General features: G+C 45.8%; 1 protein-coding gene across 2 annotated transcripts; it reads right to left on the bottom strand.

The window, feature by feature from the left end:
• Nucleotides 1–66729: 66729 nt before the first annotated feature.
• On the bottom strand, nt 66730–176027 carry PRCC (proline rich mitotic checkpoint control factor). 2 transcript variants are annotated; one of them, XM_069217848.1, is made up of 7 exons: nt 174737–176012; nt 144677–144724; nt 143113–143712; nt 109280–109378; nt 97326–97469; nt 95614–95679; nt 66730–67574 (listed from the first exon to the last, which is right to left on the bottom strand). In XM_069217848.1, exons 1-7 carry the CDS (start codon nt 175088–175090, stop codon nt 67488–67490), a joined length of 1398 nt encoding a protein of 465 aa, XP_069073949.1. In that variant the 5' UTR covers nt 175091–176012; the 3' UTR covers nt 66730–67487. The 2 variants fall into 2 exon arrangements, with proteins under 2 accessions (XP_069073949.1, XP_069073950.1); XM_069217849.1 differs by having other exon boundaries at nt 66936–67574; nt 143113–143709; nt 174737–176027.
• Between the last annotated feature and the right edge of the window lie 112331 nt (nt 176028–288358).

Genomic DNA, 288358 nt, shown 5'->3' with positions numbered 1-288358 from the left:
CACTACCTAATTTCCACATGTCCATCCACAGTGGACAGGCCGGCACCATTTCAGGAGAGGCTGCCATGGCACCTAACTGTGTCACAGTACACATAGGCACTATTTGGGCCTATCCAAAAACATACTGTTTCTGTCACAATATGCAATACAGTGTACAGTTTGGAAATGTAGAATACTGGCCAGCTGCTCACTCTTTTGCACCCCTAGAGTACAACCGTTGCAGATGAAAAGGAGATGGAGACATCCCCCGTGTACAGACCCCTGGTGGACTTGGCAACAATGGAGAACAGGCACATTATCCTCACCTACAGACTTGACAGGGCCACAATCACAGAGCTGTGTACCCAATTGGAGCCAGACTTGATATCTGCTATCTGTCACCCCACTGGGATCCCCCCTCTTGTGCAAGTCCTATCTGTGCTCCATGTCTTAGCAACTGCTTCTTTCCAAGTGACAGTGGACTTGGCAGCAGGAATGTCTCAGCCAATGTTCTCAATAGTGCTGACCAGAGTGTTGTCTGCCCTGATTAAACACATGCGCAACTACATTGTTTTCCCCCAGGGTGAGGATTTGGCCACGGTGAAAGGTGACTTCTATGCAATGGGACATAGCCACAACATTATTGGGGCTATTGATGGTACACATATTGCATTTGTCCCCGCCTGGAGAAATGAACAGGTGTTCAGAAATCGAAAGAGCTTTCACTCGATGAATGTGCAGATAGTGTGCTTGGCGGACCAGTTTATCTCCCATGTCAATGCAAAGTATCCTTGGTCTGTGCATGATGCCTTTATCCTGAGGAATAGCAGCATCCCATATGTGATGGCTCAACTCCAGAGGCACCGAGTGAGGCTAATAGGTGAGCCCATGGTTCCAACCCAGTATTTGTTGGTGTATGGGTATGGTGCTGGCCCTAAGGGTTAGTGTTTGGGTAACAGGTATCCATTGATATTTGCAGGTGACTGTGGTTACCCCAACCTCTCATGGCTATTGACCCCAGTGAGGAATCCCAGGCCAAGGGCAGAGGGACGTTACAATGAGGCACATGGGCGAACAAGAAGAATAATCGAGAGGACATTTGGCCTCCTGAAGGCCAGGTTTCGTTCCCTCCATCTAACAAGTGGTTCCCTGTGCTACTCACCCAAGAAGGTCTGCCAGATCATCGTGGCATGCTGTATGTTGCATAACCTTGCCTTGAGACGACAGGTGCCTTTTCTGCAGGAGGATGAGGCTTGAGATGGGCATGTGGCAGCAGTGGACACTTTGGACAGTGACGAAGAGGAGGCAGAGGATGAGGATGAGGGCAACAGAACATCAATCATACGACAGTACTTCCAGTGACACACAGGTAAAGACACTGTAACTTCACCTTCATTGACAGTTTCGTGTTGGTTATTACACATGGCAGGCTGATTTCCCCACTACTATGGCCACTTACTGTACCCTTTGGCATCTCTATTTTCAGATATCTGTGCCCCACTCTGGCTCCTGGTGTGTTGACTGATGACAACTACAGGTCATACCTATGTATACATTACTGTACAGTTGAATTGCAATGTTTACAGCTTGTTAAACAAATACATATTTCAATCAATTGACAGACTCCATACTTGTATTTGTTCCAAGGATGTTTATTTAGGTGCTAATAAGTGGAGGGGGAATTGCAATGGGCTGGGTTGCTGATGGAGGAAGGTCGAGGGTAGAGTCCAGTCCATTGGTTTCACAGGTCCATTGTCCAAGGGGCCATAGGAAGTGGAGCAATGGCAGTTCAAGGTGGACAGGGTGACTGGGTGGGACACAAGGGTGACATTCAGGAGAGTCTTATTTCCTGGCGGGGGTCTTGGCAATGTTCTCTGGCTTCTGCCTGGATTGCAGGGACCGTTTGCGGGGGTGGTTCTCCTTCTGCAGGGGTGCTGGTGACCTGTTGGTCCTGTGGCGGGCCTCCTGTTCACTAGCGGCAGCAGAGGTGGAAGGCTGTTCATCGTTTTGGCTAGTGTCAGGGGCCCGTTGATGTGCCACTGCCTCCCTCATGGTTTTGGCCATGTCTGCCAGCACCCATGCAATGGTGACCAGGGTGGTGTGGATGTCCCTCAGGTCCTACTTGATCCCCAGGTACTGTCCCTCCTGCAGCCGCTGGGTCTCCTGCAACTTGTCCAGTATCTGGCCCGTTGTCTCCTGGGAATAGTGGTATGCTCCCAGGATGCTGGTGAGTGCCTCCTGGAGAGTTGGTTCCCTGGGCCTGTCCTCCCCCTGTCACACAGCAGTCCTGCCAGCTTCCCTGTTGTCCTTTGCCTCTGTCCCCTGAACCGTGTGCCACTGCCACTGACCCCAGGTCCCTGATCGTCCTGTGTTTTGTATGTGTGTGTGTATTTTGAGCGCAGCAGTATGTACAGCCAATGGTTTAGCGCCATTGAATGTCCGCCGCGGTGATTCGTGGGTCATAATGCTGTGGGCGTAGTTCTGCTGGCGTAATGGTGTGGGTTTTGGGACTGCCAATTTATCACTGATCTTTGGGCTAGCGGACTTGTGAGTGTGTCTGTATAGTGTTGGATTGGTGTGTGTGTCATAATATGGGTAGTGGTAATCCGCCGCGGTGCCGGTATGTTGGCTGTGGTCGGCATGGCGGTAAGCAGGACTTACCGCCAATGTCATGATGAGGGCCTAAGTGTTCACAAATGACACGTGCACATGTGAAAATTAACCAGCTGTTGTTTTAGTATTTGGAAGAGCTGATTACGTACCAAAATCGTACAGGTAGCTGAGCACCAAATCCAATGAGCACTCGGGGGGAGAGCAAAATCACTTCTCATCATTTGGAGTGGACACAGATTTTTGTACCACAAACATTCAACAACTGTTGAGGTTTGTCACTGCTGCAATGAACTATGTGCATGGGCGAGTTGTGGTCACTATGGTGTTTGGGGTTGGGACCAGGAAAACATCACAACGTTCTTCTGTGTTCCATGCAGGCATGTGGGAGAGGTTCGCCTGACCCTGAAATGGTGGCTACTCTTTACTCGGACTTACAGAGCAGTGACCTAGCAAAGATGCTCTGGACCCTAATGCAAACAAGGAACATGGTACCATATATAAAGTAGTAGGGATATCCTGAGATTCTAAAATCCCTGTTTTTCTGATACCACTGAAATGTCACACTACAGATATCTACGCTCTTGTCATGAAGTACTGGGCCTTTATAGTTTTTGAATTTCCCAAAATTAGTACAACAAAAAAGGGAGCACAAGCATAATATGTTTGCGCGTGCCAGGCTTGCAATTTTTATGTACACTTTAGTCGCGTGTCTTTGACCTACGTATCCAACGGCACATACTAACACTCCAAAATGGACACTGTGATTACAATGAAAAAAAGGTACATCAGAAGCACCACATTAGTAGAAAGACACTGGTTACAGCAACTCATCGCCAACCGAAAAAGGTACTTGGTCCAAAATCCACTGAATAGACGAAGCCCAGGAATGAAGAGAAGAAGTATAGCTAGATGACGTAAGAGGCTGCTGCTAGACAATAAGAAGCAAGAAAGGGAGAGTGATCGGGAAAGCCTACCAATGGTAGGTAATGAGAAGGCTGTGGGTGGGCTGTGAGCCGCTTTTAATGTTTTTTTTCCTAATACAAAAGATTTCATCACAGCCCAAGTGCTGGGCTGGCGAAACCTAAAAATCACCCATAGAATTTGTTCAAATCAGATTTCTTAGTTTGAGAAGTGTAACCTCTATTCATTTTATCATACTACATATATGAGGTTATGACATGATTGTGCTTAGAAAGGATGCTGCCAGGCTAAGTGCTTAGAATGTAAGAATTTGAAGCCTTATTTAGTGTTTTCCAAACAGGGTACTCCTTCACAAATGTGGTGGGTGTTCTTTTCATCATATTACAAATGCATTACAATCAATGGAACTTAGAATATTGCGATTAACCAATGTAACGGACCCAATGTGCTTCTGAGTGAATCCTTCAGAAAGCTCTTAAATATAAAAAATCAGAGGCCTGAAGTATGGAATGCTATACCCCACATGCCTACGCGTGGAAGTCGAGGGTCAGCGCCACTTCTTCAATACCCCGGCTGAGGCACTACAGTATTGCAAGGAGCTTGATCCAGAGGACTCCGCCCATGTTGTGGGGGGATTGACGATCCAGTGTCCTTAATGGTTCCTCATCTTTTTCCACGAGGTCTACTCCTCTCTGTTTTTTCTAACCTGTTTTTGGTTCCACTGGCACTGGAGGCGCAGGCATTATGCAGTTGTTGAACATTAAGGTCTATACCGTTATGCTGTATTTGATATCTCATCACGTTGGGTGCGTGTTATCTAACTATTGCTCCGATGGTATAATATTGTTTCAGATTACACTGTTTCTCTTTATGTGGGTTAGCTCCACAGAACGTTGCCACCACCCCATGGTGTATACCATTAGATTCATGTTTTGTATTGTTTGTTGGGTAACAAGGGTTAACTGGCGTTTGTTACCGCTGGAGTGGGCTAGTGTGGGTTGGGGTGGGTTGGGTAGTCAGTTTGTTTTATGTTTTGCTGAAGCCATTGTGTTATTATGCATTGTAATGCACCACATAGCTGTCCTCACATCCTGCATGCAACAAGCACAAATGAGACTTTGACACCACCTTCAAATATGGCGCCAATCTTTAAACTCACCTGCATTTCATGGAATATCCGCAGCTTGAATAATCCCAAAAAAGGTAGACAGGTGCTCCCCTATCTCAAGTACATACTTTGTCTTAAACATCCTTTCCAATAATTTTCAATAAGATAACACCTGTTGGATGCAATCAAGCTAGGTAACAACCCAGATTAATTTTATTATTAAGCCTAAATATAATTATGTGTGGTTGTCTTGAAAAAATTCGCCCAAAATTTGAGAGAACTTTTTACCACTGTCCACTCTCCTTGCATACTTCATCTCCTGATTTGTGACACATACCATTTTATTCAGCCATTCTACAGAGGAGGGAATTTGAGCGGAGCGCTAATTTCTCAATAAGAGAGATCTAGAAATTACGGTGGCAATAAAAACTAGTTTTTCCTACCTGGGTGAAAGCCTTGCCACGGGGTCGTAGCCCAGGACCACAAGCCAAATACTGGGAGTTATAGGGATCTGAGCAGTAGTTGTTAATATCTTAAATACCCCGTCCCAGTACTCCTGAATAAGTCTACATGTGCCAATCACGTGCGTCCAATTTGCCATGCCTGCTGCCTTACAGCGAAAACAGACATCGGGGCAACTGGAGACAATCCGGGATAAGGCTTGCGGGGTGCAATATAATAACCATTTACTAAAAAATATCATGGGATGCCAATTCGCGCCTCCAAGTACACTAAAACTTAAATGATAAATTTTCTCCTAGCACTCCTTTGTCAGATCCAGACCCTCTTGGCGATCCCATTTTCTCGCCGCTTTTACCCAGAGAAAGTCTTTACCCGCTCCAGGAGTGACCTTCTCCACGAGCCAGCTTGCCTTACCCCAGGAGGGTCTGCCAGTTCAGTGACTAATGTCTGTGTATTAATGATTAGATTGATGTCTAGGTCCCTCAGACTATGGAGCATGATACTGTATGATCCCACCAAGAAAAAATCATTTTGGACCACTGTCTGCATATTTGAGAGCATTTCCCAGTTGTCATTAATAACGAAAGTCACCTATTTTCCTAAATCCTGCATAATCCCATTTCCTCTCTCTCTCTCTCAATCAAGCTGAGAACCAGACCGCAACGTCAGCTGTGTAAGAGGGGTAAGAAAGTGCAAATATGGGATTTAATATTTTCTAAAAAAAATCCGATTTTCTTCCGAGAAGCCATTTAAGGATCTTATATCGAACTTTTCTTGGAGATTTCACCAAAAGTGCAGGATTTCTAATATTATGCTCCCTGCAGATTAATTCGCGAAAATCCTGAGTAAATAGGAAGCCTGTGGGTTGCTTGGCTTTAAAATTGGTCAAGTAATATGCAAAAAAAGCGAAATAATAATCTTTGAAGTTTGGTAATGCCAATCCACCCTTTTCTCTATCAACATATAGGGGGTTATTGTAACTTTGGAGGAGTGTTAATCCGTCCCAAAAGTGACGGTAAAGTGACGGATATACCACCAGCCGTATTACGAGTTCCATAGGATATAATGGACTCGTAATACAGCTGGTGGTAAATCCGTCACTTTTCCGTCACTTTAGGGACGGATTAACACCTCCTCCAAAGTTAGAATAACCCCCATAGCCTTCTGATTTTGTCAAATAAATGGGCCAAACATAGAATCTAATTTCTTGAAAAATAGAGACGTTAATACACAAGGGATGGCCGAGTACAAAAAATTAAATAATGGTAATATAGACATTTTAATCAATGCAATTCAACCATGTATAGATAGAGGGAAAGGCCCCCAGCGTGCAAGCAGGGCCTGGGTTTTCAAGAGCAAAGGAACGTAGTTGAGATCATACAGATCTCCTACATCGGATGAAAAGTTAATTCCAAGGTATCTCTTTGGCCTAGTATTCACACAATGCAATAATTCGGGGAGTAATCTATTAGAAGTAGTACCACAGAGAATTATATTAGTCTTACTCATGTTAACCTTGTAGCCGCCAATTTGCACAAATTCGGAAAACACCTTAAAAACCTCCTCCTGGGAGGACCGCTCCTTATCCAAAAAAATAATAATATCGTCAGCGTAGAATTTAATCTTCCCCATTGACTTCAACGGAGTATGAATCCGATTATGCTGTCTGATTTTAATAGCTAAAGGTTCAATGAAGAGAGCAAAGAGAATAGGTGCAAGGGGGCACCCTTGGCGGGTCCCACGTCGACCTTGGAGCTGACCAATACAAACAGAGTTAATTATGATGTTGGCTTCAGAGCTTTGATACAACCTATGAATTAACATAGAAGCCTGGGAGGTCACCCTGTATCTAGATAATATTTCAAACAGCTTTTTCTGCATCTAATAAAAGAATAATGGCAGTAATTTTATTAGAAGCAAAATAATCGAGAGCCTCTGCTAAATAGTGTGTATTAGTTGCAAGTTGTTTTGATCGGGGTGCACTAATTTAGCGACAACCCCGTTAAGCTATTGGGCAAAAGTTTCGTAATCATTTTATAGTCCGTATTTAGCAAAGAAATTGGGTGATATGCATTAGGGTCTTCTCTATCCTTATTTTTTTTGGGAAAGCTGACCACAAAAATCGCCTGCAAATACATTAATGAAAGTTTTATAAAATTCAGCCGGGAAGCCATCAGGTCCACACGCCTTCCCTATGGGGAGGTTTTTGACAACCTCGAGGAGTTCTAACTTTGAAAATGGCTGCGAAAGAGCATCACTGTCTTCTTCCGAAAGAGTAGGAATATCTAATTTCCCCAAGAAATCCCTAATGGTTTTAAGATCCATATCCTGGGTTTGACTATAAATTTGTCTGTAGTGTTCTAGCATGATTTCACCCACTGCTCTAGGGTCAGTATTCCTTTCCCAGGTGGCAGGGCACCTCAGTGCATGTATCATATTACTAACAACTTGGTCTCGAATTTGCCAGGCCAGAAATTTGCCTGTGAAGTTGCCCTCTTCATATACCTTCTGTCTATGAGTCTGGTATCCTATGTCAACCTTCTTAAGAAAACCGTTGGACAGTGCCCCTTTAGCTAGTTCGAAGGATTTTCTATTGTTTTCCGCAGGGACTAAGAGATAAATATCTAAACTCCTCTGAACTGCTTCTTCCAGTGCCCGAGCTTGCTGCTTCTCACAAAGTTTATCTGCCGCCCCCTTAGCAATTACCATGCCCCTGAAGAGGGCCTTAAGTGCGTCCCAAACCATGGATGGAGTTGAAGACCCCTGATTACATTTGAAAAATTCCCTTATTTCAACTCTAGAAGCCTGTACCCATCTCTCCTCTTGCAGAAGTTGCTGGTTGAACACCCACCTTCTAGGTTGAAACGTACAGTATTCTGGTGAAAAGAACGCTTCCAGCACGAGGGTGGCATGATCAGAAAGTCCTGAATGCCACACAGATTAGTCCTTGAAGCGCATTGTTTTAGATATCAGAAAAAAATCAATTAGAGAGGCGCTTTTAAATCGACTAGAGACGCACATATACTCTCTCTTATTCAGGGCATTTACTCTCCAAGGGTCACAGAGCATCAAAACTTTGACGTAATCTTTAAAGATTTTGGCAACTCTAGGTTTAAGTTGTTTTTTTACCCTTAACAGTAGTATCCATGGATGGATCCTGAAGAAAATTAAAATCCCCACCAATGATGATTTTGCCTGGGAGTTGCAAAAGGGATTGAAACAGTTCCACATAAAGGACCGGATCATCTATCGAAGGAGCATAAAAACTGACAAAAGTAAATCTTTCCTTAGAAATATGGCAGTACACCCAGCACCACCACCCTTCAGGGTCACGAAGAAATTCAAGAGCCCCAGCCCCAAGATCCCTGGATAAAAAGACCGCCGCACCTCTGTGGGCGGCTGGGGCTACAGCGACCACCTTAAAATCTATGGATCTTTTGAACATATTAAAGCCCGTTATTTATTTTGCTGGAATATGAGTTTCATGTAATAGAAATTCAGAGGGGTTTAATGCATTTATCCTGTCTTTGATTGCACCCCTCTTCCTCCGATTATTTAACCCATTGACATTCCAAGAGACTATTGTTTGTAAGGGGTTCAACCTTGACATTGGATTCTTGTTATAGATTGCCTAAAAATTAAGCGGGCCGAATCAGCGAGAAAACTTTGGCCTTGGCCTGCATTAGGTGCTAACATCTGCATTGTATACTTAAACATTCTGAATTGCACATAACTACAGTATTGTATGCTAGAAAAAGGATTTTGTACCCCTTACAATCCCTCCCACCCCCTAGATCGCCCCCCCCCTTAGGTGACCAACACCTGGGGCCCTCCCATCTGGGCAATCTGGGACCACCACCCACCCCCTGACCCCCTTCTTCCCTAATCGAGTGCCTTGACATGGCCCCCTAGTTGCCATAGACTGCAAAGGGACTGAAATATAAGTGTCAAAGTGATGCGTTATGTTTAAACTGCACATACAGCCATTCCTAAAGGAGTTCACCCCTCTGAGCGTGCTATGTGCTTCCCCCTTCCCTTCTTTTTTGATGTTGTTTTTTTTCCCCCTTTCTCTTCACCCCGAACGATCTGAATTTTCAATCGAGTGCAAAAGAGTCCTAGCAGCATCAACTATGTGAACTATATTTGAATATCCCTGAAAATAAACTTTAAGTTTAGATTGTTGCACAAGTCCTGCCGGAGCCCTGGCTTTTTGAAATGCGGGGATCATCCCCTTCAATTCTCTCCTTCGACACACAGCAGCGAGGGAACTATCTGCCTGGGAAACAGAGATGGAGTCATTCATCAGCCCAGGAATAACATCTTTTGGGCCCCTACCAATCTCACCACTAAACAGGGGATATAGCTGCTTAGATGCCGAACCCGTATCCTAGGTTTTACTACAATTAACTTTGCAGTTAGCACTGAATGTCGATTGATTAAAAACTGAGCAAACTTTATTAATTGCCTCCAGATTCGAGTCCAGGTACGAGCCTGGCTCTCTGACCTCCTCAAATATAGAGTCAGGGCCAAGACGAAGATCCACTGTGTCGGTCATAGAAGGTGGTGAGCTGTGAGGCAGGGTAATGCTAAGAGTTGAGTCAGAGGCTAGCAGAGGTGCAGTGCTTGCAAATTAATCCATGTTTGTATGATTATTGGAGGGAGTTGGGCGCTTAGCTTTAACAACCTGTGCTATTTTGGCAGCCCTTGAAGCAAGGCGTCCTTTGTCCTGAGATTGGTTCGGAGATCGATGCATTTTAAATGTTGCTCCCTGTGCTGGCAGGGGTTAAATCCCCTTAGGAGGTAACTTTAGAGTTCATGACCATACTGAGCATACTGAGCACTGGCAGTGGCTTAAATGGCTTAAACAGCGTGCAGTGAAGATTTTGACAACATGTTTTGATGAATCCCTACTGAAAGCGAAACTGCTCCCCCTGTTTTGGGTCCCAAAGCCCCTGCCTCACCTCCCTTCTCCTTTGGGCTGGTAACGGTCTCCCCTCTGGGGCAGGGCACGATCGGGCATCTGCAAGTTGTTGCTGCCGCCTACTCAAATTCCAAGTGCGAAGTGGCAGTTTTCCAATTGCACGTGCGTCGCGGTAAGCGAGTGAAATCAAGGGCCCCCCTTGGCAATCACGGCAGCTTCAGAAGCATTTCCGCGGTCGAAAATGCCAGTGCGTGGCCATAGCGCATCCGACTTCCAGCGCGCATCCTTCCCTCTGTGTCAATGGCTAGTCGCGGAGCATTACGGGAGCTCCTACGCGGCTGTCGAATGTGGCCTTTCTTCAGGAGACTCCTCTGTATCCCACACCGTCTTGTAACTATGCATCTGGATGGGGCGCACACCACTACTTTTTTTTGTATAGTTCATACTCCCTCAGAGTTTGCATACTAGTCCATAAATGGGTCCCCTTCCAATATACCAAGAGCCCTGCAGACCCTAACGGTAGCTATGTACTTGTGCATGGCATTTTAGCGGGGAAGCCCATTCTTTGAGAGAATATATACTCTCCAGATATTGAATTTTTCACAGATGTGCTCGTGCAAATAGAACACTATCAGGCAGACTGCTTCATGATGGGAGGTGACTTTATTATCACTTGCCACCCTGACTGCGACTCCACCGGTTCGCACAAACCTCGTTCCCTGCAAACCCTTACTTATCTATTGGAAACATTACAATTAGTTGATGTTTGGCATCACAGATATCCTTGGGGGTGTGACTACACTTTTTATTCTGCTCCACACAATATGTGGACCCATATTGATCCCTGGAAAGCAACGGGCAATGCCCTGCTTTGGCTCAATACCTATGAGCATCTTCACCGTACGCTGTCAGACCATGCACCAGTGCACATGGTTCTCCACGTGCCCTGTCATACTCCTAAAGGCTAGGTAATGGTGCTTCCCAGTAAACGCACTTCTCGATGACGCCTTTCACACGGAGATCAGAGATACAATAATACAATATCTTACCATAAATACTGTGACCATGACACAATACGCTACACTATGGAAGGCCTTAAATGCCTACATCAGAGATATCTGCATTGGAAAACACTCAGGGGTCCTCCGGAGTATACGGAATGATCTTGCCAAAGTAGCAGGTAAGCTGTGTGACATCGATCTGACGACCACAGATCCCACACAATTAACTGCCGCTCGCGATGGGATGACCCCACTCCACGAGTTTCTGGACTTCACCCAATAGGAGGTTGCTTTTTCGGGCAAATATGCTACGGCTCGCCAATAAGGAGAATGCCTGGGCCGCACCCTAGCGCGCCTATTGCGACCCCCGTATCAGGCTACTTATGTAACTAGACCGATTGGATCGGACGGTATGGACATCATAGACAGTGACGGCATACTAAATGAGTTCATGTCTTACTATAAGGCCTTTTACTCCTCTCACCCGGGTGGAGATTTGTCTGCACTCACTGACTACCTCTAAGAGGTGGCCATGGTCTGGCTAGAGCCTGGGCAACAACATCTCCTAGATGCTCCCATCACATGCGAGGAAGAATCCTAGGCAAAAGACGCTCTCAGTGGTTCTAAGGATCCAGGTCTCGACAGATTTACTGGGGACTTTTATAAAGCTCATAAGACATTACTGGTCCCTCACTTACTGGAGGAATATGCCAAGTCTCTTGAGCAGGAAGTCCTCCCACGCACGCTGTGTGAGGCAGTGATCACATTGCTCCTCAAGCCGAATAAGTCCCGCCACCAGTGTGCGTCCTACCAACGTTATCACTGATGAATCACAATAACAAAATACTAGCCAAGGTGTTGGCATCCTGTCTTTCTTTGATTCTAGACCACATTATATCACCTCTGCAACCTGGCTTTATCCCACACTGCTCTACTTCTATCAATTTGCGGACTTCTTTCTCAGCAGTTAATCACATTTCGCTGGAAATGCCAGCACCAGCTGTTTTATTAGACGTGTAAAAAGCATTTAGTTCCCTTGAATGGGCTTTCCTACATGCCATGCCTGTGAAACTGGGCATACCCAATGGCTTTTGCAACCTCATCCGCTTACTTTACAGGGATCCGCTGGGCCGGCTATGATTAAATGGCACGCTCACAGAGGCTTTTCCACTAATGAGTGGAACCCAACAGGGTTGCCCCCTTTCTCATCTACTGTTTATTATTGCTATGGACCTGCTGGTACGTCACTTACAGGAGGGACACCTTCAGAGGGGCCTTTGTTTCCTGCACGGCTCGCTGTTAGCGTCGCTGTATGCTGATGACATCCTATTATTTATAAAAGACCCCCCCACCAATTTACCCCCTGTTGTCCAGGAGGTACAACGATTTGAGACCTTCTCTGGCCTGCATATAAATTGGAATAAGTCTGAAATATTTCAACTTGCGGACGCTACTGTGATGTGCTACCTTGAGTTCTCCTTGCAGTGGTGCAGTGATTCTGCCAGGTACCTGAGTACAACTCTCGATAGAGACAGTGCTGAAGTGGTCTGGCGCAATAATGGACCAGCTATGGACAGACTGGAAGTGCAGGTGGAGCGCTGGCTTAAACCGCCGCTGGGCATGGCTGGCCACATAGCTATTATTAAAATGATTGTCTTACCCAGATTTTTGTATTTGTTCTTAAAACATTCCCATAGTGCTCACTAGCAATTTCTTTGCTACACTGCGTGGATTACTCATAAGGCTTATATGGGCAGGGAGACGCTCCGGTGTTCGCTGGGCCACTCTTACACTTTCATATGAAAGAGGTGGCTTTGGTGACCCCATTCTTCAACTTTAATATTATGTAGCGCAAGCCCACTATTCCTATTACTGGTACCATCCTGACGCAAGACTTCCCTTTCTTAAACCTGAGCGGGCGCAGCACCCTGATACGCCTTTGTCTGCCATACTGCCACACAAACTCCCATGTGATCCAACCAAAATACCAACTTTGGCTACTATTAGCTGGGCCCGATTTAAACTACTTCGATACCTAGGGAGTAACACACTCTACTCCTCCTTTATCCCCCACATCCATAATCCGTGGCTTCCCCTCACTCAGGAGCCTTTGGTACAGCGTACACTATGAGTGTGTAGCCTTAGGGTCACCGAGGATCTGTTTCTTAATGGGGTACTTTGTCCCCCCCCCCCCCCACCAATACGAATGAGATTGGTGAGCCCACCCCTATGGACGGGATCATGCTGCATTGACTGCATAATACGCTGCGTGAGATGCTACCAGATTACCCACAATTCCAAAGAACTTTTTCCACTCACTCTAGTAATCACGTCCCCAGACAATTGTCATATTATTTCATGATTATACCATGCATCACTGCGGCTGCGCCAACCGGTCCCAAGAGGGCCAGGATGGCTTTGGAGATAGATTTGGGAGTCATATTGCCTGATAAAACCTAGTACTACTGTTGCACATAGACTAAGCTGGTTTCTGTTAATCATAGACATAAATTACTCCATTATAAATACCTCACCAGGGAATACACAACCCCACAGGCACTTGCCCGGTTGGACCCCACTAGGCCACATTGCTGCTCTAAATGCCATCAGCTGGCACCGGATCCCCTGACAGCATTACTGGGATATGTTAAACCCCTTACTCAGAGTCTACGACGAAACACGGTTATTGCTCTCTGTTGGACCTGGCCCTTTTACAGGGTCATTCCCCAGACTTTTTGCTTTTTGCCTCCTTATTTTTCTGACCTTTGTTGGCTGATGTTTTGACTCTGAGCACTTTTTCACTGCTAACAAGTGCTAAAGTGCATGTGCTCTCTCTTACAAATTTGGTAAGATTGGAATATACCTGATTGGCATATTTAATTTACCTTTAAGTCCCTTGTAAAGTGGTATCCCTATACCCAGGGCCTGTAAATGAAATGCTACTAGTGGGCCTGCAGCGCTGCTTGCGCCACCCACTGAAGTAGCCTGTCAAACCTATCTAAGGCCTGCTAGCGCAGAGCCTGTGTGCGCAGTTTCCTGCCACAGGGACCTGGCATCTAAATTTACTTGTCAGGCCCAGAACTCCCCTTTTACTACATGTAAGTAACCCCTAAGGTACGCCCTAGCTAGCCCTTTGGGCAGGGTGCCATGTATGTAGAAGGCAGGACATGTGCCATGTTGCGTGGCCTGTCCTGGTAGTGACAAACAGCCTAACTTGGTGTCTCACTATTGTGAGTGCAGCCCTCTCATAGGATTGCATTGGAAATGCCCTGCCTTATGTGTAAGGGGTATTGTCTGACTTATGAGGGGTAGCGTAGGCGTGTTTGGTATGGTTGTGACAGTGGTAAGAAATGCTGCTTACTGGTGTAGGTGTATTTTTTATTACTATCACAGAAATGCCACTTCTAGAAAGTGCGCATTTATCTGTACTTATAACTTTGGTGTTTTGCAGTTTGTCTCCAACCAACGTCTGGGCAGAGTGACAGTTGGGGCTTTGTGCATACTTCTCAGACAGCCTGTACACAGGGAGGGTGGAGGTGTCACTGAGGTGCATCTACATATTGTAAAGCCTTCCTGGGCTGAGAGAAGGGAGAGGCGGGGCACACCTGCATTTGTAAAGGCTGTGCCCTGGCCTCACACAATAGGGTCGTTAACCCCCCACTGATGTTTGGAGCCTGTGCTGAAAGGAGAGAGGGGGCACTCCCCGAACCAGTTGTAACTGGCTGGACCCTCCTCTCCCTACCATGGAAAAACACTGTAAGAACTGACTATAAGTACAGGGGAATTTTCCCCACAATTTGAACATTCTTGGAGCTTGAAACTGGACACAGAACGCTGATGAATGGACTCACCAGGAAACCACCTTGGACTGCTGCTGTTGTGCTGACCTGTGACCTGCCCGGTCACTAGGAGGAACTGCCACCATCTGCACCCCTTGTGCTGGCCTGTAGCTGGACCCACCAGCCCTGTGCTTCTTCTTGTTTTGGTTGCTCCCAGGGGCAGGGTGTTGTGGCCCCTCACCCCTGCCAACCCTTCTACCACTGTGACCTAGCGCTGTGTAAAGCGCTTTATTTGGAGCCCAAGTTCACTGCCGCAGCCCAGGCTGCAGATTTGGTCCTAGCGCTGTGTAAAGCACTTTATTTGGAGCCCAAGTTTACCGCCGCAGCCCAGGCTGCAGATTTGGTCCTAGCGCTGTGTAAAGCGCTTTCTTTGGAGCCAGGATCTCCGCCGCAGCCGGGTTTGTTTAATCACTCGGAGCGCAGAGATCGCGCTACTCTCAGTGCCCCCGGGGCACTGCAACAAAGGAACCAGAGCCAGCGTGCTCCTCTTGGCGCCCCTGAGGCACTTCCCACTTCCGGGAGCGCCCCCGGGGCACCAGCCGCCTTCAGTCGACAGGAAGCCTCCCAGCGGCTCGGGAGCAGCTTCCTTCACTCGTGCACCACCTCGGGTGCGGTTGAGTGTTTTCCCTCCGGCCCCCGGAGGGGTCTGAGCTTTCTTTTCACCATTTGAGGAAGGACTCGGGGAAGGCGCGGGGAGCGCCCCCCTTCCTCGGTCACTGCGTAAGGAGCAGGACGCTCCTGTTATTGGGCATCTTTTGGTCCTAGCTGACATCGGGAAGGGAGACCTCGACGGAGGTCCCTTCCCACCATTTGCTCCAGCATTGGTTGTAGGGCCGCGCCCGGCCCCCACCCCACGGACAGGGTGTGAGGAGGCCGAGGCCGGCCCCCACCCAGAACAGAGGCCCCGGAGGGGCCCGTTCACAGTAGAGAGGTTGCAGACCGCCCCTCTCCCCCAAAAACATCGCATGGCCCCTGTTTTGCACGCCGGAGCGCCAGGGGCCCCCCACACTCACTTTTAGGCACTGGAAGTGCCTCTTCCACCAGAAAACAGGTACTTTCTAGGGAATCTAGGCTCTAGGAGCCTAGTACAGACTTTTGGTTGTTTAGATTTCCTACCTGTTGACTGTACCTATATAAATGTGCTAATGTTCCTTCCTGGGCATGTCTAGCTGATATGTATTTATGTGACTTGTGGTAGATTCTCTAATGTTCCTTGAATGGGTATTTAGGAATTGTTCATGACAAGTGCATATATCTTTTACTCTAATTCCTGACTACTGCTTATGTTGCAGAATCCTGAGTACTTACGTGTTCTAATGTGACAACTGCATATTCCTGCAGAGTATTAGTAACTTATGTAACATTCTGACAACAGCTAAGATAGAAGGGTATTACTTATGAGTAATGTTGGTCTAATTATGTTTTGTGCAATACAGATTATTTTTACATAGCTCAGTGTTGTGTTTACTTTGTGGTGTATATTTTGCGTCACGTCTGTTGTGTGTTGTGCAAACGCTTTACACATTGCCTCCAGGTTAAGCCTGACTGCTCGTGCCAAGCTACCAAGGGGGTGAGCAGGGGTTATCTTGGACGTGTAACTCCCAAGCCCTGACTAGAGTGGGTAGGTTCTGCCTGGCTGAGGTGCATACCCTAGCCAACCAGAAACCCCATTTCTAACACTATCCTTATTGCTAAAAGACACATCTTGTTACATTGCAGTTCCTACTGTATCGGCCTGGCTCAGAGGTTTGTCCTATTGTGATACTACTTCTGAACTCTTTGCCTCCCACACTCAGATAAATGGCAGCCATTGTGGTACTATTTATTGACGTTAACCACAAACGAAGGCTGACACTGTGTTGCAATTCTCTATGAGTTGTCAGTTGCTGGGTTTGAAGATATCCAGGCACCAATCTTCAGTTTATGAAATTGCTGTTTTTTCTCATGCATAGTCTTGTTTTACCTCTCCTTTGCTCCTCATTGTGTCCTCCAGGTGTGCACCCATTGCTTTGTATTCTGATTTATGCTTTGATTCATGCTGTCACGAATGTGTTGTAGTGGGGTACTGCGTTAAATGACGCTGCTAGGAAGATCGAACTGGCTTCAATCTTTGTGTTGTATCTTTATATTTAAATGGTAAATAAAGTTTAAAAAAAAAAAATATATATATATATATATATATATACACAAAATCTAAAACTACAGTCGCTTGCGATTCTTGTTTTAGAGATAAACATGGTAAATGACGATACAGGGCACGTCTCTCTCTGTTATTAGGGGACTCTGAGGCCAAATTTATGGAGCCAAAAACCTGCTCTCCCCAGAGGCAGTCTTTGCAAACTCCGGATTTGCTGCTTATGTCGCACTAGTGATCCCACTGAACCGAGGCTCGGAAAGAATGTGAACTTCACATGATCTGATCCGGAGCAAACCTACAGTGTAAAGCCAGTAGGAAGTGTTGCTTCCAAAAGATTGCTGTCAATGCAGTTGTCGTACAACGAAAGGGAGGCAGTAAGGGTTTAATCATATAAAATGTTATTTGAAACAGAAAGTAAGGAAGTTAGTAAATTGAGGAAAGGCCTTTCCCTCTAAAACCCCTACCCCCAACTCCTCTGCCTCACACTACTTTTTGGTGAAATCGTTCCTGTCTGAGTCATACCAAAGCACCAATAGCTTAAAGTGGCCTTACGGTGATCAATGTTACACTATATCTCAAACCTAGAGAAACATAATGTAACAAAGGAACATACCAGAATGCTTATTGTTGGTAATTATTAATGACGCAGAAACAGGTAAAGACATGTTTCTCTTTTTCACTGGATGTCTGTTTCAAGGGTGAAAACACACATTCTCTGAGCGATACAGTGATCAGCATGCAGGATACAATTTGGGTAGGTACAGTTTACCACATGATCCCCCTGCCAGGCTACACACCTTTCTTCCTCCAGCCTATGGGACTTAGAGGCAGGGGCTGACATCCAAGGAGGCAGGCTAAACTCCCACTCATGGACCCAACATCTGGGTAAGTCACTTCAGGAGCAGGGCTGCGATCTTTTAGACGAAGTTGCAGGCATCTGGGAAGAAAGTAAAAAAGAGGTACCTCAGAAGCCTGCAGCATGTGGAAGGACACTGGGACCAGCCACTTATCGTCAACCAGAAGGAGCACTTCGTCGAAGCTCCAGAGAACAGCCGAAGCCCGAAGGAGAACAACAACCTGATGACGTGAGGATTCCTGCCAACCAATGAGAAGCAAGGAAAAGCGAGTGACCGGAGAAGAGAGCCAATGGAAAGTAATGGGAATGCTGTGGGTGGGTGGTCAGCCGGTAAGTCACTTTTCAGATTTTTTTTCTCCCAAAGACAAAAGATTTCGCCACAGCACAGGAACTGTGCATGCAAAACCTAACAAGCATTTACAATGCAACGGGTCTGGCGTTTGCTCATGTTAGAGCTGATCGGGTTGTAAACTCTTAACCCGACTTTTCACCTATCGGGCAAAAGTGCATTTATGCACATAACCCGAAAAAGTGAAATCAAGTATGTAAAGCGCTCGACTTCTGCCAAGCGAGATCGCGCTCGTAAACAAGAGAAAAAAAAGTCCACGTGCCCGATGGAAAACAGCGAGCCTCGCATGTTTTCTGTACTTGGTCGCTGCGCTCGAGGAGGGCTACCCACCGGAAAAGGCATGACATATGCGTGCCTTCGACTAATGAAAGCAAGCAGATTTTATTAGGGAAGCCCACGAACCAATAAAAAACACTGACGTGATATTGACAGGGCTCCGATCCCTTTTCTAAATACAAAAGAGTCTCGCTGCGATACGCATGCGCGAGCGCATGCCACGCAGGCTCGACCCTAAAAAGCACCAGATTAATTATTGTGCTGCTTGCAAACTTCTTAAACTAGCTTCTTGTATGGAAGTCGCGGTAGGCGAGGTTCATTCTTGCATTTTTCAGCATCTTGGGATCCGCTGCTGATTGAAGTAGCTACTTTAACATTACGTTTCTCGATGTGTAGGCTGGTTGTGTCCCATGATGTTACCCCTTGAGTTGTTTACCTGTGGATTTGCTTAGCTCAGAGTGTAATTCAGACACAGCACGATCCCACGATATAGAGCTGAAGAGTTGGTTGGCAATTGCTATAGTGTTTAAATAGTTTGAGTCCTCATCATTATAGCTATGTCTTTGAGCATTAAAGGACCAATTGATCCGATTTAGTCCTAAAAAGGCGAATCTTTCTCCTAACTGTGTGTCGTAGTTTGTCTCACAACCTTGAATCTGTAGCACAGTCTTTAGAGGGAAAGTGATCGCTTTCCATCCAGAAGTCTATCTGAAAAGCATACAGCTGGTTAAAGAGGGACAGTGATGCAGAAGTGTAATCTAAAACCGCCCCACCTTTCGGAGCCAAGTGCTTGTGGACTGCCAATCTATAAAGATTATGGTGCCCTTTCAGAGCCCATAGCCCAAGTGAATGAAGAGCTTTAAATAAAGTATCATCCACTGCATCATACAGTTGCAGATGGAAGAGATGAGTGTTGTGCCAATTTATATTCATTTGCCTTGTTGATTCTAAGGTGTTACAATATTTAAAGAGGTTCAGGTTAATCCCCTGTTACTATAATCTTGCTCTTGGACTAGCAATGGTGACACTGTGCAAATAGATGCTGACATAGTTGACTTTGGCTTAGAGACTTTTCCTTGCTGGGTTAAGATATACTCTAAACAGAAGAAGGTTTTGATGGTTTTTATTCAGCAGATTTACAGAAATTCCCAGAATCAATGATTTACTTGTGGCAATGTGCGCTACTTTGCAGTTCAGCATTATACAACATAATGTTAATAAGCCACTGGCTAATATGCCTTCGCAGTGATTTTTTGACACAGAAGAGACAAATGACTCATACCTCGCCAGTGTAATTGGGTTACCAGGCCAGGTTTCTTGTAAACAGATGAGAGCAAATTGAGTTAATTTATTGCGTCCTTTTGCACCTTAATTTGGTTCCAGCCGGCGATGTGCCAAGTGCAAAGATTTATTTCATGAATCACGATGAAAGGCTGGAAATCCCAGCTGGCCATTTACTTACGGTTAGGAGTTGTGCATCGCTGCACAAGGGATTCAACTTTTCTTTATTTTGCAATGCCCCAGGGTTGCAGGCAGCCAGGACCAGTGATCTCATTCTTTATGGGATGCATTTCGTAGTGTGCAAGAGCAGTTGCCAGGGTTACTTGCATTTGCTTTGATCGTCTCAGATTCCACCCTGCTAGATCCTAGTTGGCGTGCACACCTCAATGTGGAGTATGGACCTACATTTTTAGGCAGAGCTTGAGGGTCTGATGGCAAGTGTGTGCTAGTTAAATAGTGGACGAGTTTTATTAGCCTTCTGTGAGGTGGGCCATTGAGGGAAATTTGTAGATGGGTTAAAGATAGACAGGTACCCCTTTGGTACTAAAAGCATGAGCCCTATTTTCCCTGCTTTGGAGAGTCTATTTTTGCTCTAGAACATAGGATACCTCCTCTTCGGAGTTGAGTTAGTTTGGTTATTTTATTTAGTTTGCCGTTCTTTCGTGGCAAGAAGGCAATTTTACTGATTGTCTGGGCTGGAAATGGTTAGTTGGTTGGATGGGCCTTGGGATCTTTAGCAATGCTGTTCTTCTTAAGATAATCTTGAGGTCCACGCGACTGATATCAGGGCTTTATCAGAATTACCGCACTCAGTTCTAATCACGCGAAGAGTGTGGCTAATACTTGTCCCAAAAGGGTTAAAAATCGGAATCGCCGTGCAACCACACCACTACTGCTTTCAGTTTTCACAGTGTGGTTATACAACGGGCTCCGATAAGTTACAGAATAAGCTGACACTAGTTTAACCCGTTCGCTTCTAGGGCTCCCCCCCATGCTACTTTTTTTTTGTAGCTATTTGGGTAGTTCAGGCTTTTTGTCAACATAAACTACACCAAATTTGCATTCTTTTCTTCCCAACATCCTGAGGATTCTAAAGGTACCTACGGTTTGTGGATTTACCTAGAAGGGACCAAGAAATTAGCCAAAATATAGCTAAATGTTTAGTATGGGTCTCTGCTTGTAAAATTAACTTAGCAGGTCCCAGATAACTGCAACCACCTTATCTAGGACCATTCAAGATCACACAAGTCTTAGGACCAGTTACTATGAAGCTGCAACTACCTCTCGAATATACGATACACCCAGTATTTCATGTATCTCTGTTAAAGCCCTACCACCCAAACACCAGACCTGACTGGCCACCACCTCCAGTCACTGTCAATTGGCATCAGGAATATGAAGTACATCGCATTTTAGATGCTAAGCGAATCCATGGTAAATTATCAGATAGACTGGAAAAGATATGATCCTTCTAAGCATTCTTGGGTACCCGCATCTTTCATTCAGGCCCCTCGTTTGGTTCAACAATTTCATCTGTTAAAACCTATGAAACCATAATCAGCATTTTGGCCTTTGGGGGAGAACTGTTGTGAGTACACTAGCACATCCAAGAGCTCTATTACAGTAAGATGTTGTTGCTTGCAACATTCAGACTGCAACATTCAGACTTAGGTCAACATTCATCCTTGAACATCAAGTTTGCAATAACCAATGCTTGTTAAATGTCTCATTTATAATAACCAATGCTTATTGATTATGCACATTGTATTTCACCTGCTCCAACTGTAAATACTAAAACACATGCTCTTCACAATATGATCTGTACTGAACATGTGTCACAATCAGGAGGATAATTTCTAATTTCCTTAACAAGCAATCAAATGCCAAAAGGCACACATGCACATTTTATTATTTAAGGATCCTTGTGAGTCTATGGAATTGCTTGGCTTCGTACCTATTGCTCTGCCCTCCTGTTTCCAGTCAAGTTGCGTTCCTTGCCCTCCAGCATTCCTCCAGTCGAGTTTCAGTGCAAGTCAAGTTCCTTGTTCTCCAGCCTGCTGGCAGTCGAGTTCCAGTGTTCCTCATTCTCTGACCAGCGTCCAGCATTTCTCGACCTCCGGACAGCCTCCAATCAAGTTCTGGCGATCCTCGGCCTCTGGTCGGCTTCCTGCACGGTCCTGGCTCTCCTCTTCTGTCTTCTGCTGACAATCCCGTATTTCCTGTAAAAGAGAGAAAATAAGAAAGGTGAAAAAAAAACTGTTTGGGTTCTTCTGAAATTTTCAAGCAAGTAACTTAATTTCAAGGTAAAGAAAGATTAATCGCTTAAATGAAACAAAACAGAGCTCTGTCTTTTAAATAATTTATGACGATAAGAACTAGCGTGATTTATCTTTTTGTGTGGGAATCCAAGATACCACTAAACAGACATTAAGAAAGACCTATTTCCTGTAACAAGCGCTCCCCTGAGATTTAGGAGATTGGAAATAGAGCAAGTTTATCAGAACCATTATTGGCAAGAGATTAAGGCAGAACACAAAGAAGTCCTTTAGGCAAATTGATTGTTTTTGAGTTTGGACATTGCTTCAGAGACTCTGAATGTATTGTAAAAAGAGGAAGAGATTTGTTCAGCCTTATAGAAATGTATGCACAATGTGTCAAAAATAACTGACATTATGCAATGAACAATAGTTTATGCAAGTTCAATATATTAATGAAGTAATTCATTTGCAGCCCAGAATCCTAAAAAACCAAGAACCCAGTATTTTGAGAAATCATAAGTCCTGGTGCCCAACACGATACATAGTTCAGGGCCCAGGGGTCCGGTTATGCAGTCCACAAAACAGAAGCTGATATTTTCGCTTTTTCTCTTCTCAAAACCCCCTTCCCCTTGAGGACTTGCGAGAGGGCAATGTACTCTTCATCACAATCACGCTAGTCCTCACCGAGATTGGGGAAGTGATATCACCCCAACACAAAACAAATCCCTGGTGGTCCAGTGGTAGGATCCCAGCTCCACAATCGTGGCTCTCACTGTGATCGTGGGGCAGGAATCCACTGCAATCAGGCACAGAGGGAAAGGAAAAACTCCTGTTTTCCCAAAAAAAAAACCACCCAGAGAAGGACTCTTCTGCGGAAGACACTGTCTCCCGATGCGCTGGAAGCAAATGTTTTCTGGCATGCCAATGGTTGCTTTTGAAGACGTTGGCGACCGATTTGCAAGTCAGTATTTTAGCGACTGGTATTTGTGAGTTGCAATTATTGATTTTGTATTTGCAACTCGTAAACCTTATGTCCAAGTCTGTCACAATTAGCGACTATTCACAAAGTCTCCTGTTTGCGCATGCAAATTAGCACAAATTTGTTTCCGGGGGTAACTATGTGCAAACTATAAAAGCAGGCCTAGAATGCCCCAGGGATTACCACTATGGCTTCTCTCAATGTGATTGCGAGGAGAATGCGACTACTGGCAGTCTCGCACATGAGGAGGGTTTTAGAACCAGGCTTACGCTTTTCCAACAGACGGGAAGGAAATTCTTGAACAATGCAGGCTAAGTAGTGCAGATATTATATTTAGTTGAATTGCTGAAATCACATCTTGAAAGCACAGCAGTTCCATTCCCACTCGTGCAGGAGTTGTGCTCACTGCACCTTTTAACTTCTGGCAGCTACCTGAGCGTAGTTGCCGTTGCTGGTGGGGTGTCCAAAGTGCACTGTCAAATTTTTTCAGAAGGTCATAGATGCTATGCTCCCAAACATCAACAGGTACATATAGCTATCCAAAAATGCAAAGGAATTCCAAAGCACAAAATGTAACTTTTACAGGGTCGCCAAAATCCCCCTGTCTTCAGATTGTAGATGTAACACATGTTCCTATTTGTCCTCCATCCCGTATACAATTCCTGTTTTGGAATAGGAACAATACACATTCCCTCAATATCCAAGTTGTATGTGATGCACATGATGTAATTACAGATATAGTGGCAAAATACCCAGGGACCACCCATGACTCATACATCTTCAGACACAGGGGAATACACCACTGGAAAGAGGGGAATTTGAGGATGGCTACTTATTAGGTAATGTGATGCTATGAAAACTATATATGTGAACATCAAATCATAAGTATTGCCATGCTCACACTTAGTGTGTATACATTAAGGAGCTGTACACTTACTCCATACCTAGCCCCAGCGTATCACTACGAAAGGAGTAACAAAATTGCTCATGGACACACCACAGTGGTGACTGAGCAAACATTTGGCAAGTTGAAATTAAAATGTCAGTACCCTCATAAGAGTGGGGGTTCACAACAGTATAATTCTGAGACAGCCTGCAAAATTGTGGCAAAATACGCAATGCTGCACAACATAGCAACCAGGAGCAGACTACACCTCACTTTGGAGGCCACTTATTCTGAAAATGAGGATCCTAAACCACCTCTTCAGTAGCCTTGAGAGCAGAGTACAGCAGTGGAGGGGAGACACTGAAGGGATCACATTGCAACAAATTACTTCTCAAGGTAAGTTCGATGTGACAGCACACTTACTGAAATGATGAAATCAGAGTTGATGCAGCAAACTAAAGCAACTTTTAATGTCAATCTACTATATCTATTGTTTATGTTTTAACCTCCTATGAAAATCAAGTGGTTATTAAAGTACAAGAAAATGTTGGTTACATCACCAAAAACACAAAAATAATGTGAAAATAAGTAAACACTATGATGTTTCCCTCACTGCATTCTGGGGCAACGTCCAACATGGCCTGCCTCTACTTGTTCTCCAGAAGGAGTTCGGCTGCTGCTGCATTGCAGAGCACCTGCATCATTGGCAACGATGGTGCTAATGCTTGAGATGTCCTCACTATCCAAAGGGTTTCCAACACCACCTGGTATCTTTGCATTTTGCAGTACTTCAACTGCACACATGATCTGTCCCAGGCACCTGGCAATGGCCTCACTGAAGTGTTCCATAACCACCTGCAGGGTAACGGTTCTCCTGGATAAGGTGGAAGTGGCATTGGCCAAGCGACTAATGGAACAGGTTAACCTGTCCATTCTTGCAGCACCGCTTCTATTCAGAGACATTGATAGTCATGGTCATCCTCTATGTGCTGGCATAATTTCTCTATGGCGGTGGTGAGGCTATCCAATTTGGTGTTCATGGTTGCCAATTGTGTCCCATTGTTGTCAAAGCCAAATACCATACATTGCTACATGTTGTGCATGGTCTGTTCGTGAGTTTCATCTGCATGTTTTGAGGATGCTGAATTTGAATCATTGGTGCCTCAAAGCCTCCAAACTACTATGCAGTGGTTTCAGAATTTACAATGTGATATACCTCATGACGCTGACCTCGCACATGTCCAGGAACACACTGTTGTCGTTGCCTAATATGGGTGCTGGATAAGACTGATAGCAAAGGGACCTTGTTGTCCTCCTTTAATGCTGCCTGTGGTGACAATGAGGCAGTGCTACAATGGGCTGGAGGTGTGCTTGGGTCGGTGGAGTTAATGGATGAGTTGGCAAGAGTTCCCAGAGCTTCCTCATTTGCTCAATTCCTGGATCAAGTTCTCCTGACTGAACACACACTTAAAGAAAGGAGAATTAAAAAATGGAGACACCCGAGTTTCACTTCTATTCCTCTTCCCTGTGTTTTGTTGCTGACTGAACCAACTACTCAACCTACTAATCCTTCACCCACTAAGCAACCATTATCTAACACTGAAAGGGATTAAAGATGTAAAGGAGGCTTGCTTCTCTATTGGTCAAGCCCAAATCACCTGCTGCAAGACTGTACTGTTCGACCTCCCAGGCCACAGGTCAAATGCCAGATTTAGTCCCTTCTAAGGGAGAAAGGGATGGAAGATTCAATTCTCCCTAAAATTTCCAGCTACTCGGGTGTGTCCATATCACACTTGTTTGTACTAGATTTAAGTCTTCAATCCCATTACGGGTGAGAACATCTCTGTCGCAGCCTTGTTAGATTCTTGTGCCTCCAGAATGTAGATGAACCCGACTTGAGCTGTGCCCAGAGACTCCAAATTCCGGTCAAGAAGTCTTCCCAGATCAAATAAAACACACTGATGGTTCTCCACTGATGACAGGTCTAGTGATCTCCATAATGGTTTCTCTGTTAGAGTATTTAGGTAATCAGATGGAGATGGTTGCCTTTTATCTAATTGCTTCTGAACTATGCCATTGTGTTTGGGATACCCTGCCCTGGAATGACAATCCCTACGTCAATTGGGAGACAGTGTTTTCTCTCTTACCTCCCAGTTTTCTAGAGACAATTGTTATTTGGAAAGGTGCTATTCGGCTCCAGTGGTATGTAAACTTTCTGAAGATCAGTCTCATCCCATTATGGGCTAGACCTATTCCATTTCTATGGGTTATCAAGTTTTTTCTTGTTGTCTTTCAGAAGCCTGCTTCTGTGTCACTCCCGACACATAGGGCTTTGGATTGTGGTATCCCGACCGTTCTCCCGAATCATTATTCAATATGGCAGAATAAACTCTGTTCCCCAGTATGGGAATGAGGGAATGTTTAGATGAAAACCTTTGGGATCGTCCATAGGAGCTCTTCTCTTTCAAGTTGAAAGAGCGGAGACCTTGCATCAATTACCATTGATTGAATAAGGTCACCATTTAGGACCATTAATGGCTCCCGCTCATCAAGAACATCCTTGATTCCATTCAGAGTGCTAAATAGTTCACTAAATTAGACCTCCATAGAACTTACCATCTGCTCCAGCTAAAGAAGGGTGATGGCTGGAAGATGGCCTTTTGAACATCTTCTGAGCATTATGAATATCCGGTCCTTTGGCCTTATCAATGCTCCAGCAGCTTCCTAGTGATTAATAGCATATTCACTGTATTTCTGAACTGTTTCTTATGGTGTACCTTGACGACATTCCGATCTTCTCGGCTTCCCTTACTAAACATCAAGTCCATGTCAGTTCTCTCCGTCTAAGTTTTTGGGAAGCCAAACTGTAAAGTGGAGAAGTGCAAGTTTGAAAGAACAGCGGAGTATTTGGTGTATCGCCTCCCTGAGAGTGGATTATCTATGGGCCCTCTTACAATCTCTGCCACAATGGTCTGGTTGACCTCTAAGTCCATCAAGGAAACCTATAGTTTCTTGGGACTGGCTGACTTTTATAGACACTTCATAAAGAACCTTGCTGACTTGAGGTGACATGTATCCCCCCACTTCGAAGGACAGCCTAATTAAAGGTTTTCTTGGTTTCCTAAAGTCTACAGGACCTTTGTTAATCTCAAGAAGGCTCCCAACTATACTCCTATTTCAGGGACCCAGATCTATCAAGAATGTTTCTTGTGGTTATTGGTATTCAGTTCTAGAACAGGAGATCTTGGCCATCAAACATGCTTGTATGGAGTGCGGAAACGTTTAATAGGAGCAGTGGAACCTTTTGACATTCAGATGGACCACCGAAACCTTCAGTTTCTGCAGAGCATGCTATGTAGAAAAAGCAGACAATCACCCTGGGACTGTTTCATTTCTCAATAAGATTTCTATTTTATTCACATCCTTGGTACATAGAACATTCTTGCTGATGCCTTGTCTAGACTGGACATTTTGGTGGAGGATTCCAAGTCTCCTGTCTTTTGCAGGGTCCTTTTTTTTTTTTTTTACAGCATGCGAGTGACACTAATGGAGATATCTCTGTGGGGGAAATTGATGCACTGTCATCAACTAACCTTGGCCTAGTGCCAAAATCTATATTTTTGCTGAAGGCCTTGTGGATCCCTACTAAGGCCCTTACAATTGAGGTTCTGGAAATGTGTCAAAACACAGCAGTAGCAGGTCATCACGTGGGTAAGTCATCCTTAGAACTAGTCCTGCATTCCTTTTGGTGGCCTAATGTTCGCAAGGGCATAGAGCTTAATCTTAAATACCATACTATTTGTGCACCATCAAAGGCAGCCCACAATAGGTATTGTAATTGTCTCCAGCCTTAGAGTAGACCTCTTTCCTAAAATGACTCACTTTTTTTTGTTTCATGGGCTTCCATCTGCTGACAACTTGGCAAGGAAATTCTGACTGATATATTCCGGCTGCATGTGATAACCGCAATGTCATATCAGAAATTTGCTTAGAAGGTGTGACAGGTAAAGTAAAATAAAACCGGATAATTTGTTAGGGTCTTGTAATTATTTAGTTATTTGTCTTATGTTTCTTTAGGATAATCCTTATTCTTTTACAGTTCTTCAAGATCTTTTCCTATGCTTCGTCTTCCAGATAGCGATGATTCCGGGTTCCCAAATGGCGTCCAGATCAGAAGAGGGAGAGAGAAAAGAAAAGAAAATGAGGCCTTTAGTAGGTAGGTATGGGGGTTACTCCTATTTCTTTTCTCTATTCTTATCTGTCCCTTTTTAAGGAAGACTTTTTCTTTCTTTCCTTTCTTTCAAGTGTGCAGAGATTAGTTTCTCTCTTTCTTTCTTACTCAAATATTATGGTGAAGCTTGTTTTAATTCTTTCTCTTATTTTCTTTTACCGGCTTTCCTTCACCCGGTGCTCTGGTGCTTATTTTAGTGCTCCGTGCATTTCTCAGTTTGAGGAGTGGTTTGTGCCCATTACATCTCCGCCCCTTCCCCTCCCCAGTTTCCTTCCCCTTTGATACCCAAACCTCCTTCCCCTGACCACCCCCGTACCTGTTTGTGCCACGGTCCTCCTGGAACGTGGCTGGTCTTTTCAGCTGTATCTCTCCCTCCTGGATTTCCTTCGCCAACCGTATCCTCCGTCTCCACCTCTTCTTCAGTTGTATCCGGCAGCTCCACACGAACGCGCGTCCTCCTCCTCGCTCTTCCCTTTTCTATTACTCTTCCTGCTTTCGGCGTCTCTGTGCCTGACACATCACTCCCGTCATGCTGCATGCTGTGTGGGCTGGAAATGGGCTCCGGCTATCTTAGAAGTGCTCCCTGGGTACTTTGCATTTGCCCCTGGCTGTAGTGTTCTGTCACAGAAGGCTTGCTTCTTTCTTGTTGGATAAGATATAGGATGTATGCCTTGCACCTTTTACTTCCATGTTGGCACCTGAGGTGTCTTTCTAATCTCAACACTTGTTAATGTGTATATGGTTCCTTTGTCTGATTTAGTGCTTTCTTTTGATTTTGAAACCATCTTGTATGTGGATGATGATCTAATTACTGTTTCTAAATCTAACAAGATCTCTGAATCTCAAGCTAAGCCTGCATGAGAAAATGGGAACTTGGTCTTAACCTTAATTCTGATAAGACAGTACCTCTGCTTGGAAAACATATTCATTTTTGGTCCAATAACAAATAATTATCTATGACCAGACAAGTAGAAAAAGTGACAACTGCTTCTTTTGGCATCCTAAAAATGTTGAGAAAGAGCTTTAAGCGCCATCCCGTCAAGGAACAAATCTCTCATATACATGTTATCATTGTGTAAAGGCTAGATTATGGAAAACCTAGATTTTGGCTTTAATGTCCGCTTTACTGACCAAATGACAAATTATTCAGAAATCAGCAACCAGGCTGATACCCAATTTACACTGTAGGGCTCATATTTCTCAATCCTTACAGGATCTACGTTGGATCCAGATTCATAAGGAGGCCATATTGATGATCTTTTGTCTAGTTCCCAGGACTCTCATTGGTATTAGTTCTTATTACCTTAGCAGAAAAATTAAATCCCATCACCCTCAGCACAATCTGTGCTGTGCAAATACAGCCCTACTTTCAATCCATCTGATTTTTCGCAGTTGTGGAAGCTATGCCTTTTCATACTTGGCACCTAAACAGTGGAATAAGCTCCTTCTTGATAATCCTCTCTCTTCAAAATATTTTTTTTTTTAAAGTTAAATACTTGGCTTTCCCAACATCCTTAATCTGTTGCTTGTTCTCTCTTTTTTCAGTTTCTCTCCAGGGCATTATCCAGTGCCGGGGTCTCTGCATTGGGATCTGAGAGAACTCTACAAGTTTCACAAGCGAACATGTAATAGTGTTGCAATTCATAGTACTTAAAAAACAAAATGGTCTGGGGAGAACATAGGCAATCTTGCTAAGCAGAAAAGGGAATCTAAACTCGTTAAGGTTATAAAAACAACTCCTGCCAGAATGCCATGGTCGCCATGCAACAGCTTTCTTTAACCTCCCAGTGCCCCACCCTCACCCCAACACCAGTCGCAGAGAGCACAAAAAATATTCTCTTTGTTGGTATTAAGCAACATCCATTATGGATAGCAGGAACCTGTCACACTGAAAGCAAGTATTTGAGACTTTGCAAATACTGCAATTTGAATTCCGTAGGATACTTATGAAATAAACAGAGAGAATACAGCACCTGGGAAACTCTGAAGCACGTGCAAAATCCGCAGAGTCCAGTGTATGGAAATGAAAGCTGGGCTCACTAGAACAGAAGATGCCTGGAAACCAGTCAAGAGCTGGACTTAGGGGGAGAAAAAGTTAAACCAGAATCATAGATGCCAACTACCGAACTAGCAGATGGCCAGACACTGCACCATGGAACAAAAGAAAGACCATCCACAGTATCATAAAGTGTGGAAGACGTGACCTGTTGGACCAGTTCGGTAAAGCAGCTGGCCTTAAGAGTAACTGAGGGAAGCCCTGTATCTTCCCATTGCGGACAACGAAAAATCCACATCAGCTGAACCCATGTGGGAGGAGCATCCTGTGGGCTCTTGGGACCTTCCGATATCTGTGGGTCAATATTTACCACTCCGAGGCTGACTTAACAGAGGGTAATCATGGCAAGGCCCTTACTGCTATTCGGCAACCCCTTCCCTTTTGGACACACCTGCCCCTTTCTCCTATGGGAAGGGCGTCCATAGCCAAGATGCTGGCCCTTCCTAGGCTCTTGAATTTCTTTCTGGCATTGCCCGTGTCTCCTGAGAAAACCTTCTTTCAAACTTTGCGTGGCCTGATAGCGGCACTCATTTGGGGACTGGGACGCAAGAGGGCATCCCTCATCGCGCTTCAACACCCTTTGGTTGAGGGCGGCATGGCGGTGCCCGAAACGGAATGCTACTTTGCAGCGGCCCAGCTGCAGTGGCCGATGTGCTGGATAGCTAGGGATCACAAAACAGAAGATGACAGTTCGAACCGCCATGGGTGGCGTACTTGAGTGGCTTCTTGCCTCAGGCTCGCACTATGCCGCCCCTGGGCTGCTCATTCATACTGCGAAACTGGTTTGGAACCACTATATCCAACCTAGACGGGCTCCAATGCTATACTCTCCACAGCTACCTTTGTGGAGTGTACTCCAGTTGGGACGCCTTTGTCGGATTCACAATTTTGTCCCATGGAGGGAGAGTGGGCTCATCTGCCTTGGTGATCTCTATGGCAACGGCTCGTTGCGCTCTTTTCCAGACCTTGCAAAAGCACATGGTCTGAGCCCAGGACAGTTTCTCTCTCACACTTCTGCAAGAAAAGTGATCAGGGAGATCTGGAAATCGGGCTTGTCTGAACCCTTACCCCATCGGGGCTACACTGCATACCGACTCATGACTCACGGCCTTGGCGGGAAAGCGATCTCAATGCTGTCTATGGCACTGCAAGAGGTCTATAGTACCCTGCACCTCCGCAGTAAAGCTAAATGGGATGACAGCTGGGCGTTAACGTGCCAGAAAAACAGTGGTTGATGGCATTGGAACGGGTGAAATATGTCTCATGCAAAGCCAGGCTAAAATACCTGCAGTTCAACTACACTCACCAAACATACATAATGCCCCATCGCCTCCACAGAATATTCCTCGGTGCTTCATCCCTTTGCCCGTGATGTGGTCACAATTATGCTATCTTTCCACATATGACATGGGAGTGTCTGTTGCTTTGCACCATTTGGTCCCAGGTATTACAGCATGTTTCAGAGATCAAAGACACACCACTAGCCCCAGACCAACTCCTTTGCCTTCTAGGGGTTACGAGGAGATCCAAGCAGATCAAACACTACTTAAAATTCGTGGACCTTGCGTTAATATTGTTCAAACAACTTATTGCCTTGTCCTGGAAGGTGGCCCAGTCCCCCATGTTGATAACTGGCTATGAGTAACCTCACGCAGGGCCACGGAGGAGGCTAGTGCATTCGCACAAGCCACAGACCACGGGGTGGCCATACTTTGGGACACTTATTTGTTGAAGTTATCCGATAAACTGACCTCCCACACTGCCGGTGATGCATCCCTGGTGAAGAGGGGCTGCCTCCAGTTTTAAACACCACACCTACTCCTCTGAAGGCCTCACAACATGTGCTTTTTACACGACTGAGACTGTGAGGTAGCGGTCGACAGGACCCCTGTATCCCCAGCTGTGCAATAGAGCGCACTCCAGATACCAAACACCACGTTCTTTGCCTCAAAGTCGATACCTCCCTAGACACGGGTTAACTCATGTGATACATTGGTGATTTACCTCTCTCACTTTATGCCAACCTAGACACATTTAAATGTTAATTACCCCTCTAGTTTTTCTTTCCTCTCCCCCTGCATGTTTGACAGAGCCTTCCAGGCAAGTTATGTAATAAGACAACAACATGATTGTACATTAAGCAAGAAGAAGGGAGCTTTGTTGGCTGTTGTCCCTAATGATGTAGTGGACAACCCACTTATTTGCGTTAATTGAGCTGTCATATGTACTTATTTGTGTCAGATTATTTGCTTTTTGACTGTCGTACTTTTACATATGGATGCCTTGTGGTTGACTGCCTATGTACCCGATCATGCTGACACTTGCTTGTTATCTCTTCGCTGACAAAAGCCAATAAAACGAATTAAAAGAAAACTGTGGGAGATCTGAAATAAGAGCAGCATGAAGCCCATGACATAAGGGCCTGTGTATAGCTCAGACATATGCCCCACACAATGTCATAATCTGGCCAAATGATGTGTTATGTAATTTCTAGTGATGATACTGTTATGAATGTTAGTGATCTGAATATGGGACTACTTAAAATATACACTTTCGGTTGGCAATAATCACATTTTACACTTCCTACAAAACCTATTAAATTCAGTAATTCAAAGCAACATCCTTTAAACCCATCCACACACCTCTACCCCCCACTAGGTCCTTTCCCCCCTCCATCAGATATGATTATTGCTAGACTCCAGAATCCTCCTGCTAGCCCCAACCCTCTCCCACCAAGAGATGCAGCACCAGCGATGAGCCTTACTGCTGCATAAAGACTTGAGAAAAGGAACCAATACACCTGTGTAAAAGGAGCCCCAAGCATCCTGTAAGGAACGTCACCCTCGGCCCAGAAGACAGCCAAGCGCAATTGGGACAGAATAGCAGAAGGTGGGAAAAAGGGGCAGGAAGTCCTGACACTGCCGCTACCCAGTTATATTCTCTCCCTTGCCTGACCTATTGCACTCTCCCCATCATTTGGGGACCACACCTTCCAATCCCCGCAATGGAGACAAATACTACTAGGGAACACTCAAATGGAGAGAGGTCTAAATCAGGAAGCTCCAAGCCTGCCAGGTCAAAACACTGGAAAAATCATTTGGAGAAATTTGAGAAAGTCTAGGTGGAAATAGAGGTAAAAAAAGACTGGCTAGATCGCCGGCATACAAAGAGATTTTGTTTATTTGATTAGACATCTGGATACAAATAATATGTACTGTCTGTGGCCATCATGCCCATGAGGGTCATGTTGTACAGGTCTGCAGTACAAAGAGCGCACCTTGCTGCAGCTCAGTCTCTCTTTAGGACAGCCAGATCTTTTTGGACACTCTTCCTGCATATATCTCCATCGATATATGGACTATCTTTTGTTCTGCACAAAATGTAAAAACCCACCTGTTTATGCTTGAGCATGACCTGTAAACACTCTCCTATTTCTTCCTCTGTCTCCCCTCTCGTCTTTTACGGTCTTTCTTTGCTGTATAACGCTTGTCTTTTCTAGTTACCTAATGCCACTCACCCTCTTTTACATTTCTTCATTCCTATCCCCAATCATTACCATGTATCGGATTGTCGCCTTCCATTACTCACCTTTGACCTATTCTCTCTGTTCACTGCTCCTTTGTTCTTTATTCGCTTCTTTCTTCACTCATCTCTAACCTTTTCCCTTAACTTTTCCTATGATATACAGCTGAATCTCCCCTCCAATATTTTACTTGTAAAACACACTGACACCCAAGTTTGGGTTGAATCATGCAGTATAATTTTTTTTTTTGTAAGTATGCTAATAAATAAAGTTTGATCAACGAAGACAAACGCTTACACACAACGAGCTATAGTATTCAACATGGTCCTTAGTACTACAACGCATAGTGAGGTGTGGGTGCAATGCTAGGAGGCATCTGGTTGCAACCAAAGTTAAACCCTATAGTTGGAAATTTCATAACGTGTAGCTGCAAATCGAAACCATTAGCTCATTCTCACTAAGCCAAAGGACTAGCTATTGCTACTGAACCATGATAGAGATAAAAAGGTTCTTCCTTTTGTTCTTGTTTGATATGTGTGACTCACTGCAAGTCTAATTAAACGTTTTTGACCTTCATTCAGGGAGACGCATTGAACACTGAAAGGGGGACTAGGAGTCTCAGACAGCTTTGGGCCCCAGGAGGCGGCCGTTTCCAGCTCCAGCTGCCCCCACTCACCTGCCAGCAAGCTCTGTAAAGTGCCAGGGGGACACTGCAGCGCCTGGCCAAAGCCCGGGCCAAGGGCGGGCCCGTCCACGCCTGTCAGCCAGGAGGAGGCTTGGCCACCCCCTTAACATCTATCATCAAGCAGGCCCCGTTGGAGTTCTACATTACTTTACATCTTATTGCTGTTTAATTCCTCTGGGTTCTAGTACACTCAAGTTAAAATGGGCAAAAGAAAGGTGAGCACTGTGACTTCCTCGAAAGATACTAACCCTACAGCTTCCATAGTATCAGACCTTACCATGGTCATGTCCGCATTAAACACCGAAATTGAACTGGTTGACTAAAGACTGGGGGTATCAAGAAAAACACCTGTTTTCTCGCCCCGTCCATGTCCAAGTCAGGTAACATTGTAACTATGGGAGGGGAGGAGGGCGGGACTCGCCGGGAGGCTAGTAAGTCAAAAGAAGGGGCGCAAGATAACAAGCGTGGTAAAGGGGTGCGTCTTGCAGGTCAAACTTAACATCTCCTCTGGTAGAGAAGACAATCTGTCCATGATAAATAAAGATGCCATTGTTTGTGTGGAAGATACTGCTTCTCCCCCTATAAAACGGAAGAAGTCCACCCCTGGGAATTCGAGCATGTCCAAGTCAAAAGCCTCCAAGTCCAACAAGTCTAAGTGGGGCAATTCACTGGTCTGTAAGCCATTTACAGGTGGAAAAAACAGAGGTTGGAACCTGTAAGTCCCAAAGATCCTGAGGCCGAACGTGGGGACAAAGCCTACCTGGAATCCATGTTAAAGAGAGCCCTTAAACCTCTAATAAACTTGTTGCACAGTATAGACTCCTCACTAAAACACTTACTAGAATCTACAAAGTGTTGCTCGGCCCTTACTCTGACCACGGAGCGGGACACAGTGATCTGCCCCCCAGGCACAGCAGCAGAACATTCTGCTGCGGTACATCATAAGGGCCATTATCCTAGATCAGGACTGAATAAGCTGATAAATACTCCTATGGACCGGCCCGCCAATAGCAGTAGAATTCCAGCTAAATCCTTATCTGCACCTCTAGGGAAAAATGGGAGAGGACAGGTCCCTGTGAGTACAGGGCTGATGGAGTTTAAAGCACATAATGCACCTAAGGGAAAGAACCTACAAACTCTACAACTTTCACCTCAATGCACCCCCTATGTAATCGTGCTAACAAATGTCTCACCCTTGCCACTCAATACTAACGAGCAGAATGACCAACTTAAAAATAAAGTAGTCCATTGGCTAAATAAAACACTGGGGGGGGCAGTGAGTGCCTTTGGAGTGGTATTATTGGAGTAAGGAGGGTACTTTGGCTGTGTAACAGTAAGAAAAACCTTCCATGTGATTGTGTGGTAGTAGATTTTAAAAATCGACAGCAGGTAGAATGGATACTGAAGCAGTGTGAAACCGTGCAGGAGAGTAATGTTAACATTCAGGCTGTACCACTGGCTATTTCTATCAGCAACCCAAGGGCATCGGCAGCAACCCTGGTAATGCCCCAAAATGTTTGGTTCCCACTCAGAACAGATATAGTTCTCTGGGCCATTATCTAGATGAAGTTGATTGACTGAGAAAGAGTAACAGGCCTTCGACTTTGACCCACTCGCTCACTCTGACACAAACGACGAATGCAGACACAGCCAATCATGACTGCAGTCACCCTCAAAATAGTCCCGCTAGTGAGGGCGTGTGTGAACACAAATGCAGAAAGGAAAACGCTCTTGACCAGAATTTGGAAGAAAATAAGTTACTTACCTGTAACTGTAGTTCTCCAGTATTGGAATCTTTCATAGATTCACATGCTTGAATCCTTTACCGTCGTCGAGATGGGAGCCCCCGGTACATCAAAACAGCTATAAACCTAAGCTACTGCAATGAAAAAAGGCCTAAAGGCTTTCACTTTACTATCACTATGAGTAAAAGTACCAAAGCAAGGCTCAGCCAATCAGGCTTCCCCTCCCTCTAGAACACTCCTAAGAGGAGCTCCCTTCCCTCAGATTTTCTCAAGCAGGAGTGTTAGAGTATCTGAAGAAGACAGGAAAAGGTGAGCTTCCCATGGGAGGAGGGAGGGTCGCAAGTGAATCTATGAAAGATTCCAATACTGGAGAACTACAGTTACAGGTAAGTAACTTCGGGCCAGATTTATGATCACAGCCCTTTGTGAGTCGGAAATAGCAATTTCTGACTCGCAAAGTGCCATGTATCACATTTGCGATTCGGTAATAGCGATTTCTTAAAAATCGCAAATGCTATTACCGAATCGCAAATTGCGATACTGGCCCCATTCGCAGCTATGGGCCTGTTGGCCCATATCTGCAAATTTTTTGCATTTCCAAAATTGCGATTTCTGAACCAGAAATCGCAATTTTGGAAATGCAAAAGCCCAGGGTGCTGGGGGCCTAGGGCCCCCTCTGCTGCACCCCAAAAATGTTTTGGGGGACATGTAAGGTGCACACATGCCAAAAGGGCATGTGTGCTTTACATGTTCAATTAAAACCTGGTTTATTTTCATGGTATTTTGCATGTGCAAAATGCCATTCTGTGAAAAATCGCAATTTGCGATTTATTGCTGCATCTCCTTGCGATGTGGATTTTGCGAATCGCAAATTGCGACTCGCAAAACCAGGTCGCAACGCAAAAAAATCACAATTTTTGCGATTTCTTACTTTTGGTCTGCAAATGTCTCTCATGCATCGCAGACCACATTTTTGCACTCGCAAACAGCTGAATTTTGCGATTCGCACCGTTTGCGAGTGCAAAAAAAAATGTCATACATCTGCCCTTTATTTTCCTACTCCAGTATTGGAACTTTCATAGATTCACATGCTTGAATCAGAATAGCAAGCAGTAATGAAGCACATTGTATAGCATCAATCCATTTGTATACCTGTTGTTATATGCATATACATAAATATATATATATATATATATATAATCCTGGAACATACACTCCATTTTTGTGAGCCTTAGCATCTTCCTTGTGTCCTAATACAGCCCAGTGTTCAAGGATTGCAAAAGACCTAGGTAAAGAGCCCTGAGCTTTTTCTGGGTAAATAGTATTATTTGTTGAAAAGTGTTTATTTCAGCTACCTGTGTCTGTTTTACTGTGGACTCTCTGTGTTTCAGGCAGCCTGGCCTCTTTTAAAGTGGTGATTTTTAAAAATGTTAAAAATTTGTTTCTGCCGTGACTGTGTGAATTGCCTTGCTAGTTTGTGGCACATAAACCCCCACCTTTTTTTCTTCTAAGTAAAAAGGCTACATGCATCTTGCAGAGTGTATTTTTAGGAGACGGTTTTAATCTGTTTCTGTGATTTAAATTGTGTTTAAAAACTGTCTGCCCCGCTGTTTTTTGCCTTTAAAAAAGCCCAATTTCAGAGTGCGCGCCCATCAGTATTCCAGTGTTTGTTTTTTAAACAATCTCACCCTTACCTGGAAAGTAGACCCTGCTAGCTTGGAAGTGTGGATTCAGCCTGTCTGTATCCAAGGAGATTCTGAATAGAGCAGCAGCTGCCTTTCCCCCTGCCCACAGGGACTGGATTTATCTAATTGGCTCTCTGAGGCCCTGTTGCACATGAGCCCTCCCTCCACACCTGCTCTGGCCCCTTAAGTTTGTGGAAGGAAGCCCAAGACAGCCACCTCCATTTTGTGAGCCTCAGCTTCTTCCCTGTGTCCTAATACAGCCCAGTGTTCAACGATTGCAAAAGACCTAGGTAAGGAGCCCTTAGATTTTTCTGGGTAAATAGTATTATTTGTTCAAAACTGTATATTTCAGCTACGTGTGTCTGTTTTACTGTGGACTCTCTGTGTTTCAGACAGCCTGGCCTCTTTTAAAGTGTTGTTTTTTTTTTAATTCGTTTTTGCTGTGACTGTGTGAATTGCCTTGCTAGTTTGTGGCACATAAACCCCCCCCCCCTCCTTTTTTCTTCTAAGTAAAAAGGCTACATATATCTTGCAGAGTGTGTTTTTAGGAGAATGTTTTAATCTGTTTCTGTGAGTTAAATTGTGTTTAAAAATTGCCGGCCCCCCTGTTTTTTGCCTTTAAAAAAGCCCGATTTCAGAGTGCGCGCCCAGCAGTATTCCAGTGTGTGTTTTTTAAACAATCTCTCCCTTACCTGGAAAGTATACTCTGCTAGCTTGGAAGTGTGGATTCAGCCTGTCTGTATCCAAGGGGACTCTGAATAGAGCAGCAGCTGCCTTTCTCTCTGACCCAGGGACTGAACTTCAGTTAACTAGCTCCTTACATAAGTTCCTATTGGTTGTTGCATATGTTTTTGTGATAGGTTGTTGGGAAATGGTCTTTCCATTGGTTGCTGGCTCCAGTGCTGGGGTTATGATTGGTGGATATGGCTGAGAATCTGATTGGCTGTTGGTTCTAGGGGTGTGTCTGATTGGCTGTTGCTTCTAGGGCTGTGATTGGTGGATAGGGCTGAGCATCTGATTGGCTGTTGGTTCTAGGGCTGTGATTGGTGGATAGGGCTGGGATTCTGATTGGTTGCTGGTTTTAGGGCTGGGGCTGTGATTGGTGGCCAGGATTAGGGCTATGATTGATGTTTAGGGCTGGGCCTCCCATTAGTTGTTTGGATCGGGGCTTGAAATTGGATTGGCTAGGGTTAGGACTAGTTTCTTATTGGCCAGTAGGGCTATTTAAGCCTAGGACTCAGGACGTCTCAGCCCGGGCGGAGAGGACAAGGGCAGTTGCCTGTTTGGGCCTGTTCGGGACAGGAAGGGACTAGGGACTAGGGGCAGAAATGCTGCCCAATTCTCAATTGACCAGGAATGGTTTCACCCCCTACACATTCCTCAACATGCAAACACATATTCTACAAAGACATCCAACTCATGCATCACAAACTGACCACAGACAGATTGCATTGTCCCATTGCCCAACACAATACCCTTTATACAACACATACACATATCCTCCACAACTACAACAGTCAAACACCTTCATTCTCACAGCAAACACTACTCTGTCCACTCCCACTAACACAACCTGCCATCACCCACACAACACAAAACTGCAGTATACATTTCTCTCAATCTTCCAGAAACACACTCTCTGCTCATACTAACCAACAACACTATCTGCTGTTTGCTACACACAGACCACCTATCATAACAATGCCCAAACCCTGCCTTCAAACACACCATCTACAAACACTCTTCCCCTCTCTTCACCAATTACACACAACCATACAATCCCCACATGTCACTCAACCACACATATTACCTCTTCCAGTCATCACAACTAACACTAACTCCCCTGACACACATCCATCACCTCTTACCACCTCGTACATTCATCTCCAAACACATCAACACCCCATCTAACACTCAAATTCCACTCACCAGCACTAACTCACGTACAAATCCCTCACCAAAAACAACTACACCAATATCCCCTCTCACTATTCCACAAAAACAATACAGACCACAAACATCAGCACATCAAATCAACACAAATTTACATTACACTTATCGCCATACCCACTCCCACCCTCAGGACTACACAAAGAATACAAACTCCATCCTATCTCCACCCCTGCCTTCTCACTCTTCACAAACACCTCCCACAAGCATCCCAACCCAGCAACTTTCATTCACTCGCCTCTCCTCCATTGCACAATTTAGAACCTTACATCATGATCCACATGCTCCTCCACCACCCCTAACGCATACTCCATCTACACTAAACAAACGCAAACAAAATAAAAAACATGCCACTCATAACATCGCATCCCCTTGTTTATTACATAATAAAACTACCCTACAAAAAAACAGTACACTCTTCATGGCTCTCTCAGCCACCAAGTCCACCACCCACACAAACAGACCCAACAAAATGCCTCCTTAACCTGCTGGAAGAGGAACATTATATTGAAAAGCAAGACTATTGTGAGCCTCAAACAGTTATCACAACTAGCAACACTGCTGCTTCAAGCTCATATTATACTACTTACCCTTCTCCTAAACAAAACAACACTACCAGTAACACACCTTTTCTAAACTGCCAGCTCATAAATGCTCGATCACTCTAAAAAAACAAGCACCACATCTATGACCTGCTCACAGACACACAACCTGACTTACTATTCATAACTGAATCCTGGTTGGGAGATGACATGGCCCTAGTGTTGCACGAAGCCGTTCCTCCAGGTTACCAAACCATCACACAAAACTGTATAGGCAAGAGAGGAGGTGGACTAGCTATTATATTCAAACAGGTATTGAACCTCAGTAAAACAGACAACATCTCCATACAAGGTTGTGAAGCCCTCCTTACTAGATGCCACCCTACTCCAACTTCCTCCTGTAACTTTCTCCTCCTTTACAGACCTCTACCTAACAACTCCACATTCCCAGATGCTTTTCTAGACACAGTCTCAAACCTTATTACACTATACTCCAACCTATGCATTCTTGGGGATCTAAACATTTGGTTTGACAAACCCAATATGCCCCATCCAAAAGCTATCACCACTGGCCTAGTCCCATTGAACCTACATCAGATTGTACACAATCCCACACACATCGCTGGACACATCCTAGATGTCATTTTTGCTAAGCCTGAACTATTTACTATTCATAGCATCACACCAATCACTTGGCCAGACCACCATTTGATAACTTTCCGACATACAACTCCACAAATCAACACACCCCACAACTACTTACATACATGCACCTATCGACCATGGAGCAAACTCAATTTGGATGACTTAGAAACACAACTAACAGCCAACACAGATCTAGATACAACATCATTAATTATGTGCCAAAACTTTGAGTGGCTACAGGAAGCTTTTGATATCCTAATTCCACTCAGAAAAACTAAACACGACACAAGAAAACCAACACCTTGGAGAAACACAGAACTTAAAAAGATAAAGCAACAAATCAGAAAGCTGCAGCAGACCTGGCTCAAAACAAACAACAGTCAGGACAAACTGCAGCTACACAAACTTAACAGAATATACAAATCATCAATCAAAAAAAAAAAAAGTACTACTCAGACAGAATTCAAAATGCTCAATCTACAACCAAGGAATTTTATAAAATTCTCAATGAATTTCGACAACCTACATGTGTGGAAGGAAGTCATCCCACTACTCAAGATTTCACAAACAAATTGGCAATTCACTACAGAACCAAGGCAGACACATTGGACTCCTATTTAAAACAGAAGAAAACCATCAGCACCAACCCCTTTCCTAAAATACCCTCTAAGAATAAACCAACCCAACCTCTACAGTTCTTCAAACAAATATCCCAGGGTGAATTTATGGATTTGGTCAAAGCAAGCAGACCTTCCGGTTGCCCTTCTGACCCTTCCCCACCACAAATCTTCAAGAACATTCTTCTATCCACTTCTGCTGCCACACCTGTAAGAAGAATCATCAACTCTTTAACTTCAGGAACTTTTCCTGTAGACCTGAAAAAGGCATACATACGACCGTTATTAAAGAAAACAAACCTAGACCCGCAAGACCCCAACAACTACAGACCAATTACAAATGGACCTTTCTTGGGCAAACTGATAGAAAGAGCAGCATTCGCCCAGATGTCACAATTCATTGAAGACAATTCTATACTTCCAAACTGGACTCCGCCCAGGAAGAAGCACTGAATCGGCACTCATAGCAATCTGGGATGATCTTAAAAACACAGTCGACCGCAATGGAGTTGCTGCACTACTTCTCTTGGACCTCTCAGCTGCCTTTGATACGGTTGACCATGACACCCTAATTCAAAGACTCCACGAAGCCGGCATACAAGGGAATGCTCTCAACTGGATTACTTCCTATCTTCAAAAAAGATCTAATATCATCCACTCACCACCCTTCTCGTCCGAACCCTACCTCACAAAAGCAGGGGTCCCCCAAGGATCAATCATCTCACCTTTGCTTTTCAACATCTACATGATATCTTTACCAGAACTGATCAATGATTTCCATCTCACATGCTACAACTATGCAGATGACACACAAATACTACTTAAATTAGAATGCCCCAAAAACATTGAAAACTCACAAATCTTCAGTTGCCTCAGAGCCGTTGATCAGTGGATTACCTGGAGCAATCTCAAACTAAATACCTCCAAAACAGAAATACTCATACGTGGTGACTGGAAAAATTATGACCCTCTGTGCGTCTGGCCTGACTATCTCGGACCACCTCCTCAATTATCCAAGGAAGTTAAAAACCTAGGAATCACCATGGATTCCAAGTTAACTATGAATGCCCAAGTGGACAAATTAGCACGAACAAGCTTCATCACCTTGAAGACTTTACGAAACATCTTCCCCCACCTCGGATTTCCACACAAGGTGCAAGCTACTATCCAGACTGGATTATGCCAATGGCCTCTACCATGGATCATCTCTATCTATTATGAAAAAACTACAACATGTCCAGAATTCCGCAACCAGCCTACTATTACATGTAAAGCCGCAAGCCCTCATCTCCACTGCCTTGAGAGCACTACACTGGTTACCAGTTGCCAGAAGATGCACTTTCAAGCTGCTTTGTATCACCCACAAAGCTATACATGGAACAAGACTGCTTTTTCTCAGAAACAAAATAACCAAATACATCCAACAAAGAAACCTCGGCTCAAGGTTGTCACCCCGCCTTAGAACACCACCATACAAGAAAAAGACTATAGGTGGTACATCCTTCTCCGTTCAAGCAGCCAAACTATGGAACTCATTACGCCCAACTATAAGAGCCACAGATAACTTTCTTGTCTTCAGAAAACTACTCAAGAGTTGGCTCTTTCCTTCATAACCACCATATTCAAACAACTATGGACTGCATATGCCTATGTTGATTAATATTTGTTTCTGACTATGTGTATATTTCTAGTTATGTAGAGTTCTTTAGAAAATATGTAACACTACTATGTCATAACAATTAAATACACACACACTCTTTAAACCTGTTTGACTAAGTATATTTACCCATGGTTCTAATTATGTATTGTATATGCATATGTGTGTGTATTCATGTGTGTTTGTATGTGTGTGTATGTGTGTATGTGTATATATATATATATATATATATATGTATGTATGTATGTATTGTTAATGTTGATTCTGTGCTTGGCATGTTCGTGGGTCATTGCATGGCTCCTGGGTGGGTTGTTATACTAGATATCTATGAATTCTTGCTCTCATCTTATCACACTTATCTACCCATTATCAAGTCATGTCTCTATCAAACTATCCTCCATTCCCACTCTGACTCATCCCAAATCCTTTCTACTACTTTCATCTCCTAAATAACTCTGCCAAAGCTCTTCCCTCCGCTTCCACATCTAACTTACCAAACCTCACTCTACTACCATGACCTCCCACACAACCCTACTAAATTTTCCCTCATTTATCTCACCCTGCTACTATGCTCTCCCTAACCCTTCCACAGACTCTTCCCGCCTCCAACCCCCTTACTCATCCCAAGCCTTTGGGTTGAGTAAATGAAGGATATACTCCCAATGAACACTTCTGGATTTCTTTCTTCCTCCACCCCTCCATTACTCCAGTCAATCTAACTAACAAACTCTCATATCCGCGGCTCAAATTAACTCATAATAATACTAAAACTGTACTCATTATTTCCCGATACTAATCCATCACTAATTCTTGTTGGGTTCCAGAGTAGCGTGCTACTCACCGAAAAGCGCTTCGACACCTCGTCAGGGGTAGTAAGCGCTATATAAATACTATTACAATACAACACAATACAATACATATATCAGCAAAATCCTTAAAGAAAAAGATTATGTAGGAAATATACCATATTAGATAAGCAACATGCCAAAAGAACGTTACCCTGAGTAGGTAAAACAAGAAATATCACAGCCTTAAAGGAAGAAAACAAACCTATACAATATGCGCCAATTAAACTGGGCTGGCGGGAAAAAAAGAATAAAGAAATACAACAGCTCACCGTTACTGGAAAAGATGCCGTAACACCACTTGTCCTACCGCCATATCACCTTGCTGAGTTTCCTCCAAACAATAATGCCTTGCAAAAGTATGTGCTGACTTCCATGTGGCTGCCCTGCAGATGTCCTGAATTGGCACTTCTGCAAATAGTGCCATGGATGCAGCTATTTTACTTGTTGAATGTGCACGCGCTGGATTCTGCAAGGGTTTTCCTGCCGCTGTATGACAATAGTTAATCGCAGAGGTTATCCACCTTGCAATTCCCTGTTAAGATAATGCTCGTCCCTTACGCGGAGCACTGAAAGCCACAAAAAGATGGTGCGATTGTGTAAATTGTTTAGTTCTGCAAGATAAAACTTCAGGCACCTCTGAACATCCAAAGAATGCAGAGCTTGCTCCGCTGGTGTCGATGGATTAGGAAAGTATGACTTCAGTATCACCGGCTGGTTTATATGAAAATCCGACTGGACCTTAGGTATGAATTTTGGATTTGTTTGCAAAATTACGTTACCCAGGATCCTGGATAGTGAATGCCTGTATCTCACTCACTCTTCTGGCTGAGGTAAGAGCGAGAAGAAGAGAGACCTTCCAGGATAGAAACTTAAAATCCGCTTTGTGAATCGGCTCAAATGATGGTTTCATTAATTGAGACAAGACCAAAATAAGGTGCCATAATAGAGGAGGAGGCTGAACTGGGGGAAAGGACCTGAACAGATCCTTAAGAAACAGTTTTATGACCCTTGCCGACCACAGAGGAGGCACGTTCTCTGTACGCCTATAATGGGAAATAGCTGCCACGTGGACCTTAATCGAGGAAATAGCCAAACCCGATCTGGCCAGGAGTAGAAGATAAGGTAGTATCTGCTGCAATGATAAAGAAAAGGGATGCACCTGAACTTGTGCACACCATGAGCAAAATCTCCTCCACTTCAGACAATAACATTTGTTGGTACTCTCAGCTGTAGCTCTGGCGAGGATGGCTCTGCAATCTGAAGGTATATCTAGATGCAAAAACTCATGGTGTTCAGGAGTCAACTGAAGTGAAGCTCGATCCGGGTGGAGAACTTGTCCCTCGTTCATCGTTAGCAGGGAGGGCATCACTGGTAGAGGGATGCTGCGGCTCTGCGAGAGGTGAAGGAGTTCTGTATACCAAAACTGACGAGGCCATGACGGAGCAATCAGAAGGAGCTTGCAGCGTTCGATCTTGATCTTTGCCAGAACTCTTGGTATCAGGGAAATGGGAGGAAAAGCGTAAGCATAAATTCCTGATCATGCAATGGAAAACGCATTCTCCCAAGAGCCCCGATGTTGATCCCGACTTGCGAAGAAACGGCATTTCGCATTCTGCGGGGTGGCGAAGAGATACAGTTTCGGTTTCCCCCAATCGGAGGAAGACTGGATTCAAGACTCCTTGATCCAACTCCCATTCATGGTTGGACGACCGGGATCTGCTCAGGGAATCCGCAATGATGTTCTGTACGCCTGGGACATGTTCCGCTCAAAGGTTTACCTTGTGGCTGATAGACCATTCCCAAATGCGCTGAGATTATCTCGATAAGAGCAGAGACCTGATTCCTCCCTGCTTGTTGATATAATGCATTGTAGTTGTGTTTTCCGTCCGGATGAGAACTAATGAACCTATTATTTTTGAGAGAAAAGCGCAAAGCGCAAGTCGAACAGCTTTCAATTCAAGGTAATTGATGTGAAAGACCTTTTGATGTGGCTTCCATTTGCCCCTGACTCGTAGGGGCTGGAGGAAGGCACCCCATCCCTCAAGAGAAGCGTCCGTAGTTATCACCCAAGGTGCTTGTTGGGGAAGAAAAGAAAGCCACCTCGCTAAGTGAGACTCCGGAGTCCACCAAGCTAGAGATGATATCATGGGCTTCGTTATTCTGATGATATTGTCAAAAGACCCCATGGATTGCGTCCACTTAAGATCTAACTGCTCCTGTAGGGGCCTCATTTCTAGACGACAGAAAGGTACCAGAGGAATACAGGAGGACATCATCCCTAACAGGGACTTGAAGAGGCAAACTGAAACTTACTTTTTTGTGAACACCTCGTCAGGGATATGAGCTTTCTCCGTCTGTCCTCTGTAGGGGCTGCATTGTTGGTGGAAGTGTCCAGTATTGCCCCTAAAAAAGTTCTCCTCTTTAAGGGCTGGAATGCTGACTTTTCACGATTGACCGTTAGGCCCAGGCTCATGAATAGCTCGATACAAGCGCTCGTGGACTTCCGCGCCTGAGATCTGGATCTGCTTTGACCAGCCAATCATCCAGATGTGGGAAGACGTGATGGTTCTGCCTTCTGAATAAAGCTGCCACTGGAGCAAAGCATTTGGTGAAGATCCTGGGGGCCGATTTCAGGCCGAAGGGGAAGACTTTGAACTGGAAACGGTCTCCGGCTACTGCAAATCTGAGGTACTTTCTGTGGGAAGGGTGAATAGGGATATGGAAATATGCATCCTGCAAATCGAGGGTGGCCATGTAATCACCCGGATTTAGAAGGGACAGAATGTCTGATAGAGTGATCATACGGAATGATTGTTTCTTGAGATAAGTGTTGAGATCCCTGAGGCCTAAAATTGGACGCCAACATTTCCGCTTCTTTCGAACTAGGAAGAATCGGGAGTAGCAACCCTTTCTTCTGTCCTGATGTGGAACCCTTTCTATAGCTCCCTTGAGAAGCATGGACTCGACCTTCTGCTTGAGCAGATGTAAGTGCTTCACCTTTCGAGGGAGAGCAGGTTTTGTAGGAGGGTACTGCAGGAACTCCAAAGTATGGCCAAACTGAATGAGATTTAGGACCCCTTGGTCTGATGTTATCTTTTGTCAATTGTGAAAGTAGAGGGAAAGCCTTCCCCCTAGTCTTGTGTCCAAGGGAAGGTTCGTACCCGAGACTGTAGCAAGTCAGTCTACGGTCTGTATCTTTTGGTTGTCTTCCGGCTTTTCCGCTCTGTGAAGCTCTCAAATAAGCCGCTTGAGGAGGCATTCTTTGTTGGAACTGAGGGCAAAAGGAATGAGATGCCGCAGAGACAGAGGGGTATCTATATTGTTGGAAGCCTGGTCTATACGATGAATACCCTGGCCTCTAGCATGCTGCCTTTTAAACTGCAGGGTGCCAAGGGACCTGGCCGTGTCAGTGTCCGTCTTTATTGACTGAAGCGCATCATCAATGTGCTTCCCAAATAGGGCTTCCCCATCAAAAGGAAGGTCTAGAATTTTGTTCTGGACTTCGGGTCTAAACGAAGTCGTCCGGAGCCAACCCTGCCTCCTGAGAACCGCGACACCTGCCATCTGACGGAAAGCTGTGGTGCCGATATCCATAGCACAGTCTATGACTTCGGCAGAAGACCTCTCCCCTTCTTGCAAGACTTTCTTGGCTTCTAATTTAGAATCCTCTGGCAGTTGATCCACATAGGGCGCAATGTCAGCCCATAGCTGTCTATCATATCTGCCCATGATAGCCAAAGAATTAGAAGCCCTTATAATAAGCAAAGCCATCAAAGAAAAGCGTTTTCGTAGATTATCTAGCCTCCTACCCTGCTTGTCCGGTGGGGCAGAGATTGGTGCTGAAGGGTTCCTAGATTTGCGCTGTGCCGCCTGGGCAATAACTGAGTCCGGTCTAGGATGGCCCGGGAGGCAGGCCGGAGAGTCTTCAGGTGCCTCATACTTCTTGTCAAGGCGAGGTAGAACCGGAGTGACCGTAGCTGGGTTCTTCATCACTTTGATGCCCTCATCCCAGATATAGTCCACAATCTGCATGGATTTTACACTTTTTTTAAATGGTTCCTTGAAATCATACAAGAAGCAGTCCATCCGCTTCGTGGGCATGGGCAACTCAAACCTCTTCGCAGCTCTTTCAAGCAAGTTGTGAAAAACGCTGATGTCACCCGGAGGGGAATCCACAGGACCGGAGAGGGTAAGGACGGAGTAGGAATTTGATAGCCGTCCCAATCTGTTATGACATCCGGCAACTCTCCCTCCTACTTGTCATCATCATCAGAAGAGGACAAATCCTGTGTAGGGATCGAAATTGGTGTCTGTGGTGGCACATGTAGTGGCTGGACCCCTGGATGAACCGGAGTAGAAGGAAGTGGGACAGAGGGCGTGACAGAAGGCTGCTTAACGTCCAAGCCAGCTGGTGGAAACCACCTCCTATAGTCATCCAATATCAGCTGCAAATCAGCTATGAGCGATCCTGGCAAAGAAACCATCTGCTCCTAATAGGGATACTGGAGTGATTGTGGATAATATGAGTGTGGATCAGGCTGTGCGTCCTCCTCTAGATCCTGGCACTTGACATGCAGTTCTGATGGGCTGTGAAGAAACCCCAAAAGGCCCTTCATCATCTGAATCCTCTTGTTCCAATAAATGTGTAGGTACCAAGGCTGATACCCTACTTGGAGATGTCCCCAATGGCGAAAGGAAATGAAACTTCCTATGTGCTTTAACTCTCGTCGACGGCAACGTGGATGGCATCGTCGTCGGCATCACCGACGGCATCGTCAATGGTATCAGCCGACGATGGTAGAATCAACGTAGACGGTCTCACCGGCGGCAGCATCGATAAAGGAGGGGTGATAGGCGAAGCAACCACAAACGCCGTTGACGAGGACATCATCGAGATGATTGCCGATGAGGAAGACGCCGCTGTAGAGACTGTAGATGTTGTCGCAGTCAACGACGAGGCTGTAAAAACACCTTTAGACACCGCCGTCGAAAGTGTAGTCGCAGAGTTTTCAGATGGCCTCTTACAGACATGTTTTACCACAGGAGGTGGCGCTGGAGGCTCAGAAAAGGCTCTTTTGCTGCGCTCTGAGGACACAGATCATTCTTTAGAGTGTCTTTTAGATGAAACAGAACTCCTGTGAGGAGAACTGGAAGGACTGCGAGCTTTAAAAGACCCCAGTTTGGTCTTTTTATGAGCCTTCTTAGGTAGATCCTCAGATTGGTGAGCTTGAAATCTGCCTCTTTTCTGTAGTTTTCTGGAGGAAGTTCAAGATTCCTCACTGTCAGAACCAGACACTGGGTTAGATCTAGACTTCAAATTCTGGATCCAAATTAGTAGCCTACCCTCTCTGTCTTTGAGGGTTTTGTTGGAAAAGGTCCTGCAAACCTTGCAGTCTTTGGCTACATGGTCAGGATAGAGGCAATAAATGCAGTCCTTGTGTGGGTCTTCAAAGTGAAGTATTTTTTCCCCACAGGTCTTACAGGCTCTGAAAATACTTTTCTTGTCTTTATCAGACGTGATGAATTCTCCTCAAAATAGAGCTCCTTTAAGTAAAGTAAGAAGATTCTGTAGAAAATCCTCTTTTCTGAAGAAAAAATAGTAGAAATGAACTTCTCTGAAGATTTGACTGAGTAGAGCTCAATGGAGACTCCCTAGCACGACGTGCAGTAGAAAATCTGAGGGAAGGGAGCTCCTCTCAGGAGGGTTCTAGAGGGAGGGAAAGCCTGATTGGCTGGGCCTTGCCTTGGTCCTTTTACCCAGTGATAGGGATAGGCTACTAAAGTGAAAGCCCTTACGCCTTTTTTCATTGCAGTAGCTTAGGTATATAGCTGTTTTGATGTACCGGGGGCTCCCCCATCCTTCCCAGTCTCAACTACGGGGAAAGATTCAAGCATGTGAATCTATGAAAGTTCCAATACTGGAGTAAGTTGAGAGTTCCGATATACAGGGGTACAATTCTATGTTGAAGCATGTGGGGGCTGAAAGATTTTCCACACAGCACTGGCAGACACTCTTTTGGAACATAGGGGGCATTGGGGATAAATATCACAGTAATGATTGGCTTGCCTAGTTAGAAAACAAGCAGGTGGTTTGCCTCCAAGAAAAATGGGCCAATAGAGCAATTCATATCAATGGGTTTAAGTCAGTCACGACTCTGGCTACGCAAAAACTTTCACACCTTTGAAACCAGCCTAAACACCGAGTTACCCCCATCTCAGATCCTGGGAGCTTTCACAGACATCTGCATGGCAGTTAGGACACATTTAACTCTACCTACCCAATCTCCCAAAATCAAACTTGTAAAATGGTTACCTAAATCAACCACTTACGCACATTCAAATCTCATGCAGGTGTTAAAATCTACTCCGAGAAACAAATCAGGTCACGAAACGCAGGGCTCAGTACAAGAAGGGAGTTTCAGCTAGGAAGAAAGTGATAATAGAAGAAGCATGGGCGAAATTGACCATTGCCTGAGCTATTAATGACCGGGCACAATTTTAGAAAGTCATCAATACCCCTTCTTTTTTTTTTTTTTTTTTTTTTTAGCTCTGACACAAAGGTGTTGAGGTACACATCCCAGAGAAGAGATGGGTCAGTCACTTTACAAAGCTGTATGAAGGTCATGTGGATGACTGGGAAACAACCGTCGTAAATGCCCCTGCCAGGCCTGGCACTAAGGAACTGGACATTCACCTGAACTATGCCATACTAGCTATTAAGGACTCATTGCTAAATAAGGCCCCAGGACCAGATGGGGTCCCAGCTGATCTCTTTAAATACAACATTTATCTTTGGGCACCAATTGTGGTAAACGTTTTCAGAGCTGCATCAGCCTCTGTCCTCCCTCCATCATGGTCTAGTGCCATTATTGTACCGATCTTTATGAAGGGAGGCCGGAGTGACTCTGCTTGTTATCGTCCAATTTCTCTGATTGACGCCACTGCAAAGGTTTTTGGGGGAATCCTCCTGGACCATTTGGAAGCCTGGGCTATAGACAATAACATTATCTCCAAGTCTCAGTTTGGCTTCAGGAAGGCGGTGGGGACAGTGGACCAATGTTTGAACCTCCACCTGATTAGAGAAAAGTATGTGGGGGTGAAGCAAGGGTGTCTTTATTTGGCATTTATGGGTCTGACAGTAGCTTTTGACAATGTGGATGTAGGAAGTTGGCTCTGTATGTGCCATTTCAAAGTAAGGAATAGCATGCACAGAGTCCAAGGGTTCCCCTTAGAGGTAAAATAGTGGTAAAAAGAGATAATACTAATGCTCTATTTTGTGGTAGTGTGGTCGAGCAGTAGGCTTATCCAAGGAGTAGTGTTAAGCATTTGTTGTACATACACATAGACAATAAATGAGGTACACACACTCAGAGACAAATCCAGCCAATAGGTTTTGTTATAGAAAAATATCTTTTCTTAGTTTATTTTAAGAACCACAGGTTCAAATTTAACATGTAATATCTTGTTTGAAAGGTATTGCAGGTAAGTACATTAGGAACTTTGAATCATTTCAATTGCATGTATACTTTTCAAGTTATTGACAAATAGCTATTTCAAAAGTGGACACAGTGCAATTTTCACAGTTCCTGGGGGAGGTAAGTTTTTGTTAGTTTTACCAGGTAAGTAAGACACTTACAGGGTTCAGTTCTTGGTCCAAGGTAGCCCACCGTTGGGGGTTCAGAGCAACCCCAAAGTCACCACACCAGCAGCTCAGGGCCGGTCAGGTGCAGAGTTCAAAGTGGTGGCCAAAACACATAGGCTAGAATTGTGAGAAGGGGGTGCCCCGGTTCCGGTCTGCTTGCAGGTAAGTACCCGCGTCTTCGGAGGGCAGACCAGGGGGGTTTTGTAGGGCACCGGGGGGGACACAAGCCCACACAGAAATTTCACCCTCAGCAGCGCGGGGGCGGCCGGGTGCAGTGTAGAAACCAGCGTCGGGTTCGCAATGTTAGTCAATGAGAGATCACGGGATCTCTTTAGCGCTGCAGGCAGGCAAGGGGGGGGGCTTCCTCGGGGAAACCTCCACTTGGACAAGGGAGAGGGACTCCTGGGGGTCACTTCTGCAGTGAAAGTCCGGTCCTTCAGGTCCTGGGGGCTGCGGGTGCAGGGTCTTTTCCAGGCGTCGGGACTTAGGTTTCAGAGAGTCGCGGTCAGGGGAAGCCTCGGGATTCCCTCTGCAGGCGGCGCTGTGGGGGCTCAGGGGGGACAGGTTTTGGTACTCACAGTCGTAGAGTAGTCCGGGGGTCCTCCCTGAGGTGTTGGTTCTCCACCAGCCGAGTCGGGGTCGCCGGGTGCAGTGTTGCAAGTCTCACGCTTCTTGCGGGGAGTTGCAGGGTTCTTTAAAGCTGCTTCTGGAAACAAAGTTGCAGTCTTTTTGGAGCAGGTCCGCTGTCCTCGGGAGTTTCTTGTCGTCGTCGAAGCAGGGCAGTCCTCAGAGGATTCAGAGGTCGCTGGTCCCTTTGGAAGGCGTCGCTGGAGCAGAGTTCTTTGGAAGGCAGGAGACAGGCCGGTGAGTTTCTGGAGCCAAGGCAGTTGTTGTCTTCTGGTCTTCCTCTGCAGGGGTTTTCAGCTGGGCAGTCCTTCTTCTTGTTGTTGCAGGAATCTAATTTTCTAGGATTCAGGGTAGCCCTTAAATACTAAATTTAAGGGCGTGTTTAGGTCTGGGGGCTTAGTAGCCAATGGCTACTAGCCCTGAGGGTGGGTACACCCTCTTTGTGCCTCCTCCCAAGGGGAGGGGGTCACAATCCTAACCCTATTGGGGGAATCCTCCATCTGCAAGATGGAGGATTTCTAAAAGTTAGAGTCACCTCAGCTCAGGACACCTTAGGGGCTGTCCTGACTGGCCAGTGACTCCTCCTTGTTGCTTTCTTTGTTCCCTCCAGCCTTGCCGCCAAAAGTGGGGGCCGTGGCCGGAGGGGGCGGGCAACTCCACTAAGCTGGAGTGCCCTGCTGGGCTGTGACAAAGGGGTGAGCCTTTGAGGCTCACCGCCAGGTGTTACAGCTCCTGCCTGGGGGAGGTGTTAGCATCTCCACCCAGTGCAGGCTTTGTTACTGGCCTCAGAGTGACAAAGGCACTCTCCCCATGGGGCCAGCAACATGTCTCTAGTGTGGCAGGCTGCTGGAACTAGTCAGCCTACACAGACAGTCGGTTAAGTTTCAGGGGGCACCTCTAAGGTGCCCTCTGGGGTGTATTTTGCAATAAAATGTACACTGGCATCAGTGTGCATTTATTGTGCTGAGAAGTTTGATACCAAACTTCCCAGTTTTCAGTGTAGCCATTATGGTGCTGTGGAGTTCGTGTTTGACAAACTCCCAGACCATATACTCTTATGGCTACCCTGCACTTACAATGTCTAAGGTTTTGTTTAGACACTGTAGGGGTACCATGCTCATGCACTGGTACCCTCACCTATGGTATAGTGCACCCTGCCTTAGGGCTGTAAGGCCTGCTAGAGGGGTGACTGACCTATACTTGCATAGGCAGTGAGAGGCTGGCATGGCACCCTGAGGGGAGTGCCATGTCGACTTACTCGTTTTGTTCTCACTAGCACACACAAGCTGGCAGGCAGTGTGTCTGTGCTGAGTGAGAGGTCTCCAGGGTGGCATAAGACATGCTGCAGCCCTTAGAGACCTTCCTTGGCATCAGGGCCCTTGGTACTAGAAGTACCAGTTACAAGGGACTTATCTGGATGCCAGGGTCTGCCAATTGTGGATACAAAAGTACAGGTTAGGGAAAGAACACTGGTGCTGGGGCCTGGTTAGCAGGCCTCAGCACACTTTCAATTGTAAACATAGCATCAGCAAAGGCAAAAATTCAGGGGGCAACCATGCCAAGGAGGCATTTCCTTACACAACCCCCCCCCAAACGAAAGAGGATGAGACTAACCTTTCCCAAGAGAGTCTTCATTTTCTAAGTGGAAGAACCTGGAAAGGCCATCTGCATTGGCATGGGCAGTCCCAGGTCTGTGTTCCACTATAAAGTCCATTCCCTGTAGGGAGATGGACCACCTCAACAGTTTAGGATTTTCACCTTTCATTTGCATCAGCCATTTGAGAGGTCTGTGGTCAGTTTGAACTAGGAAGTGAGTCCCAAAGAGGTATGGTCTCAGCTTCTTCAGGGACCAAACCACAGCAAAGGCCTCCCTCTCAATGGCACTCCAACGCTGCTCCCTGGGGAGTAACCTCCTGCTAATGAAAGCAACAGGCTGGTCAAGGCCATCATCATTTGTTTGGGACAAAACTGCCCCTATCCCATGTTCAGAGGCATCTGTCTGCACAATGAACTGCTTAGAATAATCTGGAGCTTTTAGAACTGGTGCTGAGCACATTGCTTGTTTCAGGGTGTCAAAGGCCTGTTGGCATTCCACAGTCCAGTTCACTTTCTTGGGCATTTTCTTGGAGGTGAGTTCAGTGAGGGCTGTCACAATGGATCCATATCCCTTCACAAACCTCCTGTAATACCCAGTCAAGCCAAGGAATGCCCTGACTTGAGTCTGGGTTTTTGGAGCTACCCAGTCCAGAATAGTCTGGATCTTGGGTTGGAGTGGCTGCACTTGGCCTCCACCTACAAGGTGGCCCAAGTAAACCACAGTTCCCTGCCCTATCTGGCATTTGGATGCCTTGATAGAGAGGCCTGCAGATTGCAGAGCCTTCCAAACCTTCTTCAGGTGGACCAGGTGATCCTGCCAGGTGGAGCTAAAGACAGCAATATCATCAAGATAAGCTGTGCTAAAGGACTCCAAGCCAGCAAGGACTTGATTCACCAACCTTTGGAAGGTGGCAGGGGCATTCTTTAAACCAAAAGGCATAACAGTAAACTGATAATGCCCATCAGGTGTGGAGAATGCTGTTTTCTCTTTTGCTCCAGGTGCCATTTTTATTTGCCAGTACCCTGCTGTCAAGTCAAAGGTACTTAAGAATTTGGCAGCACCTAATTTATCTATGAGCTCATCAGCTCTAGGAATTGGATGAGCATCTGTCTTGGTGACAGAATTGAGCCCTCTGTAGTCCACACAAAACCTCATCTCTTTCTTTCCATCTTTGGTGTGAGGTTTGGGGACTAAGACCACTGGGCTGGCCCAGGGGCTGTCAGAGCGCTCAATTACTCCCAATTCTAGCATCTTGTGGACTTCCACCTTGATGCTTTCCTTAACATGGTCAGACTGTCTAAAGATTTTGTTTTTGACAGGCATGCTGTCTCCTGTGTCCACATCATGGGTACACAGGTGTGTCTGACCAGGGGTTAGGGAGAAGAGTTCAGGAAACTGTTGTAGGACTCTCCTACAATCAGCTTGCTGTTGGCCAGAGAGGGTGTCTGGGTAGATCACTCCATCTACTGAGCCATCTTTTGGGTCTGATGACAGAAGATCAGGGAGAGGTTCACTCTCTGCCTCCTGATCCTCATCTGTTACCATCAACAGATTCACATCAGCCCTGTCATGGAAGAGCTTAAGGCGGTTCACATGGATCACCCTCTTGGGGCTCCTGCTTGTGCCCAGGTCCACCAGGTTGGTGACCTGACTCTTCCTTTCTAGTACTGGGTAAGGGCCACTCCATTTGTCCTGGAGTGCCCTGGGAGCCACAGGCTCCAGAACCCAGACTTTCTGCCCTGGTTGGAACTCAACCAGTGCAGCCTTTTGGTCATACCAAAACTTCTGGAGCTGTTGGCTGGCCTCAAGGTTTTTGGTTGCCTTTTCCATGTACTCTGCCATTCTAGAGCGAAGGCCAAGTACATAGTCCACTATGTCTTGTTTAGGCTCATGAAGAGGTCTCTCCCAGCCTTCTTTAACAAGAGCAAGTGGTCCCCTTACAGGGTGGCCAAACAGAAGTTCAAAGGGTGAGAATCCTACTCCCTTCTGTGGCACCTCTCTGTAAGCAAAAAGCAGACATGGCAAGAGGACATCCCATCTCCTTTTGAGTTTTTCTGGGAGCCCCATGATCATGCCTTTTAATGTCTTGTTGAATCTCTCAACTAAGCCATTAGTTTGTGGATGGTATGGTGTAGTGAATTTGTAAGTCACTCCACACTCATTCCACATGTGTTTTAGGTATGCTGACATGAAGTTGGTACCTCTGCCAGACACCACCTCCTTAGGGAAACCCACTCTGGTAAAGATACCAATGAGGGCCTTGGCTACTGCAGGGGCAGTAGTCGACCTAAGGGGAATAGCTTCAGGATACCTAGTAGCATGATCCACTACTACTAGGATGTACATATTTCCTGAGGCTGTGGGAGGTTCCAGTGGACCAACTATGTCCACACCCACTCTTTCAAAGGGGACCCCCACCACTGGAAGTGGAATGAGGGGGGCCTTTGGGTGCCCACCTGTCTTACCACTGGATTGACAGGTGGGGCAGGAGAGGCAAAACTCCTTAACCTTCTGGGACATATTGGGCCAGTAGAAGTGGTTGACTAACCTCTCCCACGTCTTGGTTTGTCCCAAATGCCCAGCAAGGGGAATATCATGGGCTAAGGTCAGAATAAACTCTCTGAACGACTGAGGCACTACCACTCTCCTAGTGGCACCAGGTTTGGGGTCTCTGGCCTCAGTGTACAGGAGTCCATCTTCCCAATAGACCCTATGTGTTCCATTTTTCTTGCCCTTGGACTCTTCAGCAGCTTGCTGCCTAAGGCCTTCAAGAGAGGGACAGGTTTCTTGTCCCTTACACAGCTCCTCCCTTGAGGGTCCCCCTGGGCCTAAGAGCTCAACCTGATAAGGTTCAAGCTCCAAAGGCTCAGTTCCCTCAGAGGGCAGAACTTCTTCCTGAGAAGAGAGGTTCCCTTTTTCTGACTGTGTTGCAGTTGGTTTCCCAACTGACTTTCCTTTTCTCTTGGTAGGCTGGGCCATTTTTCCAGACTCCAGCTCTACTTTTTCACCCTGTGCCTTGCATTGTGCTCTTGTTTTCACACACACCAGTTCAGGGATACCCAGCATGGCTGCATGGGTTTTTAGTTCTACCTCAGCCCATGCTGAGGACTCCAGGTCATTTCCAAGCAGACAGTCTACTGGGATGTTTGAGGAGACCACCACCTGTTTCAGGCCATTGACCCCTCCCCATTCTAAAGTTACCATTGCCATGGGATGTGCTTTAGTTTGATTGTCAGCATTGGTGACTGTATAAGTCTTTCCAGTCAGGTATTGGCCAGGGGAAACCAGTTTCTCTGTCACCATGGTGACACTGGCACCTGTATCCCTCAGGCCCTCTACACTTGTCCCATTAATAAAGAGCTGCTGCCTGTATTTTTGCATGTTAGGAGGCCAGGTAGCTAGTGTGGCTAAATCCACCCCACCCTCAGAGACTAGAGTAGCTTCAGTGTGGACCCTGATTTGCTCTGGGCACACTGTTGATCCCACTTGGAGACTAGCCATTCCAGTGTTACCTGGATTGGAGTTTGGAGTGGAACTTTTCTTGGGACAGGCCTTGTCTCCAGTTTGGTGTCCAGACTGACTACAGTTTCGACACCAGGCCTTTTTGGGATCAAAGTTTTTACCCTTGTACCCAGGATTGTTTTGTGAAGAGGCTCTGGGCCCACTCTCCTGTGCAGGTTTTTGGGGGCCTGTAGAAGACTCTTTACTATTTTTAGTTTTGGCTGTCTCACCACCTTTCCCCTGGGGAGGTTTTGTGACCCCTTTCTTTTGGTCACCCCCTGTGGAAGTTTTGGACACCCTAGTCTTGACCCAATGGTCCGCCTTCTTTCCCAATTCTTGGGGAGAAATTGGTCCTAGGTCTACCAGATGCTGATGCAGTTTATCATTGAAACAATTACTTAACAGGTGTTCTTTCACAAATAAATTGTACAGCCCATCATAATTACTTACACCACTGCCTTGAATCCAACCATCTAGTGTTTTTACTGAGTAGTCTACAAAGTCAACCCAGGTCTGGCTCGAGGATTTTTGAGCCCCCCTGAATCTAATCCTATACTCCTCAGTGGAGAATCCAAAGCCCTCAATCAGGGTACCCTTCATGAGGTCATAAGATTCTGCATCTTTTCCAGAGAGTGTGAGGAGTCTATCCCTACACTTTCCTGTGAACATTTCCCAAAGGAGAGCACCCCAGTGAGATCTGTTCACTTTTCTGGTTACACAAGCCCTCTCAAAAGCTGTGAACCATTTGGTGATGTCATCACCATCTTCATATTTAGTTACAATCCCTTTAGGGATTTTCAACATGTCAGGAGAATCTCTGACCCTATTTATGTTGCTGCCACCATTGATGGGTCCTAGGCCCATCTCTTGTCTTTCCCTCTCTATGGCTAGGATCTGTCTTTCCAAAGCCAATCTTTTGGCCATCCTGGCTAACTGGATGTCCTCTTCACTGGAGTTATCCTCAGTGATTTCAGAGGTGCTGGTCCCTCCTGTGAGGGAGCCAGCATCTCTGACTAGTATTTTTGGAGTCAGGGCTTGAGAGGCCCTGTCCTCCCTAGATAGGACTGGTAGGGGGGAATCTTCCTCCAATTCACTATCATCTTCCTCTGAGTTGCCACCCTCAGAGGGATTGGCCTTTTCAAACTCTGCCAAGAGCTCCTGGAGCTGTATTTTGGTAGGTTTGGGGCCCATTGTTATTTTCTTTAGTTTACAGAGTGACCTTAGCTCTCTCATCTGTAGATGGAGGTAAGGTGTGGTGTCGAGTTCCACCACAGCCACATCTGTGCTAGACATTTTGCTTCTAAAAGTTGGAATACTTTTTAAGAATCTAAAACTGGTTCTAGAATCTAATTCAAACTTTTACAAACTTTTAAACTCTAAAAGAAATGCTAAACAGGATCTAACACAAGGCCCTAGCAGGTCTTTTAAGAATTTAGAAAACTTTTCAAATTGCAAAAATCAATTTCTAATGACAATTTTGGAATTTGTCGTGTGATCAGGTATTGGCTGAGTAGTCCAACAAATGCAAAGTCTTGTACCCCACCGCTGATCCACCAATGTAGGAACTTGGCTCTGTATGTGCTATTTCAAAGTAAGGAATAGCATGCACAGAGTCCAAGGGTTCCCCTTAGAGGTAAAATAGTGGTAAAAAGAGATAATACTAATGCTCTATTTTGTGGTAGTGTGGTCGAGCAGTAGGCTTATCCAAGGAGTAGTGTTAAGCATTTGTTGTACATACACATAGACAATAAATGAGGTACACACACTCAGAGACAAATCCAGCCAATAGGTTTTGTTATAGAAAAATATCTTTTCTTAGTTTATTTTAAGAACCACAGGTTCAAATTTAACATGTAATATCTTGTTTGAAAGGTATTGCAGGTAAGTATATTAGGAACTTTGAATCATTTCAATTGCACGTATACTTTTCAAGTTATTGACAAATAGCTATTTCAAAAGTGGACACTGTAAAGAAATGGCCCCCTGTTGCAGTTACCCCCCACTTTTTGCCTGATACTGATGCTGACTTGACTGAGAAGTGTGCTGGGACCCTGCTAACCAGGCCCCAGCACCAGTGTTCTTTCACCTAAAATGTACCATTGTTTCCACAATTGGCACAACCCTGGCACCTAGGTAAGTCCCTTGTAACTGGTACCCCTGGTACCAAGGGCCCTGATGCCAGGGAAGGTCTCTAAGGGCTGCAGCATGTCTTATGCCACCCTAGGGACCCCTCACTCAGCACAGACACACTGCTTGCCAGCTTGTGTGTGCTGATGGGGAGAAAATGACTAAGTCGACATGGCACTCCCCTCAGGGTGCCATGCCCACCTCCCACTGCCTGTGGCATAGGTAAGTCACCCCTCTAGTAGGCCTTACAGCCCTAAGGCAGGGTGCACTATACCACAGGTGAGGGCATATGTGCATGAGCACTATGCCCCTACAGTGTCTAAGCAAAACCTTAGACATTGTAAGTGCAGGGTAGCCATAAGAGTATATGGGCTGGGAGTCTGTCAAAAACGAACTCCACAGCTCCATAATGGCTACACTGAATACTGGGAAGTTTAGTATCAAACTTCTCAGAATAATAAACCCACACTGATGCCAGTGTTGGATTTATTAAAAAATGCACACAGAGTGCATCTTAGAGATACCCCCTGTATTTTACCCAATTGTTCAGTGCAGGACTGACTGGTCTGTGCCAGCCTGCTGCTGAGAGACGAGTGTCTGACCTCATGCGGTGAGAGCCTTTGTGCTCTCTGAGGACAGAAACAAAGCCTGCTCTGGGTGGAGGTGCTTCACACCTCCCCCCTGCAGGAACTGTAACACCTAGCAGTGAGCTTCAAAGGCTCAAGCTTCGTGTTACCATGCCCCAGGGCACTCCAGCTAGTGGAGATGCCCGCCTCCTGGACCCAGCCCCCACTTTTGGCGGCAAGTCCAGGAGAGATAATGAGAAAAACAAGGAGGAGTCACTGGCCAGTCAGGACAGCCCCTAAGGTGTCCTGAGCTGAGGTGACTCTGACTTTTAGAAATCCTCCATCTTGTAGAAGGAGGATTCCCCCAATAGGGATAGGAATGTGACCCCCTCCCCTTGGGAGGAGGCACAAAGAGGGTGTACCCACCCTCAGGGCTAGTAGCCATTGGCTACTAACCCCCCAGACCTAAACACGCCCTTAAATTTAGTATTTAAGGGCTACCCTGAACCCTAGAAAATTAGATTCCTGCAACAACAAGAAAAAGGACTGCCTAGCTGAAAACCCCTGCAGAGGAAGACCAGAAGACAACAACTGCCTTGGCTCCAGAAACTCACCGGCCTGTCTCCTGCCTTCCAAAGAACTCTGCTCGAGCGACGCCTTCCAAAGGGACCAGCGACCTCTGCATCCTCTGAGGACTGCCCTGCTTCGACGACAACAAGAAACTCCCGAGGACAGCGGACCTGCTCCAAAAAGACTGCAACTTTATCCAAAGAAGCAACTTTAAAGAACCCTGCAATCTCCCCGCAAGAAGCGTGAGACTTGCAACACTGCACCCGGCGACCCCGACTCGGCTGGTGGAGAACCAACACCTCAGGGAGGACCCCCGGACTACTCTACGACTGTGAGTACCAAAACCTGTCCCCCCCTGAGCCCCCACAGCGCCGCCTGCAGAGGGAATCCCGAGGCTTCCCCTGACCGCGACTCTCTGAAACCTAAGTCCCGACGCCTGGAAAAGACCCTGCACCCGCAGCCCCCAGGACCTGAAGGACCGGACTTTCACTGCAGAAGTGACCCCCAGGAGTCCCTCTCCCTTGCCCAAGTGGAGGTTTCCCCGAGGAAGCCCCCCCTTGCCTGCCTGCAGCGCTGAAGAGATCCCTTGATCTCTCATAGACTAACATTGAAAACCCGACGCTTGTTTCTACACTGCACCCGGCCGCCCCCGCGCTGCTGAGGGTGAAATTTCTGTGTGGGCTTGTGTCCCCCCCGGTGCCCTACAAAACCCCCCTGGTCTGCCCTCCGAAGACGCGGGTACTTACCTGCAAGCAGACCGGAACCGGGGCACCCCCTTCTCTCCATTCTAGCCTATGCGTTTTGGGCACCACTTTGAACTCTGCACCTGACCGGCCCTGAGCTGCTGGTGTGGTGACTTTGGGGTTGCTCTGAACCCCCAACGGTGGGCTACCTTGGACCAAGAACTGAACCCTGTAAGTGTCTTACTTACCTGGTAAAACTAACAAAAACTTACCTCCCCCAGGAACTGTGAAAATTGCACTAAGTGTCCACTTTTAAAGTAGCTATTTGTCAATAACTTGAAAAGTATACATGCAATTGAAATGATTCAAAGTTCCTAATGTACTTACCTGCAATACCTTTCAAACAAGATATTACATGTTAAATTTGAACCTGTGGTTCTTAAAATAAACTAAAAAAAGATATTTTTCTATAACAAAACCTATTGGCTGGATTTGTCTCTGAGTGTGTGTACCTCATTTATTGTCTATGTGTATGTACAACAAATGCTTAACACTACTCCTTGGATAAGCCTACTGCTCGACCACACTACCACAAAATAGAGCATTAGTATTATCTCTTTTTACCACTATTTTACCTCTAAGGGGAACCCTTGGACTCTGTGCATGCTATTCCTTACTTTGAAATAGCACATACAGAGCCAACTTCCTACAGACACTAATGAATTATTATAGAAAAATATCTTTTTTTAGTTTATTTTAAGAACCACAGGTTCAAATTTAACATGTAATATCTTGTTTGAAAGGTATTGCAGGTAAGTACATTAGGAACTTTGAATCATTTCAATTGCATGTATACTTTTCAAGTTATTGACAAATAGCTACTTTAAAAGTGGACACTTAGTGCAATTTTCACAGTTCCTGGGGGAGGTAAGTTTTTGTTAGTTTTACCAGGTAAGTAAGACACTTACAGGGTTCAGTTCTTGGTCCAAAGTAGCCCACCGTTGGGGGTTCAGAGCAACCCCAAAGTCACCACACCAGCATCTCAGGGCCGGTCAGGTGCAGAGTTCAAAGTGGTGCCCAAAACGCATAGGCTAGAATGGTGAGAAGGGGGTGCCCCGGTTCCGGTCTGCTTGCAGGTAAGTACCCGCGTCTTCGGAGGGCAGACCAGGGGGGTTTTGTAGGGCACCGGGGGGGACACAAGCCCACACAGAAATTTCACCCTCAGCAGCGCGGGGGCGGCCGGGTGCAGTGTAGAAACCAGCGTCGGGTTCGCAATGTTAGTCAATGAGAGATCACAGGATCTCTTTAGCGCTGCAGGCAGGCAAGGGGGGGCTTCCTCGGGGAAACCTCCACTTGGACAAGGGAGAGGGACTCCTGGGGGTCACTTCTGCAGTGAAAGTCCGGTCCTTCAGGTCCTGGGGGCTGCGGGTGCAGGGTCTTTTCCAGGCGTCGGGACTTAGGTTTCAGAGAGTCGCGGTCAGGGGAAGCCTCGGGATTCCCTCTGCAGGCGGCGCTGTGGGGGCTCAGGGGGGACAGGTTTTGGTACTCACAGTCGTAGAGTAGTCCGGGGGTCCTCCCTGAGGTGTTGGTTCTCCACCAGCCGAGTCGGGGTCGCCGGGTGCAGTGTTGCAAGTCTCACGCTTCTTGCGGGGAGTTGCAGGGTTCTTTAAAGCTGCTTCTGGAAACAAAGTTGCAGTCTTTTTGGAGCAGGTCCGCTGTCCTCGGGAGTTTCTTGTCGTCGTCGAAGCAGGGCAGTCCTCAGAGGATTCAGAGGTCGCTGGTCCCTTTGGAAGGCGTCGCTGGAGCAGAGTTCTTTGGAAGGCAGGAGACAGGCCGGTGAGTTTCTGGAGCCAAGGCAGTTGTTGTCTTCTGGTCTTCCTCTGCAGGGGTTTTCAGCTGGGCAGTCCTTCTTCTTGTTGTTGCAGGAATCTAATTTTCTAGGATTCAGGGTAGCCCTTAAATACTAAATTTAAGGGCGTGTTTAGGTCTGGGGGGTTAGTAGCCAATGGCTACTAGCCCTGAGGGTGGGTACACCCTCTTTGTGCCTCCTCCCAAGGGGAGGGGGTCACAATCCTAACCCTATTGGGGGAATCCTCCATCTGCAAGATGGAGGATTTCTAAAAGTTAGAGTCACCTCAGCTCAGGACACCTTAGGGGCTGTCCTGACTGGCCAGTGACTCCTCCTTGTTGCTTTCTTTGTTCCCTCCAGCCTTGCCGCCAAAAGTGGGGGCCGTGGCCGGAGGGGGCGGGCAACTCCACTAAGCTGGAGTGCCCTGCTGGGCTGTGACAAAGGGGTGAGCCTTTGAGGCTCACCGCCAGGTGTTACAGCTCCTGCCTGGGGGAGGTGTTAGCATCTCCACCCAGTGCAGGCTTTGTTACTGGCCTCAGAGTGACAAAGGCACTCTCCCCATGGGGCCAGCAACATGTCTCTAGTGTGGCAGGCTGCTGGAACTAGTCAGCCTACACAGACAGTCGGTTAAGTTTCAGGGGGCACCTCTAAGGTGCCCTCTGGGGTGTATTTTGCAATAAAATGTACACTGGCATCAGTGTGCATTTATTGTGCTGAGAAGTTTGATACCAAACTTCCCAGTTTTCAGTGTAGCCATTATGGTGCTGTGGAGTTTGTGTTTGACAAACTCCCAGACCATATACTCTTATGGCTACCCTGCACTTACAATGTCTAAGGTTTTGTTTAGACACTGTAGGGGTACCATGCTCATGCACTGGTACCCTCACCTATGGTATAGTGCACCCTGCCTTAGGGCTGTAAGGCCTGCTAGAGGGGTGACTGACCTATACTTGCATAGGCAGTGAGAGGCTGGCATGGCACCCTGAGGGGAGTGCCATGTCGACTTACTCGTTTTGTTCTCACTAGCACACACAAGCTGGCAGGCAGTGTGTCTGTGCTGAGTGAGAGGTCTCCAGGGTGGCATAAGACATGCTGCAGCCCTTAGAGACCTTCCTTGGCATCAGGGCCCTTGGTACTAGAAGTACCAGTTACAAGGGACTTATCTGGATGCCAGGGTCTGCCAATTGTGGATACAAAAGTACAGGTTAGGGAAAGAACACTGGTGCTGGGGCCTGGTTAGCAGGCCTCAGCACACTTTCAATTGTAAACATAGCATCAGCAAAGGCAAAAAGTCAGGGGGCAACCATGCCAAGGAGGCATTTCCTTACAGTGGACACAAGCAAATTATGGGCGATGCTAACCGATAAAGGGGCTAATCCAAAGATAGTGTCCCTGTTGGCCCAACTCCACAATGATGTGGAAGCTAAGGTCAGATTTGGGCAAGAGGGGCAATGTACCAGCCCCTTTAAGGTTAGGAAAGGGGTAAGACAGGGTTGTGTTCTTGCAGCCTTCCTTTTTACGTTTTGTATAAATGGTCTAGAGGAAGCTCTGATTGCGAAAAGGCAGATCCCCCTAAGATCGCAGACAGACCACAACCGGTATTAATGTACGCCAATGATTGTGTTCTGATGGTACGGACTGGGAGGGGCCTCCAAAAACTCTTAAGCAGATTGGTGGATTTCATGACTGCTTTGGGATTGTCCACAAATAAAACAAAATCATACACTATGATTTGTCGCGGCCCAAGAACCAGAGCCCCTCAGTTTTATATTGAAGGCATCCAACTGAGCAGTGTGAATACCTTCACGTATCTGGGAATTCCCTTTGACAATAGGCCTAACTGGAAGCACCTCCTAGAAATCAGGGTCACACAACACAACCAAGCAGTGGCAGCTCTACACAAATTCAACATCAAACTAGGCTGCACACCAAAAAAGCCCATTACCACCATCAATAAGGCAAGGCCTACTTCGATTGTCAGATATGGAGCTGGGGTATGGGGTTATATGGGCGCATCATCTCTGCAAATAAGAGAAGTCTACTCTCACTCTCAACAGAGCGTTTCTGCTATAATTCTACATGCAGAATTAGGTCTCCCTTTTATGGAGCACCTGATTAAGTTAGCTCCTTTAGCCCTCTGGATGTCTGTTTGGACTAGGCCGGAAGCAGCTCTCACTCAGACACTGCTTATGGACTGCATGAGACTGGATGGAGTACAGAGATGTTCCTGGGTTATGTACATTAAAGAGTCTCTGAGCAGCCTTAACAGATCAGACTTATTCTTTAACCCTGGGGCCATATGCAAGCAGGACATCCCAGTAGTAAAAAAAAATGAATTCCAAGAGAAATTGGCTACTGATAGAAAGAGGCACGATCTGGGGAAAGGTATGGTGACAGCTTATCTACCCTTATGTACTACATCTAAAATCAAACCTTATCTTTTAACTGTCCTGCAGCACCATAGATTTTTCGTGAGAAGGTTTCATCTGGGTCTGGCCCACATTTTAGTGGCTTATCCCCCTAAGGTGCACTGCAATAGGTACCCAATACCCTGTCCACGTGATATGCGTTCAGAACAATCGCAAATGTATATGTTTTTATTTTGTAAGCTGTACAAAGAACACTTTTTTTAATGCCACTTTTTAGATCACTAAATAGCAGGAGATGTAAGGAAGCTATTTTTCATTTGCAGTTACTCCAGTCTGATATGATCTGTATAGCTATTTATCGCTTTATTGCTGCAGCGATAAAAGAAAGGAAGTATCTTGATTCTAACTGCTTAGCACCTTACTACAAATTTGCACAGCTCTGCAAATAATATTTTAGTTGACTAAATGACTATTTGATCAGGTATGAAAAGTTTTAGAGGCTCCAATTATTGTACTGATCATTTTATGTACACGTATTTTACTGCTATTTATTGATGGGTTTTTTTCTTTGATCTTTTTCACCTATTAATTAACTTTGTACATATGCTCTTTTACAGATTTCTATCAAAGATTCGAGTAAAGATTTCCTGACTGTCTAACCTTCATTCGGGAATTACCAGACAAAAAGGCCACATTACTTCAATCACCAGTCTACTTTAATTAAGAAATTCCAAACAATGAGAAGGTTCAGAGGACAAAACAGGTCTTTGCTGTTTAATTGTAAGTGTTATGTTACTTGAGCCCAATTCAAATTCCCTTGATCTGTGATGTGTCAGTGGGAAAACCAAGTATGTTACACTACTGCAATATTGGTTTCCTCGTGAGGGCTACCTGCCCTCGCTCCTTTCCTCGTCGCCGCTTTCCTCCTCGCTTTTAGTTGGCCATTGAATGCCAAATGGAGAAGTAGCTGGTCATCTATGCATTAGAGACTTTGCAAAGGATAAAAGTTATAGGGTTTACATTTCTGTGTTTTTTTTAACAGGTCCTCAGTGGGGAATTCCTTTCTTTCTTTGTGATGCGTTGATTTGTGTTATCACAGTTGTTATGTCTTTCATACTGATAACGATAAACATTCTGACACAGACTAGTAATTTCATCTTTTTATTGCGACTTTTTTCAGAATGGACAATAATACCCTTGTAGAAAAACAGACTGCTTCCCTTTGATGCTCAGGAATAAAGCCACAAAGTACACAAGCAGTTAGTTATTAGGAGTTACTTCAAGCATTAAAAAAACTCAATCCAAATAGCTGTATTACTCCTGTCCAAAACAAGAAGTCGTTTTTTTTTATTTTAATTTAAAAAAATGTTTTTTGATGGTAGGAAAAGGGGATGGCAAAAAAAGAATGGAAAAAGAAGCACCTGCTAACACGTTAAAGGAAAGTTGAGATGCAGAACTCTTGATTCATCAACACACTTAAAGAGTAAACCTAAAATACGGGCACCTAAAACAAAGCATAACAGAAAAGGGGTGGTTTGTTGTAAGGGTGGAAGAAGTTGTGGTGTCGAGCAATCACGGTACTCATCTTTGATGCTTTTAGACAAGTTCCATATCAAACTGATCCTGGAATTCCGAATATATAAATCCAAGTTTAAATTTTATATACAAAAGGTTTTCACAGTGCCAACCAATTATCAATGTCTTGCAACATGGTTTGACCAGAAGATCAAAGAATCTTTTTCTTTTGAGCATTTTTTCAGAGAAAAAGATTATCCCAGCACACATCACACATCTAAGGAAACATTGTTTGAATTTAGGCATCTTGCAACTCGCTGCTGGAACACTCGAGTCCAAGGAGGATGTCTGGGTTGAGTCATCCACACCAATTCCAACCTCAGGGTAGAGGCTAAAATCCATACTTAGCTTGAGTCTGGCGTCTGCTAAGTTTGTTGTCCGACCATGCATTTTTCAGCTCCAATTCTCGCTCCTTAGCCTAAAACAAGTCAAAAGAAAGGCAGAAATTTATATTTTAAAAAAGCTCTGCAATAAAAATGAAAATAGGTAATTAAAACACATACACCTACTAGTAGTTTTTTCATTCAAAATTAACACTTTTCCAATATAATGGTTGAGAAGCTTAAAAGTCATCAGGTTAAAGAAGTAAAGTCCTAGACTTCTCATGTATAGGTAATAAACCTAATGTACAAAATACATGAATAATGCGTAGACACGTGACAAAGGAATGCAGCACTTACTATGAACAATAAATTATTATTCTTTCAGATAAGCTAGCGACAATGCAGAAAGTACCAAGCAAGAGAAATCACAAATTAAAAATGATGGTTTTACCAACACTGACCTATCTGATGAACTACTAAAGTGATATGGTTGCAATCCTTATGGCACACAAAATGATCAGATTGGTCTTTGACATCCTTGGGAAACGATTTAGTTTGTTTCAATTATAACTGTTCAGAAAACATAGACAAATCCATGTTCAAAAGCAGTTCCCTACATCTAAGGCACCAAATGAAATTTTGGGGAGGAATCAATTAAAAAAGTAAGCCCCTGGATCAGTGAGACCAAAATTCTAGCAACACCAGGTAACTGAGAACTAGTAGTATGATCAAAAATAAAAAACAATTGTGAAGAGGAGCAGAGAAGTAAGGCGTCAATCTACCACTCTTTCTTCTTAGAATTACTATGCACTTGACTGCAAGAAGGGGATAAAAGGTGTGTATATTTTTTTCTTTGGTATTTAGGGCCTTATGTACGAAAACATTTTGCAGTTGCAAATCCAGTAATGCACAAAATCTCAGTCCTTGTAACTACAAAAATGTTTTTTTCATAAAACGAAACTATTTTTGCGAGTCAAAAAATATCTTTGCTAATCACAAAAGGCTTCTGGCGATTCATTACGAATCAGACAGGGCATGAAATTTACCAATGCTTTGTGACTGTAAGTGCGTTTGAAATCCCAAGATCAGCTACCGTACCCTGAAATTGAGGTGGAAAATGATTTGCAATCAGAAAGACACTACTTTCGGAATCATGCGGTCCGACCTGAAAGGAAGCAGACGTTAGTCTGGAGGAGCAGGGCATGATTCCACAGATGTTTTCCTTCTATGCCACCAATTTGTTTTGAAGCAGCAGCTGTTCCTTTAAGAAACATGGACAAATTAAAAAAAAATATATATATATATCACACCTTAGTAATGAATGTAGGGACTGATGTCCCCTGTCTTTCACAGCCTTCGGAAACTGGGTCCAGTTATTCTTAGTGGGTCACAAGAAAACTCTACTACCCAACCCATTTATATTCATGGATCTGGGCGGTTTGTGACCCGTTCCGGCTATCCATTTTGCAATGTAACATCACAAAATAGTGGGATGGTCGCAGAATGCTAATGCACAATTTGCACATTATATGTGGGAAATTACCTCTGATGCATTAAACCTTTGGTCTATGGAAGGAGCTGCCTTTCATGGTTTTTACTTTTGAAAAGCAGAAGAAGAAGAAGGAAATCAGTTTCTATTTGTAGCATGCGTCAGATTTTCACTCACTGGAAACACCTCGAGACATCTCATTTGTGCAGCTCAAAAATATGAAATGCTAAATGGGCATTAGCAGCCAGGAAGGATGCCTCTCTACAGTAATTTAGAAAATGGAACAATAAAACACAGGTCATGGGATAACTTGAAAATGTATGTTTTTTTAAGAAAATAAACCATTGGTTTGCTCTCTTTGTCAGGTGGACCTGAAGACGCAGATTGAGATGAGTTAAATCTTTTACATAAAGGTGATACTACTTGCGAAGAGGGAGCCCGGTGTTCATTGGCAGCTGAGAGTATCTTTTCTTGCCTCCTTTCTGCGGCATAACCCAAGGGAGTATAGGAACTGTACCATGTGGACTGCAATATGCACAATACAAGTCACTCTAGAAGCCTTTCCAGAGATTTTGGTTATTTTATTTCCAAAAAGGTTCCAGACTTCCAAGCGCTGTGCTATTACATCCTTGCAATAGACTAAGGACGAATGATGCCAGTGAATGAGGGATATACTATTGACATCTAAATCTATATTTCCATCGGATATACAGTTACTTTTCTGCAACCTGGCATGGTCGCTGAGGAGAGTTACAGTGCTTTGAGATAGACGTGTTTAGGCCTCCACAGGATGAAAGTGCCATCAACCTCAAGAGCAATGTGATGGTATTCAGCACTGGTACAATTCGAAACCTTCCCAAAAAAGAATGCTCTCCGTCCTTGTGTCAGGGGCTTAAAGCAAGCCGCTGGGTTGCAGGGCGGCCCCATACCTACAGGGGGCCATTATTCAAAACAAAGCCAATGAATATCAGAGAGATGTACGAGACTGAGGGGGGGCAACATATTTTACAGGAGACCTCATCATTTTGCGCTTCACCGCTGCCTAGTGTAGAAGAATAGGGGGCCATAAGCAGTTCACTCTCATGGGAGCTTTCCACTTCCCAGAACTTCTCATTTAATCTAGACATAGACTGGCTAAGAGCTGAAAACAAATGTTGCACCTACACAGCTTATTTAACAACAAATCCCTCAATATCGGTGGCACCCTCAATGAGGTGCCTTGAAATTGAGCCGGTCCACAAGTGGTTGCCTGGATGTTCAACTTGTCTTTGATACTATCCATAAGCAGAATGGCGGTGACTGTGTCTTTTTGTTACCTCTTTATGTGTCACAGTGGTAAGGGGTCTGACGTTTTTAAAGTAGACGTGCTTCACTCCCTTTGGACTTTTTTACTAGGTAGGACTTTTGCAATGTAAGTTCAAGACCTTTACTCAGAAGGCTCAGCATTGCGTGCAGGCATGCTCTTTTTCTCCTTGTCCGTCAGTCTCAGTATGGCATCTCCTAACTAACTCAGCAACCAGCGACAGTATGTGTCTCAGAAAACAGAGGTTAATCTTTCAAGGAATTTCTATCACGAGATGAAAGGCACTTGTCAAAGAGTCAGAGTGATATAATAGGCACGGAGTGACACCAGGAAACAGCTGAAAAACTGACCACCACCTTTATGAAAAAGGGGACAATCCAGTGACACAGACATGGAGTGATTTCATTCAGCATTCCATCTAGCTTTGTGATAAAAATTAGCCTTAAAAGGTAGTTATGATTTTTATATAGCATCACTCTTGCTACACGAGTGTCAACGTCCTTCACGTTTAGACACAGAATACGAAACGGAGAGTTCTGAAGGTAGAGAGAAAAAATGGTTCCGGCTCCTTGTAGAAGTGAGAAGGTAAAAGTAAAAGTGGCTAGAGAAGCATAAAGAAGGAAAGTTAGAAAATCTACTGTAAAGAAGCCAGTGTGTCTCATCTGTTCGTGAGGAAGGTGGAAAGTAATAAAACGCTACGGTCAGAAAAGAAAAACAGAGCTTTCTGTAAGTGTATATAAGCATAGGTGGCTCCTAGTCAGGATTTAGTTTGTGTTCATTCAATACAGTTGACAAATCAATTATTTCTTAATTTACTTAATATCTTTAGAGGAACATCCTACTTGGGTATGGTTACAGTATATCTGTAAGGTACAGTCCAGTAAAAGAAGATAATGAACACCATATCCAGACAGATAGTCATGACGCATGCAACTGTATTAAATACTTACAATTATTAAAGGTAACTGTAGTGCTCAGTGATGGATGTAGTCACATGATATATATGTAGGCAATAAGTCTTTACACCTTCAAATTGGTGATCTGAAGTTAAGTGTGGAGGGCGTTAACAATTACATTGTATGCCACTTTTAGCACGTAAACTCGCAAGGCTATTTTGTTTTTAAATCAATTTTCGATAATAAACTTGCAAATATCAACATTTCAAACTGCAATAGAATTGTCTAGTCTTCTTATAAGAAAGGCAACAGATGGAGTTGCTTTGCACTTGCGGTGTGTTGATAATGGGGTAAAAACAGAAAAGGAATATGTTACTTACCCTGTAAGGATCTGTTTGTGGCACATGCTATACATACTCCAGCCATCTAGTGTTGGGTACAGATGGTGCAAGATTGTTTTGCCACAGGAGGGTGAGAATGGACAGCAAAGGAGTATAAGTTATGAAATGTCCATGTGAGGAAGAGTGGAAGAAACTGCAACGGCCACACGGGTCCGGGGAGGAGGAGAGGCGCATGTGAATCTACAGCACATAATGCCACAAACGAATGCTTACAGGGTAAGTAACATATTCCATTCGAGGTATGTGTGGATGTAGATACACATGCTCTGCATAGACTGTAAACCAGTCCCCCTCAAAAGTGGTGACTAATCTGTGCGTGTTGCAATTGTTTGAAAAAGAGTATGTTGCACTGCCCGCCCTGTTGGCGTGCTAATACAGCCACACAAAAATGTTTGGTGAAGGTGTGTGTGGTGTGGACCATGTAGCTGCTTTGCATATGTCAGCTATGGGAATGTTTCCTAGAAAAGTCATAGATGCTCCCTTTTTCATTGTAGAGTGTGCTCTAGGATGTGTAGGAAAAGATCTTTTGGCTTTAGCATAACAAGTCTTGATGCATTTTACTGTCCATCTGGCTATGCCTGAATTTGGATATAGGATGGCCATCATGTGGTGGAGAAAAAAAACAAAACAAAAAGTTGTTCAGTTTTTCTGAAAGGTTTAGTTCTATCAATATAGAACACAAGAGCTCTTTTTTAAAAATGTGATGCATGTGGAGCTCTTTTCGCAACGGTATCTGGTTGAGAGAAAAAATTGGTAACTCAACTGATTGGTTGAGGTGAAATTGAGAAGCCACTTTCGGAAGGAATTTAGGGTTCAATCAATCAATCAGTATTTATAAAGCATGGCTACTCACCCGTGAGGGTCTCAAGGCGCTGGGGGAGGGAGGGGCCTCATTCGAAGAGCCACGTCTTGAGGTTGTTCCGGAAGATGGTGAATGATGGGCTTTGTCTGCAGTGCATGGGGTGGTTGTTCCAGCTCTTCCCTGCAGTGTAGGTAAGGGATTGTTCCACGACGGTGGTTTTGCGGATGCAAGGAACAGTGCCCAAGGCCAGCTGGGTGAAGCGGAGGGATCAGGCGGGAGTGTGGAAGGAGACACAGTGGTTCAGGTATGCTGGTCCTGCATTGTATATGGCCTTTTACGTGTGGGTGAGAAGCTTGAAGGTAAGTCGCTTCTCGACCGGTAGCCAGTGGAGGGTCCTCAGGTGTTGGGAGATGTGTTCTCAGCGAGGGAGGTCCAGAATGAGTCTGGCGGCGGCATTCTGGATGAGTTGAAGTTTCTTGATGTTCCTATTTGAGGTGCTGGCGTAGAGGGCGTTGACGTAGTCGAGCTTGTTCGTGACTAAGTTGTGGGTGACTGTCCTTCAACAGTCTGCTGGGATCCATCTGAAGATCTTCCAGAGTTTGTGGAGTGTGTGCCAGCAGGAGGAGGTGACAGAGTTTACCTGGCGGGTCATGGATAGCAAGAAGTCAAGGATGATTGGAGTTGCGGGCGTGATCAGTCGGCACAGCGGAGGCGCTAAGGGATGTGGGCCACCATGAGTCGTCCCAAGCTGAGGTGGCGTTTCCGAAGATGATGAGCTCCATCTTGTCGGAGTTGAGCTTGAGGCAGCTTTCTCTCATCCAGATGATGACGTCTTCCATTCCTGACTGAAAGTTCCTTTTGGCCTTGTCCGGGTCTTCAGTGAGGGAAATGAGTTGTGTGTCATTGGCATATGACACAATGTTCATACCGTGGCTTCTGACAATGGCAGCAAGAGGGACCATGTATACGTTGAACAGCGTGGGACTCAGTGAGGATCCTTGGGGGACTCCGCAGTTGACTCCTGTGGGTCTGGAGGTGTAGGGCTGGGTTGGTGCATAGAACCACTCGATCCCTATATATTTAGAAAGAACGTTTCTTCCAAGGTTAATGCCTGGCACTCACTAATACGCCGAAGTGAAATGATGGCGACTAAAAACGCCACATTCTAGGGAAGGAAATTAAGGGGGCATGAGTGAAGAGGTTGAAATGGAGGGCCCATGAGCTTGTGAGAACAATATTAGGATTCCATGAGGGCAGGACCGTATCCACCCCGGAGGGGTGGGGGGTTTAATTGAGGCCCAAGCCAGCCCCTATTAATCTTTGCCCCCCACCCCCAAATGAAGAAGGCAGTTGGCACAGTATTTATGGTAAACTCACCAAATCAGTTTAACATTCTGCATTCACATTTAAATGCATGCAATGTAATTGAAAAAAAAAAAAAGTGCTGCAGTTCAGAAGGTGAATTAGCAATAAGTGCATTTTCTTTTTATCTTGTTACACTCACGACATAAGGGGATTTGGGAAAGTGAACTATGTCCCAAATCTCGCTGGTGTATAGGCGGAGTCACTGGAATTATGTGGGTTGGGAGTCTAAATTAGAATTATATGCAAGGTTGATTACATTACACGGCAAGCAAAAACACAAATGATGCGGCCTAAGGCATCACATTTTGTGACAGTATTCATTCATTATTTTGCCATTTTTACACGTTAGCACTGTCTGGACAAAGCTTTCGCTTTGTTAAGAACAGTCCCACATCCCAACACAGAAATCAGTAACTGAAAGGTGACTGCTCAACATTTGCGAAGGACCTTCCCTGGGCCGCAGCACATAATGCAGCATTTTTTGTAACTTTTGATCTGTTTGAGCTTGAAACTATTTTTTGCTACAATCTGCAGATTATGCAGCAGATGATGAATTATGTGGCAGATGCAGCAAATTCATAATCATGTGGAAAACTACAGGGTTGTGTTTTGTGTATGATGAATGCAGGTGCACCAAGGTACATGCTGCTGGCATAGTCAAGCTTGAAAATTACAGTGTGAGGACAGCATGCAGTTTCTGTTGGTATCCAAGGTATGGAAGAATGCACTCTGATGTTATTAACATGTGGTATCGATTATTGCTTTGAATTCATGGTTACCCTATGGTTTCTGACTTCTCTTGATATTGTTGGAGGGGTTTCATGTTCCTTTGGCATATGGCGGTAGGCACAAAATGTTACTATTGTCTTCAGGTTGTATACTCTGTTGTTAATGTATTGAGCTTTAGATGGTTATTCATCATACGTGTGTTTGTGGCCCGGAGGCAGTCATCAAGTCTTAAACTGTAGAGGTCTTCCAGACCGTCCTTTTTTCTTTTCTTTTTTATGATTTCAGATTTATCTTTCTAGTTGCAATAGGTGAGGTTGAATGATTTAATCAGCATTAGTAAGGAGGTCAGTTAGGTGTAGAATAATAGAGAAGATAAGATGGAAGCCTGAGAAATGCCACAGTGTTGTACGGGAGGAGCTGATGTGAAAGTTGTGACCCCGAATGGGAGGACTTTGAATTTGTAGGGTTTTCCAACCACCACACACCTGAGAAATTTGCGATGAGCTGGAAGGATTGGTATGTGAAAGTATGTTTCTTTGAGATCGAGAGCAGAAAAAGTTGCCTTGTAGAAGTAGTGGAATAACGTCTTGCAGAGTGACCAGGTGGAAGTGCTCTGAAAGAATGTGCCTGTTCAGTGGCCATAAATCTAGGGTTGGTCTAAGAGAACAGTCTGTTTTGAGAATAAGGAAGTAAAGATAGTATACTTCCCGTCCTTGGTGCTAGAGAGGGATGGGATCTACTGCTTCTTTGAGAAGGAGTGCTTGAACTTCCTGTTTGAGTAATGTTTGATGTTACAATGAAAGTCAATAAGTGTGAGGTGGAAGGTTGGGAGGTGTGGTAATGAGCTCCAGACAATAACCATGTTAGATAATGTCAAAACACCCACTGGTCTGTTGATATTTTTTTGTCAGATGGAGAAAAATTGTGTTGGCGACCCCTGACAGGTGCAGTGTGATCTGAAGGAAAGGAAAATGAGTCACTGCTTGCTAGTGGTGCAGCACACCGGGAAGTAGTCTTGACGCTTCCCTTTGTAGGGTTTCCTCTATAGAAGCCCCTCTAGTAGGATTCTTTGAGAGAATACGGACTTTGTCCACGCTGATAGGAGGTGGAAGCTTCCAGGGTGGTGGTCTTTTAACTGCCAAGGTAGGTGGCACAATGAAAGGAGCCTCTAGAGGTAGGCGGTTTAAAGAGCTCCCACGGACTTAGCTGGCTCTGTGTTTTTCTTGATTTTTTCTAACGTCTCATTGACTTGTGGGCCAAAGAGATGTTCCTTATCGAAAGGGGAGTAAAGAATGTTCAGCTGAACATCCGGCTTAAAGCCGGAGGTACGCAGCCATACATGTCTACAAAGGAGTATGCTTGTGATAATACTCCTGGCTGCTATGTCAGCAGAGTCCAGGGCACACCTAATGGACATGCTAGAAATTAGTTTCTCTCCTGCAACCAGTTCCAGTTCCTGTTTTTTTTGCTTATCTGGGAGAGGCTGGAGGAGTTCCTCTATCTCGTCCCAGTGAGCACAGTCATAGTGTGCTAGTAACTCCATGCGATGTGCAACTCGTAAGCAGACTGTGCAGCACCCGGTTTGCCCACAGAGTTAATGGATTTACCTTCTTTATCAGGGAGCGGGAGGTCACCTGACACTTGTAAATTACTGTGCTTTCTAGCATAAGGTACCACTAGTGACTAAGGTGGTACATGTTCCCTCTTGAAGACAGGGTCGGAGGGCGAGGCCTTATACTTTTTTATCGACCTTGTAGGGTGATAATGCGTGCCCTCACTGAGTCTTTAAAGATATCCTTCATTTGGCAGTGTAGGTCTTTCCGCATCTTGGGGCGTATAGCAAGAATCATCGGCAGGATCAGGTAGCTCAGTGTCATATGGGGGGGGAGCCTTGAGCGGAAATGACTAGTGGCTCTATATCAAGAATGTGGTGAATGAGGCATGTCAGGTATATGTGGTGGAGGCTGTGGTGGAAGCAGCTGTGGTAACAGTGGAGAAAGCAGATTTGTCAACAAAGGGCTGGTGGCCTTGTCTGACATCTTTTTTTGTGTTGGAATAGGTATATCCAATGTCGCCTGGTAAGAGGTGGCTCTTGCAAGGTGGTGGCTGAGAAGGTGGTAGTTTTGCCAATGTCCTTCCGGCTTTTTAGCAGAGTCCAGTCTTTCCAGTAGTTTGTGGAGAATGGGCTCCACAGCTGTCTCTACATTTTTTCAGCGTCAATTTCAAAATGTTTATTTCTGAGGCAATTTTTGGTTTCAGTGCCAAAGCTGTCGATGCCTTGAACCCAACTGTACAGATATACAAACATTTTCAAACCTTACTCTCTCAAAAAGTACTAATTGGGTTCACATCTAAATCACAAAAAGCATGGTTTCTGGACAAAGACATTGCTTCCTACTAAATTTGGTGAAAATCCATTCAGCGGTATTGCGTTTAAAAAAAGACTATGGAAAATGCAAGAGGATTTTACGTCTTAGGACCCCCTTTATTCTCGGCACGCTTGATGGAACACCCCAAAGCTTCCCACAATTAAACTAAGACAAAAACATCAGTTTTTTTGAAAGTTTCACAAGATTCAATAAACGGCATCAAGGTTATCAGGAAATCAAAAACTGCATTTCGTAAGGAAACGCAAACCCAACTATAACTACCCAGCGGCGAACACCCCAAATGCGATTTGTAAACAGGTAAGTTTGTGCATAGTGGGGGATGCAAGTTATGGTGTGCATTTCATACCATAACTGGCAAATCTTAATAGTTTTGAGAATTACTGCCAGAACCATACTTATTTTTAAATACATTTTTTTAAAGAATTTATGTTTTGTCTTTTTTAAATATACACAAAATCCTCACTGTGCTGAAGTGGTTGCTGCTGGGCCATTCTGAACCTGGTGCAGACAGTATACAGTTTTGGCCACAAAAAGCAGTGGCTGCCTGCAGAGCCTGGTTGGACCCAACCTGCTGTAGGCCCCCAACCAACGCTGGGTATAGACTCCATTTCTCTTCCAACTGTAATTTTGCTTTTCAATATTGTTCTCACTGAATCATGCACACGTCTTTTCCAATTTTCTTTTTTTTTTTTTTTTTTACTTTTAGACAGTCACAAGTGAAATGAAATTAAATGTGTGCAGGATATTATTTTTCCACAAAATGGCACTTGTGCAATCACATTTTGCCTCTCAAATCACACTCTTTTCTTTCTTTTTTCTGGTCCACTACTCGGGTTTTCCCCACATTTCAGTCTTCCAGTCTTTTTGATACCAGACACTTCTCAGATGTTGCACCTGCTACTGTGCAACCTAGTTAAATTCACTAACAAAAGAAAACACAGTTTAAGATTATAGTCAGTGAACACAAAACTCGAAATCGCCAGTTATGGCATGGAAAGCAGCACACACTTAGTTTGGACGCAGAGCATCCCCTCTACCCATCCCCCCTGCATTCTGCCAATCTGTCATTGGAGGCACAGTATGGGTGCAGGTCAGGTCCTGCACCCAACACTCAGTCTTGTATTTTGCGTCGTCTAGATCCTTACCACATGTGCCCTGGATTTAGATAGCCTTTGCTTTACGAGGATGAGGGGGTGCGTAAAAACTAGGCAAGGTGATGGACTGGCCTAAATGAAAGGGTGTGACCACTTTTGGCTAAAAGGAAGCCCACGTGTAAAGCACCATTTTGTTAGGATAAATGGAAAGATAAGGTGGCTTAGATGACAATGCCAGCAGCTCACTCACCCTGCGGGCAGACATAATGGCCACAAGGAAGCCTGTTTTCAATGTTAGAAGCCTGAAAGGACATTGTGAAGAGGCTCAAAAAGAGAACACCAGAAGCGTCAGAACCAAATTCAAAATTCAAATCCCACTGGGGCATGATGAATTGTGATGGAGGAAACATGTTGGTAAGGCCCCTTAAGGAACCTACCTACTAACTATAGAAGACTTAAACAAAGAGGGTTGGTCAGGTAATATCAGAAATGCAGAGATAGTGAACAAATAACCTTTGGGGGTGCCCAAAGCAGAGCCCTGCTAGGCCAAAGAAGGTTTAAACAAGAGGACCTCAGAAAGAGAGGGAGTCAAAAGATTTGTCTGTGCATCATGCCACAAATCTGTTCAATCGACTGACGTATACAGTTTTGGTGGAGGCACGCCTGGCTGCCAAGCTAACATTACAGCATTAGGGCAGAGGGTCAAAAGCTGCCAACTGCTGCTGCTCAATCTCCACGCAAAAAGGCGGAGACTGGACAGGTTTGGGTGGAGAACACTCCTCTGCTGATGCAAGAAAAGATCCTATTGAAGGGGCAGTCTGATCAGAGGATCCATGGACATGCTCAAAAGCTCGGGATACCAGACTCTTCGTGCCCAGTCCAGAGCAACAAGGATTACATGGGCCCGGTTGATCTTGATAACTTTAACCAGACGGGTATGGTTGTAAAGGCTTACAGGAGGCCTAAGCTATACTAGAGACGAAAAGCACCACCAGGCTAGTGCCGTCATGGAAACGCCAACATGCAAAATTGCTGACATTGAGTGTTCTCTGCGGAGGCAAACAGATCAGGGAGCGGGAGGTCACCTGACACTTGTAAATTACTGCGCTTTCTAGCATAAGGTACCACTAGTGACTAAGGTGGTACTTGTTCCCTCTTGTAGACAGGGTCGGAGGGCGAGGCCTTATACTTTTTTATCGACCTTGGAGGATGATAATGCGTGCCCTCACTGAGTCTTTAAAGATATCCTTCATTTGGCAGTGTAGGTCTTTCCGCATTGGCAGGTACTGTGTGTCTCTGTGTGCGTGGATGAAAGAGTTTCAACCAAGAAATCCTCTTGTTGAAAGTTGTATATCAAGGTCCAGCAACACCTCGCTGTTTTTTGTTACCCATATTCTTATATAGGGTGGTTCACCAATTGAGGGTTACACAAGTTGCTTGACGGGATCAGGAAATTAGTGTGACAAGAAGTTGGTTGATATACCCAGCATTAATAATCGAGACAAGATGTCTTCATTCTTGAATAATTATATATTTTTTTTGTAAGCAGATTCCTTCCAAGCGGATAAATACAGACGGAAATGTTTCTTCTAAAATAAGGTCATAAAAGAGCAGCCCAAGGTCACAAGACAGCAGCCGACACATGTTTTGCCCCCATCTGACTGAAAGCCTGGCGCTTTCAGTCAAGGCTCAAGGCTCCCTCTGTTTGGGTGAATTATTCCTTAATAAAACATACAGTAGGCTTTCATACCGTATTTTTCAAAGCATAATACATGGTCTTTAAAGATGTTCAAATAACATGGATTAGTTCATGGGCTGGATCCCAGCCAGAGTAAAGTCCAAAAACGGTGAGACTGTTAACAATAAAAATATAATTACTCAAGAATGAATACATTGTGTCTCGATTATTAATGCTGAGTGGATCAACTGGCTTTTTTTCACAAGAAATACCCTCATAGAGGTTTCTTGTGTAATTGTAACCCATGAAAATTAGCCGCTCTCACTATAAGCTCTTGATAAGTGGTTGAGTCATCAGGGTGTGAGGGGCATGCTAGGTACAGGTCTGGATCTGTATCCCCTTGCAATTCTACGTCATGAATCGCAGAGGTCAGCATCTTGGGGCGTATAGCAAGAATCATCGGCAGGATCAGGTAGCTCAGTGTCATATGGGGGGGGAGCCTTGAGCGGAAATGACTAGTGGCTCTATATCAAGAATGTGGTGAATGAGGCATGTCAGGTATATGTGGTGGAGGCTGTGGTGGAAGCAGCTGTGGTAACAGTGGAGAAAGCAGATTTGTCAACAAAGGGCTGGTGGCCTTGTCTGACGTCTTTTTTTGTGTTGGAATAGGTATATCCAATGCCGCCTGGTAAGAGGTGGCTCTTGCAAGGTGGTGGCTGAGAAGGTGGTAGTTTTGCCAATGTCCTTCCGGCTTTTTAGCAGAGTCCAGTCTTTCCAGTAGTTTGTGGAGAATGGGCTCCACAGCTGTCTCTACATTTTTTCAGCGTCAATTTTAAAATGTTTATTTCTGAGGCAATTTTTGGTTTCAGTGCCAAAGCTGTCGATGCCGAGGAACGTGCAACTCTGAGGGAATGGAGGCCAAGGAAGTTGTCGACATCAAAACATTCGGCTTCCAGTGATGTTTCGGCACTGAGCCCGAGGGTGGGGTGTTCGAACCGGAATCTCAGTGCCGATCATGACCTAGAGGCAGTGGAAGTCTGAGGGCCTCTTGTTGTGGAGGCTTAAGTTGTTTGGTGGATTTGACTAGATGCTCAGGGGCCGGCAGTAACGTACTCACAGTGCCAGTCTAGATCGATACGCTGGTGATGGCAAAGTCGAACTCGCCGTCTGATTCTGACCTGGCCTAGATAAAAAAGGTCTCTTCTCCAGCCACCAAAGCCTCAGGTGGATGCTGGTGTTTGACATGCTGGTGTTCACAGAGGTCAGCTGTGTCATTGGCTGATCTGTGCTGCATTTCTAGGTGGGAGCTCTCACACTCAACCTCCCTCTGTCCGGGGAGAGACACAGGTTACAGACCTGGTGGAAGTTGGTTCTGTGCTACTTTGCGTGGCCACTTAGGCAATAGCAAAATGGTGTATGTTCCAACTCCAGGAGGTCATTGTTTGTAAAACAGAGCCAGAGAGGAAGATGGAAGGCCCGAGGGGTGAGGCCCTCGAAGGGCACCGATGGAAACCACATTGGCTAGTACAGGCTTGATGCGGAAGAGAAGAAAATGCGACCAGTAACTATTTCAATGGCAATGGCATAGAACCAACAGAGAGATCCAACAGCGGTCTTGACTCGGAGCTTTAGCACACATCTCCAAACCTGGCGGCGGAAAAAAACAACCTAACAATGGAGTCAATGCCCATGTGCACTATCACTGAGAAGGAGGAATCATTACCTTGTCACTCGAAAGACCTTCTTCAAAGAAAAACATCTTGCACACATCTGGACCTAGCACTTTAATGGCAGGAGTATGCAGATTATGTGTAGCTAAAGCCACACATGCCTTGAACAAAGGAATTACAATATCTTCTTGTGACACCTAAACCTGTTTGCCCTGGCAAAGATTTAAGTCTTCTGAAGGGAAAGAAAGCTGCTTAGGTTGTTCTGATTATGTGTTTGATGACAGTTTTCATTGTGAAATTTGAAATGGGGGGCATAATGGGCTGGAGAGGGGACTGCAGTCCTCCTTCCCCATTATAATTAACACAGCCCTGGGTGATGGTGTCCCCAGGGCCGAAATCAGCTCAGGGAGGGGGTCCCAACCTATGCCCACTCCCCATATAATGTATAAACTGACCCCTAGGACCTGGACCACTCCAGCGGTCATCCAAAAGTTAAAAAAACATGTCTGTTGCTTTTTTTTTTTGCTACAGTCCCATGAGAGTGCCACAGTATTGCAACAAAAACCAACAATTTGGTAAAGAGTTTGGCCAAAGGGGATCCCTCTGGGACACCCCAATGGCCAGGGTTGAAGGGTAACACTAACCTACCGCTTTAAATTATTATTTTTTTAAATCAATTTCAGGACTGGGGACTAAGTGCCCGGAGTTCCATAATGGCTCCTGTAGTATTTTCTTTCATGTTGTGGCCAGAAAACCACAGTGATCGCTCCCACAGGACCTTCAGTCTAAAAGGAGTAAGATGGTCCAATGGAAAAAACAGTCCCCTAGGCCAATCAGAACCTTCTGTTTTTATGTTGTTTTTTTGTGTTTTTTTTTTTTTTTTTTAAAGTTGAGCTAGCTGGACTCTCGCTGTAGTCCCTTGAACCCAACTGTACAGATATACAAACATTTTCAAACCTTACTCTCTCAAAAAGTACTAATTGGGTTCACATCTAAATCACAAAAAGCATGGTTTCTGGACAAAGACATTGCTTCCTACTAAATTTGGTAAAAATCCATTCAGCGGTATTGCGTTTCAAAAAAGACTATGGAAAATGCAAGAGGATTTTACGTCTTAGGACCCCCTTTATTCTCGGCACGCTTGATGGAACACCCCAAAGCTTCCCACAATTAAACTAAGACAAAAACATCAGTTTTTTGGAAAGTTTCACAAGATTCATCAAACGGCATTAAGGTTATCAGGAAATCAAAAACTGCATTTCGTAAGGAAACGCAAACCCAACTATAACTACCCAGCGGCGAACACCCCAAATGCGATTTGTAAACAGGTAAGTTTGTGCATAGTGGGGGATGCAAGTTATGGTGTGCGTTTCATACCATAACTGGCAAATCTTAATAGTTTTGAGAATTACTGCCAGAACCATACTTATTTTTAAATACATTTTTTTAAAGAATTTATGTTTTGTCTTTTTTAAATATACACAAAATCCTCACTGTGCTGAAGTGGTTGCTGCTGGGCCATTCTGAACCTGGTGCAGACAGTATACAGTTTTGGCCACAAAAAGCAGTGGCTGCCTGCAGAGCCTGGTTGGACCCAACCTGCTGTAGGCCCCCAACCAACGCTGGGTATAGACTACATTTCTCTTCCAACTGTAATTTTGCTTTTCAATATTGTTCTCACTGAATCATGCACACGTCTTTTCTACATTTTTTTTTTTTTTTTTTTACTTTTAGACAGTCACAAGTGAAATGAAATTAAATGTGTGCAGGATATAATTTTTCCACAAAATGGCACTTGTGCAATCACATTTTGCCTCTCAAATCACACTCTTTTCTTTCTTTTTTCTGGTCCACTACTCGGGTTTTCCCCACATCTCAGTCTTCCAGTCTTTTTGATACCAGACACTTCTCAGATGTTGCACCTGCTACTGTGCAACCTAGTTAAATTCACTAACAAAAGAAAACACAGTTTAAGATTATAGTCAGTGAACACAAAACTCGAAATCGCCAGTTATGGCATGGAAAGCAGCACACACTTAGTTTGGACGCAGAGCATCCCCTCTACCCAACCCCCCTGCATTCTGCCAATCTGTCACCGGAGGCACAGTATGGGTGCAGGTCAGGTCCTGCACCCAACACTCAGTCTTGTATTTTGCGTCGTCTAGATCCTTACCACCTGTGCCCTGGATTTAGATAGCCTTTGACGAGGATGAGGGGGTGCGTAAAAACTAGGCAAGGTGATGGACTGGCCTAAATGAAAGGGTGTGACCACTTTTGGCTAAAAGGAAGCCCACGTGTAAAGCACCATTTTGTTGGGATAAATGGAAAGATAAGGTGGCTTAGATGACAATGCCAGCAGCTCACTCACCCTGCGGGCAGACATAATGGCCACAAGGAAGCCTGTTTTCAATGTTAGAAGCCTGAAAGGACATTGTGAAGAGGCTCAAAAAGAGAACACCAGAAGCGTCAGAACCAAATTCAAAATTCAAATCCCACTGGGGCATGATGAATTGTGATGGAGGAAACATGTTGGTAAGGCCCCTTAAGGAACCTACCTACTAACTATAGAAGACTTAAACAAAGAGGGTTGGTCAGGTAATATCAGAAATGCAGAGATAGTGAACAAATAACCTTTGGGGGTGCCCAAAGCAGAGCCCTGCTAGGCCAAAGAAGGTTTAAACAAGAGGACCTCAGAAAGAGAGGGAGTCAAAAGATTTGTCTGTGCATCATGCCACAAATCTGTTCAATCGACTGACGTATACAGTTTTGGTGGAGGCACGCCTGGCTGCCAAGCTAACATTACAGCATTAGGGCAGAGGGTCAAAAGCTGCCAACTGCTGCTGCTCAATCTCCACGCAAGAAGGCGGAGACTGGACAGGTTTGGGTGGAGAACACTCCTCTGCTGATGCAAGAAAAGATCCTATTGAAGGGGCAGTCTGATCAGAGGATCCATGGCCATGCTCAAAAGCTCGGGATACCAGACTCTTCGTGCCCAGTCCAGAGCAACAAGGATTACATGGGCCCGGTTGATCTTGATAACTTTAACCAGACGGGTATGGTTGTAAAGGCTTACAGGAGGCCTAAGCTATACTAGAGACGAAAAGCACCACCAGGCTAGTGCCGCCATGGAAACGCCAACATGCAAAATTGCTGACATTGAGTGTTCTCTGCGGAGGCAAACAGATCTAACCAAGGCTCTCCCCAAAAAGACCTTGCGCCACCTCCAGATGGAGATGCCATTCGTGATCGACCAGGCATTGTCGACTGAGTTTGACTGCTGTGGCAGTCAGAGAGCCCGCCAGGTGTTGAACCACCAGGGATATGCCCTGATGTTCCAGTCACGTCCAGAGGCGCAGAGCCTCCTGACAAAGGGTCCATGACCCCACCCCACCCTGCTCGTTGCAGTACCATATGGCAGTAGTGTTGTCTGTGAACACCTGCGCTACTTTCCCTTTGAGAGAGGGAAGGAATGCTTTCAATGGCAGTCTGATCGCGCTGAGTTCCCAAAGATTAATGTGGAGCCCAAACTCCGCCAGAGACCAAACACCTCTGGATCTCCACTTCTCCCATGTGGCTGCCTCATCCCAGGAGTGACGCACCTGTCACTACGGTCAGATCTGGTTGGGGAACGGAGGGGGATCTGCCTCTGACCTAACTGCGGCTCAAGAGCCACCACAGCAGATCTTCCACAGTTCCCTCTGAGATCTGGACCTTCAGGCCCCATTGCAGAGCCTGCATATGCCATCTGGCTGGTGTGTCAGCAGAGGGATGCCGGAGGCCATGAGGCCTAGCAGCCTCAGAGTCATTCTCACTGAAATCCAGGACAGAGGCTGAAACATCAGTATCATAGCCTGAATATCCTGGAGTCGCCGCTCAGGAGGACAAGCTTGAAACTGCACTGTGTCCAGAACAGCTCAGATGAAAGGGAGCGTCTGAGAAGGAGTCCGGTGTGGCTTCAGCACATTTATAGTGAACCCCCGCAAATGCAGGGGGTCCGCCCTAGTATGGAGGTGGGAGACGACAGCCTGGGGAGAGCCCACCTTCAAAAGCCAGAGCGTAATAAAGAGACTAAAGGAGAGTGAGTAGCTGGTAGAGGCCACATAAGCTAGTGTGTGTGTGAGTGAGAAAGGGTGTGAGAGTGTGATGGCATACAATCATTATCATCTTTATTCGGTTATACAAAGATAGCCATCATACACAAATAATAGAATAGAAGATTAAAACATACAAAAGCTAAAAAACATAAGTCAAAACTACATTAAATACTTAAAAATTCATGCAATTGCACCAGCGTATTGCACATTTGGGAAAACGCCCTACGCTACAGAAAACTAATTAATCGAGTATCACGCGCAAATTATGATCAGCTGGATGGCATTGTAAAAAACCCTAACTCTTAAAAATAGGCAATAAAAGTCTAAGTCTAAAAGGGCTCTAAACTCACAAAAAAATATAAAATGGAGCAAGGTCTTTAGAGAAATACCATTACACGGTCAAATGAGGATACTCTTTAGATCAAACTGACCTAGAGGAAAGCACAAATTACATCTGATTGAGGTTAGGCAGAATCCGGCAATAAGCGTCCTTAACCACACATTTTTGGCCAACGATTGATATGGCTCGGGCCCAGGAAGCGCTTTAATAACAAAGTACCGCACAGTCCGCTTCTTCAATTCAGTATATTCCCTCTTACGCATCACACATTTGTTAAATTCCTCCTTAACCCAGCGTTTGTCAGATAGACTAAAAGCTGCGGGGGAAGTAAAAATCTTCAGACGTCCCAAAAGGGAGGCACTGTTTTTAATGCAACATAACCAAGGGGTAACCTGTCCAAGATCTCACGCCAAGCAATCAAGAATCACTTCCATGTTAAAGGAAGCATTCTCATTGGTCCAAATAGAGATCCACAAGAGTAGCGGAGCAATCTTTATATTGTCTTATACATAACCTAAATCCAGCTCCTCGTGCAGGCTAAACCCAGAACTATTAGGCCCAACGCCTAGCAACCTTCTGCAAAACCGATCTCCTTTTTTGGGCAACAAACTGCTGCCATAACCCCAAATAGTGGCCATAAACATAGCACTGAAAGTCTTTTAAGCCTATAAACCTCAGGTAGGGGTAAAATAGGCTTGATCCTTATCCTGGAGGAAAACTCGAATAAAGCATCATCCGCAACCTTAAAGGGTCTACAGCGCCTCGAAATACATGAGACCCAAAGTTCTTTATTATCAAAGGTGACACCGAGATAGGGGAATTCATGGACCCAGCTAATAACTTGACCGTTAATTCATATGGAACCCAATTTGCTTTGAGGCTTCTCACATAGTGGGAATACCATATGGTGGGTTTTAGCAATATTGCTTTCCAGATCTAAACCAGTCAAACTCCACAAAGGCATTCAGCGTGATTCCTAAGCCATTCATAGTACGTGTCAAGAGCACTGCATCATCAGCAAAAACCACACTCTTTCCATGTATTTTTGGAACATCTTTGCATTTTTCCACAAGGAAATCATGCAATCCATTGATATAGAGAAGAAATAGCATTGGGTTAAGAATGCATTCCTGCCACACTCCTCCATAAAGGGTGAATGGGTCTGTACATTCACCCTTTTGCCCATTTGTTCCAGAATGAAGCATTTGCAGGAGATTAATTGAGCTCGACATCCCTATCTTAGACTGCGACACCCACAACTTAGCACGATTTACCCTATCAAAGGCACTGCTAAGATCCATGAATGCCTAGTAAAGAGTGCCTTTTTTTGCAATTGTATACCTACCAATAAGCAATAAATTTAGGCACTGTTCCTGGGTCCCCATCCTCACCCTGAGCCCATACTGTACCCGGCTCATTAGGTCCTGTTCCTCCACCCAGCTCTCAATACGCCCAATGTGGCCCTAAAATCTTCATCAAGGAATCTAGCAGTGAAATAGGACATTTAGGGTTGCTACGATTCCCTTATTCAAATCCTGGCACAATACATGCAGATCTACCAGGAAGTAATCCTGAAGTCTACAGCTGCATTTAAAACATTAAAATGATGGGGCCCAAACGTGGGTATTTCCTTTGTATAAATACATTGGAAGACCAGCTGGCCCTGGAGCTGGACTCTCTTGGATAGCAACAAACACCTCGTCCAAGCTAAACCTAATGGTCAAACTATGACCAAGATCACCCGGGTCCACCTCAGCTTCCTTAGAAGTCTCATAGGAATAGACACTAACAAAATGATTAACCCAACTTTTAGGTGGAATGTCACACCTTAACTCCTCAGAAGTTCCTGTAGTAAAACTTCTCCTGTTGACAATACTCCAGAACAGACCTGTATTTTTGGCACTGAAAGCATGCACTAAATCTCTCCACATCTGTTCTTTTAACTCCAACTTCCTGGTATTCAGGGCAAGCCTATACTGGGTCCCAGCCATATTCACATTAACTCAATCTCTAGACAGCATTTTTAACTCCATGCAAAGAGTTTTCCTTGCAGCACTGCACAATCTGTCAAACCAACCACCCTGGATCTTTCTAGGTGGTACACCAACAGAATTAATAATAGTTCTAATAGAACTATTCAACCTAGCCAAAGCATCAATAACCTCTACAGAAGGGGTGGTTTCTAAAAAAAAGTCCTGAAAATCAATTTAAAATTATGTTTCACCATAGCATCTACAACCTGCGGAATATCAGCCTGGCGCCAATGCACCCTAAGCCCTTGATTCTTAACTTCCACACCAGTAGGGCCCAAAATAGCAGATGAGAACCTGCCAAGAGGCAGGTCAAAGGTCAAAATAAGAGGTTTATGGTCACTACACTCCTGTGTTTGTACCCCACATTGCCAGACACATTGGCTCACCAATGCTGTCACAAAGGCAATCAATCGTAGTGCCAGCCCCCCGGAAAGGGAGGGGACTGTCTCCCAGGGTTAAACACCAATTCGGCAGTATTAATCAAACCCAGCTTTGGTGGGGCATTAATTAATATCTCACACCTATTATCCCAAGGTGTGTTACAAATGGTGGAATAATCCTCCCTTTAAATGGATTACTTAAGGTAGGGTGGGCACCAATCTTAGCGTTAAAATCCCCTGCCACAATAATACAAAATTCATTTGAGATGGTTTTCATTCTATTTTACAATGTATGCAGGATACAAAATAATGCTGTAATTTGACATCCTAAGTACCATACAGCATTACAGAAATTTACAATTAAAACATTATATTTGTTAGGAAAAACCACCTAAACAATTAAGATGCCCCGATGGTTGCATCTAATATAGTATGCCCTGTAAATCATAGAAATGTGAACAATAGTAATGAGCCCACCCTTATGCCATTGGCCAGGAGCACGAACAGCAGGGACTGCAAACCTATGAAACCCATCCCATTCAGCTTCTCCCTCAGAATGTGTCTCCTGCAACAGAACAAAATCGAACGCAGTAATATATCCGACCCATATCTCATCTTGAAGCTTATCATCATATCCTTCGATGTTCTAGGAAATAAGAGTTGATAAAAACAAGGAATCCTTATCAGGAGCCAACTCTGGGGCAGAAAAAAGCTTAGGCCCCTTTGCACACCCCGAAAGAATCACATCTTGAGCAGAACAACTAGTTGATCTCCTACGTCAATCGCTCTCCTCTAGACTGGATAGAACAGAAAATATATTATTGAGGCTGCGTAGGGACTGGGCGCTATACACTCTAGGCACCCCTTGTGAATGCAAAGCTCCTCGATGGAATGTATGCCTATATAAGAACCCCAGGGGATCCAACTTATTACATCACTGGAAAGGGACTTATCATACAAGTCCAGATCAGGCAGTGGGTCAACGCTGGGTATCTACAACTTACAACAATGCAGTCCCTGTTCTTAACCGACAAGCCTACCCACCCAATCCGCCTGAAAAACAAAATGTCCTCAAAGTCTTTAGAGTAAAAATCACAGTTTTTACCCAGCCAATGCCCAACCTTATTTTTCAACTGAGCTTTAGATTCACATGTCGGGTGGTAACAAAGACACATTAATAAGAATTACAACATAGGGGGCACAATCGGATGGTAGCTCTAGTCAAGAAGGTGGAACTGACTCTGTGTTAGTAGCCCTTACATCCCTAGCAACTAGGAAGTCCGCCTGAATAGCCCTACCAATACTGCAGATAGTGACATTCTCCGCAGACAGGGCCATGGCAGCCCCTACAGTTTCAATAACCAACTGACAAGGAGAACGAATGGAAGAGTTTACCAAGCCCATAAGGGGTGCTGGCTGGGTAAACAAAGCAAGTCCTATTGAGGGGCTGAAAAAGCATATAAAGAGCTTCCTTTTCCAAAGAAGGACCCAGGGGACAATTAGGATGGGGAGGATTAAAATCATGTGTTTGGCCCTGCCTATCCCCCAGTCTTGAAGCCAACAAAGTGATTGCTGTGTCCAAAGAGCGAAGTTTATCTTTCAAAGGTGTCAGACAAGATTCCACCAACTCCTTAATTTGTCCCAACAATCTGTCCTACAAAACAAATGATCTTGACCTGAATGAGAAGCCCCAGGCAAAGAAGAAGGGGCAGCATAAACTGAAGAGATGGGCTCAGCTGTTTTTTTACCAGATCTTTTCAATGGTCTTTTCCTTTTGGTCAGCAGGCTACCAATGCTAGCACTTGTAGCATATACATCAATTGCATCACCCGTGCAACACTCAGGCACACTACTCGGCAAGTCATTAGCATTCTCCAGAGTGGGGGGCCTATATGAATCGTCCCGAGATGCAATTATTGTAGATTCTCCAGTATCGGTGGTAGTACGATCATCCACATTAAAAGGAACTCTTTGACGTGCACTTATCTCAAGAGCAAGCCACCTCTCGGCCAAAACAATCAATGCAAATGTCAACTCTGGGAATGTTTCCAAGGAAGGCTAGGGTGAGTGGAGTGTACTCTATGAGAAACAGGTAAAGGTCTTTTGGCTTTAAGGTAGCAAATATGAACACATTTGATTATCCATCTGACTGTGTCCGATTTGGATATTGGGTTGCTTTTAAGATATGGAGAAAAGGGTACAAAGAGTTGTTTACTTTTCCTTACAAGTTTTAGTTCTGTCTATGTAGTACGAGTGCTCTTTGGACATCTAGGGTGTGAAGAGCTTGTTCTGAAACAGAATCTGGTTGTGGGAAAAAAAATCTGGAGGCTCAATAGACTGATTGAGGAGAAATTGGGAAACCAATTTAGGTAGAAATTAAGTATTAGTTTGAATAACTACTTTGTTCTATGAATTTGGAAGAAAAGGTTCTTCTACGGCAGTGGTCTTCAAACTTTTTGATGATGCGCCCTCCCTCCAGTAGAAAAAAAATAATAATAATAATCAGGCCCCCAGACCAATTTTTCACAATTACACAATTATTCTATTAAATTGTCAATGTTTAAATATGTCTACCTGTATTTAAACATTGCAGTTAAGATAGGTTGCTGTTTTAAAGATGCAATCAAATATGTGATGCCAAACATACTATTCTGGTCAGGCAGCTCTTAATAATGTGTAAAAGTATTCATAGCATGATTACTAGAAAAGAGGAAAGGGGTTTTGAAAAGTATTTGGAGTCCCTTCCCTTTTGACACATACTCCCAGCTTGGATATAAGAATGACAAAACATGTTAGTGACGACCCACTGCAGGGAGTTTTTTCCCCGCTTAAAATAAAGCCCTGTTATTAACATAATACTTTTTTGAGCCACAGCCTGGAGCACCCCTCCCCACCGGGATCATTTGAGGGCCCGCCCCTCAGTTTGAAGGCCCCTGTTCTAAGGTTAGTGCCTGGAGCTCACGAACATGCCCGAGTGAAGTGATGGCGGCTAAGAAAGTCACCTTCCATGAAAAAAACTGAAGTGAAGATGAGTGAAGCGCTTAGAGAGTCGGTGTGGGTACCTGGAGGCGAAGTTTGGGCATTTTGCGTTTTCTGCTGTGGCAAAAAGCTTTATGTGAGAGCCATCATCCCTAAGAGATCCAGGATGTTCCTTACCATATAAGATTCATGTTCCTGAAACTGAGGGTTAAGTGACTGAAAATTATGAATGGGACCTGGACTGAGCCACACTAACCCTAACTGAGAGTTCAAAATTGCTACCAAGTAAGGTTGAAATTGTAGCAGTTTGAGATGGGATTTGGAAATGTTGAGGGTGAACCCTAGCTTGAGAATGAAATCCACGGTCATCAAAGTGCGTTGTTGACAAAGGTGCAGTGTTCTGGCTTTGCTGAGCCAGTCGTCCAGGTAAGGAAAGACAGGACTTTTTGCTTTTGCAGGTGTGCTGCGACTACTGTTAAGCATTTTGTGAACACTCCGGGAGCAGAAGTGACCCCGAAGGGAAGGACTTTGAACAGAATCTCCATCATTCATGTCATCAGAAGTTGGTGGGACAAGAGATGTATTGATGATTCTGCAAGATGGCGCCCTTGGAGTTGGAGAGGTGATAGAGGTGTAAATGGTGAGAGGGCAGATGGTGGGCAAGGTAGGATGGGCACAGCAGGTATTTGTGGCTGTGATGGATAAGCCACAGGGTACTGTGGTAGCAATAGCTGAAAAGTGTCCATCAATTACTGTAATGTAGACAGAAATCCTATAGATACCTGCACAACTTCTGGCTCTCTATTTTATTGAAGAGGGTTCATAGGATTGTGGATGGTAAGGTGTAAAATCTTGATTATGTTAACATTTTTGGGAAGACTGTTCCTCGTCCACAACTTCCTCAAACTCTGGGACATATCGTATGTATTGACTAATACAAAGCTGCTCCTATTGTCTTTCAGCTCTGAGCCCAGAATTTGAGCCCAGAATCTGTGATGGCAAAGATGGTAAACTTACTGTCATCTTTAGTGCTAATAAGATAGGTACAGTAAACACTGTCACTTTTCATGTCGTAGACGCTGCTGTCACTGTCATCGTCAAAAACGCTGATGTCAAAGTCATTAATGGCATGGGAGCAGTCATCAACAATAACATTTTTATTTGGTTCTTCATTGATAGTGAGATTTTTTCCTTTTCATCTTAGATGACAATTGCTCATCATAGGAATGTGATTTATGTGCAGATGTTTGGGTAGAGTCTCTTCTCTCCTGTGGTGTTTTCCTCAGTGAACCCCTGATATTCTATGAGGAGGTGACTGAAAGGACTTCATAAAATGGATCCAATTCAGGAAACTGAACAGGTCTCCTTTTTTTTAGCTGCCTTAGTGGAAATGCTAGACGGGTCACACTTCACAGTAAATTCCACATAAGAAGGGAAGTCCCCCTTAGGAGCAGGGGCTTTTTCTTTGCCCAGTAAATATAGTGCCAAACTCCTCTTTCTGTCTTTTGGGGGTTTTGTAGGAAATATTTTACATATATCACAGTGTGAAACCTTGTGAGTGCTGTAAAGGCAGTAAATACATGGAGGATGAGGATCATCAGCGTAAATCAACTTCTGTCCACAGGTGGGTCAGGATTTAGAGAGAGATCTGTACTCCCTGTCAGACAAAGTTACAATTGGTGACAGTTGACAGAATAAAGAAACTAAGATTTCTCTGGCCCAGGTGTTTGTATTTTCCATAAAAACACACATTACTGTGGTAGCTGAATATTTATCTTGTTTCCAGTCCCAGCATAGACCAAGAAAGCAGCTGTTTTAAGGTCAGTGAAAGATTAGAGTAGAGTTCTGCCTGGGGACTCCCTCACACATGACGTGGTAGAAATCGGAGCTTTGACAGCCTCTAAATGGAGTAGGACATCTGGCACTTCCACATCATTGGCTGAAGTTTAGGTTGCTTCACTATTGCTCAGGCCTATTGCCAGTTAAACAGCTATTAAAGATTTCTGGGCAGCCTGACTATGGTGAATGACTGAAGCATGTAACTATATAAAATATCCAATGTTGGAGAATTTCCTGTTATTGAAAAATACCTCTACCTGCTGGTATGGCGAAGAACAAGTCACTTACCTTTGTGAACGCCTTAGCTGGTAGAGACAATATCTAGTTGCAAACTACTTACCGTTGAATTTCCCCCAGGCATCAGGCTGGATCTGGAGACTTTTGTTAAGCAGTACCCCTGGGCGCCATTAGGCGGCGGCGATCGGCTCTGCGCCGGTCATCGTCTGCTCTGGATATGACGCTGTGGTTCTTATATAATAGGCGCCACCCCAGCTCGCTGACGTCAGTTTCTTTTCACAACTTTCCACGCCAGAAGCGCAGAGCCATGAAGAATACGGACTACTAAAGCCCTGAAATGGGAGTCCCTTTCCCTAGAAATCAGTTTGCAGAGAAGGGAGGATGGAAGGGATGGTAAGGAATCTAAAACTAGATACTGTCTATACCAGATAAGGCATTACCGAGGGTAAGTAACTTGTTCATCTAATAGAGACTTTTAGTTGCAGATTCCTTATCTTTGAATAGATACCAAGTAATACCATCCCTGGAGGTGGGTGTGCGAACCAAGATCAAACTAAAAAGTCCTGCAAGGTTGAACGGCAAAGTATGCATCGCTACAGACCTGACTGTCCAGGCAGTAGTGTTTAGTAAACATGTGATGGGATGCCCATGTTGCTGCCTGACAAATATTATGACTGGAACTCCGTGTGCTAATGCAGTGGTCAAAGCTGGATGCAGGAGGCCATGAGGCCCAGTAGCTTCAGTCATTCTCACCGAAATCCAGCAGACAGGCTCAAACATCGGCATCATAGCCTGAATATCCTGGACTCGCCGCTCAGGAGGATAAGCCTGAAACTGCACTGTGTCTGAACAGATCTGATGAAAGGAGGCATCTGAGAAAAGTCAGGTGTGAATTTAGCACATTTATAGTGGACCCCAGTGAATGCAGGAGGTCAGTTGTAGTCTGGAGGTGAGAGACAACAACCTGGGGAAGGCCGACCTTCAAAGCCAGTCCAAGATAGGGGAAGAGTGGAGCCCCTGATTTGTGCAGATGATCTGTGACCACCAACATCCACTTGGTGAACACCCGAGGGAAGCTGGTAAGGCCAAAGAGAATCATGGTGAACTGGAAGGACTTCCCACACACCACAAATCTAAATATATAAGCAATCGAAATAGATTCAGGTAAAAACAAAGATGAAGGATTTGACAGGGAAGAGTGAAAGAATGCGTCTTGTGACATTTTCAGAACATTTGAAAGCTTTGATGGTGGCAGGGCAGTTCAAATCTACAGAGGTGTATTCCTTCTTGTTCTCCCTTTCTCCTGGTGATGGATGCAGACACATGCAAGGTGTTTTCACTTTAATGAGTGGCCAGTAGGAGTACGGGTCGGGTTTCTGCGCTACATGAGGCACCCCAGTCCATCTCTGCCTTACCAGTTACCAAGTAGCAGAGAAAGCACCGCTTGTGGCGTGAGGACGGCAGGCAGCTGCCCGGGCTGATTTGACCCTGCCCCCCAAGCATTGATTACAGCATGTTACATGCACTGCAAGGCATGGATGCAAAATTATATATATGCATATTTTGAATAGTGGCTTCTAGGATTTTGTTCAAGCATCCTACACTTCTGTTTATGTACTTAAAGACAGCAGAGCAGAGAAGAAAGAAGACGGCAAAGAAGGAAGACGGCTTGCGGTGAGAAAGAAGACGGCATGTGGCGAGAAAGAAGACGGCATGTGGCGATAAAGAAGACGGCATGTGGCGAGAAAGAAGTCGTCATGCAGTGAGGAAGGACGACGGCTTGCAAAAAGAAAATAGAAGTACCTTCAATGTCATAGCCACAGGAAGGACACTGGCTAGTAGCCAATGGTAAGTAACCGGGAGGAGTACTTGGTCCCAACAGCACAGATGTCAAAGAAGAGAGCAGGAACTGAGGCATACAACGTGCTGGCTAATCAGCTGCACATAAATTAAAGCAATGTTTGACCAAGCCAATGGCAAGTTCAGATAAGTAAGGGGTGGTTTCTAAGCCCCTTTTAATTTTTTGCTAAATCAACAAAAGATTTTGCAAGCACAACGCACAAGCAAAACCTAAAAACGGGTACCTGCAAACATTCCTTACATTTTAGTAATTCTCCAATGACAATGTTGAGCTTACAATCTTTCAGTCTTTGTAAGGGAAACGCAGGTGAGCTTGTTATTCAGTTAACACAGAAATAACTAATTTTTCTTAAAGACCTGTACTCAGTTACAGGAATCTCTATAACTTGCAACAAAACAATCTGTTTCAGCCAGGAAGCAAAGAAGGGAAAAAAACTGGGCACTAAATCCAAGGTCAGCATGCATTAGAACACTAATCCTCATACATTTGGCCAGGCTGGAGAAAAAGGTGAAATACTAGCCACCTGATGTGATGCAAACAAAATGATAACTCACTTGATGGATCAAATACGTGATCTGGTGTTTTCTTCTCTGTTGCCCAGTGGGTTGATCTCCTTTTTTCTAAAGAAAATAAAAGAACAAAGCAATATGTTTTGTATACAGACATATCATCAGAGCATTTATTTAAAGTAAAATGTATGGTTTTCATGACAAACAACACCCAAACCTATTAGCCAGTGTCAGACAGTATTAAAGAAAGAAATAATTCTAAACAGTTTGCAGTCCAAAGAACTTAATGAAGTAACAACAGAAGTTCACACATAATGTACTAGTTTAAAGAAATCAATTAGAACAATGTTCTTCCCCAAAAACCGAGGCTATTGATAAAAAACACAAGGACACCATTCAAGCGGCTTTTTTATCCTATTTTCGAAGACATGAGGTGGAACAAGATACCTCACAGGATCATCTGACCCCCTCTACCATTATGTTATTATGTTCCATTATTTTAGCAAACCAACTTTAGTTTGCAAAATACAATAAATTCTATAGTAGAGACTCTGGTTAGCCCTTGCATAACAAGCTAATTAAAATAAGTGGTGGCAGCCGGTCTATTGATATGAAAGTATTTTTCGATCAGCATTAAGGATGAGAGAACATGAACTCCACTACGAATTAGTGACACCGAAACTATTCCATAACTGCAAAACTTTTTAAGTTCCACTATGTACAAAAAGAAAGCTTACCATGTCTGTATGCCCAATTACAACCTTTCACACCATATTATGTGGTCAACACAGGTTTTCTCACTCCTAAACAGTATCCAATGCACTGTGCCCTCTCGTCTTTAGTACACCAATATTGTGGATAAGCACTCTGATTTGGATAGGGGTTAGTAGGTAGTTCTAAAGTCCCAGAAATTCCCACACCAGTACCTCAAATCCAAATCGGTGCTATGCAAATGGAAAAATACATTTCTCTTAAACTGTAGCACAGTGGTCTATTATCACTTTACAGAATATGTTTTATGTATCTGTGGAACCAGATACACTTCACGCTGTCTCTCCCAGTGAATCCTAAACCCCGAGTTCTTAATTCAAGGTCACTGTTGTGCCATAAAAAGTCATCAGCCCGTGAGCGTGGGTTCTATGTTTGCAAGTCAAACAGGTGATCAAGAACACTTCCAAAGTTTAACACTGGCCAGAGACTCCAATATTAAAAACTATAGCACTTAGCATGTAAGCGCTTCAACAGATTTTGGGATCAGATCTGTGGTAAGGAAAGAGCTAGTTATTTCTGGTTTTCTTTCTCTTAGTTTGTCCATTTCTCAAAGTGCTTTTCTTTTTATAAAGTAAAGAACTAACTGGAAAATCAGTTGTTAAGGGTTTTTACAGAATAATATTGTACAGGGTATAACCTACGCCAATTCACTGAATAAGGCTTGGACCACTCTGCTTCACTACCCCGATTTACCCAATTTGTAGTCCAACACTACTGCGGCCGCCAATGTTAAATGCTTGTATATAATATAACTGGAGCCACGTAACCTTTGAGTGCCCAGGAACAGCAAGAAACAATTTCTATTGGTCTCATGAGATGATTTCAGCAAAGAAATTAACCTGATTTAGTTTAGTTTGTTTTGATGCTGCACATTAAAATTAAGAACAATTAAGTAAGTAGGTTTTGTTCTTTTCTACGTCACTGAAACTCGATATTCTGAAACATACAAATGTTGCTACTGGGTGCCATGAGGATCAATCACATACCTTGCTGAAGGATTTCATGTTTTTCTCTTCAGTCAGCGATTTGGTGAGCCACTGCTGGTTGCCACTCAACTGGTCATCTCCTTTAATCTCTAGAAAACTGATCTCTTCCCTGCCCCTGTTTCGCTTCCCCTGGAGTCGCTTAAACTACAGAAAAACAAGAGAATGACATACATAAAATATAAACTACCATTTCGTTTTCCCTAGAACTGTAGAAAAGGGGTTGTGTTTAACTAATCAAATCGCAATAAATAAAGTGCACAATATATTGCAAGGACGGAATTAGGTTATAATCTTTTTTTTCAAACCAGATCATCAAAAAGTACAAAGACAGTGCAATGCTGATGTATTTTTAAATTATATAATGCCAATATCACATGGGACTCCAACAGGCGTTTGCAACATAGTTATACAGACAAAGTTGCATTCATTTCCAAAACCGTGAGTCAAGGGGTATAAGGGCTAAGCAGAGCTAACAGGGAGTTAACAAGGTGGATTATGTTTCCGGGTATGTGTGGAATGGACTGAAAACCACTTAAGAGTTTTTGCTGTTTTTGAGAACGGAAGATTTGCTATGATTCTGTTCTGAGGCAAAACAGAGTTCGTCAGGCACATCTTGTAGCCAAAATAAGTGGCGAGCCAAACTAGCTGGGATAACAGGAAGGAAAATGATTTTTACCCTTTAACCATCGGTTTTACACCTTGTTGCACTGTTCAGTGCTAAGCACGTCAGTGCCACCTAGTGGTTTGTCTGGAAAATGCAATTTGTTTTTCTTTTCTCCAAGTCCCTAGTTTAAGACATGCGTTAAGCACGACCACATCCTTATCCCCAGAAACATAAAATGTGGGCATTGCAAACTTGATCTTAGAGTATGCGCTCGCTTCCTTTTTCATATTGAAAACGGTGTGCAAGTTCCTAAGCTCAGTGTTACATGGTCCCATGTGATTCTTGGAATATAGGCAAGGATGCAGTATACCTTTGAGTACATAACTGAGTTGCGCAAGACAAATTTCATTGGCTTTGACAGGCCACGTGGCAATTCCCAGTTTGCTCGGTGTGAGGCTGTGACGGCGCAACAAAAAAACTGTTTTCTCATTCTAATAGGCTCGGTACTGTTTAACCTTCCTTGGCGGCTACTTGCCATTTACTGATAAATCCGTCATATTTGCAGCTCATCTCATGTGGGATCTGTCAGTTATAAAGGTGTCCTGCTGGTGTCTGCAAAAGGTTCGCCCTGTAAAAAGCGTGAAAGGTTCCAGACGACAGCGTAGAGTGCCTTCTGACTACACTGGGCCACTCAGTGGCACTTGATTAATCTTAACTCTACTTGCCAGGGTGACCTTGGTGGTTACGGCTGAATGTGAACAGTGTTTCATAAACACTGTTCAAAGAGCTGCCCTGGGCCAGAACTCATCAGTAGCCTTTCCTATCTGTGGTGTCCCAGAAGCCTTAGCTAATATGACCGTCTTTTCAAGTACTATGTGCCTGCTTCTTTCCTGTTGGACAGGGGTCTTGAATCATTTGAGCTAAGGGCACTGCTGCGGTAACACGAAAATGGACGTTGTCGTTTCGTGCACTTTCACCTTTTTTCAAATATCTCATCAACCCTGGGGCTATAGAGATGTTTGTGATCAAAAGACATTTTGAGACGACGACTTCCGGTTCGAATCTTGAGTTTCTAAGCTAGAGATCAGATCGGCGTTAATATGCCTCAAATTTGTGTCTGCCGAATCTAAAGCTCAGATTTTCCTTCCTCAATTACTTTCAGACACCCCCACCCCCTTGCTATTCTGGAATAAACTGGAGCAGTTCCTGTATCGCCTCCACTAGCATCAATCACTACAAACTGTGTTTAAGCCATACACCAAATCATAGTGCCCCCGGGGCTATACTACTGTCCAAAACCTCCAGCCTTTCTCTTTCGTTGCAGGCAAATCACACGTTTGAGATGTTAGATGGTTTATTCACAGAAGACAAGATACATACAACCGACCAGAGTAAACAGTCACACCTGGAATCTCCAGTCTGCAGGTTGCATTCTCTAACTAGGCAAGATATTAAACACATTTCCCTTTTTAAAACAAACAAAAATAAATAAATAGCATATGGTGAACAGTATTATGAAACCCCTGGTGACACACTATGCTCTAAAGTCAAAATATCACAAGAAATGCTATAGACTTTTCATATACATTCATAAATACGAATACAAATACATATGCTATTTACACACAAAATCCTCATATCTTTTAGTCACAACTTTGGAGCAAACACTGCGTCTCTATTTTTTTCTTTCACTCTCATTTTTAAGATTAGACTGTTCCCCGTGTGAAGATTCCCTGCCATTGTCCCACATATCCACTTCTATCTCAGGACTTAGGACCTGATTACGACATTGGCGGATGGGATACTCCGTCACAAATGTGAAGGATATCCCGTCCGCCGCATTACAAGTTCCATTATATCCTATGGAACTTGTAAAACGGCAGGCAGGATATTCGTCACGTTGGTGACGGCGTATCCCATCTGCCAAGGTCATAATCAGGCCCTTAGTGACTTTCCACATGTTCTACTATTTCCCACCTTCCAAACACATCACATTGCCACACACTTCCAACACTTTCTTACGTTCAACTCATTTAGATCCACCCTTCCTGACCCCAGGTACCAATGCACACTCTAAGCCATTCTCTCTAACTGAAGCCTTTATTACTCAAACCTGCATTAGGTTTGTGGACATATATCTCTTGGTATTGTTGCACCCTCCATCTCAAAGCTTGTTTGTCCAACTTAACAGAGTTCGCTCTGTTCACCATGCTGGCGCAACAACAATACACGCCAGTCTCCCGCTCAGCGAAAAAATGGAGTCTCTTTCGTAACACAATGAGTTGTTCTGTAACTCCGTAAAATTTTCTTTACTTCCTCTTTACAACTCAAATTATTTCCCGAGGCTAATTGGGTATGCTTTCGCAACACGCAATCAAACCTCTTGAGTAAACCATTTTTGTGAGGATTGTACACAGTGGTTTTGGCATGCTTAATTCCTTCATATTTTAAAAAATGATTAAAATTAATCAATGGCAAACTGACTCGTCTGAAACTACTGTCCCAGGACAATCCTTTCTTCTGAATATTTCCTCACAAAAAGCTATGACATAGTGAGATTTGATGTTCGTGACAAATGCTACCTCTAGCTATTTTGAATAATAATCTACTGGGACTGGAGCGAATCCAATTTTTAATCCCAAACATTCAAAGGGTCCACAAATGTTTATTGTAACTTTTTCCCAAGGTCCTTCAGGATACCTCACTGTGTTTGTGTGCGTTTCTGACACTGTGTGTTTTGACACTGCACATGCACGATTCGCAATTTCCCACATCTCTCAATCTGTTTGCCCATACCGGGCCACCAAAAATCCTTCTTTTTCATTGCCGACATGCCCCCATGTCCTTAATGCACAAGCTCCAACAATCTAGGGCACCAAGTAGAAGGGACAACTAGTGTGTCATATCTCCTGACTACACCCTCCACTATAGACGACTCATCCCAAACTGGCTAGTATTCACACAGTTGCTGTTTTTCATCCCAAGTCAACTTCTCCCGATTTGTTCATGAGTAATTTTAAGTTAGCATGATATGCCAATTCTTTCATTCTTCCATATGGCTCCCATACACACGGCATCAATTTCCGCCACTACCCAATAATTTTCATTGCCTTCCATGTCTTCCTCTATTGGCAAATGTATTAGACAATCAGCATTTACATTTTTTTGACCTGGGACATGGATGATAGTGAAGGTATATTCCTGTAGTCTGTATAACTATTTCACCATATGGGGAGAGGCCCATACTGCACCCTTCGTGGTGAACAGATGAATAAGGAGGACGATGATCAGTTCTGAGCTCAAACTGCGTTCCCCACACATAAGTCCTGTAGTACTTGACCAACACGCTAAACCCTCTTTCTTCATAACAAAATATGTCCCTTCAGCACCTTTTAATGTTTGTGGAGTGAACTCAACAACTCTTTTCTTTCCCTCAGGTTCCTGCACTAATAAAGCGCCTAAACCACAGCAAATATTATCGGTCACGATGACTGCACCAAAACACTGTCCTTCAGAATCGCTGTTTTAACAGTATCAAATGCTCGTTGACAATCTTCTGACCAATCAAATTTTGCTCCCTTCTTGATCAGCACCTGCCATATGTGTACCTTATTGGAAAAGTGATCAACAAATTTCGAGTAATATTCAGCAAGACTAAGGAAAGATCTTAACTGTGCCTTATCTTTTGGTGATGTGGCCTGCTTGATTGCCTCAATTAACTTCATCTTTGGCTTGATCCCTATGTTGGACAAAGTATGCCCTAAATATTGTACTTCTGTCAGGAACACACATTTTTTAACTCCACTGTCAATCCTTCTTCTAGCCTGCCCAACACATTTTACAATACAGTGCCTTGCTGTACTTCATCCTCACCCCACACTAAAATATCAACCTGAAATACCAACACTTTGGCTAGCCCCTGCAGCAAGTGCTTCGTGCAACCTGAAATACGGCTGATGCAGAGGCTAAGCCGTAAGGCATGCATAAAAACTGATACGCACCTTCAGGCATAATGTACGAAGTTAAATGCTTGGTTTGCAGATGTAACTGTACTTGATGGTAAGCACTGGAAAGATTAAATGTCGTAAAATACTTTGCGCCTCTAACATTCATGAGAATCTCACTGATCTTTGTGAGGGGATGCGTATATACCCACATGTTTTCATTGACATCATGCAGTTCCATGCACATGCTAATCTTTTGATTCACCTTCCTTGCCAGCACAATTGGGCTCAACCACTTGAATGCTTGTTTTGGTTCAATTATTCCTTCGGAGCATAACCTCTTCACCTCATCAGACAACCTCTCCCTTAAGGCTAATGGCACATTTCTCACCTTATGTACTTTCCGAACTGCCCTTTACTTTACAACTATCTGGTGTTTGAACTTCTTCAAACACCCCAATTTAGGGGAAACACTATAGAATATTCATTCTTTCATTTATCTACATCTGGTCGTGCTGTCAGCTACACTAGATGAGGGTGGTTAGGATCCAACACTGTTCCCAATGTCCATTGTTCTTACCATCTAACAAGGTTTTACCGCTGTCAAAAACATACACTGTCCGTTGTGCACTTCTTCCCTTCTATGTCAGCTCCTCTTTGAAATAACCTAATATAGGCAATTTAATACCACAATACCCATGTGGTTCCACATCACTAGGAGACTACTCACTTGTTTTACTCATTCATCCAAATGGATTTGTCCACAAAGGCATAAGGGGAACACAAATCTGCCCACATGGATGCCTTCACTCCAGTCACCTCTATCACACACTTAGGAGGGTAATACACTTCTTTGTTTTTACATTCAGATTCTAGGCCGATCTGCCCCCAGGGGGGCAGAAAACCCCCTAGGGGTGATCCCACACAGAAATTCCAGATTCCAGAACTTTCTGTCACTGAAATGTGAGGCGAAATTGTTTTTTAGCCAAATTTTGAGGTTTGCAAAGGATTCTGGGTAACAGAACCTGGTCCGAGCCACACAAGTCACCCTATCTTGAATTCCCCTAGGTCTCTAGTTTTCAGAAATGCACAGGTTTAGTAGGTTTCCCTAGGTGCCGGCTGAGCTAGAGGCCAAAATCCACAGGTAGGCACTTTGCAAAAAACAGCTCTATTTTCTTTGGGAAAATGTGATTTGTCCTCATTGTGTTTTGGGGCATTTCCTGTCGCGGGCACTAGGCCTACCCACACAAGTGAGGTATCACTTTTATCAGGAGACTTGGGGGAACGCTGGGTGGAGGAAATATGTGGCTCCTCTCAGATTCCAGAACTTTGTCACCGAAATGAGAGGAAAAAAGTCTTTTTTGGCCAAATTGGAGGTTTGCAAAGGATTCTGGGTAACAGAACCTGGTCAGAGCCCCACAAGTCACCCCATCTTTGATTCCCCTAGGTGTCTAGTTTTCAAAAATGCACAGTTTTGGTAGCTTTCCCTAGGTGCCGGCTGAGCTAGAGTCCAAAATCTACAGCTAGGCACTTTGCAAAAAACACATCAGATTTCAATGTAAAAATGTGATGTGTCCATGATGCGTTTCCAGTCGCGAGCATCAGGCCTACCCACGTAAGTGAGGTACCATTTTTATCGGTAGACTTGGGGAAACACAGAATAGCAAAACAAGTGTTATTGCCCCTTGTCTTTCTCTTCATTTTTTTCTTCCAAATGCAAGACAGTGTGTAAAAAAAATAAGTGTAATTGAGAAATGGCCTGTAATTCACATGCTAGTATGGGCACCGCGGAATTAAGCAGTGTGAAAATAACCACTGCTTCTCAACACCTTTTCTTGTGCCCATTTTGGAAATACAACGGTTTTCTTGATACCTATGTTTCAGTCTTTATATTTCAGCAAATGAACTGCTGTATACCCGGTTTAGAATAAAAACCCATTGCAAGGTGCAGCTCATTTATTGGCTCTGGGTACCTAGGGTTCTTGATGAACCTACAAGCCCTATATATTCCCGCAACCAGAAGAGTCCAGCAGACGTAACGGTATATTGCTTTCAAAAATATGACATCGCAGGAAAAAGTTACAGAGTAAAACGTAGAGAAAAAATGATGTTTTTTTCACCTCAATTTCAATATTTTTCTTTTTCAGTTGTTATTTTCTGTAGGAAACCCTTGTAGGATCTACACAAATTACCTCTTGCTGAATTCAGAATTGTGTCTACTTTTCCGAAATGTTGCGGTTTCTGGGACCCAGCGTTGGTTTCATGCCCATTTCTGTCACTGACTGGAAGGAGGCTGAAAGCACAAAAAATCGTAAAAATGGGGTATGTTCCAGTAAAATGCCAAAATTGTGTTGAAAAATTGGGTTTTCTGATTCAAGTCTGCCTGTTCCTGAAAGCTGGGAAGCTGGTGATTTTAGCACTGCAAACCTTTGTTGATGCCCTTTTCAGGGAAAAAAACACAAGCCTTCTTCTGCAGCCCCTTTTTCCCATTTTTTTGAAAAAAATGAAATTTTCACTGTATTTTGGCTAATTTCTTGGCCTCCTTCTGGGGAACCCACAAAGTCTGGGTACCTCTAGAATCCCTAGGATGTTGGAAAAAAAGGACGCAAATTTGGCGTGGGTAGCTTATGTGAACAAAAAGTTATGAGGGCCTAAGCGCGAACTGCTCCAAATAGCCAAAAAAAGGCTCGGCACAGGAGGGGGAAAAGGCCTGGCAGCGAAGGGGTTAAAGAAGTCCTCCCTTACTTTCCCTGGAACCATCAGACAGTTTGTCCTTCTTTACTTTCACTAGAAATCTTCTCAGTCTTTGACCAGCACATCCAAGTGGTTCAATAGTAAATGGCTAGCCGGCACTTGCACACTGCGTGCATAACTGGTACCAGGTCATTTTCTATCTTTACAAGGTCAGCAGCTTGCTCCGGCACCAACTCCGCTTGAAGCCTTGCCCTTCTTTAACTTGATTTGACCACACTTTCCACCAATTACTCCCGGCATAGTCCACAAGATGATTTTTTTTCTCTTCCCCGCAGTGCATGAAACGATAAACCTCACACAAAGGCCAATTAGTGTCAAACAGTTCCACGCGCACGAGCAAGACCGCGAAGATATGGAATGCCGAAGGCAGCAGCTAAGTGCTGCATGGCTGAAGGGCGCCGCTCATGTGCTGTCCAGGTGATTACACTGTAACTAATGAAATAAAATGTACCTTCCGGCTTTGCTGTGAAGCCTTACTTCAGGCGCCCCAATCCCGGCTATCAGCAGAACTTTCCTTAAGTTCAAAGCCAAGTTACTGCTGAACTGAACGTCTGCCCATGTGCATCGCACCATTGCTCTTCCTCAAGCTACCCAATGGGGTCGGTTAATCAGCAGTCTTGTCCCATTCGTTCCATCCCCGTCACCAGTTTTAAGACCACACGTTTGAGTGGTTAGATGGTTTATTCACAAAAGACAAGATATATACAACCGACCCCCGGCAGACCAGAATAAAAGAGTCCCATATGGAGTCTCCAGTCTGCGAGGCAACAGAATACATGACGTGCCAGGAATGCAGGCTGCATTCTTTAATTAAGCTTTTAAACACTAGAGGTAAACCCAGTAACAATGCACTACCAAACAGTCTGCTTACACATAACCTGTGATACAGATTTGGTGATCACTGGCCAGGTGGTGCAGAAGTAGGTTGCTTTGTACATGTCTGAGTATAAATGAAATCTCGGTCCTGTGCACTATAGACAATGCCTTAGAATCCCTGCCCTCAAGCTGACTAGCGCCAGCTGTTTTTGACGATATGAATTAGCAAGGATCCTATATAAAGACCCCCCCCTGCCTCTGTCTTCCTGAAACTCCTCCTCAAAGACCCCTTGAACGACTTTGTGGGGTCACTTACGTGGCGTACAGCCAGCATCCGGTTAGCCCTAGTTATGCAATGTACCCAACACCTTTACTTTCAGAGTCAATTTGTCTTATTTGCATTAAAGGGATTTACAGGCCTACAGGCCTTTAAGGAATACCAAAAAAGTGATGATGGTAGGATGCTTGAATTAATTTCAGCCATTGATAAATTACTCAGGCCACACCCCAGTCCTTCATTTTTTTTGCCAGTATGCCACCTCAGGGAGGACCAAGCAATATGCAAATCAGCCTTGGTACTTCTTCAATACAGTTGAGTCTGAATTACCAGGCCATGTCCATTTTGAACAGGAACAAACACCCCCAGACCTGATTCGGCCTATTTGGACCTCTTCAGAAGGGTACAGCTTTGCTCCTGTGGCAAAGTGAGTATGGGAGGCAATTCTGGGCATACCTATCACACTTAAGGCACTCCATTAAGAAATACAAAAAAGTGATGGGTGGAATGCTTGACCTGACCGCAGACCTCGGTAATTACTCGGGACCAGTTATATGAAAATCAGCCTTGGTCTTGTTCCAACAAGAACAGTCCGTTACAAACTGCTAGTACAGGTCTATCGTGAACCAGAACACAAGCAACTCCACACCGGTTCTATCTTAACTGGGTTGCTTTTTGTTCTAGTTCACCACTCCAAATTGCCTGCCCGACACCTAAGAAACTCAAAAAACCTGGTACTTGAGTGAAAACGCCTCCCTGTTTGAAACTACAATCAGTGCTGCAGTTAAGATTCTCTGCTAAAGTTCACAACAGATGTGGAGATACATGGAGGAACTCAGGTTACTGGACTGTCCTTATCATTTACCCGCTTACATTTCAAAGATTTTCAGGAAACAATGACCCAGACAGAACCTCCAACACCACTTTTAGTGTAGCTGGATACCAGACAGAGGCACCCCACAGGCCCATAACATTCATCTATTTTTTAAGGAGCTGAAGCTACTGCCTTCGGTTTCTCAGCCACACAGGGGTCATTACGGATTTTAGCCATACCTTTGTACGGTCGATGCACAGAAGAACTCAGCATGATGTTCGTTTCAGGTTTGGACTTACACTCTCTGGAGGGCCGCGGGATTGAGAGCTCAAAAGGGCAACCCTTCCACCAGTGTACATTCAAATTTGAAACACCAACATGTCCCGGAGCTCCCCAGTACTCAATTCACTGTGCTCCTGGTAAGCACCTAGACTATAGCAGATCCACGCTAACAATGCTGCAGGGACATAGTTGGGTGTGCCTACTGCCTTCCACCCAGAGCTCTTCCATGCCAAGAAGATTCAGCAAACCCCTTGGATCTCAGATGTGGTAATGGCAGGGACACTACTCAGGAACTTCACAGTGGTAGATTAGCATCCTCCCCACCCCTTTGCAGGACATTGCCATAATAACATTGGTATGAGGGGTAAAATGTAAAGGGGACAGAGGTGGCCTCGCTTCTCTTTTATTCTCGCCCAGCGTGGTGATAGCTGCCCTCCATTCAAGATAAGTGTGTAGAAATCTGTCTGCACTACCATCCAGTGCTTAGAAGAGGGAGCCTTGCTAGAGTTGTGCTCAAAGCCAAGCAAATAGCCCAGTAAGCCCCACCTCTACACTAAAATTTTCTAAAACTGAGGAGGCACAAGAGGGATCCAGAGCTAAAATTATGGCTCACGGAGTTTGGAAGATTTGGCTGCTACGAATACCTTATGAATTTTCCTGGTAAGAAAATGACTGAGGCCATGTGATATATCAGCAGGTGGAGAACAAGCATTGGGAAAAACCAATAGGTCTCGCTTATGCAAGGGCTATTTGCTTTTCCAATGTGTTTTAGCCATGTTGTACACCAGCGTGGCTGCTGTTCAGCAAACCTCAAAGTTAGTGACATAGATGCGAGTGGCGTGGAGTGTCATAGGGTGGAATGGCGAAGAATGGAGTAGAGAGGTCTAGAGTGGAGTGGCATTGAGTGTGGAGAGTCGTTTAGCGTGGGGCACAAAGGAGTAATGTAGAGTGGACTAATGCAGAGTGCGTTGATGTAGAGTGTTGCAGAGTAATGTGGTGTAGAGTGTAGTGGCACAGAATTCAGCAGTGTACAATGCAGCATTTTAGAATGCAGTGGGGTAGATTACAGTGTAGCATAGTAGAGTGCAGTCTAGTGTGGCAGAGTGCAGTGGCAAGGACTGCAGTGATGCAGAGTAGAATGGCGTAAAGTGCAATGCTGCAGAGTATGATGCTGTAGAGTGCAGTGCCATGCAGTACTGCAGAGTGGAGTGCAGCAGTGTGAAGAGATGCATAAGTGGAGTGGCATGGAGTGCAGTGGCAAAAATGCAGCAGTAAGGAGTAGAGTGGTGTAAAGTTCAGTGGCATAGCATGCAGTGCCACAGAGTCAAGTTTTGTAGAGTGCAGTGGCACAGAGTACAGTGCAATGGATAGTGGGTAACTATGGAGTAGAGCGGACTGGTGTAGAATGCACTGGTGTAGAGTGTTGGAAAGTATACTTGTGCTGAGAGATGCTGCATCGAATTCAGTGGTGTACAATGCAGAGTCGTAAAATGCAGTAGCGTAAATTATTGTGGTGCATAGTGGAGTGTCTAAAAATATTTATTCCATGCTTGGCAGGTAAGGTGGGGAGCAACTGAAGCAGTCTACATTTTAAATATTGCATGTAAGAAATTAATGATGGTATATTCTTCATCTTAAAATGTTATACTGAATAGATGAAATGTTGCTGTACATGTACTTTATGCATATTATTTGGGAGTTTCCCCCGAAATAAGAGTTATTATACACATTTCTGACAGTAAGTTACTATTTACTTGTCGAAAATCAACTTTTGTGGGACTCCCCCAGTAGAGTCACAGGGTCTTGGCAGTTTTCCTTAAACGCTCACTAAGCAGGTGCCTGTTGCTCAACCAAATCTGCACCTTTGCTGAACTGCAATTAAAAGGAATGGAGTCCCTCAGTTAGGGCTTACCGTGTCACCAGACTTAATTTTTTTATTTCTTTTTTTTTTTTTAATAGCTTCCCCTGTGGTTCCACCTCATCGGACCAAGGCTGAGGGGAATTAACAAATCAGTACCATGATTTGGCCTTCCTAGTCATAACCTTCACTGGGGGGTGTCAGCTGCCTACCAGAAGAACAGCTTGCAAAATTTGGGGAAACTCCTTGCTATCAACAGAAGACACTTTTTGAGATATTAGTGACAATACAAACTGGACGGTTATGCTGCTCATAAGTGTTTTCAAACAGACACTTTGGAGGGGGCGTGTTTAGCACTACTCACAAAACAAGGTAAGGATTGACTTCTGGCAGATTCCAAGCGTTTAACACTTCCATAACGTTTTATGGATACGGCTACAGCAGAATTAAACATTAGCAATGATAATTTAATCAAAAAAATAAAACAGTGTGGAAAAGTGGGAATTCTACCTACTGTACGAAATTTTGTCGAAAACAAACAGCTAGTAACAGTTAATGCATATTTTATTGGCTAAGCTAGTTAGTGTTATGATCAATAACCTTACCGCTTCATCATCTATAAAAGATGATGGTTCAGCGTCAGTTTCAGTAGGTGATGATACGGCTGGATCCGGCTCACCATAATAACCTGGAGCATAGTAGTCCTATAAAAAGTTAAGAAAACAAAAGATAAGATAAAGAAACAACATTGAATGTGAATTTTCAGACTGCTTGAAGCAGACTCGTGCTCAAGATCTAAGACGAATCAAAAAAAGTTATTATTCCACAAAGAACATAATGATAAAATAACAAAATGTGTATATCTCTGAAAGTTTCCCCCAATTTTTAGTATTACTGTCAAAATGATTGTGGTTGCTGAATCTGTTGCTAGCAAGTGTAATCTGAACTAGATTAACAACAGTGCACATGCACACCACTAAATACTGAGCAAGACAAAGTGTATTTTTCTCTTTGCCTTCCTTTACTTTTCTCTATAAATTATGATCAGTACAATAGCCAACATATATTTCGCTCTGGTTGGCCGTTTTCAAAGTGTTTTCATTTTTAAAGGTGTCAATGACTTGTCAATTTGTATGTATATTTAATAAATATGTTATTTTGCGAACGGCCTGGGGTATGTCTCTGGTATCATCCCACAACCAGCAGCTGCTCATCTTCCTTGGTCTACTCTATTGCATTTTGCTTTCTCTGGCTCCTAACATGACATGTCTAGACTAATTTCCAAATGGGGCAAATATTACCAGTTGATCTGACACTCTTCTGGAGAGCGGGAGTGGTGTCAAGGGGACATAAATTAAATGTTTGGAAAATACCTTCAAAAAATCAGCACATCAAGTGAATAAAGTAAGAAATTCAAAGAAAAAATAAATAATCAAACCTACCACGTGAGACAATCAACTAACCCTTGTGGGATCGTGAATGTCTGTTTACAATATGTATTTTTCCTCAGTGGTCAGTCTGTGCAGTGGCCCACTTATGACTGCCATTTCGGCTACATCTTGCAAGGTCTTGAGTTGAGAAAAAAATATAGAATGGTACCATTTTTACAGGCTTTAAAGCTATAATAACTGTGTTTCTTTCAACATTTGGCAGAACAATTTTTGCTTCTGGGGACAGGCGTCAGCCAGCCACCGACAGCAATTGCGCTTAGCGAAGGCAACAAAAGCTTCATAGGCGGTACCCTGTATCGTCCAGTGTTTCATGTTAGGTAAAACAACAGTTTAGCTAGCCCTCTCTAGGTCTTTAGCAACAACAATGGTAGATGGGTGAAACACTGTAGCAGACAAGGTAGCACCATAATTTTAACCATGGAGACTCTACCTTGCGTTTTTCAGAATAAGAAACAACCTTTTAGGGTGCTCCACCATCTCTCTACGTTGCAGTCGATAATTTCCATAACAAGTATGCGTAGAAGTACTCCAAAATATCACAACATTCCAGGCCAAACAAACAACGAACAATGGGGTGTAAAGAAGATTTCAACCAGTCAATCTGAAATCCCAAATTGACGGCCCACTACTTCTAATGTATCTGCTAAACCTGGTAGGCATTGTGTTACATCATTTATAGATATACATGATCGGCATATAATGAAATACGAGTTGTGCCAGATATTGTTATGTCACTATATTTATCATGTCACCTTATTAAGTTTGCTAGGTGCTACATAACCAGAGCAAACAATGGTGACAGAAGGCGACACACCACCAACGGATCCGCACCGCCAAGCGCGCCCACTTCACCGAACGCATCAACAACAACGCCCACGACTGCAAAGAACTCTTCGGCATCGTGAAGGAACTCTCCAATCCGAAAGCCAACTCCAACGACATCCCGCCCTCCCAGAAACTCTGCGACGACCTCTCCACCTTCTTCCACCAGAAAATCACCACCATCCACGACAGCTTCATCACCGGTCCACCGCCAGACCCCACCCCCGACGTCTCCTCCCGCGACTGCCGCCTTACCGCCTGGACCCACGTGGACGAGGCAGAAACCATAGCAACCATGAACACCATCCACTCAGGCTCCCCCACGGACCCCTGCCCCCATCATGTTTTCAACTCAGCCAACGCCACCATCGCCCCCGAACTCCGCAAGATCATCAACCTCTCCTTCACTTCTGCCACCTTCCCGGACAGCTGGAAACACGCAGAAATCCAACCCCTCCTCAAAAAACCCAAGGCTGACCCCAACGACCTCAAAAACTTCCGTCCGATCTCTCTCCTCCCTTTTCCAGCGAAAGTCATCGAGAAGATCGTCAACACTCAGCTCACCCACTTCCTCGAAGACAATTCCATCCTGGACCCCTCACAATCCGGATTCAGACAAAACCACAGCACTGAGACCGCCCTCCTCGCCGCCACAGATGACATCAGACATCAAATGGACAACGGCGAAACCTCAGCCCTCATCCTCCTCGACCTATTAGCCGCTTTTGACACCGTCTGCCACCGCACCCTACTGACCCGCCTCCAGGAAGCCGGCATCCAAGATAAAGCCCTCCACTGGATCTCATCCTTCCTCTCCGACAGAACGCAGAGAGTCCGTCTCTCCCCTTTCCGCTCCAAAGCCACCAACCTCATCTGCGGCGTCCCCCAAGGATCCTCCCTCAGCCCCACGTTGTTCAACGTCTACATGGCCCCCCTCGCTCAACTGGCCCGCCAACATCATCTCAGCATCATCTCCTACGCCGACGATACCCAGCTCGTCCTCTCCCTGACCAAAGACCCGCTCACCGCCAAAACAAACCTCCATGAGGGACTAAAATCCATCGCCGATTGGATGAACAACAGTCGCCTGAAACTCAACTCCGACAAGACGGAAGTCCTCATCCTCGGACGCACTCCCTCGGCCTGGAACGACTCATGGTGGCCCTCCGTCCTCGGACCCCCACCCACCCCTGCCAGCCACGCAAGAAACCTCGGCTTCATCCTGGACTCCGCCCTCACCATGTCCAAACAGGTCAGCGCCGTCTCCTCCTCCTGTTTCAACACCCTCCGAATGCTCCGCAGAATCTTCAGGTGGATTCCAACAGAAACCAGAAAGACGGTGACCCAGGCCCTCGTCAGCAGCAGACTTGACTACGGCAATGCACTCTACACTGGCATCCCAACCAAAGACATCAAACGCCTCCAACGTATCCAAAATGCCTCCGCCCGACTGATCCTCAACATGCCCCGCCGAAGTCACATCTCCCCTCACCTAAAGGAACTCCACTGGCTCCCGGTAGACAAGAGGATCACCTTCAAACTCCTGACCCACGCTCACAAGGCACTTCACAACACCGGACCCTCCTACCTCAACACCAGACTCCACTTCTACACCCCAACACGTCAACTCCGATCCGCCAACCTCGCCCTCGCCATCGTACCCCGAATCCAGCGCAAGACATCCGGCGGCAGATCCTTCTCCTTCCTCGCCGCCAAGACCTGGAACTCTCTCCCCACATCCCTTCGCCAGACCGAGGACCTCCTCGCATTCAGAAGGCTCCTCAAGACCTGGCTCTTCGACCACTAAACCAGCAGCACTCCCCCCCCCACCCCCCCCCCCCCAGCGCCTCGAAACCCTGACGGGTACATAGCGCGCTTTATAAATACTATGATTGATTGATTGATCCCGACCTGTTCCCCTATTCACGATACATTACCCTGATATGACTTTGCTAGTGCGGACGCTCACCAATAGCAGGTTTTACAATACGGTGAGCCACTTCATTATATTATCCTTAAAGCCCATGTGTCTCAATACAGCAGACAAGTATTTCCAATTGTTGGGGACCAAAGCTTTCTCTAGATTTAGTATAAATATTGCACAGTGTTAGGATGTGGACCAGTTGTGTAATATTGGAGCACAGGGTGAATTCACTTTTGGTCATGATGAATTACAGCAGCTAAAAATCCCATCAGGCAATTTGCTATTATTCTACTATAAATATTATAATCAGTATTCATTAGCGATAGGGGCGTATAGTATGCCCCGTCAAGTAGATCCCTTCCAGGTTTGGGTAGCTCTAGGATTAACGCCTCTATGAACATAAGTCGTAGATGTCTATTTTGAACTACAAAAAAACACAAAGCTTACCGCGACGTTATAGTTAGGTCAGAATGTACACACATACAACCACTGAAATTCAACAGTTATACTTATCTAAAAGAAACTCAAAGAAACTATGACTTTCGCTCTAAGGTTACTATAACTCGCACCCCCGCCATGCACAATCTTCTCATCAATACATTTATTGCAAATGTTGCAGTAACATTATCAATGATGTCATACAAGAGGTCATGAGTGATGTAATACGTGAGGTAATTAGCAGTGCATGGTGAGGGAATGAGTTACAGTTACCTCAGAGCACGAGCTGTAGTTATAATCTGGTTTCCATAGGAAAAGCGTCTTATGTTTTGCTAATAACTTCGGCGCAGTTCAATGGATCTTCCCAAAATTTTCAACACTAGCTTGCTGCCTGAAAAGTTTTGGAGTGATTCGTCAAGCAGGGGGCAAGAAAAAAGGGGTAGGGGTCCCAAAACGTTTTACAACAATTTCCCAAAGGGATTTTAGACAGAACTACAGCCGAACAGCTGGATGTAATTACACCAAACTGGCAGAAAGGTAGATCGTGTGTCAGAAATTGTTCTTTTTGTAATTTGGTGTAAATCTGTTCAGTAGTTTTGGAGTTTTTAAAGAAAAAAAGATCTAGGGCTGTAGATCCTTTGCAATGATTTCGCAAAACGTTTGTGCCCGGAAATGCACAGCTCTGATTGGCTGCCAATACTTCAAACCAGGAAGTGATGGCAGCCATCTTGGGGCTCGGCTTCAGCTGAGTTCCACAAAAAAGTAAAAGACAGAGGGCCAGTGCAGAGTCACCCTGACCCCTTAGCTCTGGTGTGGTGTCCCAGAGGGATGACTTTGTGAATTCAGGAAAAATGGAAAAAGCAACAAGCCACCAGGTGGGCCAGGTTCTGGGAACTTCAAAATTTTATATGCAGGGGGATCACCCAGCCCCCTCCTCGCAAAGCCGGGACACTGAATGAAAATAATGGGGGGGTGCAGCCTTGGGGCCGCCACCTCCCAGGGCACTGAATGAAAATATTACAAGGAGGCGCATGGCGGGCCCCCTGCAGGCCTGGAGACTGCCACCTCCCCAGGCCTTTTAACTTAAGAAACGTGGGAAATGACCACTCCCCCCCACCCCCGTCCCCATCCCCCCAGTGCCCGGGAGGCCACCACCTCCCTGGGGCACTTAATGTAAAGAATGCTGATGTAAAGAAGGCTGATGGGCTATACTGCCTCCTACCCTCGTAGGCCTAGGGACCATCACCTCCCCAGGGCAGGAACTGTAAATAATGCGGGGGGGCGCCTGCAGCTGTCAAACATCATTCCCTCACTGCGAGCAGAGGTTTCCTCTGTTTCCCTGCCCACAGAGATGCAGGCAGGGAAACAGAGGAAAGATTTCTCTCACAGAGAGGGAGCAGCTTTAGCAGGAGGTGGGGGCCGGTTGGTACTGTGGGAGCCTTCAGGCTCCACCCGCGGTCCCCAATTTTGTGACTGGGTGCCCTGGTGGCGGCACCCAGGTCACATGGCCATGCCCAGAGGGATGAGGTCCCCAGGGCTGAGATCGGTCTCAGGGCCTGGGCGCAGCCAACTCCCAGTGCGCATAGTCAAAAGCAACGCACAGTGCAGGGTTGGGTGATTACAGGTCAACCCCCGCTGTGTCGCAAGGCCAAAGGTGGTTGGCAGCACAGGGTTGTGTGGTTATAAGGGTTGGCTGCTGGGCCAAGCCACAGGGCAGACCCTGAGACCAAGCCCCGCTGTGCATGGCTGTCAACCGCCCACAGGCCGTGCGAGGTAGTGGTTGGATTAATGTATAGTAATGAAAATTACTTTATGTTGAAAAAATTTTTTTTTTAAAACATAGAAATTCAGTTAAAAAAAAACTAAGATTACAGAGACGTTATAGTTATGCTCACATTTCACACGTACAAATCCATACAAATTCTGCAGTTAGAGTTACCTGAGCTAACTATTTTTGTTAATTTCTCTAAAACTACTGAACAGATTTACATCAACTAACAAAAAGGCCTCTTTCTGGACCAAGAGCTACTTTTCTGACATATTTGGTGTAATTCTGTCCAGTGGTTTCGGTGCTATTGCTGTTCAAAATCCCTATGGAAAAGGTAATGAGGAAAACATGTTTTGGGGCCCCACTTCTTTCTCCGGCCCTGCCTGACGGATCACACCGAAACTTTTCAATCAGCAGCTGAAGTGAGCGTAAAATTGTTTGGGAAAACTTTGTGAAGATATGTCAACCAGCGTCAAAGCAATAGGCAAATCAAAAAAAGCTTTTTGTATAGAAACTAGGTCTTAACTATACCTACCTGGTGGTGACTAGTTAGGATCTAGTTTTTATAGAAGAAGTGTTTTTTTGACTTGCCTTTATCTTTGATGCTGGTTGATGAATCTTCACGAAATTATCCCAAAAACGTTTACTTATGCTCGCTTAAGCTGCTGTCTGGAAAGTTTAGGACCTAGTTTCTATAGAATTGTTTTTTGATTTGCCTATATCCGTTCAGTAGTTTTAGAGAAATTAATAAAAAGCCATATTTGCATATAGAGGGACGTGAAGGATTTGGGACCCCTTCTGATCTTGTGCTGTGATCTGACAGGCCATCAACACTTGAAAGGAAAGAAGTGTTGGCAGCCATCTTGGATCTTCCAGAGAGACCCCACCATAGAGCTAATCCACTCCCTCCCTCCGCTGCCCAGAGGACCGCCACCTCCCCGGGGCATTGAATTAATATGAAGGGGGGGGGCGCGTCCCCCGCTGCCCCCGGGACCACCACCTCATTGGGGCTATAATAAATGAATAAGGGAGGTCCGTTTCGGTCCCCCGCAGCCCTGGGTACCACCACCTCCCTGGGGCTTTGTTTGTTCGAGGGCGGACCACACAGACCCCTCGAGGAGCCAATGATGGCCCTGGGGAGTGCCGACACCCTGGACATAGCTGTTAGCTTTTGCTGGGTGGGAGCTGTAAGCCCACCAAGAAGTAAAAGAAAGCAAAATCCGCTTTCTGACCACAGAAGCTGTCAAAAAGCTCCTTCTGTCAAAAAGCGGAGTTTTCATCTGTGTTCCCGAGCACGTAAATATGCGTGCGGGGAAGACAGATGAAAATATTGATCCCACAAGCAGGGAACTGCAATTAAAAGCAGCTCCCTGCTTGTGGGAGCAATGCCGGCTCCCACAGGGCGTGGTGAGCCAGCTAGGACCGAGGGGGCCTTCGGGCTCCCCTGCAGTCCTGTCACTATCTCTTCTATCCCATAATGGGATGAGAGAAAGAGAGTCACTGAAATGGTTTCTTCATGCAATGACTTTAAAAAAAAAAAAAACAAGTAAGGAGTCACCTGTGGCATACTGATTAAGGTCACAGACCCACACACTGAAAATTGAGGGTTCTAGTCCAGGTGTGTCTGATCATTTTCACTACTTTCACTTATTAGCAGCATGACACGTTCAAGCTTAATAAAACAAGCATTTGCAATGCAATAGGTCTCTTATTTCTGAGAGTTAGAGCTATTGGGGTTGTAAATGACTATGGGGGTCATTACGACCCTGGCGGTCTGAGACCGCCAGGGCTAAAGTGGCGTCCGTACCGCCAACAGGCTGGCGGTACGGAGACCCATATTTTGACCGCGGCGGTAGCGCCACGGTCGCACCGCCGGGGCCGCCGTTTTCCCGCCGTTTTAGCCCCAGTGGTGATAATCCGCCAGGGCAGCGCTGCAAGCAGCGCTGCCCTGGGGATTATAACTCCCCTACCGCCAGCCTGTTTCTGGCGGTTTGCACCGCCAGGAAGAGGCTGGCGGTAAGGGGAGTCCTGGGGCCCCCTAACAGGGCCGAAAAGCGCGACGGGTGCTACTGCACCCGTTGCACAGCCGCAACACCGCCGGCTCCATTAGGAGCCGGCTCCTATGTTGCGGCCGCATCCCCGCTGGGTCGGGGGGCGTAAACTAGGTTTGCGCCTGCCGGCCCAGCGGGGATGTTGTAATGGGGACCGCAACCCCCAATGTCTTTTACCTATGTGTTTTGGTATGGAGTGTAGTGGATGTAAGCCAGGTGCCCCAGTAACCCTCCCAGGCCTGTCGCTGCAGGAAAGAGGACACAACAAGGCTGCCATTTTAGGAGTGTTTTTGCCTCTTGCCTACATACTGGCTGTGATATTATACAAAGTAGTCCAGAGGGTGATGAGGAAGCTTTCAATGCTTGTGACAGCGACTGTGGGGAATATTCAAGGTGGGGCTTCTTCAAACAGGAAGCGGTACTATTCAAGGGCTGTTTTAGACAGCGCTTCCGGAAGTGGCATCTGCACTGTCGCAGTAGCTGTAAGAGGACTTTCAAAGCCATGACACTAATGAATTCTGAGAGGAAGTGATGGAGTTAGTTCCACTTTTGCCTAAGATACTCTGCTTCTCTCACTGTGGCACCCCTGTGTTAGCGTCTTTGTGCTACAGGGTTAGGAAAATGACTAGCTCTACTAACTGAACTCTACTTGAAGAGGCCCAATTTACATCAAAAAGGCTAGATGTGTTTTGCTATCAAGCTGGAGGCCGTGAAGGGCTTGGGTCTGGAGTCATGACTCCTTTCCATCATTTTGGAGACACCATTCACCATAGTCTTGTCTAGAACTAACCTATGTGATTGGCTGGGGACCCTCCGGAGGTTATCCAAAGCATGTGCTATCGCCTAGTGTTAAGCTCTACTCAAGTCAGTTGGTTAATGCATCCACTACAGAGGTCTTGACAGAACGAGAATGTCACAGATTACAATCCCGATATAGCTTTTTCACCTCCTTGGCTCTGCAAGATTGATACAAATGAAATACAGGGATTTTGTTAAGAATGATACCTGCTTTGCAGCACTATGAAAAGGCAGAACCTGTGTTACGAAGTGCTATGTAAAAAAATGAGTTATTACCAGACTGCCTCAACACGCAGAGAACCCTAGAGGAGAGGAGGTGGCGTAATGCCAGCAGTGCTGACTTTGGAGCTTGGGAACAAAGTTTGAGACTCGGTGCTGGCTCATCATCCTGTGATTCCAAGCAATTCACTTAATATCCCCTTGCTACCAAAAACGAACGTGTTCGTGTAATGTAACGGGGGCTCATGTAGAGCACTGTAATACCTTTCTATCGAGTATGCGCTACATAACACTGCAAACAAAATAAATAAAGCACTCCAATCCCTTCGTGTTAAGTTCACGCTACATAAAACTGCAAAAAAAAAAAAAGATCAATAAAAAAGACCTCGCTGCCAACACAAAGAAACAGCAGGATGCACAAAAACAAGGAATAGGAAGAAACATATGGCCACACAGCACGAAGCAGCGAGGCAAAAGAGACAAGATGCCGGAAAACATGGAAGAGGAAGAAACAACATATGGCAATGCAATGCACCGCGAAGCGGCAAGGCAAAAGAAAAAACAGTGTCCCACACTGAGATATCTGGCCAATTGTTCAATAATCCATGCAACAGGGTCAGTCTCCAAGGCAGTAACAAACCAGCCTCAGGTGGGACAAACGTAAAGCATTTACCAAGGACATCAAGGGATTTTTGAAAGGCAGACAGAATAGATTACAACATGTTGAGAAGAGCTGCACTTGGGCACTGCTTTGCTCAACCTAAAAAGGTGATCTCACTCTTTTTAATTGACAAATACATTTTTCTTTTCAATTTAACCATTAATATCTTATTCGAAGTATATCATTCAACAAAGCCTAAAAAAACTCTCACTCACACACCCACTCAGACCCTTCCGCACCCACTCACAGACCCACTCAGACCCTCATGCACCCACAACTGCCCTCAGACCCCTACGCAGCGACTTACAGACCCACTCAGACACTCACACACCCACTCAGACTCATACACCCACTGAAACCCTCATGCACCGACTTAGAGACCTACAAAGACACTGATGCACCCACTCAGACTCACTAAGACACTGACGCACCCACTCTCCCACCAGGTAGACACTCACACACCCAGATCCACTCTTGTCACACCTATTCTCACACCCAGAGAGAGAGGCTGCGGCCAACTCCCGCCGTGCACATCCAAAGGGACGTGCGCCGCTTGGAGCTGGGTGGTTAGGAGGGTTGCCCGCAGGGTCTAGCCACAGGCCATGCTCTGTGGCAAACCACTGCTGCGCAAAGGTGAAGGCCATGCATGGTGGTGGTTGGATTAACATATAGTAATGAAATGAAAATGTCACTTACCCAGTGTACATCTGTTCGTGGCATCAGTCGCAGTAGATTCGCATGTTCTGCAATAGCTCGCCATCTGGTGTTGGGCCGGAGTGTTACAAGTTGTTTTTCTTCGAAGAAGTCTTTCGAGTCACGGGACCGAGTGACTCCTCCTTTTGTCTCCATTGCGCATGGGCGTCGACTCCATCTTCGATTGTTTTTCCCCGCAGAGGGTGAGGTAGGAGTTGAATTGTAGTAATAGTGCCCATGCAATGGAGTGACTAAGTATGCACTTATTTAAGGTTGAGATGATACATATATAAATAATTGAAGGTAACTTCCAAACTGCTACAGGCTCCCGGGGAGGCGGGTGGGCACATGCGAATCTACTGCGACTGATGCCACGAACAGATGTACACTGGGTAAGTGACATTTTCAGTTCGATGGCATCTGTCGCTGTAGATACGCATGTTCTGCAATAGACTAGTAAGCAGTTATTTCCCCAAAAGCGGTGGATCAGCCTGTAGGAGTGGAAGTAGTCTGAAATAATGTCCTTAATACAGCTTGACCTACTGTGGCTTGTTGTGCGGATAACACGTCTACACAGTAATGCTTGGTGAATGTGTGAGGCGTAGACCATGTGGCTGCCTTACATATTTCTTGCATTGGGATGTTTCCTAGAAAGGCCATGGTAGCACCTTTCTTTCTGGTTGAGTGTGCCCTTGGTGTAATGGGCAGCTGTCGTTTAGCTTTAAGGTAGCAGATTTGGATGCATTTAACTATCCATCTGGCTATACCTTGTTTTGAAATTGGGTTTCCTGCATGAGGTTTTTGAAATGCAATAAAGAGTTGTTTAGTCTTTCTGATGTTCTTTGTTCTGTCAATGTAATACATTAATGCTCTTTTGACATCTAATGTATGTAGTGCCCTTTCAGCTACGGTATCTGGCTGTGGAAAGAACACCGGAAGTTCCACTGTTTGATTTAGATGGAACGGTGAAATAACCTTTGGCAAAAATTTAGGATTGGTCCTTAGGACGACTTTATTTTTGTGTAGTTGTATAAAAGGTTCCTGTATAGTAAACGCCTGAATCTCGCTTACTCTTCTCAGGGAAGTAATGGCGATGAGAAATGCCACCTTCCAGGTTAGGAACTGTATGTCGCAGGAGTGCATGGGTTCAAAAGGTGGACCCATAAGTCTAGTTAGGACAACATTTAGGTTCCATGAAGGAACAGGTAGTGTTCTTGGTGGTATAATTCTCCTAAGGCCCTCCATGAATGCTTTAATGACTGGTATTTTATATAGGGAAGTTGAATAGGTAGTCTGCAGGTATGCAGATATTGCTGCAAGGTGAATCTTAATGGAAGAGAAAGCTAGGTTAGATTTTTGTAAGTGAAGCAAGTAACCCACTACATGTTCTGGAGTTGTGTGTAATGGTTGTATTTGATTAATATGGCAGTAGCAAACAAACCTCTTCCATTTACTTGCATAGCAGTGCCTGGTGGATGGCCTTCTTGCTTGTTTTATGACTTCCATACATTCTTGGGTAAGTTGTAAGTGCCCGAATTCTAGGATTTCAGGAGCCAGATTGCTAGATTCAGCGATGCTGGATCTGGGTGTCTGATCTTTTGGTTGTGCTGTGTCAACAGATCTGGCCTGTTGGGCAATTTGATGCAGGGTACCACTGATAGGTCTAGCAGCGTTGTGTACCAGGGTTGCCTTGCCCAAGTTGGTGCTATCAATATGAGTTTGAGTTTGCTTTGACTGAGTTTGTTTACCAGGTAAGGAAGGAGAGGGAGAGGAGGAAAAGCGTAAGCAAATATCCCTGACCAGTTCATCCATAGGGCATTGCCTTGGGATTGTTTGTGTGGGTATCTGGATGCGAAGTTTTGGCATTTTGCGTTCTCCCTTGTCGCAAACAAGTCTATCTGAGGTGTTCCCCAGAGTTTGAAATAAGTGTTCAGTATTTGGGGGTGAATTTCCCATTCGTGGACCTGTTGGTGATCTCGAGAGAGATTGTCTGCGAGTTGATTTTGTATCCCTGGTATAAACTGTGCAATTAGGCGAATTTGGTTGTGAATTGCCCAATGCCAAATTTTTTGTGCTAACAGGCTTAACTGCGTGGAGTGCGTCCCTCCCTGCTTGTTTAGATAATACATTGTTGTCATGTTGTCTGTTTTGACGAGAATGTATTTGTGAACTATTATTGGTTGGAAAGCTTTTAGTGCTTGAAAAACTGCAAGAAGTTCTAGGTGATTGATATGCAGTTTTGTTTGATGTACGTTCCATTGTCCTTGTATGCTGTGTTGATCGAGGTGTGCTCCCCACCCTGTCATGGAAGCATCTGTTGTTATTACGTATTGTGGCACTGGGTCTTGGAAAGGCCGCCCCTTGTTTAAATTTATGTTGTTCCACCACAGAAGCGAGAGGTAAGTTTGGCGGTCTATTAACACCAGATCTAGAAGGTGACCCTGTGCTTGAGACCACTGTGATGCTAGGCATTGTTGTAAGGGCCTCATGTGCAGTCTTGCGTTTGGGACAATGGCTATGCATGATGACATCATGCCTAGGAGTTGTAATACCATCTTTGCTTGTATCTTTTGTGTTGGATACATGCGTTGTATGATGGTGTTGAAATTTTGAATTCTTTGTGGACTTGGAGTGGCTACTCCTTTTGATGTGTCTATTATGGCTCCCAGGTATTGTTGTACCTTGCGTGGCTGAATTTTGGATTTTGTGAAATTGACGGTGAACCCTAGTTTGAAGAGGGTTTGTATGATATGATTTGTGTGATTTGAGCACTCTATTAACGAATGGGCCTTGATTAGCCAGTCGTCTAGATATGGGAACACATGTATTTGCTGTCTTCTGATGTGTGCAGCGACTACCGCTAGACATTTGGTAAAGACTCTTGGTGCGGTTGTTAATCCGAAAGGCAGTACCTTGAATTGGTAATGTATTCCTTTGAATACAAACCTTAGGTATTTCCTGTGCGATGGGTGTATTGGTATATGGAAATAAGCATCCTTGAGGTCTAAAGTTGCCATGTAGTCGTGCAGCTTTAGCAATGGCAATACTTCTTGTAGTGTGACCATGTGGAAGTGGTCTGATTTGATGAAAGTGTTGACTACTCTGAGGTCTAGGATTGGTCTCAGTGTTTTGTCCTTCTTTGGTATCAGAAAGTACAGTGAGTAAACTCCTGTGTTTATTTGTGTGTTTGGCACTAATTCGATTGCATTCTTTTGCAATAGTGCCTGCACTTCTATCTCTAGGAGATTGGAATGGTGTGTTGTTAAATTTTGTGCTTTTGGTGGTATGTTTGGAGGGAACTGTAGAAATTCTATGCAGTAACCATGTTGGATAATTGCTAGAACCCAAGTGTCTGTAGTGATTTTCTCCCATGCTCTGTAATAATGACCTATTCGTCCCCCCACTGGTGTTGTGTGGAGGGGGTGAGTGACATGTGAGTCACTGTTTAGTAGTAGGGGTTTTGGGGCTTTGGAATCTTCCTCTATTTCTAGGGAATTGCCCTCCTCTATATTGTCCCCGAAAACCTCCTCTATACTGTCCTTGGTAACTGGACGGTGTGGCTTGTGAGGTGCTGGCTTGTGTGCTTTGACCCCGAAACCCCCCTCGAAAGGGCGTTTTACGGAATGAGCTGTAATTCCCTCTGCTCTGCGGGGAGTAGAGTGCGCCCATGGCTTTGGCAGTGTCCGTATCTTTTTTGAGTTTCTCAATCGCTGTGTCCACTTCTGGACCGAACAGTTCTTTTTCATTAAAAGGCATATTGAGAACTGCTTGTTGAATCTCTGGTTTAAATCCAGACGTTCGGAGCCATGCATGCCTTCTGATAGTTATAGATGTATTAATTGTCCGTGCAGCTGTATCTGCAGCGTCCATGGAGGAGCGGATCTGGTTGTTGGAGATGGCCTGTCCCTCCTCAACCACTTGTTTTGCCCTATTTTGGAAGTCTTTGGGCAGATGTTCAATGAGATGTTGCATCTCGTCCCAGTGGGCTCTGTCATAGCGCGCAAGTAGTGCCTGGGAGTTCGCGATGCGCCACTGGTTTGCAGCTTGTGCTGCGACTCTCTTACCAGCTGCATCAAACTTGCGGCTTTCTTTATCTGGGGGTGGTGCATCTCCAGATGTGTGAGAGTTGGCCCTTTTTCTAGCTGCTCCTACAACAACAGAGTCTGGTGGCAGCTGTGTTGTGATGAAAGCCGGGTCCGTAGGAGGCGGCTTATACTTTTTTTCCACCCTTGGTGTGATTGCCCTACTTTTGACCGGGTCCTTAAATATGTCTTTTGCGTGCCGGAGCATACCAGGGAGCATAGGCAGGCTTTGGTAGGAGCTGTGGGTGGAGGAGAGTGTGTTGAACAAGAAATCATCCTCGACCTGTTCTGAGTGGAGGCTTACGTTGTGAAATTGTGCTGCTCTAGCCACCACCTGAGAGTACGCGGTGCTGTCTTCTGGTGGAGATGGTTTTGTAGGGTATGCCTCTGGGCTGTTATCTGACACTGGGGCGTCGTATAGGTCCCATGCGTCCTGGTCTTGGTCACCCTGGCTCATGGTGGTGTGAGCTGGGGAGTGTGATGGCGTTTGTGCTGGTGAAACGTTAATCACGGGCGGAGGAGAGGGTGGTGGTGTAACTCTTTTCACCACTTTTGGTTGTGGTGCTTGTTCCGTCTGGAACTCCAACCTTCTCTTTCTCCTAATGGGGGGAAGGGTGCTTATTTTTCCTGTCCCCTGCTGAATGAAGATACGCTTTTGCGTATGGTCCGCATCAGTTGCTTGTAGCTCTTCCTCAAACCTATGCTTCTGCATTTGGGAGGTTAGCGAGTGCTCTTCTGTATAAGAGCCTGAAGCTGGGTCGCTTGCAGTTTGTTTCGGCATCGAAACTTTGTCTGCGTGTTTTTTCGGCTCCGAGGTGACTTTTTTCCTTTTCGGGGCCGAAACCTCTCGGCGTCGATCTGTTTCGGTGCCGCTGTCTCGGCGTCGAGCCGTGTCCACACCGGCATCTCGGTGTCGAGGCTTGTCTCCAGCACTTTCTCGGTCCCGAGAAGGCTGCGTGCCGGTGTCTCGACCGGAGTCGGACGATCTCGGCACCGTTTGGGCCTTTTTCGGTGCCGACGGTCGGTCACCGATTTTATGGGTTGAGCCATGGCCTGGTGGCAGTGGCGTCCCCTGGGCCTTGTAAATGTTTCTTTGTGTGGTTTTCGACGTCTTACTCACGGTTTGTGTATCGTCGAATCCTTCGGAGTCTGAGTCTTGGATCGAGAAGGTACCTTCCTCTTCCTGTTCCTCGAACTCCCGTCGGGCTGTCGGTGCGGACGCCATTTGAAGTCTTCTGGCTCGACGGTCTCGGAGTGTTTTTCGGGACCGGAACGCACGACAGGCCTCGCAGGTGTCTTCGCTGTGCTCAGGTGACAGGCACAGGTTGCAGACCAAGTGTTGGTCTGTGTAGGGGTATTTATTGTGGCATTTGGGGCAGAAACGGAAAGGGGTCCGTTCCATCGGCGTTCCTCAGCACGCGGTCGGGCCGACCAGGCCCCGACGGAGGATCGAAAAACTACCCCGAAGGGCACCGGAGCTCTTCGATCTTCGATGCGGTGTTGAATGTAAGTACGCCGATCCCGAACGCAACAATACCGACGAAAATCTTCCGAAATTAACTATTTTTTCTGTTCCGAAACTCGGAGCGACAGGAACACGTCCGAACCCGATGGCGGAAAAAAAACAATCGAAGATGGAGTCGACGCCCATGCGCAATGGAGACAAAAGGAGGAGTCACTCGGTCCCGTGACTCGAAAGACTTCTTCGAAGAAAAACAACTTGTAACACTCCGGCCCAACACCAGATGGCGAGCTATTGCAGAACATGCGTATCTACAGCGACAGATGCCATCGAACATTAATTTATGGTTAAAAAAAAAAATAACATGGTAATTAACTGAAAAAAACCCAAAGATTATAGGGATGTTATAGTTAGGAAACAGAATTTTTTAAAAACATAGAAATTCACTTTAAAAAGAAAAAAAAAAGTTACAGGAACGTTATAGTTAGGCTCACATTTTAAACGTACAAACCATACAAATTTACCAGTTAGAGTTATCTCAAGGACCTATAACTCGTGCCCTAAGGTAACTATGACTCGTGCCCTCGCAATGCACAGTTTTTCTTCCAATACTTTGGAGTAATTTGGGGTAATTAGCAGTGCATGGCGAAGGCACGAGGTATAGTTCCCTTAGGGTATGAGTTATAGTTACTTGAGACTCTAACTGGTAAATTTCTATGGTTTGGTATGTTTAAAATGTGAGCCTAAGTATTACGTCCCTGTGTACATATACCCACACACACATTTTACAACCTGCAAGTCCATGTAGGTTGCAACAAACTACATAGGGAGCTCATCAGGTCCATAAGATTTGTCCCCTAGCAGTTCAGAGAACACCTTGAACACTTTGCTTCATGAATAGCAACTGATGCCTACAGCGTGTCTTCCAGCTATGTAGTCAGTTAGTTATATGACAATGCCCCACACCTACCATTCTACCAATCAGACTTATGGTGTACGAATACCTGATTTATTTCCTTTCAAGAATAAACTAACTCCCCTTTCTCGTTACAAACACTAGCAATAGACAATCTATTAGGAACAACTGTAATTAGCCAGACAAGCAAGATTCACATTTTCCCCAACCCCTGTGCTTTACTTGAACATGTTTCTGGTGTAGGCAAGGCACCTCAGTTTCTCTAAATGTTTGGCATGCCACTCTATTGCCTGCTTATATCACCTTAAATCTGTGCCTCAGTCATTCCTCCAGGACACGGATAGCCTTCTAAAAATACCACCTAATTTTGTATGCTGCACCAAATGTGCATTTGCTTCTATCACAACACCTCCCATTCCTCTAGCTAATCTGAAGCAGTCAAAGTATTATCACCGAAGTAGGTGTACATCCCCTCTCTTATGCTGTAAAATACTGGGTCCTTGAAAGAAAGTCTAGCTGGTCTACGTCTGCTTCATTATATATCCATTAGCCGGGGGTTGTGTTCGTATGTGGTTCTCAGAAATTACATCTGTACTACTAACGTGTAGATTCATAGTTGTGATGCTCTCTCATTGTGTGTGTAAGTCATGTGCAGGGGAATAAATGTGGAACGCCCTAACCAACTGATAGTGAAATCAACGGGAATGTGCCTGGCCCACTGTTGCACCCATTTTCTTAGTAATAGGAAGTTTGTGCCACCTGTAAGGAAAGAAAAGGAGATGTGATTGGTCCTTGTCTAATTTGCTCACACTATAGAAATTGTACTCAGAGTATACGTAGATGTCCTTACTTCGCCAAGCCAGGAAAAAACAAATTAAAGCCCCCAGCCTAGTCGTTATTTGGAGCATAAATATGCCAAATATTTATTTCCTGTTCAACACACTACTCATCAACATACAGCACATTTACTTAACAATCCTTGTAAGTCTGAAATGTCACTTGTGGTCTTGACCATGTTAAGGCACCTCTACCGCAAGCAGAATAAGTTTTAGCATACACTTGTCTTCTCAAACTGTTCTGCAATTTGAGGCACTACTCTTGTACGGCTCTGGCATGTTGTAATCATTTTGCCAGTACTCAACTGGATTTTACATCACAGATTCCACACTGCCCCATATCATAACAGACAATCAGTGTTTCAATCAATATTCACAGATCCATTTCAAGTCTGCCCAAAACAATCCTCCCCAGGACAGTGAGATGACAGTTCTAGCATAAAATAAATATGTACAGTTGTTGTACCACAGCACCAGTTATCATGTGACAGGTAAGCATGAGTGTGGATGGTGATAGTTGGAGGGAGGATAAGTTGGGAGACAGTGGATAGGTGGAGCAATCCAACATCCAACTTTCTGCATCATATGTTGCACATGTTAGCAGATTAATGCACTTAGGATCGATCCTATTGCAGTATATGTTACACCAGGGCAGGGGGTTATGGGTGGGGTTTTTGGGGGAGTTGGGGGGAGGGGGAGATGATGTCGCTCTCAAATGGATTCCTGCTAAGAGACTGTGATCCGCCCGTCCCTTTCACTTCCACAAATTTGCATAAGCATTGGCTTAAAAAAAAAATATTTATATGCAGCTGATTACACTCTGGTATCCACACATGCCACTGGGAATCTGGTTTTCTGATATGGTTTATGTGTGCGTCAGCTGACCCCCGGGTCCACACCACGCAGCTAGCCGCATTTTAAGAATGTTGGTAATTTAAAAGGAAAACTTTTGAGGTTTCATCATTGCATTTCGGGGCCTATTGTGTCTAAGTCTACACAAATATAGCATTTTTTGAAAGGGGAGAAGTGTGGGAATGCAGGATGGTAGTACTTTTGTCACTCCTCAAACATTTCTGAAATGTCCCAAACTGCAATACAGGGTAATTTACACAAACTGTGGCTTTTGTAGGGCCCAACTGGTAAGAAAAGGTAGTGGGACACACTAAAGCCAAACCTTTCAAAAATGTCTAGGTTCATCGTTTTTCCTGGGTGCCAGCCAACACCAGGCCAAGTGCCGCAGATTCGCAAATCTCCAGAATGATTGAAAAACAAAGGAAAGATCTTCATGTTTCCATGTTACACTCTGGGGACTTTCCTGTTGTGGGTGATAAATCCACACAGAAGGGTACCACTGTTACCAGGAAAAGTATGAAAACTCAGAGTGGTAAGACTTTTGTTGACCCCTGTTGATGGAGTAACTTTTGCTCACAAAAGGGCAAGGAAATTCTGGGAGTTTGAGGTTTGCAGGACATGCTGGCAAAGAAAACCTGCAGGAATCCACACAAGCAACACCACCCTGAACATCCTCAAGTATCTAGTTTTCAGAAATGACCAGAGCGGATAGGTTGTCAGCCAAACCCAGGCCAAAATACAGCAGACAATCACCACTACAATAGCCCAAGTTATGCAAGTAGGATGTCCTTCACCTGGTCGAGTTTTTGAGACTATCCTGTCCCAAGCAAAAAGGGGCACTTACACATGTGGTCACCCTATTTATTATGAGAAGTGTGGGAACTCATAATATTGTTACGTTTGTTAGAATCTATTCAGCTTTTCTACATTTTAGGTTTTAAAAGACAAGTCAGTGAATTCAAAAAAACACATTTTGTTAAGCATCCTGAAACTCTTATGATAACATGAGTAATCGAAGAGTGGTATAAATACCCCTATTCGTATTACATGGCATATTTAAAAATGTTTAACTTTCCTTCATGTCCGTTCATTTTTTAATAGATATTATCTCGTGAATTGATGGACAGTTAAAACACAATTATATATTATAAACCACAACTTGGTTGACGGCTCTTGAAAGTGTGTGTTTTTGGAGAAACACTGCATCTCTATGACTGGAAGTGTTGGAGTAAATGCAAATTACTTTTGTAAATCAGTGTTCATTGCCAAAAAATACAAAACACTGTCATTTTTCTTACTTACTTCCATACTTTTTTAAATTAAATTATTTTGGAAATTATGAAAAATCTACAAGAATGGACCTTTGCTGAATCCAGAAATTTTTTTTTTTTTTTTTTTTTTAGAACTTATTAGCTTTCCAGGTTCACCCCTTGGTTTCACATCTCTTTTCATCCCAAACCGCAAGTAGGTAGAAACCACAAAAATAGGAAATAGTGAAAATCATTTTGAAAATTTTAACAACTCGGCCAGTTCCTGAAAGTTGGAAAGAGGGCAAGCTCAACTCAACAAACCTTTTGCTGATACCATTTTTAGAGAGCACCATTTCCCATTTTCAGTTACTCTAGAGAAAACCACATATGGTGGGTTTCCCCATCATTTGGAGAAAAAAAGGATGCACATTCTCCCCCCCCACAGAGGGAGAGGGTGGTGGGGTGCAGAAGTCATACAGACTTCAGTGCAAATATCCCTAAATCTTAAACAAGCATTGACAAAGCCAAAAGGTCTTGTCAATGAGACCTATCTGCTTTGCTAATTACTTTTAGTCATGCTGTCCTGCACCGCAGCTGCTTTGCAACATGGCTAAGAATGAAAAAAGAGAAAGCTCTATGATGTGGCTGTTGCGTCATTTTGTCGGCTTGTAGGAACATGCATACCCACACCTACAAAATGAAGCAAGCATTGCCCATTGTTAGAAAAATTGAGTCTCTAGTTGGCAGTCAGTTTACACCCTGTCCAAGTAGGGACCTTCACTCTAGTTAGGGTAAGGGAGATACAAAGCTCAGATAACCCGTGCTCACCCCCTTGGTAGTTTTGCACAAGCAGTCAGGCTTCTCTCAGAGGCAATGTGTAAAGTATTTGCACCAACGCACACAGTAACAGTGAAAACACCACAAAAAGACTTCAACACCAGTTTAGAAAAATAGCCAATAATTCTCCAAACTGAACAAGACCAAAACGACAAAAATCCAACATATACAAGCATAGATATGAATTATTAAAGTAAAAAGAATCCTAATCCACAGACATCAATTGATCTGTTTTAGCACAAACCACATGGCATGCTTGAAAAAAAAGCAGCACAGGCAAGCATGCTTGGAAAAGCAAGCAATGTGTTGATTCCTTACTCACGAGTGAGGCTGTGCGTTGATTCTTTCTTCACTGGGTAAGCGATGCGTCGGTTTCCGGACCAGCAGCCTTGGATCCGTGCTATGATGTTGAAGGTTTTGACGCCCAGGGACGATGCGTGGAAAATAAGGACGCACGTCAGTGATTAATCTGCGCTGAGCTGGTGTTGTGTCGATTTCACCGTCGCTGTGCTAATTTTTCAGCCGCGGTGAAGGCGCTGAATTGATTTTTCGGTTGGACGGCTCTGGTGCATGGGTTTTCTTTCTAGTTCAGCCAGCTTCTCCTTCCAGGGGCCCAGGGACTGGATGTGGGACCGCTTGGCAACTCAGGGGGGTCTGAGCAAGAGAGTCCAGGTGCTGGCAGATGAAGCCTTTGATGTCACTGAGAATTCTTAACAGGAGGTAAGCTCAGTCCAAGCCCTTTGAGAATCTTCACAAGCAGGATACACAGCAAAGTCCAGTCTTTCTCCTGTTTAAGGCAGAAGAAACTGCAGGCCAACCCAGCAAAGCACACACAGCAAGGGAGCAGTACTCGTCCTCCAGCTCTTCTCCTTGGCAGTGGTCCCGCTTGATCCAGAAGTGTTATAAAGATTTGAGGTTTTGGGTCCACTACTTATACTCATTTCTGCCTTCGAAGTAGGCAAACTTCTAAGGAAAGTCTCTGTTCTCACAAGATCCTGCCTTGCCCAGGCCTGGCCCCAGACACTCTCCAGGGGCTGGAGACTGCACTGTGTCAGGATAGGTACAGTGCTTTCAGGTGCAGGTGTCAGTTCCTCCCTCCCCACTCTAGCCCAGGAAGACTCATCAGGATATGCAGGACACACCTCAGCTCCCTTTGTATTACTGTCTAGAGGGAATTCACAAACAGCCAACTGTCAGTCTGACCCAAACGTGGATTCCACAGGCAGGCAGAGGCACAGAATGGTTAAGCAAAAAAGTACCCACTTTCTAAAAGTGGCATTTTCAAACAGACAACCTAAAAACCAACTCTACCAAAAGATGTATTTTTAAATTGTGAGTTCAGAGACCCCCAAACTCCATATCTCTATCTACTCCCAATGGGAAACTGCACCTAAGACATTTAAAGTCAGTCCCCATGTTAACCTATGGGAGAGATGGTCCTTGCAATAGTAAAAATCGAATTTGGCAGTATTTCACTATTAGGACATGTAAAACACACCAGTACATGTCCTACATCTTAAATACGCTGCACCCTGCCCACGGGGCTACGAAGGCCTATATTAGGGGTGACTTACATGTAGTAAAAGGAAAGGTATGGGCCTGGCAAGTGGGTACCCTTGTAGTAGTGGCAGGTCTGAGACACATTTACAGGGCTAATCATGTGGGTGTCATAATCAGTGCTGCAGGCCAACTAGTAGCACTTGATTTACAGGCCCCTGGTACCTCTAGTGCACTTTACTAGGGACTTGTTAGTAAATCAAATATGCTAATCAGGGATAACCGATCATAATCACAATGTATGCAGAGAGAACTTGCACTTCAGTGCCCAGAGTACCAAAAAACAAAGTCCATCACGCAGTCACAAATTAAGGAAGCAGAGGCAAAAAACAGGGGAAACCAATCCAAGGACGCCAGGTCTAACACCCATGCTGAAAGTTTGACAAGTAAAGCTGTTGCATAAGCCAGGCCACAGCACTATGCAAGCAGCAATAGACACAAGACTTTACAACTGTGGGAATCACCTAGTATTAATGACTTTCTATGTTCCGCTCGTTATGTGGAACAAGAACCCAGAGAAGAGCCCCAAGATAGCATTGCTGCCACAAGACCGGAAATAGTGGAGTAAAAGATGTGGGTATGAGCAGAGGTACAAGGGGTTCAGATGGTGGAAGGATCCTCCAGGCTGAAGCCTGTTGCTGTACTTGGGTGCCTGCGATTCTTTAGGAGTGGTTGTTCCTAGCAGCCCAGCACAGTTCTACAACATCCCAATCCTGTTCTCAACTAGGAGTACTCCTCAGTGAACTTGGAAAGCACACTAGCTAAGGTAAGCAGCAGTTGGCAGGGATGCAAAAAGTACCAAGGACAGCTCTGGTTGCACTAGTGTACATAAGAGTGTGACTGGTTGAGGCAGCAGGTGAAGTAGGTAGGAGATTAATTGAAAAGAAGAAAATTTAACAGTTAGTTTCTTATGAGATTTTCTACAATTCCTTTGATTAAACTGAGCTGGTAATAAAAATAAAATCCAAATGCGATAGCACCCTGAGAAGAGAGCAATAGGTGGACTTTACACAATAACAGGTAACAATAGACTTCGATATAGTAGAGATAGAAGAGATCATAAAAGAACAGAGACGTCAGGTAAAAAAATTGCAAGATAAATAGACAATAAATGGTTAAAACAAATTTGTGAGAAACCCATCCCAAAACTGAAATTTACTGAAATGAGAATTTCAAACCAGAAGCTCGTAAATACCTTAGCAATGTAACAGATGGGGCCACATGTAGAAATAAATAGAAGTTCCTCTACAGTAGTTCGGATTAATAGCCACACACTCAATCCCAAAAGCCCAGTTTATCTGCTAAATCTTAAAGCAACAGTCTACAATTTGACCCAACAACAAACCACTCCTCCCGAGAAGACACGATTTATCTAAGGACAGATAGGAGTTGTTACAGTAATGGCACTACAATGCCACCTATCCCTGCATAAGACAAAAATCTATTGAAATATTCTATATTTCGCCCAAAGCCAGAATTGCTTATCACAGGTTCTAGACTCTACCACAGAAGCAATAGAATAATCTTTCGATGATCAAAGGAGATCAGACACTGAACATTATAATATCAAAGACAGAGATGATGGGAGTAATAAATCTGACTTTGTAGAGGCTCCCAAAGATACTGTGGATTGCTGTGTGGGAAACAGAAAATTGAGAGTTACAAAATTGCACCATCCACACTATTCAATTAGTCTGTGCTTTATTACAGAAACTGGCAATCATTATTAAGGATACTAGGAAAGCACAAACTGACCATACAGAAATAGTAAATAAAATTGAATTGAAAGTGAATACTATTAAAAGAAAACTTCAAGAGCTAGACCACAGATGTGAGAAATTACAGCAAAGATTTTCAGCTGTAGGTGATGCTTCCGTGGCCCAAAAAATGATATGCTTCAGTTTCAGAAAGAGAGGATTTCAAATAAAGAGAAATTAGAACATTTGGAAAACCAATTTGCAGCTTATACTTGAGACTGGAGGAATCCTAGAGATGTATTTTAACAGGGGCTAAATGATAGAAGAAATCGCAAAATGCATTCCCAGTACAGTCCTTTAAGAGTCACATACAGATCTTACAATTGCTACAGCACACAGAGCACTAATCCCCCAGACAAAGATGGAGGCAAACCATGAACAAAAGTGTTCCATTATCACATTGTCAAAATGGAAGAAAAGATTCTACAAAAGGCAATTTCAACTAAAATCCATTGACAGATGAGATTTTTCTTTTAAAACTTCCCAGCCGTCGTTTTCAGTCTTCCAAACAACACTAGGAATTCAAACAAGCCTCTGAAAGACTTAAAGCTCTTGCTTCTCATACTCAAATTCCATATCCTGCCACATTAACTGTTTTATAGTCAGGTTGTTTTCAAATACTATCAAAAGACTAGAAATAAATGAACTGAAATCATTCAGGCAAAATAGATTGAGCTCTGGGTAGTCATAGGTGCCAAACGAACTCACCCAACAGAAGAAAGGAAACTGTTAGTAAGGATCTGCCTTGTCAGCGGTGCAGTTAGATGGAAGGAGGATAAGGAAGAAGGGTCTCAAGGGTGAAAGGAAGGAACAAAAAGGAAAACAAGCAAACATGGAGAGACAATGAACAATATACACAAAGCACTAGGCTTCCAAATACAAATTATATAAAAAATATTTATGAAGTGGTTTGTTAAGTAAACTAGTAGCAGCTATAAATAAAAAAATAAGATAATAAAGCATTGCCAATGACATTCATAGATTGAATTACAACAAAAAAGGCAATAGGATCCTGGATTTGAGTACATAACCCTGATGTTGCCCTAGTCTAGGAAACATATTTGCTAATTACATTCATTAAAGAATGTGAAATATTGACAAAATTAACTTAACACCCACTTCTTTAATTTAGTCACAGCAGCCCACTGGGATGTGGTGATTTTTCTGGCATAAAGAAAAGAGATATAAATTCACATACCTTACAAGACAGATACTGGTGGTTCATTGGCTATGGATCGAATGTACAAAATTGTTAATACATGTGGTCCCAGTGAAGACAATCCTGTTTTATGAGAATGTATTACTTTCTTTGGCTCCATTAAATAACCCAGTATTAATAGGAAGAGATTTTAATTTTATTCAGATTTAAAATATATTAAATACATCTGATCCAAATCGTAAAAGGAATAAAATTTGCAAAGCCAAAGTATTATGACATTTGCAGGAGCCCTCGATTTGTATGATCATTGGAGTAATCCTGATTTTAATTTTTTTTTAAAAATATACCTGTTTCTCCTCAAAATATAATACAGTTGTAAGAATAGCTTTCTTTCTTTTGTCAAAACCTCTACAAAATAGTAATTTAATAATCACCCCAAAAGGATTCTGAGAACATGGGACAATGTATTTAAAAATCATGATATCATTCAGAATCATTAAAAAAAAAACATGAGCTTTTAATAGAATTCTACTAAAATATTAGATATGGACAAAAGAGATTATACATTTATTAAAGAGTTTGTGAACAGAAACATGGGGCTACAGATACATGAATGAATGAATGAAGAGACATTTATAAAGTACATGGTTGGTTTGCTGTGAAGCATCCTGGAGCTCATAATGGTGGGCAAATTAAAAGAAAATAAATAAGGGCCTATAAAGAGGTGAGTTTTCAATCCAGATTAGAAGCCTCCTCAGAATCAAGTAGTCTCAGAGCTTTCAGTATTGAGTTCCACAATTTAGCTGCCAGAAAGGAGAAAGATATGGCAGCATCTTTCTTTAAGGACCTTTGGGATTCAAAGCTTTTCTTCATTTGAGGAGCAAAGGACTCTAGAGGGATGAAGGGTCTGTACATCCTAAATCTTTTCTGTACAATCAAAGGCTCTTTATGACACAGTACTATAAAGTAACTGAATGATATGAAGCCAGTGCAACTCCCCGAGGTTCTCCCTGCTGAACCATCACTTTCCGGGTGTGTCCGGTGAGTAACTTCAAAGTCTGTTTTTCAATGATCTGAGCATCGGAACACAGGTGGCTATAATAGCCCTTATTTGAGGCTTAAAAGATAAATCTTTGCCAAATGTAATGATCAAGAGATCAGTGGATTTAAGAGAATTTGTCAAATTCATTTTCACAATCAAGATGAACAAGCTTTTGCAATGCAACAGGTCTTGCATATTTCGAGTAAGTCAACTGTCAGTGGAAACTGAGAAAAGACAACTTAAAGTTAGCTTTAAAAAATACGTTTTTGCCAGTCACAAGCCTTCTATTTGCAGGGCACTGGAAGTTAGAACAAAACAGTACCTCGATCAGTCAGGAGAAGTGGACGGGCACTAACAAAGTTGAAATCAATTAGTGCTTGATTCCTGCGCCAACCAGAGGAACGGAAATGATGCAAGACATGCCTAGATGAATTACGAGACTGTAAAGGATTGTGCCACGCAAGCCAAAAAATGGTGAGCTACAGGTGGGTTCCAAGCCCTTTATTGAACACAACCGTGCCTTGCATGCGAGACAAATGCACTAGCGCATGCAGTCGCAGGCTCGACCCTAAAACTGGATTAGCCATAGCTAAGGCGATATCAAGCCCTGATGAATTATTCAGCCATGTTTTCGTAAGAAACAGAACTTCCCAAAAATCCTCCTTCAACAAGCTCCAGATGTCCATTTTATGATCTTGAATTGATCAGGCAGGCTTTCACTGTGCATGCCTTATAAGTCTCTGCCACCTTAGTAAGTCCTTCACCCCTCCCGTGCCAGTCAGATATAGGGAAGGCATACTTTTACTTAATGTTATGTTTAGCTGGCAACTCTGACAGGTAAGCCGTCTCAGTTCTTCCCACAACATAAAGGGAATGCTATTACAGTTATCCCACAGCCAGGAGACAAGTTCTCCTATGTTGTAGCAAAGTCACACCTTCCTTTTTTGGTGTGAAATTGGCATAATGGGTGGCGCTGGCCGCAATTCAGGAGCGGACAGGCACAGATGGGCTTGCCTTTAGTACACCAGCAGCAACCTCGCACCTCTGCGGTCATTGAATGGGCATGAGAGGTGGGCATGACTTTTTTGGGCAACCAACAACTATAAAGCAAAAACAAAAATAGCACCTCTAGATGTAATCAGGACAAAGAGAACAAATGAATGCAGTGCCGCAAGTAAACATTGCATCAGAATTGTTCCATCAACATAAAGAAAAGCCAACAACTGGTTCCTCATTAGATATAATTCACATGTGACGTAACCAGTAATAGAGACTTTTACTCACCCAACAATAAAACAGAAATAATGCCAGCCGACATGGTTTGCAAATCCTATAGCTTCATCAGGGCGCATGGCACGTTGTAATTAAATATGAAGCAACAATCTCTTCAATTTCTTCAAAATAATACAAAGGATAAACATCAGGTCCATAAAATGTAAGATGGGCAATCCCTTCAATCCATTATAATGACTTTTCACACAGCATTCCTCTTACAACTTCAATTATAGCAACAAAACCATGATAAGGACTTCAAATCACGTATCCGCACGACAAGCACAGTGTTGGCTGGCATTAGATCTATTTTATGTCTGTGGTGACTCAGAGTTGAAGTCTCTACTACTGGTTACTTTCACTTGTGAATTGTACCCAACAAGGAACTAATTGCTGGTGTTTCTATATGTTAATACAACAATTCAGAAGCAATGTTCATCTATAATCATTGTTTATGTATTTGAATTAGTCTGTGAATGAATAATGCTTTGAACAAATATTATTATATATTATGTTGACACTAAAACATGATGATTATGTATATTATTCATATTATCTATGTACATGAATAATAAATATATTTGGTATTCAAGCAGCTCATCCATTAAAATGTTTGTTGTATACACCTCTAATAATAGTGGGCAGCTATCACCTTGGGGTGAACCTTTACGCTGGACAGATTATCCCTACTAATTGCCCAGTTTAATTGTTTATTTATGGCCTCATGTAACTTGGTAGAATAACCACATTTTGGGAAGGTATTTTTATATTGAAGCAAAAAGAAAAACAGATTACCTTTCCTCTGGATCCTATGCTGGCACTTTTAGGATACTCAAGCTATGTTGACAAATGGCCCATACATATTAAGATAGTCATTTTCATATGTATGTTAGTGGCAAGGTCTACAATCGCTTTATACGTGAAATCAAACCACATACATAATGCTGCAGAATGTATTGGTAAACCTAGAAAAGTAGGGCCGGGGAAGCAAACTACCAGGGAATGTGGGAGGAGGAGGAAAAGCAAAGCGCACACAGAAGAAAAAACAACATGGTGCATTGTGGTGGTGTGAGAGCAGAGAATCACAATTGGAGGACTGCTGGAAAACACATCCTCTCTTGAAGTGCTTTACGAAACAGAAAAAAAAAGTTCCAGAAAATCAGCACATATGAAAGAACGAAAGGTTCCAATCAGAAAGGGGACGAAACAGGCTATGGTTCATGAGAGGGAGAAAGAAAAATTGGAAGGGCTAAAACAAATAAAGCCAGCGAATAGAAAGCAATCAAACGTGAGTGACTAAACACAAACCCAATAGTAAACAAATAGACGGAAATCAAAAAGTGATACACCTTTGGCATGTCTCCAATATATCTTTGTACTGGCTTTAGCCCCCATTGACTTCTCCTGCCACCCGCTATTCCATTGCTCTCCAAACTCTCCATCAGTTGTTTTGTGTTTGAAACAGAATTATAAATCAACTTTCACCATGTTTCTTTTTAGTGACCATACATGAACACAAACACCCTAATGCCTTAGCAGTTAACATAAACGTGGCTCAGTAACACGTTGTTTAGAGCAACTGCAGTAGTAAATGTATATTCAGACATTTATTACTACAGGACTAATGGAAAATTCCAGTTTATTACCACTGTACTGTGAAATGGACTACATGTTCCAATTACTTTACAAAGGGTAAAAAACGCTCCCAGTAGTCATGAGACATCCTCAATGTGATTTTATATCACTGTATTAAAAAAAACACTTTTCATCCAGGTTTTGGTTACATACCTTTTTGATATGAATAAACAAAAAATGGAATTGCAAAAATCATATAAGCTGATGCGTAGAGAACAATATTCTATATTTTTTTAACCATTTTGATGAAGGGAATGGGCATTATGACCAACTCAGGGCTTGCCTCTTGTGAGTTATGGCCCTTTTTCACATTGAACAACAACACTAATGGCAGATTATGATCTGCTTGGCTGATACTCATGCGAGGTGGATGCTGAGAATAGTTGTTAGTTGGTGTAAAATGGACATTCCTGTGTGCCATATTTTGGAAGTACGAAGGCTTTATGAAATTGAAAGATGCTAAACTAAACTCATCTTTTTGTTGTAAAATTTACATAAAATGATAATAAATTTATTTTGCCACTCATGTCTGGTATGAGCTAACAGACATAACCTAAACCACTTTAATGAATATAAATGTAGATAAAGAACATTAAACAAGCTACCACTTGCATTGGGCTGAATTTGAGGAAGTGCTCCTACATTTGTGTATAACTATTACATTTAATTGTAACAAAGTTGGGTAACCTGTGTGGGCGAGTGCACCAACCAGTTAGCACCTGGCCACAGTCTTTTCACACTATGTGATTCATAAACTGTAACAAACAGTTCCTTGGGAATTTATGCATTCTAGTGTTTACAACTTCCTACCAATCTACACTCAAGTACTCTGAAATTTTACGCTAAGGGTCCAAACTCGACAGCAAGTGCTTTCCTTCAGCACTATTAATAAATTCACAGAGATAACGAGAAAATTATTAATATATTAGTTTTCAGATAAACCTAAGAACTCAGTGATCAATATGAGGTTTGATACATAAATAGCTGAGGGTACTAGGCCAACATATGACTGCAGGCCATATGACCAATTAACTAACGTGTTCTAAACATCCTGCTGCTTTCTCAGTAACATTGCAGGCACATTTGAGTGTGAGAACAGTTACCAATAGCAATAGGAGCATTCTGTTTTTAAAGGGACAAGGAGAAAAAAACTTAGGGTAATGAGTAAAAAAAATGTGATTTTTTTTTTTTAATAAAGCATTGACCTGAAATGGATACCCTCATACCACTGCAGAAACAACACTCAGATTACCCCTGCCATGGACCAGGGACAGTTTGGGCAAGGAGCAGGACTTCTTCAAGGTACCCATTCACCTATATTGCTGACAGGCAAGCCACCACCACAGTTACAGCATCAACCAAATCCCTGATCCAGCGTGTCCGAGTACTGTCAGCATATAGCTACGAACATGGACCATGCTTCTCAACCAGCTGAGCCAAATGGAGTATATATGCCTTAAACAGAAATGAGGAAGTGGGTTGACCGCTGCAGGCTCAGCACAAGAACCTAGAGGTAGGGCTCTAATTAAGCTAGTGCCTTCTGGTTTCTGATGGTAAGAAAGAACAGGTCAAATATCTCTTACTAATGCAGAAGAAATGTTAAATCAATTTCAATGAATTGAGGACTATGGAGTGGTCCATTGTGCCAAATGCATCTGACAAAGTTGGGGATCTTTCTCTGTCCTTTAGGTCAAGCAACCTCCCACAACTCCAATAACCCAAACAATTGCCTTTGCGTTCCTTTATGGGTGGACCTCAAACTGACAGTACAGCTTCTTTAAAATAATTTTGCACCCGAGCAGTAGCTAAAGCTTCAACTTTTTCCTGAAATAGGGATGGGTTATTTTATAAGATGAAAATTCTTTGGTTCACTGGGACCAGCATTTGGCTAGTTTAATTGACAATCTGAAGAGAGGCATGATCACAGTGTTTAGAGGTTCTGCAAAAAAATGTTTACATTTCTCTTTAAACTAATCACCACCCATTATGCTTCCCAAAGTTAGAGAACCTCATCCCTCTTACCCTTTTGATAAAGCCCAGATAACCCTCAAGTGATAAGAACGCTATACAAATCCTCATAACATATCACTCACTGATATAAAATACAAATCCAGTGAACGGCGAGAAAACAAGGATACAAGGAGTAGCTGAATGAAGGTGTGAAAGAATAGAATGTAGAAACAATGGAAAGGAAACAGGAGAACAATGACTAGAGCAGAGAAAGATGAAAAAAAGGGAATAACGTAAAAAATGGAAAAGTGGATGGAAAAGGAAGCATGAAATCAGTAAGAAACTAGGGGCTGACATATATTGGCAGTGTGTATACTCCGTCGCTGTTGAGACGGAGTATACACACTGCCAGCTGACCATAGTTTTGGCTACAGTGATGACTACTCAGTCATCGCCATAGCCAATCATCTCTGTCGGCTTGACGCAGTCTGGATGGGTGGACATGTACCCATTTTTTATGTCCATCACCGCCAGGCAAACCATGCCAGTGAGGGACAGTAAAATGTTAATAATGCTCCCCATCCCCCACCACGGGAGATAACTCCCATGGAGGGGGGAGCATTTTTTTTTTTATTATGCTGTTGCAGCCCCTCACGAATCAGCAATATACATTGACAAGAGCCAACATGATGGAGGTTCTGGCCAACGCTTTATAAATGACCGCTAGCTTGGCGGCCATTTACACATTTGGCAGGCAGTCCCTTCACCAGGCGCACAGACTAATTTACTGCACCCCTCCACAGAACAACGGACCATCCAGCATTATATAAATCAGCCCCTTCCTGAGTACAGGCAAAAAGAAGTATTTTAGAGAATGAGGAGTGTGGTTCCTGCCAATGCATTGTAACTGCCATTCGGCTCTGTTGAAAGCGACAGAGACGTACGGCAAAGTTACAGTTTTATTTCTGAACAAAACCTCAAAGCAGGACTTTGTTTTTTAATATAAAAAAAAAATGCCTCTGTTGTCATGGGAGTTATATTTAATGGCAAAGGGAGCATTTTGCAGGTTTCACTGACCCTTACAGCCAGGGTTTACTGGCTGTGACGGACAGTGAAAACTGACCTATATCCCCCCCATCTTAATTAGGTGGGCGACATACAGTTCATCCTCCGCCTGCCCTTCATCAGTCGGGCCATCATAGGGGTGTAATCCAGGTGGAGACAAAGTAGACCCTGCTGTTTTTACACCAAATGCCCGCCGGCATTTAAATCAGTCAGTCGGGTGGACCATTATTTTGTTGAAAAGGGTATGCTGTTGCAATTGTGACGGAGTACCATTTCATCCAACATATAAATCGTTTTCTTAGTAAAAAATAATCTAATTCAAGCCTTCTCATTTGCACAAGACTAATGTGCCCACGTTAAAAATGTAACCCGGTCATAGCATAAATATTCTCCAAAAAGGAGATAGAAAGCCTTCATCCTGAGTTGCTACCACGTTTTTTCACTTGAACTTTTATTTTTTATTTTTTTTATAAAAACTGCTGTATTTTTCTGGATTCCTCCCACAGGAACACGTTCACAGTGAAGGTGAACCTACATGCATTTTAAGCTAGGTCTCTCGCGTGTGAGGGTGTCACTCAAAAATAGGTTTTCAAAAATATTGGCATATACCACAGGAGATAAATTCAGGTGCAGCTCAGGAAAACAATTCAATAGGCAACATTAAAACAGCTTTTGGCCCCCATATTTTCAGTTCTGCACATTCTATAGAATCCATTTGATCTCTCTTACTGTGACATCAAGCAATTGAAGAAAAATTGTGAACATTATTGGAAAAATAATAATAAAAATAATAAAAGTGTGACATTTTTTCTTGAATCACTCCCACGCGAGAATAGTCATTTAGAAGAAGACCAAAGTATGAGTTTTCCTGGGCCATCTGAGTGCAGTGATACAAAGCAAGATAGAACATTTTTGCATTTAAATTAAAGAAACAGCAAGTGAAAGGGAACTTGCTACAACGACTGGCTGGCCAATGTTGCACAGATGTGTCAATTGACTGCATAACTCTCGCCTCATAGAGAGAATGGGAGAAAGGAAGGGGAGGAAGGAAGCCCTTATTGGCCAGTCATTCAGGGATAGGTACTTGCTTCTGACTTTCTGAAGCCACAGCCCTCACAGCTTGAATAATACTTACAAATGAAACCTATGCCAAACACAGGGTTTCAATACTGGTTGAAAGTCTAATGCACAAAAGTGTGCTAGGCCAGAGGCACAGCAACAAAGATAAAAACATTAGGAAAGAAAGACAGTTGCTTTACCTCCCACAGGGGTAGGATGATGCCTGATTGAAAACCTAACTTTGATCGTTTTTTTCCTAACTCAGTGAAGTACGAGGCGAGGCATCCCTCAGTTTTCTTCTCCAACCAGTGAAGTATGTTGAACTGGTGGTCTTGGCAATAAAAATTAGTACCTTGAAAGGCAGAGCAAGCAGCATAGCAGAGAACTCTCATCATAATACCCCTACCATGTACAGGCTTGACTACAATCTGCAAGAAGATTTTCTCAACAAATAGCACCTCATTTTTTCTTGTATCTGTAGGGAAGCAGACCTGAGAAATCCAGGAGTGCATCACAGTCCCACAGCCATTCTGTTGCCCACTGAATCCACCAGAATCATGCCACTGCAACAGAATTAAACCGCTTACTATATCATTAAGCATCATTAATAGAAGAAATAGGTAAAAGATTATTTATTTTTCAGGTAATACAAGTACTTGGTTTGTCTGGCTATATTCTAGGAAAAGGCCTAAACGTAACGTGTCTTAGAGCTTCTTTATTCCCACTTGTGTGGTGTACTCTTCTAACCAATTTTCAAGGTTTCAGTACATTACTCACGCAGATTAATGGTTTCCTGATTGCTTGCCAATCTAGAATAGTAGCATTTGATAAAATATTTAGCCACCTCATTTAAATGAACATGCATACATTAAAAGCACCAACCTGATAGTAAGGAGCTTCACCCACAGCAGGAACAGCGTCAGAACCACTGTACTCAGTGTATTGGTTATAAGGCTCTACATGGAAATCCACTCCTGGTTTGGCTTCCCAACTGTCAGACGTCCCAGGTGGTGGTGGTGTTCCTGGACCCTCTTCGGAATTAAACTCCAGAGGGGCATTAGTGGAACCATCTAACAAATTAACAGTTTCCGGTGGGGAACTCTCCGTCACAACGGGGGCTGTGTATGTAAATGATTCAGTACGTACAGCAGGAGGGTCACTATTATCAGACAAGGAAAAGAAGTTGCTATGCTTCAGCTCATCATCACTGTCCTCTTCCTCTTGAGTTATCTGTTTTGTGATCTGAAGGCTGGCACACTTAGCCGCAGCTTTGATTAGAGATGGTGAAGGAGCTGTATGCACCTCCGACTTGGACACAGGTTTTGGATCTGAGGAAGACGAGCTCTTGATAGGGTTTTCATTATTGTCTGCAGCTTTTTTCGTGAATGAGTATGGTAGAAGCTGGCGCTGCGACGCCTTTCCGGCCAAGTTCTTGGGTTGCGGAAGCAAAGCTGACAATCCTGATCCATCTCTGGCACCCTGCTTTTCAAATAAGAAATAAATTAGGCAACCACAAAGAATTTACACCCAAGCTGTCAAAACATATTGGCCATATGAGGTTTTAAACATTTGAAAATTCGATATTTTCTGATAAAACTTATGCATAAAGTTATTTGTTAGCAAACAGAACATACAGTTTTCTCTACTGGAAGACAGTTGACCAAATACATGGCATTACACTTCTTCTCTTGAAGAACTACAGTGGCAGTTGCATCCACAGGCTTCCCTGAGCCATCTCTGACAAATAATGCATCTTCATCCCAAAAACATTTACACTGTCTTTCAAAGCAATCAGACACAACATAATGCAAGAAGTCCAAAAACTAACTTTTAATTTTAGTATCATTTAAATACCATTATGTGGACAGAATAGAGCACTCAGATTTCAATTTTCGTTTTTGGTTAATATCTGTTTACCAAGACACTTTTAACATTTTCAGTAGGACTATTGCGACAACATGCGAAATAATCAAATAGGGTTTGATTTGAAAATATGTTTACAAGATGGTTCATTAGGAACACAGAATCTGCTGCTATATTTTCAACTTTCCATCTACCTTGCAGACTTTAAACCTTCCCCAAAAGAAGTCGATAATTTAGTCTTAAAAACTTTATTATGAAAGTAGTTAAAAACAACATTCTGCGCAGTGTTCACAAGGCAGATGGATGACATCCACCTCGTTTTTCAATACCTCAACAGGAAAAAATCAAATTATATCTAAAAAACATACTATTCAACCTTTGTACTGCAGCTTTTTAGCCGGTTGTGTGCTATAAAATCCCCATAAATGCTCTTCACAGGGTATCTTATGAACAATAACTGTCTTTGGTCACAGATCAAAAACAACGATTTAGGATACAGGATTATAGAGACATTTCAGAAGTCATATTAAAATTCATTTTATATAGCTAAACCCAGATAAAAACATACTACAAAAGGGCTTACTTGATGAAAGTTTTTCTTCTTTGCGGGCTCCTCTTCCTCTGAATCTGACTGAAAGAAAGAGAAATATCAAATCAGGCAAGTACTGGAAGCAAGAATTAATGGAATACCAATTTATAGATGAGCCTGGTTTATACCTTTTAAATGATTTTAAATTCTCGAATGCAACTACAATAGGCACTGAAACACAACAAATGATCAGTAAAAAAAATTCTGCCGGATGATTTGTGAACCTAAGTTTTTTTAAACCTGCTGTTCTTTTAACATAGAAACAAAATGGTAAACTGGTAAAGAATGTTGAAGACTCCTTTTCTTAGGACTGCCCCCATTGAGTCCCCTTCTCATACCATTTGTTCTGACTTAATTCTCTTCCACTGAAACTGTGTTCGTCTGACTGTCACTTTTCCTTCAGGAAGAGTGTCAGCCTCTCAGTTCTATGACAGGACCGGAGGTGAGGATTAGGCTTTTTTTCTTCACTTTAATTTTTTTTTTTCTACCAGATAAAAAACAAAACAAAAGAAGGATGTTCACGGAAACACTAGGGAACCTCAGCATGTGCATCAACCAACAGTAGCCAATCCCAAATATAGTCCATTGTCGCTGTCTGAGCTCCCGCTTTCTTCCCTGACCGGCAGCCTCAGTTAAGTCACTCTTTCTGCTCCCTTAGATTGTATGGTTTGTTGTGCTAAACTTATTTAAAGCTAGTTTTGCTTGTGTACATTTGTAACACTGTACTTTGGTACGGTTTTCTTTGGTTTCAGGTGTCCGCCCAGTAGCAGGACCGTTAATGCGCTCCTTACGTGACCAATTTTGTTAGTAGCACGACCATGGTGCAGTCCACTGCCCGCCAAAAGGCACTGTGGCCGGCATTCTGCAACAGCTCCAGGAAGCACGGCTCACTTGGCAAGATTCAAAACATGCACCGTCAGATCCTTGCAAGCCACCTGAGCCTCGTCCTGCATTGCTGACGCCCCAAATAGGGGTGTGTATTGGAAGCTGCATCTTTATTAATGCCCCCTGGGTTCTGTATCTGCATGAGTTGCCACATAACACAAACACCCTCGGGTCTGTATATCGGCTGGTTTTCCCTAGCCTTGGGACACGAGTACCAAGCAGTGGTTTCCTCTAAGATATAGGAGGGAGAGTGACCCAGGTATCAACCCTTAAAAATTGTGCACCCATAATTTCCTGGGTTCTCCCTGCCCCAATACTGTGCCCTGTGAGCACCTGTGAAGGGTTAGTCCTCTTGCTATTCAGGGCCTTGAAACTTCCATTTTGTAATTGCACAACTCAATTAATAGCCTAATGCAGGATTCCCAGAGTGCCTCACACAAGGAAAACTCCATATCCTTCCTGTAGTGGGATGAAGAATTATTCAAGGCAGTTGATACAGCCATTTACAGGGCAGTTAACAAGGCCATGGTTCCCCTGAAGCAATGCCTTGCAGTTAGCATGCAAATGTGCCAAGATTCCCAGCCCAGAGAACCTGGTTCCCGGTGCTTCTATACCCCATCACCCCCACAGGATGCCCGGAGTGAGAGTCACCTTTCCCAAAAAAAGGAAATGTGACTCTCTGGTTGATCTGGACATGTTTGCCTCCGTACATGAATCTGCTGATCTGGCAGAAACTTCTGAAGGGGATTCCGTGCCTGCAGGGCAGGTCTCCTCGGACAAGCAGATGAAAGGTTCTCTCCTGGAGACTCTGAGGGGGCCTCTCCTGGAGACTCAGAGGATGATGCAGGCCCCGCCAGACCCTGGCGCCCGACTCCAGATGCCATAGCTGCGGCAAAGACCACTTCGGACATGCTGGACCCAGATAATATCATTCACCCTAAGTCCTCAGACTAGGTCCTAGCAGATGAAGTGGTGAAGTACATAGCAGGCCATTTTGACAAGCCTTTGGAGCAGGGGGCTCATTGTCTCCTTCGAGCGGAGTGTTCCCACCCCCTGCCTTAGATGGAAAGGTTGTGCATATCCCGGACATAGACACCAAGATGGACACTTTCCAGGGGAAAACACTCTGCCGGAGAGATTAAGATCCCTCACATCCGAAATACGCGGCACAAGACAAGACTAGACAAAGTAGCATCTGTCCCAGACGTGGATTGGAGTCAAGCTGCAAAACACCAGTCATAAGCACTGAGAAATGCTTACTTTCTAAGTGTGGCATTTCTATAATGGTAATAAAGAAAATCCACCTAAACCAGTAAGCAGCATTTCTCACTACCATTCTAACCATACTAAACATGCCTTTGCCACCCCTCATTGATTAGACAATAACACGTAGACATATGTTAAATGTTAATGCATTTCCAATGCTATCCTATGAGAGGTGCAGCACTTACAGCAGTGAGAATCTACATGGGCTATTTGGCACTACTAGGACATGTAGTACATAAAGACATATGTCCTACCTTTTACATACACAGAACACTGCCCATGGGGCTAGCTAGGGCCTAGCTTGGGGGTGACTTGTATGTAGTAAAAAAGGGGGATTTCCTGGCCTGGCAAGTCAATTTAGATACTAGGTTCCTGTGGCAGAAAGCAGTGCATGCAGGCTCTGAGGTGGCAGGCCCGAGACAGGTTTGAAAGGCTACTTCTGTGGGTGGCACAAGCTGCACTGCAGGCCTACTAGTAGCATTTAATTTACAGGCCCTGGGAATAGGGATACCACTTTACAAGGGACTTATATGTAAATTAAATGTGCCAATCATACCAAGTTTAGAAGGGAGAGCACGTGCACCTTAGCACTGATCAACAGTGGTAAAATGCTCAGAGTCCTAATGTCAACAAAAAGGGGCCAGACAAAACAGGGAGGAGGAAGGCAAAATGTTTTGGTGACCCTGTAAAAAGGGCCAGGTCCAAGACAGACTATTCACCCTCCCTCGTTGTGCAGTAAGTATAAATAGTTTTGATGTCCGAATTTTGCACAAGTAATGTGCAATACGGTCTCCTGCTCACTTAACAGGTCTATTATGGTGGTTGTTTTTTTATGACGGCTGTTGGCTGGATCAGCCAATTAAGGTTTTTTTTGTCTTTTCATAGAAACTGATGGTTCAAAACAATACATGTGACGTCCGAACTGTGGCGTGATTGACGCAAAGAAAGAGGGAGCTCAGACAGCAACAATGGACTATATTTGGGACTGTCTACTGTTGATAACCAAGTTTAGGTTACCTAGTGTTTCTGAGAACATTCCTTTTTTTTCCTTAAGCGCTCTGGTATCAACAAATATGGCTGCTGTATGGGAAAATAATGAATTAAAGTGAAGAAAGAAAGCATAATCCTCTCCTCCACGTCCTTAATGGAGCTGAAAATTTCCATTATGAAAGCTAGGCAAATTTTGTCAATAAACAAGCTTCAATCGAACTGCAGTATATCTCATAATAGGATTAGGGTCATACCACAACACTTTTATACTCAGTTTGTAAAACCATGAACTCACATCCTTGACCCAGGGAGTGTTGCAAACACTATCCAGGGTTAACAGTTCCCTAAGACCATTGTTAAAATGCTCCAGTACAGGTGTAGACTATACCCTGCAGCCAGTGCAATAACTGCTTCAGGGTAGCAAGATGGGATATTCTTTTTAAGTCAACGCCCAAGAATAGAAGCAAGAGCGGGGAACTATCTGAGACATTAGCAATGGTCATATAAATCCACTTTCCCCTAGGACCATAATTCAGCCCAATAATAATGTTACACTTTTTGCTTTAGCCCTATAAACTACTAAGGGAGGTGCAACCGATCTCAACCTTGTGGCTCTAAACATGCTTAGTTATTAAGCTGTTCTTCTTGAATTGAAGACCCAAAGAATAAAATCATTAGCTAATTGAACACCCAAATAGTCAAAACTACAGACATGCTAGAAAATATCACCATCCACGGTCACCCAACTCTTGTGGTCTTTATGTGCTTTGAACACCATATATTTAGTTTCTGAAGTATTAAAAACTCAAGTTCGCTTTGCGTACAAAATACTAAAAATCTATTTAAAAATTTTGCAGGCCCATAGGGGCTTTAGATAGTATTGAAGAATCATCAGAAAATAAGCGGGCCAGGATTTTGATTCCATCTAGCGTTGGAGAGGTATTATTACAATTCAATAAGAAAACAAACAATCACATCATTAATATATAATGAAAATAATTCTGGGGCTAAAGTGCAACCTTGCCCGACTCCTCCCTTTATTGGGATTCTCTTGCTCAGCTCCTCATTAACTCCCCAACTTACGTGGGCATAGGTCTGTTCATGAAGTCTAACCAGGAGAGATACCAAGTGCCCTGGGACTCACATATTTCTCAGTGGTATCCATAATGAGTCCAGAGGGACCATTTTGAAAGTGGCCCTGAGGTCTAAAAGGCCACATAGAAGATTTCTTTGTGAATGGACACGTACTTCCAGTAGATTGGTTAACAGTACTAATGTTTCAGCAAAAGCCTGCTTGAAGAGGAGAAAGGGTCTGGTTTCCTCCTGACTATTCTAGCAATTTATCCAGAAACTGCCAGGAAAAAATATTTTGTATATCGTTTATGAGGCTGATAGGTCTGTAATTAGATAGGACATCCCCATTCCCTTTTTGGAGGTGAGGATGATCTTAGCACCCTTCCAGGAGTCGGGTACTGTGCAAGAGGATGCAGTTAGATAGCAAATTAATGTGAGGGGCCCAGATAGCAGGTTCATCACAAAATAGGTCGCTAGGTATTTTATCCAGCCCTGGGGCCCTCTTCTTTCTTAAGCAATTTAATAACTTCTGACAAGTACTGGGGATAAATAAAAAAAATCATTCCTCCACATTCTTTACTTGTAGCAGTGACAACATCTTCCAGCCAGGTGAGATACATATAGACATTTTCAACCATGGGGGTGGGGGAGGAGTGGAATAGAGTATGGAAAGTGCTGCAGCCATTTTTGGGTGTCTACATAAGATACCACATTAGTAGAGGTATGTTTACTTCAATGTACTACAATACGGTTTTGCAATCTTTTATCATTGTGGCTGTTAAGCGGTCTTCCCAATTCCTACTTCCCAGTTCATCCTACTGGTCAGACCCCCCCCCCAGGATTTTGCGGCCTGGGATGGCAAATATTGCAGCCAAAAAAGCAAAATTTGCCATCCCAAACCCCAAAATTTGCAGCATTTTTGCAGCAGATAGAACATGTGCTTGTCAGAAAAACAAACAAACAAAAAAAAAAAACGCTCCATCACTACTGGAGACTCTGACCAGTCACTTTCAGTGACCTGGCAGAAATGTCCAACAGCACTGCACCTCGTAACAGGAGTGTGTTTCAAGCCAGAGGGTGTGTTTCTAAATTTGAAAATGGCTTTGTGGCATCGACAGCCTCTATTCCAAGGTACACAGGGGGCAAACGGAATGGCGGGTACACTGCACTGGAGACTCAGAAGTGGGAGGGCAATGTGGACGGACAGAGGGGGCAATGAGTGTTCTGCGGTTATTGGTGAGAGGGGCGTTCACCACGGGTAGGAGAGAGGAGACAGGCGGTGATTCTTCTTTTCTGTGGTAAACAGAGGATATGGCATTACTGCCAGAGCTGCAAAGAGGGGTGAGGTGTGCAAACTAAAAAGGAGCCAAACGTATAATATTGGATTGATATGAAATTGGTTAAAATGCATGGAATTAAGTTGGTGCAAGAGCAGGATGCAAACGGAGAGAAGAACAAAAGCGGAAAGGAGGTATTCCTGTACACACAGTATGAAATATAAGAAAGCTCTATGTGAGAAAGTAGCCTCTTGCTAGCCTTGTTACCCCCACTTTTGGCCTGTTTGTGAGTATATGTCAGGGTGTTTTCACTGTCTCACTGGGATCCTGCTAGCGAGCGCCCAGTGCTCATAGTGAAAACCCTATGTTTTCAGTATGTTTGTTATGTGTCACTGGGACCCTGCTAGCCAGGACCCCAGTGCCCATAAGTTTGTGGCCTATATGTATGTGTTCCCTGTGTGATGCCTAACTGTCTCACTGAGGCTCTGCTAACCAGAACCTCAGTGGTTATGCTCTCTCTGCTTTACAAATTGTCACTAACAGGCTAGTGACCAATTTTACCAATTCACATTGGCATACTGGAACACCCTTATAATGCCCTAGTATATGGTACTGAGGTACCCAGGGTATTGGGGTTCCAGGAGATCCCTATGGGCTGCAGCATTTCTTTTGTCACCCATAGGGAGCTCTGACAATTCTTACACAGGCCTGCCACTGCAGCCTGAGTGAAATAATACCAACATTATTTCACAGCCATTTTACACTGCACATAAGTAACTTATAAGTCACCTATATGTCTAACCTTCACCTGGTAAAGGTTGGGTGCAAAGTTACTTAGTGTGTGGGCACCCTGGCACTAGCCAAGGTGCCCCCACATCGTTCAGGGCAAATTCCCCGGACTTTGTGAGTGCGGGGACACCATTTCACGCGTGCACTATACATAGGTCACTACCTATGTATAGCGTCACAATGGTAACTCCAAACATGGCCATGTAACATGTCTAAGATCATGGAATTGTCACCCCAATGCCATTCTGGCATTGGGGAGACAATTCCATGATCCCAGAGTCTCTAGCACAAACCCGGGTACTGCCAAACTACCTTTCCCGGGGTTTCACTGCAGCTGCTGCTGCTGCCAACCCCTCGGACAGGTTTCCGCCCCCCTGGGGTCCAGCCAGGCCTGGCCCAGGAAGGCAGAACAAAGGACTTCCTCAGAGAGAGGGTGTTACACCCTCTCCCTTTGGAAAAAGGTGTCAGGGCTGGGGAGGAGTAGCCTCCCCCAGCCTCTGAAATGCTTTGATGGGCACAGATGGTGTCCATCTCTGCATAAGCCAGTCTACACAAAGGAAAGGGGAGTGACCACTCCCTTGACCTGCACCTCCCAGGGGAGGTGCCCAGAGCTCCTCCAGTGTGCTCCAGACCTCTGCCATCTTGGAAACAGAGGTGCTGCTGGCACACTGGACTGCTCTGAGTGGCCAGTGCCAGCAGGTGACGCCAGAGGCTCCTTCTAATAGGCTCTTACCTCTCTTAGTAGCCAATCCTCCTTCCTAGGTAGCCAAACCTCCTTTTCTGGCTATTTAGGGTCTCTGCTTTGGGGAATTCTTCATATAACGAATGCAAGAGCTCACCCCAGTTCCTCTGCATCTCCCTCTTCACCTTCTGCCAAAGGATCGACCGCTGACTGCTCAGGACGCCTGCAAAACCGCAACAAAGCAGCAACACGACTACTAGCAACCTTGTATCGCTTCATCCTGCCGGCTTTCTCGACTGTTTCCAGGTGGTGCATGCTCTCGGGGTAGCCTGCCTCCTTTCTGCACCAGGAGCTCTTAAGAAATCTCCCGTGGATCGACGGAATCTTCCCCCTGCAACCGCAGGCAACAAAAGACTGCATCACCGGTCCTCTGGGTCCCCTCTCAGCACGACGAGCGTGGTCGCTGGAACTCAGCAACTCTGTCCAAGTGACTCCCACAGTCCAGTGACTCTTCAGTCCAAGTTTGTTGGAGGTAAGTCCTTGCCTCCCCATGCTAGACTGCACTGCTGGGTACCGCGTGATTTGCAGCTGCTCCGGCTCCTGTGCACTCTTCCAGGATTTCCTTCGTGCACAGCCAAGCCTGGGTCCCCGACACTCTAACCTGCAGTGCACAACCTCCTGAGTTGTCCTCTGGCATCGTGGGACTCCCTTTTGTGTCTTTGGGTGAGCTCCGGTTCACTCCTCTTCCTGGTCCGGTACTTCTGCGGGTGCTGCCTGCTTCTGTGAGGGCTCCCTGACTTGCTGGGCACCCCCTCTGTCTCCTCATCCAAGTGGCGACATCCTGGTCCCTCCTGGGCCACAGCAACATCCAAAAACCCTAACCGCGACCCTTGCAGCTAGCAAGGCTTGTTTGCGGTCTTTCTGAGTGGGAACAACTCTGCAAGCTTCTTCACAACGTGGGACATCCATCCTCCAAAGGGGAAGTTTCTAGCCCTCTTCGTTCTGGCAGAATCCACAGCTTCTACCATCCGGTGGCAGCTTCTTTGCACCCTCAGCTGGCATTTCCTGGGCATCTGCCCACTCTCGACATTGTCGCGACTCTTGGACTTGGTCCCCTTGTTCCACAGGTACTCTCGTCCGGTAATCCACTTTGGTTGCTTTGCTGGTGTTGGTCTTTCTTGCAGAATTCCCCTATCACGACTTCTGTGCTCTCTGGGGAATAAAGGTGCACTTTACACCTACTTTTCAGGGTCTTGGGGTGGGCTATTTTTCTAACCCTCACTGTTTTCTTACAGTCCCAGCGACCCTCTACAAGCTCACATAGGTTTGGGGTCCATTCGTGGTTCGCATTCCACTTTTGGAGTATATGGTTTGTGTTGCCCCTATACCTATGTGCTCCTATTGCAATCTACTGTAACTTTACATTGCTTGCATTACTTCCTTTTGCTATTACTGCATATTTTTGGTATTGTGTACATATATCTTGTGTATATTTGGCATCCTCATACTGAGGCTGAGATACTTTTGGCATATTGTCATAAAAATAAAGTACCTTTATTTTTAGTATATCTGTGTATTGTGTTTTCTTATGATATTGTGTATATGACACCAGTGGTATAGTGGGAGCTTTGCATGTCTCCTAGTTCAGCCTAAGCTGCTCTGCTAAGCTACCATTATCTATCAGCCTAAGCTGCTAGAAACACCTCTTCTACACTAATTAGGGATACCTGGACCTGGTATAGAGTGTAAGTGCCCCTTGGTACCCACTACAAACCAGGCCAGCCTCCTACACTCTACATTTGAGATTAATTATGGTTCAGCCTCTGAGATAGCTAGAAAGGGCAAGGGTGCAAACTCCTGGACCGTAACAATTTTAATGGCTAAGCAGGGAAACAATTTTACATCCATTAAACTATAATCAACCTTACACTAGCAACCACCCCTCTTAAAGATATATTCACCATTCCTATCCTATTTAGTGTGTTCATTACATGCCTGCAGGCAGAAGGCCAGCTGCCTTCTGACAATTCTTTAGTGGGTTACCTTCCAAGCCTGGGATATTTAATACTGGTGTTTCATAGCTTGAGACTATTTCATCCCATTTGGAATCTTTCCTGAAGACCTAAAAAAAGGCATAGATATGCCCACAATTTAAGGAAACTAACTTGGACCTGAATGCCCCCAACAACTACAGACCGATTGCAAATGGGCCTTTTCTAGACAAATTGATAGAAAGAGCAACATTCATCAAGATGTCACAATTTATTGAAAATAACACCCTACTTTCAGTCTAACAAACAAGATCCTGCCCAGGAAGAGGCAGAGATTTTACCCTCATCCCATCCGGGATCATCTTAAAGACAGTAGACTGTGCCACAGGGTTGCTGCACTACTTGTCTTAGACTTCTCAGCTGCCTTTGGCACAGTTGACCATGACACTCTAATACAAAGATTCTACGAAGCCAGCATGGAGGGGGCTGCTCTCAACAGGATCACATCCTACCTTCAAAACAGAACCAATGCCACCCTTTCTCATCCAAACCGTACTTCACAAAAGCAGGGGTTCCTCAAGGCCCTGTCATCTCATTTCACCAATGATTTTCAACATCTACATGAAGTCATTACCGGCAACAATCAATTAATTACAGCTCACGTGCTATAACTATGCAGATCACACACAAAGACTCCTTAAAGTGGAAAGCCCCCAAAGACATTGGAAACTTAAAGATCTTCAGTTGCCTCAGTCATTGATCAATGGATGACATGGAGCCATCTCAAATTGAATGCTTCCAAAACTGAAATACTCACACTGGAAAAATGTATCACCCATCCTGCGCATGGCCTGACGACCTGGGACCACCTGGTAAAGTACCTAAGGAAGGTAGAAACCTTGGAATTACCATGGACTCCAAGTTACCAATGAATGTCCAAGTGGACAAATTAGCCAGCTTAAGCTTCTTTACTATGAAAACTCTATGGCACATATTCCCCCAACTGGGATTTCCACACATTGTCCAGGGTACTGTCTATCTTGTACTGTCTAAACTTGATTACCCCAATGGCCTCTACCACAGATCATCTTTCTCAACTAATGAAGACTACAACGGATTCAGAACTCTGCTGCCAAACTACTCCTACATGCAATGCACAAGCCTATATCTCCCCTGCCTTGAGTGTCCTACATTGGTTACCAGTTGCCAGAAGATCCACCTTCAAGCTGCCTTGTATTACCCACAAAGGAATACATGGAAGAGGAATAAAATCACCAAATACATTCAACAAAGGAACTACCGCTCCAGATTGGCACCTCGCCTCAAAATTCCACCATACAAGAAAACAAACATTTGCAATGCAATGGGTCTCGCATTTGCTCAAGTTAAAGATATTAGTGTTGTAAATTCCTAATTGGACTTTTCTTGCCACATTAATTGAAAATGAAAAGTATAACAGTTGACATTAGCAAGCCAATTCAAACCGCCATGGCTGCCGTGAGTGTGAAGGAGAGACAAAAAAGAAGTTTGCTTGCAATTAAACGTATTGGCAAGCGTGCAATTATCCATGTGACAGGGCTGAAGGACAAGGTGGTAACAAAACTGCCCCAAGGAGGGACAAACATAACGCATTTACCAATGATAACAGCGGATTTTTGAAAGGCAAGTCCATGATTGACTGATAATAAGGGGCATGCGGTTGGAGTGAATAAAAGCCTACAGATAGATTGCAACACGTCAGAGCGCTTACGTGCTCAACCTAAAAACAGATGGTACATCTTTCTCTGTTCAAGCAGCTAAACTATGGAATTCATTACCCCAAACACAAGATCAACGGATAACTATCTTATCTTCAGAAGACTACTCAAAAGTTGGTCAAACACAGAGAGAAAGCTAGGGGAGGGTCAGGTCTCCTCATTTAGCACTAACCAGGAATGACTTTGAATTTGAAAATACCTAATACCTACAAGTGCATGGGACATCAATGGGCAGTACGTTTGCCCCAAGTCTAGCTTGTCTCTACGTTGACTCTTTTGAAAGACAATACGTGTTTCATGATGACAACCCTTTTAAGAAACAGATTAGATTATGGAAGAGTTACATTGACTACATCCTTCTGATCTGCACGGGGACAGAAAAAGAAGCATTAACATTTGCAGATTGGTTGAATGCCTTGAACTCCTACCTAAGATTCACCATAACTATAGGAGGCAGAGCTACCCTATCTTGACCTTCTGATCTACGAGAAAAATGGCTTTCTGGTGACAGAAGCATATTATAAACCCCAAAATAGGAATAATCTTGTTCAATTCCTGAGCTTCCATCCACGTGCCTTAAGAGAGAATCTATCAGGTCAATTCCTTTGATTGAGACGGAATTGCTCTGAGATCACAGATTACATAAAACACGCCAAGAGACTTACGAATAAACTCCTCAAAAAGGATTACCCAGCGCATCTTATCAGAAAAGCAGACAAAAGGTCATGCAATAACAATAGGGACCAGTTGTTAGAACCCTCCCAGCGTAGTAAGAATGAAGATAAACTAATCTGCGTGACCACTTTTAACCCACTGTCCAACAGGGTACAGAAAATAATAAAGGACGACTGGACAATTTTGACATCAGGAAGACTGTCTTTCAACCAACCATTACATGCCTTGAAGAGATCCAGGACCATACGCGATATGATGGTCCACACACGCCCTCGGGCCAGAACACCAATGGACAAACAAATGACTTTGTGGTACTTGCCCCAACCATCTGGTCATCACCCTTGTGGCAAGTGCAGTGTTTATAAATTCCCCCCAAAAAACAAATACATTGGATTTAGGCATATATACCCTTAGGAAGTTAAAAACGTTCTCGAATTGTAACAGCAAGAACGTTATCTACATGATCAAAAGCCCATGCCAACTCAACTACATTGGGATGACATCAAGAAGAGTTGGCACGCACATTTGTGAAATTAGAAGTACCATTCGCTGGTAACGGGACGCAACCAAACTAACAAATCATTACATCAGGAACAACCATTCCCCTGATGATATGGAGTGGGTGGTGACTGACAAACTGAAACAAGCCACAACCAATATGCACAAACAGCTCCTACGTTATGAACAGAGATAGGTCTGGAGACTATGAATGGACACTACAGGGCTCAACGATGAAATAGTGGCCAATGCTGAATAACTAATGAGACCGCAGTGGATGACCACACTTTGACAAGTACCCGGTTTATCATACCAGACTTTAACAACCTCAGGGCACCTGTCCCCTTTTCACCCAAACCACCGCCCCCCTTCCCCTGTTTGTAATCTCACAGTGGATCATCCTCGGAGCACTTTTAAGCTTTCTGCTTCGTTTTGTACTCCAGTTATTTATTTCCCTCCTCTTAACTCCTCCCCTGTGTTCCCCTCGTTTTCTTAGTTTCCTTTTCTTCTTTTCTTTCTTTTTTCTTCATCTTTTTTGTTTTTTCTTTCCTGTTCCCACCAAATCCCCCCAACCCCCTCTCCTTTGTTTCCGCTTTCTTTTCCACCACTGTTTTCCCGTTTCCTTTCTAATTTCCCCGCCCCTCCTTATGCCACTTCTCTCCCTTCCCTAAAATAAAAAAAATAAAAAAAATCTTCTTTTCCCCCTCTTCTTCCTTCCCCTTTCCTCTCTGCCCCCACCCCCCCCCCCAAAACCCCAACCACCCTCCTAATCCCCCCTCACCTCAGACACATTCCTTTCCCTCTGTTTTTCCATTTAGAAATGGAACATCCATTCCTCGATTGGGCGTTGGATGGGAGACTCATAGGACTACAACTCTTATGAGTCTCAGCATCGTAGGACGTGCATAGCACGCGTCCACGGAGCGCACGAGTCGCACTGCTTGACGGACTGGTTAGCCAATCCTCTCGGTGACAGGCTATATTAGCGCACATGCCACTCTGGCCGAGAATCACAAGCGGCTGGGGCAGGGACCCGATTAGGTTTGATTGCAGTACGTTTCCTTTGATGCACTAGGTCCCGCCTGCTTTCTCCCCCTGGGGGCCACATCAAGCAGACACTTCGGAACTTTTCATTACAGATAAGATGATGGTTCTTTCTGTGTTTTGTCATTCATTTTATATTGAGTTTGACCATTTTTTGTTTCTTTGATGTTCGTGTATGTACACTTTGGATAAAAGTTGACTTTGTATAATAAGTAATGTGCACAGTTTAGCATAAAATGGCAATAAGCTATTTTAAAAGTGGACAAAGTGCAAAATTCAACAGTTCCTGGAGGAGGTAAGTAAAAGTTAGTTCGTCAGGTAAGTAAAGCACTTACAAGATCAGTCTCCAGGGCATAGGCAGCCCACCGTCAGTGGTTCAAGTTAACCCCAAACACCCAACACCAGCAACACAGGGCCAGTCAGGTGCAGAGGTCAAAGAGGGGCCCAAATAACATAGGCGCCTATGTGGGTGCTCCGGTTCTAGTATGCTAGTAGGTAAGTACCTGCCTCCTCGTGGAGCAGACCAGTGGGGTTTTGTAGAGCACTGGGGGGTCCCAAACAGGCACACAAAATACACACTCAGCGGCACAGGCGCGGCCCGGTGCAGTGTGCAAACAAGGAGTCGGGTTTTGTATTGGAATCAATGGAGGGACCTGGGGGGGTCACTCTGGCGATGCAGGCAGGGCACAGGGGGGGTTTCTCGGGCCAGCCACAGACTGGACAAAGGTGAGGGCCGCCTGCTGGTCACTCCTGCACCGGCAGTTGGTTCCTCTTGGGCCTGGGGGCTGCAGGTGCAGTGCTTCTTCCAGGCGTCGGGTTCTTTGTTACCGGGCAGTCACGGTCAGGGGGATCCTCTGGATTCTCTCTGCAGGAGTTATCGTGGGGGTGCAGGGAGGTCGTCTCAGGGTGGACACATCATGGGAGTCGCCTGGGGGTCCTCTCTGCGGTGTTGATTACTCTGGACATGGGCAGGGTGTCGGGTGCAGAGTGTTGGGGACTCACAGTTCAGGAGTGAGGTGGGAGTCCCTTTAAAGATGGTTTCTTTCGACAGAGCCGCTGTCCACAGGAGTTTCTTGGTCCTTTGGCTTGCACAGCAGTCCTCTGAGTCGGCAGAGGTCGCTGGGCTCGCTGGATACATCGCTGTTTCAGGTTCTTTGAATCTGGAGACAGGCCGGTAGTGCTGGGGCCAAAGCAGTAGTTGTCTCCTTCTCTGCTGGTTTTTCAGGTCAGCAGTCCTTCTTCTTGTTAGGTCATCAGGAATCTAAATCTCTTGGTTCAGGGAGCCCTTAAATACTACATTTAGGTAGAGGTGTGTAAGGGTAAGGGGGCAGTAGCCAATGGCTACTGTCCCTTAGGGTGGCTACACCCTCCTTGTGCCCACTCCCTCTGCGGAGGGGAGCACATTCCTATCCCTATTGGGCTAAATCCTCTAAAACAAGATGGAGGATTTTCCAAGGAGGGGGTCAATTCAGCTCTAGTCACCTTAGGGGTGGACCTGGCTGATGGAGTGACTCCTCCTTGTTTTTCTCATTATCTCCCATGGACTTGCTGCCAAAAGTGCGGCTTGTCCGGGGGGTGGGCATTTCCACTAGATGGAGGGCCCTGGGGCATTGTAACAGGAAGCCTGAGAGCCTTTGAGGCTCACTGCTAGGTGTTACAGTTCCTGCAGGGGGGAGGTGTGAAGCACCTCCAACCAGTGCAGGCTTTGGTTCTGGCCCCAGAGAGCACAAAGGATCTCACCCCGGGGGGTCAGAAACTCGTCTCTCTGTGGCAGGCTGGCACAGACAAGTCAGTCCTGCACTGAAGGATTGGGTAAAATACAGGGGGCATCTCTAAGATGCCCTCTGTGTGCATTTTTTAATAAATCCAGCACTGGAATCAGTGTGAGTTCATAATTCTGAGAAGTTTGATACCAAACTTCCCAGTGTTCAGTGTAGCCATTATGGAACTGTGGAGTTTGTTTTGACAAACTCCCATACCATATACTTAGTATGGCCACACTGTATTTACAATGTCTAAGAATGGACTTCGACACTGTAGGGGCATATAACTCATGCAGCTATGCCCTCATCTGTGGTATAGTGCACCCTGCCTTAAGGCTTTAAGGCCTGCCAGAGGGTGACTTATCTATGCCACAGGCAGTATTTTGTGTGCATGGCACCCTGAGGGTGATGCCATGTCGACTTTCCCTTTTTCTCCCCACCAACACACACAATCTGCAATGGCAGTGTCATGTGTTAGGTGAGGGGCCCCTTAGGGTGGCACAACACATGCTGCAGCCCTTAGGGACCTTCCCTGTTCACAGGGCCCTTGGTACCACTGGTACCTTTTACAAGGGACTTATCTGTGAGCCAGGGGTGTACCAATTGTGGAAACAATGGTACATTTTTAGTGAAAGAACACTGGTGCTGGGGCCTGGTTAGCAGGGTCCCAGCACACTCTCAGTCAAGTCAGCATCAACAGCAGGCAAAAAGTGTGTGGGGGGGGGGGGGGGATTGCAACAAGGAGCCATTTTCCTATAATATATATCTACATGTATGTATTTCTTTGTACAAATATGTATAATTATGTTTTTTTTAAATATTTATTCTTTAGGCCTGCATTACAAATGTATTTATTACTTATGGTGTGTGTGTACATTATTATATATACATATCTATATGTACACACACAAACATACGCATATATACACATAAAAACACACACACATTATTCTATGCTTAACATGTAGAGGTCACAACATAGTTTTCATGTAAGTTATTTGATTAGATGCTTATGGATCTCTGTTTTATTTATCCCAATATGTAAATATTATCATTATTTTATCTACAAATGCTTCACTATTAACATACTGAAAATCTACAATTTAAAAAGTTCTAAAACTACACAAAAAATTTGCTTAAAGTACAGCAACACTTGGAAGCCTGAGTTTATAAAATACAACTTTAAATCATGCAACCTTATCCTCCTTATACATATATACTCTATGTACTTATACTTCTATATAATAATTACTTTCCTCCTACCTTAGAAGAAAAAATACCTTTGACTCTCTCAAATGCACTACTCTATATCTCACCCTATACCTCTCAATATATCCTCTACCTTTCACTCTCTGACTGATCCCAAACCTCATTCTACTACTATGATCTCCAAAATAGCCCTTTCTAGACCCTTTCCTTTTCTATACCTCCTTGGATCACCCCAAACCTAATTTTAATACTATGATCTCCCAAGCAACCCTTTCTCAGTTTTTCCCTCATGCATCCCTCCTTTGACTCATCCCAAACCCAATTGTCTGCAGTTGAGGTAATATGTGTGTCCAAAGGTAATGTTGTTCGAACTTGTATTTATGGTTCATTTATGAAAAGCCTTCATTATTAGGGTGAGCGCTGTAAATAAGCATTTTAAAGGTCACACTGCACTACTGACTAGACTAGACTAGATGCAAATGTTCGCGGAAGCTTGTAAGCAAGAGTGAGGATTCTTTGCTTTCAAAATTAAATGTTCCGAAAAAATGCAAGTAGGAAAAAACGTTTCACTACTATGAAATTTTCAGTGCCATTTATTCGAAGTGTCATTTAGTAAAATGTGTTGATGCATGCTTGTATTTCCAAAAAACTCCTAATGGAAAAGCTGTGCACCTTCAGCAAGATTATGGGAAGCATGAAAATAAACATGCACTTGCAAAGCCAGCCGATCCACCATGTTTTGTGAGTCTTTTGGTTTCGTAAATGTGTGTCTTGTTTTGATATGGCTTTTGAAACACTTTTTTGTCGTGGGAGCTGCCAGGCCCTCACATTGTAACAATCAGTGGCAAAATTAAAAGAAACGTTTTTGGTCTCAAAAAGCACACATTGTCACCAATGGTGTAACAAAGGCCCTGCAGCCACAGTCAGGGGGCCTCCTCAGCACAGGACCGGCCCTGAGTGAATCTGAAGGGGGAGGGCCTCCATGTTCTTTGCAGGGGCCCACCCCTCCAGTTTCGTTACGCCACTGATTGCCACAGTAGTTCCTGGCACTGAACAAAACTACTTTGTGTGTCAATGTGCTCCTTGTGGAAGAGCAGAATGCGATCACTCGCAGAAAAGCCAGCCGATAGATAGAGAGAGAAATAGAAGTTTAATAAAAACAAAATCTTTGTTAAAGTCAGTTCTAATTAGGGACCCAATTCATGAAGAAAGTCACAAAAGTGCACCCATGGTATATGTCTTTGAATTAGTGGCTTTCATGAATTCCCAAGTAAATCAGGAAATCGTACTCCTAGAAAATATTTGTGAACTGTATTTGAGCACGAGCAAATATGCATGTATAGATTTGCTCATGTGAAAATCTATTGAGCATTTGCAAGTTCACTTTCCCTCCAACCACTTTTTTCCAAACCCTGAAAGAACTTCTACTACTGCCATTGTCAGGAGTAAATTTCCAACCTCTCTCATTATGAGAAAAGATTAGAGAAGAGCTGGTGAAAATCCTTAAAACAAGCAAGTTAGTAGGTTTGCAGACTCAAAGGCATTCCAGTCCTGGAACTATTGCTTACTGTTTTCTCCGCCCAGTGTGTAGATCTACAGAAAAGGTGGCAAAATAAGGAAATTGCTATAGTAAGGTTTGAAATTGCAAGTATTCAAGTCCTGCTATAGTAGTAGCCCTGGTAGAATCAGAGAGGCTATTATCAGAGCTCTTACATACTGAGATTGCTACCATAATTTGTCGTGGCACTAAAGGGACAAGTACATTTTTTTACAGGACAAGCAAATTTAACAATCAACCTGTCCCATGGACAAGTAGATATTTTATTAAATTCCACACTTCTGCTCCTCTATCTCTCTTTCTACTCATCCCAGGCCTCTTCTTACTGGTATGATCTACCATATAACGCTTTCTAGACTCTTCCCTCTTCTATCCCGCCATTATCCTACTCAATCTAAGTAACAGACTTGCATGTCCACCGCTCAAATTAACTTATATTTTCCTATACTAATTCACCACTAATCCTTTTTGGGGTCTGGGGTAGTGTGCATGCTTGCCGAAATGCACTTTGACGCAAAGTATTATACAGACCGTTGCAATCCTAAGAAGAAAACAACCATTAAAGTAAGATTTCCAGACATCAGGTTTTGGTTTTTGATGCTGGTGCTGAGTTGGTGTTAATACAGAAAGCAATGGCATGCAGTCTGTTCAAGGTGGAAATGGGGGTCCTCGTGGTAGAGGTAAAGGCTTTTAGAGATAAAATATGAATAATGTACAGATGAGAAATTGCCCGTGCCACATCTTGGAAATGCTGCCCATTCGAAATGCGATTGCAGGTTTAATTCAAATAGATTTGAACTGAACTCACAAATGGTTCCCCAAATGCAGCAGAACATGAATCAGATGTTGCATGAAGAGATGACACAATCAGCTGCCCCAGCTCTAACAGGTTGTAAGCAAAGTTGTGTCAGTTCAATCGGAATATGCATTCAGCACCCTTTAGGCAACAGCCTAGTACCCAAGGTTTCCAACACAGTTAAAGATTTCAACAAATAACTTCAGTGATTACTGATGATTTTTCTAAATTTGCAGCTTCATTAGGAGTTTCTTAAAGACGGAGCTGTCAGCTAATGCCCCAGTAAAAGTTGGTCCAATTATGAATAATCACAAATGTATAATCAGTTGGAAAAGCCCAGGTCATCTGAATGCGAATTCCTGTGAGAATTGTCTTTGTCTGAATCGCAACACCATCCGGTGTACATAAAATCACACAAAGGATGAAGACGCTGACTCTAAAATAAGATCATGAGAGTCAACAGTTAAAATGTTACCTGCCTTTGTTTTTTACATAGGAAGACTTATCTCCGGATATAAGACATACTGTGAATAATGAGGTTTGTGGTGATTTTTCAGTTAAATAGATTGATCAAAGCTGAGAGACAGTGCTCATCATTCTAACAGTAATGCAGCATATCCCTGCAAATCAAGCTTTCGTATGACGCAGAGAATTCAATTCAAGCATACTCATGACGCAGAGAAGGAAATAATACTTGTTACTGATAAATTGAGTTAGAAAAGAAATTCTAAAATAAGCATAGGGAGCCCTTATAACTCTGATCACTGGAACAAAGAAGTCTACCATAAATGGTGGATAGGACAAGACATGCGCAAAATAAATTACATAGTTATTTTTTGTTGTCCCATGGTACTGAACTGTGCTGTGATATCGTTTCAGATTCATGCAGACACTTAGTGATTTATAGTCAATGATAGGTGTCAAGCATTTTGTTTAATTCATCTTCATGAAGATAGTCAATATATCTTGGCATTCAGATTCCACAAAGTTTTGGTTGGTGTAGAATCCCACAGCACTATGCATACAGTACTTCAATCTCCTGCCAAATCCTAAAGAATGGTCTGAAAACTCTAAATTTACCCTGTGACTTACTGCTAATTCAATAGACAGACGATCAGTTGGTCGCAGCCAAAACAAGAGAGCACTGTGGCTTGAAACAAATACATTGCTAAACCTTCTAACTGAAAATAGGCAATAAGTGCCCCTTGCTAAATTACAGAACTGTCAGGAACAACTGATGTATCTGGGACACCAGATTGAGAAGGGAGCGAGGAGAGTGTCAAAAGAACACATTTGTGCAATTCTGAAAATGAATCCACCAACCCAATAGAAAGAAGGAAGGATTTTTTTTTTTTTAGGGATATGGGGTCACGTGATGGGATGGAGCCAGTGCCTTTGGTCAATTAATGTTTGCAAGCTTTCCTGCAGCTCAAGTACAGCTTCCGTAGCTGCCCTGCTTCAGGAATGCAAAATTATGAGAAAGATCTTTTATGCTGTCATGCTTAAGAAGGGAGAGAACTTTCAGTCTACACACACATGGGGGGGAATGTGTCTTCTACACTAGATGCGGTGGCCACCTCACTTCTTGGATGCACGAAAAGTGTTCCTGCTACTTCTCAGGTAATTGTGCAAAGTGAAATGACTATAACAGAATACCCACTTATTGTGCTGGTTCCTCATTCATTTGGGAAATGGCTGAGTCGTACTCGACAGCTTACAAATAGTTGCTTGACTAAATATGAGCAGATTACACTGGCAGCAGAAAACATTTCACTTAAATGTTGCAATACTTTGAATCCTGCAACGCTTATGCCATTGCCTGAGGAAGATTGCTGTTGTTAAATGTGACACATACACGAGTAAAGATGACATGATTTAGTCTGGAAATATCTTCACAGACGAAGTTGCAAATTACTGAGCTCTTTTGTGTGGTACATTGGGAATACGAAACAGAAAATGTCAGTAGTTTCTTGTCTATGTCAAGTCAGTCACTCAAGGAGTTGAGGGAACTGCAGAGCAGGGTGTAAGAAGATTTTAAACAAGCATTTGCAATGCAACGTGTCTCGCGTTTGTTAGTGTTAGAACTGATAGCGTTGTAAACTCCTAACCCGACTTTTCACTGGTAATGAAACCTATCGGCAAAAGTCTTTTTATGTACTAACCAGAAAAAGTGCAATTAGCTGCGTAACAAGCGCTCGACTTCTCCCAAGCGCGATCGCACTGGGAAAATAGAGAAAAAGTAGTCCACGAGCCGGACAGAAAACAGCGAGCCTTGCATGTTTTCTGTACTTGGTCGATGCGCTCGAGAAGGGCTATCCACTGGAAAAGGCATGACGCATCCATGCCTTCCACTAATGAAATCAAGCAGATTCTAATTGGCAAGCCCACAAGCCAATGACAGACACTGACGTGACGTGGACAGGGCTCCGAGCCTTTTTTAATTACTAAAGTGTCTCGCTTAGCGAAAAGCATGCGCAAGCGCATGCGACGCAGGCTCATCCTAAAAAAGGATGAGAAAAAACAAGTTATTCAAAAGATGCTGAAGAGGTATGAGCTTCCATAAATAAACTATTTGTTTAGTATGATTCAATGTTGTTTCAGACAGCAAATTATCTTCAAGTACTCACATAAGTGGGACGAGACACGATGTTGTCACTGTTTAAGAAATATTATTTGAATCAATGTTTCAGGGTTGTTGCAGATGCACTTTGTCAAGGTGCATTACCTGCCACTAAATGAACGTAGGTAGGAAGATAGAAGTTATTATGAGTCATGTAGGGAATTTTGATGGATCTTTCACAAGATTACAAACAGATTTTGTAACAATATAGCCATGTAATAATTTGAGGTACATTTTGGTAGTTGTTTGTACAGCAGATGAGTAGAGGCCTAACCAACCAGGAGAAGCAATACACTCAATGTAGACAAGCTTTTTGTTGAGGAAGATGAAACCTAGATTCAATTTGCCAACTTCTTTAGAGTCAGATAGGAGAACACATTTTAGAAATTAGTTTATGGGGATTCTTAGCAGGGCACAGAAGGTGGAACACTCTCCATTGTGGATATCACCAAGAAGCATCAAGAGTTGTGGAGAGAGCAAATGGTTTCCTGAAAGCAAAGCTCGCAAAGGTTTGCACATCAGCAACATTGAAATGGCATGATGCCCTTCCCTTGGTGCTATCAAGTATAAGTGGCACACCCAACAAGACCACTGGCTTATCTCCTCCTTAAGAGTCTGATGGGCTGACCCATGAGGATTCCTGGAATTCCTTCAGATGCACTTGTGAACATAACTGATTATTTAGTTCTGGATTAATGCAAGAGTTTGGCTGATGTGGTACTCTCTCTCTTTCTCTCTCAAGGTGAATTTGGGTACACGTTCAGCAAGTGAAGAACAGTGACATGACCTAGAACTTGGAGACTGGGTTGTGGTGAAGACATGTCAGAAAGAACTACCTCGAGCCTCTATGGAAGGGGGCCCTTACAAGTAATTTTGGTGAAAGACACGGTTGTGAAATGTGATGAACTGCTGTGGAGGTGTGCAAAAGTGAATCAACAAAGAGCAAGGATGAAGAAGTGGTGACACAAACCACTCATTCACAAAGTCATGCTCAAGCACGTTATGTGGATCTAGAAGGGGAGAACAAAAATAACAAGACCAGGAAAAAAAAAAAAAAAAAACTTACAAACTCTGAAAACTTAAGAGAACAATTCATTGTGTTCCAGTAACAAGAGATGAAAGTTTGATTTGAGCCAATTGGTCTGAAGATGCCAAAGACAGAAGAAGAGCGTTGGGAACAATAACATATCTGAATGATGAAACACCAAAGAACAAAATATCAACAGTAGTAAGAGTGCCAAACAGAAAGTACCCTGCACCTGACTGAACATATCTGTCAAAAATGGAACCAGAAGAAATAGACATTTATCTGAGCAGACAATTGATTTCTGTTGGAAGAACTTCCATGAATAAACATGAGCCAAGAATGATGGTGATCTACACCGAAATATTTCTTGATTGAATAGTGATGCTGAATTTTGAATCTTGAAAATAAAATTTCTGATTTTTCATAAGCGTGCCTGTAAAACTCTTGGATTAGAAAATAAAGTTAGAAGTTGAGTTCAAAAATTTTTCCCTTATACTCACATTTTTTTAATAGATGAATGCCTGCTATGAAGAAAATTGATTTTACACCTTAGGAATCCTGCTGAATTTAGGCCCTCATTACGTGTCTGGCGGTCCGACTGCCACATTACGACTGTGGCAGAGCTGGCACGGTCCGACCGCCGACACAGCATGGTTGCCGCCAGTCAACAGCCTAGCGGCTGTAATTCCCTGCCACCCGCCAAACTCATAATGAGGGCCATAGTGTTGTGTCTACACTTAACTTATAAACTGTACTCTTGAACTGTGTACCTGGATCTTCTTTTCTTGATTCATTTTGAGAACTGAAGATAGATTTTTTGAAGAATTGGTTTTGAATTTTTGCACCTTTTAAAGATTTAAGGCCTCCTTACGATTTTGGCGTTCCTAAATGTCGACTACCAAAGCCATGCAGAGGACACCACCGTCATACCATAACAAACCAGCACCATTGGTACGCGCACTGTCTGCAGTGCAGCCAGGGAGCATTCCGATGGTGCTGGGCAGGGGGGCCTCTGTACTGGCTTTCCGCCAGCCATTTCAAGGCAGGGTCCCCGTTATGAAAAGGCTCGTGGAAAGGGGGGTTGTAATCAGCCAAGAGGTGCTAGGTTCGGTGCCGCCCTGGCTGGTTACAACTTCGACCGCTGTTACCAAGTTGGGAACCATGTTTCTGGCGGGGACACCACTCCCCTGGTGGGTCCGCCCACCAGGGTTGTAATGTGGCGGTCAGACTGCCAAAGTTCAGGTGATCCAACTGTCACTATCGAGGCTGGCGGTCCTTGGACCGTCAGCCTCGTAATCAGGCCCTTAGTTTTTGAGACGTTTTTAATAGAAAAAGATGGCTATTTGTAACACATTTTGTATGATTCCCATATCATTAGTTTTAATTTGCAGTTTAGTGAGTTTATACACTCCTGTTGCAAAAATAATTTACATTACAATTAAAGCTTCCTGTTTTTTGTTTTTAATGATTTTTTACAGATGGAGAGAAAAACATTTATTTTCCTGTCTGTACTTATTTGCAAACGTGGATGAAAACGGACAATTGATTCTTTTTTTTTTTTTTTTTTTTTTAGAGACTCTAAATACTGTTAGTCATGACTGCCAGGCCACAGCTGTGCAGACTGACATGTAAGGTGTTAAAAAAACAGAAGGAAATGTTAGTAAAGAGGCTTAAACGCAGGAGATATGTGCAACCTTGATACTAAAATGTCCATGTTTTCATATAAGTGCATTGATTTATCATATATGGGTGTTCAAGCATGAATGAACATTTAGAAGTTAAATAAATGAGGAAACAAACTTGTTTCAACTTAATTTATTCACAAAACCAACAATAAATATGAATAAAGATAACATTTGCAAAACATAAAGAAGGATACAGATGGAGATGTAAAATAAATATATTATATATATAAAACACCATAAAATGGAAAGCCCTATTTATAACTCTGTTACAAAAGGCTTAGATTTGATCACACAGTTGTTGATGATTCAAATTTTAAGAATACTACTTATGTCAGTTTACTTTCTGAATACAAAAGTATTATGTATCCAATGTTATACTGGTACACCACTACCTGTTTTAGAGGGGTGTAACATACCTACAACTCCCTCTGTGCTATGTATTGTCATATACTGTGTATTTTCCAATTCTATTGCAGGCATTACTGGTGAAGTTCGAGGCAGACTATGAACTGCCGTTCAAGAGGCCTCTAGGGTTAAGAATGTGAGTTCACTTTAACAATAATAATAGACCTACACTATATTTGACTCAATCCTCTTAACACAACTAATGAGAAGAGTGTGTGTAAGATGAGTGACACTGAGAACTATTTTATTAGAGACTTTAATTAAAGAAGAGTAAAAATTAGAAGAGTTGTTTCAGCGAGAGGGATTCAATTCCAAGAAGAAGCTGGAGGTTTAGAAATTCTGAGATGCATCTTAGACTTAAAAGTAATCAAAAGACGGGAGTTAATTGTATGGTTTGTGAGAACCATGCTGTCTGGAAGCTTCAGAAACTACTGGAATAAGTGAGTGCAGTTATTGTTATAGAGTTAGCAGACATTATATGTTGGGTCATGATCCTATATTCAGAGGCATCTCATGTCTATGGTAAAACAGCTTATTTTAATATTCCAAATTACTAGGTAGGATCCTGCTATTAAGCATTAGTTTTTCAAAGAGTGCATCGTGTGAGTGAAATGAATGAAATGATGTGATGAATAGAAAGTTGTCTAATTTACTATATAGGTTACCTACTAATAATGCAGGAGTTTTAACGAAGGTTAATGAAGAAACGATTGCCATTCATGCAATGGTTATTCAGACCCAAATTACTTTATATATTTTACTTGCGAAAGAAGGTGGTGTGTCGGGGTAATAAACATCAAGCTGAATTGCACATTTAACATGCTAATTAATTAATGTATTAATTACGTAACTAATTTTAAACGTGAAGCTAAAAGTTTAAAGGAGACTGGTGCTTGGGAAGTGGTTGGTTAATAGTTCAGTACTCCTGGAAAAGGAACTGCAAGTATTGGTGAACCCTTCGGTGATGTCGGCAGAGGGTTGATGAAACCAACACTAACAACTATCATTATAATTATTCCTAGATAAATTAGTCTTTTCTTGTACTAAAACTGTTTGAAGCGGTCTTTTTCAAAAAAATAAGTTGAGATGTGGTTGTTGAATAGACGACGATCAGGAAGAGGAAGAGAGAAGAAACTACTTTGAAAGAGATAAACTCAAAAATATTCGATGAACTGAAAGCCTTGGAGGAGATGAAGAACAATAAACCGAAAATAATGAACAATCTATAGAGAATAGTGTAGTGTGGACTGTGATGATTTATAAAATCATCAGAGGGGGAATTGCTACAGCAGATTTATTAAGAGAGATTAATGTTATTTTTTGTATTTAAGTCAGCAAAAGTAGCCCGCAAAACTAATTTACTGGGCCTATCCCTGGTCTGGTGGCACTGACAGAAACATGGTTGCACTGCGTGGGCGATTTCTCTCTCACTCTGTTTTTTTCCTTAAAAAACAAAAAAAATATATAAATTCATGTATTGTAGCACATGTTCAAGGCTGATGCTGTCTGCTCGTTCAACTGTTTATTGTTCAACCATGCAATGTTATTTAATCTTCTATGCAGAATAACCCCTTGGAAGCCAAAGACCCCCACTCCCCCAGGGCAGGAAGGGGAAATCGCTTCCCCTTCCACCGCCGCCACCCCCCCACACCCAAGTGACGGCTGATGACTGCACGCAATTGTGCGCTGACCTTATCCGAGGCCGCCCCCACTGCGCTGGAAGCTCAATCGGAAATGCTTTGCATTTCTCTTCCAATCCTGGGACTGGGGGCCGCACAGAGACATGAAAGGAAAGGAATGGCCTTTCCTTTCATGTCTGTGAGCATTTCTGCAGCCCAATCGTGAAGTGATCGGGCTACAGAAATGCCACTAGACACCAGGGATGTTTTTTGGTTTTTTTCCTATTTATAAGGGGAGCAATATATTATTAGGCCTTGAGCAAGGGTCACTCTCCTGGGGGGCAGTTTTAGGCCTTTCCTGCCCCACGCCAAGCGGCAGATCGACCTATTTTAAATTAGGCCATTCTACCCCCAAGGGGGGCAGAAGCCGCTAGACACCAGAGATTTTTTTTTTTACGTAAGTTTCACGTAAAGTAAGTGACCCTTAGGCAAGGGTCGCTCCCCTGAGGGACAAATTTATTTTAAGCCATTTCTGCCCCCCTTGGAGGCAGATCGGCCTATTTCTATTAGGACGATCAACCCCCAGGTGAGACAGAAACCACTTAGGCACCAGGGATTGGTATGTGTGTGTGTGTTTTGTTTGGGGGGCAACCCCTTGGGCAAGGTTCGCTCCCCATGGGGGAACATTACTGTTGGCCATTTCTGCCCCCTATTTTTGGAAGGCCTATCTGTCCCGAGGGGGAAAGAAAGCCGACCAGGGAAGATTTTTTTTTTTCAAAAAACCCCACCCCAAATAAATGGGGACAAAGTTAAGTTGTTCTGCCCACCGGGGCCTACTAGATGCCAGGGAATTTTAAAAAATTAAAAAAATAGTGGGTGGTGGCTACCAACCAATATGGGCATGGTTATGCCCCCACCCCAACTGAAGGGGGTACAATCTTTCAGCTCTTCCCCCGCACACTAAAACATCTTATCCCATGGCAAGCAAGAGGACATTTGAATATTTTGGGGTTTGGTTTTACACTTGGACCATGAGAGCTTGTCTAACTCTCAAAATCGTCCCACTTGGAATGGTGAGGGCTGCACTTTTTGGACTTTGGGACGCTGCCATGTAGAAAAGTCTATGAGACCTAGATACATCTGACAACTAAACATCTGGGTGAGTCCAGGGTGGTGTGCTTCACTTGCAGCCTACACCATTTTCTTTCCCACACCGCTCTGCAAGCCTCCAACTTTGCTTGAAATCGCACATTTTTACCCCATTTTTGTGATGGAACCTTCCGGAATCCACAAAATGTCTACCACTCAGCATTGCTGCATCTATACCGATGAAAATTCTGCCCCACATGTCAGCCTAAATATGTTTTTTTCAAACTGCCCTTCTAGACCCACTTTGGTTCCCCCTCATTTTCGACATGTTTTGGGCTCTTCCCAGTCACAGGCACTTGGCCCACCTATACAAGTGATGAGATGTATCATTTTTATCATCAGGAGACTAAGGAGAACGTTGGGTGGTAGGAAATTTGTGCCGGTGCAGTGATCCCACACAGAAATGTGGGAAAATGAGTTGGTTTTTTTTAGCTAAATTTGAGGTTTGCTGAGGATTCTGGGTAAGAAAACACTGGGGGATCCACGCAAGTCACAACTCCATGGACTCCCTCAGGTGTCTAGTTTTCAGAAATGTTTGGGTTTGGCAGGTTTCCCTAGATGGCTGCTGAGCCCAGGACCAAAAACGCAGGTGTCGCAGGAGACTGGGGGAAATGCTGGGTGGAAGGAAATTTGTGGCCCCTCTCAGATTCCAGAACTTTCTATCACCGAAATGTGAGGAAAAAGTGTTTTTTGGGCCAAATTTTGAGGTTTGCAAAGGATTCTGGGTCACAGAACCTGGTGAAAGCCCTACAAGTCACCCCATCTTGGATTCCCCTAGGTGTCTAGTTTTAAAAAAATGCACAGGTTTGGTAGGTTTCCTTAGGTGCCGGCTGAGCTAGAGGCCAAAATCCACAGATAGGCACTTTCCGAAAACACACATCAGATTTCAATATAAAAATGTGATGTGTCCATGTTGTGTTTCCTGTTGCGGGCATTAGGCCTACCCACACAAGTGAGGTACCATTTTGGGGGAACGCAGAATAGCAGAACAAGTGTTATCGCCCCTTGTCTTTCTCTACATTTTTTTCCTTCCAAATGTAAGACAGTGTGTAAAAAATATGTCTGTTTGAGAAATGCCCTGTAATTCACATGCTATTATGGGGACCCCAGAATTCAGAAATGTGAAAGTAACCACTGCTTCTCAACACCTTATCTTGTGCCCATTTTGGAAATACAAAGGTTTTCTTGATACCCATTTTTCCACTCTTTATATTTCACCAAATGAATTGCTGTCTACCCTGTATACAATGAAAACCCTTTGCAAGGTGCAGCTTCTGTATTAGTTCTGAGTACCTAGAGTTCTTGATGAACCTACAAGCCCCATATATCCCCGCAACCATAAGAGTCCAGCAGATGTAGCGGTATATTGCTTTCAAAAATCTGACATCGCAAGAAAAAGTTACAGAGTAAAATGTGGAGAAAAATTGCTGTTTATTTCACCTCAATTTCAATATTTTTTATATTTCAGCTCGTATTTTCTGTAGGAAAACCTTGTAGGATCTACACGAATACCCCTTGCTGAATTCAGAATTTTGTCTACTTTATAGAAATGTTTAGCTGTCCGGAATCACACCCATTTCTGTCACTAACTGGAAGTAGGCTAAAAGCACCAAAAATAGTAAAAATGGGGTATGACCCAGTAAAATGCCAAAACTGTGTTGAAAAAAGAGGGTTTCTGATTCAAGTCTGCCTGTTCCTGAAAGCTGGGAAGATGGTGACTTTAGCAACCAAACCCTTTGTTGACCACATGCTTTCTTCTGCAGCCTTTTTTCCCCATTTTAATAAAATGTTAGTTGTATTTTGGCTAATTTATTGGTTTCCTCCAGGGGAACCCATAAACTCTGAGTACCTTTAGAATCCCTAGGATGTTGGGAAAAAAGGACAAATATGGCGTGGATAGCTTATGTGGACAAAAAGTTATGAAAGCCTAAGCGCGAACTACCCCAAATAGCTGAAAAATGGTTCAGCACTTTTATTTGGGGGGGGGGGGGGGGGGGGGGGGGGGGCGGTGCGCAGGGGTGAGTCCCAGCAGCTAAGGGGTTAATCCACTCCTAGATGGGTACCTGCCATCTTGGACAGGTAAATAAATAAAAAATGAAAGCCACTTATGTACATATGATTCGTAACACCTAGCTGCCATCTTGAAAAGGGTTGTTTTAAACAATTACCTGTGCACCAGCTTGCCATGGCGAAACAGACTGGTTCTGGCATACTTGCTTTTAACGCATCACAAATAATTAATACCACACTATCTTCGTGAGCTTGCGTCTGTATGCATAATTTCAGTCTCCATGCTCTGGTGACAGAGCCCATAACTTCCACAACACTTTGAGGTTGGTGAGGCACTGAAGGCTCAAGCCAGGCACCAGCCTGAAGCGTGGCTCAGCTCAAGGTCCTGTAGAAACCCAAGCCCAACAACGTGCCGAGCTTTCATGTGGCTTCTGCCTGCCTCCCTCTCTGTATCCTGGATGTGAAGTTATGACCAGAGCTGCCGACACTGGAGCTGGGGAACCCGGTTTGAGTCTCAGCGTCAGGTCCACAGCCTGTGATTTTGGGCAATTCGCTCCAACTTCCCATACCTATAAACAATTAATAATAATAATAACCTTGTGTAATGTAAACTTGTGCTCATGAAAAGCACTCCAATCCCTTCAGTTCCAGTTTCCACTATAAAAAAAAAAAAAAGTAACTTGATGAAGGACAAACAGATACCCATTTAAGGGTTGATTTGTACAAAGTAAAACCGGAATAAATCACGGCTTAATGGTTTAAATAGTGTGATTTTAGGCAAATATTTGATTTCACCAAAACTGTTTTTTCTTCATAATCGTCTAACAAAAAGCACTTTCAAATATGTGAGATCACAACACCAGTTGTATAAAAACCTATTGCATTTGATGTACTGGTCGATAATGTTACTTTATAATGATCTCTGCCACATACTGAGTTTGCATGAAAATTGTCTTGCTTTCTAAGTTCACTGATGGGTCATGTTTAAAAACTATCACTTTAAATACGTACTTCTCAAAGCAATACTATAATGTGACTAATTAAAGGCAAATCTTTGACATGTTAAAAAAAAACATAAAACGTATTTCAGTTTTTAAAGAGACTTTTAACGTGTTGCTTGTTATACTATTTACACATCAAATATTTTCAGGGCTTGGCTTGACCATGGTATCTAAGCTACGAGCCAGACACTTGAGTCGGCTCTCCCACCTCTAACATCACCCCAACCAAGGGACAGTTAATCGTATAAGGTTGCATCTAGCTCCCTCAAATTAGCGGTACTCACATCATGTCCATGCAGCTGGGGAGCGCTGATCCTCACGGGCTCCGCCCTCTTCTTAGCACCGGGGAGGTTAGAAGTATCACCGGTGGGGGCGGGCAGGTTAAGACCGCTTGCCTTGGGAGCGGGCAGCCCTAACCGGGATTGAGTAGGGAGTGAATTCAGCGGTACCGGGGGCGCAGTCCGGTGAGTGGCAGGAAGGTCTACCTCTGCTGGGTCCTCCAAAGTGAACAGGGGGGGCACGATGGTACGCGGAGGTGGCAGACTTGAAAACAGTCTACCACCCCGCTGCTTCTCTGTCCCGGGAGGCTCAGGTTCCGAGTCACTATCCTCGCTACTGGCATAGGCCACCAGAGACATAGCGAAGAGACCTCAGTGCATGCACTGCCCGGTACAGTAGCCCCGGGCGTCGGGCCTGCAGACGCCTCAACGATTTAAGCCTCCAACTTGTACGACCGTAACAGGTTTTTCTAGGCTCTGCAAGTCCCCGTGTCAACAAAGTAGAGGTCTCATTCCGTCCCCTAGAGAGTGAAGCCAGTTTCTCGAGAATAGCCGCCTTCAAAGATGGCGGTGTAAACTACATCTCCCAGTTACACCTAGGTGACTTTTCTCCCCGCCCCGCTGTAGCGTACAAAACTAACTAGGCATGCGCACGCTGAACAACGTGTGTCTTTATTCTTACGTCCAGTAGAGAGACCCGTCTTCGAAAGATTTTTGTTCTGCGTCGTTTTGACTGACTTCAGCATGGCCGACTTAAGCGCGGCTTTGCACTGTAACATTAGGAGCGTCTGATATTGAGTTCCGTATGCCGGAGACGTAAGTGTCGTCGACCCAAAGAGAAATTAGTGGGCTATAGCAAACAAGATACGAGCGGCCAGCCTTGCCAAGTACGACGCATCAGGGATCAGACTAACGTGCTTTCGTGTGCTGTCCGCATCACTACACTGAAATGAAATAGTCTTGAATCAATAGCGTCCTGAGGGATCACACCTTGCGAGGAGCTTAACCATATGGAGCTGCATTTATTTAAACAGCCAGGGCTGCCGTCTTCCCTGTTTTCTTTCTTCGTTGCTGTCTTCCTTTGTCTTACTGCACGCCGTTTTCTTACTTTGACGTATTCTTTCTTCGATGCCTTCTTCTGTCTCCATCTTCGCTGGCCGTTCATCTTCTTTCTTTCCGCATACCGTCTTCTGTCTTCTCACGCATTCTCCCTTCCATTTTTTTCCGTCTTCTTTCCTCTTCTGCTCTGTTCTGCTGTCTTCCTCTGCCATATTAGCTGTCTTTCCCGTACGCCAATACGTTTTGCCTTTCTTTTTTCCTATGTAACTGGCTTATGCATATTATAAAATGTTATAATATTGTTTGTTTTTAATTTAATAAAATAAACATTATTCCAACGTTTTTCAAATATATGTAAGTCAGTTATATAGGAAAAAGGCAATCCCTATTGGGTTTGCTAATGCTTGTTCTTTTATGCTCACCTATAAAAACACAATTGGTGAATAGCCAGAGAGGGAGAATGAAAATTAATATATATGACCAGAGAGAAACATCATTGAGTCCTCGTTGGCCCCCTGAGTAATACTGACCAGTGTATTCATATTGCTTAAGGGTGCCAACTTGCAATTAAAGCACCCATGAATATGCAATTGTTGTATTACAAGCCCAGGGCGAAACTATTTTCTTTTTGAGACTGAGCGTGTGCTAGCGGCGTGCATACAGAGGCTAGCAAGCATGTGCGGTCTTTCCTTTAATCATATTGTTTTGGCCTGTCAGCCCACTGCTGACACTTAACAAATGGTAGCCAGACATCAGACCAGTGACCCCTCTGCCAACCAAATAAGTGTAGCAGCTACTGCTCTCATGGTATATGTTGAAGTCACATGATGACTACTCCTGTATTGGTAAGTTTAATGGGGTTTCTTTCCGTGTTCAGTTGCTGTTGGCAGGCCTGCGGACTTGGGTATCGCCGTTCTGTGCACCAACACTCATCAAAATGTGGAGTAGGTTACTCTGTGAGTCATAGTTAAGACCTCTTGGCTCAACCAAGGGGACTACACCAGAAAGTCGAGTTGCGATAATCAAGGTTTAACTTTGATTATACCCGACCTAAAGCTTTGCAGTGCAAGTAACTGAGACTTTACTGCCTGATTTTACAAGGTATTCCTATGTCCTTGCACAGCAGTTAGATGATCTGGAGCAGAGTGAAACTTGCTGCTTGTGATGATGAGCCTAGTGCTTAGTTGGTTAAGGTGTGGTGTTCAATTATATCTGACTTAAAGCTCTGCAGTACAACTAAATGTGACCTCTGTGCCTGAGGCTGCAAGATATATCTCGGTCATTACACTGCAGTGAGACTAGCTAATTCAGGGTGATTCTTGCTTGGCAGATATAATTTATCTGGACTGGCATGGTACCAGTTTTAACATTTAAAGCGGGCAATTTGGTGATGGTTTCTGCTTTAGGGCTGCCCACATAGACCGGATAAGAGGAATAGGGTGTCTCGCTAACACAGGGACTATTTGACCTTGCACGTCAGGCAGGAAGGGTTACATTTGTGCAACAGCAGATGTCAAGAGGGTGAAATTACATTGATGGTAAAGTTGGAGCTGGGCAAGTAGACCCTACCATTTCTCAGTATCATTATGAACAATAGCAGGGCAGTTAATTTAAGGAAAGGTACACAGCGGTTCGGTAAAACCACATACTTCCCCAGACTCGGCTGAAAAGCTAAATTGTTTTAGAGATTATGATGGTTGGGATGGCACACAACTGGCTATTCCTTAAGCATTGTAAGGTGGAAGTTTCTGGTACCAACTCACAATTAAATTTGGTTCTAATGGTCCTGGCAACAATGTAGATTTTCCTAGTGATTTATGAAGGAAATTCTTATTATTAAAGACAAGGAGGCAAGTGTTATGCATCTCTTTTCCATTTATTTTAAATAGTGCGGTCAAAACTACAAATCCCAAAAGGCTAAGAACAGTAGCCAATGGGAAACGAAACTAAGACTACAATAATGCACCAATCAGCAACCAAAACACTCTTGCAGTAGTTATCTTGCGCACGAACAACCCTCTTTTCTTGTGTGAGGAATCAAAAGGTAAAAAACATAGGAACAATAGATAAGATAACACAACCAACCATTAAAACTGAAAAAAAAAGGCCCTGTATAAAGTTCACAACTTGATGCAGTTGTTGCAGCAAAACCTCGGATTCTGGAACAGCAATGAGGGGCTGGACCGGAGAGGACATATCGCTCCGCACCTGGAGACGAAGAGTAGGATGATCCTTGAGATGAAGGTTGAGTCGTGGTAGATGATGCTGGTAGGGGGGGAGAAAACAGAAGTGAAAACAATGTGGTGGGATAATACTCGCCTCTGTGTCTTTAATAAAATTAAGAATTTCCTTCATAAGTTACTAGGAAAAATCTACATTATATGGCAAGAATGGAGGCTCATATTATGCTTATTTAAAGCGAATTCATTACAGATAAGGCAGCATGTTGAACAGGTTTGCAGTAAAAAACTTTGAAAACATTATCATTGGACCAATCAGCCTATTTGAGAATGTCCTCCAGACGAGACCTGGCCCAAAAGGCCTTATAAGCCATAGCTCCTCTGGACGAATGAGCTCCAAACAAAGAGGTATCAATGGCAGCCAAGGACATAACCAACTTAACCCAACGAGCAAGGGTAGGAGAGGAAACTGGCTTAAATGGTTTCTTAAAGGAAATCAGGACCTGGGAAGCTGAGGACGATCTCAAATCGGCTGTCTTTTGTTCATAAATCTTTAAACATTGGGCTACACATAGTTTAGAATGGTCCGGGAAATAAGGATAAAACACTGTAGACAAATTAGTCTTAGTACGTCTATGAACTGAAATTAGAACACCTGAAGGAGTAAATTGGTGAGCAGTAACATCTAGTGGTCTGACATCGGAAAGGCGTTTTATAGAAAATAGGCATAACAACGTAGTACGTTTTGCAGATAATTCACTTCTTTCATTGAAACTGTTATCAGGCCATGAAACAAAAATGTTTAAAACTAGATTGACATCCCACACCGAACTATACCTTGGTAAAGGGGGATTACAACATTTTACTCCCTTTAAAAGTCAGCAAATTAAAGGATGCTCTCTTACTGGTTTTCTGTTGATATAAGGATAAGAAGATGAAATAGCTGATCTGCACAGGTTAATGGTGCAGTAGGACTTACCTTTGCTGGCTTCAGCAGCTGGAAAATTGACTATAGCAGATACATCTGCTGAAAGGGAATCAAGGTGTTTTCCTAGACACCAGCTATTTCATAAGGACCAAGCAGATCTGTATGCTTTTTTAGTTCCTGGAGCCCATGATTGGTTAACGAAGTTTGAAGCTTCTTCCGAAATATAGGAATCCCTGAAATTTTCCAGGCTGAGAGTGTTAAGAGATTGTTGGTGATGAGGTTGTGAAGGAGACCTCGAGTATTCAAGAGAAGATGAGGAAAGAAGGGAGAAGGAATGGAGGTTCCACTAAGACTTCTAGAAGGGTGGGGAACCACACCTGAGACTGCCAGAAAGGGGCTAAGAGAACTAGTACTGCACCCTGGCGTCTGAGTTGGGCCAGTAGTCTGCTGATTTAATAATAAGAAGGGAGGAAAAGTGTAGTTGAGAGAGGTTGACCGGTCCTGAGAAAAATCATCGAGTGCTAAGGCCAATGGATCTGGACGCCAACTGAAGAATAGAGGGAGTTGGGCATTGAGACAGGAAGCAAATAGATCTATTTTGAAGGGACCCCCACATTTGATGGATAGAGTTGAATATGTCAGGATGAAGTTTCCAGTCGCTGGAGTCCTGGAAATGACGTGAGTGCCAGTCCGCTACAGAATTTAGGTTGCCAGGTAAATATTCTGCATGTACTGAGATTCTGTTTTGGAGGCAGAAATCCCAAAAACATCTGGCTAGATCCGCCAAAGGTTTGGACTTGGTGCCTCCCAAGTGGTTGATGTAACGGACAGCAGATATGTTGTCCAATCTGAGGAGAACAGAACAAGAGAGACTGTCTTTTGCTAGGCTTCTGAACGCAAAGGAGCCAGCAAGCAACTCTAAACAATTGATATGCAACTTGGACTCCTCTAGTGACCATGTACCCCCAGTTGAAATCGGGCCACACCGGGCACCCCAACCCGAAAGACTTGCGTCCGATTCCAACACAAGATCTGGGGCTGATGCAAAAATGGTTCTTGCGTTCCCAGCGTCTAAATGGTCTAGCCACCATTGTAACTATTTGAGATTCTTAGTCTAGGGAAATGACATCTGAATAAGCGAGACCTTTCTGAAGATGTCGAATTTTGAGTCTTTGAAGAGCCCGATAATGACTAGGCCCCGGGAAAATAGCCTGAATGGAGGAGGAGAGGAGACCTACCATTCTTGCTAATGTTCTGAGAGAAATTTGGGCTGATCGTAAAATCTGGAGAATTTCTGATTTGATGGATTTTACCTTTGCCGGGGGTAAGTGAAGAGTTGCGGAGACGGAGTCTACGAGGAAGCCTAAGAATTCTATTTGTTGTCGAGGGGTTAAGGCTGACTTTTCTGGGTTGATGACAAACCCGAGATCTGAAAGGAAAGAGGAAGTTAATTGAATTTGAAATTGGAGGGAGGAAAGATTTTGATTAATGATGAGAATGTCGTCTAAGTAAATAATCAGTCTGACACCTTGAGCTCGGAGATACCCTACAACTGGTTTCATGAGTTTGGTAAAACACCATGGAGCGGAAGAAAGACTGAAAGGAAGAGAGGAAAAATGAAAAATCTGGTCCAGTCATTGGAATTGTAGGAATTTTCTGGATTGGGGGGGAATTGAGACAGTAAGATAAGCATCTTGAAGATCTAGGCAAACCATCCAATCTCCTTGTAAGAGAGAGTCTCGGAGATGCAAAATAGTCTCCATCTTGAAGTGTCTGTGAACGACAAAATGATTGAATTGTTTTAAGTTGATGACTGGATGCATCTTTTTGGTTTTTTTCTGAACAAGGAACACAGAACTGAGAAGCCCAGAGGGGTCTAGAGAACAAGGAACAACAGCTTGTTTTTGAAGGAGAGCTTGGACCTCCACCAAAATCAAGTTGTCATTTCTGTAGTAAAAGATGGGGGGGATGAGGGAGCGCCTCCTGAAAAGGCTCAGAATAAATTTCTATGACGTAGCCCTGAACAGTGTTTAAAACCCATGGATCCGAAGTTATAGCTTGCCAATTTGGAAGAAAATACTTTAGACGACCTCCTACAATAGGAAGGCCAGAAGGGTGACATACCTGCTTGAGAGGTATATTTGGAACCTCTGTTGCCTCTCCCACAATATCCACAGCTCCTCTGTGGGTAGAATTGGGGTCTGTATTCCTGATACGAGGCTTGGTAGGCTGCTCGGGAACCTTGGGTGTTATATGAACCCCCGGCAAAGCGGTTCCTACCTCGGCCGGCCCTGGCGAAAACCCGTCCAGAAAACATTTTTCTCAATGACTGTTGGGCCTTGTCCAGAGATGCAAAGGTGGCCTCATACTTACTAAGTTCCTTAATAAAGGAATCCCTAGAGAGCATACCTTCTGCCTTGATACCTGGATCAGATACCGCTAAGTTAACCAGCTTGGGATCCAGTTTTAGAGGGAGTCCCTCCTACACTCGCGTGTTATGGTGGCATTAACATTGCCTAAAAGGCAGATAGCACGTTGGACCCATAAAGACAGTTCGTTTGGATTAACAGCGGCATGTTTTAACCTAGTCGATTCTGCTAAGTCAAATATACGTGTCAGCAGACCCACCACATCCAAAAGTTTGTCTTGACATGTAGACCAGGCTTTGTCCGCACCCTTACGTGGGTCTTTGCCAAATTTGGTGAAAAAAGTGAGCAAAGAAGGGTCAATGGTTGGAGTAGAAGAAAATTTGGAATGAAGAGATGGGCAAGAGCAAAAATCGTCTTGGACGCAAGGTTAAAAACAGACTTTTCAAGATTCTTTGACAATTTATTCATAGAGGCAGAAACTGCCTGCCCCACTGAAACTTAAATAAAGTCATTCAGAGTATCATTAATAAGTTCCTCCTCCTCATTTTGGTTATGAGCCATGGGAGAACTGTCAATTTCCATTGCAAATATGCTTGACAGATAATAGTGTTTGAAAAACAGCAAGAAAAGGGTTCAGGCTGTCTCTTGCCGGTAGAAAGGGTGAAACTCCGCCTATGGGCAGGGAAAAGGGGAGTGGCGGTGACCGGAGGAAGGGAAACCTTTAGAAAGACAAAAATGAGCCTTGTGAGATACACGGAGGTAAAATGGAGCAGAACCGAAGCTCAACGCTCCAAGCAGGTGAGCAAAGGTGCAGCGTTCGGCTCAAATGTCACCGGTCTAAAATGGTGACGTGACGTGACGTGACTCCAACGCTGTAACGGTTGGAAGACGCGCGAGCCGAGCGCAAAAGAAAAATCTGGGCGTGTGGCTACAAGCCGTCTGGAGAGAGCTTGCGAGTGAAACAGCGCATTATGCCAGAACATATAAATATGCGTAATATAGCAATTGTAATAATACATTGAAAACATATTATGAAGAATGCTTATCCTGACTGTGAGCAGCAAGAAAAGAGGGCTGTTCGCGCGCAAGATAACTACTTCAAGGGTGCTGATTGCTGCATTATTGTAGTCTTAGTTTCGTTTCCCATTGGCTACTGTTCTTAGCCTTTTGGGATTTGTAGTTTTGACCGCGCTGCTATTTAAAATAAATGGAAAAGAAAAGCATAATATGAGCCCTTGTTCTTGCCATAAAATAGAAAATTATATGTAATACCTCAACAGAATTAAGGAAACCATGTAGTCCAGCAGATGGCAACCTCCGTGCAAGAGCATACTGTCCGGTTAAAAGTAAGAGCACAATATTCCTACAGGGTGCATCGGCGGAACTGCAAGAATGCACATTAATCAACTACCACTGGATGTGGGTGCTCCAGCAGCTAAGCTCTTTATCATGTAGTCATGGATTTACTGCACCTGTCACATAATCGGTTTTCTGCATAACTGTCTCTAGCTAATAGTTACTAAAATGTTAATGCACAACATCACGTCATTGCTTGAGTCAACTTATCACTCTACAGTCGATAACAGCATTTAAGTACTGTACTGACATTGTTGAAATGAAGCAGTTGAGCAGTCATTCTTTAGGAGTGCTCTGCCACTTGGAGGTCACCAGATTCAAGGAACCCTTACGGTTGTCTCCCCATAGCTGCACACAAGGGCAGATGGGCTTGAGAATATGATCAGGAGTGCAGGGTGTGATAATCCGGCAAATTGGCAAATGGATGGAGAATAGCAGGAGGGATGGCTAAACGCCAAGACGTTCTCAGTCAGAGGCGCTGCAATACCTAGGTTATATGAGTGGGCAAATCAGGAACGAAGTGACGCCATCTCCACATGAGGAGGGAAGTGCAACAGTTGCACGGGACTCCAGCCTCAGTGGTAATCCATCTGGGGGGCAACAACTTTATGGCAATGACCTATTGAAGTTATTCAAGCAAATCTAACAACCATATCAGAAGGTGCATCTGGCTGATGTAATATGGTCAGAAATTATAGCACTACGGAAATGGTGAGGGTCAGTCAACCAGGGAGCAGTAGAGAGGTCCAGGTGAAAGTTTAACGTAGCAGTGAGCAAGTTCTGTAAGGTCATGGGTTGGTAATTTGTGAGGCATGGGCTTATCGACTTCAAAATGTCTGGCTAAAATGCAGACAACAGGGTTCACCTTTCTAGAGAGGGAATGGACATGTTCTTCTTGAACATACTAGGGACACTGGAGCTACTGGGTTTCTCGTAGGCGTGAAGAGAGGGAGCTGTTGGAGGTCAGTAAACCACAGCCAGTGTGGCAGGCACAAGGTTTAACAATAAATATCTTCACACAAGGATGTAAAAGGACAGTGGCCCTTACAAGGTACTTAGGATGTCTCACAGCAGGGACACACAATTACCAGAAACAATGTCCTTGGGATGGCTCATGCCAGGGACACTTGAGGGCAGCAAAAGGGTAGGAAATGATCAGCACTGGATAGGCCTGGCACTTACAGCCCAGGCATTGCCTCAGGGGCACGAACGTCAGACATTCAGTAGCAAGAGAAGCCTCAAAGTTGTGACCTGCTGTACCAAGTAGTCCACAGGACAGCTGGCACAGCAATTAAAATGATTTATGACAACTATTAAAGAGATGTTGTGACTGTAAGGATGGTGCATTGTAGGATTATGCAAGTTATGGTTACTAATGTAGCCTTAAAACCTGCCGTAGTGGGCTCTACTGGCCATTAAAGGCCTGCTCCTGTTCGGCTCGGGTGTTTACCAAGGGAGAGGGCCGGTAGAGCCACCTACAGTGGGTTCTGAGGCTATTAGAACATTCTGCCACTAGAGGGCAGAATGTTCTATTTAATAAAACAAATTCTTCACGTCCCCGAGGGGATTAAAATCCCCTCGGGCTCCGTGAGTCTTTGTTCACAGCTATTGCTAGTCTAAAAAAAAAACCAACAAGTGGCCTGCTGTTGGTTGTAATAAAAATAATTTAAAAAAATGTCTGGTTTCGCAGACTTATAGTTCTGATGTTAAAATTGAATGTATGGCTCAGAAATTGGAGCATGCCAGATGCGTTTGACAAAGCCACAACAGTATATACCAACATTTTAGAAAAGGAAAATGGGAGAATAGATTTACTTTTATGGAAACAGAGGCTATTTCAGGTGGAAGTCAGACAATATAAAGTAATTTTTTCCTTAAAAAAGGAGATGAAGTAAGTGTTGTGTGTCTGTCTTGTAACTGTCTTTCTTTTGTTCCTTTTTCTCTGCTTTATCTCAGTTTTTCTGCCTCTTTTCGTCTGTTAGCCTTTTTTGCCTTGTGCTCTTATTCCGCCCGTTTTCGGCTTCCTCGAAGCCGTTCTTTCTGTTCGCCCTTCCCGCTGCTGTGGCCCTGCCCCCATTTGCCCGCCGCTCCCCCCCTTCCACATCCCCTTCTTAATGGCGGCCGCTGCGCGGTGCACAGAGTGACCCCTGACCTGTTCTTAAGGTCGGGATTCGCTCCACACGCCGCGCAGCTCCACCAGACTGTGCCCGTGCCCTCTACCCCACCCTCGCTGCTTCTGTGAGTTCGAGGCCCTCCACCCCCGCCGGCACCCACCCGCCTGCGCCTCATCCCTGGTGTCTAGTGGTTGCCGTAAGTATTGTGTGTCTGTCTTGTAACTGTCTTTCTTTTGTGCCTTTTTCTCTGCTTTATCTTAGTTTTTCTGCCTCTTTTTTTCTCTGTTAGGCTTTTTGGACTTGCGCTCTTATTCTGCCTGTTTTAAGCTTTTTCTAAGCCGTTCTTTCTGTTCGCCCTTCCCGCCGCTGCATCCCAGCCCCCTCGCACCCCCATTCGCCCACCGCTCCCCCCTTCCAGCTGCTCCTCCCTCCCACCTCCCCTTCATAATGGCGGTTGCTGCGCAGTGCACAGAGTGACCCCTGAACTGTCCTTAAGGTCAGGATTTGCTCCACATGCCCCGCAGCTCCACCAGACTGCTTCCGTGCCCTCTACCCTGCCCTCGCTGCTGCTGCGAGTTCGAGGCCCTCCACCACCCGCAGGGACCCACCTGCGCCTCATCCCTGGGGTCTAGTGGTTGCCATAAGTATTGTGTGTCTGTCTTGTAACTGTCTTTCTTTTATGCCTTTTTCTCTGCTTTATCTCAGTTTTTCTGCTTCTTTTCTTCTCTCTTAGCCTTTTTTGACTTGCGCTCTTATTCCACCTGTTTTAAGCTTTTTCTAAGCCGTTCTTTCTGTTCCCCCTTCCCGCCGCTGCATCCCAGCCCCCTCGCGCCCCCATTCTCCCCCCGGTCCCGCCTCCCAGCTGCTCCTCCCTCCCACCTCTCCTTCTTAATGGCGGCCGCTGCGCGGTGCACAGAGTGACCCCTGACCTGTTCTTAAGGTCAGGATTTGCTCCACATGCCACACAGCTCCACCAGACTGCTTCTGTGCCCTCTACCCCGCCCTTGCTGCTGCTGCGAGTTCGAGGCCCTCCACCACCCGCAGGCACCCGCCTGCGCCTCATCCCTGGGGTCTAGTGGTTGCCATAAGTATTGTGTGTCTGTCTTGTAGCTGTCTTTCTTTTATGCCTTTTTCTCTGCTTTATCTCTGTTTTTCTGCCTCTTCTCTCTTAGCCTTTTTTTGCCTTGCGCTCTTATTCCACCTGTTTTCGACTTCTTCTAAGCCGTTCTTTCTGTTCGCCCTTCCCGCTGCTGCATCCCTGCGGCCCCGCCCCATCACGCCTCCCACCTTCCCTTCTAAATGGCGACCGCGCAACGGGCAAGCCCGGACTGCGACCAGCGCAAGACCCCCTGGCCCCCACGTTCCCCACGCCGCCTGATGCTGCTACAATGCCAACGACCTCCACGCCCTAAACACAGCCTGCTCTGCCACCTGCTTCCAAGCCACCCGAAGCCCACCCACGGACCCTTCTCCTGCCAGAACTGCAGCTTCACCTGCCCCCAAGCCGCCAAACATCACACCAGAACCAAACGCAACCACCTCAGCTGCATCCTCCTCAACACCCGCTCCGTCCACAAGCATGCCATCGAACTCTGGGACCTACTCACCTCATCATCCCCGGACGTCGCCTTCCTCACCGAGACTTGGATGAACCCCTCCTCGGAACCCGACATCGCCATAGCCATCCCTGAAGGCTATAAGATCACCTGCAGAGACCGCACCAACAGGCTGGGAGGAGGGATCGCCATAGTCCACAAGCACACTGTCAGAATCTCAACCAATGACACCCTTGACACCTCCAAACACTTACATTACAAGGTTCACCTCAACGCCAACACCACCCTCAGAGGAACCCTCGTCTACAGGCCCCTCCTGCCCCCGGCCACAGTTCAGTGACTCCATCGCCAACATAATCAGCACCCACACCCTTGCCTCTACAGACTACACCCTCTTCTGCGACCTGAATTTTCACCTTGAGAATGTCAACGACAGCAACTCCACCGCCTTGATCGACAACATCGGTCTCAAAACAACTTGTCATGACGCCCACCCACTCCGCCGGCCACACGTTTAACCCAGTCTTCTCCGCCAGCAGCCACCTCACCCTCAGCCATACCATTGAAGTCCACTGGACCGACCACCGTTGCGTCCACTTCACCTTCCAGAAACCTGCCACACACCACCAACCACAACAGATCTCCCGCCGCAGCTGGAACAAGATCACTGAAGACCAGCTGATCTCCACCCTCGGCCCGCCCCCCATCACCACCGACCCCAACACAGCCGACCTCAAACTCAGACAATGGATAGACTACGGCGGCAACACCCTCGCCCCAATCAGGAAACCCTCCAACAACCGCACCAGCACTAAGGCCATCTGGTTCACCGCGACCTTCAGGCCTCCAAGCAGGAGTGACGAAAAATCGAGAAGAAGTGGCGCCATAAACAGAGTCCAACCACACCGCCCTCAAGATAGCTATCCGCAAGCACCACCAGCTCATCCGGACCACCAAGAGATCCTTCTACAAGGATCGCATCGACAACAACGCGCACAACAGAAAGAGCTTTTTAACATCGTCAAGGAACTCGCCAACCCCAGGTCCTGCTCCATCGACCCCCTCCTTCGCAAGACCTCTGCGACTCCCACTCCACCTTCTTCCACCGCAGGCTCACGGACATCCACAACAGCTTCAACACCTCGACCACCGCGGCCACCACTAACACAAACGCACCCAGCCACACCAACCTCCTGCTCTCCTGGACCCACATCAACGACGAGGACACCATCAAAACCAGGAGCACCATCCACTCTGGATCACTCTCCAACCCCTGACCCCACCATATCTTCAACAAAGCAAGCCCCATCATCGCCCCCAACTCCATATGATCGTCAACAGTTCCTTCGAGACCGCCACCTTCCTGGAGAGTTGGAAGCACACGAAGTTAACACCCTGCTAAAGAAACCCAAAGTGGACCCCGGAGATCTCAAGAACTACCGGCCCATCTCCCTCCTCCCCTTCCCGCGAAGGTCATTGAGAAGATGGTCAGCGGCCAACTGACCCGCTTCCTGGAAGACAACAACACGCTGAACACCTCTCAATCCGGATTCCGTAGGAACCACAGCACCGAGACCGCCCTCATCGCCACAACCGACGACATCAGGACCATGCTCGACAAAGGCGAAACTGCGGCCCTCATCCTCCTAGACCTCTCGGCTGCCTTTGACACTGTCTGTCACCATACCCTTCGCACATGCCTCCACAACGCAGGGATCCGCCACTAAGCCCTGGACTGGATCACATCCTTCCTCTCTGGCAGAACACAGAGAGTCCGCCTCCCTCCCTTCCTTTCTGAAGCCACCAACACCATCTGCGGCGTTCCCCAAGGATCCTCACCAGCCAAACCCTTTTTAACATCTACTTGGCACCGCTCACCAATATCGTCCGATCTCACAACCTCAACATCGTCTCACTACGCCGACAACACCCACCTGATCCTCTCACTCACCAAGGACCCCGCCACGGCCAAAACCAACCTTCACAACAGAATAAAGGCCATCACCAACTGGATGGAGAGGAGCCACCTAAAACCGAACTCAGACAAGACAGAGATCCTCATCCTCTGCTCCAACCGCTCCGCATGGGATGACTCCTGGTGGCCAGCCACCCTAGGAACCACATCGACGCCCACCAACCACGTGCGCAACTTAGGTTTCATCCTAGACTCAGCGCTCACCATGACCCAGCAAGTCAACGCCGTCTCATCTTCCTGCTTCAACACCTTCCGCATGCTCCGCAAGATCTTCAGATGGATCCCCACCCAAACCAGAAAGACGGTCACCCATGCCCTCGTCAGCAGCAGGCTGGACTACGGCAACACTCTCTCCGCAGGAACCTCGGCGAAGCCCCAGAAAAAATTGCAACGTATACAGAACGCCTCTGCACGCCTCATCCTCGACATCCCACGCCACAACCACATCTCAGCCCACCTAAGAGACTTACACTGGCTCCCCGTCAACAAGAGGATCACCTTTAAACTCCTCATCCACGCTCACAAAGCACTCCACAACGCTGGCCCTGCCTGCCTCAACGAGCGGCTCACCTTCCACACTCCCAACCGTCAACTTTGCTCCGCCAACCTTGCCATCGCCACCGTCCCTCGCATCCACCAAACTACAGCAGAGGAAGATCTTTCACCCACCTCGCCGCCGAGCCCTGGAACTCCCTCCCCGTCCACCTATGACAGACCCAGGACCTGCTGACCTTCAGGAAACGTCTCAAGACCTGGCTGTTTGAGCAGTAGCACTTCCTCCCTCCTCCCCCACCCCTTCAGCGCCTTGAGACCCTAGCGGGTGAGTAGTGCACTCTACTAATGATTGATTGATTGAGTCTCCAGTCCAAATCGGGTCTATGTGCATGTATTGAACAGCCTGAGTTGTCACACGTTTATGCACACTGGGAGAAAAATCTGGAGAAAATAATGACGAGGAGTAAGGTTCAGGACATGAAGTTTTCCAAAGCAAATTAACAATCTGGAAGAAAATATTGTTTTTAGGGCATGCATTACAAAAGATGCTATTCAGGAAACAGACCCATTTTTTAGCCCAAAATTACATTATTTTAGGTGTCTCCTATTGCATTAAGATCCTGCTGGACAAACACTGCACTGCACACGTAGTTCCTTTAACAATTTTATTTTGAGTTCTCAAGCCCTCCAGCAGTGCAGACAGCTTGTCCTGCCAGTGCCAACAGTCAGAAGTCCACACACTTCCCTTGCGTGCTGTGTCTGTTCTCCAGCGAGGGTGTTCAGTCACGTGCACACTCATCATCATCATCTCCCACATCTGGATTCACTGACCGCGCTGTGTGTCTTCCAGTACGGGTGTTTGAGGGCGTGCGCACACTATTTCTTAACGTCTGGTTCCCAGATTGGTTGTAGCCTCTGTGCCTGTATACCCAATTGGCTATGTAGCCAATAGAACATTGGATTGGATATTATTATCCTTTATTAGGATTGGCTTAACTTTCTCGGCATTAACAGCGTCCATCTTAGCTTAGACAATTTTCACATGGTACTTTGTGTTCTTCAAGTATGAGCTTTGTTTTCATATATAATCTCAATGTTCTTTTCTTTCAGATTCTCACAGAAACTGTCAATTAGTTAAGACTCAAGTATGCAACCTGCTTCCAGTTAATCCTCTTCTTATGTAAGGTACGAGGGTTACTTTATGAGAAGATTTTGAAAACCCTTTGAACAAATGTAAGAGTAATTTTCCTTTTGAATATTAATATTACCACCGCCTATTCAGGTTTCAACCATAACTAACTATAGCTATGCAAAACTTGCCGTCTCCTCCCCCTTCTATAGTGTCTGAGGGTGAATGAAAAATGTCCTAGCTAGTGAGAAGGAAAGTTTCAATTCTATTAAGGACACGGATGCGAGGATTATGCATAACTTTCTTCACTTTAATCAAACAGCAGATTCAAAGAAAAACGCAATAAAGTGAAAATATCTGCAAAAACTACAAGTCCCATGAGTCTGTAGCGTATAGTCTGATAGTCCAATCACAGTACAGCACACATTATAAATATGTATGACTTACCATCCTGTTCCTCTTCTTCACTCGAGGAAGTTAAAGATGAAAGTACACTATTCCGGTCCTTGGTTATTACCTGTGTAAGTAATGTAATCAAAAACACATTATCCAATTCCTTAAAGCATATGTTTCATAAGAGAAAATATACAATATTGAAGGATGGATAAATAGATCAAAAAGAAAAATAACATCAAAATGTATTCGTGTGACGATCAGAATTATTAAAGCATGAATTGAATTACAATAAGGATTACTTACTTGAAGTAAGAGATGTTATAGTAACCGGGAGGGAAAAAAAGGATATGTAAAGAAATGCCTGGGTGAGATAATCCTCGCCTCCGTGTTTTTAATAGAATTGAAACTTTCCTTCTCGTTAGCTAGGAAATTTGTCATTCTATGTCCGGACCGGAGGCGAGGATTATGCATGTTTAAAGCTTACTTACAACCAGAGATGTAGGTTCTAAAACAGGTTTAAATAAAATAGAACTTTTTGAAGGTGGACTCCGAAGACCAATCAGCTGCATTCATAATGTCTTCTAGTCTACCACCTACCTGTATGGCTTTAGAAGCCATAGCTCCTCTGGTGGAGTGAGCTCCAAATGTACGTATGTCAATACCCGCCTCAGCCATGATCCATCTAACCCATCTAGCAATAGTCGGGGATGAAACTGCTTTAAAGGTTTTTTGTAAGGAGATAAGAAGTTGATACTCACCCGCAGGTCTGACATCTAACATGATGTTTTCATAAGCCTTGATACAGTTTACGACATAGTTTTGGATGATCCGGAAAGGCTGGGTAAGACACCATTCTGATATTGGTTTTAGTTCTCCTAGAGATAGTGAAAGTAACACCTTCCGGGGTTTATATAAACAACAGCCTTTTTTAAGTCAGGCACGTCTCAATTCAGCTTGAGTTATATAATAAAACTTGATTTAAAATGAATTTCCAAGTTTTAACAAACAAATGTCAAGTGAAGAAACAAGTAGTAAAACAGCAGTAAATACAGATGCAAAAATATACAATGAAGAAGAAAGTATTGAAAATGTCTCAAGCACAATTTTTCAGAGGCCTTTACCGTTTGATATCTCTGATCAACAAAATATATCGTAAAGATGGGAAAAATGGAGGAGATTTGAGCATCTTTCAAAAGGCCCTGCAAATAGATGATCAGGCAAAAGATCTATTGCTCAACCTAGTAGATGATGATGTGGAGGATTTAAGAGTGACATTTTCTGAGCAAAAAAAAAGACTACAAATAAAGGGATGTAGACTTTGAAAGATATCATGTAGTGTAGCTTTTTAAAAGGAAGATGAATCCATGGATGAACACGTGAGAAGACTAAGTAAATTAGTAACTTTTTGTAAATTTGAAAAATGTAATCATTAAGAAGCAATATGACTAAGGATAATTCAATGATGCTGTTCTGTAAAATTCAGGAAAAAGTTATTGAAGAACACATACTACTTAAATGCAATTTTATGCATGGCTAAAACAGAAACATAAGCACAAAAGCATGCTATGAATATGGAGCAAGGCAGACTGGAAACTGTGGAACAATGCAACACATGTCAAAAAAGGATATTAATATAGATAAAGTAGATGCACAAAATAAGAAAAAGAAGTCATGTTATAGATAGGATTGCAATTTCTGCATTTAAAAGCTTGTCCTGCACTAGGTCACCAGTGTAGGGAATGCAGAAAATGTAATCATTTTGCAAATGTTTGCAGGTCTAAAAGAGACAAAAAAGAAACCCGGAACAATGGAACAGACAAAATATACCTGACACAAAAAAAAGGTAGGGAATGTAAAATATTCAAGGCAAATACAAAGTGTTGAACATGATTAGGAGGACTAAGAGACTATGGGGGTAATTTTGACCCCGGCAGTCTTTTTTAAAGACCGCTGAGGGACCGCCGTGTGGAAGACCGCTCAGCCTATTATGACCGTTGGCAGCTCTCCGTCCTTTTACGGACAAAGAGCCGCCATCAGTCATACTGGCGGGAAGCGGGGAAGTGGAGGTTGCTCCACCGCCACTCTAACAGAACACCGCCCAGCAAATCACGTCCTGTGATTCGCCGTGGCGGTGTGGTGTCGGCGGAGCTGCCCCCATGGATCCCGTCCCCTCCCGGAGGATCGTCTGACCAGGTAAGTCGATCGTCCGTGAGGGGATGGGGGTCGGGGGGGGGTGTTGTGTGGTCGCATGGGGGTGTGCGTGTGTGTATGTAGAGGGGGTGTTGTGTGTATGGGAATGAGTGCATGTATGTCTGTGTGGATGTGTGCATGTATGTTTGAATGTGGGTGTGCGTGTCTGACTGTGTGTGTGGATGTAGGCATGTATGTCAGCGTGTGTGCATGTAAGTGTGTAGGAGGTGCCTGCGTGTGTGTCGTGTGGGTATGGGTGATGTGATGTTGGGGGTCGGGGTGGGGAGGGGGGCCCTGCCACCTTTGGGGGGTGGTGGGGGGTGTAGGGGAGGGAGTCGGGGTGGGGGAGATGCCTACCAGTGCCAGGGAAGGAATTCCCTGGAACTGATAGTGCTTACCGCCATGGATTTCATGGCGGTTCAAACCGCTGGAAATCCACATCGGTAAGCCGGGTCCAAATACCGCCGGCGGTCTAGTGACGGCCGCCGGGCTGGAGACCCAGGTCTCCAGCCCAGCGGTCGTCTCCGCCCTGGCGGGCGGAACGGAGAACCGGCAGATGACCATGGCGTTAACCGCCATGGTCATAATTCCACAGAGTAAGACCGCCAGCCTGTTGGCGGTCTTACCGCCGGTTCTCCGCCAGGGTCATAATGACCCCCAATATATGATGTCTGAATCAAGTGAATTAAAACTAACATGATCAGAAGAGAAGCTATAAAAAACAACATCTATGTACAGGGAGTGCAGAATTATTAGGCAAGTAGTATTTTTGAGGATTAATTTTATTATTGAACAACAACCATGTTCTCAATGAACCCAAAAAACTCATTAATATCAAAGCTGAATATTTTTGGAAGTAGTTTGTAGTTTGTTTTTAGTTTTAGCTATGTTAGGGGGATATCTGTGTGTGCAGGTGACTATTACTGTGCATAATTATTAGGCAACTTAACAAAAAAATATATATACCCATTTCAATTATTTATTATTACCAGTGAAACCAATATAACATCTCAACATTCACAAATATACATTTCTGACATTCAAAAACAAAACAAAAACAAATCAGTGACCAATATAGCCACCTTTCTTTGCAAGGACACTCAAAAGCCTGCCATCCATGGATTCTGTCAGTGTTTTGATCTGTTCACCATCAACATTGCGTGCAGCAGCAACCACAGCCTCCCAGACACTGTTCAGAGAGGTGTACTGTTTTCCCTCCTTGTAAATCTCACATTTGATGATGGACCACAGGTTCTCAATGGGGTTCAGATCAGGTGAACAAGGAGGCCATGTCATTAGATTTCCTTCTTTTATACCCTTTCTTGCCAGCCACGCTGTGGAGTACTTGGACGCGTGTGATGGAGCATTGTCCTGCATTAAAATCATGTTTTTCTTGAAGGATGCAGACTTCTTCCTGTACCACTGCTTGAAGAAAGTGTCTTCCAGGAACTGGCAGTAGGACTGGGAGTTGAGCTTGACTCCATCCTCAACCCGAAAAGGCCCCACAAGCTCATCTTTGATGATACCAGCCCAAACCAGTACTCCACCTCCACCTTGCTGGCGTCTGAGTCGGACTGGAGCTCTCTGCCCTTTACCAATCCAGCCACAGGCCCATCCATCTGGCCCATCAAGACTCACTCTCATTTCATCAGTCCATAAAACCTTAGAAAAATCAGTCTTGAGATATTTCTTGGCCCAGTCTTGACGTTTCAGCTTGTGTGTCTTGTTCAGTGGTGGTCGTCTTTCAGCCTTTCTTACCTTGGCCATGTCTCTGAGTATTGCACACCTTGTGCTTTTGGGCACTCCAGTGATGTTGCAGCTCTGAAATATGGCCAAACTGGTGGCAAGTGGCATCGTGGCAGCTGCACGCTTGACTTTTCTCAGTTCATGGGCAGTTATTTTGCGCCTTGGTTTTTCCACACGCTTCTTGCGACCCTGTTGACTATTTTGAATGAAACGCTTGATTGTTCGATGATCACGCTTCAGAAGCTTTGCAATTTTAAGAGTGCTGCATCCCTCTGCAAGATATCTCACTATTTTTGACTTTTCTGAGCCTGTCAAGTCCTTCTTTTGACCCATTTTGCCAAAGGAAAGGAAGTTGCCTAATAATTATGCACATCTGATATAGGGTGTTGATGTCATTAGACCACACCCCTTCTCATTACAGAGATGCACATCACCTAATATGCTTAATTGGTAGTAGGCTTTCGAGCCTATACAGCTTGGAGTAAGACAACATGCATAAAGAGGATGATGTGGTCAAAATACTCATTTGCCTACTAATTCTGCACTCCCTGTATATAATGGTGTACTCTCAAGTTCCTTTTGTGCTAGACAGTGGAGCAAACATGCAACATGTGTGTTACTGAACATAAAAAAAAGGAAAAACAGCTGCCTCTAATTCCATCACAAGTCAGGGTTTTCCAATGGGGGGCAAAACATCCAGTTTTATGTTTAGGAAAGTTTGAAGAAATTTTGCGCTGTGGAGAAACGTCCAGCAAAGAGGCGATACATTATTTTGGAAGGTGAAGTTCCTGGCCCGTGTTTATTAAGCAATATCACAGCTCAGAATATGGGTTTATTAGCAATGACTTGTAATGTCATGACAGATCATCCTCTGCTTAGGCAACATCTAAAATTATTTACAGGAGTAGGACAGCTAAAAAATAAGACAATTATTTTGCATATCAACAAAGCTGTGGAATCTGTAACACAAGTTCACCAAAGAGCTACAGTACATTTGCAAACAAAACTAGAAAGAGATAAACTCACTTCTTTAGCAAGATATTATTGAGCCAGTGTCTGGTCACACTCCACGGATATCTCAGATTGTAGTAGTTCCAAAAAAGATACGGAGGATATCAGACTTTGCACGGATATGCGAGTTCCAAATACAGCGACTAAAAGAGAGAGGCATCTGGGACCACACTTAAGGGACATGATTAGTAGTATCTATAGTGCAGCTATTTTCTCAAAATTGTCTCTATGTAAAGGGTACCATCAATTGGAAATTGAGGATCAGTCTCACTACATATCATTTTCTACTCATTTAGGGTTGATTAGATACAAAAGTTAAATTTTGACAAATGGTCAGCTGCTGAAAATTTTCAAGAAACTATAAAGAATATAGTAAGACCAATAAGAAATGCAATTAACTACAGTGACGATATATTGATATTTAGAAAAACATGGGAAGAGCATAATCAAACGTTAAATGAAATATGCAAGCAACTTGCAAAAGCTGGATTAATGCTTAAATTGGGAAAATGTGAAATAAATAAATCTGAATTAACATTTTATGGTTATATGTTTTCCAGAGAAAGAATTAGACCTGACCCAAAGAAAAGAGTTATCTTTAAATTCAATAGTTAAGCCTAAAGATGTGTCTGAACTATGCTCATTTTGGGAATGGCCAGTTATTCTTCTTGGTATATAAAAACTATGCCCCTGTAAGTGCACCTCTTAAAGAGTTAACAAAAAAGAGGCAGGATTTTTTTGGATCAGGGACTATAAGCATGCTTTAAGTAAATAAAGGATGACATATCATCTGCAGCTAATTTAAAATATTTTGATCCACAAATGTGCACTGAAATAGTGGTGGATGCTAGTCCTGTAGGACTTGGTGCAATGTTGGTGAAACATAAGCCTGGCAGAGAAACACCTCTGTATGTGATTTTACATGCCAATAAAAGCTTGTCTGATGTCGAACAAAGATATTCACAACCATAAAAAGAAAGTCTTCCCATTGTCTGGGCTTGTGAGCATTATCATGATTTCATATATACAAAGCTATCTTTATAATAACAGATCATCAAGCATTAGTTGCACTATTTGGCAATCCAAAAATCAAAATGCCACCAAGATTTGAAAAATGGAGAATGCGACTGATGGATTATGATTTCAAGATCATTCACAAGCAAGGAAAAAAAGAGTATAATCCAGCAAATTATTTACCAAGGCACCTAACTAAACTAGAAATAAAACAACAGTCAGAAGCCGAGGAGTACATATGTTTTATCATCAGATCCATAGTGCCAGGCATAATATCTGAAAATGAATTAGCTGAAACGACTGAGAAGAATGAAACAATCAAAGAAGTAAAAAAAAAAACTATACTTGAAAACAAATTGAGATTAATAAATGGGGCAACATGATTTCAACAAAATATTTTAAAAAATGACATTAGCATTTAAGTACATACACTCAGAACAATCAATAGCAATTTCTGGAGTGCTTCTAAGACGGAATAAAATAATTATTGCTACAAGTTTACACTGGCACATGAAAGCCATGGAGGTGCTTCAGCGACAAAGAACATATCGAGAGAAAACATGTGCTTTCCAAAACTAGACAGTCAAGTAGAGGAAATTGTAGGAACATGTAATTTATGCCAATGTACTACAAAAGAAAGAGTAATGGAAGAACTGCACATGTTCATATTACCAGATGCTGTATGGTCCAGTGTAGCAGCAGATTTTTATGTACCACTAGATTCTGGACACTATTTGCTAGTATTAATTGACGGATACTCTTGTTCTCCAATTGTAAAAGTAGTATCATCAACATCAATGTCATTTGTACCACCTATTCTTGATGACATATTCTCTACCTGGGGAATATGAGACATATTGAAAACAGACAACGGATCACCTTTCAATGCAAATGACTTCAAAAATGTCATTATTTACTTAGGGAATAACTCATAGAAGGATTACACCAATGTGGCCACAACCTAATGGAATGGTAGAAAGACATAGGCCCTCATTACAACATTGGCGGTAAGTGCTGCTTACCGCCATGCTGATTGCTGCCAATATACCACCACCGCGGCGCTATACCGCTACCCGTATTATGACCAACACATAGAAATCCGCCACTATATAGACACACACACTGGTACGCCAGCCCAAAGGTCAGTGATAAACTGGTGGTACCAAAACCCACACCGTTACGCCAACAGAAATACGCTCACAGCATCATGACCCACGAATCACTGCAGTGGTCATTCAACTGGTAAACCATTGGCGCTACAGACCGCTGCGCTCAAAATACACACACACATACAAAACTACACCACATTGGACAATTCAAACTACACACACCTGACACACATACACACACCACACCCACACCAATATAAAAGACACACCCACACTACCCACAACCCTTTACGACCCAAAGATTTTGGCAAGTGAGACAGAGACACACCAAGAGCACCCACTGAATCTGAGCCACAAAACACCATCACCCATACACCATCCACGCACCTCACAGCACACACCCTAACACATCACCCCACACACCCTCACACACACCACTCACACTACACCCATGGAACCACAAAGACACCCCAGGTTCTCAGAGGAGGAGCTAAGGGTCACGGTGGAGGAAATCATCCGGGTAGAGCCACAGCTATTCGGATCACAGGTGCAGCAGACATCTATTGCAAGGAAGATGGAGCTATGGCGGAGAGTCGTGGACAGGGTCAATGCAGGGGGACAGCACCCAAGAACAAGGGATGACATCAGGAAGAGGTGGAACGACCTACGGGGGAAGGTACGTTCCATGGTTGCAAGACACCAGATAGCTGTACAGAAGACTGGCGGTGGACCCCCACCTCCTCCCCCACAACTAACAACATGGGAGGAGCAAGTCTTGGCGATCAAGCATCCTCAGGGCCTTGCAGGAGTAGCAGGAGGACTGGACTCTGGTAAGTCAAATCCTTACTACTTTATCCCCCACTCTACCAGCATGCCATCACAAACAACCACCCCTACCATCCTCCCCCATCACCCCACCACCTCACATATACCCCACCATCACAACCCACCCATCCCAATACTAAGCCCTGCATGCAACACCAATGCATGGACCCCCATCACAGACCTGCATGGACACCCATCACCACAACATGCAACTGACACTCACTTAGCCAAACCAATCACAACTCACACAAGCCAAAGCTGCCTTGCTAATAACAACCATAGAGGGAAACATACCCTTGAACAAGATGGCACACGCAGAAACAATAACACTGCATTTACATCCCCACAGGACCCCCACTCAATGTCACCGGAGAGGAGCTGCCAGCCACATCCAGTTCCCCCCTAGAAGAGGCCCACAGTGATGACAGCAGCTCTGCACGCCTGGATCACGATGACCATCCTGGCCCATCACGGACCTCTGGACAGTCTGTTACCCAGGCACACTCCCAACCCACCACAGAGCCTCTCCCCTCAGGAAACACCACCACAGCACCCACCCAGCAGGCCCATCCTTGTCCCCAGGACACGTCAATCAGCAGTGTGTCCACCTCTACAGGGACCCCAGGCAACCCCACAAACACAGGACGATCAGGGACCTGGGGTCAGTGGCAGTGGGCACACGGTTCATGGGACAGAGGCACAGGACAACAGGGAAGCTGGGAGGATTGCTGTACAACAGGGGGAGGACAGGCCCAGGGAACCGACTCTCCACGAGGCACTCACCAACATCCTCGGAGCATACCACCATTCCCAGGAGACCATGGACCAGATACTGGCCAAGTTGCAGGAGACCCAGCGGCTGCAGGAGGGACAGTACCTGGGGATCAGGGAGAACCTGAGGGACATCCACCCCACCCTGGTCACCATTGCAGGGGTGCTGGCAGACATGGCCAACACTATGAGGGAGGCAGTGGCACACCAACGGGCCCCTGACACTAGCCACACCGAAGAAAAGCCCTCCGCTGACGCTAGTGGACAGGAGGCCCCGCCACAGGAACAACAGCCCACCAGCACCCCACCCCCTGCAGGAGAACCACCCCGCAAACGGTCCCTGCGATCCAGGCAGAGGGCAAAGAACCTTGCCAAGACCCCCACCAGGAAATAAGACTCTCCTGAATGTCACCCTTGCGTCCCACTCTGTCACCCTGTCCACCTTGGACTGCCATTGCTCCCCTTCCTATGCCCCCTTGGACAATGCACCTGTGATACAAATAGACTGGACTCTACCCTGGACTTTCCTCCATCAGCAACCCAGCCCATTGCAATACCCCCTCCACTTATTAGTACCTAAATAAACACCCTTGGAAAAAATTCAAATATGGAGTCTGTCAAATTGTTTGACATATGTATTAGTTTCACAAACTGTAAACAGTGCAATTCAAATGTACTGTAATATTTACATAGGTATGACCTGTAGTGGGCAGCAATAAACACACCAGGAGCCAGAGTGGGGCACAGAGATCTCAAAATAGAGATGCCAAAGGGTACAATAAGTGGCCATAGAAAAAGAGAAATCAGGCTGCCATGTTCAATGTCACACACAGAATTCCAATGGAAGGTGAAGTTACAGTGTCTAACCTGTGTGTCACTGGAAGTACTGTTGAATTAGTGTAGTTCTGTTGTCCACATTTTCTTCCTTCGCCTCCTCTTCGTCACTGTCCACAGGCTCCACCGCTGCCACACGACCATCCACAGACTCATCCTCCTGCAGAAAAGGCACATGGGGTCTCAAGGCCAGGTTGTGCAACATGCAACGATGATCTGGCACACCTTCTTGGGTGAGTAGTACAGGAATCTACCTTTCAGATGGAGGCTACGGAATATGGCCTTCAGGAGGCCAAAGGTGTGCTCAATGATCCTCCTTGTTTGCCCATATGCCTCATTGTAAAGTTCCTCTGCCCTTGTCCTGGCATTCCTGACTGGGGTCAGTAGCCATGAGAGGTTGGGGTAACCAGAGTCACCTGCAAATATCAAGGGATACATGTTAGCCACACACTCACCCTTGAGGCCAAACCCACACCCAAATACCTACATCAGCTGGGTGGGGACCATGGGCTCACCTATTAGCCACACTTGGTGCCTCTGGAGTTGAGGCATCACATATGGGATGCTGCTATTCCTCAAGATAAAGGCATCATGCACAGAGCCAGGATACTTTGCATTGACATGGGAGATGTACTGGTCCGCCAAACACACCATCTGCACATTCAGAGAGTGAAAGCTCTTTCTATTTCTGAACACTTGTTCATTTCTCGGGGGGGACAAATGAAATATGTGTACCATCAATGGCACCAATGATGTTGGGGATATGTCCCAGTGCATAGAAGTCAGCCTTCAATGTGGCCAAATCCTCCACCTGGGGGAATACGATGTAGCTGCGCATGTGTTTCAGCAGGGCAGGCAACACTCTGGTCAGCACGTTTGAGAACATAGGCTGTGACATCCCTGATGCCATGGCCACTGTCGCTTGGAAGGAACCAATTGCCAAGAAATGGAGCAGTGACAGGACATGCACTAGAGGGGAGATACCTGTGGGGTGACGGATATCAGATATCAGGTCTGGCTCCAATTGGGCACACAGTTCTTGGATTGTGGCCCTATCAAGTCTGTAGGTCAAGATAAAGTGCCTGTCCTCCATTGTTGCTAGGTCCACCAGGGATCTCTACACAAGGGGGATGTCTTCATCTCCTTTTCATCCTCAGTGGTTGAACTCTAGAGTGCAAAACGGTGAGCAGAAGGTCATATTCACACATATTTCAACATTATAATGCAATTTTTGCTTTACAGGAACAGTATGTGAACTCGTAAGTCAGTTGATGTGCTAATGTCTGCTGTGATGGAGTTAGGTTCCACGGCCTGTGCCCACCTGAAATGGCAGCTGCCTGACCTGTGAGGAGGGACAAGTGGAAATGAGGTAATTCCATTGGCACCCCATTGGTTATCATTGGGGCCTATGGGTTCCAGGAGCCAATGGCGATGTACGTCAGCAGTGACGGTACGTACCGCCGTGGACGTGACCGCCATTTTCTATCTGTTCACTCACTTGCTAACTGACCTTCAACAGGAGAGGACCTACACTGAAAGTGCTGACGTGACCTGTGTCTGGAAGCGACAATGGCTCGAGTGTCTGGGGAAAGGGCCCCTGCCTTCACATCAGAGGAGGTGGAGAGACTGGTGGATGGGGTCCTACCCCAGTACCCTTTACTCTATGGTCCTCTAGATAAACAGGTGAGTACACTGTGAGCATGATGCGTGGGGCATGAATGCATGAATTGTTGTGTGTGTAAGCCTTGGGGGGGGGGGGGGGGGGTCTGAGGGGTCTTGGGCAGAGTGCTGCATGTATGGTGGTCAATGTATGTGCGTAAGGGGATGGGGGGATATGGTGGGCCATGAGCATAACAGTCCGGATGGTATGACTAATACCTTTTCTGCTGTATTTTTTCTGCAGGTCAGCACCCATCAGAAAAAGGGTATTTGGCGTGCCATCGCCAAGGAGGTGCAGACCCTGAATGCCTTTGACAGGCAGAGCACCCACTGCCACAAACAGTGGGAGGACCTGCGCCACTGGGCAAGGAAGACGGCGGAGGCCCAGCTGGGGCTGGCCTCCCAACGAAGAAGGGGTGCCTGTCGTACCCTGACCCCCCTGATGTTCCGCATCCTGTCGGTGGCCTATCCCATGTTGGATCGACGCTTGAAGGCATCACAGCAGCCACAAGGGGGTGAGTACAGATTCAGAATCATGACTTTGCGTGCACTAAGGTATTACCTGGGTGGGGTATGTGGGCTGTGGGTGCCCCTAAGGCCAGGGCGAACATGACAGGGTATGTTCAATGATAGGCAAGCTCAGATGCACTCCAACCCCAATAATGTTAGTGGGCATCTACTACTGGGAAGGGTCCTGTGGATTTCAGGTGTGCAGCTAATGGCGTTAGGCATTGTACCCCATGGGCTGGTGACTAACATTGTAACTGGTAGTGCATGGCCTAGTGCCTAGAGCTGTTCCCTGTGAGTTGTGTATGCCAACAGTGGTGTTGTTGGTGGCATTGACCAAGTGTATTCTCTGTCTCTCCCCCCCTTTATGTTTTGTCACCCTGTCCTTTTGTGCATTACCATTATCTGGCGGAGGAGCAGAGGCACTGGCGACGGAGGGAGCTGCATCCCACATGGGCCTGGAGGCCGAATCCACAGAAGGTGAGGGCACCAGTGGGATGGAGGGCGAGGGGAGCACCACGATGGAGACAGGAGGGGACAGTACCAACAGTGACACCTCCTACTGGCGGTGGCGGAACCTCTGTGGCCACCCCAACTACAGCTACAGCCGTCACCCCCGTACCAGCACCGCTCTCCCAGCAGCCCTTCAGCGTGTTTCTCGTTCCCGCTCACTCAGGAGGGTGGGCATCTACTTTGCCCTAGGCACCTCAGGCCCTGCTGCCCTCAGTGAGGAGGCTATTGACCTCCTGAGATCCCTCTCTTTTGGGCAATCAGTCATACCGAATGCCATTAAGGATGTAGCAGGGTATTTGCAACAAACAAATGCATACCCGGAGGGCATTCACTCTGGTGTGGCGGCCCTTCAGAGAGCATTCCAGGGTCTAGCCAACTCACTGATGGCAGCCATTGTCCTTGTCTCCAGCCTCCCCCCCTCCAACTTCCTCTACCCAGTCTCAATCCCAGCCTATCCCAAGCATACCTTCAGACCAGCAATCACCCAAATCAACACACAGAAGTGGCTCAGGCAAACACAAGCACCACACTTCATCTCACAGGCACTCACACAAGCACCATCCACATGCAGACACACCAACATCCACTGCCTCCACTGTCTCACTCCTCCTCCTTGTCCACCTCCTTGTCCACCTCCCTCCCAGTTGCGTCTCCACTCACACCTGCATGCACTACATCCTCATCCACTACCTCCCATCACCAGCACGCCTATCACTGCACGCCCCTCACTGACAGTCACCACCCCCACATCCATGCACACGTCCCCTGTGTCCTCTCCCACTGTGTCTGTGACCCCTCCTCCCAAAGTACACAAACACAAGCACTCAGACACCCAACAGCCTCTAGCATCTAGCCCATGCACCTGCACTCAAACACGGCAGACTGACACCTCCTACAACCAATCCCTCTTCCTCCACACCCAAACCTTCACCCTCTTCCCGCCCCAGTATCCCTAAGAAGCTTTTCCTCGCCAACATTGACCTATTCCCTCCCCCTCCCCCGTCCTTCACCTCGGCCCAGGGTGGCCAGAACACAGGCCAGCACCTCAGCCACCCAGTCCACAGTCACTGTGGTTTCTGCAGCAAGTGCAGGTGTGAGAGGCTCCAAGGAGGCATCCATCAGCCCTGCCAGTGTGCCAGCACCACCTGCCAAGGCCAAGAAGGGTCCGCCACCTAGCAAGGGCAAAAAGCACCACCAGCCAGCAAGGTCAAGAAAAAGACACCAGCTGGCAGAAGCAAGGAGGCATCACAATCTGCCAAGGGCAGGAAGGGGCACACAACACCAGCCATGGCACTTCAGCCGTCCGAGGCTGCGGGTGAAGGCCTGTAGGCTACCGCGGCCAGCACCGCCACCTGCACCGCGGCCAGCACCGCCACCTGCTCCGCGGCCAGCACCGCCACCTGCACCGCGGCCAGCACCGCCACATGCACCGCCGCCAGCAACACCACTGCCAGCAGCAGCAGCGCCAGTGGGCAGCTGTCCGAGGCTGGAGGTGAAGGCCTGGAGGCTACCACCGCCACCTGCACCGCGGCCAGCACCGCCGCCAACAGCACCACCGCCAGCAGCAGCAGCCCCAGTGGGCAGCCATCCGAGGCTGCAGGTGAAGGCCTGGAGGCTACCACCACCACTGCCAGCAGCAGCCCCAGTGGGCAGCCGTCCGAGGCTGCAGGTGAAGGCCTGGAGTTTACCACCGCCACCTGCACCGCGGCCAGCATCGCCACCTGCACCGCCGCCAGCACCGCCATCTGCACTGCCGCCAGCAGCACCACTACCAGCAGCCCCAGTGGGCAGCCGTCCAAGGCTGCAGGTGAAGGCCTGGAGGCTACCACCACCACTGCCAGCAGCGCCACCTGAAGCACAACTTGCATCCACTGAGCAGCTGTCACCGCCGGAGAGCAGTGTGTAGTGGTGACTACATGGGCTGCAGTGCGTCCTGGCCCCTGCAACAAGTGCAGGTGTGAGAGGCTCCAAGGAGGCATCCATCAGCCCAGCCAGTGTGCCAGCACCACCTGCCAAGGCCAAGAAGGGTCCGCCACCTAGCAAGGGCAAAAAGCACCACCAGCCAGCAAGGTCAAGAAAAAGACACCAGCTGGCAGAAGCAAGGAGGCATCACAATCTGCCGAGGGCAGGAAGGGGCACACAACACCAGCCATGGCACTTCAGCCGTCCGAGGCTGCGGGTGAAGGCCTGTAGGCTACCACGGCCAGCACCGCCACCTGCTCTGCGGCCAGCACCGCCACATGCACCGCTGCCAGCAACACCACTGCCAGCAGCAGCAGCGCCAGTGGGCAGCTGTCCGAGGCTGGAGGTGAAGGCCTGGAGGGTACCAGCACCGCGGCCAGCATCGCCGGCAGCACCGCCATCTGCACTGCCGCCAGCAGCACCACTACCAGCAGCCCCAGTGGGCAGCCGTCCAAGGCTGGAGGTGAAGGCCTGGAGGCTACCACCACCACTGGCAGCACCGCCACCTGCACCGCGGCCAGCACCGCCGCCAACAGCACCACCGCCAGCAGCAGCAGCCCCAGTGGGCAGCCATCCGAGGCTGCAGGTGAAGGCCTGGAGGCTACCACCACCACTGCCAGCAGCAGCAGCTCCAGTAGGCACCTTCCGAGGCTGGAGGTGGAGGCCTGGAGGCTACCACCACCACTGCCAGCACCGCCACCTGCACCGCGGCTAGCACCAATGCCAGCAGCAGCAGCCCCAGTGGGCAGCCGTCCGAGGCTGCAGGTGAAGGCCTGGAGTGTACCAGCACCGCGGCCAGCATCGCCGCCAGCACCGCCATCTGCACTGCCGCCAGCAGCACCACTACCAGCAGCCCCAGTGGGCAGCCGTCCAAGGCTGCAGGTGAAGGCCTGGAGGCTACCACCACCACTGCCAGCAGCGCCACCTGAAGCACAACTTGCATCCACTGAGCAGCTGTCACCGCCGGGGAGCAGTGTGTAGTGGTGACTACATGGGCTGCAGTGCGTCCTGGCCCCTGCAACACGTGTTGGTGTGACACACAGGTGAGAGACTGTGACCTTGCCCCAACCAGGATGAAGCACACTGGGCACAAGGCCCACTCCAGAACCAGTGGAAGAAGGCCTCCACTCAGCCCCTCCTTGCCAGGATGAAGCACACTGGGCACAAGGCCCCCTCCAGAGCCAGTGCAACAAGGCATCCACTCAAGAGTCTGTGGCTTTGCACTCCCCAGGACCAAACAGTGGGCAAACCACCCTCTAGAGAGACTGTGGCTTTGCACTCCCCAGGAACAAGCAGTGGGCAAACCACCTACTTGAGAGACTGTGGCTTTGTACTCCCCAGGATCAAGCAGTGGACAAACCACCCACAAGGGCAACTGTGGCTTTGCACTCCCCAGGACCAAGCAGTGGGCAAACCACCCACTTGAGAGACTGTAGCGTTGCACTCCCCAGGACCAAGCAGTGGGCAAACCACCCACTTGACAGACTATGGCTTTGCAATCCCCAGGACCAAGCAGTGGGCAAACCACCCACTAGAGAGACTGTGACTTTGCACTCCCCAGGACCAAGCAATGGGCATGGAGCCCCCTCCAGGCCATTGGCGTTGTAACATCTTCTGGCTGAGGTGCCCCCCCATTCTCTGTCCCCATGAGGTGCCTGTGTGTTTTCGACCTGATGCCCCTGCAGTGTTCTCTCAGTAATGAGGCAGGAGTCAAGTGTGGCCTTGGTCTATGTGTTATGGCCCAGTGGGCCACAGACATTTTGGAGTGGGCACTGTCCCTCCTTTTGAATATATTGTACATACTGTTTATTGTTTAAGAACGTATATATCTAAAACTGTACTATCGCACTCATTTTTCGCCATTCCTTTTGTCCTTGCGTTATTCCTTAGGGTTACTGGGTGTATATGTAATGTTGTTGCATCTGTGTGTATGGGGGTGGGGGTGTTGCATGTGTGTGTGTCACTCTCTTTTTCCTCCCCCCTCCCTTGTGTGCTAGGTGCAGTACTCACCGTGGTCGTCTTCGCCGGCATTCGTGTTCCTGATGTATGAGAAGGTACACCAGCATTGGAAAAAAGTGCAGCTCGGGCTCCATGGCATTGTGGTTCTTCCTTGAGTGTCGAGAGGTGAGTCGTTTACCTTCAGTGTTCTGTTTCCGCCATGCTTTTGATGGCGTTGGTACCGCCCCGGAAAAGCTGGCAAATAGGCGTGTTGTAATGGTGTGGGCAGTACATTGTCTTCCGCCTGGTGCTTGTTGCAACCGCCGTGGCGGTTGGTGTGTTAAAGTGGCTGTTTGTGTTGGCGGTTTCTGCCGTGGTCATGATTCAATTTTTTTTTACAGCTAGCCTGTTGGCGGTGTTACCGCCGCTTTATCACCAACCACCAGGGTTGTAATGAGGGCCATAATGACTACCATTTAAAAAAGCAGTGCAAAGAGCAAAACTATCTCATATTTCAATAAATTAAGGATTGTGTCAAGTTTTACATGACCATAGAAATACTCCTCGTGGTTCCACAGTAAAATGTCCTTCCGAGTTGATGTTTGGTTAGTCAAGGCAAACACACAGTGCTTCATTTGAGCCAGTGATTTATGACAGCCAGCAACATGGTGGTGCTGCTTGTCTGATTTTGTGATGAACACAACAACAGCAATTTACTCATTCTATATACATTAACAATGACTAATACTTCCCACCCAAAGCTGTAAGAATAGCTTGGGGTGGCTGGCAGTGGCAGCCGGCAGCTTTAGGAGGGAGGGGGCGGGCGGGGTGCACACACACACACTCATTCTTTCACACACAGACACGCATGCACGCACATCCATTAACAACACTCATACCATTCAAACATGCACGCACCCCCAAACATTCATTTTAAAACATCATACACATTCATTCTTTCACACACGCATGCACGCACGCACATCCATTAACAACATTCATACCATTCAAACATGCACGCATGCACCAAACATTCATTTTAAAAGATCGCACACAGATCGCACACACTCATTCTTTCACACACACACGCACGCACATCCATTAACAACACTCGTAACACTCAAACATGCACGCACGCACCAAACACTCAATTTAAAACATCACACACACACACACACACACACACTTACCTTCAGCCTCCAGGTCCCAGGAGGGGTCGTCACAGAGTGGGATGGGGTCAGTAGTCTCACTGACCCTATCCCACTCTGTGACGAAATGTCATTGATTGACACTCGCCCTGGGTGCTTCAGGGCTTAAACCTGAAGCACCCAGGGCGAGTGTCAATGGGTGACGTTTCCTCGTCACCCAGGGGAGGGCCTCGAGGCACCTTTGGTGAGCCGAGGAGGTCACACCCATAGGAGCTGTGACCTCCTCAGCCCAGCAAAGTTCAGCTCAGGCAGCCAGGAGTCTGCGCAAATCACGCATGTCTGCTCCTGGCTGCCTGATCTGAAAATGAAGAGTGTCTGTCAGGCTGGCCTTTGTTCAGCCTGACAGACACTCTTCACGAGGGGCAAAAGGTGGGGGGGCGTGGCCCCTCCGCCCTAAAGGACGTGCCGCTACTGGTGGCTGGTATTATTAATGTTTAATGTATAAAAAGTTTGAATTGTCATTAGTAGCGCTGACAGGGCAAAGGTGTTGCCAGCTGCAGCGATCTCCTGAGTCCTGAGAAGGACCCGGTCTCTTATTTTCTTACATATTAAGACATGCAAACATGCTTGCCACAGCTTCCATCTGTCCCTCCAAAAGATCATGCAGAAATAATGGAGAGAGATAAGAAGTAAAAGAAAAAATGCTAAACTATGCAATGGCAATAAGATTCTTAGAGATCAAGATTATAATGTAGGAGACCAAAACAACAGCAAATAAAAAAGTCACAAAGTAGATTTCACCCAGCTCCTTCAAAAGTGACAGAAGTTCATGGAACAGCAGTTACTACAAAAGGGAATAGCAAAATGACAATTAGAAATGAGACTTTTTTCAAGAAATGTAATCCAAGAGTTAATAAACAAGGAAATGTACAACTAAATGATCAACACACTGAACAATTTTTAGGAGAGCTGAAAGGGTTTCACAAAAAGCAGATCACCTAAAAGAACATTGTTGAATATCAATATATGATATATGAAAAGTTGTTTTTCTGCTATATTTGTTTTTTCTTTGTTTTTTCTCCATTCCTTTTTTTCTGTTTTCTAATCTCTTGTAATGTTTTTCTTTTCTCATCTTTGAAATAGGGGGAGGTATTTTGAGATAATAGAATGTTTAGGATGAAAGGTGGGTGGAAAATAGAATAGGCAAGCAGACGGTTGGTGAAGGTGTTGGAGGGAAGACTACCTAAAACGGATTGCCAGAATAAACATAGGAAGAAGCTCATTGAATATGCCTCGTTAATTGAAATGAATTGAAGTTTACCACAACCTGACCCCACAATGGTTCAAGATGTAGGTTGGCTGGTATCGTGATTTTGTGTAGCCCATCACACACAACAGTCTTGCAAGCACACTGTGGACTAGGCTGTTCAACACGGTCCTATGACCCAGAACATAACTTTTTGGTTTGAAGGGGTGCACCATGCATTCTCTGTAGTCGACATGGTACTACTGTCCATATTCTGTGTCACATAAATTAAGCAGTAGTGGCAGCATACCATTTTTATGATTGAAAGTAATGACAAGACCTTTGTGTTCAGGGATAGCGTGGTGCTTACAGGTCTCACATGTGTAAAGATCTGCTTAAAAATAAGTCCCAGGTGTTTTACTGACAACAGATTTTGTTGTTAGGGATAGGAGATCTTCTTGGCAGGATCTGGCCCTTTGTCTTTACCTCAAGAATGTTGATGACAGCCAAGTGCAGTATTCACGTGCATTGTGCTAATTTTTTTTGCTTAATTTTGAGCCATCCTCGTCACTCTCTACTGTTGGAGCCATCACTTTTGACAAGGAATGTGCTGCTTTAGAGAAGCAAAAATTACCTAAGACAAGGAACTGCTCCAGGCTGCTGGCTCATGGACATTGAGAGTGGAATCAACATCCCCTGTTTGGAAAATGTGTATAAAAGTGAGACCTAAATTATCCCACTTGGTTCCAGTTTTTCACTGACCAGGGAAGAGAATGTTCCAGAGACTAATTGAAAGACTGCTTAGATTCAGGGCTGGTATCTTTGATAGCTAATGTATCGGAGGTTAAGGGACATCAACTGAAGTCTGCGCATCTTGTTGAAGAACTCTGCATCTACCTGTGGCCTGGCTTCTAGAAGAGGGGAAGGAGAACCAGAACCTGCAGGAAGAGGCTGCTCAAGGGGGAGAAGTCCATCCACTATGCCCAGACGGTGGGGCAGCACAGAAAAAGTGCATTGAATGTGTGTAATTGGTGGCTGGAGAGGGACTTCCAACATCTTTACAAGTTTGTACAACAAGGCAAGTGTGCTGAATCATCCTACGATCCCAGTATGTGACAGCCTGCATTGTGCCTGTCATCTGGTGGTGACTGGAGAACAGGTGCTGACTCTGCTGCAATATTGAGCCTTGTAATGGAAGACCTGACACGTCATGGATAGGAGGAATCTTTTTGGGAAGGGACCATGCGTTGTTGTCAGGCCCGCACTGCTCCCACCAGGAGCTACCATACTCAGGCACCAGTGCCAAAAGATGAAAAAGGTGAGGCCTCCATCCCACATTAATGTGAGTTGCCAGAACAAAACGCCTGATCCCTGATCACCAGCCGCTGCATCCTTGTGTGGTTCAAATGCTCATTACACCAGATAACTTGAGACACATAAACTTGAACACAAATTGCGTCTCACTCTTCTATCTAAAACTTCAGCAAGCTATTTAAACACTTTGGGCTGAATCGCCCTAAAGAACTTTAGTAGTGAGACATATATAGACTGGCCTAATGGTCAGATAACTATGGATCTTGCTTGCACCATATTACAGTTAGCTTGCATCTGTGCCAGATTCAGAGCTGAATATTTCTGTATTTAGAAACATGTAACACATGCATTAGTATTGTGTTTGTGATTAAAACTTCCTATATTTAGTATTGTTTTTGTGTGTATTAAAGTACTTCTCTTTTTATAACGGAAAGCAATGGCCAGGTGAGAACTTATGGTGTCTGTTGTTTGTCTGAGTTCTGAGTATCTACCCCTAGACTAACTCCATCATCAGCCTTGAACTGTTCGCCCTCCTACCCTGAGTCAAGGGCAGAAAGGGTGCACTTATTGCCTAGTTTGACATGCCATAGTAGATAAAGCCCTGGACATCAGTGTTACAAGGCCCCAACCACTAAAGCTGTTGCTTCATAAACCCTGCTTGTTCAGTGGTCTGAAATAGTTCTGACAGTTCCTATCCAGAAGGGTAAAGTCAGATTGATGGCCGTCACCTTGGCAATTCATTATCCATGCTGTGTATGGTGTGCTTGCTATCCTGGCTATCAGTTGCCAGGAGGAAAACATTTCATGAACATTTTTACTTCCTTTATCACTTTTTGCTTCTTATACATTCTTACCTAACAACAAGGAGAAAGTTGACTTGCCAGACTGATGAGCTTTTATTTTGTTTGGTAACCACTGCCTGGCTTCCTCATCTTACAATCTCACCCAAGAGGCACAGAATAGTCTATTAATGATTTGTTCTGCCTTCTTGCATTTTCTGCCTCAAACCTGTCAAAGTAGCTCTTTGCTCAAAAGTATGCCATATCATTTATTTCAGTTCTCATACTGTTCAAACCTGTTCAGCTGATTACTTTGGTTGCCGTCGTGGGTACTTCACTTCAAGTCTTATTTCCATTTTGGAATCTCTATGTAAGTTGACACGTGAAATATTACTTCTTAGAGAAACTGTGAATGGTTGTCGTAGTTCTCTTGACCGAACAGGTTCCAGATCCACTCCATTGTGTCTTTGTTGAACCTGAGTCTGGAGTTAACACATACAAATATGTGAGGATGTATAACAAGTATTGGATCTTTGGTAAAGGTCTCTGATGGGTCTCTTATCTTTTCTCCGCTTTGCTTCATGTCCCCTACTACTGTAGGGGGCTCCCACCCTCAAGCACTTCTGGAAAAGTCCCCTAATCCAGGATCTAGTGTTGGTTGGGTATGTATACTCTCCATTCCCATATTACTTTAGGTGGCCAGTTAAGTGCCTGACAGATTGGCCTGGATTCCCTAATAAACTGATGCATCATTGCATCAGGTGGGCCAGCTGTTTATGGACATTACTGAGGAGATTGCCAAAATGCAAGACTATGTAAAAGTTGCCACGGAAAAGCTATCATAATGTATTATGGTAATGTTTTATGAAAACACAACTAGACCTCACCTCCTAGTACCAGGAGGCCCACAATGATTAGCCTCTACAGAAAATCAGCCCATAACACTAAATCAACCATGCACTGCTCTATATTCAATCAGTTACAATATCCCATTGATGAGTCTCTTCTATAGGAATTCTTCCAAGTTGGTGCTGTTCCAAAATTAGGCCCTCATTACAACCCTGGGGTAAATCCCGCTTTCCGCCGTGCAGAAAACCGCCAACATACCGTTGCAGCAGTGGAATTCCGCTACAGGTATTACGGCTCACAGCTCGAAATCAGTCACAATACAGACACCCACACAAGTCTGCCACACCAAAGGTCAGTGATAAACTGGCGATACCAAAACCTACACCGTCACACCAACAGGAATACGCCCACAGTATCACGACCCACGAATCAACGCAGCGGTCTTTCAACCACGGTAAACCATTGGCGGTACAAACCGCTGCACTCAAAATACACACACATTTACAAAACACAACCACATTGGACAATTGTTACGACTCGGTCGTCCCATTTCCAGGGGGCGCTGTAAGGGGACTGTCAGAAGCCTGGGAATCACCTTGAACACCTATCTAGAGTCCCTTGCTGACTCCTGTTGGTTTCTCTTTTCTCCATGGTACACTTGTGTAGGACTACATTTGCTTCTTGAGACTGCAAATCCCATAATGCACAGCTTGATAGTCAGGAAAACCCAGATTCTGTTTCCTATTGTCTTCTATGGGAGAAGTCCAGTTGCTCCTTTTCACTGGATCCTCTCCTCCAGGACTTGCAAGTGTCTGAAACTACACACACTTGTGACCTCTCCTGTGCAGCCCAGCTGGGAACTGCTTATAAGCAGCCATTTCCTCAAGCTCCCCGTCGTGCATTGGATTTCGATTCCTTTGTGTTACAGACCCCTTGTCGGATGGTATTCCAGTTTTGTTCCTGTGCTGTTCCAGCTTGATCCTGTTTCCTGTTTCTCTGCCCTGTTCCTGATTGTTCCAGCCAGAGTCTGCTCCCTACTTCTTAGCCTTGTACCTGTTTGTTTCTTCCAGAGCCTGCTCCCTGTTTCTCTGCCCTGCTCCTGCCTTGTTTCATCCTGAACCTGCTCTCTGTTTCCCAGTCCTGTTTATTACTCATTCCTACTCCCTGTATTCCAGTCCTGTCCTTGCCTGTTCCAGCCAGAGCCTGCTCTCAGTTTCCCAGTCCTATCTCTGTTTGTTCCAGCCAGAAGTTTGCACCCTGTTTCCAAGTCCTAGTCCTGCCTTTACTTCAGCCTGAGCCTGTTTCCAGTTCTTGCCTCTGCCTCTTTGTTTGTTCCCTTCTGTTTCTGTTTCTTCTTGGTTCTTTGTGTCTGGTAAGTGTTCTATCAGTCTTCACCAGTGTATAAGTGTCCTTCTTTGTACTGGGGTTGGCTCCTGGTTTCCAGGAGGCAATTCCAGCCCCCATCCTTGTCTAGTGTTATACGTTGTCTTTCGTGCCTAACAGTGACAGTGTGCTATTGCTGTTTTCTCAGGAATCGCCACTGTGTTTCCAGCTGGACCCACAAGAGTGTGTCCTGTGTATGTAAGTACTATCCTTGTTTGTGCTCTAGGGTCCAGAGACAGAATCACTTCTGCTGCCTCCTTTCTATGGGGCTGGCAGGGTGACTATCTGTAAGAGCAAACTGCACAGAGGCATTGAGATTCCCTGTCACTGTGGGAGGTTCTGCACCTTACTCTGTGTACAACCCCAGCGTGTTTGTCCATTAGTAATCTGTTTCCTGTTTGTTCACACAAGGGTTGCTCTGCTTTTACTTCCCTGTGCCTGTTCATAGCTGTCCTTTCCGTGTATGCCTTTAGCTGCTCTTCTTCACCAGTATACTACCTCTTAGGATATCCGGTGACCTCAAGGGGTGTCCCTACCAGAGTCCTGATCAGACCCGCCAAAAACCGTGACAGCAATTCAAAATACCCACACCTGACACACATACACACACCACACCCACACACCCAATCCAATATAAAACAAACACCCACATCACCCACAAACCCTTGCAACCAAAATTCTGAAAGAAGGCTAGAGAGAGAGACTACCTAACACAACACCAGCATCCACAGACACAGAACACCATCACTCATACAACATCCACGCACCTCAAACAACACACACCAACACATCCCCTCACACATCACAACAGACAGCACCTCACACATCACCCACACCACATCATGGCACCTCAAAGACATCCCAGGTTCTCTGAGGAGCAGCTCAGGGTCATGGTGGAGGAAATCGTCTGGGTAGAGCTACAGCTATTCGGATCACAGGTGCAGCAGACATCCATTGCAAGGAAGATGGAGCTATGGCGCAGAATTGTCAACAGGGTTAACACATTTGGACAGCATCCAAGATCACGGGATGACATCAGGAAGAGGTGGCACGACCTACGGGGAAGGTACGTTCCGAGGTATCCAGACACCAGATTGCTGTACAGGGACTGGCGGTGGACCCCCACCTCCTCCTCCACTACTAACAACATGGGAGGAGCAAGTCTTGGCAATCATGCATCCTGAGGGCCTCGCAGGAGTAACAGGAGGACTGGACTATGGTAAGACAACTCTTTACTACTTTATCCCCCCACCCCACCTGCGTGCCATCACATACTCCCACCCTCACCCTCACACCCATCACCCCAGCAACCCACAGTTACCCCACTAACACAACCCACACACCCCAAAATCAAGCCCTGCATGTAACTCCAATGCATGGACACCCATCACCAAAGCATGTCTAGTAGAGAGACTCACCCATGCCCCAAAATCACCAATCACAACAGGGCCACTGCAATAATGCAAGCACAGGAGTAGGGGGTAACTCACCCATTGCACAAGATGGCACACACAAATACAATAACTATGCATTTACACCCCAACAGAACCCCTACCCAACGTCACCGGACAGGAGGTACCAGACACATCCAGTCACCCCACAGAAGAGGCCCACAGTGACGACAGCAGCTCTGCACACCTGGATCAAGATGACCAGCCCGGCCCATCAGGGACCTCGGGACAGTCGGTTCCCCTGACACAGTCACAAACCACCACTGAACCTCCCCCCTCAGGAAACACGACCACAGCACCCACCCAGCGGGCCCATCCCTCTGTCCCCAGGACACGTCAATCAGCAGTGTGTCCACCACTACAGGGAACCCAGGCAACCCCACTAACACAGGACTATGAGGGACCTAGGGGCAGTGGGCACACGGTTCGGGGGACAGAGGCACAGAATAACAGGGAAGCTGGGAAGACTGCTGTGCGACAGGGGGAGGACAGGCCCAGGGAACCCACTCTCCATGAGGCACTCTCCAACATCATGGGAGCTTACCACCTTTCCCAGGAGACCATGGGCACAGTACTGGCCAAGTTTCAGGAGAACCAGCGGCTGCAGGATGAACACTACCTGGGGATCAGGGAGGACTTGAAGTCCATCAACACCACCCTGGTCACCATTGCAGGGGTGCTGGCAGACCTTGTCAACACCAGGAGGGACACAGTGGCACACCAACGGGCCCCTGACTCTAGCCTGGACGATGAACAGCCGACCACCTCCGCCGGTGCTAGTGGACAGGAGGCACCGCCACAGGAACAACAGGCCACCAGCACCCCACCCCCTGCAGATGGAGAACCACCCTGCAAACGGTCCCTGAGATGCAGGAACAAGACAAACAACATTGCCAATACCCCCGCCATGAAATAAGACCCCCCTGAAGGTCACCCTTCTGTCCCAATTTGTCACCCTGTCCACCTTAAACTGCCATTGCTCCACTTCCTATGCTCTATTGGACAACGCACCTGTGAAACAAATAGACCGGACTCTGCCATGGACATTTCTCCACCATCACCCCAGCCTATTTTACAACCCCCTCCACTTATTTGCACAGAAATAAACACACTTGAATCACAAAACAATCTGGAGTCAGTCTGTGCTTTCACAAACTTGTAATTGCAAAATCTCTGGAATATAGCAATGTCAATGTACTTGTTCACATACCAATGTAACACAGCTGTAGGCCCGCAGTAAACATAGCAGAGGGCACAAAGTGGGACCCAGATCTGTGAAATGGAAAGGCAAATTAACAAGTCAGGTCCATACACTGAGTGAAAATGACAGACTTATGCTAGCTCCAACAATAGTATGAGATGTGGGAAGCAGTTACATCTTCTTACCTGTGTCTCACTGGAAGTATTGCATGATGATGTTGTTTTGGTTGGCGACATCTTCTTCTTCTGCCTCTTCTTCTTCACTGTCCACAGGCTCCACAGCTGCCACAAGACCACCATCTGGCCCATCCTCCTGCAGAAAAGGCACTTGGCGTTGCAAAGCCAGGTTATGCAGCATACAGCAGGCCACGATTATCTGGCACACCTTCTTCGGTGAGTAGTATAGGGAGCCACCTGTCAGATGGAGGCGCCGGAATCTGGCCTTCAGGAGGCCGAAGGTGCGTTCTATAATCCTCCTTGTTCACCCATGTGCCTCATTGTAGCGTTCCTCTGCCCTTGTCCTGGGATTCCTCACTGGGGTCAGTAGCCATGACAGGTTGGGGTAACCAGTCACCTGCAAATGTCGACGGACAACTGTTAGACACACACTAACCCTTAGGGACAACCCCATACCCAGACAACTATGTCAACTGTGTTGGGACTTGGCCTCACCTATTAGCCACACTAGGGGCCAGATGTAGCAAAGGATTTGCGCGTCGCAAATGGCGAAAATCGCCGTTTGCGAGGCGCAAATGCCTCTTTGCTATGCAGAAATGCATATTGCGAGTCGGGACCGACTCGCAATATGCATTTCAGAATCGCAAATAGGAAGGGGTGTTCCCTTCCTATTTGCGATTCGGAGTGGCATGCAATACCATTTGCGACCGCATATGCGGTCGCAAAGGGTGTCGCAGTTACCATCCACTTCAAGTGGATGGTAACCCACTCGCAAATTGGAAGGGGTCCCCATGGGACCCCTTCCCCTTTGCGAATGGAACCAATACTATTTTTTCAGGGCAGGTAGTGGTCCAAGGGACCACTACCTGCCCTGAAAAAATACCGAAACTAAAGGTTTCGTTTTTTTTTTTTAAGTGCAGCTCGTTTTCCTTTAAGGAAAATGGGCTACACTTAAAAAAAAAAAAAACAGCTTTATTGAGAAAGCAGTCACGAACACGGAGGTCTGCTGACGACAGCAGGCCTCCATGTTTGCGAGTGCCTAGACTCGCTATGGGGCCGCAATTTGCGACCCACCTCATTAATATTAATGAGGTGGGTCATTGCGACCCCATAGCGACTCGCAGACGGTGTCTGAGACACCGTACTGCATACCAATTTGCATGGACTCGCAATTTGCAACTCGCAAATTTTCTTTTTGCTACATCTGGCCCATGGTGCCTAAGGAGTTGCCCCATCACATAAGGGATGCTGCTATTCCTCAAAATGTAAGCGTCATGCACTGAGCCAGGATACTTGGCATTCACATCGGAGATGTACTGGCCTGCCAAACACACCATCTGCACATTCATCGAATGGTAGCTTTTCCGGTTTCTGTACACCTGTTCATTACTGCGGGGGTACAAATGCCACTTGTGTACCATCAATGTTACCAATGATGTTGGGGATATGTCCCAGGGCATAGAAGTCACCTTTCACTGTGGGCAAATCCTCCACCTGAGGGAAAACGATGTAGCTGCACATGTGTTTCAGCAGGGCAGATAACACTCTGGACAACACGTTAGAGAAAATTGGCTGGGACATTCCTGATGCCATGGCCACTGTTGTTTGAAAAGACCTACTGGCCAGGAAATGGAGTACAGAAAGAACCTGCACTAGAGGGGGGATTCCTGTCGGATGGCGGATAGCTGAAATCAGGTCTGGCTCCAACTGGGCGCACCGTTCCATGATTGTTGCACGATCAAGTCTGTATGTGATTATGATGTGTCTCTCTTCCATTGTCGACAGGTCCACCAGGGGTCTGTACACCGGAGGATGCTGCCATCTCATCACCTTCCCCAGCAGACGTGCCCTATGGAGGAGAACAGCGAGCAGAGGGTCATCCAACACTGAGGTATCACAATGCGTTATTTGCTGAAACTTTGGTAATTCGCAGTGTGCCGGTATCTGTCGGTTTTCCCAGCCTAGATAGGTATGACGCAGTTTTTATCCATCCCATGTGGCCCCCTGAAATGGCGGCTGCCTGACTGTAAGGTGGGACAAGGGGAAATAAGGTAACTGCGCTGGCGTTGTACACTGTTGCGGTGGGCGGTCGAAGACTGCGGCGCAATTCAGCATTGGTTAACATTGGGCCCTATGGGTCCCAGGAGCCAATGACGATGTCCGCCGGCGGTGACGGTACGCACCACGCGGACGTGACCTCCATTTTCTATCTGTTCACTCACTTGATACCTGACCTTCAACAGGAGAGGACCTACACTGCAAGTGTTGCTGTGACCTGTGTCTGGAAGCGACGATGGCTACAGTGTCTGGGGAAAGGGCCCCTGCCTTCACTTCGGAGGAGTTTGAGAAACTGGTGGATGGGGTCCTCCCCCAGTGCACGCAACTGTACGGTCCTCCAGACAAACAGGTGAGTACACTGTGAGCATGCTGCATGGGCAATGCCTGTTTTTGAGGGGTGTGGATGGAAGATACATGGGGGGGTCTGAGGCCTGCTTGGGAGGATGGTGAGTGTATGTGCGTCAGGGCATGGGTGGGAACTGGCGGGCAATGAGTATGATGGTCCGGACGGGTGAGTAATTTCCTTTCCTCCTGTACCTTTCCTCTAGGTCAGTGCCCACCAGAAGAAGGGTATTTGGCTTGCCATTGCCAAGGACGTCCGGACCCTGGGGGTCTACCATAGACGGAGCACCCACTTCCGTAAAAAATTAGAGGACCAGCGCCGCTGGAGCAAGAAGACGGCAGAGGCCCAGCTGGGGATGGCCTCCCAACGTGGAAGGGGTGTCCGTCACACCATGACCCCCCTGATGTACCGGATCCTGGCGGTGGCCTATCCAGAGTTGGATGGGTGCTTGAAGGCATCACAGCAGCCACAAGGGGGTGAGTACACTCTCATTCAGCTGACTCTGCGCGCATTACAAGGTGTCTGGGTGGGGTAGGTGGGCTGTGGGTTCCCCTAGGCCAGGGAGAACTTGGTAGGGAAGGTCCCTTGTTAGGCAGGCTCTGTGGCACCCCAACCCCACTTGTGGTAATAGCCATCTAAACATAGTCAGGCTCCTGTCACTTCCAGGTGTGCAGCAATTGGGCTTAGGCCTCGTACCCCATGGGCATGTGAATTTGCTAGGAACTGTTAGTGCATGGCTTAGTGCAGGGGGCTGCTCCCTGTGTGTTGTGTCTGCCAACAGTAGTGGGGTTGCATGCACTGAACATGTTTTTCTTCTGACCCCCCCCTCTTTTTGTTTTGTCTCCCTGTTCTTGTGTGCAATAGCATCATCTGGCGGAAGAGCAGTGGCGCTGGAGCAGGAGGGAGCTGCAACCCACTTGGCCCTGGAGGGTGAAGCAACGGAGTCTGAAGCCACCAGTGGGACGGAGGGCGAGGGGAGCTCCACGACGGGGACAGGAGCATACACGATTGACAGCGACTCCTCCTCTGATGGGAGCTCCCTTGTGGTGGCGGGCACCTATGTGCCCAACGCATCAACCGGTACAGCCACCACCCCCCCTACCAGCACCGCCCTCCCAGCAGCCCCTCAGCGTGTGTCCCGTGCCCGCTCACCCAGGAGGGTGGGCATCTTCCCCCCAGGCACCTCAGCCCCTGCCACAGTCAGCCCTGATGCCCTCAGTGAGGAGGCTGTTGACCTCCTGAGATCCCTCACTGTTGGGCAAGCTACCATTTTTAATGCCATCCAGGGTGTTAAGAGGCATTTGCAACAAACAAATGCATACCTGGAAGGCATTCATTCTGGGCAGGTGGCCCAACAGAGAGCATTTCAGGCTCTGGCCTCAGCACTGATGGCAGCCATTGTCCCTGTGTCTAGCCTCCCCCCTTCAACTTCCTCCACCCCGACCCAATCCCCTGTATGTCAGCCTATCCCAAGCACACCATCAGACCAGCACGCACACTCATCAACACACTAGAGTGGACATGGCAAACATAAGCACCACACATCCCACAAGCACTCACACAAGCACCATATCCATGCAGACACAGCAACATCCACTGCCTCTACTGTGTCCCCCTCCTCCACATCCTCCTCCTCCCTCCCCGTCTTGTCTCCACTCACACCTGCATGCACTACATCCTTAGCCACTACCTTCATCACCAGCATGCCCATCACCACACACCGCTCACATGCAATCACCACCCCCACTACCATGCACACATCCCCAGGGTCCTCTCCCAGTGTGTCTGTGAGCCCTCCTTCCAAAGTACACAAACGCAGGCACACACCCGCTCAACAGCCATCCACCTCACAACAGCCTCCGGCCCAAACACCTTCACCCAAATTCAGCAAACGTACACCTACAACCACTACCTCTTCCTCCACTCCCAAACCTCTCCATCTTCCCGTCCCAGTGTTTAAAAAAAAAAAAAATCCTGGCAAACTTTGACCTCTTCCATTCACCTCCCCCCTGTCCTTCCCCTAGGGCCAGGATTTCCATGTCCCAGCCCAGCACCTCAGCCACCAAATCCCCAGTCACAGTGGTGCCAGCAAATGCGGGGTCATAGAGTGTGCCACCCATCAGGGCTGCCAGTGTGCCACATAGCGAGGGCAAGGACATTCCGCCACCTGCCAAGGTGAAGAAGGTGCCCACATCCCGGAGGGAGAAGCCGCACCTACCGGCCACCAAGGGCTCAGCAAAAATTAAAGGGGATAGTGGCAAGACACCTGCGGCACCATCAAAGGTGGGGAAGGGGCAGAAGCAGAATAGCAGTTCAGGACAGGGCACAGTGGCACCGACTGAGGGACTAGTGTCACCCCTTCTGTCCACGACTACACCAACCTGTACGGAGGCAAACACCGAAACCTGCCCTGCCACCATCACCGCCACCTGCACCGCCATCAGCACCGCCACCTGCACAGCCACCGCCACGTCTGCAGCCTCAGCAACAGTCCCCAGCATCTTCCCCAGTGGGCAGCTGTCCGAGGCTGCAGGAGACGTCCTGCTGTGTCCCTCAACAAGTACTGACACATGCACCACCGCCAGCACCGCCGCCACAGACACCGCCGCAAGAACCCCCACCAGCCCCACGACATGCTCGGACAGTGGCACCACCGCTGACATGGCTACCATCCCCAGTGGTCAGTCATCCGAGGCTAAGGGAGACTTCCTGGAGCCTGCCCAGCTTCCATGAGGCATGACTTCCATCACTGTTTGCACCTGCAGGTGGAAGGCAAAGCTGCAGCAGTGTTGGGTATATCTCTGCCTCCATGGCGTATCATGCTACCTGTTCCTAGGCAATCTCGTGGCACACACACCCAGGTGAGGGAATGGGACCACCCACACTGCATGTGGAGCACTCTGGGCACAATGCCCCCTCCAGAACCAGTGGAGATTCACATCCACTACCTCAGTCCTTGGCAGGATGAAGCACTCTGGGCACAATGCCCCCTCCAGAACCAGTGGAGAATCACATCCACTACTTCAGTCCTTGGACGGATGAAGCACTCTGTGCACAATGCCCCCTCCAGAACCAGTGGAGAATCACATCCACTACCTCAGATCTTGGCAGGATGAAGCACTCTGGGCACAATGCCCCCTCCAGAACCAGTGCAAAAAGGCTTCCACTACCTCAGTCCTTGGCAGGATGAAGCACTCTGGGCACAAGGCTCCCTCCAAAACCAGTGGAGACTGTTATCCACTTAAGAGACTATGGCTTTGCACTCCCCAGGATAAAGCAGTGGGCAAACCACCCACTGGAAAGACTTGAGAGACTGTGGCTTTGCACTCCCCAGGATAAAGCAGTAGGCAAACCACTTACTGGAAAGACTTGAGAGACTGTGGCTTTGCACTCCCCAGGATAAAGCAGTGGGAAAACCACCCACTGGAAAGACTTGAGAGACTGTGGCTTTGCACTCCCCAGGACACAGCACGGGGCATGGAGCCCCCTCGTGCAGCAGTACGTCGTGCGTTCATCCGGCTGCGGTGCCCACCCTTCCCTCCCCCCGAGATGCCTGTTTATTTTCAATCTGATGCCCCTGCAGTGTTCTCTCCGTTTCGAGTCAGGTATCTTGTGTGGGTGTCATCCATGCATTTTGGGACCACTGGTCCACGGACAATGATTGGGACACTATCCGGACTTGTGTAGTTGGTGTACATATTTGTATATACTGAATTTTGAACTTTCACTATCAGATTTTTCATGATTACAATCGTTACAATCATTTAATTTTGTCCTTGTGTTCTTCCAGGGGGTGGGGGGGTGTATATATAATGTTGCTGCATGTATTTGTGTGTATGGTGTTGTGGGTGAGGGTGGGGGTGGGGGTATTGCGTGTGTGTGTCACTCTCTTTTCCCTCCCCCCTCCCCTGTGTTGTAGGTGCAGTGCTCACCGTGGTCGTCAACAGCGTCTGTCCTGCTCCTGATAGAGCAGGAGGAAGACCAGCATGGGCAGGACGTGTAGTTCGGGCTCCATGGCGTCCTGGTTCCTCGTTGGGTGTCGAGAGGTAATTGGTTTCCCTTCTGTGTATTGTTTCCGCCGTGCTTTTGATAGCGTTGGTTCAACCCCGGAAAAGGTGGCGGATAGGCCTGTTGTTATACGGTGGGCAGTACTTTGTCCTCCGCCTGTCTGTTGGCGGTTCCCGCTGCTGTTTATGTTTCTACCGCCGTGGCGGTTGGAGTGTTAAAGTGGCTGTCTATGTTGGCGGTTTCCGCCATGGTCGTGATTCCATTTTTTTTGGCCGCCGGCCTGTTGGCGGTATTTCTGCTGCTTTACCACCGTCCACCAGGGTTGTAATGAGGGCCTTAGTGTTTGCTCCCATTCACTGCCACGATTTCTGTTTTTCCAAATGACCACGCCATGGTAGTGTTTGTAAATGACTGACTGAATTAACTAGACAGCTTTTCCACTAGCTGCAAAGATATTTGCATCAGTGACCGGAGTCAATTCCCACGCCAAGCGCACTATGGTCCCCATTATGACATTGGTGGTCAGCTGACCGCCATGCCGGCACCGCCAAATAATGACCATGGCGGTGATCCCTCCCATAGACAGCCAATGTACCACCCGAACAACCAGGGATGTCCGTCCACTGACCACGGGGTAGCCATCTTCAGGCAGGCAGAAGACAACGACCCACCAACCATATTGTGACATAGCAGACTGCCAGGATTTTCGGGGCTGTACCACCGCCACCAAAAGCCTGGCAGAAACACATCACATAAAAGGAGACACTCACCTCCAGGGACACAGAGGAGACTGCAGCCACCATGGAACCCGAACTGGAAGTCCTGCCGATGCTGTACCACGTGTGGCATGCAACGCAGAAGAAGATGACGAAGGTGAGTACAGCCACATAGCACAAAAGGGAGGGAGGGGAGAGTGACACACCCACACGCAGAACATGTACCAAACAGACATACCACACACTGAGAACATTCTGCAATAGTAGTAAATCAACAGCAACATAACCCAGGAGCAAAGAAAGCTAGGACACATAACTCTGGTCCAAACTCTGTAATAATGTGGGAACAGCGACCAATTACAAATAAATAAATATTTACATATGTACAAATATACAGTAGGGCCATTGGCCAGTCCACAGTCAAAAAATAGCCACAGGGCAACATCCAAGGCCCAATTTGACTCCTGACAGCCCAATCACTCCACTGGGCAGGGGCATCATGATGATGTTAGGCAGGTACCTCAGGGTGTGGGGGGGTTCTTCTTGAGAGGGGAGTCCTTGGGCTTGGGAGGGGTGGGTCTTTACCTTTCTATTTAGGGGGCAGAGGAGTGGGCTTGGGGCGGGGGGCCAGAGTGCCACTCTTGTGCCCTTTAATGGTAGGTGTGGTTTTAGAGGGAGGAACAGACTGGGAGCTGGAGGTACTGGGCTGGTAGGGAGGGATCTTTCTCTAATGGGCAGGACGGGGGGAAGAGGTCAAGGCGGGAAAGGACAAGCTTCTTAGGACCAAGGGTGCGGGTTGTGGGAGGAGGATTGGGAGTGGAGGTAGAGGGAGTGGTTGTAGGAGGAGGAGGTGTGCTGGACTTGGGTGCAGGTGCATGGACAGTGTGCATGTGTGAGGTGGATAGCTGTTGGGTGTTTGAGTGGGTGCGTTTATGTGTAATTGGAAGGGGGGGTCAGACAGGGTGGGAGAGGACAAACAGGACATGTGTATGTATGTTCTGGTGTCTGCAAGTGAGGTGGGCGTGCTGCCGGAGGTTGTGATGGTGGTGGTGACTACGAATATGGTGTGTGGGGTGCATGTCTGTGTTTCTGCTGTTGTGGTGACTGTGGGCAAAGCAGTAGAGGTGGCAGGATCTGGGACTGATGATGCAGTGCATGCAGGTGTGAGTGTTGATGTGACTGTGAGGAAAGAGGAGGGGGAGACAGTGGAGGCAGTGGCTGTTGTAATATGTGCATCTGTGTGTTGGCTGTGTGTGTGCTTGTGGAGTGAAGTGTGGTGCCTGTGTTTATCTGTGCAAGTCTTGTCTGTTGTTTTGGATGCATACTTGTCAGATTATGTGTGTAGGATGGGTTGGGGGAGAGGGCTTTGGGACTGGTAACAGGTATTTGGAGGGGGGACGGTAGAACCAGGGGCACTGGCTGTTGTCAGAGAGGAGGCCAGAGCCTGAAATGATCTCTGTAGGGCAGCACAGCCACCGTGAATGCCCTCCAGGGTAGACATTGCATTGCTGCATCTGGGATGCCAGCCCCTGGATGGCATTCACTATGGTTGACTGCCCTACAGAGATGGATCTCAGGAGGTCAATAGCCTCCTCACTGAGGGCAGCAGGGCTGACGGGGGCATGGCCTGAGGTACCTGGGGCAAAGGAGACGCCCACCCTCCTGGGTGAGCTTGCGCGGGCAACTGGGTGGGGGGGGCTAATGAGAGGGCGGTGCTGGTAAGGGGGGGGTGGCAGATAATCTTTTAGCTGGGGTGGTCCCAGAGGGGTCCGCCGCCATCAGGGACCTTCCATCTGTAGTTGTCGCTCCTATCTCCCCCGTGGTGCTCCCCTCGCCCTCTAACCCACTGGTCCCCTTGGTGTCTGTGCTCTTCGCCTCCTGGGTCCCGTGGGCTGCAGCTCCCCCACTCGCTGGTGCCCCTGCCCTTCAACAGATGATGCTAATGCACACAAGGACAAGATGAAAAAAGGAGAAGGAGTGGGGGGAAAGAGAGGGAGCACAGGGTCAATCACAGCACCAACAGCACATATGGCATACACATCACATTCACCCACTGGGACTAACACTGTGCAGTATGGACCACAATGAAAAACCATTACCTGGGTACAACAGCAGTACCCAAACACTACCATGTGCACACCTACTGGGACTCACTAAGCCCTGTCTGCCATGGTATGGTAGCTACTTACCAATACCAAATATGCATATCACTCTACATAGCTAAGCAGGACCACACAGAAAAAGCTAAACCAGCATATTGGGGCGCCCACTGATTGAAACCTTGCACCCAGACCCCAGGCCAGGCAAAAAATGTAAATAAAATACCACACAGTCTTTACTCGCCTACTTGTGGCTGCTGTGCTGCCTTCAAGCGCCCATCCAACTCAGGATTAGCCGCTGCCAGCATGCGGGCCATAATGGGGTTCAGGCTCTGATGGGTACCCCTTCCTTGTTGGGAGACCATCCCTAGCTGGGGCTACGCGGTCTCCCGGGAGCAGCCTTCCAGTTCCTCCCACCATTTCCCACAGTGGGTGATCTGCCGGCTATGGACCCCCAGGATCCTCACATCCTTGGCGATGGCACGCCACAACCCTTTCTTTTGATGGGCGCTGACCTGCAGAGGAGGAACATACAGAAGGACACCATGAACTCAACAATCCATTCTGTTACACAAATGGCTTTCTTTCTGCATATGACCCACATTAAGCACACACACATGACCCCTACCTCTGCATACACATTGCATGCAGCCAAAACTCTCCCCCAAATGACACACTGCCAGCACACACATACATCTTCATGCAGCCATTTTGCATCCAAAGTACCCATAATGTTCTCACCTGCTGGTCTGCAGGCTCATACAACTGCTCATAGGGGGGTAGGACCCCATCCACAAGCTTCTCCAACTCCTTGGATGTGAAGGCTGGGGCCCTTTGCCCTGTAGCATGGGTCATCGCAGGTTCCAGACACAGATCACAGCAGTACACTCAGTGGAGATGTTCAACTGTAGAGAGTCAGGAATCAAGTGAAGTGGTACAGAGAAAATGGTGGTCACGTCGGCGTTGATCATCATTGGTTCCTGTACTCCATAGAGCTCCATGTTAGCTAAAGAGGAGTTGCACTGCGGTGCAAACCACCTTCCGCCATGACGCCAAACGCCGTCAGAGTGAGCTCACTTCCACCTGTCCCTGCATACAGGACAGGTGGTTGCAATTTCCTAATGCTAGTTCTCGGGTTGAACAAACTTATGTGCATCATAGGTATTGATTGTACACACCTAGACAATTCCAGTCTTCTACATACATACATGCTCTGTGTACTGTGATATTGTGTGCCCGTACTTCCTGTAGTCACACACATTATAATTTTGTCTCACCTAGACACCAACCACTGCGGAGGAGGAGGAGGAGGAGGAGGAGGAGGAGGAGACAAGCACCTGTGTACAGACCCCTAATGGACTTGGCTACACTGGAGGACAGGCACATCATATTCGCCTATCGTCTGGACAGGGCCACAATTACATAGCTGTGTGCACAATTGGAGACTGATCTAACTCCTGCTATCCGTAGCACTACAGCAATTTCCCCTGAGATACAGGTACACTTCATGGCAAGTGGTTCATTCCAGGTGACAGTGGGCTTCGCTGCAGGAATGTCACAGCCAATGTTTTTGATAGTGCTTGGAAGGGTTTTGGCTGCCTTGCTCAAACACATGAGCAGCTACATCTCATTCCCCCAGAGTGAAGATTTGGCCACTGAGAAGGTTGGATTCTACACCACGGGACACATACCACATGTGATTGGGGCCATTGACGGGACCCATATTGCCTTGGTCCCTCCCAGGGCAAATGAGCAGTTCTACTGGACGAGGAAGAGTTTCCACTAAATAAATGTCCAGATGGTGTGCCTTTCTGATCAATATATCTCCCACGTCACTGCCAAGTTTCCTGGATCTCTGCATGAAGCCTATGTATTGAGGAAGCGCAGCGTCCAACAGGTGATGGCACGACTACAGAGGCAGAGTGTGTCTCATAGGTGAGCTTGAGTCTTCACACAATGTATGTCAGTGTATGCCAACAGGAGTGTACTCCATGCCATTGGACATGGGTAATGTGTGTCCCTCACTACTTCCAGGTGACTCCGGCTACCCAAACCTGTCCTGGCTGTTGACCTGAAGTTAGGAAGCCGAGAACAGGGGCAGAAAATCGGTATAATGAGTGACATGGCCGTACCAGGAGGGTTTTAGAATGCACATTTGGTCTACTGAAAGCCAGGTTCAGGTGCCTCCATTTAACAGGTGGGTCCCTATGCTACGCCCCTCAGAAGGTTTACCAGATTGTGGGGGTCTGCTGCATGCTGCACAATTTTGCCCTCAGATGCCATGTGCCCTACCTGCAGGAGGAGGGGGGGAGAAAACGCACCTGTGGCAGCAGTGGACACTGAAGACAGTGAGGAGGAGGATGTGGACAACAGGACACATATCAGAAAGCAGTATTTCCCATGACACTCAGGTAAGACTGTAGATCTGATCATATCTCTATTTACGTTAAGTGCTGTGTGCCAGGTCTGTTGTGCCAATCACTCCCTTTACAATTCAATTGACTATCACTTATGTCTTCCCTTTTTGCAGATGTTGGTGTGGTCACAACTGTGTACTTATGTGATGACTACAGTCTGCTTAAACACATTTGTTGGATGGATTCACACATTACAGGACATTTGCACAGGATAATACAGTTCATTACAGTGCACATTTCTGTCTGATAAAGCACTATTACTCCAGTTGGTTCAAGGGTGTTTATTGAAGTGACAATAATGAAGGGATAGTGCAATAGAGTGGGGTGATGGTTGAGGAACACTTCAGTGTAGTGACCCAGTCAGTTTGTAGCACAGGTCCAGTGTCCTTGGGGGCCATAGAAAGAGGAGCAATGGCAGTCCAAAGTGAACAAGGTGACTCAGTGGTACACGAGGGGGACATTCTTCAGGGGCTCATTTCCTGGTGGTGGTCTTGGCAACAGTCTCTGGTGTCTGTCCGGGTCGCAGGGAACATTTGCGGGGTGGTTCTCCTGCTGCAGAGGGAGGGTTGCTGGTGGCCTGTGAGTCTTGTGGCAGGTCCTCCTGTCCACTAGCTGCAGCAGATGTTGATGGCTGTGAGTGGACTGGCTAATGGAAGTGGGCCGCTGGTGTGCTCTGTTCTCCCGCATGGTGTTGGCCATGTCACCCAGCACCCCTACAATGGAGGCCATCTTGGCATTTAGGCCCTGCAACTGCTGCATGAACTCGTGGTCGTGTACCCCCTGCAGACGTTGGTTCTCCTGCATGATTATGGTCACCTGGCCCATCCTGTCCTGGGATTTTTGGTATGCCCCAGGAAATGTGAGAGTGCCTTCTGGGCAGTCGGTTCCTGGGCCTGGCCTCCCCCTGGCGCACAGCTGACCTCCCACTGTCCCTGGCCCCCTGTGTCTGTGTCCCCTGAACCGTGTGCCCACTCCCACTTACACCAGGAACTTCATTGTCTTGCCTGTGTGGTGTTGACTCTGGTCCCTGTACAGGTGGGCACACTATTGATCGACGTGTCCTGAGTACAGGGTTCTGGGGACATTGAGTGGCTGCTGTGGTGTTGGAGTCAGAGGGTGGGGCTGCCTGTGGTGGACTGACTGTGGGATGTGGAAGCAGACTGACCTGTTGTCCCAAATGGGCCAGGGAGTTCATCCAGTTTGGGACATCCAGAGTTGCTGTCATCACTGAGGGCATCTTCTGGTGGAGGACTAGGTTGCTGTGGCACCTGCTTGCTGCTGACATTTGCTGGGGTACCTGTGGAGATGTAAGTGATTTGTTAGGGTCATTGTCTCTCACATTTACCCCATTTCTACCTTTCCCTATGAGTTTGCTGTTGTCCTCCAACCTTTGGTAATGTATGGTGATGGATTGTGGGATTGGTAGTTCTACATGCTGTCCATGCATTGGTGGTGGGTGTGCATGCAGAGCTGGGAGGGTGTTCTTGCAGTGAGTAGGGCATGCAGGGGTACACATTTAGGTCTGGTCATTGGGGTGGTGCACTGTGTGGGATGGAGTGGGGTGTAGGGAGTCAGGATGAGAAGGTGACATGCCATGCTGGTATCAATGGAGGTAGGTTAGTAGTGGTGACTTACCAGTGTCCAGCCCTCCAGTGACTCCAGTTAGGCCCTCAGGATGCAGGATTGCCAAGACTTGCTCCTCCCATGTGGTGAACTGTGGGAGAGGAGGTGGGGGTCCACCGCCAGTCCTCATGATGGGGACTTGGTGTCTGGATGCAGTGCAATGCACCTTCCCCCGTAGGTCGTTCCACCTCTTTCGGATGCTGTCCCTTGTGCGTGGATGTTGTCCCACGGGGTTCACCCTGTCCACGATCTTCCACCACAGCTCCATCTTCCTGGCAATGGAGATCTGCTGGACCTGTGCACCAAACAGCTGTGGCTCTACCCTGACGATTTCCTTCACCATGACCCACAACTTCTCTGTGAAACAAGGGTGCTTTTGTGGGGACATGCCTATTGTGTGTTGTGTGTGTTGTGCAGAGGGTGTTCAGTGTTGTGGTAGGGTGTGTGGTGTGTGATGCGTGATGGAAGTATAGGCAGATGTGGTGTGTGTGAGCAGTTCTCTAAGGGATTGGCCTGTCAAGGTGTAGCGGTCTTTTCGTGTTTGCAAAGGATTGTGGGTTATGTGGGGGGGTGTTTTATAGTGCTGTTGGTTGGTGTATAGGGTGTGTGTATATGTGTCAGATGTGAGTTTTTTGATCTGGCCAATGTTGGCTTGAAGTGGTGTTGAGTGCCCAATTCCGCTGCGGCGGTGTGCACTGCCAACGGCTGACCACCGTTGAATGTCCGCTGTGGTGATGCGGGGATCATAATTTGGAGGATGGTGTATTGCTGGCGTAGCTGTGAGAGTGGTGGGTCCAACAGTTTTTCGCCTTCGCTGGGTCTGGCGGACTTGTGGTTGTGGCTGGTTTCTGTTTGTGTGTCATAATCTGGCGGGCGGATTACCACCTCTGCGGCGGTCTGTTGGCAGCCGTCACCACGGCGGTCTTTGGAATAGACCGCCAATGTCATAATGACCACTTATATGTGCCTAAATCTTCACCACTGCCACCGGAACTTATGCAACTTATCAATATTTGTAGAACTCACTGGAGAAGAAAGGATTTGCACACTACAAAACAATCTCTTCTTTATTGTGGAAAATGAGGTCACTTTGTGGGACACTATTATGTTACTAGCAGGGAAACAACTAGCCCTGGGTGTAAGATGAAGGTCCAAGTAACATGATATTACCTCCTGTTGTCAATGCTAAAGGCTCTGTTTTGATGTCTCTGCAGCTGAGTGGGGAGTTGTTTGTACGCAAGTACAAGACACTGACGTAATCCAAGATTGAGCAAAAGTTGCTTTGCCCACTGTACTTCTGTCATACCCCTCCGAATAAGACTGATATATGTCTACAATATAGCTGAAATGTGTAGGTAATAAACTGAGTTTTGTGTTGATTGTACAGTATATACTTGGGACCATAAAGGGTTTTCACCAACTCTTACACCGAAGAAAACGAGAAATTGTGTTTTTGCCTCCCAGCATTAGCTTGATCTTATTGTAGCTGACATCTGGAAATGAATTAAGTAGGACAGCTAAAAAGAAGGATGTGCCATGTCCCAATTAGGATAAAAATATGACAACACCTCAGTTTAAAGCTCCTGGATTGAGTCACTCTGGTGCTGTCCCTATGTGGTCAGAACCACCTGGGTGGTCTTCCAGCACTTCAGATGGGCATCTCTACTTACAACTGTAGGTTGCCTGGGGGTTGTAGCCTTGTTGTTGACAAGGAGCTCTTGATCATGTTATTAGGAATGGGAAATATGAAAACATGATGCAACAGTAGACAGCCGCAGAGAGAGTGTCACACAGCTATAGGTGGTGAAAGAACAGTGCAGGCCACAAATCTGTGTTAAAGAGGGAGCGGTGAAGAGTTCATTTGAAACTAGAATGCATGACTTAAAAGATTGTAGTTAGAGGAAAACCCATAAGCCTGAAGGGAGTTATGGACTAAAACCACAGACACGTATTTTGCTATCCTAGTTAACCAAGAATGCGGTTGAAGGTGACTGAAGAATAGGAGCAGGAGACTGAATTAGGCAAAGGGTACGCAACAGCTGATAAAAGGTCTCTTATTGACAAAAGTATAGTTGACTCTTACCTGCAAGGACACACCTGAGCTACTGTTATGGACGTCAGATCATGTAATCAGCTTTCTTGCATTTTGTCAAGCTCTGTGCAAACCTCCCACTTGGGGTCAATCTAAATATAGTAAAAATGTTCACCTTTCTGTTCATGAGTCAAAGGTATGCTCTTGTAGTCCTTACCCAGCAGGACGGTGGGCACAAAAAAGAAATACACACACATATATATATATATATATATATATATATATATATATATATATATATATATACATACCCAAATTTCTCTAACACCCTAGATACAAGTACCAAAAATGCCTTTGTAGATGATTCGCATACACTACAGCATATTTTTTGCCCTAATCAAGGTTGCTAAGTTCTTCCCTAAATAGCTGTTCCAGAGAAAGGTACCCAACAATGCCCAGGACGTCCACCCCGTGACAACTAGCCAACAAGTTTACATTTGTAACTATGGGGGTCATTCTAAGTTTGGCGGGCGGCAACGCCCGCCAAACGGTAACCGCCAATTGGCCGCTCCGCGGTCAGAAGACCGCTGGGGCCATTCAGACTTTCCCGCTGGGCCGGCAGGCGCCCACCAAGGGAGTGCCTGCCGGCCCAGCGGAAAAGGGCCTGCAACACAGAAGCCGGCTCCGAATGGAGCCGGCGGTGTTGCAGGTGTGCGACGGGTGCAGTTGCACCCGTCGCGCTTTTCACTGTCTGCTAAGCAGACCGTGAAAAGCATACTGGGGCCCTGTTAGGGGGCCCCTGCACTGCCCATGCCAGTGGCATGGGCAGTGCAGGGGCCCCCAGGGGCCCCAGGACACCCGTTCCCGCCATCCTGTTTCTGGCGGTGAAAACCGCCAGAAACAGGCTGGCGGGAAGGGGGTCGGAATCCCCATGGCGGCGCTGCTTGCAGCGCTGCCATGGAGGATTCTCCCAGCCGGGGCTAATCCGGCGGGAAAACGCCAGACCCGGTTTTCCGACCGCGGCTTTACAGCCACGGTCGGAATGGGCACTGAAGCACCGCCAGCCTATGGCGGTGCTTCCGTTGCCCGCGGCCCTGGCGGTCTTTGACCGCCAGGGTCGGAATGAGGGCCTATGTCCTGAAAGAATCACAAGTTCAACTGACTTTTCTTTGTGAACAATGACTACTCACACAAGCAGTCAAAATCAATGCAGGAAGCCCTGATTCCATCTTAACAATGTCCATCTGAACCCAATATCACGCCAAACATTGTATACAATGTATAGGGAACAGGAGGGGGCAAGAAGATTGTCATCATAGAAATACTCCCCTCAAAAACAGCACAAAAGTTATTTGTTTTTGTTTTCTCTTTTTATTTTGTCTTTTAATGCTATTTCTTCTGTTGTTGATCTTCTATTGCAGTGTTCTTTTAGTTCCACATTATACTACTGCAGAGAGAACTCACTATTCATGCCAATGTATCTTATAATGTTCATACCAGATTATTAGATAAGATGTGTTATCAACATATGTCAGACATTGGTTCGAAAAGTACCAATGAATCTTGTTTCATTTGCTCTCTAATTCTTCATGCCACAGGATCAGATAGGCTACATTCAACTAAAGAAGTACCCCCAAGTAAAGCTTTATGTCTTTTGCATCCCTAATTGTGTAGAATTAAGACCAAAATGCAATTAACACATGTCAAGGTAGCATGTTTTTTAGTCAATGTCACAAAATATGATTCCTCAGCAGACATTTTATATATCCTAAGAGACAGAAAGGATATTAAGGATGAGATAACACAAATGAAGAAGACAGGTCATCCTACTACTGTACAATGGGTTTGGATGGTCTTAGATATAGGATTTCTTTGGAGTAACGCACCCACCCACCCACCAAGTGTAGTAGTTATTTAGTGATACATTTACCCTCAGATTGAGTTCATAGGCCAGGATTTAGAATCACTGGATCAATTTCTGTCCATTATCATTGGCATTCCGATATCAACTTTTTCCTGTAGGGTCATGTCTTTATGAAATGGTATTGATGTTAGTCAGGATGCAGTAAAGAAGTGTGCATGTATGGAATAAAATGTTGTGCGGTACACTTGGATAAGTACTACAGTAGATACCCAGATAGTCATGAGAGTAACTTGTTTCTTTAGGTTTCAGAGGAAATGGCACTGTTAATGTAGCATGCAGTATTGGTTGTAGTACCACAAAAGATAATGCCAACATACAGGTGGAACCTCCAGACTTATTGGCCACTATTGGCAGTATGGAGAACTACTGTATGCCCAGTTACCACCAAACTGGGGTGGGGGCTCTGTTCAATCACCACCTTGCATGCCCCTGTTTTAGTCATTCCAGGAATTAACATCTCCGTTTTTCATCAATACTCCATAAGCCGTCCAATACCTTTGATACATCATCATCATCGAAGGAAAAGAATGGCAGAATATTATGGTACTTTTTCTTGGAATGACATTCCCCAGGAGTATCAGCTGTTTAATGATGTACAGTGGTTTTCTGTAAGTATTCTGCCGTTTGCTCAGGCTAGGGCAATTGCTCGATGGCTGTGGATAACTCGATGAGAGTTGCTGAAGTGCATCAGTACTACAAAGGATGGACTTAATGCTATAAAGGAAGAGCTGCGTGCTATGAGGATGTTGATCATACAACACCGCTATGTACTAGACCTTATGATGGCGATGGAAAGAGGGATATATGCCAAAATTGGAACTGCCTGCTGTATTTATGCCCTAGCAAACGATGTAGACAATGGAACTTTGTTAGGGGCTATACAAACTTTACACAATTTACAAAAGAAAGTAAATGAAGGAGGTGCCCCACATAATTGGTTCAGTGGGTGGCTGTCATTGCTGCCATTCTGGATGTCAGGATTATTGGGAGCCTTGTTCCCCACTATTGTGGCTCTACTAGCATGTTATTGTGTTATGTGATCTAGCATAGTGTAGAAGGATAGGTACAAAGGTGAGAGGGATGTTTACAGTTAGGATACCAACACAAGTAGTAGATTCTCTGGGTAATCTATATCATCTAGTGCCAAGTGTAGACCTAGGTTTAGATCTAGTAGTTGAAATATCAATTAGCGAGGGCAATGTAATGGGAATTATGAAATATGAAAAAATGGCGCAACAGTAGACAACAGTAGAAAGTGTCATACAGCTATACATGGTGAAAGAACAGTGCAGGTTACAAATCCACATTAAAGAGAGAGAGGTGAAGAATTCCCTTGAAAGTAGAACGCATGACTTACAAGATTGCAATTAAAGGAAAGCCTGCATGTGGCAAGATTGATAGAATTTATGGCCCTAGCACACAGACACATATAGTGCTATACTAGTTCAACAAGAATGCAATTGAAGGTGACTGAAGAATAGAAGCAGGAGATTGAAATAGCCATAGGGTAGACAACAGCTGATAAATGGTTGTGGGAGCAGAATGACAAAGCACATATATAAATACACATGTGTTCAGGCATAAGGAATGATTAGTTTGTTAAGCATTGTTAAACCTGCAATAAAGGATGTTGTAGGAAGCTGGCTCCCTATATGGTGCATTAAAATAAGTACACTGTGCAGAGAGTCCAGTGGATCTCCAATTGGTTCACAGAGGTAAAAGTAAATAGTACTAACGCTCTATTTTGCGGTAGTGTGGGCAAGCAGTTAGGCTTATCAGAGGGTAGTGCTAAGCATTAGTTGTACTCATAGAGGCAATAAATGAGACACACACTCAAAGAAAAAGTCTGAGATCAATTTAGAAAAAGAACACTTCTTTTTATATGTTTTGAAACCAAGAACTTCGTTACAAGGTAAGCAAATTTTTAAGCATAAATACTTCTGACTTGCAAAAATGGACACAGTTCAGTTTTCGAGTTTTTCAATATTAACCTATCAGAGGAAAACAAAATCGGTAAGTATTGGGCAAGGGTCAGGACCACACCAATAGGTCACTCCGGGAGCTCTGGGGCAGCCAGGTGCAGAGATGTAGTACAGCGTTGGGTCCCAATGTATTTCAATGGAGATTGGTGTCAGTGGGGAAAAAGGCTGCAGGCTCTGGCTAGGAAGTCACTCGGGGAAAAACAACAGGTAGATAACAAACGTGGGTGCCCAAGGTCATAGGTGCACATTTAGTCCTCTCCACTAGGGTCCAGGGGTAACAGATGCAGGGGTGTCCTTTGGCATCAGGTTTCTGTGTCTGGAAGCACTTGCGTTTGAGGCGTCCTGTGGTCTGAGGCTGCAGGTGTCGTCATGGAGTCCAGGAGGGGTGAAACCACAGAGGAATCGAGCTCAGGAGTGCTGGGGACATCGGTGACACCCAGGGTCCACTTCACCTCAGGCCGGTGTAACAAGTGCAGTGTTTGCTTTAGGTGTCTGGCTTCTCTCACCTCAGAGGCTGTGGGAGAAGGGCCTGCGTACAGAGGCTGCATGCGACTTTAGGGAGTCTGAAAGGGGTGAAATCATAATGGACTCAGACTCTGGGGAGCAGCGAAACTCTGCTGGCACCAGTGGTTCACTTTACTTCGGGTCAGGACAGTGGGTGCAGGTGACTTCAGGTGTCCGGTCTTTACGATTCAGGTGGCTGCTGAGTCCTTTCTTTAGTTTTGGTTGGAGAGCAGGTCTGCTGCTCACGAGAATCTTGAGTCTTTCTCAAAAGCAGACAATCCTCCCCGCAGTTGCATGACAAGCCATATTTTGGTGCAAAGGTCAGCGGAGTAGGTAGTGGTATCAGGTTAGCTGCTTATTTGTCCTTGGTCTTCTTAAGCCCTCAGGATCTGGGTTCTTGGGTTCAGACATGCCACCTAATTACTTAATATATGACTAATATATTACTAATTTTCCCACCTGTCTTGCCACCAAAAAGTGGGATCAAGACAGGGGTTTGGTCATCTCCTCCATTTGGGGAGACCTGGGTTGCATTATAAAAGGCGGCTAGGCCTTTGAAGCTTCCCACCCTGGAATATCAATCCTGCCTGAAGGTGTCAACACCCCCGTCCAGGGCAAACTTTTGTCTCCGGCCTCCACGAGAGCTGGCCCTCACCTTGGGGAGGTCAGAAACATGGCTAAGATGGCTGAACTGGTCAGGCCCAGTCACTCAACACAATAGTAGTAAGTAGGGTTTCCAGGGGCACCTCTAAGTTGGCCTCAGGGTGCATGTATTGGTAAATCCAACCCTGACAAAAGCATGGGGTCACCAATATGAGATGTATGATACAAAACATCCCTATCTTCACTGAAGTCATCATGTAGCAAGGGAACTTGTAGTGAGCAGTGTCCAGCACATATATTTAAAATGGCTTCTTTGGTCACTTACTATGCCTGAGAATCGACAAAGACATAGCAGGGGCATATCTGCTCATGCAGATATACCCTCATATGAAATATAATGCACCCTGCCTTAGGACTGTAAGGCCTGCTAGAGGGGTGACTAACATATATTGCATGTAGTGTTAGGGGACAGGGTACACAGGCTGTGTGCTGTGTTGAGTTTCAACATTGATCTGCACTAAGACATGCAGCCTGCAATGGCAGCCTGTCATGTGCTCGGTGAGGGGTCCATAGGGGTAGCACAATTTGTGCTGCAGCCCTTAGGGGCCCTCTTTAGTACCCCAGGCCCTACGTACCACGGGTACCATTTACTCAGGACTTACAGAGGGTGTTAAAGGTTTTGACAATTGGGGAAATGATTGTGTAGTTTTGGGGAAAGAGATCTGGCACTGGGGACTTGGCAGGAACCCAGTGCACTTTCAGTCAAAATAACATCAGATAACAGGCGAAAAGTGGGGGGCTAACCATGCCAAAAAGGGGGCTTTCCTACAGATGTGTAGGGAATTATGTTGAAGTTTAGGGGCATAAGGTCACAGGTGACGTGATGTTTTTCCACAACTAATGTATAACTATGTAGTGATTTATTGTTTGACATTTTCTATTGTCTGACTTTGCATAAATGAAGTTGCCTCAGAAGCAGCAAATTGAGACCGGCTGTTTACTGGTGTGGGCTTGCCACAGTTGTATGATGGAACCCCGCAGGCGTTTACTCTGCATGCCTTTACAATGCAGTCACTACCATGACTGCAACGTTACCACGTATTAGTTTATCATGCAAGTTGTTACAATGACTTGCCTTAGAGGGCGCTGGACTTTGGAATAGTATAAATTACTATTCTAACTTCACTCTACACAATAGTAGAGAAGGTGTTGGACTTAAAAATCCACCTGCCACTCTACATTTCTCAACAATAAAGAGCTCATTTTACGTTGCCAAGAGGAGTTTGTCTTTCTTTTTATTTTTTAAGTTACCCTGCAACAATCATCATCATCAAAATGACTTTATTTTGGCCACCTGGGACATAAAAGTACAAAACACATATATAAAATACACAATAAATAATTAAAACAGTGCATCAACAACATAGCACGTTTAATGTAATTTCCAGAGAGCTACATCGCAAAAGCGTTAAACGTCAAGGAGTCTACACAGGTAAGAAGAACGGATTTAGTAGACATTGTACCAATAAAATAACAACCATTACATAATATGTATAATAGACTGGGAAAGCAGAGTAATCCATTTGGTATAGGAAGGTTAGCCAGAACCATTCGATGAATTTTCCAAATGGCACCCAGTAAGCATTGCAACTGGAATGGCGAAAGGTAGGCAACACTCAGACCTCAGGATGTGAACTGCGACAGAATAGTTGGAGGCACCAAACCGTTTGTAAGTAGGCGTTAACCAGGTCTTAAGGGGGCGAACTTAAGATGGGCAGGCAAAAACAAATAAACGTGCGACACTGTCTGCTGAAGCGGAACAGATGCCAGATGTGCATGCCTCAGCAGCCCCACATGTCCACTTGGCTGTAAATTACCTCAGCAGAAGAGCCCCAGCTCTAAACTAGAAGTATAACTTACTGTCAATGGGAACAGTCACCTGATCCCAATATGGCTCACGCTGGCTCAGATTTAAACTCAACGAAGTCACTAACCAGTTTAGAAGACTCAGCCTTTCGAAGGTTGCTCTCTGCAACAACTGCCCAGTAAACTGACTTCGGATTGTGTACAGACGGGAAACTTGTGGTTGCAGGATGAGCCCACAAATCTGACAGTCCCAAGCACGGAAACTACTCTTTAATACTCACCACCCAGAAACGTTATGATGTACATGTTCTGGAGTAGTCCATAGCGTGCGCCAATTCAAAAGGGCACACAACTCAACTTTGTCATCTAGACTACTTAGGCCCTTATCCAACCGTAATGGATGCAAATGAGTACTGGGGGGGTGAGGGGTTAAATTACATAAGAATTTATTTTCAGAGATGGTAAGCAACTCAATATACGAAAAGCCCCATCTCAGCCGCATACAGAATTCACTCCATAACTTTAGCCTCATGTATATGAACAGCAGGTGTAAGAGACGTGATATGTGAGGCTCTATATCCTTTGCATAGTGCCCCAGAGAGTTGTTTAAGAGCAGCTTAACTAACATGAGATTTCCATAGCACACGGCCACTGAACATAACCTCCTAATAACAAGAAGACTGTCTTAGAAATCAGCGTGCCATCGGCAAACAGTAAAATTTGGATTTTAGTTGGAACCACTACAGGGGCATCTGCTTCCACTTGAGCTAAAAAGAAGCTGTCATTAATGTACACAGAAAAAAAGCACAGGAGCCGAGATACAGCTCTGACGTACTCCTCTACGTACTGGTATCTTGTCAACTCATCCCGATTCTCCCACCTGATGCGGGTAAAGTTATTCTCATGGAGGTGTATCAGCAGAGACAAAAGATTCAATGGAATTTTCATTTCAACCAATACCTCCCATAATGTTGTTTGTGAGACCAGATCAAAGGCAGCCTCAGGTCGACTAAAAAGTAGTAAATTCTGCTCGAATGGAGAGGTTTATTAAAAGTATGGACCACTACACAATCAGACTTTGTGCGGTCATTAGCAGCCCTTAGCCCGAATTCGACTTTTAGTGCCTTTAATTAAAGGGCCAATTGTGACCCCTTGTGAGGAATATCTAACTGAGGTATTGCCCAAAGCTAATCCTCACTTTGTGTTAGGTTGTCTAAGGGCTCAAATGTAATATTGAAATCACTCGCTATTATACTCTGCTGATTGGCAAGATGTTGGACAAGATGACTTTCTAGAGCATGGAGGGTACCAGAGGTCACACCGCCTGGTCCCTCTTGAATAGACATTGTATATAATTATAACAGGGTTGGTCCTGCTTCTACATTTGATGGCAAGAATGTCCGGTGAGTTGGTAATTAGTTAGTGTATTTGTGAATTTAAAGAAGCCTTGACCCAGATGACCAATCCACCAGATGGTCTTCCTCTAGGACTAAAACGACTGGTATAAAGAAATTAAAATAAACGTCACTTGAAACAAAGATATACCATGATCGTCCACACGGGTGTACAAACCAGGAAACATTAGCTTTGATGTAAGATTGGCACATTCCATGAAATAATGGACAACTTAGTTGGAAAGTTATAATTTAGAGATGCATGGGAGTGGCCAGAGAGAAATGGGGAGGTTGCACTGTCAAGAACCTCCATAACACCCGATTGGCCAGTGCGAGGAATACCTGACGAGAAAGAGTTTGGATGATCGCCGTTGGCCTGCAGGAGTAATTCAGTCTCACTCAGGGAGGAAGTGCGGGCAGGCGACAGCTGATTGGGATGACTATCAGTGGGGGACACTAGCCTGGACTATTTGAACCAACTAATAGAGCTACTGGGAGGGCATGACCTGGCGGCAAGGGCTATCAGATTATCAGCTAATTCTTTATTAAGTAGGGTTAATTCTATCCTACTGTACTTGGGATCAGGACAGCCTAGTCTTTTTGCACTGACAATGTCATCCCGTATAAGTGAGCAACACCCCTTTACCAGCCGGATCCAATGGTTCGCTTTATTTTTAAGTGACACTTACCCATCCATAGTGCCGGGGGAGCGTAATTTAGGGATGTTTTTCATCATAACAGTACCGGGAGAAACACACCTTTGCAGACTAGTAAATGTAGAGGGTCTTGGGGGCCTGGTGTATACCACTTTACAGTATTAGTCTCTGCACTAATGTGTTTGTTGGGATTATCATACCGGCGTGAGTGGAAAGTAGTATGGGTGACAATATTTTGCATATTCCCAGAACCAGCTTTGTACTCAGTAGGCCTAGATGCAGGGATCAGATGTCTATAAGGCAAAATGATAGACGGCCAAGGGTTAAAAAGGGCCACTTAATTTGAAGATGGAAAAGCTGTAGGCCTAGAGGAAATAGGGTAAGGCGAGGAAGGAGTTTTGGGGAAAGTGCTATTAGGACCTGTCTACTGACACACAATGCTAGACAATGATGAAGCCAGCGATTTTAATGCACCCACCTCGCCCTTCAGCTGCTGTACGAGAGTGGCGAGACTAGCCTCGCTCAAACTGGAAGAACTAGGAGCCAGCAACTCGTCAGTGGGGCTTGAGCGGTTGGTGCTAGCAGGTGCAAAATTGAGTACCTAGACAGATATTGACTCAGATAATAGGGCAAAGCGGTTCATGCAGACAAGGTAAGGAACCTCACTGGAGGGAGCTAGGAGTGAAGAAATATGCAGAACAAGGGGATAAGGGTAGGTAAGGTGCACTAGTCGTGGTTTCCTTCCTGTGGTTCCTAGATCTAGCAAACATCCCCGGGATCATCTTCTGATTCTGGGTCTGCACAACAGCCATAAGGGATGAACTAAGGGGACCAGAGTTGCGCGCTGTCAGGTCTAAAATGTGTTCACCCTCTGTTTTATCTATCCTATTTTAGTCATAATTGTCCCCAGTACCTTTGCAATTGTTCTTAGATCTTTTACCCAAAGACAAAAAGGTGCGGCTTTCTTTTGAGCAGTCAGTGGAAATCTCACAAGTGGCACATCAAGTCAAATAGCCACCATTAGTCCCAGCAGCATAAAAGCATATTGCTCGAGGGCAAAAGAAAACAGATAAACAACAGAGCTTTGTAATGAAGCTAGCTTTATGGGGTTGGGGGGGAGCGGTAGGGGGCCTGGGTACGGGCCCAGCCTCTTCTGGGCTCTGACGGACCCGCCCTTGGCCCGGGCAGGTCCCGCACGGCAGAAGGATGAAACACACTATATAGTACTAAAGGTGATGTGGATTACAGGAGCCACCTCCAGGGACCCTGTGCGTCTGGACCTCGTAGTCCTTGTGGTCCCCTGCAGTTAAAAAAACCTGAAGCTGGCAACCTGCATGGCGGGAGGATAAAACGTGTTACATAGCACTCAAGGTGCTGCAGGTGATGTGGATTACAGGAGACGCCTCCAGGGGCGCTGTGCAGTCTGGACCTCGTAGTCCTTGTGGTCCCCTGCAGTTAAAAAAACCTGAAGCTGGCCACCTGCATGGCGGGAGGATAAAACGTGTTACATAGCACTCAAGGTGCTGCAGGTGATGTGGATTACAGGAGACGCCTCCAGGGGCCCTGTGCAGTCTGGACCTCGTAGTCCTTGTAGTCCCCCACAGTTAAAAACAGAAGCTGGCAACCCTCACCCTGCAACAATCATAAAGCCTTTACAACCAGACCACTGTTGATCTAATGTTAGTGGCAATCACAACAGCTTAATGGAATACTTAGAATTGCACTGTAAGTGATCTGGTGGTTGACGTAACATGTTTTTCAAGTGTAAACCACTGCTGGGCATGTTGTCATATTGACTTTAACTTATAGTAACCTACGCCAGGTTGTCTCTTGAGAGAAAACCGTAATAAACATGTATAATTCTATATCAGTTCTAGGAAGACTCAGAAACATAGTGAGTTTAAATCACAGAGTTGCTTTGAAGGTATATCATATCTGTTGCCAGGAAGATGGAGCTATGGCGGAGAAACGTGGACAGGGTGAATGTCGTGGGACAGCATCCAAGAACAAGGGACGACATCAGGAAGAGATGGAACGACCTACGGGGAAAGGTACCTTCTGTGGCAGCAAGACACCAGCTCGCCATACAGAGGACCGGCGGTGGACCACCCCCACCTCCTCCTCCACAGCTCACAGCATGGGAGGAGAAAGTCTTGGCAATACTGCATCCTGAGAGACTCTCTGAGGTAGCCGGAGGACTGGACACTAGTGAGTCAATATTTACTTATCACCCCCCATACCTGCATGCCACCACACCCCCTCCCCCTCAATCCCATCAATCCACTACATCCCACACACTTCACCTACACATATGACTAACCCCAATGCCTAGCCTTGCATGCTATACTAATGCATGGACAGCCCTACCAGCCCTGCATGAACACCCATCAAAAAAGCATGCACAGCATGGAGGACTAACAAGTCCACGATACATCACCATACACAAAGATGGCAGGGCAACAGCAACGATAGAGGGGAAGCCAGGGATGTACAATTTGTCACACACATGGGGCATAATACATCACTGACATCCCCACAGGTGCACCAACCAATCTCAGCGGAGAGGAGGTGCCACGTCTAACCAGTTGCCCAACAGAAGATGCCCCCAGTGATGACAGTAACTCTGGACTTCAGGATCTGGATGAACTACCTGGCCCATCAGGGACCACTGGTCAGTTGGCCACCCCAACCGTCTCACAGTCTACCACAGAGCCTCTCCCATCGGTATCCAACACCACAGCGCCCACCCAACGTCCCCACACCTCTGTCCACAGAACATGTCAATCAGCAGTGTGCCCACCTGTACAGGGACCCCAGTCCACACCTCACCCACAAGACAATCAGGGGCCTGGGTCACTGGCAGTGGGCACACCGTTCAGGGGACAGAGACACAGGGCTACAGGGACACTGGGAGGACTGCTGTGCGCCAGGGGAAGGACAGGCCCAGGGAACAGACTCTACAGGAGGCACTCACTAATGTTCTGGGGACTTACCAACAATCCCAGGACACGATGGGCCAGATCCTTACCAACATGCAGGAAAACAGGCGGCTGCAGGAGGAACACCATCAGGAGATCAGGGAGGATTTGCAGGCCCTCAACACCACCATGATCTCCATAGCAGGGGTGCTGGCAGACATGGCCAACATCATGAGGGAATGGGCGGCACACCAGCGGACCCCTACTTCTAGCCAGCCTACTGACCAGCCCTGCACTCCTGCTGCAGCTGGTGGGCAGGTGCCACAGGACCACAGGCCACCAGCATCCCTCCCCCTGCAGAAGCTGAACCACCTGCAAACGTTCCCTGCGACCCAGACAGAAGCCAGAGACACTTTCCAAGACCACTGCCAGGAAATAAGACCCTCCTGAATGTCCCCCTTGTGTCCCACCCTCTCACCTTGCCCACTTTGAAATGCATTTACTCCCATTCCTATGGTCATTGGACACTGGACCTATGCTACAAACAAAATGGAACCATACCCTGGACTTTCCTCTACCATCACCCCATTCCATTGCACTTTCCTGTCAATTATTTGCACTAAAATAAACACCCTTGAACACAACTTGACAGTGTTTAATGTGATTAAAATGTGCATTTATGGAAACAGTCACATCATGTGCAAGTGATCTGAAAACTCTGATAGCATTCAATTAATGACCTGTAGCTGTCTGTAGTCATCACATCAGTACACTGTTGTAATATCAGCCAACATCTGCAAAATGAGAAGCCATTGGTGACAGTAAGTAGAGATGAAAAGGAAGTAAATGCCATCCTGCTACAGCCACACAGATACAACAGTAGTCAGAGGAATGGTCAGTAACACTGTCTCACCTGTGTGTCATTGAAAGTATTGATGTATAACTGATATTCTGTTGTCCACATCGTCATCCTCTGCCTCCTCATCCTCACTGTCCTCATGGTCCACTGCTGCCACAGGGGCATTTCCAGTCTCCTCCTCCTGCAGATAAGGCACATGTCATCTGAGGGCCAGGTTGTGCAACATGCAGCATGCCACTACTATCTGGCAGACCTTCTCGGGTGAGTAGCACAGGGATCCACCTGTCAGATGCAGGCATCTGAACCTGGCCTTCAGGAGGCCGAAGATCCTTTCGAAAATTCTCCTGGTTCGCCCATGTGCATCATTGTAACGATTCTCAGCCCCTGTCCTGGCATTCCTCACAGGGGTCAGGAGCCACGATAGGTTTGGGTAGCCTGAATCACCTGCAAGTATTGAGGGACAAACATTAGCCTTACACAATGGTATGGAGTTAACAACAGAAGTCAATCACTGACATAACTTGGGTGGGCACTCGGGCTCACCTATTAGCCACACTCTGTGCTTCTGTAGTTGTGCCATCACATCTGGGACGCTGCTATTCCTCAGAACAAAGGTGTCATGCACTGACCCAGGATACTTTGCAGTGACGTGGGAGGTGTACTGGTCCGCCAGGCACACCATTTGCACATTGAGTGAGTGGAAACTCTTCTGATTCCTGAACACCTGTTCATACGTGGTCAGGCAATCGCAATATATGTTCCGTCAACTGCCCCAACAATATTTTGTATATGTCCCATTGCATAGAATCATGCCTTCAAAGTGGCCAAATCTTCCACCTGGGGGAAAGCGATGTAGCTACACATGTATTTGACCAAGACAGCACGAATGAGAACACTGGCTGCGACATTCCTGCTGCCAAGCCCACTGTCACTTGAAAAGAACCAGTTCCCTGGAAAGGGAGCACTGATAGGACTTGCACAAGAGGGGTGATCCCAGTTGGATGACGGAAAGCTGATATCAGATCAGGCTCCAATTGGGCACACAGCTCTGTGATTGTGGCCCTGTCCAGTCTACAGGTGCCTTTCCTCCAGTGTAGCCAGGTCCACAAGAGGTCTGTACACGGGGGCATGTCTCCTCCACCTATTCATCCGCAGTGGTAGGTATCTAAGGGACACAAGAGTGAGTAGGCTGTCACAATTTGAACTATGGAACCACCACCTAAGTGTACATAGAGCATTAATGTTATGGGACAGCGGGAATGGCAATGTACGTGCGATCATCGGCAATGATGCAGTTTTGGATTATCTGAATGTTGTCCACCACCTTTAAATGGCGACCCTCTGTCCTGTATGTAGGGACAAGTGGAATTAAGGTAACTCCATCGATGTTGGGCGTCATTGCGGAAGGCAGTCTCGCACTACTGTGCAATTCCTCATAGGCTAATATGGGACTCTATGGAGTACAGTGGACAATGGGGATCAGCGGCGGCAGCAACGGTGTACACCGCCATGCACATGACTGCCATTTTCTATCTAAATCCTCACTTGATTCCTGACTTTCCACAGGACAACACCTACACTGCGTGTCCTGCTGTGACCTGTCTGGAACCTACCATGGCCCGTGTGACCGGGGAAAGGGCCTCTGCCTTCACTTCAGAGGAGTTGGAGCCTTTGGTGGAAGTGGTCCTACCTCAGTATGGACTGCTGTATGGGCCTCCAGATAACAGGCTAGTACACCTTGGGCTTGATGCATGTGCCAAGGTTGCATGGAGATGTGTGTGCAAGCATTGTGTAATTTGGGGAGGTGGTATGTCCGTTGCCAGTGTACATGGTGGGCGCCGGGTGATGTGTGTGCCAATGGAGATGGAAATGGGATTTGTGGGCCATATGTGTGACAGGCTGAATTGTATGTGTCATGGTGTCCTTCCGTCTGTAGTACCTCTGCAGGTCTGCGCCCATCAGAAGAAGGGATTGTGGCGTGCCATCGCCAAGGACGTGCAGACCCTTGGGGTCTACAGCACGTGGAGCACCCACTGTCGGAAAAGGTGGGAAGACCTGAGATGCTGGGCACGGAAGATCGCAGAGGCCCAGCTGGGGATAGTGTCCCAACGAGGAAGGGGTGCCCTTCGGAACCTGACCCCACTGATGGCCTGCATACTGGCTGTGGCCTACGCAGATCTGGATGGGTGCTTGGGGGCATCACAGCAGCCACAAGGGGGGGAGTACAATGGGCATAACTACAATCATTGGTAGGTGGCATGGGATCCGGGTGGTGGTTGTGCGTCAGTGGGTGCCCCTTAATGCCAAGTCAGACATTACAGTGTGACCCAGCTCAAGTGTAATGGGTGAATAGCAAATTCAGGAAACCTAGCTAGGGTGTATTCCATGTCAGACAGGGCTTAGTGGGTCCTAGGAGGGCTGCAGTTGGCGGTGTTTGCCCCTCATCTTGCTTTGGTACCTAGCCAATTGATTGCCAGTGTGGTGCATAGTGCTCAATCCTGAACCATGTGTGTGATGGTAATGTGTATGCCAGCTGTGGTGTTAATGCTGTAATTGACCCAGTGTTCCCTTTCTCTCTCTCCCCCCTTTTTTCTTCTGTCATCCTGTCCATGCGTGCATTAGCATCATCTGGCTGAGGAGGAGGGGCACCGACGACTGAGGGAGCTGCATCCCACAGGACCCAAGAGGCAGAGTCCACCAACGCCGAGGGAACCGGTGGTACAGAGGGCGAGGGGAGCACCACAGAACAGACAGGAGGTGACAACACCGTCTCTGATTCCTCTTCCGATGGGAGCTCACTGGTGGTGGAGGACACATCCGAGACCACCCCAGCTCCAGTTACAGCCGTCATCCCGTACCCCCACTTCCCTCCCAGTAGCCCCTCATTGAGTTGCCCGTGCCCAGTCACCAGGAGGGTCGGCATCTCCTTTGCCCCAGGCACCTCAGGCCCTGCCCCAGTCAGCCCAGCTGCCCTGAGTGAGGAGGCTATTGACCTCCTGAGAACCATCTCTGTAGGGCAGTCAACCATAGTGAATGCCATCCAGGGGATGGCATCCCAGATGCAGCAATGCAGTGCATTCCTGGAGGGCATCCATAGTGGATTGGCGGCCCAACAGAGATCGTTCCAGCCTCTGGCCTCCTCTCTGATGGCAGCCATTGTCCCTGTTCCTACCAACCTCCCTCCAACTACTACTTCCCAGTCCCAGTCTCCTCAACCCCAACCCATCCCATGCACACCTATTGACAAACATGCACACAAAACATCATACAAGAGTAGCACAGTCAAACACAGGCAGCACACTTCAGGCCACACACACAAACAGACAGTTGCACACACAACAACATCCACTGCCTCCAATGTCTCCCCTCCTCCCTCACAGTTACATCCGCACCCACACCTGCATGCCCTGCTTCAACAGCCAGCACCACTATCACCACACCAAGCAGCACACACACCTCACTAGCAGACACCTCCACAACATCTATCTACGAGTACCCTGTGTCCTCTCCCACCCTGTCTGCCCCCTGCCCCTCCTAAGGGACACAAACGCAGGCACTCAGACACCCAACAGCCATCCACCTCACATCAGCACAATGCCCATGCACCCAAGTCCAGCAGATGTACTCCTCCAACAACCACTCCCTCAACCTCCACTCCCATCCCTCCTCCCTCATCCCGCCCCACCGTCCCTAAGAAACTTTTCCTTGCCCAACTTGACCTCTTCCCTCCCCCTTCACCCCAAGTCCTGCCCGAAAGAGCAAGGTCCAACGATCCATCCCAGCACCTCAGCCAAACAGTACACGGGTTTATGGTGGCACATTCTTGTTGAGGCAAGAAAGTGAAGGATCCCACTCCACCAGCCAGGAAAGTGAAGGATCCCTCTCCACCAGCCAGGAAAGTGAAGGTTCCCACTCCACCAGCCAGGAGGGGTAAGGTTCCCACTCCACCTGCCAGGAGGCGTAAGGTTCCCACTCAACCACCATTGACAGAAATGGTTCCCACTCAACCACCAATGACAGTGATGGTTCTCACTCAACCACCAATGAAAGGCAAGAAGCCCTCACCTCCCGCTGAGACACAGCAGCCCTCACCTCCAGCGGAGTCTGCCCATGAGACACCTCCTCCAGCTGAGACACAGCAGTTCTCACCTCCAGCAGAGGCTGCCCAGGAGACACCTCCCCAAGCAGAGACAATGTAGCCCTCACTTCCAGCAGAGGCTGCCCAGGAGAGACCTCCCCCAGCAGAGACAATGCAGCCTTCACCTCCAGCAGAGGCTGCCCAGGAGACACTTCCCCCAGAAGAGACAATGCAGCCCTCACCTCCAGCAGAGGGCATGAAGGCCACCCTCCAGGGACTGTTGTACTAGGACCCCACTCCAGAAGCAGTGGGTGAGTTCCCCACTTCAGCTGAGGTGCCCTCACCCCCTTCCCCCTAAGGTGCCTGCTCACTTCCAACATGTTGCCCCTGTACAGTTTGGTGCTGTGAATGTCAGGATCAAGTTTGTGCTTTCGCGCTACCCTGTAGCCATGTGGGCCGTTTGTACTTTGGACTGGGCCTTGGCCCTTTTTGGACAATGGTTCATGTATATTTGTCACTTCAGTACTAATGGTGGTTGTTGTCATGCGAATACATTTTCAATTCTGCCTTACTTTTGTCCTTGCATTATTATGACGTGTGTCCTGTGACATTGTTTTTCGTCTGCAGCTGGTTGTGTGTATGGTGTGTGTGTGTGAATGGTGTGTGTTGTGCACGTTTGTGTCACTCCTTTTCCTCCCTCCCTCCCTTGTGAGTTAGGCAGCTGTATTCACCGTCGTCGTCTTCATCGGCGTTGGTGTTCCAGGTAGAGCATGGCGTAGAAAGCATCGGGAAGACCTGCAGTTCCGGTTCCATGGCGGCGTTGTTCTTTTCTGTGTCTCTAATGGTGAGTCTTTGGTCTTCTGTGTTGTGTTTCTGCAAGGCTTTTGATGGCGTTGGTACCACACCGGAAATCGTGGTGGTGTGCTGTGTCATAATATGGTGGGTGGTACCTTGTCTTCCGCCTGGCTTTTGATAGGTCCCACCGTGGAAAGTGGTGTTTACACCCCGGTGGTTGGTGTGGTACATTGGCTGTCTATGGGAGTTATCACCGCCATGGTCATAATTTGGGGTAATTACTGCCAGCCTGTTGGTGGTATTACCGCCACTTTATCAATCACCGCCAATGTCATAATGACCACCATAGTAATCCAAATATACAGAGAAATGATCCTTCAAGGCCCATCTGATATCATTTTGTAATGCCAATATCTTAGAACTCACTTAACTGATTTACATCAAATCACATTTCTACTTTTATGCCAAGTGTAGTGCGGTTCCTGTTAGCAGTTTTTTCTGTAGCAAAGTTCTAAACTTCCAGAGGAACTTAAAAGTATAACTGCCACTTTTGGAGCAGTAACAATACCTTTGATGCCCCCTGCCCTTGCCCATCCTATCACGACCAATCTGAACAAAATTAAAAATGAAGATGCATTGAACAGGCCATGTCACTGCAAAACGTCATGTAGATTTGTCAAATGATGTCAGTTTCTAACAACATACCATACAGATGAACAAATAATCCTAAGTATATTCCACATATAGTAACAAAGCAACTATCTCAATACTATTTAAAGATTTATACCAAACCAATAAACGATTTTTTTTGGGTGGAAAATGTCTATCTTCCTGACAGGTTTAGCGTGATTCTGTTTAGCAGTTTTTGCTATAGCAGCGAGCAAACATTTCTATCGGACTTGAAATCGAGAATATTACTTTTGCATTTTTCCCAGTAAATTTGCCCCAAAACTGAAACAAAGAACCTCAGTTGAAGACCTGCCAAATGTCGTGAAGATTTGTCCGACAGTGTCCAAGTTATCTGTAAAAAATCCAAATTCATATGGATTTACCAACACTATTGTGCTGAGAAACGTTTTCCACAAAGGAATGCTTTTTTAGGCTAACAACTTTTATGACAAGCTTTCAAGACTGAAAGGGTATTTCCCCAGTGCATGTTAAAAAAAAAAAAAACACATGTTTATAGAGTACAGAATAAAGTAGTGTATGTTTCCACTGACAAATTTGTACAAAAGAAAGAAAATATTTTCACAGCTCAAAACATGCAGGATGTGACCTTTAAGCATAAAACGGACCATTGTTTGTACCCATTAAGCTAACGAAAGTTCAAACAAATGCAGCCTGTTCATTGTTGCCGGTGACGCTATAACAACCCACAGTTCAGCCTATGATATGAATATATAATGTTAACAATTTGTTAAATGTCATAGTTCAGTTATGTTTCAATGCAAATTTTGGTTAGTCGGTTGATGTCCTATCCACATTTGCTACATAAAAAGGCTCTACTCATTCGTGATTACAGGTTGCTGTTGATGCATGTTGCTTTATACATGCAACCCAGCCCTCAGTAATCTAACAAAAAAGCGGGGGTGGAGGAGGGTGAAATAGTTCAGCCCTGCCAAGTACCGAGCATCGCGGGTTGGCCTAACGCATGCTGGTGCCTTTTCTCGCATTACCGCACTAAAATCAAATGCCACACATATTGTAGCGCCTCTGGGCAAGGAGCTCTACAAGAAGCACGGTAGTGCAGTCTGCGTTAATTACTGACTTTTTTTGTCCCTCGGGCAGCAGAGGCGTAACAAAACCTCAGGGGGTCCACCTGCACGGTAAGGGGGGCCTATTATCGATTCCCTAACTGCCTTGCTGCTTCTGAGTGTTTTATTTGTTGACAGTCGGCCAGCTCAAGGGGGTCTCCTTTGTGGTGAAGGGTGTGGGGGCGCCTCTGTCCCGTAGGGGCTGCAGGTCCTCCGTTACGCCCCCGGCCAGAGGATGAGCAGGGCCGAGAGCAGAGGTAACTGGTTGCATGGAAACTCGAGGCACAGCTTATCATAGTTTACGCACGTCTTCTCTCACACGTTCCTTGTGTCATTTCGGACCCTCGTGGAATCTCGTGCTGTGACTGGGCGCATGGTGTGTTGTCATAAGGGTTGGCTTTTCTGCACAGAAAGGATGTTGCCACCTGATCATGCAAACACCACACCATGGCTGGATCATCTTGCACCTGAGCGCTACTTCTCATATCCGCGGCTCAAATTAACTCATAATAACTCATAATAATACTAATACTGTACTCATTATTTAACTACTAATCACTAATTCTTGTTGGGTTCCGGAGTAGTGTGCTACTCATCGAAAAGCGCTTCGACGCCTCGTCAGGGGTAGTAAGCGCTATATAAATACGATTACAATTACAATTACAGTGTATGAGACAGCCTTCTGCCCTCTCAGCAGCATGCGCCACAAAAAAACAAATATTGTTGAGGTGTGGTCAGCGATGCACCCGACATCGAAGCAGTATCGTCAGTGCCACATCGGGCCCTGCTCTGTGTTATAAAGGCACCAGGTGCAATCCTTTGCTGAGGCAGGCCTAAAGTCAGCCTCATGTGCCCGAATGCTTCTCTGCACAACAAGTTGCCAGATCTGTATGATGGCAGGACAATGATGTCGGCAGAGAAGTGGGTAGCAATAAAGCTCAGTTGGTTCAAGCGTTTCACCTCTGCGCAATGACAAACCTCGCCCCCCAATGCGGTCCATTCCCGAAATACTACACATAATACATGAGTCATTTTCTGGTTTGGGAAATGTTGGCCGCAACTTATTAATATTGATTTATAGCATGGTTGCCCTTACTTTTATAAGGGCCATAAATCATTGTGTCAGATCACATAATGGCATGCTAATAATAGGCCTTGACTTGTCATAAATCACATTGTCATCCAGGAGATCAAACGCCCATGAGTTTGTTGCTGTACATTTTGTACATTCTGTGTCATAAATCAATTGTGACATGTTATCAACCACATAAATCACCCAACATCTGCATATCACATGTCCATCAATCATTTTTTGCCATAAATCAATCCAAGCGTTGAGTCCTTTGGGTAGCTTGCCTCTTGGTGTTGGCGTTATTCCTTTTTTGTGTAGAACAGAACTAATTTTCCTTTAGGCTTAAGTCGCTATCTTGGTTAATCCTTGTGTCCAGCTCTCCGGCGGACCTGGGCTGCGAGTGCCACATTTCATGTACCTCCAGCTACTCCCTTACCCTACCGTGAGGCATCCCAAGGTAAGTAGCCCTGCCACCCTGCTGTTTTGAGTGTGGCGTTTCATGTTCCTTAACCCTCCTTTCCGCCACGAAGCCTTTGGGTTACTGCCCATGAGGCGGCTCCTCCCAATTCGGTCCATTTGATTTGCAGCCCGCTAGCCACAAGGCAGCCCATAGGTTGGCCCAAAAGACCTCTGTTCCCATTGTAGACAGGTGCACCCCGTCATCCCCAAAGTATTCTGGCCTCTGTAAGTTGATTAGACCATGCCAGATACTGTCCAAGCCATTTGCAATGCAAAACTTTTTAACTGCTACATTCAGCTTTTTTCTCGATCGCTCTATAGCTCCAGCTGACTTGGCCCCCTACACTTCTGCCTGGGGACAATCTCTGACCATGTCAGCATTGTGCTACCCTGCAGCCTTGCTGCCTAAGAGAGGTTTCCCCTGATGCTTTCCAGCAGGCTCTTCCTACCTAGCTGCGCCAGGTCGTTGCCCCCTAGGTGTATTATTACCACGTCAAGCTTTGTGTGCCGGGCGGCTTGCAGCTCCCACACTGTGGCCTGTAGGTGCTCCTATTTTATTCCCGGATACCCGAGCCATTCTATGTCTTTTCGCTGCGGGCATCATTCCCTCCTGGAACCTATCGCCTCCCACCAGACTCGGGCTCTCTGCACAAAGGAGTGTCCAATCACCCATGCCGTCCTGCGTTCTGCACCTGCATTTGAAGTGACCAGGGGAAAGTAAAGTTCTTGTTTGTTTGCCCTGCCTGCTGTTCTGTCCCCCTCCACGCATTGTCCTGGAGGTGAAAGGCCCTTCCTCTGCCAGTGCGGGAGAGGGATGGGAGGTGGTGGTGGGAGAGCCTAATCCTGTTTCCCTGGGTGCTGCCTTCCGATGTAACTCTTCTAGGCGTTGGAGCACCACCTCACAATTGATTCTATGCCCGCTGCTGGCAGGCCATGTTGGGCTGCAGATGTTGCCACCCCTATCTGGAAAGAGTGCATGCCAAACTTGATTGCTGGAAGCCCTGTCTTGGTCAGTGCCTTTTGAGCACTGTTTTGAACTGAAAGGTGCTCAAGCTTTCTCCATTCTCGTGCTTCAAGCGCGCCCGTGCCTCGCCGGGCTCTGCTCTAAGTACCTCTGCACGTTGCACACTGGGCATAGCTCTTGATCGTCCAGGCCTCTTAACTCCAATTTTGCCACTTTCCCCTTCTGATCGGTCTTGGATCTCATTAGAAGTATTTGCATTCGTTTGTGGCCTATTCGCACGTCCTAGCTTGTATGCATGCGTGCGTATTCCCCACTTTGGAGGGGGCCACTAGCTCCCTCACCCTAAAAGCCCCAAAGAAGGCCAGTGTGAATGCAGCCTTGAAGAGCGTGCTTTCAAAGCTGTTCAGGCATAAACTGTCTAGCACCCCCATCAGCTGCCTTAGTGTGTGAAATTCAATTGGGCGCCGCCAGTTCCTAGAGGGTCCTTCTAGACTGGGCCATCCTTTCATCACTTCCCTTATATAATGATAATCGGTAGGGTCTCTCCCCGAAACAAGCTTACTAGAGTGCACCACCGCTCTTAGGAGGATCTGCGCCCAAGAATTGGATTTATTTTGCGTGAAGGCCCACTGTATAAATTGTTCCACTGCTTTCTTCGCTTCCTCGTGGTCCTCAAAGGCCATTAACCCTGTGACCTCCTGCACAGTTCTTGCACAGACTGCATAGCGTCTCGCTGTCTTTGGGGCTAGGGCATGTTCTATCAGAAGGGACAGGTCCCCTCCACCAGCCCTCACCGGCTGCTCGGGAACAGTGTCATCTCTCTTTCTGCTCCCGGAGCTAAGGTTCTGAATCTCTCCATCTGGAATCGAGAGAGTGCATCTGCTTTAGTGTTATTTGTGCATGGGATATGCCTCACCCTAATGTCTAGGTTGCTTTCTAGTTTTACTTCTACCAGGTGGTGCAGCAATTTTAACACACTTGTGCACTGAGATGCCCCTTTGTTAATCGCATGGACTACCTTCTATTTATCAGACCACAGGGTGATCTTCATATCCTTCAGCTGTTCCTGCCAAATAGTTAGGCCCACTACAATGGGGAATTATTCAAGGAGCGTGATGTTCCTTGTGAGGCCCGCTGATGCTCATGTTTGTGGCCACTTCTTGGCGCACTATCTATTCTTGAGGATAGCCCCGAAGCCTATGCTGCTGGCTGCGTCAGTGCAAAGTTCAATCTGCATTGCGGACACCCAGCCCTCTCTCAATATCAAGGTTCCATTAAAGTCCTCCAGAAATGTCAGCAATGTCCTCACATCCTGCTTCATCCCTGAGCCCAGCCTGACATGGTGATGTTTTTTCTCAAGCCTCCCTCGTCAAATACATGAGTCGCCTAGCAAACACTCTCCCTGCTGGGATGACTCTAGCTGCAAAATTCAATTTACAGTTTAGCTCTTGCAGTTCCCCCCCAGGGTGGCCTTCTGGTTGCCCAGCATCCCTTGGATGTCCTTTGTCATGTCCCGTTCCTTGTCCTGGGGAATGGTGGATGTGCCTGCTCTGGAGTTCAGTTCTGTGCCCAGGAATGCCAACTTGGTGGTAGGGCCCAATGTCTTGCCCTTTGCCAGAGGTACCCCCAGTTCTGCTCCTAAGGATTTGAAAGCCCTCAATAAGTCCCAAAATGTTGGTCCGGTGGGCTGCCCAATGAATAGAAAATCATCTACGTAGTGCAGCTTCCTAACCCTTGGGTGTCGTTTATGCAATTGGCATTCAATGAATGTGTTGAATTTTTCAAAATATGCGCACGAGATAGAGCACCCCATGTGCAGGGCTTTGTCAAACCATGTTTTGCCCTAAAGTATGAAACCCAGGAGGTGGTAACTCTTTCGGTGGACGGGGAAAAGCCTGAATGCAGACTCTATCTCTGTTTTTGCCATCAAGGCACCGCAACCTTTAGTGTGCACCATTTCTACGGCATCCTCCACTGATGCATACTCCACTGCGCATTCATCAGGGTCAATACCGTCGCTCACTGACTCACCCTCTGGGAAAGACAGGTGGTGAATAAGTCTGAACTTGCCTTGTTCTTTTTTGGGGGACCACTCCCAGGGGTGATATTACCAAACTGGGGGGGAAGGTTGCCTCAAAGGGCCCTCTACTCTCCCCAGCTCCTTCTCTCTATTAATGTTTTCTCTTATTATCTCGAGGTGTTTGCTTTCCCAGCACAGGTGCCTTGACTCTTTCTTATGGGCTTTCCCCTTTGAAGGGATTCCAAAACCTAGCTCAAAACCTTTGCACAGTAACCTTGCATCCTTTTTTGTTATCGTATTCGTTGGCTTGCTGCCTCAATCTGCCTGTGTTTATGGGGGATCTAGCCAACTCCACCTCTCTCCCCAGCCGTGCTTTGTTGCTGCCCGGATTATTTATTCTTCTCGTTGTCCCTCTTGTGGCTGCTTCCTTTTCCCCTTTTGCATTCAGCTGCTGGGAGACCTCCCCACCCCCCACCTCCACATGTGGAGCACACATGCCTGAACTTGGATGCTGCTCCCCATGACTCATCCTTGTTACATTTGATGCATACCGCTGTTGCCCCTTTGCCAGTTTGTGTTCCCTTCCATTGCGTGTACTGTTGCTGCTTGTAGAAGGACCTTACCTTTTCCTGCCTCCCCTTCTGACAGCTCCCATGAAAGGAATGCTTGCTCTTCCCTGCCCAGCTCTTAGACTCTCTTGCTATCATCATCTTTTGCCACATCTTTCTCGTCCCATTCCATGTCTGGGTAGGCCTGCTTTTTTAGCCTGAATCCCTTGTAATCTAGCCAGGCATCCCTTACAAATTCCCTCTGGGCTTCTTCTTGGACTCGTATAGCCATAAATCCTTAGCGCAGTGTGGCAATTTACTATAATGCAAGCCATAATTCTAAACGCTCTCTTCCTCTTTCTTGTCTACTGTGGTCAAGTAGAGGCCTTCCACCTGAATCTCTAAGAGTGAGAATATGTCAATAAATTCCCTGCGCCAGATTCGCACTTTGACAGCTAATGGTATCATACTTGCCAAGCCTGGTGCTCTTAGTGTCTCCCTAGGCTGCCTCTGTTGTATGCCTCCTGCTCTGCCTTGATAATTTCCTCAAGGTCGATCTCTTGGGTGGTGCCTTGGTTCTCTATGCTGGGCTGTGCTGCTGGCACTCTCCGGCACGTTGCTGGCAGGGCCGTGTCGCCCTGAATGGCTGTCCACTGTTTTTCGCCTGTTACTCAACACGGGTCGCATTGCCCACTGGGTTGTCCCCGGTTGATTTTGTGACTGCTGTTGCAGCCAGTCCACGTCACCCACCAGGCTGTCCCTGGCTGCCTGCTCTGCTTTGATCCCAGTTCAACTCTGGGCGTGTCGCCTTTTAGGCTGTCCCTGGCTCACTCCTGTGCTGGACCCAATTATAAAAGGAGGTATGGTAATTGGGAATGCAGCTCTTGCCAGCCTGTGCGTATGGTTTCTTCTGGCTGCACTATGATAGTTCACCGGCCCCCTTTACATTCAAAGTTGCTTTCCTTTTTTTTTTTACTCATGATTATAGGCCTTGCTGCTGGAAGGGCTTCCCCCAATGAGCATACTCTCTAAGCCCTGCGACGCCCCGATGAACAGCTGAAGATCCTGCTGCTGGTGGCTGCGGGGTTAACTGTGCCATGATGGGGAGGGGGCATGGCCTCGCACTCCGCCCACTCCTTCCTGCTGGCTTTCCACTCTTCTCCCTCGGCTCCCGCTCCAGCCAACAGTCTTAAGCCTTGGCCTCTGCACTCAGCCGCATGGCCACTGACCCCCGCATTGCTCCTGGGGTTCCCTGGGCCACCCCCCTCTGCTCACCTCCCAGATGCTGACTCGTCCGAGCCCTTTCACTCAGCTCCCTCTGGGCACCCATGCGTGTTCCTGCCCGCTCTGACGATGCTGGCTGGCCGCTTTGCACTGGATGCCTTCTCCCCGCCTGCAGTAAGCTTTGCATTGGACCTGTGGCGCCGCATCACCCTCCTGCGCATCTCTATGGATTTGCTGCTCCACACCTGCTCTGAAGCACTGCTCCCTCGTTGTCTGCCCGAGTTCCGGTAGGTCTGACTTTGTCTTGTTTCCATCACATGGCTGCCCAGCCACCCAGGTGAGAAAGAGGGGTTCCGGCCCGGACAGCCCCTTTTTAGGGTCGAGCCTGCATTGCATGCGCTCGTGCATGCGTATTGCAGCGAGACTTTTTTGTATTTAGAAAAGGGCTCGGAGCCCTGTCAACTTCACGTCAGTGTTTTTTATTAGTTCGTGGGCTTCCCTAATAAAATCGGCTTGCTTTCATTAGTCGAAGGCACGCATATGGCATGCCTTTTCTGGTGGCTAGCCCTCCTCGAGCGCAGCGACCAAGTACAGAAAACATGCGAGGCTCGCTGTTTTCCATAAGGCTCGTGGACTTTTTTTTCTGTAATTTACGAGCGCGATCTCGCTTGGCAGAAGTCGAGCGCTTTACATACTTGATTTCCCTTTTTCGGGTTATGTACATAAATGCACTTTTGCCCGATAGGTGAAAAGTCGGGTTAAGAGTTTACAACGCGATCAGCTCTAACATGAGCAAATGCGAGACCCATTGCATTGTAAATGCTTGTTATGTATAATATTCGAAAGATACCTTGGCCCCCATTGGGCCAGCTTGGATACACACCCTTCTGCTTCTGGCCTGTGATGAGGGCTCGAGAGGCCGGGTGCCACTTCCAGGCTCCCTTTGTTTTTGCGCCCCTTTGGTGCACTTTCTTGCGGGCCTAGGAGGGGTTTCCACTCTGGCACCTCTGGCCCCCTTCGTGTGCGGGTCTTCGCCATTTCGCTCTCCTAGTGGCTCCTAGTGGTTCCACTCAATACTCAGGGTCACGGCCCCAGGCTAGGTGAGTGTTTCCCCCTCCTCAGTTCTTCCAGACTGATCTTTGCTAACGAGCGCCTTTGAAGAAGGAAGTGATCTTTATTATCTGCTTTTGCCACATTTTAAAAGGTTTTTACGGGAGTTCCGTTATGAAAGAAAACTCAGAGATTCTGTGAGCATCGCAGGAGACTTGTGGGCTATGTGTCATTATTTCACATGCCTACTTTTTTCAGAGTGGTATTGTTGATTACATACAAAGCTTGCCCAAGCAAAATTAAAAATAGTCTTGTCAAGTTTTTTTTACAACATATTGTCCACCCTACTGCACAAGGCAGAATTGTAATCTCAATACTTTGCCATTTGCAAACTCCAGCATTTTCAAAGATGCAACAACTGTGATAGAATATGCAATATTGTGAACCTGTCCAGTTCCACACTTCCACATAATGTTCAATCATGTTTTCTCGTGAAACTGCATATTTGCATGTTTCTATACACTGTATGTTGCATACGAAAAGGCAAATCTGTCTTTTAACCCAGCACCACTTGCTCATTGGGACAGGGAAGCAAAAGTACTTGGCAGGGCACTAGATGAGCTGGAAGCTATTCTTTTATACAAGTCCAAGCACAGCAGCACAGCATATCCTTTTCACAGTAATGTTAATGTATGCAAGACAAGTTTCTATATTCGCCCCCAGTGGTGTAACTATCAATAGTGCAGCAGGCACAGTTCTGATTTCCTTTCTTGCATTAGTGCTTATGGCACACCCTTGCTGCGCCACTGCCCACTCTGTGAACAGCAGAATTCTTACTGACTTAACATATTCATCTTAGCATGCATTCCCTCTTAGGGAGGTTTGGTGTAATGCTAGGCATTTAGGTAACATTTGCAGATATGCTAAGGTAGCTCTGTAGTTTGTGCCCTGGCTGCACACGTGTTCATCACTTGGATGTCAAAGGTTAGGATCCTGGCAAGGTCCACAGCACCCTTCATCCATAACATGTGAAGAAAATAAGTCCTTTTGATAAAGATTTCCCAGACATCCCAGATTTCTCCAGTGTGTTTCATTGAGAAATTGATGACTAGACTCAGCAGTAATTCAACACCATGATGAATTATGGGAATTTTTTATTTGGTTTCATCACTTGGACTCGTTTCAAACTTTCATTGCTTTGCTGGTAATAAACTAATGTCTGGTTGACACAGTTTATAACAACACTTGAAATAGGTCATATTGAAAATATGAATTATGTGTCTGTGGGTGGAAGCCAAGTCCATGACACATGTCAAGCATTCACATGTCTTGAGTGAGCAATGCATTTGGCCAGTCTTTATTTATTTATTTTTTAAGGGACAAGCATCTTGTCCGCTGGGCTGCTTTGATACAGTTTTATGATCATTACGTTGGACAAAAGAAAGCAATTTTAACTATTCATATAGTAACATGATCATAACTGGTCTGTTCATCTTGCGATAAAGTGTCACTCAAATGCATTAAAATGCCACACAAAAACAAGCAAAAACATGGAAATGTCACACAGGGACAAACTCCAAATTTGGCAGCTATAAATAGTAAAGCACTATGGGATGATTCATTAATATCACATTAGAATGTGTGAAATCACCAGTTAAAAATCTCTTGCCTACAAATGTAGAAAAACATGCAGAAGCACATACCCCAAAGTATAGGGTCCCATTCACAAACCAGGAGCTGCAATTTGCACACAGACTGGGTTGCGAATGGGCTTTCAATTTGCGATGTGACTTATGGATTCATACATCACATTGGAAAGGGTCTGAGTACAACTTCCTAATAAGTAGCAATTACGCGGGTTGCAACTGATGAGCCCTGTGAATGGCTGAGAATGCAGGGATGGTTGCGTACAAAGGACAGCAGAACCTGATCCTTGCATATGCTTTCTAAAAGGGAAACATTTTTAAAAGCATCCCATGTGCATTAAATGCACAGACACTGCTTTAAAAAAAAAAAAAGTATTTTGCATTTGAGTCTACAACAGGGACAACATTCAGTGCTTCCCTGGACACAGTTCTTAAAGAGAAACAGTTGTGATCACAAAGCATTGATACATTCCATTGCCACTTCTAATTAGACATGAGATGGTCCTTCATGTCACCACCTATTTGCTATTCAGAATGGGTTGCACAGCCCTTGTTGCAATTTTGGCTAAAAAACTGTTTTGTACCTTTCAATGAATCTTTTGTTGTTGCAAACACTCTGAATTTGTACATAGCAAGGTTTGTGGACGCAAAATAATTTTCTACCCCAGACTCATAGTTTGTAAATTTAATACTATGCATATCGTGTGTGTGAAAACCTGTAATATAGCCCAACCCACTTACTTGATAAGGGGGTGGCAGCCACCATGAAGGTGGCCGACAAACTCTGGTGCGGCACCTAGAAAAGAAAAACAAACACTGCTTTAGAAAAAGGGAGGGTTGACGCAGCAGAGAAAGGAATCGCTAAAACTGAGTATGGACTACCTTTTTCAGACTCATGAAGGAGGAGTTGCGGTAGAGAAAAGGAAGACGGATGAGGAGGAAAGGAGCTCAGTAACATGGAAAATCGCTGACCCCAAGGAGGGTATAGACACCGACAGAAGACGCATGGATATCGAGAACAATATAAAATCTTCCAGCATTCGCAACAAAGAATTTTCAGTTCTATTAAGGACATGGAGGCAAGGATTATGCTTCTCTTTCTTTGCTTTATTTTTTCAGCAGCAAATAACAAAGTTTAATAAACACTACATCCCCACTAAACCTTTTCAGTCACATGATCAACCATTGAGCTGACCCTGTATATCCTCCTGACTGTAGGTACTCTTCCTCTTTCTTTCTTTCTTTCTTTCTTTCTTTCTTTCTTTCTTTCTTTCTTTCTTTCTTTCTTTCTTTCTGCCCTTCCAAGGCCACTGATATGGTTGCCAGTCACCTGATGGCACCTTGAATGCAAGGTTCTAGACAATCAAGTCCCCCCCAGAATGACATGAAAGAACAAACAAAGGGTACCACACACTAGGCTTCACTGCACCAACAGCGTGTAGACTTCCCGAGGTGCTTCCTGGCAATCATCCAGTGTTCACAAGGGATGTGAAGGCATAGAGGATGGAGAGTAGTTACCTAACCCATAAACCTATTTCTTTGGTGAGAACCAATGAGGTAGACGTAGAGAGCAACCTAAGAGCTACTAATCCTTATAACTGAGAGGACCTAGATCCCTGATGGTATGCCTGCTCACAGACTTAAACCTTTGGCCATTGCTAGATGTTCTGTATTTCTCAGTGGGGGGCCCAGGAATAACCTGGACCCAAGAAAAACATAGGGCGGAAAGGTCCACACTCATGATTGCAACATATAGGTATTGCATCACTGCTTACAGATCCAACACCAAAATGTACAATACTTCTGATGATTATATAAACTTCAATTGGTGATGAGGTGCTCCTTCCTTAGAAGGAGAGATGTTACCTCAGTATGTGTGTAAGCCTCTAGATTCTCAAAAAGCATGGGACAGATTGTGTGTCGGTGAATCCCCTGTGTACACTCATGCCCTGATTAGCATATTGCCTTTTTTCTATTTTGCCCTCTTGCATTGTGGTGTTGCTGCTTGCATGCAGCGTAGTAAGAAGAAGTCATTATGTATTATGAAGTAAGAGAGTGTAGAATGTTTGTCAGGTATAGATTCTTTTCTTATCAGTTATTCTTTAGAGGCTGTTGGGTGTGAACCTCTCCAGCAGAGCAGAGTTATTAAAATTGTGTATGGGGTATAATCCGTTTTCTTACAAGTGGTGACAAGTGCAGTTCTGCGTTCAACCCAGCGTGTATGGGGAAACATCGCTGCTGTTATTTTTACCGATTGGCAATGTGACGTAATGTGACACATGGTGAAGAGGATATGCGGATTTGGAAATATCACACCCATCCTTGCAGGTCTTCTGGGCTCACGTGAGGTAAAGAAAGTGAGGAGGACTCCAGTGATGTTGCAGAAGAAAGCTCTCAATATTGTGTGGTCAGCAGCAAAGAGATGTAATGGAACGCATCTGTGCTCCAGCAATGGTGAAGTTGAGAAGCACTATTTCGGCAAGAAATTGGTGGAAAGCATTGGTTCTTGTTGGGAACAAAGCCCAATTTCCTGCAGAGTTGTGTGTGTGGTTATGCACTCTGACTGTGCATGGCAGCCATTTTAGTGGTGTCTGCTTTCATTAAATGGGTATGAGAAAAGGGTGAGAAGATAGTCAACACAATATTTTGGAGGCGATTATCAACTTTTTTTTTTGGGTGTGGAGAAAGGTATGTGAAATGAGGATTGTGCAATATATTGTGTCCGAAACAGAAGTAAGTGATGTCTGGAATTTAACCTTTTCTAGGAACTGTCACTATTGGAACGTTCTGTTAAAAAAACTGTTAACTTCGCATTTGTATAGCGCACTACTCACCCGTTAGGGTCTCAAGGTGCTGTACACATACCACTGTGGAACCTCTCCTGGATTTTCCCTGTAAGGCACCCACACCTGGACAGTCCCAGGGTGAAGCCAGGCATCCAAGCGCTGCGAGGGCTGTTGTGGAGATTAAGCAAGCCATTGCCCAGAGTGGGACCCATTAATTAGATTAGGCACCAAGGCAAGAATTATCTGCTCCAAGAGAATTGAGCCCAAGACCCACCAAGGTGGGAATTGAACCCTGGTCCCGGGGCAGATCTCTGCATCAGGGTCTGCCACTCTAACCATTGTGCCACACTTCTCCATGTCCTGCACAGACATTCACATTGATGCTTCCAAATCATTTTCTCCCTATGCCAGGTGAGCCACCATTAAAATGGCAAGAGTTGAAGGCATATGTTATCAATTATATGTCTACTGTAGACAATGAACACTTAACACTGGAAAGTAAGAAGGGCATTTTTTGCATTCTTTGGGCTGGAAGGAATTTTACTACATAACTGGATGGAAAAGAAGGCCAGGTCTGAGGATGAGACAGACATATATAAAAATGCACTTGATGATTTGAAAGCAACATTTTCACCAACTATTACTGTGGGTACTAACCGCTATCATTTTTCCATAGGAAACAGGAACAGAGGAAAAATACGGAATATGGGCCTCATTACGAGTTTGGCAGTCTTTTGGCAAGACTGCCGCGGTGGAGGGCGACAATTTTTTTTATGTTGGCTATAATACGACTGCCGTATTCGAAATCAAACTGTGAAGACTGACAAAAAACAGCCAAAATCCAAAACCGCCAGGACACTGGAGGGCAGAAAAGAGGCGGTCCCACCACCAGCAACACCGCCAGCCCGACAAAAATCCAGCCACCAGATTACTAGCCACAAATCACCACAGTGGTGCTTCCATGGCAGAAAACCATTGGCGGTGCGAACAGCCGCAGTCACAACTCACTACTGTCAGAATACAACACCACATTGGATAGTTTGAATACCCCACAGGTGACACACATCCACACACCTGACACACCTACCCACTGCACTATATAACACAACCCTACACATCCCACAATCCTTTGCAACAAAATCGCCATTCAGAGACACTGAGAGCACGCAATTATACCGAGATAGCATCTTTACACTATAGGCACACATACACTTCACCCTCAGCACACACCACACACCAATACAACTAACACATTCCACACATCACAAGTACACACAATCCAAGACAGCTGTCTCACTCTCACAACGTAGCATCCACACCGCACCAGTCACCCAACACTGCTCCCTTACACTCACAAACCCCCACACACCAGCTACACAACCACTACCATGTTCCCACAAAAACACCCATGTTTCACTGACAACGAGTTGAGGGTCGTGGTGGATGAAATTGTCAGGGTAGAGCCAAAACAGTTTGGAAGCATGCACAGGTCCAACGAACATCAATTGCCAGGAAAATGGAGTTGTGGCAAAGGATAGTCAACAGGGTCAATTCAGTAGGCAGCCAACCACGCACAAGGGACATCAGGAAGAGTTGAAACGACCTACGGGGGAAGGTGCGTTCCATGGCATCACACCACCAGATCGCCGTGCAGAAGACTGGCGCTGGGCCCCGCTTCCTCCCCCACAGTTCACATCTTGAGAGAAGGTCTTCGACATACTGCATCCAGAAGGCCTGACTGGAATACCTGGGGGACTGGAGTCTGGTAAGTACCCACAACATCCATGTCACACATTTGTCTTGTCCTGCATGCTTCCTCACCACCCAAATACTCCCTAATTAACTGAATGACCCACTATATCTACCACCTAATCACTTATGCCCCTCTCCTGCATGCCACCACCCCACTCAGCCAAACTGCCCATACAGCCCTTGGCAAAGGCACATCAACTACTGGCTATTCATATCACTATGACGCTCAGAATGCTCTAACCCATCAATGTGAAAACCTGGCATGTGCAAACCAAATCACATGTATGCATGTACAACTAAGTACGAGCGACACCATCTAGATTCTTCTATTGAGGAACAGTGCATGGCAATGACAGCAATGCAATGGCATACTCACAATAGCAACCAAAGCAAAACACAGCTACAGCTCAGTGACCATTCCTAATGACCTCAGATCCATATCCCAAAGCCTGAAATAGACTGACCTGGGTTGGAGAGTAAGATGGCAGACTCCATGCACAACATCCAGAAACAGGACTATTACCCTTGAATACTCATATACTGCATATACTGTGTTCCCACAAGGACACCATTGTGCAATGTGCAGATATAATGTGTGACATATATCACACCTGACTATTCACTAGGTAACAGAACTGAACAGTCATGTCAATTATCAGATAAAACCAGAAGCCATCCGCAGTGCAATATGTACCAAACTTGTATGACAGCTCCCAACATGGAGTATGGAAATCAAGTCACAGAGTTGAATGTACAACAACGGTACACTGTGCAGCATCTGTCAATGTCATCGGAGGGAAAAATGTTAAGCCACTGTCTGCATCTCGCAAAGAGGTAACCAAACATGCTTTCTAACCTGAACTCTGTGTCTCACTCCCTCCACAGGTAACCCTGCCATTGCCACCTTAGAGAGGATACCAGAGACTGCCAGACCTACTCAGGATGGAGGCTCCAGTGAGGACAACACGCTTGGATTTCTGGAGAATGACAAACAATCTGGCCCATCTGGGACAGCCGGTCAATCAACTACTCCCTGCCTCACCCTGCCCACATCAACCCCTCCCACCTCTGGGGCATCTACATCACAGCCAGCCATTCGCCCCCAAACCTGTGTTCCAAGGACTGTTTAATCAGTTATGTGCTCTGCAGTACAGGGGCCCCACAATGATGGTCCTGCTAACACTGGGAGTGGGCGCACCATGCCAGGGGCATAGACACCTGGGGGCAAGGTACGTAGGAGGGATGCTGTGGGCCAGACGATGCGGCATCAAAGGGACTCCACTGACCAGGAAACCATCTCCCAAGTGTTGGGAGCATACCAAATAATCACCATGTTGGTTAAAAATCAAAGTCTGCAGAGGGAATACCACCAGGAAGTCGAGCAGCAGTGGCAGGCAGATAATGCCACCATGGCTTCCATTGCAGGGGTGCGGAGGGACATCAAAACCACCCTGCGTGGTTTCTCAACACACCATCAGGCCTCTCCACTAGCAACGTAACATCTGCCCCATCTACATCAGCGGTAGCTAGTGGAATGGAGGTCCTGCCAGGGGAACCACATGCCTCAAACACCCCTCCCTCTGTAGCTGAAGAACCTCTCCGCAATCATGGACGTCCACCCAGACATCCAACTGGACCAGATACCAAGACCAAACCCATTGCCAGGAAGTGAACCTCTCCTGATTTGTCACCCTTGTGTGCCACTGAGACACCCTGTTGACTGTTACGAGACATAACTCCATTTTCCCACGGTACAAGGACACAGGACCTGTGTAACCGAACTGTTGTAGCAGCTATTCTGATGAATCCATCTACCATGACTTCACTCATCACCTTTTAGTTTATTTATTCACATTTGACTTTTTCTGTTCTGAAGTGTATAATAAATCACATTTCAACACAGCTACTGTATGTGTGTCTTTAATAATACAACAACAATTGTCATTCTTGCCAACTGCTTGCCAACTGTGGTCTAGTAATGCCCCTCTGAATCAGGAGACACATGACAACAGAAATGTCACAGGACAAATGTCAGTGAAATCTAGAGAAAAACCTGGGTGTATTCCAATCTGCAATTAGAGCATGGCAGAGAGTATCATCAGGATGGAAGGTATGGTAGCATACTAAACACATTTACAGGTAATAGAAGTCATGGCCATGGTAGACTACCTACAAAGCAGGGTCAGCCAGATTTGACCTATACATCACCAGGTACAGGCTCTTCACATAGCCATACCATAGCTACATATTCACATACGCCATGGAAAACACAATGATCATCACAGAGGAGCGCAGTGCTTAAACCATACACTAACATAGGCCCCATACCTGTAGGATTGTCACTCACCTTTGTCAGTATACAGTTACCTGCACCTTGGACAGCAACGTCATTGTTGGAATTTTTGGCTAATGCAGGGGTCATCCCCAAACTTTTTGCCTCCTGCCGCCTATTTATTCTGACCTGCTGCTGTTGGTTTTTGAACTCTGAGCACTTTACCACTGCTAACCAGTGCTAAAGAGCATATCCTCCCTCTGTAAATTGCATTGTTGATTGGTTTATCCATGATTGGCATATTTGATTTACCAGTAAATCCCTAGTAAAGTGCACTAGAGGTGCCAGGGCCTGTAAATCAAATGCTATTAGTGGGCCTGCAACACTGGTTGTGCCACCCACATAAGTAGCTCTGTGATCATGTCTAAGACCTGCCATTGCAGTGTCTGTTGTGCAGTTTTAACTGTAAATTCGACTTGGCAAGTGTACCCACTTACCAGGCCTACACCTTCATTTTTCTTACATGCCAGACACCCCTAAGGTGGGCCCTAGGTAGCCCCAAGGGCAGGTTGCAGTGTATGGTAAAGGTAGGACATATAGTAATGTGTTTTATATGTCCTGACAGCGAAATATTGCTAAATTCTTTTTTCACTGTTGCAAGGGCTGTCCCTCTCATAGGTTAACATGGGGGCTACCTTTAAATCTGATTAAAGTGTAGATTCCCTTTGGGAGCGGATGGACATGTGGAGTTTGGGGTCTCTGAGCTCACAATTTAAAAATAAACCTTTTAGTAAAGTTGATTTTAAGATTGTGTGTTTGAAAATGCCACTTTTAGAAAGTGAGCATTTTCTTGCTTATACCATTTCTGTGACTCTGCCTGTTTGTGGATTCTCTGCCTGGGTCAGTTTAACAGGTAGGCTGGTTGTACCTCACACTAGACAGGGACACAAACGGAGCTGGGGTGTAGGCTGCATATCCTGATGAGCCATCTGTGCTAGGAGGGAGGGGAGGACTGGTCACTCACACCTGAAAGGGCTGTGCCTGCCCTCACACAATGCAGTCTCCAACCCCCTGGTGAGTGTCTGGGGCCTGGCCTGGGCAAGACAGGATTTCATATTCAAAAGAGACTTTACTTTGAAGTATGCCTACTTCAAGGGAGAAATTGGGTATAAGAAGGGCACCCAAAACCACAGACTTTAGAAACCCTTCTGTAAACAAGAGGAACCTCTGCCTGGAGAAGAGCTGAGGAAGAAGAGCTGCCCTGCCTGTGACTGTGCTTTGTGGAGCTATCCTGCAGTTGCTGCTTCTGCCAGAGTAAGAGGGGCAAAGACTGGACTTTGTGTGCCTTCCATCTTGAGAAGAAATCTCCAAGGGCTTGGTTTAGAGCTTGCCTCCTGTTGTTTGAAGTCTCAGGGACAGCAAAGACTTCTCTCTGCCAGCACCTCGAGTGTCTGGAGAGACTCCTACTCTGCCCTGTGGTGCCCATCCAGTTCCTTGGACCCTGAAAGGAGAAGCTGGCAGCCTAAAGAAAAGGAAATCCACGCACAGAGCGCCGTGCGGGAAAAAGATCGACGTGACTCTGATCTGCGGCTGAAGAAACGACACGCTGCCGGCTCTGCAGCTGAGAATCGACGCTTGCAGGAAACGCGACCGAAGATTCATCGCACTGAGCAGGAGCAACCACACACAGCATCGCTGACGGAGGCTGGGAGATCACCACCCGCGCTGCGGGGTTCTCGGATCATCGTGCGGCTAGATTTCCGACTCAAGTACCGCTGGGCGTGGAAAAACAACACAAGGCCTGCCCGGACCTGAGAGTGCTGACCAGATCGACGCATCGATCTCCTGCGGAGAGAAGAAACGACATGCCCCGACCCAGCGAAAGGAGAAACGACGCAAGCTCCCGCTCGTGAGTGGAATCAACGCATCGCAAGCCCTTTTTGACGCGCACTCGCCCATGCGCTGTTATTTTTGACGCACCCAAGGTACTTTTTCACGCTGACAGGGTTAGTGTGTGTTTGAAATTACTTAAAGACTCTTTTTGATTTTTAATTGATAACTTGACTTGTGTATTGTGGATTTTTGTCGTTTTGGTCTTGTTTTGTTTAGATAAATATTTCCTATTTTTCTAAACCTGTTTTGGGTCATTTTCTAGTGTTTTCATTGAGTTACTGTGTGTGTTGGTACAAATACTTTCACCTAGCACTCTGAAACTAAGCCTACTGCTGTGCCAAGCTACCAAGGTGGCAAGCAGGGGTTAGCTGAGGGTGATTCTCTTTTACCCTGACTAGAGTGAGGGTCCTTGCTTGAACAGGGGGTAACCTGACTGTCAACCAAAGACCCAATTTCTAACAGTCAGTATACAAACACAGCTGGGTCCCAAGCTCACCACTAAGTACCTCACCCCATATGAAGCCACAGGCCATGATGCAAACATCAAACATGGGCCACTTACTACAACTGACATATAATAGACCATTTCACATCCCCCTAACTACTGGTAATAGGAAAGGATTAAGGAGACACAACCCCACTTGTATGAAGGAAGTACTACCAGGGTACCACCCACTGTACACACATCCATATTATCAGCTATCTGTCTGGTACACCTCACGTCTGTCAGCAATTAGCATTGTCTAATGACAATGAATACCTCAAGTCTAGTTTGCAGAGCCAAACAGGAAATGGCTATATCAGTGAGTGGAAAGAAAAGAGGATAGGAGAATGCAATAAACATACCTCAATACTGAGTAATCCATTACAGAAGTGCATGTTCGGATCTGATGTAACTATACATGACATAGCAGAACATAATGTACTGTAAACTTTACAATCTATCAATCTGCATCCACAACTCACACATAGCCATTGGAGCTCAGCAACTCAGGAAATGTAATGGCAGCCATCTACTTCAAAAGCTCCACTTCACATACCTGTATGTCAGTTGAAGTAATGATTGATGAGGTCTGCCCTAGAGCCACCTGCTCCTTCTTCCTCTGGGTCTTCATCACTTGCCTTATCAGCATCCACCCATAGGTCCAGCTGCCTCTCCTTCATCTGCAATCAATGGTATCTGATGTCTCAGGGCTAGATTGTGGAGCATGCAACAGGCAGTGATTATTTGGCATACCCTTTGGGGTGAGTAGAGGAGGGATCCTCCAGATAGATCCAGGCACCTGAATCTTGCCTTCAGGAGTCCAAATGTTCGTTCAATTACATGCCTTGTCCTCCTGTGGGCCTCATTGTAACGGAGTTCCCTTAGTGTGACTGGGTACCTCACTGGTGTCAACAGCCAAGGACGATTTGGATAGCCGAAGTCACCTGTGTACACAATGGTCAAACAACTCTAATGTTGTAGGTGGGACTGGCTAGATTGTGATGACAGAAGACATAACTCACAGACACACACTACAATGCAAACTTATCAAGCAGCCAGGCCTTCTCTGTTTGTAGTCATGCCATTAGATGTGGGACATTGCTGTTCCGCATGATGTAGGGATCATGCACAAATCCTGGAAACCTGGCTGTGACTTGTGAGATGTACTGGTCTGTCAGACACACCACCTGCACATTAATTGAGTGGTAGTTCTTCCTGTTCCTATATACCTGTTCATTGGCACTGGGAGGGACCAGGGCTACATGGGTGCCATCAATGGCTCCTACCACATGAGGAATGTGTCCCATATCATAAAAGTCTGCCTTCGCATAGGCCAAATATGCATGTTGGGGGAATCTGATGTAGCTGTCCAGGTGAATAATGCACACAGTACATTCTTCAACACCAGACTGAACATGGGCTGAAGCATCCATGCTGTTAAGGCAACAATATTCTGAAAGGACCCTGTGGCCAGGAAGTGCAGCACTGACAAGACTTGAATGATGGGAGGTATGCCATAGGGATTGTGAATGGCAGGCATCAGATCTGGCTCCAACTGAGTACAAAGATACATGGTGGTATTACGATTCAGACAATATATGTCTGGATGACATGCCTGTCCTCTATGATTTCCAGGTATACTAGTGGACGGTTCCCGCCTCGCAACTTGCCATTGGGTAACATTGCTGCCTTTGGCAGACTTGATCGCAGGGGGGGTGACGGTCCTGTACGTGGTGCCTGTGACCGCCATTTTCTGCAGTATTGCTCACTTGACTCCTGACATTGTTGCCAGCAAGACCTCCACGACGCAAGATGCTGTGTACTGCCTCTGGGACCCATCATGCCACGTCCTGCAGGTGATAGGGCCCCTGCCTTCAACCCAGAAGAACTTGAAAGGCTGGTGGAGGAGGTCCTACCCCTATGGACAGCTATATTGGGCACCAGATGAGCAGGTGAGTCCTATGCTTTAGCCATGTGTGATAGAGGTTGTGTGTGACATTGCATCGGGCATGTGCACTAGTGTGGGTGTAGATGCATGCACATGGCAATATGTGTAGGCGTGTGTGCTGAGAGGATGGGTATTTATGCCAAACTTGCTGTGGCTGGTGTGCACTGATCACTCCTATTGGTATGGTGCCAATGTACATGACTTTCTCCTTTTGTCTGTGTCATCCATGCAGGTGAACGCCCATCAGAAGAAGGGGATCTGGCGTGCCATCGCCAAGCAAGTGTGGAACCTGGGGGTCCATAGCTGGCAAGCACCCGTTGCAGAAAGTGGTGGGAGGACCTCAGACGCTGGGCCTGGAAGACCACGGAGGCCCAGCTAGGGATGTCCTCCCATCGAGGGAGGTGTGCCCGTTGGAGCCTGATGCCCCTAATGGCCCGGATTTTGCCAGTGGCCTACCGTGAGGTGAATGTGTGCTTGCGGGAGGCAGCCACAAAGGGATAAGTACTTATAGAACCAATGTACTTTGCTCTGATAGTTTAGTGCTTGCTGTCACACTTTAGCAGCTGCGACAAAGTAGGAGGTGCTACTTGTATGTTGACTACTGAGATTACGTAGTACTATAATTGCCTGACTAAGAGATGGAGATCTGGGCCTAGGCTAGTGCATGTGTACGTTTAGGTCAGCTGTATCAAGGTACATCTATGTCTGCATGTGGAGATGTATAATTGACAGTGGCACATATGTAACTCCACCCAGTCATATATATATGTATGTAGGCTGCGGTACCAGCCTATCTGTCCAGTATTTCCTGGTCCATAACTCAGAATATATGAATATGTAGCTCTATAGTGGCAGATCACTCCCATCTCTGTACATCTTCTATATTTGCTACAGAGTGGCTGACATATGTGGTACAGGTCCTAGTTACCTTTTGTCCTGGTAGAGGTACTGACTCCATGTGAGTCAGTCATCTCATTCAGCTATGGGCAGAATTGGACTGTACATATAGGTTTGTGGAGCTGTCTCCAATGTCTCTTCATATGCATACTATGGGGTATGTAAAGGTTGTAACTGAAGGACATCCAACTATGTGTCTGAAATTGTGTATCTGGGCGTACCATGCATTTCTATGCCATTGATATGTAAGCAAAACACTATTATTCCAATGCCTTTGTTTCAGAGGAGGTAAGTGATTGGACAGTCTACCCTTAGACAAAGTACAATGTCCGTGCAATATGTGCCTACCAATACTAGTGCAACATATGGTATTATCTGCATACATCATAACAATGGTTACTTCGGGTCAGATCTAGTGAGTGGGACAATCCTTGTTTCCCTTAGCCTAGCTGATGTGGACAGGTTGGACAGGCATTGATTTTGCCTTACTTCATACTTCAAGATGTCATGGCTTGGCGCAACTACTATTTCTCATAAAGGAGTTGTAAGTGCAATGGCAGTTGTGTAGGTCTATGTGTGCATCATGTATATATGTCTTTTTAGTGGGATTTGTATTGTGTGGACCTAGGTACAATTATTCACATGTCAGGACTGGTGTGAGTGGTGTGGGTTCACTCATGTTGACATGTTGTGGCTCTGTATCTGCATGTCACATGGTATATAAGTTGGCATAATAGGTACTAGTTGGCTATGCTTTGTTTAGTTGTTGTTACATTGCTCTCTGTGATTGTCAGTGGATGTACTAGGTAGGCCACTGTTGCCATACATACATGTATGGTGTGATGTGAAGTATTTGTGGAGTATCTGTGTATGGTGACTGCAGTTAAGCCTCTAGGAGATGATACATGTAGTGATTTAGGTGTTCTCCAAACATGTGTTCTAAGATTTAGATGTCACCTGATTGGGACTGCCACATATTGTGTCATCATCACAGAGTGTATCCTTAGTATATGATCTGTACAGAGGGTTCAGCTAGGCATGTGATTGCATTGGCAGGTGCTGTGTAGTTAGTCTATAGAGTTGTCTTTACTTGCATGGTACATTACTTATGGACATGGACAGGTCAGGAGTTGTATATGAACATGCATGATATGGTGTTATCTGTCAACTGCTGTTCCTTATGGTGATAGGAGAGATATGACCAGGATTAGGACAGAATTTCAGTTTTTGCAAGGAGATGAAGTGCATGCTGACATAGGTTTACAGGTGAATTTTTGAAAGGCTCCAGTTTTGGTACCTTACATGGATTAAGATATTGGTGAGAGATATGACATGAAGGCATGGATTGAAGGGACATGTTGTGACATGAAGTAGGATATGTGGTGTTCCAAAAGGGTTTCCCTATCCAGGAGATGTATACCTACATTTGTGCTTGTTTTCATGTGTGTATTTGAAGAATGTGATGACTCTCTCTATCTCTCCCTCCCTCTCTCTATATTTGTGTGCATAAGCATTGGTAGGCGAAGGAGACTGGGCACATGTGAGTACGGATGCTGCCGGCCACGGTCCTGGAGTGCTGATACCACCGACAGAGAGGGACCCAGTGACCTAGAGGGCTAGGGGAGTGCCACCGGGAAGACTATATCTTCCACTTCATCTTCTTCAGAGGCCATCTCCAGTGGACACTTCCTGGCAGTGGCGGACCCTTCTGGGACCACCCCAGCACCATCTTTGTCCGCCGTCCCCCTTTCTAACACCGCCCTCCCAGGAGCTCCCCACCCGGGTGTCCGTGCCTGCTCACTCAAGGGGGTGGGCGTCTGCTTCACTGCAGACACCTCTGCCCCTGCCCGTCAGCCCTGCTGCCCTCAGTGAGGAGGCTATTGACCTCCTGAGGTCGATATCTGTGGGTCAGTCGACCATTGTGAATGCCATCCAGGAACTGGCAACTCAAGTCCAGCAGACTAATGCGTTCCTGGAGGGCATTCATGGTGCACTGGCTGACCTACAGAGATCCTTTCAGGCTCTGGCCTCCACACTGACAGTAGCCAGTCACCCTTTGTCTTCCGTCCCCCCTCCACCCTTCTCTTCCCAAAACCCATACCTCTCTTTCCTGACCCAGCCAAAGCACACAGACATACAAGCGTGCATCCACCTCAACATCCAAGGGGAGCGCTGACAAACACAAGGACCACAAGACCCACCACCAGCATGCACACAAACAACACCCACCTGCAGACACAGCAAAAGACACTACCTGCCCTGCCACCACTCCCAGCACCACAGACAGTGCACCTGACACCTGCAGTCACCAAACCAACATTCACTGATATAGCCACAACACCAATCTTACTTACAGTCATCACAACAGCAGACCCTCAGACATCCACCCGTCACCACATCCGCAGCCACCACAACTACCAACACACCTACATGCAGCATATCTACCATGCCTGAAGTCACCACGCCAACAGGCAATCACCCATTCACCACGGCAACTCCCTGCACCTCCACCCCCTCCTCACAAAACACATAAACACCCACACTCTCCCACCCAACAGACACCCACCACCCACAGAAATACCTCGCACACACATGCACCCAAGACATCCACCAAGACACCTCTGACAACCACTACCTCTCCCCCCACTCCCAAACCCCTTTGTCATGACCGTCCCCATGTGAGTAAGACCTTTTTTCTCTTGGAGTTGTCCCTTTTCCCTACTCCTTTCCTACCCTGTGATACCCCTAGATGGTCTGTGTCCCTCTCCAACTCCAGCCCTTCCAACTCCAAGACCTCCCCTGCAAGTTCCCATGCCCCTCCCCCACCAAGAAGCCAACCCTTCCGAAGAGTTCCCAGCCCTCCCCTAAGTCTCAACCTAAGCCCCCTTTCAAGCCCAAGGATCACCCACCCAACCCTAAACCAACACCCCCCCAATCCCTGAGATGCCTGCCTGCCCCCTTGATGCTCCAACCAGTGGGGTCACATGGCAGCCAGGAGTCAAGTTGGGGTACACAAATGTGCGTACTGTGCATGTTGCACTTGTATATATGGACGGGCCTCTGGCCTTGGACATTTATTTGACATTTTTTATATTTAATATATTACAGGACCAACCTGTTGTTGGTTTCAAGGTCACATTTTGTTCTCCATTTCTTTACTTACCGCAGTTTGGGTCTTGGCTGACATTGTGTGTAAGCACTTGTGTGAGTGGTGGTTCTGCTACCAGTTGTGTCTGGGCTACGTGTGAGGTTGTGTGCATGGCATTTGTCCCCCCGTGATGGGAGTGTTGTGTGATGGGCATGTGTATGTTGAGGACATGTTGTTGTGTTGGTATTGTGGGTTTTTTGTGTTGACATGTGTTATTTGCTGTGTTGTGTGCCTGAGTGTGTGTGTGGGGATTGGTATGTCAGATCCGCTGTGATGTGTGTTTGGAGGGTATGTGATATGGCTTGTTGTTTGGATGTGTGATTGTGTGTGTTTGTTTTCTGGTGTTGTTACATTGTTTTGTATGTATGATTTGGAGGTGTGTATTGTGGGTGCTTACCAGTGTTGCAGTTGTGGTGTATTTGTGTCATTTGGTGGTGTAGTGTGTGACCATGCTGGTGCTGTGTATCTGGGGCTGGTGTGTGTTTTTGGTGTGTGTGTGCATGTGTCTAATGGCCATACTGTGTGTGTAAGGTGTGTGTGTGTTTAAGTGTGATGTTACATGTGTGTGTTTCGCCCTCGCCACCCGTCCCAGATGGGTATGTTGTGTGTTCATTGGTACATTGGCATTTTGCAACAGTGGAAGGTAGGTGTGTGTACTCACGGTTGGTGTAATCCCCGTCGTCGTTGCTGGTTCCGGAGTCGTTGGGCGAGTTGGGGCAGAGGGAAGACATGCAGTTGAGGTTCCATGGCGGCTCCAGATTGGTATGTTTTCCTGAAGGTGGGTGTCTCCTTTTGTAGTGTTGGTTGCTGCCACGGTTTCCGTGGTGGTGTGACTGCAGCAGAAACCTTGGCGGTGTGCAGCCTCGTAATCTGTCTGGCGAGAACATGGTCTTCGCCAGCCTGAAGGTGGCTGCCGTCATCCGCGGCGGATTAACTGCACAGGCGGTGCCGGCGGTGGATTGTCTGTATTCTGTTGGGATGACTGCCATTGTAATATTTGTCGGTCTTCTCCACCAGCCTGTTGGCGGTACGATTGCCAAGCGCCAACATGGAGGTCATGAGAACACAGAACTTGTAATGAGCCCCTATGTGTCTGTGCTTAAAAAATTGTTGTAATACTGGACACATTAATTTGAGATCAGATTATTATGCATACTAGTAATAAAAGAGCTCAGGAAAGGTTGTGGGCATGCGAGGAGACTGTTTTGAAAGATGCAGTGGCGATAGTAGAGAAGACAAAGGTGGAGCATGAGCCAAGGCGTTATTGGAAAGCACCAAGGCCTCGTGTGGAAGTGGGTAGTGTGAAGAATAGGAATAGGAGTTCTGGAGAGGAGAAAGGATATGAGTGGGAGAGGAAAGGGAAAAGTATTTCCTGAGTCAAAGTTTGTGTCTACTTGAAAGAAAGAAAGGGAATTTAATTGTAGTAGATGTGGATGTTCTGATCACTTTGCAAAATAGTAAGAAATGCAAACCATGGTATCAAAAAATTGTTCTGCTTGTGGAATGATGGGACACTTCACCTTAGTGTGCAAGAAGAAAGACAAGAATCCTACAGTCAGATGTGTGTCTCAAATACATGTGAATTCTGCCTCTGAAGAAGGAAGTTTAAGTGGAAATGAGTGAGTGTTGATGGTTTGTGATAACAGCTTGGAAGTCAGTCCCAGATCCGAGAATAAACTTTTGTGTGAAACTATGATTGCTGGTTTTATGATCAATTGGTTGCGCATTCTGGGTCACCATATGCTATAATCAATAAGGAAATGTGGAGTGAGAAATTTGAGAGCATGATTGGTAGCGAACTAGAAGTTACAGAATTAATCCTGAACGTTTTACAAGATATTATTTACCTATGATTGAATATACAGCAGTGAAATTTATGTTTAAGGGAAGATGTGCTGAAGGGAAAAACACGAACCATGTTTTCTAGGTTGGATTGGCCCAACTTGACTCCTCACATAATCCGGACTCCACTGTTCAGGGGCATCATGTTGGAAATGGGCAGGCACCTCAGGGGGAAGGGAGGTGGGGGGCAACTCAGCTGAAGTGGGTAACATGCCCATGGCTCTGGAGGGAGCTCCTTGCCCAATTGTCTCTGGAGGGGAGTGAAAGGCCACAATCTCTGTAGTGAGTAACATGCCCACTTGTTCTGAAGGGGGCTCCATTCCCAAAAATCCCTGGAGGGTGGCCTACATGCCCTCTGCTGGTGGAGTGGGCTCCCTGGCTGCCTCTGCTGGAGGAGAGGGCTCCTTGCCCTCTGCTGGTGGAGGGGACTGCTTGTCTGCCTCTGCTGGAGGAGAGGGCTCCTTGCCCTCTACTGGTGGAGGGGGAACCTTGGCTTTCTTTGGTAGTGGAGGGGCCACCTTGGCTCTGTTTGATGGTTGGATGTGGATCCATGTGTCCCCTCTTGTGATGACCCCCCTTGGCCTTTGACATGTGACTTGTGTCCTTGCCTCAGGACTAGGAAGTGCTGCCACTGTCCCCGCCCTCTATCCTTTGAGTTTTGCCACCCTAGTCCTTCCTTTCTGAGGCAGAGGTGTGCTCTTACTAGGAGTGGCTGCCATCACACTCATGGGCCCCTTTGTGCCAGCGGCTAATTTCTTGGTGGGAGCAGTGGCAGACTGTTTGGCTGAGGTGCTGGGCTGGGTTGTTGGGACCAGTGCTCTTACAGGGGTGGGTGCTGGGTGAGGGAAGAGGTCAAGTTGGGCAAGGAAAAGCTTCTTAGGGACATTGGGGTGGGGTGTGGGAGGAGGTATAGGAGTGGAGGTAGAGGGAGTGGTTGTAGGAGGCGTACATCTGCTGGACTTGGGTGCAGGTGCATGGACAGTGTGAGGCTGCGGTGGCTATTGGGTGTCTGAGTGGGAGCGTTTGTGTCTCTTAGGAGGGCGGCAGACAGGGTGGGAGAGAACAAAGAGGACGTGTGGATGGATGTTGTGGAGGTGTCTGCAAGTGAGATGTGTGTGCTGCATGATGTGGTGACAGTGGTGGTGACTGTTGCAGTGCATGCAGATATGAGTGTGGATGTGACTATGAGGGAGGAGGAGAAGGGGGGGAACAGTGAAGGCAGTTGGTGCTGTTGTGTGTGCAACTGTCTGTTGTATGTGTGAGTGCTCATGGCCTGAAGTGTGCTGCCTGTGTTTGTCTGTGCCACTCTTGTGTGATGTTTTGTTTGCTTGCTTGTCTGTATGTGTGCATGAGATGGGTTGGGGTTGAGGAGACTGGGACTGGAAAGTCGTAGTTGGAGGGGGACGGACGGTAGGAACAGGGACACTGGCTGCCATCAGAGAGAAGGCCAAAGGCTGAAACGCTCTCGGTAGTGCAGCCAACCACTGTGGATGCCCTCCAGGTAGGCATTGAATGCTGCATCTGGGATGCCAGCCCCTGGATGACATTAACTATGGTTGACTGCCCTACAGAGATGGATCTCAGGAGGTCAATAGCCTTCTCACTGGGGGCAGGGCCTGAGGTGCCTGGTGCAAAGGAGATGCCCAACCTCCTGGGTGAGCGGGCACGGGCAACTCAGTGGGGGGCGCTGGGAGGGCGGTGCTGGTACAGGTCGAGGAGGCTGTATCTGTAGCTGGGGTGGTTCCAGAGGTGTCCGCCTGCAGTGGGTGCTCTGCCTGCTATAGACCCCCAGGTTCCGCACGTCCTTGGCGATGGCATGCCATAATCCCTTCTTCTGATGGGTGCTAACCTGCAGAGGAAATGCAGACAGGAGACACCATTAACCATACAATCCAGCCTGTCACACATATGGCCCACAACTACCATTTCCCCTCAAATGGCACACACATCACCCGGAGCCCTGCGTGTACACTACCACCAGACATACACCCCACCCAAAATACACACTGCCAGCACACACATCTCCACACAACCTTGTTGCATGCATCGTTCCCATGGTGTACTCATCTGTTGGTCTAGAGGCCCATACAGCTGTCCATACAGGGGTAGAACCCCATCCACCAGGTGCTCCAACTCCTCTGAAGTGAAGGCAGGGGCCCTTTCCCCTGTCACACGGGCCATGGTAGGTTTCAGACTCAGGTCACAGCAGCACACACAGTGGAGGTGTTCTCCTGTGAAAAGTCAGGAATCAAGTGAGGTAATAGACAGAAAATGGCGGTCACATCCGTGGTGGTGTACACCGTCACCGCGGCCAGTGATCAGCATTGGACACTGTACTCCATAGAGCCCCATGTAAGCCATTGAGGAATAGCACGGCGGTACAGGACCGCCTTCCGCCATGACGTTCAATGCCAGCACAGAGTTCCTTCACTTCCATCTGTCCCTACATATAGGACAGGCTGTCGCCATTTCGTGGTAGTGGTGAACATTATGAAATTGAAAACTGCCTCATTGCTGTCAATTGTACATACATTGCCATTTACATTGTCCAATTACATACAAGCTCAGTTACGCTGAGGTGGTGGTTCAATTGTTCAGTTTGTTACTCACTTCTCACTCTTGTGTCCCTTAGGTACCTACCACTATGGAGGAATAGGAGGAGGAGGAGGATGCATGACCCCATGTACAGACCCCTTGTGGACTTGGCTACACTGGAGGAAAGGCACATAATAATCAATAGACTGGACAGGGCCACAGTCGCAGAGCGTTGTGTTCAATTGGAGCCTGATCTGATATTAGCTATCCGTCATCCCACTGGGATCCCTCCTCTTGTGCAAGTTTTATCTGTGCTCCATTTCCTGGCAACTGGCTCTTTCCAAGTGACAGTGAGCTTGGCAGCAGGAATGTCACAGCCAATGTTACTCAATAGTGCTGACAAGGGTTTTGTCTGCCTTGCTCAAACATATGTGTAGCTTCATCACTTTCCCCCAAGTGGAAGATTTGGCCACTGTGAAGGCTGGATTCTATGCAATGGGACATATTCCAAATATTATTGGGGCCATTGACGGAACACATATTGCATCTGTACCCCACCCCCCAGCCAATTAACAGGTGTTCAGAAATCGGGAGAGTTTCCACTCACTCAATATGCAAATGGTGTGCCTGTCTGACCAGTAAATCTCCCATGTCAGTGCCAAGTATCATTGGCCGGTGCATGAAGTCTTTGTTTTGAGGAATAGCAGCTTCCCAAATGTAATGGCACAACTACAGAGGCACAGGATGTGGCTAGTAGGTGAGCCTGAGTCCACACCCAATGCATGTCAGTGTATGCTTTCAGGAGTCTCTCCCCCATACCATTGTGCAAGGCTAATGTTTGTACCTCAATTTTTACAGGTGACTCTGGCTATCCAAACCTGTGGCGGCTCTTGACCTCTGTGAGGAATGCCAGGGCAGGGGCTGAGAATAGGTATAATGATTCTCATGGGCGAACCAGGAGGTTAATTGAGCAAACCTCCGGCCTCCTGAAGGCCAGATTCAGATGCCTCCATCTGACAGGTGGATCCCTCTGCTACTCCCCTGAGAAGGTCTGCCAGGTAGTTGTTTGCTGCATGTTGCACGACCTGGCCATCAGACGACATGTGCCCTATCTGCAGGTTTCAGGGTATCACCCTTCATCAGCCAGGCTAGCTTGAATCCAGTGGCACAGTGAGCAAGGGACCGACGTCTGGCCATACCCTTCCCACATAGGGCAACTTTAGCAACACAAATGGATGATGGATGGAGTGCTGAACAATGCAAACACTCATCCCCAGTCACAGATCTGGGTTTAATCCATCGTTTCAGCACTCCGTCCATCATTTTAGTTTGTTTTGTGATGTTGCTTTGTGTGCCCTAAGTGGCAGGGGTATGCCCAGACATGGGTCTCTTGCTTGCTGCACCACTGGATTCAAGCTAGCCTGGCTGATGAAGGGTGATAACCTGAAACCGGTCCCAGGATGCTTGTTTCTTGTCCAGGGAGGACATGGCCTAGCAGTTTGGGCTGGACTGTTCCCCTGGGGAACAGGGTCAAGACTGATTTGCATATGGCTGGGTCCAAACTGGGGTGACGTGGCGAGCAAAATAACGATGGATTAAACCCAGATCTGTGACTGGGGGGGAGAGTTTTGAAAAGTTTCAACACTCCGTCCATCATTTTATTTTGTTTTGTGATGTTACGATGTATGGTCTAAGATCTCCACCAAGACCAGCTCAGTTTGAAGCATTAGCAGTCTAGAAGCTAGTAGCTAGACAGCAAAAAGCATTGAAAATTGAGAGAAAAATGAGAAGAGCAGAGAAGTCACTAGCAGAAGCTAGATGGGACAGTGAGCAGAGACAGTGGATTACGAGGTGTTAGGTTGTTTCCTGCAATGACTGAAGACAGTGAGAAAGTTTCAAAGAAATCTAAAAGGAGTTCTTCTTCAGCAGCTGAAGAGCAAACATCAAAAGAACCTAAAAGGTCTTTGATTAATGCTGAGGAATCGGACAAGGATGAGCTATTACACAGATTTTGAGAAATCGTCTGCTACCTTATGTGGTTCAAGAAGGTTTGAGTACTACTGGTACAAATCCTACTGCACCAATACCAGTGGCAGTGACACAGAGTACAGTACAGAGTAACCATAACATGACTGAGAGTTTCAAACAGGTTAATCCTAAATACTGATGCAGATCAGTCAACAGACAATAGACAACTGCCACAAATTATTGTTCCTAGGATTTACCCAGAAATACCGATTGTGAACACAACTACTAATCTAGCAGTATCTTCAGGTCAGAATTGACAGGAGCCGATATTGGTTCAGACAGTGCCCACTCCGATGTTACTGTCTCAAATGCAGAATTCAAGAGTAGAGCATTCTCAGAATGTAAACCCCCAGGAGCCCAGATGCAATATCAGTACCAATTACATTTGGCCCACTTGTGCCTTTATATACTCAGGGCAAAAAGAGCAAGGACAGTCATGGAGTTCAAAATCAGAATGAAAACACTAGGTTAATGTTGCCTATAAGACAGACTCTAAATAGAACAAGGTCATTATTAGATTTAACTCCTATTAGAAATTCTGAAATGGCTGGATCAGGTAACGGTCTGGAGTTCAAAATGTTGACACCTCAACGCGTGAACCTAATGCAACGGCAGTTACTGAGTGTACAGCCTGGTCATTTTTAATTACAGGGTTTGACTGCACAGCAAATAGTGAGGTGGTTGGAGGAATTAAGTGTTTCAAACGTACCAGAGAGTCCGTTCAAAAGTGTTCCAGAGAGACAGTTCAAGGAAAAGGAGTACATAAATCAAACAAGATTGTCAATGGAAGCAGGTGAGCTTCTTGAAGGGACAATGGAAGTAAACAGACTTGAATTGTATACTGAAGCTGAGTTGAGGTATTTGTGTCCATTAATTACAGAGGGAGCAGCTGAAGTGCATCAGCAATTACAAGAGTTAGTAGACAAATATGAGATAGATCTTAAGAAAACAAAAAGCTTGAAAATAAATTATAGATTAAGGGGGTCATTCTGACCCTGGCGGTAATTACCGCCATGGCGGAGGTTGGCGGTAGCACCGCCAACAGGCTGGCTGTGCTCCGCCGGGCATTCTGACCGCGGCGGTACAGCCGCGGCCAGAAGCGGAAAGCCGGCGGTGTACCGCCGACTTTCCGCTGCCCATGGGAATCCGCCATGGGGATTCTGACAGCCCATACCGCCATCCTGTTCCTGGCGGTTCACCCGCCAGGAACAGGATGGCGGTATGGGCTGTCATGGGGCCCCCGTAAGAGGGCCCCACAAAGAATTTCAGTGTCTGCTTTGCAGACACTGAAATTCGCGACGGGTGCAACTGCACCCGTCGCACCTTCCCACTCCGCCGGCTCCATTCTGAGCCGGCTTCCTCGTGGGAAGGGTGTTTCCCGCTGGGCTGGCGGGCGGACTTTCGGCGGTCGCCCGCCAGCCCAGTGGGAAAGCCAGAATGACCGCCGCGGTCTTTTGACCGCGGAGCGGTCTTTCGGCGGGAACCGCTTGGCGGGCGGCGACCGCCGTCCGCCGCGGTCAGAATCACCCCCTAAATCTAGAAGCTGAAGATTTTGAACACATGAGGTCTGCAAGGATGAAAACACATCTGAGAGAATTACTTGAGAGAGAGTACAAATTTGGAGAGCTTTAGAAAAATGGGAAGGCAGATGGGTGAAGAACCGAGAAAGACCAAGGAAAGGTTCAGATACTCTTCCTATAGATGTATTACAAATTAAAGAGCCATGTAGCCGGGAGTTGGAATCCCCGGCTACATCGCATGTTAAACTGGGAACGGAGTCCCGGTTTTCGAACCCTGTGAAAGTGACAATAAAGATATCGGGAATCCGGATGAGCAGATTCCGATCCCTAACCTGAGAACCATGGTGACGAGGATGCAATCGCCATAACTGGGAACCCGGATATCCAGGTTCCCGTTGTTATTGAAAGAGACAACGGACTACACACACTGCGCGCATTAAGAACAGAGGACGCCGAAGAAGAGGACGCCGAGAAAGGAGGAAGAAGGCAGAACCCATCAAGACGACCGCAGGAGGAAGAACAGAAGAACCCCAGTCCAGGGGATACCACAACGGGAAAGGAAGGTCCCGAAGAGCGCAAACTCCGCCACGTCCCCGGAGGGACGTGGCTCAACCAGGTACGGTCCTATTTAAAGGATAGTCTTCGATTGATGATAGGGAGGGAGAGGGCTGCGGGAGGAGAGAGCAGGAGAGGGGAGAGTGGAGGGGGACAAGAAGGGAAGAGGGAAGGATTTGAGAAGGGCACCAGAATAATCACAAGGAACACAAAATAAAGGAAGTTTAGTAATTAAAATTATCATTCACAGAGGTGGCTTCCCTGGATTTCTGACCTGTCGGTCACCACGATATTCTGGGGAGCGGAATCTTTCTCTCTCTCTCTCTCTCTCTCTCTCTCTCTCTCTCTCTTCTCTTTGCACCAAATTACACAGCAATATAAAAACCCCAGACTCACCGATATTTACGTTCCTCTTGTTTTTCCGGTCCACCTGGAAACATCATCGAGGAATATCATCTCCAGTCACCAGGAACCCTGAGGGAGAAGAGGACCACATAGAATCACGAATCAACAGGCCGCAAACATTGGACATTTTCACAGTTAAAACTCGATATAATAAAACCACGTTGACTCACCCTTTCGATTGAGTACCGTAGTCCTTCTTATCGCCACGCCCACTGCCACAGTGGTGTCAGAAGTGGGATTTCAGTGAGCGATAGAGGACAGATCAAAAGGATAAAATGGGGGAAAAACCCACCTTGGAAGATATGATTCAGCAGCTAGCAGAAGGTCAACGTCATCTCCAGCTAGTATGGGAGGCCCAACAAAGAGAAGCTAAAGAAGATAGAGAGGCCCTACAGAGCGCGTTAAAGAGCCAGGCCACCATCATGGCAAACAATCAATTAGTACATGAAACGGCCCTCCAAAAGCTCACAGACAGTATTGCAGCTAGCAAGGTCCATCCTAATGTGCCTAGCTCGGTCTTCCAAAAGTATCAGGACGGGGAGGAACCGACGCATTTTTTACCAACTTTGAAAGGGTGGCCTCCTCTGCCCAATGGCCTGAAGAACGCTGGGGCCAATACATAGCCCCGTTATTAACCGGTATTCTCCAAACTGCCTATCAAGCTGCAAATCCAGACGGTACAACCCTGTATAAAGGCATTAAAAAGAGTATCCTGGAGAGGGTAGGCCACGACGCAGAGTACTACTGCCTACGGTTTCGGAAAATTAAATGCGGTCCTACTGAACATCCCCGAACACTATATTATAAAGTAAAGGATCTAGGACTTAAGTGGCTAGGCCCTCTAGGAACAGAGAGGGAAGACGTTATAAAAGCTGTGATTTTGGAACAATATCTAGAATCCCTCCCTTCCCACACCCGTAGTTGGATACGTCAACACCCCAACGTCGATACAACTATGGCTGTAGACTTAGACTGTGCCTACCATCGATCGACGGAATTTAAGAGCAGGATACCTAAAACAACAACCAGATTATCACCCGTACCTGCTCGATCTCTTCCCCGAAAACCCTCAGAGGAAATGGAACCCTCTAAAATAGGGGAAAACCAACCTATGCAACAACCACAGTGTTACAGTTGTGGCAAGTGGGGACATATAGCACGGGTATGCCCTCGAAAGGGGGACAAACCAGAGACTATGGAGATCGGAATTACGAGGGGAAGAGTCCTATGCACAAGAGGGGGTGACTCACGGTACAGACAGGAAATAAAAGTAAACGGAAAACCTCTCGTAGCCCTGATCGATTCAGGATGTAGCCAATCCGTCATAAGAGCCAACGTGATAAACCTGTCAGGACAACAGACACACCAATGCGTCTCTATATGCTGCATACACGGGGATAAAAGAAACTACCCCCTGACCGCAGTACAGATAGAGTGGGAAGGGCAGCAAGAACTGATACATGTGGGTTTCATGGACCGTTTGGTCGAGGAATGTATATTAGGAACTGATTATATACGCTTTCCAGAACTGTTAAGGGGGGGTGAGATCCCGAAACGTGTCAGACTCCTGGTGGGCTGAGGCCCCCTTTTCCGACACCCATATAGAAAGTAAACCCTACCGACATAAGCCCACCAGACGGGAGAAAAGACACGTAAAACAACTCTATTGGACCACAGAGAAAGAAAAGAACTTAGAGAAGGTCATGGCCACTATTCCACCTCCCTCCACTTCCTTCCGTGCCAGTCAACGGGAGGACCCGTCTCTCCGCAACGCTTGGAAAACGGCTAAAACAGAAAGTACCAACGAGGTGGGTCCATATTTCCTTATACAAAAAAATCTCCTTTACTGAGTCATCAAACGAGGCGATGGGGAGAAACGACAATTAATAGTACCCGAACACTACCGTACCCAAGTGCTCTTTCTGGCCCACAACCATCCGGGAGGGGGCCATTATGGGAGGGAAAAAACAGAAGAATATTTACTACGAAGATTTTAATGGCCGGGGGTATATGCTCACCTACGGCGGTTTTGTGCCCAGTGTCCCAGATGTCAACTCGTAGACCCAGGACCCCAAAGGAAAGCACTCCTACAACCCTTACCTATCATTGATGTCCCATTTTCTAGAATTGGAATGGACTTAGTAGGCCCCCATCTCCCATCCACCAAAGGACACACTTATATTTTAGTTCTCGTTGACTATGCCACCAGGTACCCTGAGGCTATACCTCTTACTAGTACGACAACTAGAAATGTAGCCGAAGCCATGATCGCCTTCTTTGCCAGGGTTGGGTTTCCCAATGAAATCCTGACGGATCAAGGGACACCTTTCATGTCTTCTTTAATGGCCGATATTTGTAAGACTTTAGGAGTCAAACAAATTAAGACCTCGATATATCATCCCCAAACTGATGGTTTGGTTGAAAGATACAACCGCACCATAAAAACACTATTGAGAAAAACTGTCTCAGAGTCCGGGCGAGATTGGGACCGAAAACTTCCCTTGGTCCTTTACGCCATAAGATCACATGAACAAGCCTCTACCGGACATAGTCTGTTTGAACTCGTCTTTGGACGACAACCCCGTAGCCTATTAGATATGGCAGCTGAGATGTGGGAAGAAGAAGGAGAAAGTGAGAAACCCCTATTAGACTATGTACACAAACTTAAATATCAACTACAGACAGTGTGGGAGGACGTACGCAGTAATATGGAGAAAGCCCAAAATACCCAAAAAAGATATTATGACCGAGGTACAAAAACCCAATACCTGCAACCAGATGATAAAGTTCTTATATTACGCCCCTGTTCTGACAATAAACTATTAGCCAAGTGGCAGGGTCCGTATACCATATTAAAATCAGTCTCCCCTGTTACTTACCTCGTGGAACTATCCAGGAATCCAAAAAGAGTGCAAATTTACCATATCAACTTATTAAAAAAATGGGAAGAACCCACTATCAACCCAAATCATTCTGCTACAGCATTTTTGATAACACCAGAGAAACCCTTAGACATTGAACTGTGTCCCACCAACTCCGATATAAACTCAGAGAGACCCCACATTAACCCAAACATCACAGGAAAACAGCTGAAACAATTAGAGAGCCTTTTGACGCTACATAACAAATTTTTCTCAGGAAAACCCGGTAAAACACATTTGATCCAACATCACATAAGAACTCCAGAGGGTCAAGTGGTACGACTACGACCCTATCGTATTCCAGAGGCCCGTAGACATCTAATCGAGCAAGAGGTACAGGCTATGTTACAAATGAAAGTAATAGAACCATCTATTAGTCATTGGTGTTCCCTCGTCGTGCTAGTCCCGAAACCAGATGGTTCTATACGATTCTGTATTGATTTTCGCCGTTTAAATGACATTTCCCTATTTGATACCTATCCTATTCCCCGAGTGGACAACCGACTTGAGAGATTAGGCAAAGCCCAGTACATGTCAACACCTGACTTAACAAAAGGATACTGGCAAATACCTCTGGCTCCAGCCAATCGGGAAAAAAACGCTTTCTCCGCTCCCTCGGGGCTCTATCAATTTACGGTACTCCGGTTTGGCCTCCACGGGGCTCCGGCTACTTTACAAAGATTGATGGACCATCTCTTACGACCTTTTCAAAAGTATGCCGCCGCCTATCTAGATGATATCGTGGTCTTCAGCGAAACATGGGAAGACCATCTTGACCATCTCAATAATATTTTCCGTATGTTACACACAGCCGGTCTCACGGCTAATCCGAGAAAATGCCATCTGGCATATGATCACATCGCATATCTCGGGTATAGGGAAGGGACAACTTCGACCTCAGAAAAGTAAAATAGAGGCTATCCAACAATTTCCTACTCCCACAACAAAGAAAGAACTCCGCTCCTTTTTAGGATTGATAGGTTATTACCGACGATTTATACCCACATATTCCACTCTAGCCGCCCCCCTCATAGACCTCCTAAAAAAATCCCTGCCGTCCAAAATATCTACTCTGACAGCCACCCAACACTCCAGCTTTCAACACTTAAAATCCAGCCTCACTACAGAACCTGTCCTAGGGTGCCTGATTTTGCTAAGATCTTTCATCTTCAAACTGATGCCTCTGACGTGGGGTTAGGGGCGGTGCTGTCCCAAGCTGACGACGATGGCCATGACCACCCCATCGTGTTCATTAGTAGGAAACTGTTACCCAGGGAGCATCACTATCCAATTATTGAGCGTGAATGTCTCGCTTTTAAATAGGCTATTGAGAACCTGCGATATTATCTCTTGGGGCATCCTTTCGTTTTCTACACTGACCATGCTCCCCTAACTTGGTTGGCCTCCAATAAGAACACCAACTCCAACCCTTCTCTTTTTGGGTTCGTCACATTCCGGGCGCTCTTCAGGGTCCTGCGGACTATTTGTCTAGATACCCTGAAACTTCGGAACTGTATCAGTCCCGATCTTGGGATGGGGTGTGTAGCCGGGAGTTGGAATCCCCGACTACATCGCATATTAAACCTGGAATGGAGTCCCGGTTTTCCGAACCCTGTGAAAATGACAATAAAGATATCGGGAATCCGGATGAGCGGATTCCCGATCCCTTACCTGAGAACCATGGTGACGAGGACGCGATCGCCATAACTGGGAACCCGGATATCTGGGTTCCCGGTGTTATTGAAAGAGACAACGGACTACACACGTGACGCGCGTTAAGAACAGAGGATGCCGAGAAAGGAGGAAGAAGGCAGAACCCATCAAGACGACTACAGGAGGAAGAACAG

This window comes from Pleurodeles waltl, chromosome 12, assembly GCF_031143425.1.
Source record: "Pleurodeles waltl isolate 20211129_DDA chromosome 12, aPleWal1.hap1.20221129, whole genome shotgun sequence".
Taxonomy (NCBI): Eukaryota; Metazoa; Chordata; class Amphibia; order Caudata; family Salamandridae; genus Pleurodeles; species Pleurodeles waltl.
Note: the sequence above shows the minus strand (reverse complement) of the source record. Positions and strands in the feature narration are given on the sequence as shown.

Coding starts and splice junctions, on each gene's coding strand:
- PRCC (XM_069217848.1), bottom strand. CDS start 175,090: ATGTCTCTGGTGGCCTATGCCAGTAGCGAGGATAGTGACTCGGAACCT. Junction 144,725..174,736: donor CCCAGCTGCATGGACATGAT/GTGAGTACCGCT, acceptor TCTTTCTTTCAG/TCAGATTCAGAGGAAGAGGA. Junction 109,379..143,112: donor GTGAAGCTCCTTACTATCAG/GTTGGTGCTTTT, acceptor AACTTTTTATAG/GACTACTATGCTCCAGGTTA.